Source organism: Diabrotica virgifera, chromosome 9 (genome assembly GCF_917563875.1).
Source record: "Diabrotica virgifera virgifera chromosome 9, PGI_DIABVI_V3a".
Lineage (NCBI taxonomy): Eukaryota > Metazoa > Arthropoda > Insecta > Coleoptera > Chrysomelidae > Diabrotica > Diabrotica virgifera.
In genome coordinates, this window is record NC_065451.1 from 200,557,488 (window position 1) to 200,812,256 (window position 254,769).

General features: G+C 32.6%; 2 protein-coding genes and 1 long non-coding RNA gene across 5 annotated transcripts; all 3 read left to right on the top strand.

The window, feature by feature from the left end:
* Window positions 1-49,114: 49,114 nt before the first annotated feature.
* On the top strand, window positions 49,115-142,844 carry LOC114329278 (uncharacterized). Its single transcript, XM_050660789.1, has 9 exons — window positions 49,115-49,198; window positions 49,736-49,915; window positions 57,249-57,366; window positions 79,623-79,708; window positions 90,756-90,851; window positions 123,004-123,066; window positions 135,719-135,802; window positions 139,303-139,417; window positions 142,555-142,844. The coding sequence occupies exons 1-9, from the start codon at window positions 49,115-49,117 to the stop codon at window positions 142,785-142,787; spliced, it is 1,059 nt and encodes a 352-aa protein (XP_050516746.1). The 3' UTR covers window positions 142,788-142,844.
* Window positions 63,990-64,455, top strand: LOC126892216 (uncharacterized). The gene is made up of 2 exons (XR_007700727.1): window positions 63,990-64,138; window positions 64,204-64,455. It is a non-coding gene; the product is annotated as an uncharacterized LOC126892216 (long non-coding RNA).
* Window positions 142,845-163,322: 20,478 nt separating the features above from the next.
* LOC114329280 (nuclear pore complex protein Nup153) lies at window positions 163,323-225,061 on the top strand. 3 transcript variants are annotated; one of them, XM_028278325.2, is made up of 8 exons: window positions 163,323-163,522; window positions 186,990-187,515; window positions 193,842-194,879; window positions 194,937-195,547; window positions 205,697-206,507; window positions 209,568-210,010; window positions 217,571-217,650; window positions 224,771-225,061. In XM_028278325.2, exons 1-8 carry the CDS (start codon window positions 163,454-163,456, stop codon window positions 224,838-224,840), a joined length of 3,648 nt encoding a protein of 1,215 aa, XP_028134126.1. In that variant the 5' UTR covers window positions 163,323-163,453; the 3' UTR covers window positions 224,841-225,061. The 3 variants fall into 3 exon arrangements, with proteins under 3 accessions (XP_028134126.1, XP_028134124.1, XP_028134125.1); XM_028278323.2 differs by having other exon boundaries at window positions 193,842-195,547; XM_028278324.2 differs by having other exon boundaries at window positions 193,842-195,547; window positions 224,774-225,061.
* Window positions 225,062-254,769: the final 29,708 nt, after the last annotated feature.

The window sequence follows — 254,769 nt, forward strand, 5'->3', positions numbered from 1 at the left end:
ACAACGTTTACGACGCAAGCCCACGTCTCCTCTATATTATCGTCAGCAGCGTTGTTTGATCGTACTGTTTCACTGAATCACCTTGTATTTGTGCGTCTAATATTTTATTGTTTAGATATTGCTGCTCTATTGGTGGTTTTTATTGGATGTAAACTTCAGACGTTATAAAACTATCGTTGTATTCTTTGGGGTCTTCCAATACTAATTCCTTTATAAGACATTTGATAGCTCCTAGCTCTTCTATCGATCCATTTTCGTATCCATAGCTTCATTAGTTTTGAAACTAAGTTATCTTTCTCAAAATGCAGCCGAGTTACAAGTGAAAAGTCACCTAAATGCCGTAATTTTGCAATTATTGGATCAAGGTTTGCCAAACAATATTTTGTAGGTATTCTTTAAAGGACAAACAAACTGAATTTTGTAAAAATGATTTATATTTGTTTGTTTACGTATTATGATCATTTATACAATTAAATTTTTTATAAAAAAATCCCGTTACTTTCGACGCAAATGCAACGTTAAAATTCTAATTCAGCGGCTAAAAATACATGAGAATACACTCTGAAATATAGACGTAAATATGAATAGACGGAGCATCGGGTTGAGCGAAGTGACCACACCATAATTTTTTTCTAATGGGTGCTGCTTCACTTTTACACATAGTAAAGCTGTGACAGTATCATTGAAGACTTCCTCCCTTAACGTGCCTGTATCCCCACTTATTTTCTAGGTACAATGTGCTAAAAAGTGATAGTACCAATCACGGTCGGTATGCTCAGTCTATTCATATTTACGTCTATGCTCTGAAACTATGTGGATTTTGATCAGCCGAAAAACAGCTGTGACTCCCAAACTATTCACCCATATTCTTCTTCTTCTTTCTTCTTGTATGTAGGCTTTAGTGACTGTTTCTTCTTCAATATTAGCCTCCTAAATTGTTTAAATTATCGCACCATTTTTTCTTGGTCTGCCAATACTTCTCTGTCCATTTGGTGACTTATCTCGTGCTATTCGTACTATCCTATCCTCCGACATTCTACTAATGTGTTCGTTCCACTCCTGTTTCCGTTTTGTCATCCATTAATGTCTTCTACACTGCATGATCTTCTTATGTTTTCGCTTCTCTCCCTATCCAACAGACTTTTCCCTGATATTTGTCCAAGTATTTTCATCTCTGTTGTTTCTAGTAGTTCTCTCGTTTTAGATGTGTCAGGTCTTGTCTCCGCCGTGTATGTCAATATAGGTCTAACTGCTGCTTTATAGATTCTTGCTTTTGTGTCTTGTCTTAGGTGTTTTTTCTTCCAGATTGTGTCATTAAGAGATCCCGCCGCTTTACTTGCTTTTAAGCTTTGTTGTCGTACTTCCTCTTCAACATCTCCGTAACTGGTTATATCTATTCCCAGATATCTAAACCTTGCTTCCTGCTTTATTTTTTCCCATCAATTTCGATTTTATATCGTAGTGGGTATTTAGATGTTGTCATACATTTGGTTTTTTCTGCTGATATTATCATATTGTATTTCTTGGCTGTTGTATTGAAGATGTGTGTTAATCTTTGGAGATCGTCTTCTGTCTCGTCGATTAATGCGGCGTCGTCTGCGTAACATAATATTTGGATTTCTTTGTTCCCCATTCTCTAACTATGACCTTTACGTACTGCTTCTATTATTTCGTCCATTATTATATTAAAGAGCAGTGGGCTTAACCAGTCACCTTATCTGACTCCGTTTTATACTGGTATAAACTGTGTTAGTTTTCCATTTATTTTGCCTGTATTCGATTGTGGACTTATGTTCTGTGCTACGTTATTTGCAAACCGTTCTTTATAGTTATTGCTCCTCCCGTTATTATTCATCTTAGTATTTTCTACTTTAAGCTTTTATAATTGGCTAATTTTATTACCAAATATTTACCTTTCGCTACCTAGTTTAACGTTTCAATGTAATAATAAAGGTGCACGATACAACGTCGTGGATGGATGAGGTTATTGTTTTTTTAATCTCACACGATGCAAGGGAAGCTTGATTTAATTATCAGCAAAGTTAAATAAAGCTGCCACCTGTAATTTTTGCTCATGAAACTCAACTGGAGAGTCTACAAAATTAATTTAAAATCAATTTGCATTAAGGCAACGAACAAATTATAAGGGAGAACCGTATACCTGTAGTTGGGGAGGCGACGTTGCTCGTTTATAAATGATTTGATTTGAGTGTGACCGTGTGTGATTCAAATGATAGGAACCGAGTGATACCAATATCCGAGAGGGGAGATAATTCTCAAATAAACCCACGATATTTGATAATAATTATTGCTAGTTGAACTGTTCGTATCTTCCATTTCGAATCTCACAAGGTCCTTCAGATGATTGGTAAACCATGTAATGCGTATGAATCTGATGATTATGTACCTACTTTAGAGATGAACTACAACGTTAAAGAGGTTTTATTGTTTCATATCGTCAATGGGCCCCGAAACGTGAAAAAACCGCGGAGTGCTACCATTTAAAGGAGTGCGTTTTTGAAAAAGGGTCCATCTTAAGTTTCTTATTTGGAACTTTAATTCTATGTATGCACTTTTACGCGCCCGTAATAATTATTGTAGTATGCTTTCCATCAAGCGCTCTGTAGCAAAGAGGAAGGTACCACTAATTCCGAAATCATTTCTAGAGTTGTCCCCATTACAATGACGTAAGTTGGTCTTCTTCTTCTTTTGCCCCTTAATTCGTCCAATTTTGAATATAGGTTTCCCCCAGTTTCCTCCATTCGCTTCTGATTTGTGCTTTTTGTTTCCAGTGTGTTCCTCCTATATTTCTAATGTCATCTCCCCATCTTAACTGGGATCGTACTCTTGCTCTTTTTCCTGTCCATGGTCTCCATTGTTGTATCGTGGTATTCCACCTATTGTCCGTTTATCTGGCGTTATGACCTGCGAAACTCCATTTTAGCTTGGCTATATGTTGTCCCTACGCAACTAATTGTCAGTGATGAACCAATAACAAAAGTTAATCATTTTAAATACCTAGGATGTTGGATAAACGAGACACTAAATCCAGATGAAGAAATTAAAACTCGTATAGAAATTGCAAGAGGAGTATTTATGAAACTTAGATCTATTCTGAGCAGCTCTCAGCTGAACTTACAACTAAGAATCAAGTTCCTAAAATGTTATGTGTATCCTTTATTACTATATGGATGTGAAACCTGGATCATGAAGGTTAACAAGATGAACAAATTACAAGCCTTTGAGTGTGGTTGTATCGTAGAATGCTCAGAATATCTTGGGTTCAACGCATTTCAAACAGAGAAGTCTTAAACAGAGTAGGTCAAGGCGAAGGTGATTTAACCAAGATGACAAAAAAGAGAAAACTTGAATATCTGGGGCATATAATGAGAGGTAGCAGATACAGGATGCTGCACTTAATACTCAATGGAAAGATCGACGGAAAAAGCGGAATTGGTCGGAAGAAATATTCATGGCTCCGAAAGCTTCGTCAATGGACTGGCTTATCAGCAGATCAATTGTTACATGCCGCACAAGATCGAGAGCGATATCGGCAAATTGTTATGGAAGCTACCCACTCCTAAAAATTTGGGCACGGTATTTAAAGAAGAAGAAGATATGTTGTCCTGCGTCTTTGACTTTTGTTTTATTTTTTATCCAGTTGTTTTGCTTTTTGTCTTTTAATTTTACTAACATTGCTCTCTCATGGCTCTTTGTATCTTTATTATGTTATATCCATGTTTGCTTTGGTCAAGGTCCATGTTTGGCATGCGTATGTGAGAATTGGCGGTATGCACTGGTCAAATACTCTTGTTTTTAAGTATTGTTGTATTTGAATTAGTTATAAGCAACCTACCTTGCTCATTTAGGTACGAAACCTATCTGTGCCTCTACACTTTGAGGCCACTAGATGGCGCCTGGTATTTATTAGAAAATACCTACGACGTCAAACAAGCAGGAAATAATCGCAACTTTCTACTTTTTAAAAAGTATGAAAATAATATGTAAAATAATATACGGGGAAGAAACATTCTCACCCTCGTCTATGCTGCCATCTTGAGAACGTTTTCGCCGTTTACGGCTCATCAGTCAAGCTTACAGAACAGACGAAGACGTAGTATATTCCTTCCGTATATTATTATTTCCTGCTTGTTTGACGTCGTAGGTATTTTCTAATAAATACCAGGCGCCATCTAGTGACCTCAAAGTAGAGGCACAGATATCTTTCGTACCTAAACGAGCAAGGAAGGTTGCTTCTAACTAATTCAGATTGCGCTAGTCCCATAAGGACTGCATGGCTGTCTTGCGGCCTCGGGTATACGGAAGGAATATTCTACGTCTTCTTCTGTTCTGTAAGCTTGACTGATGAGCCGTAAACGGCGAAAACGTTCTCAAGATGGCAGCATAGACGAGGGTGAGAATGTTTCTTTCCCGTATATTATTTTACATATTGTTGTATTTTTTTATTCTTTGAGTACTTGGTGCCTGTAATAAAATAATCATTTTATTTTCATGAAAATACAAAATCTCAATCTAGAAATTTCAAGTCAATATAACGTAAATTTAGCATATAAGATACTGCAAATATTTCTTTTAGGACAAAGTCTCATCAAAAGAGATCCTAAGGGCTTGTTCATATAAGAGCGGTTTGCCAACGTCGACGGCGTGATTTACCAGTTTAAACGCTGGTAAACTAGCGGTTGCATATACAGGGTGAGTCACCACTAACGCGACGGAAGATTACAGCGAAATGGTAAAAGATTTGAAAAAAATTTTAATTAGTGGTTTGTAAGTTGATAAAATCTACATTTTAAAATTATTTTGAAATATACAGGGTGTCCCAATAAATGGCGGCGTATCAAAGTTTTATTTTTTTAATGGAACACCCTATATTTTATTGCATTTTTAATTGTCCGTAAAACATAAGGTATAGTTTCATAACGCTTCCCTATACCTATGTACAGAGTGTTCTGAGTTATGGTGATTTTTCTTAAAATGTAAAGTTTTAAAAGAAGGCTTATTCTCAAGTTATTTAGGAAATTATAAAAAAAATACTTTTACATCTAAATATTTGGATATTGGTTGAATGTACTTCATGATTAATTGTTACACATGTATTTGCAGGGTGTTCAAAATTTACAGTTTTATTATTGGATTATTCAATGTGTCATATGATTCTTATTTTAAATGGAACACCATGTATATTAATAAATAATTATACTAAACGAATCTACCTCTTCCGAATGGTATATGGATGTCCTATACCTAGGAGTCATAGTTTTTGCGTAATTTACAATTATTAAAATTCTTAATCTGTAAATCGATTTTAAAACAAAAGATGTAGTTAATTAATGGCATTGTATGACATTGTCATTTTATGACAGTACGGTCTGGTAATTATTTTATAATTAATGTATTCCATGATTGATTATTACACATTTATTTAAAGGGTGCTCAAAATTTAGAGTTTCATTATTGGATTATTTGATGTGTCATATGATGCTTATTTTAAATAAAACACCATGTATGTTAATAAATTATTAGACTAAACACAGGTTCGTGTTTCGAATGGTATAGGGATGTTCCATAACTAGGAGTCATAGTTTTTGCGTAATTTACAAATTTTCGTAAACGGTAAATTGATTTTAAAAGTAATATTTTTCTATTCTCATACTATAATATATCAATTATGATGTCACTGCCTGTATCATAATGAACTTCATTATGATACAGATTTTAATTAAGATACAGATTTTTAACCAATAGAATCGCGATATGGCATAAAGGTGATACACGCGCAATGACCAATGGCGAGTCAAATACATACGCTTTGACAGTTCTCAATATGTAAACAAACTGTCAAACTGACAAACTACTTAATTTGTTTGAGATACAAAATTAATAAATTTGAATATATTTGTTGTGAATGATCATAGAAAAAATAGTGTATACAACTTGCATTTAATTATCATTATGAAGCTCGTACTTTATACGAAACTCGTCGCATACGGCTCGTTTCGTAACCTTCATACTCGCTTCATAATGACCATCATTAAATGCTTGTTGCATAATACACTATTATGCACTCTCGATTTTTAAACTGTACGGAATAAATGTTTGTTTACTGTATCATAATGAAATGAAAATTATGTCTATTTTCTAGACCAATATTATGAAAAGTAGGTAGATTGGTCTGTATATAATACATTTAAAAAAATCAGGATCTGCTCCAAAGTCTAAAGTCCATAAACGGTAAGTTAAATATTTATCATAATCCTGTTCGGTCTAATATTGGTGTAGTTGAGTTTTATACGGATAATAGTGGTTTCTCTTAAGTATTCTAACAGTCGTTTGACTGATTTACCCGAAATTTTTTCTTTACTAGTATTTTTGTTTTCCGTAAAAGAAAGCAGGACATAAAGTTCCTTGACGTGATCACAAATAACTGGTTTATTTTTATTTAACTTTCCGAAATTTCTCAAAAACGTCCTTTTTTGGGTGTGTTCTATCAGGATACCTACTTTTGAGCGTAAACTTTGGAAAGTAAGGTACAATTTTGCAAACACTCCCCAATGCAAAGTACCATGTCTACTCTTTCGTAGATAACGTGGTTATTCATTTTTAAGAGCAATTAAGTTTGAATATCATACATGGATGTTTATATTTTTGATAATTACCAGACCGTACTGTCATAAAATGACGATGTCATACAATGAGATACATCTTTTGTTTTAAAATCGATTTACAGATTAAGAATTTAAATAATTGTAAATTACGCAAAAACTATGACACCTAGGTATAGCACATCCATATACCATTCGCAAGAGGTAAATTCGTTTAGTATATTTGTTTATTAATATACATGGTGTTCTATTTAAAGTAAGCATCATATGACACATTGAATACTCCAATAATGAAACTGTAAATTTTGAACACCCTGTAGACAAATGTGTAATAATTAATCATGGCATACATTCAACCAATATCCAACTATTTAGATGTAAAAGTAATGATTTTATAATTTCGTAAATAACTTGAGAATAAGCCTTCTTTTAAAACTTTACATTTTAAGAAAAGTCAACATAACTCAGAACACTCTGTACATAGGTATAGGAAAGTCTTATAAAACTATACCTTATTTTTTGCGGACAATTAAAAATTCAATAAAATACAGGGTGTTCCATCAGAAAAAATATAACTTTGATACGCCGCCATTTATTGGGACACCCTGTATATTTAAAAATAGTTTTAAAATGTAGCTTTTATCAACTTACAAACTATTCAATTTAAATTTTTTTCAAATCTGTTACCATTTCGCTGTAATCTTCCGTCGCGTTAGTGGTGACTCACCCTGTATATGTACGATGTTGAGCGGTTGCATTTGTTTCTATGTTAACTTAAACCGCGGCGGTTGGGTTTTTCAGGTAAACCGCGACGTCAACGTTGGCAAACCGCCCTTATATGTACGAGGCCTAATACGTAAAGCTTTATGGTCAAAAAAAATTCATTTTTTATCAAATATTTGCTCCCTTTATTATACTTTTGAATTATGTACTTCTAATGATAATAATATTATGTTGTTTTTATCCGAAGATTTTTATTTTTCATCCGGAATAATGACCTCATTTGTGTATCGAAAAATCAGCATTCTTTGTTGTTTCTGTGTTCGTTTAAAATGAGAGTTGTTTGCTAAATATTATTTTTGGATGTTAGAATGATAATCTATTTTTGATAAAATTGTCTTGTTTATTTACAAAAATATTGTAAGGATTGAAATGAGTATTGATTTAGAATTCAAATATCAAAGTATATTTTTTTTAATTAGACTGATTTGGGAAAGCTAGATAATGGGACTGAAAGTTAATATTAATAAATGTACGTACAGTAAAACCTCGATATAACAGACTAATTGGGGAGATGGGATGTCCGTTAAAGCCGAAAGTCCGTAATATAAAAATGAGTTTAAAATCAATCACTTTTTTTTGTAAATATGTACTATGTACTCTATTTAGATACAGTGTATAAATATGTAAGATAATAAAGGAATCAAGTTTTGTTTGCTACTTTTTTATTTTTCTACTTCATATAAAAACTTTCTGTAATATATTCCTTTGGTTGTCAAAATTATTCACTAATCCATGGGTTAAATAAGCGTATTTTTTGGCAAAAACATACAATAATTAAAGTTGCCATCTTCTGAATGTGGAATATTTTCAGCGGGATAAGCAGGAGAATTGTCTAAAATCAATAAACATTTTTCACCTCTTTCGGCGGTATTTCCAGAACTTTCTCTTGAAATTTTCTCATTGCAGGTATACATTCTTTAAAGAAACAATTTTTGAAAATATCTGTGGTGAACCATGCCTTATTAGAGTTATAATATGAAACGGGCAGATGATGCATTATATCTTTGACAACTCTAGGATTACGAGATTTGCCAAATTATAGCAGTCAATCCATGCAATCCATCGGCGTTAGAATAAAGCAGTGCCGAGAGCCTGTATTTTTTCTGATTTTTTCTTCCAGAATTCGACTTTTCACACATTTATTTGCATTCAATTTTGTTTACATCTGATCGGATTTTTTGTCCGTTATATCCGAAGTCCGTTAAATAGAGGTCCGTTCTATCGAGGTTTTACTGTACATGGAAATCTCGATAGATCAGGACGGATCTGTTTTGAAGTGGATGTGAGAGGTGGCATTCGGATTTTTGCAGATAAAGTTAGGTGACACCTTCAGTAATAATAATTGACTTATGCTCCTTCTAAAAATATGCCCGGAACATTAATAAAAAAATTAAAATAATTAAAAATTTCGAAAAACATCGATTTTTTCTACTTTCATTGCTTCTAACTTTAAAATGATTAATTTTGGAACAAAGTCGTAGAAAAATAAAATAAAGATTATTAAATTTTGTATGATATTCGACTGGATTAAAATGTCTTAAATTATTACCCTTTCTGCAAAATAGCAATAAATACAAAATGAGGGGGCAAAAAACCCTGTTTTTATTCAATGTTTTTCAACCACTTTGGTTGCATTTAGAGCCTTCGTAATTCGTTTAGAAAATTATTACAATATACTTAAACCATCAACCAAATTTCATTAAAATCGACCTAATAGATTTTGCATAATCATTTGGCAATCTAAATTTTTTTTAAAAAGTTAAAAATTTTTAAAAGGTTTCTGAACAAAAAGTAGACTATTTAGAAGTTTGCTAATTTTTTTACGTATAAAGAGGCGCACTGCCCATCTAATACACTTTACAGAACTAAAATCTGATTATTAAAGCGGCCTCAGCACTGTTTTAAAGTTATAAACAATTTTTTGGCTTATAAACAAATACAGTGAGGACGTTTGAGTTGGAATAAATTCATTTTCTCGAGAATGAGCAACTCTGGGAATCAATCCCGAAACAGGTCGATGTTTATTTTTAAATTATAATTTTTTGGCATAAATATCAAACTAGTGACGTCATCCATCTGGGTGTGATGACGTAATCGATGATTTTTTTAAATGAGGATAGGGGTCGTCACTAATATAAACATTAACATAATTATTTATACAATGTGCCCAAAAATTTTTTTTTGAATTAAATTAATTAAGACAAAAGAAGAATGTATATAATTTATTTAATTCGAAATACATTTTACTGTTGTCCTAAACCAGGAAAAAATGTTTATTTGAAAAATAGCTACTGTTTTTCCCTTAAATTCAATATTAAAGTTACCGCCCAACAGCCTCTTAGCAGTTTGAACATTTAATTTAAGAAAAAGCAATGTTCATTTTTCAAATTAACATTTTTTTCTGTTTTCTGACTGCAATAAAATGTATTTTGCATTAAATAAATTACCTTCATTTTTCTTTTTGTCTCAATTAATTTAATTAAAAAAATTTTTTGGGCACCCTATATAAATAATTATGTTAATGTTTATATAAGTGAACACATTTGAATAGCCTTTCAAATGAACTATCAAACGGCCCCTATTCTCATTTAAAAAAATTATCGATTACGTCATCACGCCCAGATGAATGACGTTGCTAGTATAATATATATACTAAAAAATTATAATTTAAAAACAAAAATCGACCTGTTTTGGGATTTATCTCCAGAGACGCCCATTCTCGAGAAAATGAATTTAATCCAAAAACTTCCTCACTGTATTTGTTTATATGCCAAAAAATTGTTTATAACTTTAAAACAGTGCTGAGGCCGCTTCAATAATCCGATTTTAATTCTTTAAAGTGTGTTAGATAGGTAGAGCCCCTCTTTATATGTAAAAAAATAGCAAACTTCTGAATGGTATTCTTTTTGTTCAGAAAATTTTAAAAAAATTTGAACGTTTTTAAAAAACTTTAGATTGCAAAACTATTATGCAAAATCTATTAGGTAGATTTTAATGAAATTTGGTGAACGGTTTAAGTATGTTTAAGAATTTTCTAAGCGAATTATGAAGGCTCTAAGTGCAACCAAAGTGGTTGAAAAACATTGAATAAAAACAGGCTTATTTTGCCCCCTTATTTTGTATTTATTGCTTGTTTGCAGAATGGTTAATAACCTAAGACATTTTTAACCAGTCGTATATCATGCAAAATTTAATTATCTTTATTTTATCTCCCTACGACTTTGTTCCAAAATTAATCGTTTTAAAGTTATAAGCAAAGAAAATAGAAAAAAATCGATGTTTTTCGAAATTTTTAAATATTTTAATTTTTTTATTAATGTTCCGGGCATATTTGAGAAGGAGCATAAGTCGATTATTATTAATGAAGTTGTCACCTAACTTTATCTTCAAAAACCCGAATGCCACCTCTTACATCCAAAGATAGAGGTTTTTTCACAGATCCGCCCTGGTCTACGAGCAAAAAAGAAATAAACACCAGGGGCTCCTTTAAATTAGATGTGGAGGATAGATCAGTTGTAGAATTCGAGAAGAGGGAGAATGGGGAAGACTGAACAATGTAAATAGAAGTGTGCCAATTGTATGCTAACCCTCCAATCCTCTTCTTTATGTGCCGTCTTCTACCGAAGGTTGGCGACCATCAAACGATAGGTTTCTCTGTTTTGTGCCGCATGTATTATGTTCGCAGCTTCTGGTATTTGAAACCATTCTCTCAAGTTTCTCAGCCAGGATTTCTTCTTTCTGCCCAAACCTCTTCTACCTTCAATCTTGCCTTCCACGATAAGCTGTAGCAGACTGTACTTATCATTACGGAACACATGGCCCAGGTATGACGCTTTGAACCCTCCAATAACAACAGTAATGAAATAGGTTAACTAGAATGGCTCGCTCATAAGGTAATAGACAAGTCAAGAATATTATTTGGAGAGTACCTTAGGCCAAAAAAGACAGGAAGACCAAGAAAGAAATAGAAGATGTAGTGATAGAAGATGTCAGAGAGATGGAAATCAGTGAATGGAAGCTGACAGCTAAGAACAGAAAACTATGGAAATTATTTATCTAGCATTGGGCCTAAAAGGCCTCTTAACGCTATACAGGGTGCGCCAAACCTCTGGTTTTCTTTGATTACGGCTAAACTATGGGATATACAAAAAAATGTTTTTAACAAAACTAAGGTATATCAAAACCATCTATAATTTAAAAATTATTTTCGATTATATATGATGAGTCAGAACGACGGTATGAACCAAAGCTCTATTTTTTTAAATGGAACACCCTATATATTATATCATTTTTGAATATCGTTTTTAAAAACGTGAAAAATTGGTATAAGGTCTTATAGGCCTAAAATTAATAATTTTCGAAATATTTACATTTTTATTGAGAAAAATGGTAATATTTATAGGGCTGTGGATTATGTTTCTAAGGTAATAAAAATTTAAGTGGTAGGTCAAAGATTTTATAGTATAGTGTCGTTTTTAAATAATTTAATATCTTTTACTTATAGCCATAAAATATACAGTGTGATCACTATTTGCAAAATCAAAATTTTCTCATTTTTTTTTTAAATGGAACACCTTGTATATTAGTATTGCATTTTGTAGTAAATATTACAACCTTTCTTTTGGTACAAGGTTGTATGTACATATCATGTTGGGTTTTGTAAATATTTAAAAAAGAACTGTAGATTTTACGTTTCGCGGATATTTTATCATCCTAATCTTGGTGCTACCTCGGGCCTCGACCTTCTCAAGCTTTCTACGCCATTCTGTTCTGTCCCTTGCTTGCATTTTCCAGTTGCCGACTCCGATCTTCTCGGCATCCTGTGTTACCCCGTCCATCGGATATTTTATATCCGCCATAATTTTAGTTAAATTTTTTTGCAAAAAAAATTATAATCTGATTTTAGAAACATACACTAAAATATCAAAGATGAAAATAAAACGTAATTAAGGATTAAAATAAAACGTATGCAAGTGCAACTTAATTGTATTTAATAACTTTAAAATTATGTTACAAACAATTTTTTACCATGCTAATAAATAATTAATATGGATAAATTAATTAATAAATTAACCAACCAATTTCAAAATCTACCCTAACAATTTTTCTACCCTAGTAACTTTAGTGTACCCAATTTTGTTAGTTAAATTGTATTGAGTTACCTACCTGTTAAATTTACCTACATCTTGAGAACGTATAAAGTATGCTTTGAAACAAATGAACGTTATAGAAGTATATTATGAAGTAAATAGTATCTATGTAGTCGTGTCATAAAAGCTGCTAATAATTTCTAATGGTTTCGCCCAAAACAAATGTCATATCCACCAATTGTTCGGATGAAAAATTAAAATTTATAATAGAAAAAATTGTTAGAAAAATTTCAACTACAAAAGTATTACCAGCTTTTGTGACACCAGTTAATGCTATTTATATTAATAAACAATTTGGCTAATACATTTAACATTCATTTGTTTCAGAGCATACTTTATACGCTGTACTTAAACTGCCGTCAAACGGTCTTGCACTATAATGCCGTTAACAGCTATGACGTCATTCGTATGATGCGTTTGACTTCGGCTGTCGTTCGCTTTCACGTAATGTTTTAAGAGAAATTCGTAATTCTAAACAAATCAGAGATATTACAATTTTTGCAGATGGTGATTACATCATTACCAGTAGTCAGGGTTCCACAAATACTTCTGTTTCTTCGTACAACTGTATAATCTATGATTCAATGATTTTGCCTTGCAAGCATATTTTTGCATTGAGACGGCATTTACAATTAGAGCTTTTTGATAAAATGATCGTAAATCATAGATGCACAATGGACTATTATAAAAATAACCAACGAACATTAACGTCTTTGATTGAAGAAAACGAATCGACAGAATATGAGTTACCAAGTAGATCTAATGATAATAATATGTCTATATCATTGACCACACAAGGGTATCGACCACGAAGTTCTTATGCAAAAAAATGTCTTTTGTTATGGAAATATGAACTAGCAGATTTAGTTGCACAACGTACGGGCATGTTATATGACCAAAGGTTAAATCTATTAAAAAATCTCAAAAACACTGTGGGCCAGTGATACTGCTGTTCTACGTACACCTATAGATGTTACAGACTAAAATGACACGCAAGTTATTATTGACAGTAATGATGAAGTTGTATTTGAAAATGACACGCAAGTTATTATTGAAAGTAATGATGAAGTTGTATTTGAAAGTGAAAATAAGCTGTGTGGTGAGGTGGTTCGTCAAGAGATAAGAGAGTAGATAACGTGGAGGTTAATATACAAGAGTCAAGTCCAGAAAATGAACTTCCTATTACTCACCAAACTCTTCAAGTGAACGATGTTGCTTTGTCGACAATTAAAATACTAGTGGCAGTAAAGAAACGAGGACGCCCAAAAGGACAAGGCCTGACAGCAATAGAGGACTACCAAAGAAAAAGAAAAGGAACCCCAAAACATTTCCAAATAAATCCAGGGTTCCGTTCCAAAGAAAGGATTAAATTTCTATAATTAATTTTTTTTCTAAGTTTAAAACAGGTTTTACAATAAATAAAGACTAATGACTAATTATTTAACTATGTATTGTTATGATCTGCTTTCTATTACTTTTATATTAATTAGTATTTATTTAATTAATTATTGAATTGACGCAAACCATATAAAAAATTTAAGAAGAAATCTCAGGGTGCCTTTTTGTCATAAAAAATTAACTAAATTATCTTAGGTTATACTTATCCTTTCTCGTGGCTCCAGTATCTCTTAGTTGATCCTTATCGGGATAAAATAGGAAAAGAAAATAAATAGAAAAATCATAAATAAGCACATACAAATACCTTTATTATCAAAAGCAATGCTCTGAAAATCTATCAATTAAATCCTGTGGGCATAATTGTCCAAATGAAACTTTTACCATATAATTAATCTAATTCAAACAAATATTTATCGCTTTGTTCCTGATATCATTAATAAAATAAGCTAAACAAACAAATTTATGTATTTGCAAAACTACTTATACTTCCTATTAAATTTTTGAAATATTGGAATCTTAATTCATTTGCTTTTACGCAAAATTTTTAACTTCTGATTATAAAGAACATCTATCACATAAGTTATTGACTGACCTTTGTGATTCACACACAATGATATCTCTTCTTGACCCAAACAGCTCTTCCTTGTTGATTATGTTAGGCTACCAATCGAAGCGCTCTCCGTTCTCAGCATCAATCCAGCAGAATACCAGCAACTATTTCTCCAAAACACAAGCCAGGCCTCTTTTGACCAGTACTCGTTCAATAAACTCCAAAATTTTCTCCTCTCTTTCTCTCAATAATAATCTCCGGAGACCCAAGTATCATTTTTACTTGGTGTCACAAATAATTTTAATAACTATAGTTCTTCTAACTTACTCTCTTGGACTTTACAGAATCAAAGAGGTATTTCTTCTCGATTTGATTTGTCTCTCGTTCCACCTTTCAGCTACTCTCCACTATCAAACAACCACTAGTACTTGCTTCTGAACTATCCGCGAAAACTTTCGACTGCCCTTCTCAGATTGCGGCCACACAATCCTCTTTCTTTTCCAAACTGTCTCAACATTCAATCCTCTCTTTCCCCATTCCAAATTACCAAGCCAATCAGAAACATTTCTCTTTCCACATTCCTCTTTCTCAATCGAAAAACCCAGGCATTCTTTCAAACAATACTTCTACTCATCCTAATTACTTTCCGGAAATTATACAAATATTCTTGTGCTTAAAAAACAGACTTAAAATTCCAAGTCTCTTTACCTTTATTTTCCTAAAAGCTAATAATTACAGCTACCTGTGGACTTTACCTTTCCCGTAAGAAACAATCTTTTTAAATTATAATCCGAGATAAATTGTATTTTCACTTCACTTTATTTACAAATGTCTTTAAGTCTTCAGGGAAAAACTCATTAAGGATAAACCCACTGCGTAAAAGCTACCTTCTACTAAATAGTTACAACTCAATATACAGGGTGTATCAAATTCATGTGCCCGCGTTATAATTAAAAAATTAAAAATTTTACTCTATCTTTAATTGATAAAGTGATACATAATAGTATTTATCATTACCCATAATTAAAATACGGTTTAATACTTCACTTTGTTTTCTTTTTCGTTTATAATAAAATATTCTAATTAATAAATTCTTTATCTTTTTTTTATTTGATTTGATGGCTTTGGTAAAGACCAATTAGCCAGACAATTTTTACATCTAAGTATAATATTACATATTTATCTAGAATAGGTATATGATACAAGTATAAAACAGTTACATATATTTAACTAACCTAATAAAAATATATTACAACTAGATATGCACACACATACGTATACATATATAAACACATACATACATACACATATATAAACACACATACATATTTTTCTAATTAAAAAAATCATCCTTCTTCACGATTATATTTATAAATTATATTAATATATTATAGAAATTGATACTAAGTTGGCCAGCCTCCAAGCGAAGGGCAGCCGAAGAAAATGCCGTCAAACGCATCATAAGAATGACGTCATAGCTGATAACGGCATTATAGTGCACGACCGTTTAACGGCAGTTTAAGTACAGCGTACTTTATAATTATGTTCTCAAGATGTAAGTAAATTTAAAAGCTAAATTAAAAGTTTAACTGATCTTACTCGTAAATACAATATAACTAACAATTAATTTGGTACAGGAAAGTTGCTGTGGTAGAAAAATTACTAGGGTAGATATCAAATTTGGTTGTTTATTTAATTTAGTAACTAATTTATGTATTCATTAGTATGGTAAAATATTTTTTGTAAAATAATTTTATTAAATTCAATTGAATTGTACTAGTATACGATTTATTTTAATCTTGAATTACGTTTTTATTTTCATATTTGATATTGTGATGTATGTTTCTAAAACCTGATTATAATTTTTTTTTGCAAAAAATTTTTTTTAATAAAAAATCCGCAAAAACGTAAATTCTATAGTTTTTTTTTAAATATCTACAAAACAAAACATGCTAGGTACATACAACCTTATACCAAAAGAAACGCTGTAATATTTACTACAAAAGGCAATACTAATATACAGGGTTAAAAATTTACCATTTAACCAATACCCAATAACTAAAGACTGGATTATATGCAAAATGCATATGCATATATATGCTGCATATTTCTCATGTTTTTCATAAATGCATATGCCTTGCATATTTGGAGATTTAAGAGCATATAAATGCATATTTTGATGGGAATTTACTCTACCCCATTTAAAAATAAGGTATATATTAGTAACATCAACATCCATTAAAATAAAATGTGAAAGTAAATATTTTGCTGTTAAGCTCCTTTGTTGTTGTACCCATAAACATAATGGGCGTTATTTATAGCTGCAGGTATCATTATCCGGATATTTAAGATTTATAGACTTCTCAGAATTTACAAATTACCTAAGTAAATACCGATTATATTTTGAATAACATTACAAATATTACCTGTACTTTCTGCTGGTGTCGGCCAACTATGAATTATTCTGGGAAAACCAACCAAAACGAAATTTTAAGGCAGCGTTGCCAATTTAGCTTATTTTATGCTAGATTTGGCATATTTTTGTGTTGTTTAGCTTATTTATTTCTTGTTTAGCATATAGCATATTTTCTAGCATATTAAATAATATAAAAATTATTTAGTAAAAATCGAAAATCTTCTAATTCAGAACAAATTTTTATGTTGGCCTTACAATTACTAAAACAACTTAGGAACTCTCTCACAGGAACTTGAAACTGATATCAGTGAGTCAAATCTGATTCCTAACAAAAAATGTTTAACCATTCACACATACACACCTACATCAGCAAATCCCTTCGCCTTCAATAATGTTTATATTAGTACTTATGTCTGTGGACCATGAGATTACTATTAACTACAGGATCATGTTTCAGCATTTTTTAAAACAAATAATTTATCTGTACTGGGTTATGCTTGCTATAGGGATTTTTTATTAGTTGATAATGGAATACCTACTGTTGAACTGATCATTCCATCATTCTTGTGAGGTTTGGCAAATACTATATTGGTCGAGTTGGCAACACTGTTTTAAGGGTAGGATAGATTATTTTATTTTATGAATGGTTAGTCTTAAATCAATCGCCGATTATTCAACTTTTGTGATTGCAAGTTATTGACTATACTGTGTAAAAAAATCATTTTATTATTATTGTGAAAATGCCTAAAGTAGCAAGGGAAAAATCAAGTCTTCTCAGAAGTTGGATTGGAAGTAACAATCATCTAAAAGTTATCGACAGTGAAAGTATGTTTTGCACCATTTGTGATAAAAAGGTAAGTTCTCCACTTCAATAGATTTTTAAACTTATCAAACTTCTTTGCACATCTATGTGTCTGTCTATTCTAAAATGACAAACCGTCCCATTTCTTCAAAAACTGTTTTTTAAAGTTCGCAACGGTTTGGCTTATACAGAGCGAGGTGTTGAGAGTGGCCCACCCTGTATACTACGGTACACTGACTGTACTTTATTGTTTGACGATTTCAATTTCACTTTGAGAAATAAAAAAAAATTGGGGGAGGTTTAAAAAGTTTGATCATTTTAATGTAGGTATCTATTTACGAAAACATCTAAAACATCATTATCATTATATTCCAGATTCCATGTCAAAAGAAATTCCAAGTAGTTCAACACATAAAAACTTCACTTCACCAAACTAAGCTATCAAAAAATGATAATAAACCTCGCCAGCAGATTCTACAGAACAGTTTGCAGATTCAGAATACGTCAGTTGGGCAAGAAACCTTTGCAAAGGATTTATGCCATTTTTTTTTGAACTGCAATATCCCTCTGCACAAGTTAGAACATAAATCGTGTCAAAACTTTTTAAAAACTTATTGCAAGATTAAAGATAAACCAGCTCAAATACCAAGTTCTTCAACTCTTCGGAAAAAATATGTCAGTGCATGTTACAAAGATGTGATGACGAGTATTAAAAATCAGTTAAAAGCCGATTATCTTTGGATTTCCGTCGACGAAACAACGGATACAAAGGGTCGACAAATTGCGAATCTAATTGTTGGAGTTCTTAACGACTCTGGCGATTTTAAAAACTCATACTTAATTAGTGTAAAATGTTTGGAAAAAACAAACTATGCTACAATAGCTAGATTTGTTAACGAATCCCTAACAAATTTTTTTTACCTGATCAAGTACCATTTGAAAAAATATTATTAATGCTTAGTGATGCCGCCTCATATATGATGAAAGCTGCATCCAATCTTAAAATCTTTTTCCCTAATTTAATTCACTGTACATGTTTGGCGCACGGCCTAAACAGAGTTGCAGAGAAAGTTAGAATTGAATTTCCCAATGTAAACACCTTAATAAATAATGTAAAAAAAGTATTTCTGAAAGCACCACTACGTGTACAAGTATATAGGGAGATGCTTCCCGATATTCCTTTACCACCAGAACCAGTATTAACCAGATGGGGAACTTGGCTTAAAAGTGCTATATTTTTATCTGAACACTACGACGACATCAAAAGCGTTATTTCAAGTTTTGATCCGACTTGTACCGCTATTGATAACTGTCAAAATATTTTTAAAGAAAAGTCTATTAAAAATCAATTGTTGTATATAAAATCGAATTTCGATATCATTGAAAGTTCAATTACAAAATTAGAGGCTCAAAATTTATGTCTTCACAATAGTATGTCTATTGTTGATTCGGTTAAACAGAAAATAACAAATCTGAATGGGGAAATTGGAGTAAAAATTAAAGATAAACTTGATGACGTTTTAAACAAAAATGAGGGTTTCACTTTATTGCGTTCAATAAATAATATAATCAATTTTGGAAACTTCGATGAAAATATTAATATGGATCCGTCTCTAATAGCAAAGTTTAAATATGCCCCAATTACATCTTGTGACGTTGAGAGATCTTTTTCTGCCTATAAACAAATATTAACAGATAGAAGACATAATATTAGTTTAGAAAATATGAATCAATATATGATTATTTATTGTAACAATAAAAATATGTAAATTTGTTTTATTGTACTCTTTTTATAATATTAGTTTAGAAAATATGAATCAATATTGTAACAATAAAAATATGTACATTTATTTTATTGTACTCTTATTTATCTTGTGGTCAAAATAAAATATTTTGCCGTTTTATTTGTCACAAAACCTGAAGTTAAAAAAATATATTAAGAAATAATAATACAATTTGGTTTAAATTCAAACCTATTTATTTATTTTTATTATTTTTTATTTATTTATGTATTTAACGTAAACCATAAAATTATTCATATAAAAATAAGTGCATATATAAATGCATATTTGCATGTTAATTGTGCATATTCAGCTTGTTTTAAAATGCATATTGCATGCATATTTTAGACATTTTTTAGTGCATATTTTCCAGTCTCTACCAATAACCAATAACCAACGTTACCAATAAACCATTTAAAAAAAATTAAAAAATTTTGTATTTGCAAATAGTGATCACACTGTATATTTTATGGCTATATGTCAAATATATTAATTTATTTAAAAATAACAGTATACTAAAAAACTTTGAGATGTCATTTAAATTTTTATTACCTTGAAAGCCTAATTCACAGCCCTTTAATATTACCATTTTTCTCAATAAAAGTGTAAATATTTCGAAAATTGTTAACTTTAGGCCTATAATACCTTATATAAATTCTTAATATTTTAAAACATATATTCAAAAATGATTTAATATATATGGTGTTCCATTTAAAAAAAAAACTTTGGTTCGTACCGTCGTTCTGACTCACCCTGTATAATCTAGAATAATTTTAAATTATAGATGGCTTCGATATACATTAATTTTGGTAAAAACATTTTTCTGTATATCCCATAATTTAGCCGTAATCGAAGAAAAGCAGAGGTTTGTCGCACCCTGTATATACATAGTAATATTGATTTAATTTTTTAGAAATGTTCATTAGCAAAATAACTGTTTTTTACTTTGTAATGTTTTAAAAACTGTCAGGATAACGGTAAATAATATTTGTGTCAGTAATAATTTTGCTATTTTGGTTCAGAAAAGCATAAAAATGCAATTGAAAAATGTCCGGGAACAATTTTGAAGTGTGTCATTAAGCCATCGCGTCAAATTTGAGTATCAGAGTATACGAATTATTTTTTTATCATGCCTGTCGGTCTCGCTGATGAACGTGTCGTCTCATTTTTCTTTGGTTTGAATAATTGAAAATATTGATCATGTCCGGTTACAATGAATATTTTACACTATAAAGCTTTTAAAATACGCAGCCAACAGTTTCAATTATATCACAAAAACAATGGAAATCTAAAAAAAACAGTTATTTTTAAAATAATTTAAGTAAATTTAAATAATCTGCTAGCTCTATGAATTTCATTTTTTTACTCATATCCAGGCGCATATGCGGATCCGATCTCCTTATAGCTAAAATAAAGGTTAAACTAAAAGCTCCCAACAAACGAAGAGTGAGAAAGAGGATAGAACTATGAAAGAAGGACGACCTTCTCCAGAAAGTAAATAAAATAATGCCCTCTATTCGTAACGGAACATCACAAAAAATATGGCAGACTGTTAAACATTATGTAACAACACCAATTGATCGCCAAAAGATAAATAATCCTGTGAAACGGAAACACTGGATAACAGATGAAACCTTTAAAATCATTAAGAACAGAAGAAATATTTGTCAAACTGGTGTGCATAGTGAAAGGGAAAAGCTAGTTTAAGAAACCTCAATAAAGAAATAAAACGAAGATGCAAAGTCAACAAAAAACAGTACTATCAGAGTAGAGAGACATGATCAGAATAATCAGCCGAGAGATCTATTTTGCATAATACGCTACTTAACAAGAGACTTAAAAGCCAGAACTTGTGCCATTAAAGACAACACTGGAACTCTCAGAACAAACATAGAAGATATAGCAGAGACATGGAAATCGTATTGCATGGACCTATATAAAGATAATTAACGCCAATAACCAAATCCCTGATGAGGTGGAAGAAGAACCTAATATACTTGAAAATGAAGTAAGACTGGCTATTAGTAAACTCAAATACAATAAAGCACTAGGTTCAAATATGATACCAGCAGAAATGCTCAAAGCCACAGAAGAAACCGGCGTAAAATTACTTCATCTACTCTGTAACCAAATATGGCATTCTAAACAATGGCCTGAAAACTGGACAAAATCTACAATAACTGCAATGCATAAAAAAGGCAGCTTCCATAAATGCGACAATTATCTTATATCACATTTCAGCAAAATAATGCTACATATTTATAATCAATGAGTGACTAAAACATTCCTTCAAAGAGAAATTCCACAAGAGCAAACTGGATTTACCAAAGGTAGAGGTACTCGAGAACACCTGTTGAATATAAGACACATAATCAAAAAATTTATGGAATTCAATAGTCCACTGTTGTATGTAGGTATATGTATATATGCTTCATAGATTATCGTAAAGCGTTCGACAGGATCAAGTGGAGAAACTTATCGCAAATACTAAAAGAAGTAGGCGTACCACAACACCTTATTTCGCTTATAACTGAACTATACGAGCACAGACTGGATCATTTAAAGTGCTTGACGCACTTTCAAACGAACTTCATCTAGAACGGGGTGTCAGACAAGGATGTATACTATCTCCACAATTATTAAATATATGTGGGGATCATATTCTGAGTCAAGCAGAGCTGACTGATCTTATACGACTGGTAGAAAACGAAAGTCAAATATTTAGATCTACTTATCAAATGCCTTCAACTCCAAGTGTATCTGTAAGGGTCTCCATAAGTAATATGGAGTTTTTTCTGTGAAATGTGTCCATTGTATATTGACAATTTGACCCCTTTAAGGTTGACACCTCACACCTCAGTGGATACAGGAAGTAGCAAAAAGGGATGAAAGGGAAAATTTAGTGCAGTCATTAAAGGTTTTTAACTCCTATTTTGTTAAACCTCCATCGATTTGCATGAAAATTGGTGATTAGTTAGAGCATACCTCAATAAATAAAACTGATTTGTTGCCAACTTGCACTTTTACCCTGGTGGTGAATACCACCCCTTCCCGCGGGTGAAAATAATTTTATTAAAAATAACCCCAAAAATCGATAGAGGGGCAAATTTTAAGTAAAATTTGTTATACCATGTTATTAAAATAAATTAATACTTTTTGAGTTATTAAAGATCAAAAATTTGTCTATTTAAGAGTATATGCGTGTAGCTACGGATGATAAAAAGAACATATTCATTAATTGTATATTAGTAAAATATTATTTTTATATTATTTCGATATTTAATTGAATTTTTTGTATCAATATAAACTGAATATGTCCAGAAACTGGGAGTGTCCAATAATGGGTATGTTCTTTTTATCATCCGTAACTTCACGCATGTGCTCTTAAACAGACAAATTTTTAATCTTTAATAACTCAAAAAGTATTGAAGCTCTAACTAGTCACCAATTTTTATGCAAATCGATGGAGGTTTAACCAAATAGAAGGTGAAAACCTTTAAAGACTACACTAACTTTCCCCTTTCATCCCTTATTGCTACTTCCTGTATCCACTGAGGTGTCAGCCTGAAAGGGGTCATAATTATCAATATACAGTAGACACATTTCACATGCCAAACTCTATATTACTTATGACGATGATTTTACGGCTCTAGCTCTTAGACTACGACTACACGTAGATATTAATGCCCCTGTATAATTCGGCATAAACTACAATCCTGGAGAATATCATTGCCTACATTTTTTCTAAATAACTTTTTGTGATATCCTGAACCATGTGTTGCACAAAAACGCTTAGCTTATATGTGATACAAAAGTTACTCCCGAGCTAAATATAATCCATAGACATCAAATTTTAACAATATGTTTACTTATTAGAATCAATACCACTCCTCCCACTAACCTGAAATGATAAGACAAGATGGAGGTGTTGGAACATCACTTTAAAATCATCATTTTCAGGGGTAGACTTTCGTAACAACTTCAACAAACAAAATTAACAAATCGATTAGAAAATAGATCGATTACCGCGCACTTCAGTCAAATAATTATAAACCTGATTTTCCCGCGACCTATAAGAAAACCCATTAATATTTTAAATTAAAACTTCGTATATAGGTAGGGAGGCGAATTAGTATTTCAGTGATTAAAAACGATGAAAAAGCACGTAGCTCCTTTTTAGATATTAAAAAAAAAGAATATTTTGCTTCTTCTTCTTCCTTTTTGTATGTAGGCTTTAAAGCCTGTTTTTTCTTCAATATTAGCCTCCTAAATTGTTTAAGTTATCGCACCATCTTTTTCTTGGTCTGCCAATAAATCTTCGTCCATTTGGTGACTTATCTCGTACTATTCGTACTATCCTATCCTCTGCCATTCTACTAATGTGTTCGTTCCACTCCTGTTTCCGTTTCGTCGCCCATCCATTTATGTCTTCTACATTGCATGATCTTCTTATGTTTTCACTTCTCTCCCTATCCAACAGACTTTTCCCTGATATTCGTTGGAGTATTTTCATCTCTGTTGTTTCTAGTAGTCGTCTCGTTTTAGATGTGTCAGGTATTGTCTCCCCCGTGTATGTCAATATAGGTCTAATTGCTGCTTTATAGATTCTTGCTTTTGTGTCTTGTGTTAGGTGTTTGTTCTTCCAGATTGTGTCATTAAGAGATCCCGCCGCTTTACTTGCTTTTAAGCTTTGTTGTCGTACTTCCTCTTCAACATCTGCGTAACTGGTTATATCTATTCCCAGATATCTAAACCTTGCTTCCTTCTTTATTATTTTCCCATCAATTTCGATTTTACATCGTAGTGGGTATTTAGATGTTGTCATACATTTGGTTTTTTCTGCTGATATTATCATATTGTATTTCTTGGCTGTTGTATTGAAGATGTGTGTTAATCTTTGGAGATCGTCTTCTGTCTCGGCGATTAATGCGGCGTCGTCTGCATAACATAATATTTGGATTTCTTTGTTCCCCATTCTGTGACCATAACCTTTATGTACTGCTTCTATTATTTCGTCCGTTATTATATTAAAGATCAGTGGGCTTATTGAATCACCTTGTCTGACTCTGCTTTGTACTGGTATAAACTGCGTTAGTTTTCCATTTATCTTTGCCTGTATTCGATTATGAAAGTAGATGTTTTCGATGGTTTGTATAATATTGATTGGTATGTTACTTCTATATAGTAATTATGGGGCGTCTTCGACTTGGATGCGATCGAAAGCCTTTGTCAGGTCTATAAAACATATATATGCTGGTTTATTGTACTCAATGGCCTTTTCTGTGATTTGTCTCAAATACGGCGTCTACGCAGGATCTTCCGGATCTGAATCCTTGTTGTTCATCTGATAAAGTTGTTAGTTTATTGATTTTGTTGGTAGGACTTTTGTGGTTAGCTTAAATGCGGTGTTCAGTAGATTTATACCTCTATAATTGTTGGGGTCTTCTTTGTCTCCTTTCTTAAACATTGGTATCATTATGCTGTTTCTCCATGCGTCTGGCATCTTGCAGTACAATATTATTTTTTGTATGTTTTGTCATTTCTAGGGTTATACTTTCTCCTCCGTATTTTAGAAGCTCGTGGGTTATTCCGTCTGGTCTTGGCGACTTTCTTTCTATTTTTAAGTGAATTTATGGCTATATCTTCTTTCTGAAAACTGTTTTCTATTTCGTGTCTTAATTCAGGTAGGTTATTGTTTTGATTATTATTTTCCTTTTCTTTAAACAGTTCCGCCAAGTATCTTTCCCATTCGTTTGCTGGTATGCTATTGTATTCCTTCAATTCTGCCATTTCTTTTCGTTGGTTTCTTATGAATCTCCATATTTTTTTGTGTTCCGTAGAAGTCGCTTTCCATCCTTTTTGTAAACTGTTCCCAGTGTTCATTTTTTGTTCTTCTTACCAATTGCTTTGTTTAATTTCGTATTCTTCTATAGGTGCCTCGGGATTCTGGAGTTTTTGATGTTTTATACTTCATGTATGCCTCTCGCTTCTCTTTACATTTCTCTTTTATTTCTTTTCTGAACCATGGTGTATTGTTGTTGTTACTTTTGTTCAGTATGACTTCTATAGCTTCTGTTGTTGCCTCTTCAAGATTCATCCGTGAGTATCTTAATGAGGTCGGGATTCACGTTTTACCATGGCCGGCACGCAGTCGCGATCTTAACCCAATTGAACACAATTGGAACAACGTCAAAAACGGGTAAGAGCAAGAATACCAGCACCTACATACTTCAAAGAGATCAAGATGGATGCGGTACAGGATTGACACAATATCCCCCAATCGGATATCCAGGATAACATGAATGGATTGCCTAATCGGCTTCAAGAAAATCTCAAGGCCAGAGGCGGCAGCATCCAATATTAATACTCATATATTTTTTAATTAGATTATGATTTTCAAAATTAGTATAGACCAGGGCGGATCTGTGAAAAAACCTCTATCTTTGGATGTAAGAGGTGGCATTTGGATTTTTGCTGATAAAGTTGGGTTTGGGTGACAACTTCAATAATTATAATTGACTTATGATCCTTGTCAAATATGCCCGGAACATTAATAAAAAAATTAAAATATTTAAAAATTTCGAAAAACATTAATTTTTTTCTACTTTCTTTGCTAATAACTTTAAAACGATTCATAAAATACAGAAAGACAGAAATAAAATAAAGATAATTAAATTTTGTATAATACACCACTGGTTAAAAATGTCATAAATTATTACCCTTTCTGCAAAATAGCAATAAATACAAAATAAGGGGGCAAAACAAGCCTGCTTTTATTCAATATTTTTCAACCAGTATGGTTGCACTTAGAACCTTCATAATTCGCTTAGAGAATGCTTATAACATACTTAAACCTTCCACCAAATTTCAATAACATCGACCCAAGAGATTTTGCATAATAAATTTTCAATCTATTTTATTTTAGTTCAAATTTTTTAAAAAGCTTCTGAACAAAAAGTAGACCATTTAGAAGTTTGCTAATTTTTTTACATATAAACAGGCGCTCTACCCATCTAATAAACTTTAGAGAATTAAAATCGGATGATTTAAGCAGCCTCAGCAATGTTTTAAAATTACAAACAATTTTTTGGCTTATAAACAAATAGAATATCTCCGTTACCATTATATTAACCTTTAACTACACGCGCTGGCGTATTTTGTACGCCAGATTTAAGAATTCTACTGAAAATATATTTAAAAATTTAATTTTTGCCCTTGTTTATCTCTCTAACCTATCACTGGAATGTGCTTTACAATTTGGTTTTAGTTTCGTTATAATCGGCGTTCTAGGAAGATCGTAATTTACAGTTTATTATTTGTTGTTTCCGGTGGTGGACAATATACGCCACGATTATATTAATATAAGTCGTAATATAAGTACATAATTCAATTGTTTTTTAGTCATTATGGCACAAAATATATTTTTCTTTATAAACAATACTTTTTCTCCAGTAAAAAATCACATTTCAAAAAAAATTTTATTATTAATTTTATTTATCATGGAATCCAGTTATTCCATGATTCCAGTTATAAATACCAATTGGCTTACTGAGAAGGAACTTCAAGTATTCACTGATGCCAAATAAGGTTTATAACAAACAACTAAGTGTATTTTTTCAAAAAAAAACAGATCCGCTGTTTTTAAGTGTATTTTCTTGTGGCGTATAAAGTACGCCACGCGTGTAGTTATGTGATAACTTGATGCGCGGGTAGTTAAAGGTTAAATTAAATTCACACAACGAAACTAGAAAATACTCGGTACGACGCTTATTTTAAAAGTAAAAAAGTTGAATTGTGAGGACTAGTTCCTGAGATACAGCCGGTTAAAATAAGCGTCGTACCGAGTATTTTCTATCTTCAACTATTTTTAATTGAAGGTGTTTCATTGCCACCGACTTTAAGGAAAAGTCCTGAAACAGGTCGATTTTTAATTTTAAATTATGATTTTTGAGACATATAGCGTACTAGTGACGTCATCCATTTGGGCGTGATGACATGATCCATCATTTTTTTAAATGAAAATAGGGGTCGTGTGATAGTTACTTGGAAGGTTATTCAATTCTCTATTCAGCAATATAAACATAATTCCCATGGAGATGCGAAAACTGACTTACCAATGTGCCGTGAAACTCAGTGCTAAGCAACTTCCTTCTTCTTGGTTCCAAATTATACAGTTGGTCCAGATTGGGTCCAAAATGTTATGCATTGAAATCTTCATTTATATTTAATAACATCGGAAGCCACGTTATTAAGTCGCGCAACATCTTTCAACAGGACCAACATTGATATTTTCTTCGAACTATATGAAAAAATTCGAATTTTCGTACTGTTACAATCTGCCTCAATATTTACAACTAGCCCCAAGCGCAGGGTAAGTTGTAACATTGCACTTTTTTGGTAAAATGCTAGTTAATTAATAAATACCTGTTTTTTAGCGATTTTTAATAAAGAGATAAACTAGCGTTTAGTGTTTAATTAGTTGTAACTGGCAATTGGGAAAATCGCTCTCAAGATACATTTGATTTTATGAAAATTGTTGAACTAGCCCCCTGCTTCCCTACTGTTTATTTTGCCACATACCGTATTTAAAAGAAAATGGTATATTTTTAAATTCTAGCTTATTGTCAAATACGTTTGATTTGAATTTAGACTGATACATCACCTTCGTAATTAATTAACTCTTGTTACATACAAAGATTAATGATTCAATCTGAAACATCTCATTATGCCACTGTTATTGTCTCCGTTATCTAATCAATATCTCCACTTGACCTACTAGATAATCAACTTGCTTATCTTACTGATTTGATGACATTGTGCATTGGAACGTGAGAGGAATTTATGGAATCGTGATTATTCATATTCGGAATCCGTCCATATTGGGTTTTTGCTATTGCCAAAGGGCTGGCTCTCTATTTAAAGCAATTCATAAATATATTAACCATTGATGGATAAATAATATACACTGACGGTTAAAATAATGTGCATCATGAAATGTTTCATAACGCTATATTGGCATAGGTTTTATATTTATTGGAAACCGATTTGCTTTTTTTGTAAAAAGTATTTGCTTTGTTTATATGCATATTTTTCAAACTCAAAATGTTGTTGGTGAAATAAAAATTCAGGATTTATGGTTTTTTTTCCTGAAAGCCGTCTGTTGTGAACCGGTTGTACTGCAGCCAAGTGGGATATTTTACATCTTCCATTCCTTTATGAAACCCATTCCAGAATTCTGGAATCCTGTACCAGCTTATAGAGGTCTAATGGGTGGGTACCATATATATTTGGAGTGACTTCGATGTATCCGAAAAGTGTTTATCGCTTTCGATCCAATGCCTCGCAGTCATGCAAGATATGGTTGACTGTTTCAGATTCTCTGTTACAGAGTCTGCAGCTCAAGTCTCCATGAAACATCCCCACTATATGTAGGTGACCCTTATCTGACGCATGCCCAGTGAGGAAACCTGTTATGACTCTGAGCTGATTCCTGCTTGTTTTCAGCAGTAATTCAGCCCTACTAGCACATGTCCGTCCGATAAAATTCTTGCCATATGTTTGACCGTTTATATCTCCCCAGTGTGAGTTGTGTTGGTTTCGGATCCAGGCTTTTTTTCGTTCGCGGACGGTGCTTTTTGGCACTCCCACAGCCGGCTCTGGACCCAGGTATTTTGTAGCTGATGCTCTCCTGGCAAGCGCATCAGCTCTTTCGTTGCCGTATATGCCCGATGACCTGGAAACCATATCACTATAACACTGTTATGTTGCTCCAGTCTGTCAAGTTCTTTTCGACATTCCCACACTAGCCTAGAGTTCATCTTAGGGCTTATAAGGGCGCCAATCGCTGCATGACTATATGTGCATATGTTAACTAGTGATGAGCAAGACTGGTCTTGGTCTTGCGATCTTGGTCTTGGTCTTACAGCAAGACCAAGACCAAGACCGCCTTTTGGTTGCAAGACCAAGACCAAGCTTGCAAGAACAAGACCAAGACCAAGACCGAACCTTGCAAGAACACGCAAGACCAAGACCAACCTGCAAGACTCTTGCACTTTTTTAAGAAAAATTGGTTTTTATTATTTAACTTTATTTTTTTAGTTCAATAATATATCTGTGCTCTGTGCGTAAAGAGAGTTAAGTCCTAAAACACTGTTTTGAGATAAACGCGTTTAAAGTTTGCAATCATCTGTTCGAGTTATACTTTTGGAGTTTTTACAATAACCTATCCCTAAAAAGTTTTCTAAATAATTTTGATCAATTTAATAGTTATTTCTCTCAATAGAATAGTCAATAAATAATATAAATAAACCATATAGGTATTATAAAAAAAAATAATAAACTTTTTCTTACATGGACTTAACACAATTTGCACAAATACCATGAACTTAACACGCTTAACGCAAAACACAAACTATTACGAAAAGCATAAAAAATAATATTTATTTAATAATAATAATGGGATTCTTAAGACCAAAGTAAGAGGTTTTAATAAAAATAGAAAAATACAAAAACGCAAGATAAAAACTTCTGTTTATTCATCATTAACCAAGTAAGTAATAATACGTAAGTAAAATAATACCAAAAATAAAGAAAAACTAATATAAAGGAAAACAAAATATTTTTTTTATTATTTAGTATTTACATTTTTTCTCTTCTTCCTGCCAGTTTGCTTCGTTGGTTTATTTTCTTGGGAAACTGTCATTTTTTTCGTGGGTTTCACATTTACCTTCTTTTTTTTGTCAACTGGTTGTACTATCTCTTCATTTTCTTCATCAGGAATGTCATCAGGGTAGGTATCCTCTGCTTCATTTGAGGTAATTAAGTCTTTACAGAATTGGTGATATACTGGTGAAATGTATGGAAGCAGGTCGAGGAGGTCATTTTTGTTCTTCTTAGGTATAGGATTTTTTCCTGGGTAACTAGGGTCCATTTTGCTAATGTTTTCTTTGCCTCTTCTTTTGAAACTAATGCATTGAAATGGTTGATTACGGTCTAAGGAATTCTTATAGTAAATTATTCCAGGCTCGTTTTTGACAAACTTCAGCCACTGTACATCTCTCCAGCTAAAATTGTTTCCAACAACATCATCTTTTCCCTGCTGAAGGTCGGTTTTTAGCAGCTTAGCAAAGTCAAAGAAGCTATCTTGATTCATCTCCTTCACTACGAAAGGACGTTTCTTACCAGTACTTTGTATAAGTTGGGCCCAATCATGAGGATGGTGAATGTTTCCATCAAAAGCTGTTTTATTTTTTTCAATAAGGGCGTGGGATGTATCACACTCCATGTGCGTGTGACCAGGCACTAAAAATTTATGATTAATCTCTTCAAAATTAGAAGAATTTACAGGGCTACCATACACATAGCAGCTACATGCGTATTCTTATTTTGACCACCAGTAGAGTACATGGTTTGAGTACATGGTTTGAGTACATGGTCAAACTTTTCACAACGGGCTTTAAAGCTTCAGAAATAAATTTGTATACGCATGAGCCAACTTCATTTGCACCTCTGCCAGCTATACCTTCATGCCAAAGGTAGCAGTAAGTTGTGCCATCACTGCAGTCGTAGACTGTTAGATTGAAAGTCTAAAGTTGGCGTTTATAGAAGGCTACATAACTATGGACGAGTGGAGTGGGAAGGCATTGCTGCATGTCAAATGTCACAGTTTTGGTTGAATTGTCAACTTTTGTTAGAGTATTTGAGAGAAATATATGAAGATGCATGCAGTAGAATTATGGCTGGATGGATGAAGTGGAAGAAAGCAAGTGGTGTGTTGTGTGACAGAAAATTCCAAAGAAGCTGAGGGGAAAATTCTATAAAACAGTCATAAGACCGGCTGTGATGTAGGTACAGAATTGAATGTTGGCACTGAAAAAGAAAAAGTAACAACAAACTCATGTGGCGGAAATGAGAAATCTTAGATGGATGAGAGGTGTGACAAAAAAGGACAAAATTAGAAATGAGTATATTAGGGGAAGTCTAGGTGTGGCACCAATTGATGCCAAAATGAAAGAGCATAGTTTAAGATGGTTTGGTCATGTTCAATGTCGAGAGGTTAATCACCCAATACAAAGAATAGCTGAAGTGCAGATTCTTGGGATTCTTGGAAGGAGTAGGAGAGGAAGACCAAAGAAGACTTGGGGGGGGGGGAGACGATAAGGCAGGACATGTTGGTAAAGGGTATTAACATTGATATGACCCAAGATAGAATTGTGTGGAGAAATGCAATTAGGAAAGCCCACCCTGCATAGGGATAAGGAAAAGAGAATGATTATAAATAACTATATTAACTATAGCTCACTACAGTATGTTAGTGTTAAGAAAAACAACCGTATTATGAACGATCTATCAAAAAAATAACAAAGGGAGCTTTATATTTCTTTGTCTAAAAGTGAAACGGCTCATTCTTACCATCGAAAGTATGTAATACATGTTTTTGCAATTAAAAGTTTAATAGATCATTGGTAGCATGGCCCAAAATCTACAGCACTATTAAAAATCTAAATAAAACTTACCAATGCTTAGACTTTCTTCAGACTCAAGTTCGGCGTTTTTTAACATGTCCAATATGCGTTGTGCTCTGGATGACATGGTTAAACTTTTAACTAAATTCCTTGAAATAACCAACAAATAATCACAGAAGGTTAAACTTTTAACTAAATTCCTTCAACTAGACCAACAAAATAATCACAGAAGAAAACTCCAACTAAAATCTTAAAATCGTTATGTTGTTCATTAAAGTACAAGCTCGTTTGAAAGGACCTAATCAATATGCCACTGATTAGTAAAATAGCCAAATCAGCTTTAACGACGCACAGCGTACAAAGAGTCAACGCAATAACTTATTAGTGTACAGGTACAGTATGTTAAGTCTCAAAACTGTGGGACTTAACACACTGTGTCTTCCTATTTCTTCAATAATGTTTAGTGTAAAGTGTGATATGTCCAAGTTCAGGACTTAACACGCATTACACAGTTAGTATTGACTGTTTTTCATTTGTGTAAAATGCATATCTCAGTTTAGGAATGGAATTGGACTTTACAAATTATACACCATGTAGATATCAAATTCTAACATACAGATAGTGCATTACGTCATTTCAACCATTTTTGGACTTAACTCACTCTACGCACAGAGCACAGATATACTGACATTGTTAGAAACCTTAAACAATATCGAATTTTTAAAATACATAATATTTTGGTTATATTTTTAAGTCGTTTTGATTAAGTCAAACGGTTTGCATTTTCTCAACTTTCAAAGTGTCCAGAAGGCAAGTTTTCAAACGGCGACAGTTCAAGGACAATTGAAATTACTTGTAAGACAAAAAAATGTAATTATAGATAGGGTAATCCATTTAAAAAAAATGCAATTAAAAACGGTTTTTATGTACCAGTAGTTTTCGCTTTTTTGTCTAATAAAAATACTGACACTTATTTCAATTCTTTTCGCATAATCGAGAAAAAATGTAGGTCGTTAAATTTAAAATGAATACAAAAAATATCATAATAGATTTTGAAAAGGGATGATTCACAATGCTGTGAAAGCATTGTGGCCTGAATAAAAAATAACTGGTTGTCGATTGTAATGTGTCAAGCTTGGTATCGCAAAATCCAAAGCGTAGTTTCAGTTTCTGAATATAATGACAAAAATTCCGATACTGGGAAATTTTTAAAATTATTTTTTGGATTAATTTTTTACAATCAACGAAAGTTGGAAGTTGAATTATTTGTGAAAATCCCGGATGACAAACGTGTAAAGAATTTTACTGATTTCATAGTTGAAAATTATTTGGAAGAATCTAGGTTTTCCCCAGAAAGGGCCAGTAGTACAAATAGTATGTGCCGCACTTGAAATGCATGCGCATCATTTGTGTGTTTTAAATTCTAGTTTTTACTACCCACGTCCGAATATTTTCAACTTTTTAAATGTCATAATGTATTCAATCCAAAAATATGTGAAAATAAAAAGTGCGAATAACTGGTGTTACGAGAGCAATGCAGTATAAATAAAATTAAAGAACTGCAAGATAACAAATTACAAAATTAAGCGTTTATAACTCGCCATTAGTTATTATGTTATAGTATTAGGTCTATAAATAGGTATGGTAAATATGTACGTATTTACTAAAAATTATGTTTTAGTTAGTTTATAAAAAAAGTTAATTATATTAAATAATGATTAAATAGAGTAAAAATATTTGATTTTTGTGATCTTAAAAAAAATTTAATTTATGTTCTTAAATTTGACCCTCGTAGGATAAATACTACAGTGTTCGAGTGAAAGGAGCAGATCATTATCTGTTAACAACTATAAACCGTTTATCCCTTTTCGTAAAATCCGTGAATTGAAGGTCCCCGACCATTTGTGGCACCTTTAAGAAGCTCTTTTTATTTAACATTTTATTAAAATACAGGGGCAATAAACAATAATCCAGACTCAAGACGTGGTCTGAAGTCAGGCGGCAGGTATCGACAGCATGCAAAACACAACGTGACACAACCGAAGCCCGGCAATTGCAACAAGGGTTGTAAATGTAGGTTTTTCCTACTGATAAACATTACCATTATAAAAATATACTCTAATCTCTTTATATAGAGAGAAATAATTAGGTCATTAGGTGAATGTATAATGTTAAAATTGGTATCCGTTTGAAACTACATTCTACATTTTGTTAAAATTTTAAAGCAAAAAATATAGTTTCATTCTTCACATCTTTATTTATTTCAATGTACATTTTATTCGAAATTGTTTGGTTCAAATTATTACTACCAAAAAAGCAAGACCAGCAAGACTCTTGCAGCAAGACCAAGACCAAAAACAAGACCGGCTAGTGCAAGACCAAGACCAAGACCAAGACTGCCTTTTAGCTGCAAGAGCAAGACCAAGCTTGCAAGAACAAGACCAAGACCAAGACTAGACTGGTCTTGGTCTTGTTCTTGTTTTGCTTATCACTAATGTTAACCCTCTGCAGTTTGAAGGCCCTCAAGTTGTTTTCTCTTGCACACTGCAAGATTGCAAAAATCTCTGCCTGAAATACGGAAGTATATTCTCCCAGTGGAATAGAAATGTTAAAATGTTCACCACTACAGAATATTCCTGCGCCCGAAGCTTCTGCAGTTTTAGACCCGTCCATATACCAGGTGTAACCCTGCAGTTTGGGTCGAGAGTTTCCTCTGTCCCATTATGATTCCTTTCGTGGGCAAATGTCCACTTGAAAAGGTACTACAGGCTTGTATCTGGATGTCATATGGTCAGAAATCATCATTAGTTTCATTTATTATTCTACCATATTCTGATTTAACTGGTACCTTGTTCAGGTTTTTCCGAAGTCTATAATGGCCATTCTCGCATCACCTCTTATTATTCTATGTTAAGAGGGAGATCCAGTAGTGCCTCCATAGCTACCGTAGGTGCACCCCTCATCATACTGCCCATCTAAGGAAAAGTGCAGTAAGTAACAATAATAGGATTTTGAGAAAACTCCACTTGTAGTTTAGAATGATGCTGTAACTTTGAATATGATGATATTTCAGTTGTTAACTGTAAACTCTTTCAGTGCATGTATGTTCAACACGAACAAAATTTTTTATTTTATAATTCTAATTTTTAATGCAAAAAAACTTGAAAATATAAAATGATGCCGTGCATACGGTTCTCTTCCTTAGTAATGTGAATGGTCATAAGTACCGTATGTACCTACTGCTTTACATTGTTAATGGGTTATTAAAAGAATACTGCATTTGTATAGTTAATTTTTAATCTATTAACTTTAAAAAAGTAGCCTTATAACTGTTGGAAATAGTTTAAAACTACCTATTTCATTAGCTGTAAAGTCACCACGAGTTTATGATAGAGGTAGAATAAAAATTTGTAAAGGCACCATTTTTTGTTTTGGGAAGAACAGCTTTCTAACTACAGAACAACTTTTTCAACATCTATGTGTTGTTTTAAAAACATGTATGTATAACATTGCCTTCTTTATTGCGGCCTGAAATTTTTTCATTTCACAACATGGAGTAAACTTTTACTTTACTTTTTCTCCCTACAACCGCAAAGGTTTCATGATAGGGTGCTAAACGCTTTACGCTACATAATACTTTTTTGAACATGTCCACTCTTGGCAACATGATAATCTTCTGCATGTCACTGGAAAAACAGATTACGTTATCTGGTCTTTCCTATTCAGACAAGCTCTTACATGCGTGTCGAGCTTCTATAAATAATTCGTTACGAAGTTTCCGTAGTATGAGCAAACTCATGTGCTACAAACATAACTTGACAATTTACAGTGAACATAAATATCAATGCAGTATGTACATCAGCTGTTTAAACAACCACTAAAAAAAACAGCAGTAAGTCCAGTGTACTAAGCATGAATGCAGTATGTGCAAAGGAGTTACTGCATTCTTGGTTAGTATATTATACTTACGGAAGTCTTGCTTACTATTTTGATACTTTTGATGCACTTATTGCAAAAAATTATTTCATATCTCATTCACTGTTGGAGATACGCCAATTTTGAGTAATCCATTGAATTCTGCATGGTTGAAAATGTAGGAAACCATACATAACTTAATATTCAATATTTTTGAACTTACGGCACTTTTCCTTAGCTGGGCAGCATAGCCCTCGTGATCCCGAGACAAGCAAGTATTTTCACTAGAAAGTTTCATAGAACGTTCCTTTTCTGTCCTTTTCCGAGACGAATGAAAACGGAATGTGATTGCAAGGAATCCTTTTTGTTTTCTATATTCGTCGTCTGCGGTCTTATAAATTGTTAAAGTCGCAGATTAAGGATGTACCAGAATGAACTTTCAACATAAAAAGTCTCAGATTTAAATTACTATTTACCATTTTAATGATGGATTCTGCATCTGAGACTCTTCAATTTGTATTTTCACTTTGTTTAATTTGATTATGGCAGTTTTTTGCTGCACATTTTGCCGCCATACCACAGTAGCATATGTAATTGTTGGTTTTACCACCATGCTATAAAGCAAATGTACCATTTCTGGTCTCAAACTCCACATTTTTCCATGAGTACATCTGGCGACCCTTAACGTAGTTACCGCTCTCTTCGTTATTCGTTCTGTCTGCTGATTCCAAGTAAGTCTTGAGTCTAATATTACCTTGAGATACTTTACTTCACTCACCAGATTTAAATGTGTACCATTTAGACTTTTAGAGGACTCAATTCCTCTAATTGATTTGATGACATTGTGCATTGGAACGGAATAGACATTTATGGAATCGTGATTATTCATATTCGGAATCTGTCCATATTGAGGTTTTCTGGTTGCCAAAGGGCTGGCTTTCTATTTAAACCAGTTCATAAATGTTAACTATTCACGATGAAATAATCTACACTGACGGATAGAAGAATATGCATCCTGAAATGTTTCATAACAGTATATCGGCATAGGTTTTTCATTAATCGGAAAATGATTTGCTTTTCCTTGTAAAAATATTTTCTTTGTTTAAAGCATATTTTATGTGTATAAACATTTTCAATTTCTTTGCGACACGAAAATGCAGCAGCTGCATAATACTCTGGTTAAATCGGTGAGTGCAGGAAGAGTCTATACCGGCTCCGGAGGTTTTTTCCTCCTCATCAGTAGTCCCATATCTTCTTTTCTCCGATTTCCCCAGGTATCACACTTTGGGCCTTTCCGAATTGTAAAGAACGAAATGTCACGGAGGAACTAGGGCCATCTACCGAAAAACAAAGTAAGTTATCAATCGAAGTAGCACAGAAAACGACAATAAATATCGTTCCCATACCACCAGATTGACAACAGGTGGAATACTTTCTTTGGTTACAACCTCCCGAGATTTTCAAAAATTGTAAATCATACAGGATGCCGAAGAATTTAAGATGAAATAATTTTAAATAATTCACAACCCATCTGCTCAGCGTGGTAAAAGTTCCAACCAGAAACATTCCTTAGTACTCAACAAAAGAGTAAATTAATTAAAATGTTCTGAAGCTATTTCCTTGTGGCATTTTTATGATTAACTATTTAGAAACCCGATTTGGGCTTCGAAACGTTAATAAAATTATTTTTTCAATTTAATTGTGGCTTATTTTCCATCTAAATAGTTAATCATGAATTAAAATGTATAAACATTTTTAATTTCTTTGCAACACGAAAATGCAGCAGCTGCATAATACTTTGGTTAAATCGGAGAGTGCAGGAAGAGTCTATACCGGTTTCGGAGGTTTTTCCTCTTCATCAGTAAGAATTAAGTTTCTAAAATGTTATGTGAATCCTGGATGATGAAAGTTAATATGAATAAACAAATTAGAAGCCTTCGAGATATTGTGTTATCGTTAAAATTCATTATCATATCTCAGAATTTAGTGCCCAGAATTATGGTATTTTGCTATATACTATAAAAAAAATATGTAATTAACAATTTACTTCTTTTAAAATGAAATTAAACAAAATTCAAGGAACCCCAATGACAAAATATACTTCGGATTTACTTGATATATTTTATTATCAAATAATGTCATAAGTTTCTTAGTAAACCTATCCTATTCACACAACCCCTTGTCTTTCATTACTCATCGTCCTAAACAAATCTTGTTTTTCCAGCAGGATGCACAATTCCTCGTTTCTTGTTTTCAACGCCATGGTGTCTTTTACCAATTTAACACTGTCACATCACATAGTTCCACTCTCTTCTCCTCTACGCGAATACTCCAATTTTATTTGAATACATAAAAGATTCTGAAATTTATATTACGTTCGCAGCCTTGTGTCGTATCACCGTCTACCAATATATAAATTTTATTGAATAAAATAACTAAAACGCAGACACCGGATTTACAAGGATGATGATAAATCTTTCAAAAATTAATAAAAAAAGTTTTCAATTTTATCAAAAAAACTATGTACAGGGATATTTACTATATTTTGACCCCCTATAAACTGCTTTATTTACAGAATTAGAAAAAAATGTAAAATACAAAAGTTATTCGATTTTTAAATCAGGATTTTTTGACATATATAACGAGCGATCCACAATTATTGGGATCAAAGCTAGCCGTGCAAAAAATTACGTATGTCTTGTTTTAATCTGAATTTATATCATTGGTTTATCAATTAATTTTGATTAACATTATAAAACATAAAAAATCAGTCAAAGCCTAACACAGAACTTTAATCAGAAATAAAACGAATTAACAAAATTATAAGTAACAATAATAAATAAAATCAAACAAACTACATAACCTAACTTTTCTTGTTTACTTGACGTACACTGCAAAGTTGACGTAAACTGGAAAGTATATCTGAATTAAGAATAGACATGCACTGTATAGCTATCTCTGTCGTTCAAAGCCACCTATAGTGACAATAATTTTGGATCACACGTTATTATACTAGTGACGTGATCCATCTGGGAGTGATGACGTAATCGACTATTTTTTAAATAATAATAGGCGTCGTGTGCTAGCTCATTTGAAGGATTATTGAATTCTCTATTTAGTAATATAAACATTAAGATAATTATTTATACAGGGTGTCCAAAATTTTTTTTTTTTTTTAATAAATTAATTGACACAAAAAGAAGAATGTATGTAATTTATTTAATTAAAAATTTCTTCTACTGCTGTTAGGAAACAAAAATAAAAGTTTATTGCACAAATAAGCATTGCTTTTTGCTTAAATTCAATGTTTAAACTGCCAAGAAAGAGGCAAATGGGTGGCAGCTTAAACATTGAATTTAAGTGAAAAGTAATGTTTATTTGTTCAATAAACATTTATTTCTGTTTTCTAACAGCAGTAGAAGATATTTTGAACTAAATAAATTACATAAATTCTTCTTTTTTTGTCAATTAATAAAATTCAAAAAAATTTTTGGACGCCCTGTATAAATAATTATCTTAATGTTTATATTACTGAATAGAGAATTCAATAACCTTTCAAATGCGCTAGTAAACGACCCCTATTCTCATTAAAAAAATAGTCGATTACGTCATCACGCCCAGATGGATGACGTCACTAGTACGATATATATCTCAAACAATCATAATTTAAAAATCGAATAACTTTTGTATTTTACTTTTTTTTCTAATTCTGTAAATAAAGCATTTTACAGGGGGCCAAAATATAGTGAATAACCCTGTACCTATCTGATTTTTTTCGACGTTAAATTAAATTAGTTATAATAGTCCAGTCAATAACCATTTCCTTTCATAATGCCCCGAGCTTACACCGATTGGCACCAAAATTTGGCTAGAGGTTCTACTTATTCTCAATTTCAAAGTTAACTCTACTTTTACTCTGGTGGAGGATGACTCTTCTTAAAAACGTCAACCCTATAGCCTGTATAGCCTATATAGTTTCTTAGTAAACCTATCCTATTCACACAACCCCTTGTCTTTCATTACTCATCGTTCTAAACAAATCTTGTTTTTCCAGCAGGATGCACAATTCCTCGTTTCTTGTTTTCAACGCCATGGTGTCTTTTACCAATTTAACACTGTCACATCACATAGTTCCACTCTCTTCTCCTCTACGCGAATACTCCAATTTTATTTGAATACATAAAAGATTCTGAAATTTATATTACATTCGCAGCCGTATGTCTATCAATATATAAATTTTATTGAATAAGTAAAATGCAGACACCGGATTTATATAAGGATGATGAAAAATCTTTCAAAAAGTACTAAAAAAGTATTCAATTTTATCAAAAAAAACTGTGTATAGTTCGTCTGCTATAACTTTTCCCATGCGTCACGATTCATTTTCAAACAAATTAAGTCAAAACATAAAGTGAAACGTACGCCGATGTGTGTAGTATATAGTATACAGAATACAAAATGTATATATACGTCGACGTTCGTTTATCTTTATGTTTTGACTTAATTTGTTTGAAAATGAATCGTGACGCATGGGAAAAGTTATAGCGGACGAACTATACCTACCTATCTGATTTCGACGATAGATTAAATTAGTTACAACAGTCCAGTCAATAACCTTTTCTCTCATAATGTCCTGAGCCTGCGCCGATGGGGACCAAAATTTGGCACCAAAATTTGTTTCTACTTATTCTCAATTTCAAAGTTGACACTACTTTTACTCTAGACTATAGGATGACTCTTCTTAAAAACGTCATCCCTATAGCATGTATAGCCTATAGCCTCTTTTATCTGATCCGCAACCAAAAGTCAAAACAGGTATATAGAGATAAACAGGGTCATATATCATCATCGTTGTTCAGAGTTCTTTTTGTCTTTGCTATATTTTTCTATATTTTCTGGGGTTGTCCATTTCACAGATGTTTTTGAAGTTATACTTCTTTACGATCGATAGTGAAATTTTATAATGCCGGGCGCATGCGCACAGAGACAGTATGTGTTTCGTTGCTAATCTTTCAAGATGTGTATGTATCAGCGCTGTCAGCGTAAATAAGTCATATTATATCATATAAAAGGATATATTAGTGTTCTAGAGCCGAAAAATCATCGTCATAAGTAATATGGAATTTTTTGGTGTGAAATGTGTCCATTGTATATTGACAATTATGACCCCTTTCAGGCTGACACCCCAGTGGATACAGGAAGTAGCAATAAGGGATGAAAGGGGAAAATGCGTCATTAAAGGTTTTCACCTCCTATTTTGTTAAACCTCCATCGATTTTCTTGAAAATTGGTGACTAGTTAGAGCATACCTCAAGAAATAAAACTGATTTGGTGCCAACTTGCACTTTTACCCTGGTGGTTAATATCACCCCTTCTCACGGGTGAAAACAATTTTAATAAAAATAATTCTTCAAATCGATAGAGACACAAATTTTAGATCGGTTTAGTCGGTGATATTTCCAATATACTCTCTTACCTGCTTTAATTATTTCGTTTATCTCTATAGGTACTCCTTCCGTTTTTGCCGTCCACCATCACCCCCAGGTATTTGAAGCAATCTACTCTCTGGAATGTATTTTGACCTATCTATATTTCTGTTATTCTGTTTACATTGTCTTTTGTGCTAATAAGGTATTTTGTTTTATTCTGATTGATTATTAATCCTCTCGTCTTTGATTCTCTTACCAGGGTTAAAAGTGCCTCTTCTAGTATTTTTTTTATTTCGTGCTACCAGTCCCCGGTCATCTGCATATCCTATGATATGTGTTGAGATTTGAATAATTATCTTTTTTAGCCCTGTCCCTAATTTTTAGCCCTGTACCCTGTGTCCTTCTAGAGCGATATTAAATAGTGCCGTTGACAGACTGTCTCCTTGTCTTACCCCAAGTTCTACTTTGATGTCGTTTGTATCTCCCTCATTTGTTTTAAGTTTTGCTGTTGAGTCTTTCATTGTCATTCTAGTTAGTCTTGTTAATTTTGTCGGTATCTCCATTTTTTTTCATTTCCTTTAATAATTGTTTTCTGTATATGCTGTCGAAGGCCTGTTGGAAGTCGATGAATAGTATGTGTAATTCTATGTCATGTTCATAGCTTTTTTCAATTGTTTGTGTTAGTACGTGTATTGCATCTATTGTTGATCTTCCTTTTCTAAAGCCCTATTGGTATGGTCCTATAATTTTTTTGTGTACTGATTTAGTCGGTTTCTTATAATTGTGGTCAATATCTTATACGTTGTATTTAGTAGCATAATTTATCTGTAGTTGCAGCACTTAGTGGTTAATAAAATTACAGCTCTTTAAATATCAATATTTCTTTCTCTATTAGTTCTACATTTTTCTTAGATGACTAATAAAACCATAACCTATTATCTTATCTTATGTCTCTTATACATAATTTAGTAAAATTTCGAACATCTTAAAAACGATCATATAAACTGAACACCATAATGGAATCATTAATTATTTCGCCTCTTTCCATTCCACGAAACTTAAAAGGACGATATCCTATTCAGCACAGGATAATCCCATAATTTAGGGTCCTTCTTAATGATTACTTAATACCGCCGTTTTCGCAAAAACCTCCCTCGGCTATAATCCTGTTTTACTCCAGTATTTTTTATAAATAGTGACACCGTTTTTATTAGTATTGGTAATAAATTCTTAATTCAAGCCTAAAAGTAATTACATTAAGCTTATAATAATCCTATTAAATTTATAAATTATATTTTACTATACAGGGTAGCGAGAAAGTATGGAAACACGGTAATTTCTCGGAAACCGCTGGAATGGTTTTATAGATTTAAGAGTTTTCTAATACGGCCGATAATTTAGTGGTAATTACATTGTTGTCAAATCTTCCGTTTTTCTGAAAATCTAATAAACTTTCTTATTTCAAACAGAACACTCTGTATATTTTTTGCATTTTAAAGTCCTTAATAAATACTGAGTATTTTTCATGTTATATTCTCTATACCTAAACGCCATAACTTCGGAGTTATTGCTACATTTATTTAAAAAAAAATTGTTAAACAAATTATAAAAATCAAATCGGCCCGGATAGTCATTATTTTAGATTCCTTGGATCATTGGGAACAAAAAAGATCTTCTGTAATTTTTCGTTAAAGCTAATCGTTTCTGAGTTATAAACAATTTAATACTTAAAACAATCGAAAAATGACGATTTTCAAAATTCAAAAATACACATAAAAAATAATTTTTTAAATTAGGAAGTACCTAAATTCAAGCTCAAACCTTCTTCAGCTACTTATAAGGATTTTTGACACGTTTTATTCTAAAACATTGTTTTTTTAATTGTTAATGAAGCGCATATGAGAGGTCGGGTGACCTCTGCCCAATTTAGTTGTTGCAGCATTAACAACTAAAAAAAAAGTGTCTTAAAATGAAATAACGCCAAATTACTTAACGGTAGCTGATAATATAAGGTTTGAGCTTGAATGTAGACACTTCGTAGTTTCAAAAATACTATTTTTTACTTATGTTTTTGAACCTAGAAAATCGTCATTTTCGATTTTTTTCAGTTTTAAATTGTTTATAACTCGGAAACGATTAACTTTAGACAAAAATTACAAAATACTTTTTTTGTTTTTAATGATTCAAGGAACCTAAAATAATGTCTATCTGGGCCGAAAAAATTGATTTTTATAATTTGTTCAAATTTTTTTAATAAATGTAGCAATAACTCCAAAATTATGGCATTTAGGTATAGGGAATATAACATGAAAAATAATCAGTATTTTTTAAGGATTTCAAAACGCAAAAATATACAGGGTGTTCTATTTAAAATAATAAAGTTCATTAGATTTCCAAAAAAATGGAAGATTTGACAACAATGTAATTACCACTATAATATCGATCGCATTACAAAACCCTTACCCACCAAAATCTATAAAAATCGTTTCAGCGGTTTCCGATAAATTAGCGTGTTTCCATACTTTCTCGCTACCCTGTATATATAGATTATAAAGAAAAGGAAGAATAGCCAAAAATTATAACAATTGGTTATTGGAACATTGTTTACCACAAACAAAAATGGAAAAGTTAAAAGTCATTTTCTTAAGAATTCGGGATTTTGTGTGATTTTTAAGGTCTAATAGATGATTGGTTGAAAAAAAGAGGGTGGAAGGATAATTTTGATTTTAATGCAGATTTGGAACAGGAAAAGGTGGTTATCTGTTGCTGATCTTTGAAAGAACATTCCATCCAGATAAAACAAGTTGTTTGTTTTAATTCTATTGAAATTCGTTTAAGTAGGAATTTTATTTAATAATTTTCAAAATCATAATAAATGGCGCTCAACGTGGGGCGTAGGGCATATATTACATTGTTCGTATATTGGGGCGGGGGATTTGAACTGCAAATAAAAGCTTACTAGAAGCTATTGGACGATGTTGGAATCAACCTATTACTCCGACAATACATTTTCACCCTAAAAATCTTTCATCCTTTCACCCTTTCCCCTAAAAAACAACATCTTTTGCACTCCAAACGTAGAGAAAAAACATTAAAATGAAAGTAGGCGATTGCATTTCTTTTCAGTTCGAGCTCCATCACTGTTTTACAAGTGCTTCGATGTATTCACTTTTCGCCAGAAACACTTGACGTTATCATGAAAATTCTGATATTTGAGGCTGCTGCTCAGAACATTTGAATAGAAGTGCAAGCGATCAATCTCTTAAGGTTTTTAAACCAAGACATTTTTCTCCTTCTTATTCGTCAAGCCAGCGTTTACGTCAAATTTGCTTTGTATTCAGTGATTCAGAGCAAATTCTTCGCTTGCTTCTAGAGATTTACCTAGTAATCTCTATAGGTTGTCAATATAATATTCTGCAATGGATAATCGGATATTACAAATGGGATGACCGTTGATCTTTGGTTCCGGCTGTTTTATTGTCAAGGACTTTTTTAATTACTTCTTTCGACTAAACAATGAACAAGGTTGGAGGCAAGACTTAGCCCTCTAGAATGCTCCTCTTTTAATCTTTATTTTATCTGATACAGAACTATTTATTCGCACCGTAGTTTCCTTTCCATAGTATAGAGTGTTTATTATTCGGAGATGACTCTTGTATCACTGTTTTCTATTTTTAAGTAATTGCATCAATGGCTTATGTTGTACTGTATCCTTATATACACTTAACTAATAAGGACTAACGTCATTCAATACTACTTAACGAAATTTCAACGGTAGTGTATTGCACAGTAATCAATTTGATTGCAAACTGATAGGTCCGACAAGGACAGCCAAGTTGCTTTGAAAATGCCCATCACGTGGTCTCGTTTAAGGTTAATTAACCCCCTTAGCCCTCCCTCGAAACCGTCGATGTCCCTGGAGCGCAATTAGGATCTACGTCGGTTTACATCTTCGCACTGTTTACCAAGCAGCGAAGACACGACCGTCTTCCCAGCAGGCCACTAACAAAGTGAGTTTTGGTTGTCGGAACGGTAAAAAAAAATGTTTTTCGAGTATGAGCTGCCGTGTGGGTGTACAAGTACCCAAGTATATTTGTAATTTCAACTAAAGACACTTGTTACACTATTGTCTTTTGTTCACTACAATGTATTAACAAATAGTCCACTATTCGACAATTATTTAATTTAAAAGGCGAGATATTGATTAATTGTTTATAATTTGGATGACTCATAACAAATGATATTTAATAAGGCCAATGACTAAAAACACCGCAAACTTACATTATTATGCTTCCAATTGGATTTCTTCTTTTTTTTTTCAACAAAATATATTGATTTTTAACCGTCACTTTTTTATTTTTTATTTTAGAAAGTTCGTTAAAAAAGAATTTTGTAGGTTTTTACAAGATCTATAAGGCTATTAAGATTAAATCCCTTTAAAATTCTCAGTCACAAAAAGAGGTGGCATTGAAAGTGTTGGTGAAGGTGGATTTTGCATAATATTACAAGTTTTAATTGTCAATACCTCACTCAATTTTTGCCGTAAAATTTTTTTTTAAAAATCAAGTTCTTGGGAATTAGATGAGCTACAATTTCATATTGAAATATTTTTTTGTATCTCTGATGCTAATCTTTCTATTCTGAAGAAAAAGCATTTTTTACCAAACTACAAAAATTCGTAATTCGCTTTTAACTCCATTTTTTTTAAACTAATCAATCTAAGCCGATCAAACTTCTAGAACCTATTAACAATACATAAATCAAGAAAACCTGATCAGGTCAATGACAAATTTTAATTAGGGTGGTGATTAGGGGGTTGTTTATCACTTTTTTGCTGAAAAAAATAAGGAATGCCATTATTTTCATTAATGTTGTTCTGAAGCTATTTCCTTGTGGCATTTTTTATAATCAACTATTTTTAATAGGAATAAGCCACAATTTAGTAAGTCAATAACATATCGAGTTTGTACAAATTTTATATTTTAGTATTATGTACTTATTGTATATCTATGTATTATTAATATTATTTAAAATTTATACATATTAAAGTCAGAATTTGGTATTAGTTTTTTTAAAGTAAATTAAATGTAAGACCAAATACTTACGATGTCGGGATAGTATCACGAGGTTTTTTCCTGGTTTTCCCTCGTGATTTACTATGGAATCTCTAACGCAAGAATTTTGCTGTCATCGTTGCATTTGGTTGTCTTTTTAAAGGCAGATCACCTGCTATGATTTTTTGTGATGAATATTCTTGAGTTGGGATTGATTTCAAGTAATCGAATGAACTATCTTTTATTAAAGTCGTCCCAGGAACGCAACTCATAAATATTGGCGATATCATTTTAAAGTCTTCTACTTTAAAATGTATAATATACGTCTGAATTGCCAATATAAATGAGTGAGATTAAATAAATTATTAGAAGAATTTTTTTTTACTTAGCAACGACGTTTTTGTTTATTTTAGTAGTTTTTTGTATTTTGACAACGAAACCCGATTTGGGCTTCGAAACGTTAATAAAATCATTTTTTTGGTAAAATTGTGGCTTATTCCCATTAAAAATAAAGATGCATATTTTTAAATACTTTAAATTAGTTTCAACAAGTTATTCTCGAAAAATGCATAGTTTTCGCGTCCTTTGATTTTGAAACTATAATATTTAGCATTTGACGAAGAAGAGCCAATATATAATAAAGTATAGCTCGATTACTATTGGTCTTAAAGAAAATAAAGAAAAACTGTTTTGTTTACATTTTCAAGAGGTACATTTTTGTTACATAAAGTTGTTTTGATAAAACGAAAACTTTTTGAGTTATTAGCAGAAAACTGATAAAAAACATTGATTTTTTCGATATAAAATTAACACTTTCGATAGCGAATAAATCGAAAACTATTAATTTTATAAAAAAAATGTAACGAACGTTTTTTGCTTATAATGAATGTTTTTACCAACTTTTGCGGTCAAAATATAATAAAAATTTCCACCCCCGAGATGGGGTGGCAACCACCCCCATGGTAAAAGCGCCTTTTGGCATGATATAGATTTTGATCCTTGGACTATCCACTACTTATTCTCAAATTTTCAAGCAAATCGATCCATTCTGTAAAAATTGCGAGGTTTTCTCCTATTTTAAGCTTCATTACTTGGACTAATCATCATATACACTTAACTAATAAGGACTTACGTCATCCGATATTGCTTAACGGCAGTCTAATGCACAGTAATCAAGTTTATTGCAAACCAATAGGTCCGACGAGGACAGCCAAGTCGCTTTGAAAAGGCCCAGTATGTGGTCTCGTTTAGGGTCAATTAACCCCTTCAGCCCTCTCTCGAAACCGTCGATGTCCCAGGAGCTCAATTAGGATCTACATCTGTTTACATCTCCGTACTAACGAATTCATTGGTGGAAGGTGGGACGGCGTTCTGCTTGTTAGCAGACCGACGCCAATTTCTATTATTAGTTGTATTCTTGTAGTTTGGATGGAATCATGGTGATCATATACGCTCCGTGGATCCTGATTGGTTTAATAGGGAAACTCCGTAATGTGCAGGGAATTAATTGGTGTAAAAATTATTGTTTCACAACGAGTTAAGGTAACGAACTGTAAGTTCCACTACAAAATAATTCACTACATTGTAAAGAATATAAACTGCTCGTCAAAAGTTAAAGATACATATTGTTATTATCCAAATGAAACTTTTGCTATCGAGAAAATTTGGTTATTTTCATAAATGGAAGTCATTCCCATTAAATCCTTTTTTAATCCGCAAAAAATATGAGTATATTTTTATCACAATAATTTAGAAGGTACGAATTTATTACCATGTTTTCAGTCTGTCTCTGAACTGTACAAAATTCTAAACAATCCTTAATATTTCGAAGTTTTTTAATGTAGAGTTATGGAAAGAAGGAAGAAGGAAGTTAATTGTTGCAGAGGCAAATATGGCTCTTGGTATGATCCATGCTGGGGCTAGGTATGTGGATGTAGGTGAAAGTTTTAGTGTAGCGGAAAGAGAAGTTTCTCTGTTAGTCAATCGTTTCAACGAAAGGGAAATGTTGCGGAAAGGCTCAAAACTGGAAGGCCGAGAGTTACTGTGCCCGCCCAGGACCATTACATTGCTCTAATAGCTCAACGAACGCTAATTGATATCTGTAGAATCCGGAATAGGAGGTTTTTAATGCGACGACAACTGCTATTTCCATAGCAACTCTACGGCGCAAGGCTCTCTGAGGTAAATTTATGATCAATGCGTCTTTTAAGAAAAGTTCCATCACTCACCACAGGACACAGACGTCAAAGACTAGCTTGGGCTCTGGAACATCAAAATTGGCAGGAAGAATGTAAATATGTACTCTTTACCGACGAGTCTCGCAATGGAAGGTATTTTGATGGCCGTAGCTTATGTGTTTGGACTAATCCGTTAGTGCCGAATAATCATCGACCTGCCCAGGAAATTCGTCCATTTCGAGGAGGCACTGTTACAATGTGGGGTAGAATTTCTTTTATGGACGAAAACCTATAAGTTTTGAGCAGGAATATGACCAGTGTGATGTATAGCGATAAAGTCTTCAACAATATTATTTCACATTTTCACGCTGCTATTAGTAAAGACTTCCTTTTTCTTTATGATAATGCGACTCCGCACCGGTTGTAGGAATATTATAGTTGTAGTTAATATATATTTAGATTTATAGTAGGTATGTACTTAGGTTAGTTAATTTATTGATTGTCAGTATTATTAAATAAAATATATTTAACGAACATATCATGGCGCAATTCTAAAACCTACAAAATAGAAGATGCCAAAAAGAAAGACCAAAACCAGTATTCCTTTTAATGAAGAAAAGAGTTCGAATGATCTGATTACAAATCTCGAACATTCTGTAAGTTCCACACAAGATAGCATCAAATATTTGCAAGATATGATGCAAGTACTGCTGTCAAAAACTACAGTTATCTCGACTGTTAACCCCGCAGCAACATTTTATAATAGCAGAAGAGGCTGAGAGTTAAAAAACGTTGACTAACGGTATAAACTACAACTTACATTTATCAAATGCCGTGTCTGGATCTGAAAAATTGGTAGAAAGCTTGACTTACTTACAGTTCAAGGACTGGAGACGAAAATTTGAGAACTATATATCCTTTCAAAACGTAGAAGACGCTCCCAATAAAAAATTATTAGCTCTTCTCGAATCATATTTTAATCAAAATATATCAGATATGATCCGATAAGTAATAAAATTTGATAAAGAAAGTGGCTCAAATTACATAAATCTACTAAATAAATTGGAAGAATATTTTAAAAAGAAGGAAAATGGTCGCTTGAGACGAAGTCACTTGATGAACAGAAAACACAAGCAAGAAGAATCTTTTTTCCTCTTTTTATAGAGAAAAAGTCAAATTGTTCCAATTTACAGATCCATGCTCATTGTTACGATCAGTTTCTAGCCGATCATGTCATAAAGTCACTTTTTGATGCTAACATAGGAAAAAAATGCAGAACTCTCCCAGATTCAGCAAAGATTGAAGACATTATCAAATTATGCGAAGCTGAGGAAGCAGCCTTAACTGAAGAAAATATATGCAACCAAAGCATTGTAAAAATCAAAAATTAATCAGCCTAGTAGCAATTTAAATAAAAAGAAATGCTTAAAGTTCGGTTTTTCAAGGCACAATAATTACAAGTGTCCGGCTAACAATGCAGCTTTTGAAAAATGTATCAGAAAGGGGCATTATACAAAATGCTGTTTATCTGAAGCTCGAGAAAATCAAGATAAATCAAGGTCTCCTGATCTCAACTGCATTGAACATGCTTGGCATCAACTCCAGAGAGTATTCGATCCTCACGAGCCACGCCCTGAAACTCTTCAGCTATTAATAAACCTATTACCACAACTGTGGATGCAAATTAGGCAAGATGTGCTTAATAATTTATTGGAAAGTATGCCAATACGTTGTCAAGCAGTTATTGAGGCTCGAGGAGGACACACGTTGGTATATTTTTGATTGTAAAGCATTTTCGGATGGTATCCTTAAGTTTTGACCAGCAGTTTATTTATTGGTATGAACCGTTTGCTCTTCCATATATTAATTTTAAAACTAAGGATTCAGGCTTTTTACGGTAAAAAACCAAAATTATAATTAACTAGTTTTGATGGGAAATAAGCCACAATTTTACTAAAGAAATGATTTTATTAACGTTTCGATTTAAAATGATTTTTATTAAAGTCGTCTCAGGAACGCAACTCATAAATATTGGCAGTATCATTTTAAAGTCTTCTACTTTAAAATGTATAATATATGTCTGAATTGTCAATATAATTGAGTCAAATTAAATAAATTATTAGAAGAATTTTTTACTAAGCAACATTTTTGTTTAATTCATTAATATTTTTTGTATTTTGACAACGGCATCCGATTTGGACGTCGAAACGTTAATAAAATAATTTTTTTAGTAAAATAAACTGTGGCTTATTTCCCATCAAAACAAGTTAATTACAAAAGTGCCACAAGAAAATAGCTTCAGAACAAAATTATAATGGTAATAATAATTAAAAAGCAACTTAAACTCTACGTTCAGGCTACTAAGAATCACCTTTTATAATATCCCTTAATCTCCAACGGCCAACGGGAGTATACTCTTAGGGAAATTGCTTCTTCCTTCAGAGGTTCAAAATGAATCCATTTACATAAAAAATATTCTGTATGACCAACGCCAGTTCCTATTACATATTAGTTGTATTCTTGTTGTTTGGATGGAATCATGGTTATCATATACGCTCCGTGGATCCTGATAGGTTTAACAGGGAGACGCCGTAATGCACAGGGAATTAATTGGTGTAAAAATTATTGTTTCACAACGAGTTAAGGTAACGAACTGTAAGTTCCACTACAAAATAATTCACTACATTGTAAAGAATGTAAACTGCTCGTCAAAAGTTAAAGATATTGTTATTATTCAAATGAAACTTTTGCTGTCTGGCCCAATAAATGACCGTTTTGGAGTGTAATTTCCAGGGGCAACTCCGAATTGCATGAAAATTTCTATTTAGGTTCTACTTACCCTCCACTTCAAAGTTGAATTTGTGCCGTTTGTTGCTTTTACTTGGGGGGTGACATTTACCCCTTCTCGGGGGGGTGAAAAACGCGTGTTTAAAATAAGGCCGGAAATGGATAAATTGACTTATTTTAAGCACCTTTTGTTCTATAAAGTTTTTTACGTAAGTCAATACTTTTCGAGTTATTCGCGATTTAAAATGTTGATTTATCGACAAAAAAACTACGTTTTCAGACCGTTTTCCCAAATAACTCAAAAAGTAAATATTTTATCGAAAAAAATATTTTTAGCAAAAGTGTAGCCTATAAAAAAACGAAAAAAACGGTGTACCAGTAAAGTCTACATATTGAGTAGAAACAAAGTTGTAGTTCATGAAAAATACGTTCTTATTCGTCTAATTCCAAATTGAATAATTCAACGCGAATTCACCAAAGAAAAAAGAGTTTTTCGAAAAAACCTTATTAACATTTTTAAAGTATCGAAAAAAGCTGATTATTTGTTTTTTACAAAAGTTTACAGCATCAAAAATAAACGAGTTACACTGAAAAAAAAGTGGGCCCCTTTTTTTGGTAAAAAAAATCGTGAAAACCTTCCTCTATTTAGCACCCTAAATGAAATTAATCGTTTGGCTTTGCCATCTATTTTAACTGTATGTGTATTATTTATATGATCTGTAAGTTTGATTGGTTTGAAGTGCTTATTTTTAAAAACATTTGGTGTTATAGTAAAAAAAATTTTCTAAAAATTTTTGAAAAATTTAATTTTTTCAAAATAACTTAAAAAGTATTAGTGATAAGAAAAATCTTAAAGAGTAAAAAAATGTAGGTTTTGCTATTATAAATATGCTGGTTTCTTTTTGTTTCTCCGTAAGACAAAAATTAGTTAAGATATGGCTGTTCAAAATTTGCATACACTCGTGATTAGTGACCCATTCAAGCTTTCTCAATTATAACCCTTTCAAAAATAAACACTTTAAACCGGTGAGACTGACAGATCATATAAAAAATAGATAGGTAAGTAAATTGTTTGTAAAGCGGCAGCGATTAATTTTATTTGGGGAGTTAAACATGGAGAGATTTTCATTGGTTTTTACAAAAAAAAAAAGAGGGCCAACTTTATTTTGAGCGTAACTCGCTTATTTTTAATGCTAAAACTTTTGTTAACAATTAAAACAAAGCTTTTTATAAACACTTTAAAAAAGTTTAAATGGGTTTTTCCCGAAAAATGCTTAATTTTTCGGTGATTTCACCTTGAAATATTCGATTTGGAATTAGACGAATAAATGTATTTTTCATGAGCTAGATGCCAGAGAAACTGATACGATTAGTTAAAATGACGCTAACCAATATAGTCAACAAAGTCATGATCGAAGGTAGTTTTTCAAATCAGTTTAACGTCAATAGAGGATTAAAACAACGACATCCCCTGTCAACAGACTTATTCAACCTAGTACTGGAAAAGATTTAGAGGAGCCAATATCCAGACAACCGGTACGATTCTCAACAAAAGACAACAATCCATAGGTTTTGCAGATGACTTGGTGTTTCTGACACGTTCAAGAATAGAACTTCGAAAAACGTTTAAACAATTTGAAGAAGCTAGAAAATATGGCCTTACTGTAAACCAAGAAAAAATCAAGTATATGGAAATGAGAGGGGAAAATGCAGAAGAAAATAAATGGACCACTCTAACGACGAATGACGAAGAGTATAAATTTGAGAAGGTAACTGAATTTGAGTACCTTGGAGTAACCGTTACAAATAGAGGAGACGAAGAGAGAGAAATTAATAAACGGTTATTGAAAGCTAGCAAAGCAGTAGAATCATTAAACGCACTGTTGAAGGCCAAAAACGTGTCCAGGGCAGTCAAGATTCGAACTTACGAGATAATAGTGAGACCAACGGTGACGTATGCATGTGAAACTTTGATCATGACTCAGAAACAAGAAAAAAACTAGAGATTTGGGAGAGGAAAATCTTGAGAAAAGTTTTTGGTTGTATCAAGGAAGCTAACGGGGAATGGCGCAGAAGAACAAACCAGGAGCTAATGCAGATATATAAGAGACCCAAAATAACACAGAAAATCAGGTCGTAGAGAGTTAGATGGTTGGTACATGTTTCACGAATATTACAAGAAAGAAATGTCCTAAGAGTTTTATTAGCAGGAGAACAAGGGAAGAAAAGAAGAGGGAGACCACGAAGGAAGTGGTTGGATGCCGTCCGGACCGACATAGAAGAAATGGGTACCAGAGACTGGAGAGAACAAGTGAAGGACCGGAAAAAGTGGAAGAATTTAGTCAAGACTATCGAAGCCAAGGGTCTCTAAGGCCTGTAGCGCTCTTATAGATATATTGTTATTGCTCTACTTTTTCTATTTATTTAGATTAATTAGCAAATTCTTAATTTAATTGATTATCCAATTATTTTATTTATTGCCTATATAAAACACAACTAAATTACAATTAAATTTTCCAATCAATTTTACTCTCAGGGCTAATTTAGTATTTGATACAATACCTGTGATCTGTGGCTTCTAGTATTTCTAGTTGCTTACTTCTTTCAGGGTAGAAACAGGGAAATCGAAAACACTCAAAATCATATAAATGTAATCTATTATTTTTATCAATTAAGCCGTGTACATATGATTAAAAAAATACTAAAATTTAACTTTGTTGGAACAATCTCTAACTTAATAAATTTAAACTCTAACTCTGATATCTCCTTGTTTTGACAAAAATATTTATTTAATTAATTTCTTATTTACTCATACTAAATTGAATGAATTTTACTTTTCTTCTTTTGAATTGATTTCTCAAATTTGAAATGACTAACTGCGTTAAAAAAATTGTTCAGTAAACAAATAAACAAATATGGTTTTGATATAAATAAATTTTCTCCATTCAGACAAATGATTTGACTAACCTTTTATTCTTCACTCCCTCGTTTTCTGGATTGCGCCGTCCTTGATTCTCTTAACACGTACTCTCTGGTTGTTGCGAAAAAGTCACTCTCGTCAAAACTGCTTCCAAGAAAAACACACAGGACTTGCTCGAATATCTTGTGCACAAACGGATAATAATCAGCTACTCGACAAAACAAAGGAATCTCCCTCGGACCAGGAAAATTAACTCTTCAACCGGTCGACGATTTGGTTTCAACTTGATTCTGCTCGCAAGGGCCGATCACACCACTCTACACTCATTATACATTTTTAAAACTCGACTGCCTTCTTCAGATGTCAATTATACAGTGTCTTTATTTTTCTCTCAAATCCATACTCTCACATTCATTATCCCTTCTCCTGATATTTTCCATCCAATAAACAACAACTTCTCTCAAACCATTTATTTCTTAAGAAACCAAATATCCTTCCATATAACTTTCCCAATATGTCAAATTTCAAAGAATATCATTACTACTTTCTACTTTTACAACTAAAAACGAATACAGTTTGTTTACCACATTAAAATACCTTCCCGGAAGGATCTTAAAAACGTTATTGTCCCGTGCATTTCGTCGAATCACTTATTAGTCGTTTCACTTTTTCCCGAAACACTTGCTTAATAGCAAAATTAAATTCTAAACAATTTTGATGATGAAAATACAGAGTGATGAAAAACTATCATTTCATGGTCGTTGATATAAATTTAATTTTTTCTGAATTTCTTTACAAAAAAACAATTCTACAACAATATATAACAAATTAAGTTAACGAAGTATCAGTTCCACTACAAAATAATTCACTAAATTGTAAAAAATATATTTAATTTTTAAAACTATAAGTCAGTACCTTTTTCCGTTGCGTCCTTTTACCCACCTCAGGATGATGTTATTATCATCCGAAGCTTGAGCCATGGGTACTCTTTTGGTTATACCTTATTCACACTTGTCCTACATACTACATATTTGTAAGAACATTTCCTATCAGTCATCATTTGTACCGGGTGTCCCAATAAGAATGGCTCTCGGCCATATCTCAGGAACCGTTTATAGTAGAGCTTTGAAATAAAAAAATTTATAACAAAAGTTGCCTCAGGAAAAGCCTGGAAATTATTTTCATAATTGTGGGTCCACCGCTAGAGGGCGTAATTGAATATCAAAAATAAAAAAATCTAAATTTTACAAAATTTTCCTAATGAAGGGGCACTGGAAATCCGATTATTGTATTCCTCATCAAATTCTGCGCATATTTGATTTAACAAGTTTAACTCTACCTTTGCAAATAAGAGGTGGGGGTGAGTGGGAACCTTGTTATGAAAAAATTGCTGTAAGTCCGGTTCTTCTAAATCAAATTTTAAAAACTGGGTCTTGTTGAAGACAGATCTTTTTCTTCAATGTAAACGTGATAATTTTGAACCATCCTACTAAGTAATAAACCAGCTGGGAGGCGTTATTTAATTTTTTTCAGAAATCTAGTTTTCTTTGGAAAATATTAAATACAAGTATGCATTTTTAATTATACTTTATAAAATTAGATTAAATTAGCAATAGAATAGCGAAAACCGCATGTCGATACCTTTTTTCTGAAGATATCTCAAGATGTCTCGAGAAACGTGTAAATTTTATACATAACTGTTACTATCACCGGTAAACTAAGTTAATGAAAAGTAGTGCGCTGTGGAAAAAAACAAAATAACATTTTCCAGATGTCAACGTATAAAAATATAATTAATTAAAACAAGAATATAAAGAGAAACAATACTATTAAAATTAAATATAACACAGAACAAAAAGAACTACTTAGTGACGACCTAAATATTCAAATTGTTGCCCATCATACACTATTCTAGAATACATTATCCAGAGAATACTAAACGCCATTCAAAGCATATCGAGAGCAGAAATTGAGACTGCTGTTCAATCTACTCTTGAAAGAGTAAATGTTTGCAACGAAAATGATGGGCAAAAATTTGAACGTTTATGTCATCACTAAATAGTTGTTTTTATTTCTTTGTAATAGGGCTTTTCAACGCTTCTCATTTGTTTCGAGCCTCTGTCATATGCCGTATAATCCGTGTATAATATTAATATACGAGATATGAACGAGGCTCGAAACAAATGAGAAGCGTTGAAAAGACCTAATATACGTTAACAGCTGGAAAATGTTTCTTTGTTGTTTCCATAGCACACTACTTTTAATGAATTATTTCGTTTACCGGTGACAGTAACAGTAATGTTTTTAAATTTACACGTTTTGTAAGATATCTCGAGATAGAAAAAAGGTATTAACATGTGGTTTTCGCTATTCTGTTGCTAATTTTGTCTAATTTTGTAATATGGTATTAAAAATGCATCTTTGTATTTAATATTTTCCAAGGAACACTAGATTTCTGAAAAAAATTAAGTAACGCCTTCTAGCTGGCATATTACTCAGTAAGTTGGTTAGAAATCATAACTTTTACATTAACGAAAAAGATCTGTCTTCAACAAGACCAAGTTTGCAAAATTTGATTAAGCAGAACCGGACTCACAGCCAGTTTCTCACAACAAGGTTCCCACTCACCCCCACCTCTTATTTCCAAAGGTAGACCTAAACTTATCAAATCAAATATGCGTAGAATTTTATGAATAATACGACGATCGGATTTCCAGTGCCCCTTCATTAGGAAAATTTTGTAAAATTTAGATTTTTTAATTTTTTATAGTCAATTACGCCCTCTAGCGGTGGTCCCACAATTATGAAAATAATTTCCAGGCTTTTCCTGAGGCAACTTTTGTTATAAAAATTTTTATTTCAAAGCTCTACTATAAACGGTTCCTGAGATAGGGCCGAGAGCCATTCTTATTGGGACACCCGGTACGTAGTTAAATTTAGTATCTCTAACGCTTTGTTACTTTTACAACTGAGTTGAAACTTTTGTTTTTCTTTTGCAGTTCTACTACACGATGATAGCAGCTCATACATCATTTATGCTTCACGAGGAACTCAAATATTTTCAAAACCGTACATCACCAGAAGTTTCATTTATAGACCACGACACCACATCGGAAAGTAAGTACTATATTTTTATATAATAAATAACAAGAATAAAAAACCGCTAAACGCCGTAAAAATGAGTGGCGCGTACAATATTCCAGCTACAAAAGATCTGATATAAATATTACGTGGCGCGAAAATGTATTTTCATTTTGATGCAAAACAAAATTCTAGTTTTATTTTAAAATATTTTTTCACAATATTTACTCAATTTGAAGTAAAACGCACCACAAAAGAGTAACTTTGATACAGTTTGAATTTTAAAACTCTTTTGTGGCGCGTTTTCTTCAAATTTAGCAAATATTATGGAAAAATCTTTTAAAATAAACTAGAATTTTGTTTTGCATCAAAATGAAAATACATTTTCGCGCCACGTAATATTCATATCAGATCTTTTGTAGCTGGAATATTGTATGCGCCACTCGTTTTTACGGCGTTTAGCGGTTTTTTATTCTTGTATCATGAGTTTTTCAAACTTATTTATAAATTAAATGTATGAAGTTGAATGCAATGTTTCTCGATTACACGTTAAGCTTTATAAATGGTCGCCTTTATCGCATTATCTCCTAAATGATCTAGTGTCCATCGAGTGTACACTAGATTTTTTTATATTTAAAATAGATTGAAAAAAAAAAGAATGTGTGTGTACTTTGTACGCACGTAAGAAGATATTCTTCTATTATATAATAGGTAATTTAAACGAAGTAAATATACTTAAAAGGTTATTTGTACTTATTTTATTTAAAAATCAAACTAACTTTCTTATCTACCACTTTCAAAAAAGAAGAATATCTTCAAAAATTATATAATAATATGCTTACAATCATAAAATCTATAAAGAAAATAAAAAAATAATAACTTGCTTGGGGCTTGAACCCACTTCACGTCTACCGCGCCGTACGAAAGTTGACGCCATTTCAAACTGCACCAAATTCTCGTATACGTCATGTGGGAATATACACAAACTAAACGTTTACACCATAAATTTATATTAATTTAATAAAATTATTAGTTTGATTTTTGTCGAAATAAAACACAACCAAAGATAGAGTAAGAAAACGATATATGAGATGAAGATTTGTAGAAAGTTTGTTCGTAATCAGACTATGTAAATTAAAGCATTGCCTACTAATAGGTAACTACATTATTTTGTTTACATTTTCCAAATAGATAGGTATTGAAACTATTAGGTATTTCCAACTGAAACATTTAGAATTACGTACCTGCGGCTTTTCAAAACTATTTAAAAAGTCACTATAATTATAAATTTGATTTTATTTCTGTCCACACATCAATAAAAACTAATATTATACAATATTTTTGTTTACCGATAACCTCCATATTGAACAATTATTGACAGATCATTTCAAAATTTCAACACCCAATCAGAGCCCGTATAACAACTAATACCATACTGTCGGTGTGCGCATGCGCGCGGATCAATCAAATTTTACCTTCAATCGATTCGCCGCTAAAGAAGAATATCTTCAAAAAATATTGGGATGGTCGGTAAAAAATGATCTCGGATTGCCCGTTGTCAGATCAAATTTAGCGTCGTAGATAGATAGATAGATTTATTTAACTACTTTACAAAAAAAATTGTTTGTAGCAAGTCAAAATTACAAAGTCAAAATAAGGAATATAAAAATTACAAGGTATATAAAATCACAAGGAATATAAAACAAAAATATAAAACACAACTTATAAATATGTATCACAAACAAGAATATAGATTAACAAAAAATATTTTGTGTCACGGTAAGCATTTCAGTAGATGTTCTGCAATGAGTCATATATTCTTCCGAGCAATAAAAGCAATGTTTCAACAGATACCTTTTTATTACTTTTTTGAAACTGTTACAGCTTAGCTGTTTAATATCTTTTGGTAAAATATTGTAGTAGTTATAATTAAGACAATTTTTATCTGAAAGACGCAATCTAGAGCGATTTGTTCGTAAATAGTGAGAGTATCGCGTATTGTGAACGTGAACATCAGACTGCTTTGTTAAATGGGACCTTTTTCTGTGAATTTCAGTCAGAACTTGATATATCAACAGAGTAGGTAGCGGCATAATTTTTAATTTGATGAAGAGAGGTCGGCAATGTTCCAGATAACTAACCCCTGCTAAAATCCGGATAGCTTTCTTTTGCATCCTGAAAATTTGAAGAGCATTTGTTGAATTGCCCCATAAGATTAATCCATAGCTTAGGTGTGAGTGAAATAAAGAAAAATATGTCACCTTCAATGTCTCAAAGTTGACAACCCTTGCTAGTTGACGAATAAGAAACAATGAACTAGACAGCTTCGCCTTTACTTGTGAAATATGAGCCGACCAGTTCAATCGATTGTCTATGGTTATTCCTAATAGTTTAGCAGTGTCTTTGTCATCTGGATCGCCATGTAAACCACTTGCAGATATAATCAAGTCCTGCGTTTTTTCAGTATTGAGTTTTAGTTTGTTCGCAGCAAACCATGTGCTAGATTTATCAGCGACTTCCTCGTAAGCCATTTTTAAATCCTCATTTTTATTACCTGATATTATGTATGTCGTATCATCCGCAAATTGTACTGATTTGTACGGAGATATGAAATGAGGCAAATCGTTGACATATATAATGAATAAAAGAGGTCCCAAGACCGAACCTTGTGGGACTCCATGTTTTACGGGTCGAAAATCGGAGAGATAACCTTTAGACACTACAGCCTGGTGTCTACCACATAGGTACGAAGAGATAAGCTTAAGAGGGATACCTCTGATTCCATAATAGTTTAATTTGTGGAGCAAAATGTCATGTGAAACGCAGTCAAAAGCCTTCGACAAATCGCAGAGAGAAATTGCTATGCGATTGCCACGTTCAAGCCCCTCAATCACCTCGCTCACAATATTATATACCGCGTTTGTAGTAGAACGAGCACTTCTGAATCCATATTGCGAGTTGCTAAAATAACTTTTAGACTCAAAATAAGAATATAATTGTTGTTTGATCACCTTTTCAATCACTTTCCCGAATGTAGAAACAATGCTTATGGGTCTGTAATTGTCAGCTTTCGAGGAATCACCTTTTTTATAGATAGGTAGCACCTTTGAGTACTTTAGTGCTTCTGGAAATACTCCAGTTGATAAAATTAAGTTAATAAGATGAGTGAAAGGTGTTAAAACTATTTGGTAAGTTTCTTTTAAAATTTTGCTATTAATTTCGTGAACGTCCTTACAATTGGAATTATTAAGAGATTTAATTATTTGAGAGATCTCATCTTCCACAACGGGTCGGAAACAAAAGGACTTACTCGGGGAAGGATAGTTTCTGTAACTGAAGAGGATATCGTTATTAATAGTGGGAAGGGATGTAATTATATTCTCTGCGATTGTAATAAAAAATTGATTTATTTCGTCTGGAGATAGATCTGGTTGTACCGAACTGGATCTTGTATTGCCTCTTTCGAAGTTTAATATTTTCCAGCAGTCTCTAGGTTTATTATTGGAGTTAGTAATAAAACCAGAGTAAGCCGACTTTTTAGCATTTTGTAACTGCCGATTATATTCATATTTTTGTTGTTTATATAGTTTGAAAATATCGGGATCCTTAGTGACATCTGCAATGTGTTTAATGAGAGAAAGATTAGATCTGTAAGACCTTAATTCGTCATTAAACCATTGCACGGGTGTTATTTTAGCAGTTTGTCGTACTTTTTTTAATGGAAAAAACTTTAATATTAAGTTGTTATAAGTTTCAGTTAAAAAGAACATCAAGACATCGGGATCGTTATTGGTGTCATAGAAAAAGTCCATCTTTGTACTAGCTAGTGCATATTTAAGCTTCTGCAAACCAGAAGAAGTAATAGACCGTTGAAGTGATTGATTAGTGTCAACAACTTTAAGATCAGAATCAATAGATATAAATTGTGCTCGATGGTCAGAGAAACAAGGTTCAAATACGCCCACCCTGTAGATATTTTCAGAAAAGTTAGTCATAATGTTATCGATGCAACTACTGGATTGAGATGTGATTCTAGTATAATCGTTTATCGTTATTTCTAGACCAAAAGACATTAACAGATTTTGAATATCATAATAAGAGTCAGATTTAATTTTAAAATTTATATTAAAATCCCCAAGTATAATCAGTTTGTCTGCTTTGTTAAGTAAGAATGCTATAACATTCTCAAAATTCACCAAGAACAAGTCACAGTCACCATTACCTGATCTGTATACAGTTAAAACATTGGTTCTCATTGAAGGTATATAAATTGCACAAAACTCTGAAGTTTGCTCTACGTTATATTCATTTAGATTAAGAGAAGAATACATAAGATTTTCTTTTACATAAATTGCAACGCCACCTTGCTTCTTTTCAACCCTACAGAAAAAGTTAGCTAGTGAAAAGCCGGAGATGTTAATTAATTTTAGATTTTCTTCAGTTTGCCAGTGCTCTGAAAAACATATGACGTCATAGAACTTTTTATCCGCAAGAAAAGCATTGATCATATCGACTTTATTTGATATACACTGTAAATTGACATGAAACATGCTTACCGTGCCTTGTTGAATTAGGTTATTTTGAAAATTTGATGGAGGGTTAACGGTCGTTTCTTCATCCTTCATTTTATTTGAGTATGTGTTGGACGCTTCATAAAAAACCTGCTTACATAAGAGCCTACGGGCCATAGTTTTGGGGAGAGATTAAATGTCCAGCAAACGACGGCACTGTTGCCAGATTTACCTTTTTCCTTTTAGCGGGAATTTTAAAATTAGTCTAATGCCACTTTGATTTTAAAAGAGAGTTCTGTATTCTTAAATTTTAATATAACCTTACTTTTACAAGTAATTAGGATTATTTTATTTACATGTAAATATTGAAACAAGTATTGTACTGTGTCATAATTTAAAACTCATATTGCAGTGTTTTGAAAAAAAAAAATGAAGCTCAAAAGAAATATACTCATACAGTACAAATTATTTTTTAATGGGAATGGAAATTTACATTTCAAAGGTGAAAATGTGTTGGGATAGTATAGATGGACACTTTTTTATTTTAGTATTAAGTGGTTACATAATTATTCAGAATATTAATAAAATTACTAGTAATTTGAATTAGTTTTAATATGTATTATAATAGTATTAATTCTCATCATGTATCTGGCTAAATAGCTAAGCGCTAAAGCCGCAAAATAAAAAAAATTGAAAAAAACATTCTTAGTGGCCTAGCACCTTTACTTTGCCTGGGGGCGAGGCGAGTTAATCAATTCTATTTTCTTATTGCAGTCATTTTGTGACGGCTTAAGAAGTTACATAAATGATGTCTTTAGGCTGTGAAATTTTAACCGTAGAAAGACATCTTTATGACTTGTATTTACATGATATAGGGCTTTTCACTCAGTCATTTGTTTCGAGCTTCTGTCATGTGTTGTCTAATATTAATATATCTATGTCATATGTTATTGATATTGCCAATGATACAAACCAAAGACGTATGATGTAGATATATTAATATTATGTGACACTTGACTGAAGCTCGAAACAAATGACAATCGATGAAAAGCCCTATTCAATAGGGCATTTCATTCAGTCATTTGTTTCGAGCTCCTGTCATGTGTCACATAATATTAATATATCTATGTCGTACGTTATTGGTATATACCAATGATACAAACCAAAGACGTATGACGTAGATACATTAATATTATGTGACTCATGACAGAAGCTCGAAACAAATGACAATCGATGAAAAGCCCTATTGGCGTCTGCATATCAGGATCCGGTAATACTATATTATTTATCTATGATCAGGATATTGCTAGGTGTACACAAGTAAACAACACTTTTTTGATTAAAAGGTTTATTTCATTAAATCAAAACTTACATGGATACAATTTAAATAAGATATTTTTTCTATTGAAGGCAATATAATATAAGATATATTTTTTGGTATAACTCTCCTACATTAACAAGCTTTACCACATTCAGTGGCCATGACGTATGGGTAGCATCACGAAGGTTTTACGGAAGGTACTGATGACACATAAGTTATGTGAGTAGTACTGTGTAACTAAATAAATGATTTAAGTATGTGGTACCAGCCAAGTGGAGCTTGTTCGAGATGGGCACCAAACATGTTAATCTGGTCATGCACAGAGACTTATACTATAATATGTTATATCTCATATTGCTCACTATTGTAATGAGTGAGCCTGCATACACGAACTATAATATATTATTATGGTTCTGTGTATGCAGGCTCACTCATTACTACTGTAGTGAACAATATGAGATGTAATATTATGAGATATACCTATTATATATTATGGTATAGCTCTCCATGAGTGCCAAGTTTTAAACTTAACTGATAACAACTAATGGATACCCTTTTATCCAAAATTTTATGAAAATTTTGAATGGTCATATTGGTATTAATTCCACAACCCCTTCCTATAACAATAGGCCCATTGTTGGATGTTATTGCAGTAGTTCTATGGGAAATACTTACTAAAATTGTATGTATCTGCATCACTTAGAAGTCTACCCAAAAAGCTATTAATACTCTCTAAACCATCATTAATACATCTTGTATACATAATAGGATTTTTTTCAGAATCAGATATTTTATTAAGATTTACTTACCATGCCCTATTTATGTGCCAGGCACTTAACAGTCTATTAGGAGCAATACCCATTACATTTGACGAGGCATTGTAAAAGGTGTCGCTTATGCCTGATATGAAAACATTTGACTATACATATAATACCAACACAGACATGTATTTAAAAAAAATGGTAAATTAAAGTAGGTATCTTTTCTTACATATAATACCACCACAGACATGTATTTAAAAAAATTGGTAAATTAAAGTAGGTATCTTTTCTATTTGAAAATAAGAAAGCAGTACAAAATCCATTCCCAAATTCATCTCTTACTAATACTGTCATAAGTTCAAAGTCATAGGAATTGAGCCCATGAGTTCCATCGATTGCGATAAAGGATTTACCAAACTTTTGGCACAGTATTAAGGAACATAAGACAAAAATCATAAATGTTAAATTCATAATGAATATCCATTAGTATGCCCTGTTGTTTGTAAAATAATATTGGACATGAGTCTGTAAGCATTCAACCCAAAAATAAACACTGGTTGCATCATCATTGTACATATACCCATCTTTCAAATCAATGCCATAAGAGAGTTTAATGTTTGTGATATCTTTTCTTGTAAGTAAATCAATTCTTTTTAATTCGCCTCCTATGCTATTATGCTATCCTGTACAGTCTGAAGTTTACTAAAAAAGTAAAATATAGGTATAGGATAATCAAACACACTAGTTTGAAATTGTAAACTCTAGTAAATATTCATGAGTAATATTTAAAAAGTGGTTTAGTGGTAACATTCTTGTTATGCAAATATTTTACTTACATTTTTGAAGAAAGTCTCAAAATAAACTTTGAAGAGATATTTATCTGATTTTGGTATTTATGTAAGTGCTCTATATCATCCTCATGCCCATAAAATAGTTTCAATATTTTTAGATACTATTATTCGACTAGTACACCAAATAAACATTTTGCAGGATCCGTGGGATTTTAAAGCTCTTTCTCTATCTTGTTTTGTAAAATAATTTTTTTAAGATCACATACATATACATTTATAATAGGATGTTTCATGTTCTTGTACTCTTGTTTCTCTTCCTGTGCCATCCATACAGTGCAAATCTAAAAAAACAACATAACAGGTGATTACATGGGCAGTTATACTACTTACAGCTTACTTTGTATCTAATCTATTATCTAGTATTACTCTATTAGTATCTACCTACATAAAACTTTTGAAATCTAAATTTTGGATATCAACATCAACCTTAATACTTAATAAATAATAATGTGGAAGTTACAGGTACCTACCTAAAAGTTTTTGAATTGCAATTTTATCAACTGGAAAAGACTGCAACATAATGAGTTTGAAATTATGACACAGCCACAATATTTATTGTTTCAATTTACATGTAAATAAAATAATAATAATAATCCTAATCACTTGTAAAAGTAAGGTTAAGATTTTTGACTTAAGAAAACAGAACTGTCAAATTTAAAACCAAACTCTTATAAAATTTTAAAATTCCCGCTAAAAGGAATCTGGCAACATTGCCGTCGTTTGCTGGACATTTAATCTCTCCCATAGTTTTGGGTCCATCGCTAAACCAAAATGTTGTTCAAAAATTGAGACTTTAAAGGATGAATATATGTTGGGATGCTTAGCCGTTAAGGACGTACATATCACTTCTGGAAAGTGTTTTTCTAACATCTTCTTAAGATTATCTGCCGTTGTATGCTGGTTTACCCTAGTAACATGAAGATGACTAAATTTTGGGACACCACTGATTTCAGAGTTTTCATTATTGCCAATAACAATAGGTCCATTCCTTCTTTTATACCTAACAGTTTTCCATTCTTGCCCATTATTATTTGGAACTGGAACCGAATTTTTACTCTCAGTATTTATCAAATTCTCATCGTTTGTTAAATTAATGATATCTGAACATTTTGCCTCCATTTGTATTCTTAAAATATCAGCTGATAATTGTTTATTATTTTCGATTAAGGAAACAACTTGTTTATTTTTATTGGTACTATTTTTAAATAGAGTTTTTGTTGGGGAACTCCTTTCTTTATCAACAACTAGACTTTCATTTACAGCAACATTTTTTGCGGGTGTAGTGTTTTCGTTTTTTGGATATATTTTACTGCTAGACTGTTTCGGTCGTTCAAAATTTTGGTTTTTGTTTGAATGGTTGATTGAATTCGTATTTTGTTTTGTAGATGGCGACTGATCAGCTATTTGCATATATTTAAATAAATCTAGTTGTTCCTTCAATAAATTTATCGTAATTTGTTGATTTGATATTATTGTTTCATTCTGATTAATAATTTTCTTTAAGTACCTTATTTCAGTTTGTCTCGGATCCTCATCGTCAGCCTCACTATCCAAGGTTTTGTTTGGTGGATCACTTAACCTCACACTCTCCTCACAGCATATAACTGTCTCATCATCGATATATTTGATCGATTTTAGTTGCTTCAGGCAGCCACTATGGGATAACGTTCCACAATTCGCACATAATAGACCACTTTGTGCAACTTTATAACACTTTTTACAACACTTAACTTCCGAGTCGTAAACACGACCGTTCTTCTGAGGCGCCATGTTTCTTTTTTAAAACCACTACAACTACAACTACATAAACCATTTCGGGAATAATCTTTAATTGGATTATACTTTTTTAGTTTAATAACTTCTAAACGGCTTAACCGATTTTGATCACTAAACATGAGTATTAAACATATTGACAGATAGTATCTGATACATCTAAGGTCAAGTATGATTGATAACTGAAGCTATTACAGGAATTATTCAGCTTGAAAAACCGTTTTTCCCCCAGGAAATAGATTTGATCATACTTATGAAACCTATGACTTAAAAATTCGAATGTTCAAGGATATGAGGTATACACCGTTAGATTCGTCTAGAGTCCTTCTACAAACGCTTAGTTATTGGCGCAATTCGTAGGTTGAAATTTTGAGTAATAATTGTCGAAAAACCAAAATTATCAAAGTCTAGTTTTTCAGTTTTTCGGCTATACTGAGCCGTGTGTATGTATGATCCTGATAGCTTGGACACCATTTGAAAACTTAACTCAACACTATTGATTTGGTGTATTTACGGTTTTCCTGTCTCTTCTTTAACCGAAGATATATAGCCCCAAACATTAGCCGATTTATACCTACTAAGTCCTATAGCTGGCTTATGGGTGGTCAAAAGTCACAAACTACACCGTAGTGGAGTCACTGAAGGTGGATATGAGCTATTACCTCCGATTTCGTTGAACCTCCATCGATTTTCATGAAAATTGGTGAGTAGTTAGAGAATACCTCAAGGAACAAAGGTGACATGATGCCAACTTGCGCTTTTATCCTGGGGGTGGATGCCACCCCTTCTCGAGGGTGAAAATGATTTTTATTAAAATAATACCATAAATCGATAGAGGGACAAATTCTAAGCAAAATTTGTTATATAAAGTTATTAAAATAAATCAAAACTTATTGAGTTATTAAACATCAAAGATTTTAATTTTTCGTGAGAAAAATCCATGTTTTTAACCGATTTGTCATAAATAACTCAAAAACTATAAGTTTTTAGAAAAAAGTTATATTTACCAAAATTGAAGCTAATTAAAAATTAAATAAACGAGTTACTAAAAAACAATTTAGTTTTAATTTAAAGTGAGTTATAGGTAATTGAATGTATATTTTTTTCGGCGAATCCCCAAATCCAAATATTCAATCTGAAATAACGGGAAAATTATGCATTTTATAACATAAAGTATTAAACATTTGTCAAAGTACTTAAAAATATCTATCAAATGAGTTCCCGAACAAGTTGATAGCGTTAAAATTTTATGCACCAAAAGTTTTTCAAAATTTATCTTTTAAAAGTTTTTCCAAAAAATGGTGTTGTTTTTTTTTAATACCTCCGTCAGTTTTTACGATATCAGGTTCGCCTAAAAACCATTTGAAAGCTAATTTCAAGGGATAATAAAAAAAGTCAAATATATCCTTTTAACCCTCTTACTTTTTTAAAAATAAAAGGTTAAATAGTCCCGATTACAAGGTTGTCGCAGCAATATTTAAGATTTAAACGTTTCTATCTCGGTTATTTTTTACCCTAAGGAAATAGTAAAAACGGTAGAGTATTTGGTACAGAGAAACCAAAATTTGGTTAAATATCATTTTTTACGTATATTTAGTATTTTTGGAGTTATTATCAAGAGAAAATGAAAATTACAATAATTTTAAAAATTCTGATTTTCTTAAATTATATCTTTTTTTCAAAAATATGCATTCGAAACCGGTCAAAATTATTGAAATCATTAGTTATGCTAATATAAAGAAATTTTACTAAGGATTACTATAAATTTTAATTTTTGTGGAAATGGCGTATGTTTTATTTTTCACTTTTTCCTAAAAAATTCGAAAGGGCTCTCTTATTTTCATCATAACTTGCTTAATTTTGATGCTATTAACTTCTCCTGGAGCTCATTTGATAGGTATTCCAAAGTACTTTGATAAGTGTATTACACGTACATTTTATAAAATGGATCGTTTTCCCGTTATCTAAGCTTGCATACTTAGATTTGACTACTCGTCTAAAAAAATATACATTCAATTACCCCTAACTCACTTTCAATTAACATTAGTTTAGTATTTTAAGCTAGGTGTTTATTTCGTTTTTCATTAGCTTCAATTTTGGTAATTAGAACTTTTTTGTAAAAACTTACAGTTTTTGAGTTATTTATGAAAAATCGGTTAAAAACATGGATTTTTCTCACGGCAAAAAATTTTTTTGATGTTTAATAACTCAAAAAGTTTTTATTTATTTTAAAAGTTTATATAACAAATTTTGCTTAGAATTTGACCCTCTATAGATTTATGATATTATTTTTAATAATATAATTTTTACCCCCGAGAAGGGGTGGAATCGACCCCCAGGATAAAAGCGCAAGTTTACGTTATGTCACCTTTGTTCCTTGAGGTATTATCTAACTACTTACCAATTTTCATGAAAATCAATGGAGGTTCTACGAAATCGGAGGCGAAAACCTTCAGTGACTGCACTACCGGTTCTGAATCGGGCCTGACCCCGTCTTCATACACAGAAAAAAATTCAGATTGGTTTAACTTTTCTATACACATACATATTATGTACATGCATACATGCATATTCACAAACATTTTCCTCTTTTTAAATAAAAATTGAGTCATAGTTCTGAGCTCGGTAACTTTTCAATTCAGATTTAGAACTTCTACAAATAGTATGCTGTTTATTCTACATTCTACTATCGCACCTCCGCTCATATAGTGTCACAACTCAAAAAAAATAAAAACGGTTTTATTGCACCAACAGTTTAATAAAACTACAAAATCGTATCTCAAAAAGTATTACGTTTATAGCTCACGTATTTGTTGTTACATAACACTAGTGTCATTATTAGCCAAAATCAACGGTGCACCGAACATAAACAGTGTCACATATCGACTTGTGCAAGGCATTTGTCCATCTAAGATGTGTATAAAGCGTCGTTTGTCGAGTTAAGGCAGTATATGTGATTACATTATTCAAAACAATATGCGTATGTGCTCAAGAAAAGTGACACATTTATCAGTTATTTATCTTTCTTTTTGCAGTATTTTTTTTAATGCTCTTACTCGTATTTAAAGTTACATCGTTAAAAATTATAAGCCTGCTAACTAGACAATAATAACGATATTATATTCTGTACTGCAAGAGCCACTTTTCATAAATAATATTCCGTAAATTTTTCGGTATATTATCTGTATAGTGTCACAACTCAAAAAAAAATTTAAATAGTTTTAGCAGAATTAATACACCATGTTGTAGAGCTTTAAAAACCTTTGTAACGGACTAAAATAGTTATTATACTAATTTTAATAGTTTTTGAATTAAGAGGAACGGAGCAAAATGCAAAATTTTGACGCATGTCAAAATTTTCAATGTGTTTTAAATGTATTCATTTTTTTTCGAATCCTGAGAAAACTAATAAATATTTTTGAAAAATTTAAACGCAGAATGAACGATTACATTATTACCGAGGCCGAAAGTCCCTGAAAACTTCTATAATATTTATTTTATAGATTTATATTTAATAGTTACAGGGGTGAAAATAAAAGAGAAAATTTAGTGTAATTTTTAACTGCAAATATTTCTTTAAAAGAAACTTTTTATTTATTCTAAGGGACTTTCGGCCCTCAGTAATAAAGTAATCTTTCATTCTGCGTTTAAATTTTTCAAAAATACTTATTATTTTTCGCACGATTCGAAAAAAATGAGTGCATTTAGAACACATTGAAAATTTTGACATGTGTCAAAATTTTGCATTTTGCTCAGTTTCCCTTAAACCCGGAAATTTTTATCTTTTTTCGGATTTTACTATCATCAGTCATTTAACAAATTTCTGCCACATTTCCCTTTGACCAGTAATTTCTACCATGGACTCCTTAGGGCTCTGTCCCACATAACAATTTCATGTTCTTAGTATATTCATAGAACATACTTTTCAAAAAAAGTATATGCTGAGAATATGCGTAATTACCATTGGGAATGTGCAGAGCAGATGCTGAGTATATACTACATTACAGTACTTAGACGTTCTATGTATATACTTAGAATGTACTACCGCACTTCTTTTCAGTATATACCAAGAATATCCGTTTTAGAACATTCTAAGGAGGTGCTGTAAACCTTCTATTTATATACTTAGAATGTACTACGGCACATCTTTTTAGTATATAGGAAGAATGTACTTTTTAGTATATGGGAAGAATATTCCAAGGAAGTGCTATATATTGCTCAGAAGTATGTTTTCAGCATCACCGAATCTCCATCCTAGGTTCTACTTTCTACTAAATTTACATATTACATATGGGAATGCAGTTTGTACATTCTACAATATTACTTAAAAAGTAAATATGAAATATATAAATTTTAGTTAGTTATATAAATATTATATAGGTAAGTAGGTATATATATATTTAGTTTATTTGCATATAAAAATAAAAATGCTGAATATATAAATACCTATAATACCCAAATATATATTATGTAAAATATGTATGTAAATAACTAAAATTTATATTTTGTTTATATGTACCTATATACATACTTACTATTTAAGTAATATTGAAGTACCAAAATGAATTTTTTATTTGTAAGTTGACCGCAAACAAAATAAAAAGGTTAATTATGCATGTTCCTATTCCTTGTAGAAATACTCGGTCTTCCTCATAACACAGCACAGACCAAAATACACATCCCACAGTCCCGAGTCCCGCATAGACAGTGATAGTGACTGTAGATACAAATGCAAATGCCAAATGCCTAACTGTTTTTCATATTTTGTATTTTGCCTTTGTTCCCAACCCCTTACCCCTTATGCAGGTATGCAGCGGTCGTTTCCTCATTGTTTGTGGGTTTTGGCTCAGCTTTGTCAATTCCATGTAAAAATAAAATTCTAAGAATACTCATGATAAACTTATTAAATCAAAATAGTAAATGCATTTCAATGATGAAAGCGAAACGAGAATTTCTCCTTTTTCGTTAATACAATTAATTTTTAAACATTTTTACCATACAATTAAAAACAATTTTAAATAATGAATTCGGTAGTTCAATAGTACTGCCTACATAAATTTTTAAATTTTATTAATTATTCATAACGAAGTTTATAATCTATAGGCTAACATTATTCTTCTTCTCCATACACATATTCCTTTTAAGATATTTTAAAAGTACTTATAAGTATGTGTCAAGTATATACTTTCATGGAATATTCGATAAAGGTATATTCTAAGAATAAACTTTTTTGAATATTCCGAGATACTACTTACACGAATGTACTCAGTATATTCGGTACGAGAATATTCCTTAAAGTATATGCAAAGAATATGAAATTTAGAATGTTTTTTATGGTACATGCTACGCTTGTACTACGCATATACTAAAAAGAATATACTCCGACGAATGTTGGTAGTATATGCTTTGAACATGATGCGAACATCATTGTTATGTGGGTATAGTTATTCTCTAGTCACTCTATGTGTCCCTATTTGACGTATGCAACCTTTAGCTAAAAATCTGGTACAAATTCATATCTCGTGGGTATACTGCAAAAACTGACCAAGTCAATTTTTATCGATTTTTAGTTTATGTGACCAAGTCACTCGAAAGAAGTAACCGAATACCTGAAAAAATGCCCAAGGCAAAATTATAAGGTTTGATCCCGCAACACACATTACATACAAATGTCTATGTCTGGGTATGCATATCAATACACTGGAAGAAATGAACATGTTGACTTGGTCACTTTTGCATGAAATATGATTGATATTTATTCATGTCAACATTGAACTGCGAGAATTGGATATTATGACTTGGTCACTTTTTGATATTTTAGTTTTACGTATACTTTGTATGTTTATTTGTTGAACGATCACGTGTTGGAAAAATAGATATTAAGTTTATCTTTCATTTTATCGTAAAAAACAGCAATTTAAATATTGTGCAGTATTATTTTTTTGAATCTGAGCATTCTTACATGGAAGTAGATTACATGCACAGTGCCATAAAAATGCTAAATATAATGTTCCAGTACCTACTATGCATGATTGGTTACACAATTTTAGACTGGCCGAAACAAAAAAAGTGATTCATATAATGTACAGGAATTAAGGTATAATGATTTTCTTGATATATGTAAATAGCCTAGCTGCTAATATTCTTAAAAATAGAACCATTGACGAAAACTGAACTCGTGTTAATTGGTTAAAAATTAAATGTATGTGATATGAAGCAGATAAACCGCAATATATATTATTTAAGTACAACTATAGTGATCCAGAGTTTCTTATATTCAATGTAGTTGGACGTACTAAACGAATTATAAATCCTATAAAAGATTCAACTACTATTATACTCCAAAGAAATTCCTATTTCTAAATTTAAAAAGCAGAATCTTCTAAAATTGTGTAAGACAGGAACAACCCCCTTTGAATTCCATCCTTGGGTACCAGTCAATACCATCAGAGAGTGGAAATATGTTGCTCCAGAGCCATCAGTATTGTCCGATTCGGATTCAGATTAGTTCAACTTCTCCTATTCGGATTCAGTTTAATTCTAGTAGAGAAACTTTTACATTTTTGTTATTATTTTCCAATTTAAAAAATAAAGTAAATGTTTTTATTTGAAACTTCAGCCTTACACTGCAAATAAATAAAATTAGAAATATTTTCTTTGCGTTTTATTATTGATAAATAACCATCTTTTTGTGACCATGATTTAAATTTGAGCAAATTTCTGCATCAAAAAGTGACCAAGTCAATTTTTTTTCGAAAAATAAAAAGGTTATTGCGATTTTTAGAGCTATTTAGAATCACTAACTTCAACCATTTCATTTAATACCTGGAAAGAAAAAATACATATCCTTTTAAAATAATTTAAAAAAAACTCATAAAAAATTACAGAATATTCAACATCGATTATCTCGAAACCATGATATTTGACTTGGTCAGTGTTTGTACAATTTTCGCGTAAGTTAAAACCGGGGAAAATCACATCTCTCCGTTGCGTTTGTAATTTGACTGAAATTCGAACGCCACGTATAATCTAAAAATCTAAAGTGTACATAATGTAAATTCTATCAAGGATTAGAGGATATAACCCGTTTCATGTTATCGGAAAAGGCTTATACCTACCAACTCCAATTTTAACAGGTAAATTAAATAACATGTTTCGCGCGGTACGCTATTAGTATTACGCGCGCTTCACGAATACTGATGTAAGTTAAACAATGGATTCGGTAGATTTTTTGTAAATATTGTTACAAAAATCAAATTATCCTAATCTAACGAGAAAATGAAAAAAATAATGCGAAAATAAAATTTGGATACCATAGATTATTTTTGTCTGTCCGTTCTCCCGTCTGTCTAGGATTAAGGTCGTAGCACACATCCGTGACGTGACCGTGACGGGACAGTGCGGTATCAGTGCTTCGCCGGACCGTGATTTCGACTGTTTCACTTTGTGTTCACACGGCACAGTACCGTGACGTGAAGGTTACCAGAGTAGCAGTACTTTTCGACTGCGAACTGTAGACGATTGCTATGATCTTAGATGATGAAGAACAATATGAAAAGGAAACAGACACAACAAATAAACGCATGTATGTCCATCAAGCTTGGAAGAAGAGAGCAACGAATGAGAAATGCTTTACTCTATATAAAGAGTTGATGGACGGTAGAAACAAGTATTTGGATATTTCAGAATGTCTCAAAATTTGTTCATGTTTTTGCTAAGTAAAGTATATCTAACTAAAAATACCATAATAAAAAAACAGTTATATTTTCCTATATTGACCACCATATACAAATTTTCAGCTTTTATTAATTTGTTTCATCATAAAGAAAAACGTAACAAAATGATATTACGACTTTGTCACGAATGACTTATCCATCCTCAGCTAATACCTTAAGAAATGGAGACTACAGCCAAGTACTACAAAAACTGAAGTATCAGCTTTTCATCTAAACAACAAGTTGGCAAACAGAGAATTGCGAGTGTATTTTAATAACAAGCTGTTAAAACACAATAAATACCCGAAATACCTTGGGGTTACTCTAGACAGAACGCTCACATTCAGAGAACACCTGACGAAAACAGCAGCAAAATTGAAAACACGCAACAATATAATACAGAAACTCTGCGGCACTACATGGGGGTCCACAGCATCAACATTAAGATCCTCTGCTCTTGGCCTGATATATCCGGTGGCAGAATACTGTGCTCCAGTGTGGCTAAATAGCAGGCATACCCACCTGGTCGACACCCAACTAAACCGTACTATGCGTATGATAACAGGCACAATTAAGCCCACCCCTACAATGTGGCTACCTACCCTTAGTAATATAGCACCACCCAACCTACGCCGCGAACATACATTGGTTAAAGAATATAACAAAATAATGGACAGTCGCCAGCTTCTAGTCCACACCGACATCCCCGATATTCTTGGAAACCGTCTCCGATCCAGGTTACCCCCTCTACAATCTGCTCAAGCGCTGCAGCAATCCAACTTTGACTTAAATACCCGATGGAGAGAAGATTGGGAAAGTAGGACAGATCCGCATTACCATAGTCTACCGGACATCATAGGGAAACCTGGCGAATTTGAACGTCCCCGTAAGATTTGGGCAGCCCTTAATTGAATTCGAACAAACTGTGGAAGATGCGCCGACTCCCTCCACAGATGGGGTAAACTCCCCTCGCCTTCTTGTGACTGCGGCGCTGCAAGACAGACGATCAGTCACATTGTTCAGGACTGCCCACGCAGAGCATACACAGGCGACCCTATAGACTTTGTAATGGCAACCGAAGGGTCAATCGAATATATAAAAAAATTTGACATCTGTTTGTGATGCATTGTATAATGCATAAATCTAAATATATTCTGTGATATACTTAAGCCATACGCTAAATAAATAAATACGACTTTGTCCTGCTTTTAGTCCAGGGTAATAAGGTTTTTTCCATGACACTTGAACAGCCAGGGTACTGAAGCGTCTTTTCGACACGTAATACCTATAAGAGCCAATTGTAACTATTTCCTGCGTAGGATCTGGCGGCCATTTTTATTTATATACAATTAATTGTCAAAAAATGGCATTTTTCACTTTTTTTAAATAAATGGAAAACAGAGAAACTTATGGTTTTTTTAGTACAAATATATTCGAAATTATGGAAAAAGCTTTAAAATGACGTATTACAAAGTTCGATATACTCATTTATTGTTAACATAATTGTGAAAAAAGGTCGGAATTGCAAAAAAAGAATGTGTGTATACTTTGTACGCACGTAAGAAGTTATACTTCTATTATATATTATGTGATTTTAACGAAATTGATATAATGTACTTTAAACAGTTTATTTATATTTTATTTAAATATTAAACTAATTTTAATACTTACTACCTTCCAAAAATTTTTATTAAGACAATACCAAAAATTTAAAAAAATAAAAGAATAAAACGCACACAAACACATTGAAAAATACCACAAAGAAAAAATGATTTCTGAACGATAATAATTGTTGGCAAAAATTTTAAATGCGCGTTTTCTGAAAAAAAAAATTATATAATAAATATACTTACAATCGCGAACTTCCCCAAATTCGCGAACCCGCGAATTTGGGGACGTTTTGATTCGTAATCGAAGCCTAGACTCACTCTTCCAATTACTCATTATTTTTCATGCGGAAAAATAGGTCAACTGAACGTTTTACTGTTTGACAGTAAATATAACAAAACAGTAAGAAAACAATATATTAGATGAAGATTGGTAGAACTTTTGTTGGTAATCGAATTAAGCATGTAAATCAAAGAATTACATACCTACTAGATAAATAAATCTACGCCAAAAAATCATAATTTAAAAATAAAAATCGGACCTAATTTCGGATTTCTCTCTAAAATCCCCATTCTTGAGAAAATAAATTTATTCCATCCTAATCCAAATGTATTATTACAATATGATTATAATAAAAACTACTTACCAAATTAGAATGAGTCCTTGTCCAAAATAGTCCAAAAGTCCAAAAATATATATGAAAACTATTTAAAAATTCCAAAACGCAACAACCATAAATAATCAAATCACAGCTTTGCCACAGCGGACATATTGAATAATTTTTGACATGTCATTTGAACATCCAATCATAACAAAGTTATAATGCGCATGCACCGGGATCGTAGGTTTTAACATATAAAAATTCACCCGCATATCGAGCGTAAAGAAGTATAACTTCAAAAAATTATTTTCGCAATAACTGTTGTAAAAACTAATGTACAGCTTTGAAATGTTTGCCAAATAAGGGTTCTTTGGTGCTTAATATGTGATAAAAATTTCAAAGCGATTCATTCAATTGTTTAAATTTTATTCAAATTGTTTATCCCAGAGAGCATTTTTTTTGCAATAACATAAGTCAGAAGAAAATGACGTTAAAACCATTCCACAGGTGTCAAATAAAAGAGCATGAGTTATGTTTTCAACCTGGTTTAAAAAAAGTAAATAAAAAATGCATTTATTAGTAATAAATAATTATGCAAAAGTATCGTAAATCTTTCCTTATAAACTTTTTGTTATACAGAGTGTCCCAAAAGTAGTGGAACGGTCGAATATTTCGCGAACTAAACATCGGATCAAAAAACTGAAAAATATGTGTTCAATCATTTTCAAAAATCTATCCAATGACATTAAACACCAACCCCCACTACACCCCCTGGAGGTGGGGTGGGGGGTAACTTTAAAATCTTAAATGGAAACCCCTAGTTTTTCTTGCAGATTGGGATTCGTTACGTAAAAGTAAGCAACTTTTATTCAAGACATTTTTTCAAACTGTGGATAGATGGCGCTATAATTGGGAAAAACGATTTATCCTGATACCATAGGTAAATTATAGAAACGGTCTAATATCTCGAGAAATACACTTCCAAATGAGAAACTAAAAAAGAGGTTTTTAATATTTTTTGAAAATCTATCGATAAACACCAAACATGACCCTCCAACCCACCCACTGGAGGTGGGGTGGGGGGTAACTTTAAAATCTTAAATAGCAACCCCCACTTTTTACTACAGATTCGGATTTGTCATGAAAACTTAAGCAACATTTATTCGAAACATTTTTTAGAATTGTTGATAGATGGAGCTTTAATTGGAAAAATACGATTTATTAGCGCCATCTATCAGCAATTTTAAAAAATGTTTCAAATAAATGTTGCTTAATTTTTCATGACGAAATCGAATCTGCAATAAAAAGTAGGGGTTGCTATTTAAGATTTTAAATTTACCCCCACCCCACCTCCAGGGGGTGGGTTGGAGGGTCATGTTGGCGTTTATCGATAGGTTTTCGAAAAATATTAAAAATCTCTTTTTTAGTTTCTCATTTGGGAGTGTATTTCTCGAGATATTAGACAGTTTCTATAATTTACCTATGGTATCAGGATAAATCGTTTTTTCCAATTATAGCGCCATCTATCCACAGTTCGAAAAAATTTCTTGAATAAAAGTTACTTACTTTTACGTAACGAATGCAAATCTGCAAGAAAAACTAGGGGTTTCCATTTGAGATTTTAAAGTTACCCCCCACCCCACCTCCAGGGGGTGTAGTGGCGATTGGTGTTTGGTGTCATTGGATAGATTTTTGAAAATGATTGAACACGTATTTTTCAGTTTTTCGATCCGATGTTTAGTTCGCGAAATATTCGACCGTTCCACTACTTTTGGGACACCCTATATAAGAAATTATACATATTTATTACAATTTTTTATCAATTATGATATAGATAACATTACTTGATAGTTGTGCACTTAAAACAGAGTAAAAAGGTTAATTTTTTTGGAAAAAGTTATTCAAAAAGTTTATAAAGAAAAATTTACGATACTTTTGCTTAATTATTTATTACTAATAAATGCAGTTTTTATTCACTTTTTTAAACCATGTTGAAAATGTAGCTCATGCTCTTTCATTTGACACCTGTGGAATGGTTCTAAGGTCATATTTTTCTGACTTATGTTATTGAAAAAAAATGCTCTCTGGGATAAACAATTCGAATAAAATTTAAGCAATTGAATGAATCACTTTGAAATGTTACCACATATTAAGAAAAAATCCTCATTTGACAAAAATTTCAAATCTGTACACTGATTTTTACAACAGTTATTGAGTAAATATTTTTTTTACAATTCCGACTTTTTTCGCAATGATATTAACAATAATTAGGTATATAAAACTTTGTAATACGTCATTTTAAAGCTTTTTCCATAATCTCGAAGATATTTGTACTAAAAAAATCATAAGTTTCACTGTTTTCCGTTGATTTGAAAAAAAAAAGGGAAAACTGACATTTTTTTGGCAGTTAATTGTTTATAAATAAAAATTGCCGCCAGATCCTACGCAGGAAATAGTTATAATTTGTTCCTATAGGTATTACCTGTCTAAAAATGCTTCAGTATCCTGGCTGCTGAAGTGTCACGAACAGGGTATATTTTTGTCTTATTTCATAACAAACTCCAAAGACTGCAAAAAACACTTTTTACCGGCTTACTTCAACTAGATCTCAAAAATAATAACTTGATTACTTCGTAGTTCGTATTACTTTACTGACTGCTATCACCCAACAATATTACTGCCTAAGATAAAATTTATCTCCAAAAAAGGTCTTCTGCGGACGGCCAAAATCAAAATTCGACCTGATTCTCAAGAGATTTCTGGCAGGGGAATCTACTAAATGCTTACACGAATTTTGAATCCTCTTAGATTCCGATACAAACAAATGATTGAATTATATTTATTATAATCGAAGAAACACTGAAGTTTTTTCTCTGAAATTATTTGAAAGTTTATAAGTTTGAATATATGAATTTAAGATGCAGTATCAAACATTAGAAACATTAAACAGGATTGCATAAAAGTTACTGTTTTCTGAATTAAATGGAATTTTAAAAAAATAAAAGTTTTTTGTGACGTTACAGTTGCATAAATCATAATATTTTAAAGTTGTAAAAGCAACTACTTCTTTTTGAATAATTACTTTAAGACCACCCTGTATAGAAATAAATCTTATAAATACATGTTCTTAAAAACTCTTATTTTGTTACAGCATCTATGGCATTTACCGTCATTCTTCTCGTCCTGTCTTCCGTTGGAATATTTACCACAACTCTTCTTCTCTACGGACTTTATAGAGTAAGTTTTAGTATTAATAATAAAATATCTAATGTAGTTAACGTGGGACGAAATGGGCTAAAGGATAATCTTTTAGAGCTTTGACTATAACCGTTAAATTTGCATTAAGTTAAATAGGTTCTTATGATTTTAATGATTATGGGAGAAGTCATTTTGATATTGGAGAACATAATCGATATACACAGGGCGCGTCTAAAGTGAGCCTCTATCATTTAATTCTTGAACCAAAATAGTATGTGTGTGTACTTTGTACGCACGTAAGAAGTTTTACTTCTATTATATGATTTACATGTAAGCAAGAATCATTCCATCCATACCCAATACTCCCACAAGGATACAGGGACTACCACACGAAAGCCTACCCGATCAATGCAGGTCAGCGTGAGGCGCTCTATTCCCTCTATCTCTAGTGACTTATCATCGATCAGTATTGCTGGATTGGGCCTCGAGGGCCAGTTCACTGACTCGGCGCTCGAGGATGTGGGCCTCTCTTGCCCGCCTTTTGGGTTTTGTTGGTATTTTTGGGGCTTGTGTGTTTTGTTAGTGTTTTGTTCATTTTTTTAGTGACCGAAGCCGTTTTTGTAGATTTTTTTCTGAAACATATAAAATCAACATTAGTAAATACACTGCTATGCTTAAGGTGAGAGCGTTGTCTACCTCGATACATCTATTCTTCAGTATGGATATTTCAAATTTAATGCTTGTAATGTTGCCGCATTTACCGTTTTTCTGATATCATTAGTCACTTTTGTTTTACAACACCCTGTATATTGTACCTTTATTGAAATTTCCACTTCAATGCCAGTCCAACCATAATAATATACAATACTTTTCATTTTATGTAGTCAAGAACATCTTAAAAATATAAAACAAAAAAAAAAGTAGAAACGCCTAATCGGCTCAATATTTTTTTGTTCAGATTTTATGCAACTAAATTTGAACATATAATTAAAAGTTCACTACATTGCTAAATGAATTTTTCTAATTAATCATGTTTTCAAAATATCCTCTTTGTTAATTTGACTGTATTCTAAACCACGGCAGAATGCGGCTATAATATTTTTTCATTTTTTTCAACAAATTAATATGGATTCATCGATAATTGTCCGCCTTAGCTTTGCAGTACTGATGTTGAAAAAGTAACTATGCGTTACAAAGTACTTGTTACTTACGAATACCGAAAGTAACGATTACTATACAGATAGGCAAATCGTTACTTTGATTACTTTGATTACTTTGATTACTCTGATTACTTCGTTACTTCGTACTAATCGTATCAGAGCGACTAACGACTATTTTATCTACAACCAGTACACTTGATTACTTTCTATAAAAATATACCTATCGTATCCCAGCGAGTAACTGACGGAACCGGTATTTTACGAGTATTATCGAATATCGTTATCGTTATGAAGCGTTTTAAGGGTGTGACGGAATACCTACACAAAATACCTACCTACTGAGAAACACGATTATCGATATGATTACCGGTACTCAAATACAAAAGTAACAAAAGTATTCCAACAAAAAGTACTCAGAAAAAATCAAAGTAACGAATACTGTAAATAATTACTTTATACAAAAGTAACGATTTATCCCTTAAACAGATCGGTGAAGGTCGTTGTTTTATCAGAATACCTATATAAAATGCCTACCTACTGAGAAATATGATTCTCGATATGAATACCACTACTCAAATACAAAAGTAACAAAAGTAATCATAGTAATCAAAGTAACGAATACTGTAAATAATTACTTTATACAAAAGTAACGATTTATCCCTTAAATAGATCGGTGAAGGGCGTTGTTACATCGGAATACCTATACAAAATACCTACCTACTGAGAAATACGATTCTCGATATGAATACCGGTACTCAAATACAAAAGTAACAAAAATAATCATAGTAATCAAAGTAACGAATACCGTAAATGATTACTTTATACAATAGTAACGATTTATCCCTTAAACAGATCGGTGAAGGTCGTTGTTATATCGGAATACCTATACAAATTACCTCCTCCTCCTCTATATGTTCTCCTTCGTAAGGATGTAGTGGCGTCATGTAAGCCGTTTGACTATTTTTGTCCAGTTCTCTCTCTCCTGTGCGTGTTGTTTTGCTTCGGAGAATGAGTAACCGGTCATGTCCTTTATTTGGTCCGACCATCGTAATGGAGATCTTCCTCTGGATCTTCTGCCCTGTACGTTGCCTTCAACTATCATTCGTTCCATGCCTTCTCTTCTTCTAGTTATATGTCCAAAATATCTCAGTATATTTTGGTTGATAGTTGTGCTGAGTCTAGTTTTTATGTTAAGTTCGGCTAATATTGAATTATTTGTGCGATGTGCGGTCCATGGTATGCGCAACGTTCTCCGGTAGACCCACATTTCAAATGCCATTATACGTTTTGAATCTGCTGTTTTGATGGTCCAAGTCTCTGAAGCGTAGATGGCGATAGGAAATATTGACGCTCGGACAAGGCGTAATTTTGTGTTTTTTGTAATGTCAGTATTCTTCCATATTTTTGTGAGTTTGGCTGTTGCCGATCTGGCCATTATCTACCATAGGACAAAATACCTACCTACTGAGAAATATGATTCTCGATATGATTACCGGTACCCAAATACAAAAGTAACAAAAGTAATCATAGTAATCAAAGTAACGAATATTGTAAATGATTACTTTATACAAAAGTAACGATTTGTAACGAATACTCGAAAGTAACTATAATCAACATCAGTACTTTGCAGCATTTGCTGGTTTCATTTTATAAATTATACTTTTTAAATATCCCTAATTATATCTTTAGGATTCAAATCCGGTAAACGAGGAGGCCATTCAATACTACCTAATCTACCAATCGATCGTTCGAGAAATGTCCGATCTAAAGAACGCCAAAATGAGATGGAAGTTACTGAAATTCTATTTCATTGAAATGAGCTCCAATCTCTTTTTCAGGGCAGGAAAAATTTCACGTACTCACAGAACTCACTAATCTGGTCTAAAACTATCTCTAAACAGAAAACTTTATAGCTATATAGCAGTATTTTTAGAAGCATACTTTAAGAATGGGAAACCTGGCTACTAAGAGAACTAAAAACTAAGAGAACGGAACAAAAACTCCTTGTACTGGAAATGAACGGTAACAACTAAAAGCATAAGACAAATCATGAACAGACAACAGAACAACCACCATCATAGAATAAATACAGCAAAAATGGCTTATTTGGTACGGACCTATAAAAAAAATAACGGACCATCGTCTTTCGAAATTAATATTTAATTGGCAACTAAAGGAGCTTAAAAAACAACTATACAGGGTGTCCAGAAACTCTACTGACAAACGAAAACAGGAGATTCCTCAGATAATTTTAAGACAATATAATCCAATTCATCTAGTCAGAAAATGCTTCTTAAAGGAGCTAGATCTATTTGAAGATGGCGTCTGGTAATTAGTTTTTCTTAAATATCTCCAGAACGCTTCCATTTAGAAAAACGAAAATTAGTACAGATATTTATCTCCCAGAGATAAATCAATTCCATCCATTGCAAATTTCTAATAGGTACCGGTCATAGGCGTCCGTTTTGGGTAGGGTAACAGCGGTGCCGCCCAAAATCCCGACAGCCAAAATCCCGACAGCCAAAATCCCGACGGCCAAAACACCGACACGCCAGAATCCCGACAAGCCAGAATCCCGACAGGCCAAAATCCCGACATGCAACAATCCTCGCATAAGTAAAAATTCCGACTGTTGTTTAATACTTTTAATACAAAATACTTTTGTTTAGTAACAAAAAATAAAAAACAGATGAAATACAAGAAATAAATGTAATTATATGTTAAAAAGAAACTTATCAAACCTGTCGGGATTCTGGCCTGTCGGGATTTTGACCTGTCGGGATTTTGGCCTGTCGGGACTCTGGCGTGTCGGTGTTTTGGCCGTCGGGATTGTGGCTGTCGGGATTTTGGGGTAGACCCGGGTAACAGTTATATTATTGTCGCATAACTTTTTTGTTCTTAATTTTAATTAATTTTTAAGCATTTTTGAGTCTGGATTATTAAAATGTAAGATGTTATAGTACTAAAAGGTATTCTTACTTTAAGTTGATAGGATACACCGTTTTCTAGAAAAATCAATTTGAACATTTTTCGTTTTTGAATGTTAAAAAAGAATTTCAAAAAAAAAATTATTTAGAAAAACGAAAACTGGTACGTTTATTTATATTCCAAAGATGAATCGATTTCATTAATTTCTAATTTCTAGTACCGGTCATAGGCGTCAATTTTGGGTAGGTCAACGGTTATTTTATCGCATAACCTTTTTTGTCTTTAATTTTTAAGAATTTTTTACACTAGATTATTAAATTATGAGGCATTCTAGTACTAAAAGTTACTCTTGCTTTAAGTTGGTAAATACACCGTTTTTTTTGAAATTTTTTTCAATTTTTGTCATATTCAGGAAACGAAAAATTTTCAAATCGATTTTTCTAGAAAACGGTGTGTCCTACCGACTTAAAGCAAGAGTACCTTTTAGTACTAGAATACCTCACAATTTAATAATCCAGTATGAAAAATGCTTAAAAGTTAAAGACAAAAAAGTTATGCGATAAAATAACCTTTGCCCCACCCGAAACGGACGCCTATGACTGGTACTAGAAATTCACAATGAATCGATTTATCTCTGGAAGATAAATATGTATACCAATTTTCGTTTTTCTAACTAGAAGCGTTATGGAGGTTTTTAAGAAAAACTAATTACAAGACGCCATCTTCAAAGAGCTCTAGCTCCCTTAGGAAGCATTTTCGGACTAGGTGAATTTGGTTAAATTATCTTAAAATTATCTGAGAAATCTCCTGCCTTCGTTTGTCGGTGGAGTTTCTGGACACCCTGTATATGCGTTGGAAAAAAATATCATTCTGTAAAAGGTCTCTTATAAAAACTTCAACTAGAGCACATACAAGGAAGCAAACATCGGCCTTTTCTCACCAAATGTACATCGAATTGTATAAACGACTCGACTTTAGATTAAATCCTTCAAAGTTCAAATATTTGGTCACGTAAGGCAATGCTGAAACTGCTTAATATCGGCGAAGGGTTGTACGAATATGCTTCGAATACTGAATTAGACAACTATGCAATAAGAATATAATGCTTTATCGTTCAGTGGAGTAAAAGTGAAAAATCCAGTCAACGTAGATTTCTAACATAAATTAATTTAATAAAAATAAAAATAGACCGTTTCGTTTTGATTCAATGCGAGTCTCTTACCATCCTCTAACACGTGTTTCTAGGTTTACCCGTTATTAAACAGGCTTTGTAAGAAAACTGAACTGAATCAAAACGAAAAAAAAAATAAAAAATACAGGATCTTTTGTAAAAGGTATATTTAAAAGATATTGTATATATTGTCGGTCTTGACGGTCCAGTTAGCTGGGGCTCAGTCGATCGACAAGTTTAGTGGATTTGCGATTTGCGGTCGCTGGTTCGAGCCTCAGCTAGGTCATGAAATTTATAAAAGGCCAACGCCGTAGTATAAAACTCAACAGAGTCTACGGCTTGGTCTGGATAAACTGGCGTCGGATCGGCCTATGGAGGAGCGGTACGGCAAGGGATAAGGGCTTGCGGCTTGGTGATACTCCTCCATAGATCCCTACCGAAGGGCGTTGACGCCTAAGAACGGTGTATACATACATACATATTTAAAAGACCCTAATAAGGGGTACATCACAAAACAAAACGTTTTCGGATTAACAAGTAATCCATCATCAGTGTTAAGCCCTAAAATGATAAGTATAACCTAATTAATAAGAGACAATGTTGTAAAAGTTTACTAAGGTTAAGAATTGACTGAGGTCATACTTACAATAACATGCATGCGTCAGCCACCAAAAAATTATGGGTAAAAACCCTTTAAAAGGTATAAGATCTTATATTATACTACATATTATGTTTAAAATAGTTGGATGTTGCAAATATTCCTGGATATTACCCAGGGCAACACAGGACTCTAACCCACGTGGATGTGATATGAGAGGAATGAACCTCACATATTGAAAATTGAGTGTCAACTGAACTGAAAGGTGAAGGAACTTCAGAAGTATGACAGAGACAGATTGTCAATAGGACGTTATGAACTGTTTTGTTACTTCAGCCAATGAATTTAAAATTTATGTTGATGTTAAAAATAAAACATTATTAAATATCCATATATTGTTGTTACAATTAATCGAACTTAAATGTAGAAAATTGTAAAGTATGTAATGATTAAATATATGAACATGACAATTGATAAATAGGTACTAGGAGTTATGCAGTCAGCAATACATTAGAATGAAGATTTTTAAATAAACTTAGAATTATTGAAAAGGCCTTTTAGGTATTCACGTCTAGGATATCAGAATTTGTTTAATGTGTACCGGGTGTCCCAATAAGAATGGCTCCCGGCCATATTTCAAGAACCGTTTATAGTAGAGCTTTGAAATAAAAAATTTTATAACAAAAGTTTCCTCAGGAAAAGCCTGGAAATTATTTTTATAATTGTGGGTTCACCGCTAGAGGCCGTAATTGAATATCAAAAATTTAAAAATCTAAATTTTACAAATTTTTTCTAATGAAGGGGCACTGTAAATCCGGTTATTGTAATCTTCATAAAATTCTGCGCATATTTGATTTAACAAGTTTAACTCTACTTTTGCAAATAAGAGGTGGGGTGAGTGGGAACCTTGTTATGAAAAAATGGCTGTAAGTCCGGTTCTGCTAAATCAAATTTTGAAAACTGGGTCTTCCTGAAGACAGATCTTTTTCTTCAATGTAAGCGTGATAATTTTGAACCATCCTAATAAGTAATAAGCCAGCTGGGAGGCGTTATTTAATTTTTTTCAGAAATCTAGTTTTCTTTGGAAAATATTAAATACAAGTATGCATTTTTAATCATACTTTATAAAATTAGATTAAATTAGCAATAGAATAGCGAAAACCGCATGTCGATACCTTTTTTATATCTCAAGATATCTCGAGAAACGTGTAAATTTTATACATAACTGTTACTATCACCGGTAAACTAAGTTAATGAAAAGTAGTGTGCTGTGGAAAAAAACAAAAAAATATTTTCCAGATATCAACGTATAAAAATATAATTAATTAAAACAACAATATAAAGAGAAACAATACTATTAAAATTAAATATAACAAAGAACAAAAAGAACTACTTAGTGACGACCTAAATATTCAAATTGTTGCCCATCATACACTACTCTAGAATACATTAAAGAATTCTAGAAGACATTCAAAGCATATCGAGAGCAGAAATTGAGACTGCTGTTCAATCTACTCTTGAAAGAGTAAATGTTTGCAACGAAAATGATGGCCAAAAATTTGAACATTTATGTCATCACTAAATAGTTGTTTTTATTTCTTTGTAATAGGGCTTTTCAACGCTTCTCATTTGTTTCGAGCCTCTGTCATATGCCGTATAATCCGTGTATAATATTAATATACGAGATATGAACGAGGCTCCAAACAAATGAGAAGCGTTGAAAAGACCTAATATACGTTGACAGCTAGAAAATGTTTCTTTGTTGTTTCCATAGCACACTACTTTTCCTAAACTTCGTTTACCGGTGACAGTAATAGTTATGTTTTTAAATTTACACGTTTTGTAAGATATCTCGAGATAGAAAAAAAGGTATTAACATGCGGTTTTCGCTATTCTGTTGCTAATTTTGTCTAATTTTGTAATATGGTATTAAAAATGCATGTTTGTATTTATTATTTTCCAAAGAAAACTAGATTTCTGAAAAAAATTAAATAGCGCCTTCTAGCTGGCATATTACTCAGTAAGTTGGTTCGAAAGCATAACTTTTACATTTACGAAAAAGATCTGTCTTCAACAAAACCAAATTTGAAAAATTTGATTAAGCAGAACCGGACTTACAGCCAGTTTTTCATAACAAGGTTCCCACTCACCCCCACCTCTTGTTTCCAAAGGTAGACCTAAACTTGTGAAATCAAATATGCGTAGAATTTTATGAAGAATACGAAGATCGGATTTCCAATGCCCCTTCATTAAGAAAATTTTGTAAAATTTAGATTTTTTAATTTTTGATATTCAATTACGCCCTCTAGCGGTAGTCCCACAATTATGAAAATAATTTCCAGGCTTTTCCTGAGGCAACTTTTGTTAAAAAATTTTTTATTTCAAAGCTCTACTATAAACGGTTTCTGAGATATGGCCGAGAGCCTTTCTTATTGGGACACCCGTACATAAATGTTCTATTAAAAAGTTATTAATTAATGTGTGAGTAATTTGATGACTGATAATTTGATCTAATTTGTTGAGTAGATGACATAACAAAATTAAGTGATGATATATTTCGTTTGACTGAAGAAATTTGTTGTTATGTGCGAATGAGAAAGAGACTAAAAATCAATTTATGAGACTGAAAATCCAAGAGACTCAACCCCAAACCGCCCGAAAATGAATGAATGAATAAGGAAATGAGTGGAGGTTTAGGATGGTATGATGTGTGGATAAACAACAATACAACGGATAATGTAGAGAGGGGCGTAACAGAGGCCCCCGCAGGGGCCCCATCTTGTCGTCTGATATTATGTAAAAATCTGTTATAGGTATATGATTTTACTTTGTGGGTTTAAATTTAAAAACGTAAATTTCTAAATAGGCATATTCGGCAAGTGAATCATCTCATATCTAAAAAAATATTTTCCGGTCTCACTAACTTTTATGGGTGGCGACAATAAACTATAATGCTTTGTACGTGACTATTCAAAGATTTGAGAATTGCAATTTGCCTAATTTTAGAACAATACGTTTTAGTATTTCGATACGATTATCCAGAGGCGTAACAGAGGCGCCTTGCAGGATGAAGCTTACGGGGGGCCCCAATATGTCAAGTGCCCCATCTTGTTGTCTAATATATGTAAAAATGTGTTGTTATATTATTTGCATACATACATTTTTTTAAGAAGTGCAGTATTGAAAATGAAGTTGTCCATCCGAATTAATAAAATTGTAGATATATTCTCTGATAGTAGATAGTGCACGAAGAAAGTTGTTCATCTCATAGAATAATACTTATGTAACCATTTAGTATTCTTTGTTCTATTTTATTCTATACCAATAAAGATGAAAAATGTAAGTCGTCATAAACAATGCATGATTACACCAATGCTCAGTAAATGAGAGTTTTGGAGTGAAATTATCAGCGTCGCGACGGACGTATTTGCTTGACAATTTGGATTTAGGTTCTAGTTACACTCCACTTCAAAGTTGGATTTATGCCGTTGGTTGCTTTTACTTCGGGGGTGACACCCCTCCTTGGGGTGAAAAACATACGTTTAAAATAATCCCGGAAATGTATAAATTGACTAATTATAAGCAACTTTTGTTCTATAGAGTTTCTTTTTCTATGTTAATACTTTTCAAGTCATTTGCGAGTAAAGATGTTTATTTTTCGACAAAAAAAAACAATGTTTTCAGACGGGTTTTTCGTAAATAACTCAAAAAAAAAGTATTTATCGAATTAAATATTAGATATCGAAGAAATATTTGTAGCAAAAATGTAGCTTATAAGATATAAAAAATGGTGTACTTATTCATGAAGTCTATCGACACAATAAAAGCACAGTTGAAACTCATGAAAAATTATTCTTATTCGTCCAATTCCAAATCGAATATTTCAACCTGAATTAAAACTTTTTTTAAATGTTTCAAAAAAGCTTTATTTTTATTTTTTTATAAGTTTCTAGCATCAAAACTATACGAATTACGCTCAAAATAAAGTTGGCCCCTTTTTGTTAAAAAAAAATCGTCAAAATCTGCCCCTATTTCGCACCCCAAATAAAATTTATTATAACGCTTTACCATTTACTTTAAATATTTATTGTTTATATGATCTGTAAGTTTGACTGGTTCGAAGTTCTTATTTTTGAAAAAAATTTGATTTCATAGTAAAAACAGTTTTTTTATTTTGGAAAATGCCTTTTTTTCGAAATAACTTAAAAAGTATTAGTGATACGAAAAATCTCAAAGAGTAAAGAAATGTAGGTCATGCTTTTATAAATATTTTGGATTTTTTTTGTTTTTCTGTAACAAAAATTGGTTAAGATATCGCTGTTTAAAATTTGCATATACTCGTGATTAGTGACTCGTTCAAGCCCTTTAACTAGAACCCTTTTAAAAATAAGCACTTTGAACCGGTGAAACTTACAGGTCATATAAAAAAATTAGGTAATTTTTAAGGCGATAATGATTAGTTTCATTTGGGGTGCTAAATAGGGGGAGATTTTCACAAATTTTTTTACCAAAAAATGGGATTAACTGTATTTTTAGCGTAACTGGCTTAGTTTTGATGCTAGAAACTTTTGTAAAAAATAAAGCTTATTTTAAACACTTCTAAAAAAGTTCTGAGTTTCCCTGAAAAGTATTTCATTTTTTGGTTATTTCACGTTGAAATATTCGATTTGGTATTTGGCGAATAAGAAAAACTTTTCAAGAGCTACAACTTTTCTTTTACTGAGTCGATAGACTTCATTTTTGTTAACAATATTCTTTTCGATCGAATACTTACTCTTTGAACTATTTGCGAAACATCGACTAAAAACGTGGTTTCTTTGTTGAACAATAAACATTTTTACTCATAAATAACTCGAAAAGTCTTGAGTTGACCACTTCGGTGGTGACACTGAAAATTACACGGTATCGTCATATTTTACGTTGATTTACTGGTCTGTAACACATAATTATAGGTATTTGTTACACATGTCGCATTTAGTAATTTTTTAAAGGGGGCCCCATTTCCAATTCTACGGGAGGGCCCCGACGGAGTTTGTTACGCCACTGAATGTAGAAGTATGTCTAAAGTACTGTAGAAAGGAAATGATAAGAGTGTGGAATGATGAAATGTGAATAAAATGTATTGAGAGTATGAGGTAGAATGTTGCTTATGGAAAGTTGATTATCATTTATTTATTTATTTTAGGTTTTGTTTGATTTATTAATTAATAAAATATTCTCTTTTTTTAGGATTCCAAATATATGCTTATTCCGTGGATATGTAACATCGTCGTATTTATCGCAGCGGATTTCACTTATGTCATATACAGTCTTATAGTCCATGCGGTAAGTCTGAAATTTTATGTTTTTGTCAAATAGAATAATTAGACCGAAATAAACAACGAAGAGACTTTGAGATTGTTGACTAAATATAACTACAAATAAAGCTACACAGTTTCCCATATAAACCCATTAAAATAATACCTATTACCCCAGGCCATCTGTGAAAAAATCATTAATTTCACCTCAACATCGCTTTCAAACTCTTTGTTTGTTACCTGTTATGTCCACGATATTTTCAAAAAACCTTACATTTCAATGCAAGAATTGGCGAAGGAAAATGCTACCCTTATGTAGGACCATATGGGCTTGGCGAACGAAACGACAGAGGGGATCGCCTAATAGAATTTTGCCAGGAGCATAATGCTATAGCCGCAAATACATTCTTTAAATTACCTAAGCGACGCCTGTATACATGGAAATCGCCAGCTGACAAAGACAACAAAATCGTCAGAAATCAAATTGACTACATCCTAATAAAGCACAGATATCGAAACTCAATTCAGGCAGTAAAGGCATATCCAGGAGCAGACGTATCTTCTGATCATATTCTTCTTATTGCTAGGTTTCAACTTCAACTAAAAAAGACGCAAAAAAGCCGCAACAACAATAAACTTAACATACAGAAACTAAAGTCAGAAGAAACAAAAGAAAATCTGAAACACGGAATCAACACAAATCTAGACAGAAACCCAGGAAATAATTGCAACGTAGAACAGCAGTGGCAATTCTTCAAAACATCTATATTAGAGCCAAGTAAGAAAGTACTTACAACAACCAAATGTAAGAAAGAAAAATGGATGACGCAGGAAATGCTCGAGTTGATGAATGAAAGAAGAAAAACAAAACCATCAATAAGACCCGCTATAAACATCTTCAAAACCAAATAAGAAGAAAAATTAGGGAGGCTAAAAAACCTACTTCTCTGACAAAATGTAAAAAAATAGAAGAACTGCAAAACAGATATGACAACTTCAACCTACATAAAAAGTCAAAGAATTAGCAGGAATAGGAAATAGAAGAACCTTACGTATATTGCTCGACAAAAACGGAAATATTATAATGGAGACAGAACGAACACTACGACGATGGAAAAAGTACATCGAGGAACTATTTATTTCATGACCAGAGAGAAGCTAGTATATCCGTAGATATCCAAACCCGAGATGTCGGCCCAGAGATAACCAAATCAGAGGTTAGTCAGGCAATAGACTCTATAAAAACCAATAAATCTGCTGGTCCAGATGAATTACCTAGTGAGCTGATAAAGTTGGTCAACGAGAAAAACCTGGACATAATAGTAGAACTGTTCAACGCTATCTATACTACGGGAATCATCCCTAGAGAAATGTTGACATCAGCATTTGTGTGTTTGCCAAAGAAACTGAATGCCAAAGAATGCAGTGACTACCGAACCATAAGCTTAATGTCACATACCTTAAAAATTCTGCTGAAAATTATCCACGCCAGAATACACTCTAAACTGGAGCTGGATATTAGTGACACTCAATATGGGTTTCGCAATGGTATGGGTACCAGACCTCCTTCAACCTACTGACACAGAGATGTTTGGATGTTAACAGTCCTCTTTAAGTCTGTTTTATAGACTACAATAAAGCGTTTGATAAAGTAAAACATGATCGACTCATGGAAATTCTGAAAACTAAAAACTAGATTAAAGAGATTTAAGGCTAATAACACACCTCTATTACAATCAGCGAGCAATAGTAAGATTTGAAAAAGAAACATCCGAAGAAATGGAAATAAAGAGAGGAGTCCGGCAAGGCTGCATACTATCACCTCTATTATTTAACGCTTATTCTGAAGAGGTAATGCGAGAAACTCTGAAAGATGAAACAGTCGGCATATGAGTAAATGGAGTCTTAGTTAACAACATCCGATATGCAGATGATACAGTAATAATAGCCGATAGTTTACCAACACCTGCAAAGACTCATGAGTAAAATAATCTTGATAGTAGAGGGCCAGCAGGTCGAAAGAGTAAAAAAGTACACTTACCTAGGATCACTTATAACAGAAAATAATGACTACACTGCAGAAATAAAAGTCAGAATCGAAAAAGCACGTTTTAATTTTATGAAAATGAAAAAGGTCCTATGTAGCAAAGATTTAACATTAGCTCTTAAAGTACGCCTAACAATTGTTACGTATACAATTTACTATACTATGGAGTGGAATCATGGACGTTAAATGTAGAGACAATGAAACAACTTAACGCCTTTGAAATGTGGACCTATAGAAGAATTATGAGGGCTTCCTGGGTAGATAGAGTTACGAACAACGAAGTACTGAGAAGAATAGGTAAAGAGAAGGAAGTTGAACTTACAATTAAAGAAATAAAACTACAGTATCTCGGACATGTGATGCGAGGCGAGAAGTATGGCATCCTGAGACTTATAATGCAAGGAAAGATAGATGGCAGAAGAAGCATCGAAAGAAGACGAATTTCATGGCTGAAGAACCTGAGAGAATGGTTTGGATGAAGCTCAAAACAACTATTTAGAGCTACTGCCTCAAAAATTAAAATAGCTATGATGATTGCCAACCTCCGTAGCGGAGGTGGCACCTGAAGAAGAAGAAGATCCCTTATATATCGTTTAGAACCTAAACCTGTGTAAAATTTTTTCAGCTGTCTTTTTTCTTTACTGGTCTATAGGCTATCAATTTGCATTACAAAAAAAATACAAAACAATAAGCATTCAATTCGTTCATTTGTCTTTGCAGGAATATTTACAGTGCGGTAATTGTTATCCAAAAATGTTTAGTTGTATTTTTGCTTTTATTCATTTTACACATTATTCAAAAAGAGCTTTTGAAATTTACATATTTAAATTGTTTGTACTGTTGTATTCACAAAAGACATTGTTGTTTTTAAATTTACGTGCAATCGAAAACAAATTCTTTGATCACTGTAAAAACAGTTTTTCCGATAATGAACGAGTTTCGTGACCTGAAATAAATGAAATTGTAAATAAAATACAAATAAAAGGCATAACTAGTTTCTAATGGCAACAGATTCGCTCCTAAAAAATAAACAAGAAAGCGGAAACGAAGCAAAAAAGACAACATAAGCGACGAGAATTCAGTGAACTTGAACATTTCCGATTGAGCAGTCTGTACATTATTTCGCATTATGTCGATAAGAAATGGCTGGAGATAAAGACTTAATTTTTTAGTAGAAATAACCATGAAATACAATCTTTTTCACAGTGGGTGTAAGAAAAATTGTTATACAGATACCCTAGTCTAACTGTTAGTCCAAGTAATGAAGCTTAAAATAGGACAAAACCTCGCAATTTTTACAGAATGGATCGATTTGCCTGATTATTTCATTCATAGAAGATTCTGACCAATAGAAAGCTACAGAAATCTGAATTAAATCGATAATTTTTGATAATCTCCCGTCGTTAAGTATATTACGTCAGATGCCCTTCGTTGCTACGAAAAAATACATTCAGTGACATTAATGACAATTAATGTTTTAAAAATTATAAAAGTGATGACTTTCAATCGTCAAATATTTATAAAAACTGTGTGTTTAATGGTACTTACATAAATAAATTACAATAAAATTTTGGTTTTGAACAGTTTTATTCATGAAATAATCGCAACAAATTGCACTCGACCTCTGAAATTAATATAGAATTTCAGAGCTCTTGTGCAATTACTACTGAAAATTTGAGAATAAGTAGTGAATAGTCCAAGGATCAAAATCTATATGAGGCTGAAGGCGTTTTTAGCATGGGGATCGTTGCCACCCCATCTCTGAGGTGGGAATGTTTTATTTTATTTTACTGCTTCTTCTTCTTCTCTACGTGCCATCTCCGCGACGAAGGTTGGCAATCATCATTGCTATTCTCACTTTTGACACTACAGCCCGAAAGATTTCAGTTGAGCTGCATCCAAACCATTCTCTGAGATTCCTCAGCCAGGAGATTTTTCTCCTACCTATGCTGCGTCTTCCTTGAATCTTTCCCTGCATAATTAATTTTAGGAGTTCATATCTGTCACCACGTGTTATGTGACCCAAGTATTGAAGTTTTCTTATTTTGATGGAATCCAGTATCTCCCTGCTGTTCTGTATTCTCCTTAGTACTTCCTCATTGGCTATCCTGTCTGTCCAAGAGATTCTCAGCATTCTTCGATATGTCCACATCGCAAATGCTTCCAATCTACTGAGGCATTGTTTATTGAGACCACACCATACAAAAGAACAGAAGAGTCATTTTTACTGCAAAAGTTGGTAAAAACATTCATTCTAAGCAAAAAGCGTTCTATACATTTTCTTGATAAAATTAATATTTTTCGATTTATTCGCTATCGAAAGTGTTAGTTTTATATCGAAAAAATCAATGTTTTTGATTAGTTTTCTGCTAATAACGCAAAAAGTTTTCGTTTTATCAAAACAACTTTGCTAAACAAAATTTCCCTTTTGAAAAAAAAACTAAACCCTTTTTTTTGTTTTTTTTAAGACTAATAGTAATCGAGCTATACTTTATTATATGTTAGCTCTTCTTCGTCAAATGCTAAATATTGTAGTTTCAAAGGCAAAAGACGGGAAAACTATGCATTTTTCGAGGATAACTTGTTCAAACTAGTTTAAAGGCGATGAAAAGCAGAAACATTGGTCAGCCGATGGTGGTAGCCCCGAATCGAATTTTACCTAAAGCTGTCTTTTCTTATGTAATTTTAACCATTTTTGAGTACTAAGTGTTGTAATGTTAAGGTGACATCTGGCAACAGTGTCTATAACCGGTTGTCAGCGGTCACGGGGCATGGCATCGCCCTTGGACGGGAGGGGGTTCGATGTTCGATGTGGAACAACAACAATGTTTATAACCTTGCTTATTCAATAAAGTTCTTTATTAACAATCTGGTAATCACTAATTACTACCTCAGTCCTGGACATGAAGGATGGGTTTCTTCAAGTAGTGTTAGATGAAGATAGCAGTAAAATGTGTTGCTTTAGTATTTTAATATTTTTGGGGACATAAATGGGATTGAAATTTATTTTGATGACCTAATAATTGCAGCAAATAGTATACAGGAACATGATATAATTTTTAAAAATGTCATTGATAGAGCTAAAAAGCATAATGTTAAATTTAATAAAAATAAATTGCAATACAGGGTAAACCAAGTAAAATTTTTAGGAGTCATAATTTCTGAATTTGGGATTAAATGTGATCCTGATCATGTAGAAAGTATATTAAAATTAGAAACACCCAAAAATTTAAAAACTTTGCAATCTTTTCTGGGAATGTGCAATTATTTAAGCAAATTCATACCACATTTTACTGAAAGTACAGCTCCTCTTCGAGATCTTATTAAAAAAGAAAATATGTGGAATTGGGGTAACAAGCAAGACAAAGCTTTTCTAGAATTAAAAAATAAATTAAGTAAAGCGCCTACTTTAAAAATATTTAACAAGGACCAGCCCATAATTTTACAAACGGACAGTTCTAAAGAAGGGGTGGGTGCTTGCCTCTTACAAGAGGGGCAACCAGTATCTTTTTATTCTAAAAGTCTTACAGATGCTCAGGTAAGATGGGCTCCTATTGAAAAGGAGTTGTATGCAGTTTGTTCTGGTGTTGAAAAATACCATCAATTCATTTATGGTTATAAAGTAACTATACAAACTGATCACAAGCCCCTAATTTCGATTGCAAAAAAGGACATAAATAAGGTAAGTTCTAGGTTGCAAAGAATGCTATTAAAATTATTAAAATATGACTTGACTTTTGAATATGTTCCGGGGCCAAAAATGTTTATGGCAGATTTTCTCTCAAGAAATTTTTTAAAAAACACAGCTTGTGAAGATAAAACCTTGTTAGAAGTAGTCCACTGTATGAGTGTTGACTCACACATTAGTGATAATCGCTTAGCTCAAATAAAGTTAGAAACAGCCAAGGACAAAAATCTTAAAACATTTCTAGACTGGTACAGTGTTGGTTTTCCTAAAAATAATACAAATAGAGTCATGAACTTAAAAACCTATATAAACTAAGAGATAACATTACGGTCCAACATGGTATTCTATATTTAGGTTTAAAAGTAATAGTCCCAAAAAGCTTAAGAAGGGAAATGCTAGACATCATACACACTGGCCATTATGGCATTAACAAATCTAAAAATAGAGCACGATATGTACTATATTGGCCGGGCATGAGTAATGATATTGTTAAGGTGGTACAAAGTTGTTCCATTTGTGAAAAATTTAACATATCAAATTCAAAGGAACCTTTAATACCCCATCAAGTCCCAGACCTGCCCTTCAATAAAGTAGGGGTTGATTTATTTCAATTTGGCAATAAAGACTATTTAGTCCTAGTAGATTATTATAGCAGATGGCTAGAAATAAAGGAATTGCGAAACAAAACTTCAGAAAGTGTAATTAGTGTTTTAAAAGAAATTTTTTCACTGTTCGGAATACCATCTGTTATGATATCTGACAATATGCCATTTAGTAGTTATAGGCTTAAGGTATTTGCTAAGGAGTGGGGGATAAATATAATAACATCAAGTCCAATGTATCCTAAATCCAATGGGTTAGCGGAAAAAGGAGTGGGTATAGCCAAGAGACTGATGAAGAAATGTGCTGAAAATAATGAAGATGTAAACTTGGCTTTACTCGCTTATCGTAACACACCTATCACGGGTATGAATTATTCACCTTCCCAAATGCTAATGTCACGTGTGTTGCGCGATAAATTACCATGTAACACAAAGCTTCTAAAGCCTAAACTTTGTACAAATGTCAGTAAGCAAATACTAGCGTCTAAAGCTAATTCTAAACTAAGTTATGATCAGACTGCAATTTCTAGAAAAAAATTTGAAACAGGCAACAATGTCTTAGTTCAAGACGGTAGATCTAAGTTATGGTCGCCTGCCAAAATTGTTCAACCTTGTCAGGTTCCTAGGTCTTATGTAATACAAAAGTCTGATGGTCGGTTTTTGAGAAGAAACACTTTTCAGTTAAGAAAATCGCACAATGATGTTGTAGTTAATCCTAAGTGTGATGTTCCTCTTTTAGAAGGTATACCCAGGCCAAGTTTGCCTGTTAGTAACATTCACAATAATATTGCTAAGACAGTTCAACCTAGCAATAATGAAACAGGATCTCCTCCTACAAATAAGTTTGGACGAACTATTAGAAAACCTGCCTATCTGAAGGACTATTGCACTTAAATTAAGTATTATATTTTTAGTTTTATATGTTTCTATATTTTTGGAAAAAGGGAGATGTTGTAATGCTAAGATGACATCTGGCAACAGTGTCTATGGATGGTTGTCAGCGGTCACGGGGCATGGCATCGCCCTTGGACGGGAGGGGGGTTCGATGTTCGATGTGGAACAACAACAATGTTTATAACCTTGCTTATTCAATAAAGTTCTTTATTAACAATCTGGTAATCACTAATTACTACACTAAGGATGCAGAATTCTGTTGGAAATTTACCTAGATAAGCGGGCAGGTGATGGATGTATATTATAGATTCTTCCATGTCCGCTATTTATCGGCCTCTGTCTTTATAAATTTGTAAAGACCTCAGGCAACAGATATTTACCAAGGATTCTGCACTATAACTTCTAGTGACAGGAATATAAGAACAGAGACCACAACACAAGCAACAAAAGCGGCAAGAGTAAGTGGTTGCCTCCGAGAAACCATATGGAGAAACAAATATCTGAGCACGGAAAGCAAAATAAAAGTATACAAGACAACAGTTAGACCTATCCTAACATATGCAGCGGAGACAAGGACCGATACAAGAAAGACGAAACAACAAATCAACAAATCGAAATGAAAGTATTAAGATCAATAGCGGGCATATCATTAAGAGACAGACAAAGCAACAGAAGTATACGAGAACGATGCAAAATTCAAAATATTAACAGGTGGATAAAAACAAGAAAGAAAAACTGGAACGAACATATAAACCGAATGGAACCAGATAGACTAGCGAACATCTGTAAAAACAACAAGCCATATAGCAGAAGACCCGTTGGAAGGCCGCTGAAAAGGTGGAAAGACAATGTACAGTCAACAACAACTGAAACAGAATAAGAGGCAGACAAACAGGAGTAATCCTAGTCGCGCGAAGAAGAAGAAGAAGACTTCTAGAGAATTTTCTCTGTTTCAACTTAATAACTATTATAATCCCATTTTATATCCGTTGCATAAAATTATTTTTGTACTTTAATAATAGATAATACTTTAATACGTTTATTACAACAAAGTACTAATAAAAAGATTTTCAAATAATAATAATATCCGCCTCCAAACTCTCATACCGTATACTGCTTTCTCTAAGAGTTTTATCTTGTTAATAGCGCACATTGCCTGGAATTTTGTGGTTGCCGCTCAAACTATTAAAGCGCTTTTAGCGGTAAATTTAAGAAAGCACAATGCAAACGACATTACTGGTACTAAAAAGTTACAACGAAAAAGGCTTTTTCTAGAGTTTAATGTGTTCTAATGGTATTTTACTTGGTATCTGTTTGTGCATCTCGACAAGAAGCATCATTTAGTCCCTCGTTCTGCATTTACAAATATTATCCAAGAATAATCTACTTTTTCATTAGTCATTCTTAAATTGAGCAAAGATTTGCCAATGATTTAGTGTGCATTAATTTAATACATTAAATTTATTTAATTTAAAAGACCAAACGTGATTTTTTTGCCCCCGCTGAAGTCGAAGGTCACTAAAAATATACGAGTGTCATTCTTAAAAAAAGTTCCCTATGCCGCTTGAAAAGAGTGCGATATGCAACAATCTGGCAACATTGCCTTACATATCACCTTCCCTTTCTCTCATCCCATAATTTCGCTTCGCTCCATTGCTCAGTGTTAGCCTAGTAGCCTTCGAAGATGGAGGTCACGCTCGCTGTTACTTCCAATGTGAAATTCATGCTGTGATAGTATTTTTAAATGCAAAATGGATTTCACCTATTGGCATTCATCGTCAGTTAATATTCGCAAATGGTGTAGAGAATTCAGTGAAGGTCGAACGGAAATTCACGATGAAAATCGGACTAGAAGACATTTTATATGGAAAACTGTGCATATCTAAGCAAATCAAATAAAATAACAATAAGAGAATCTAAATATGTTTTACCGACCGTATGTTGCACATTACTTCCCAAACCAGGTTATCTTGCGCTAACAAATCCCAACTAAATTTACCCATTGTTCACTTCTTGAAAAATTGAATTTATTTTACGTGAATGTGTTACTTTAAAAAAAGTTACTGCTTTCTGAATTATATGGAATAAGAAAAAAATTGAAAGTTTTTGGGATCGATACACAGCCTCCTTCGTGATTTAAACTTGGTGTGAACCACAACTTGAAATCGGAATAGGAACTATGCAAGAAAATTGAAACGATGCAAACAAAGAAAAAGACTAATTCGTTGCAGTCCTATAACACAAATCTAAACTGGCTATTTGACATAAACAGTCGACACCAGCTACGGTTCGTTGGCTAATAAGACCAATACACTTGACCGGGTAATCCCCTACATAACGCATTTTAAATAAATTGACCTAATTGACTCAATTTAAGACCGATTCCTAAACACACCGGTTTTGTTATTATTATTGGTTGAGGAAATCAATCTAAACGTTTAGAAGCTGGTGTTTATTTATTATTTTAGTTCTTTTAGTGCTTTTAGCGGTAAATGTAAGCAAGCACAATGCAAACGACATTACTGGTACTAAAAAGTTACAACGAAAAAGGCTTTTTCTAGAGTTTAATGTGTTCTAATGGTATTTCACTTGGTATCTGTTTGTGCATCTCGACAAGAAGCATCATTTAGTCCCTCGTTCTGCATTTACAAATATTATCCAAGAATAATCTACTTTTTCATTAGTCATTCTTAAATTGAGCAAAGATTTGCCAATGATTTAGTGTGCATTAATTTAATACATTAAATTTATTTAATTTAAAAGACCGAACGTGATTTTTTTGCCCCCGCTGAAGTCGAAGGTCACTAAAAATATACGAGTGTCATTCTTAAAAAAAGTTCCCTATGCCGCTTGAAAAGAGTGCGATATGCAACAATCTGGCAACATTGCCTTACATATCAACTCCCCCTTTCTCTCATCCCATAATTTCGCTTCGCTCCATTGCTCAGTGTTAGCCTAGTAGCCTTCGAAGATGGAGGTCACGCTCGCTGTTACTTCCAATGTGAAATTCATGCTGTGATAGTATTTTTAAATGCAAAATGGATTTCACCTATTGGCATTCATCGTCAGTTAATATTCGCAAATGGTGTAGAGAATTCAGTAAAGGTCGAACGGAAATTCACGATGAAAATCGGACTAGAAGACATTTTATATGGAAAACTGTGCATATCTAAGCAAATCAAATAAAATAACAATAAGAGAATCTAAATCTGTTTTACCGACCGTATGTTGCACATTACGTCCCAAACCAGGTTATCTTGCGCTAACAAATCCCAACTAAATTTACTTCTTGAAAAATTGAATTTATTTTACGTGAATGTGTTACTTTAAAAAAAGTTGCTGCTTTCTGAATTATATGGAATAAGAAAAAAATTGAAAGTTTTTGGGATCGATACACAGCCTCCTTCGTGATTTAAACTTGGTGTGAACCACAACTTGAAATCGGAATAGGAACTATGCAAGAAAATTGAAACGATGCAAACAAAGAAAAAGACTAATTCGTTGCAGTCCTATAACACAAATCTAAACTGGCTATTTGACTTAAACAGTCGACACCAGCTACGGTTCGTTGGCTAATAAGACCAATACACTTGACCGGGTAATCCCCTACATAACGCATTTTAAATAAATTAACCTAATTGACTCAATTTAAGAGCGATTCTTAAACACACCGGTTTTGTTATTATTATTGGTTAAGGAAATCAATCTAAACGTTTAGAAGCTGGTGTTTATTTATTATTTTAGTTAGAGTGCTTTTAGCGGTACATTTAAGCAAGCACGATGCAAACGACATTACTGGTACTAAAAAGTTACAACGCAAAAGACTTTTTCTAGAGTTTAATGTGTTCTAATGGTATTTCACTTGGTATCTGTTTGTGCATCTCGACAAGAAGCACCATTTAGTCCCTCATTCTGCATTTACAAATATTATCCAAGGATAATCCACTTTTTCATTAGATTCATTCTTAAATTGAGCAAAGATTTGCCAATGATTTAGTGTGCATTAATTTAATATATTAAATTTCTAGAAAACGACCGAACGTGATTTTTTCTCACGCTGAAGTCAAAGATTACTAAAAATATACGAGTGGCATTCTTATAAAAAGGTTCCCTATGCCGCTTGGAAAGAGTGCGATATGCTGGGAGAAATCTGTCCACATTGCATTACATACCAACTCCCCCTTTTTCTCATCCCATAATTTCGCCTCGCTCCATTGCTCAGTGTCGGCCTAGTAGCCTTCGAAGATGGAAGTCACGGTCGCTGTAATCGCCAATGTCATTCGTAAAAAAGGTATAGTCTGGGGCAGATTATTCGAGAAGAGGCCTTATGATTCTATATACATATTAATTATATAGGTATGTAAAGTCCACAAATAGTGTACTACTTTTTTTATAAACAAAATGGCATCCCCAAATCGTGTTTTTTTCAATTATTGCTCTATAATTCCAAATATTTTAACTTTACACCAAAAACACCCAAACAAAAATTCACCATAATTAAATTCTGCATAGAGACATGTTTTTCCCGATTTGCTTATACCAAAATTTTCCTCCGAAAATGCGAGTTTTTCAATAAAATCTTTAATTTTCAACTAAAATTTTTGGTAAGTAATTATTTATCAATAGTTAAATAACTTAGTAACATAAAAGCCCTTTTGGTGTGGATTATATTTCCAGAAGCCAATGGAAATTTAATCAACAGTTTTGCAACAATTAAATTGTTAATTAACAACTTACGATCGCTGTAATAACCATAATAATTACGGTACATAAGAATAACTATAATTTTTGTATAAAAAGGCATTATTTCTATCTAATGTACTTTACAGAATTGAAATTGGACTATTTAATTTTTTGGCTTATAAACAAATAGAATGTCTCGGTAACTATTAAATTAGATTAAATTATGAAAACGGTATTGAAAAGAACACGGCAGGGTGCTTCTTTTAAAAGAAAAACGTTAAATTGCGATGAGTGGTCCCTGAGATACAACTGGTCAAAGTTGGCCGGTATGTATGGTGAAGAGATAAACAATAGGATGGTAATTTTTGAACCGTTACCTTTCTATTTCGGTCCTCTTTCTGCTCACAAATTTTCATATCTTTAAAAGACTCATAACATATATTATAATAATAAAAACTATCGATATTACGAGTGAAAAATGACAAAAATGCCAAAATTCCAATCAAAAATTCGGCTGGAGAAAATGGAATCTCAAAGTTCAAAATCGGTATACGTTAAAAAAATGCGTTTTCTCGGCTTCCCATGGAGCAATTTTCTTCTTTTTTTTTTTGTTCCCAAGTAACTCGAGTAGAGCCATCTAACTAACGCATTATTAAATGTCTAAGTTGTTTTTGTTTTGTTATAATAAATTAATGTACATATTTATAAGAAAATAAAACTACACATTTTTTCCAGTCGTAGACTTTTTTAGGTAAACTTCACACGTGTACCTTTTAACGTTTAAAATATGAATATTCTCATTTGAAAGCTGTATAAGTGTTTAAACAATCTTTGTTTAAACAAATTATAAAAAATTATAATAAATAAATAAATTTATTATAACAAAACAAAAGCAACTTTGGCATTTAATAATGAGTTAGTTAGGTGACTCTACTCGAGTTACTTGGGAACAAAAAAAAATGAAGAAAATTGCTCCATAGGAAGCTGAGAAAACGCATTTTTTTATTGTATACCGATTTTGAACTTAGAGATTCCATTTTCTCCAACCTGATTTTTTAATTTAATTTAATTTAATTTAATAGTTGCCGAGATATTCTATTTATTTATAAGTCAAAAAATTGTTTATAATTTTAAAATATTCCTGAGATTTTTATATAAAAATCATAGCTATTCTTATGTATCATAATTATAATGGTTATTATAGCGACCGTAAATTTTTAATTAACAATTTAATTGTTGCTAAACTGTTCATTCAATTTCCATTTGCTTCTTCAAATATAATCTATACCAAAATGGCTTTTATGTTACCAGATTATTATTCATAAATAATTGCTTACCAAGAATTATAGTTAAAAATTAATGATTTTGTTGGAAAAAACTCACATTTTCCGAGAAAAATTTTCGTCTAATTAAATCGGAAAAACATGTCTCTATGCAGAATTTACTTACGGGTAATTGTTATTTGGGTGTTTTTGGTGTAAAGTTAAAATCTTTTTTTGGAGTTATAGAGCAATAATTGAAAAAAAAAAACGAGTTGGGGGGTACCATTTTCTTTATAAAAAAGTAGCACACTGATAAATCGTAAGATTCGATTTCAGCAATAAAATTGCTGGTAAATAACTTTTACTTATATTTTGCTAATTAGCCCAGAGTAGTATCCTATGCCTCAAATTTCTAGATCTCCACTGGTAGCTGTAGATAACTGGAGAAAAGTGTGTGAACATGTTGGTTAAAAATAAGTACTTGGAAAATAAATGTCAAATGTAGTTACTGAAGAGGTAAGGGTTGATTTAAAGAATTCCAGTGACGACGACAGTGGATCTGATTATGAAAGTGAATAACATAATATAACATTATGATATAATGTACTCAAACATATTTCGTTTATCTACTATTCATTTATTAGTATTTGAAACCAGTGATACTTCGGGCAAAAAGTACGCAGAACAGTAGGACTAGAAAAATTAATCGTTGAGGGGAAAATCAATGGCAAACTATCTAGCAGCCCAAGATAAGAAGGATGGAAATATACGATCCGAGCGAATGAGACATGAATTCTTTCAAAAGTCAACAGGCAAAAGAAAAAAAGTACATTCCAATGGTGGCGCATGTAATCATATGGATCCTTTCTCACTAGAGGGTGGTTGGAAAGTTCGGTGAAGTCGCCGTGTTTATGCTGTCCCTCGCTTACAAAAACAGACGGCAGCCGTGCCGTCTTTACGCACCCAGTAGCATAGGAGACTTAATGCATCCTTTCATATGATACTGTCGTTCAGTCGCACGAAGGTAGTTTCTTTGGTTGTTTGGTACATTATTTTCATTTACACTTTGTGGCTGTTTAAAGTAGGTGCATATATTTTATATTATGATGTCTCACATTGATAGTGAAATATTAATAACATTAATTGAAGCGAGACCTGTTCATTGGGACAAAACAATAGAAATATAATATACAGATAGAAACTTGACGAGAAATGCTTGGAATGGTGTATGCCCACTTAACAGTGCATGAATTAATTTGAATTAATTAATTTGACGAATTAAGTGATAAAGAAAAAACCGTTTCCTCTTATTTCTCTTTCTTCGACGATAAAGTAAACACAACGCTATAATTTGATTTCGCTCCATATAAAATATACCTTTTATTCTACGAAATTATATTTAGTTTTATAGGGTAAACAACTCGGTGAAAACTGGAGTAGGGCTACGGCACGTCTTGTGTGAAATTATCTAAAAACAACATTTAAAACGAGGGGAACAACTTTTAAAAACGAGTGGATCACAGAGAGTTTTTTAAATTCTGTACATGAAAAACATATTATATTGTAATTTTGTTCTGAATCTGTTTCTTTGTGGCATTTTTGTAATAAACTATTCTAAATGGGAAATAAGCCACAATTTAACTAAAGAAAAATAATTTTATTAACGTTTCGACGCCCAAATCGGATGTCGAAACGTTAATAAAATAATTTTTTTAGTTAAATTGTGGCTTATTTCTCATTTATAATAGTTTATTACATAGATTGTATGAGCTAATTAGATGAGCTAATCCAAGATCCCACAAATAACTTAGTAGAACAACGATTATAAAAACAAATTAAGACTTTTAATTAAAAACATAAGAAATAATAACTGACAAAATAGAAATTGCAATTGAATTAAATACGCATTACAGTACATTAGGACAAAAGTATGGACAAAAAATAGTCATTTGTAATGATACATCGTAATGATACATATTCGACATCGTAGTACCTACCTCAGCCACAAAGTGTAAATAAAAATAATATACCAAACAGCACAGCAAAATATCTTCGTGCGACTCAATTCTTATTGTGTGAAAAGGACAAGTGCGACAAAACTACGGCACGAGAAATCCCTCGCACGTTCAAAATTCTTATAATGGGGTGTATTCTGTAACACTTCCGTTAAATTTGAGAGGCCTCTAAAATTTTAGCGCCCGCTAAAAATATTTTGGTATTCTGTAAATCATACATCCGTTAAAATCATAACCTAAACCGTTAAAACTCCCTCTAAATAAAAATATTTTAGAGGATGTTTTATTCTTGTATTATACTGGAGATAAATATTTAAAAATGGCAAATGGCTTTTTATAATGTATTTGGTGAAGAAGTACTTAATAAATAATAATGAAAGGTAAGTCTCATTTTACTTTACAATCGACACACTACGTTCATTGCACACTACACCTATAAGTAACAAAATTCATATGTTTGTTTCTTTTTGTAGAGCTGATTTCAGATTACAACAAAAACAAAAAGTAATTGACCTGAAAGTAACTACAATTACCATTTCAAAGGAAGTAGGTACCTACCTAGAAATGTAATTGAAAAAGTGTTGGAAGTGAAAGATGTTTGTCAAAGCAATTAAATCCTATTAATGCAGGTAAAATTATTTAAAGTTATTGTGGAACATTACAAAACGTACCAAATGTTTATAAAGGTGAAGTTTCAGAAGGTTTATAACCAGATGCAGATTAATAAGATGACCTTAATGTTATTGAAAATAGACCATTTGACCAAAATGTCGAAGGGGAGAAGAAATAAGATATGGTATTTTTCAGCAATATTTTAATGTATAACTTTATAAATAAAAATGTTTAATTGGAATATATGAGTTTTACTAAAAAATAATTAAATACAATAAATATTATTTTCAAGGAAACTGTCAATTTCTTCTTCTTCTTGAAGTTTTTGGCCTCTGGCAGTCAGTTTTCGGTCAATTTCTAGGTTAAAAGTAGTTCAAAAACGATCACCGTGCGACGTTGCCGTATTTGTTACAAAACCTTTTAGAGATTCCTCTAAAAAATATATTATTTTAGCGGTCCTCTATATTACAGAATGTCATTCTAACCTAAAAGTTTTAGAGAACCGTTAAGAGTTAAATTTTAGAGGCCTCTTAAATTTAACGGAAATGTTACAGAATACACCCCAATGCGAAACAGCAGTAACTGTTAATACAAAACAAAACGTTTTTTCTCAAAATATCTGTCACGTCTGTTTCCGTCGTTGTTAAAAACAGCGGTTTGTCAGCGAAGCACATTCGGCTTTTTTTCAATTTTAAATATTTTTTCGGTTGGCCGCACATTTACGTTATTTTGTTATCAAAACCACCAGAGCCTGCTCTTCGGTTGAAATCCGCAAATAAAACTAATTTTCCTTTAAAAGTATCCCTTTATTGCCCATTAACGGAACGAATCATATTTCTGCTCTTCCATAAAAACCCCGAACCTAATGAATCCTAAAAAAGCAAGTAGAATTAATCATCTCTGAACAAACAATAAAACAACTTCTAGTTTAAAAAGGTGTACCTGGTTAAAGATGGGACTTACTGTTCTAAATAACTGTTTATTTCGATAGCCTGCTATTTTCTTGGTAGCTTCTCCTACGGAAAAATCAATTTGTTCACAGGTTTGCTCTGTTGCACCGAATGAAAAAGAGCACATAAACAACGAAAATGACTAAAAGCGGCCCAGGCCGAAGTAGAGCTGCCCTAAATAAAGTTATTATTGCCAATATGATCGCCAACGTTCGATAATCGGACAGATAAAGTAAAAGAAGAAATTGTGGAAGTTCTTAAAAAACGGAAAGCATCTCTCTTGAACATAAACTTACATGCATAGAAATCGGCCCACTTAAAAATTTGGTCATTTTTGATGTCTCATATTTTCTAAACCTGTTGACCGATTTAAGTGATTGTGAACATTTTATAGCTTAATTCTTTGACAATACCACAGTAATAATATTGTTGTTAAACAGGCAAATTTTCATTGTATACCGGGTGTACCAATCAAACTGTGTTTTTTTTTCTCAAACTTCGCATCACCCTGTGGAATATTCTAGTATTTATAAAATACTGAAATTAAAATCCAACTATAGCCTCGGGTTTTCTTAACATTCTATTTTTTGATTCATTCGTTTATGTTGGATAATAAAAAAGTTAGGTACTTTAACAACTAGACATGTTCTTCATCAATACACGGTGTTTCTAAAAAATAGGATGTGTGTGTACTTTGTACGCACGGAAGAAGTTATACTTCTATTATATATGATTTGAACGAAGTAAAATACTTTAAATAGATTATTTTTAGTTTATTTAAATATTAAACTAATTATAATACTTACCACTTTCCAAAAATTAAAAAAAAATTCGATCCGTAGTCGAATGCTCTACCAATACACTACAACGGTATTGTTTTTACGGTTTCTCGGACATTATGACAATTCACGGTAACAAATAGACGAAGTAAAGTATAAAATAAAAATGTATACCGTTTTTATTCAGTTGCAATGCGAAGGTAAAACAATCTTACTTTTCAATTAGAATACGGAGTGCAGTCCAGTCCCTTGAATCGCGATTTTCGGCTTTTATTGGAGCCTTCATCGGAAGGAACGTAGGCACTGTTCTCCATATTTTAACTGATTCGTATCGAGAGGTTTTCCCACCCATTGCAACTGAAGTGATGATAGTAGGTGGCTAGCGCCATCTGGCATTGAAAGACGAAGTAGTTTTCAATCCTAATAGTAAATTATTAATATTGAAAATATCAAAAATATTACTAAAAGATTTTTAAATTGAAAACTTATTGGTACACTTTCAATTTAAAAATATTTTTGATATTTTCAATATTAATAATTTACTATTAGGATTGAAAACTACTTCGTCTTTCAATGCCAGATGGCGCTAGCCACCTACTATCATCACTTCAGTTGCAATGGGTGGGAAAACCTCTCGATACGAATCAGTTAAAATATGGAGAACAGTGCCTACGTTCCTTCCGATGAAGGCTCCAATAAGAGCCGAAAATCGCAATTCAAGGGACTGGACTGCACTCCGTATTCTAATTGAAAAGTAAGATTGTTTTGCCTTCGCATTGCAACTGAATAAAAATGGTATACATTTTTATTTTATAGTCGTATTACTCCGTAGAGTAACTAGGTGCATTTTTCCATTGGAACTTTACCAGCTGCAGACGGGGGATGTGAATTGCATAGTGTAGAATTCCTTCCCTCTCGTCTTCACTGCAGCATCCATTTGACTTGCAAATTGTAGAAGTCTTGGAGGTGTCACCAGGAAAGTGTACCAATAAGTTTTCAATTTAAAAATCTTTTAGTAATATTTTTGATATTTTCAATATTAATAATTTACTATTAGGATTGAAAACTACTTCGCCTAAAGTATAAAATATAAAAATGTTTTAATAATACGTATTATCTTACTCCCGAAGAAGACAAATCCAAACACATAAGAATAATTATAATAAATATATTTAATAAACACACTAAAAGGTATATTCTTTCCACACTTTTGGACTGATACATACATAACTTACAAGATTTAGCAACGAAGTCCATACTGTCTGTGTGCGCATGCGCGCAGAATAATATAAATTCACTCCCAATCGCGCCTAAAGAAGTATAACTTCAAAAAATGCGACAAACTTTAAGGGGTAATTCTGTATGAAAAAATAATGACAGTTAGCTTTATAAACGTATATCCGCAAATGCTTCGTTTCTGAGATACGGGATGTTGAACTTTTTTCTTACAAACTGACGATCCATTTAGTGCTTTAAAACCAGTTAAGATATTCAAATGAAATTTGGTAAGTTTTAAGAGGTATTGCGGATTTTTTGACATAAAATTAAGAATTTAACATTCACCATTGGCGTACATACGGGTAATATGATCGGTCATATTACCCGTATGCGCGCCAATGGTGAATATTAAATTCTTGATTTTATGTCAAGAAATCCGCAATAACTATCTCTTAAAACCTACCAAATTTCATTTCCATATCTTAATTCAGGGACCCCGCTACCATATGTGCAAAGTGTGCAATGCACACGGGCGCCACCCTTTAAGGATTGAAATTGAAAAAAAAAATTTCAGAAAAACAAAAATTAATTTTAAAACAAAAGTTGAGGAATTAAATAGGATTAGATATAAATACACACGAAACATATTTAAATTAAGTGACAGCGATCTTTTAAAACGTTGTTTTGTTCTTGAAGAACGACTGACATATTATCAGGATAAATAATAACGATATAAACTCCAATGATTTTTTAATGAAATTAAAGCGTTAAAGTTATTTTCGTTACCTGATGATACTGACCCCTGAAGTATTTTATAATATACAGGGTGTAACAAAAATACAGGTCATAAATTTAATCACATATTCAGGGACCAAAAATAATTCGATTGAACCTAACTTACCTTAGTACAAATGTGCACATAAAAAAAGTTACAGCCCTTTTAAGTTACAAAATGAAAATCGATTTTTTTGAATGTATCGAAAACTGTTGTAGATTTTTTATTTAAAATGGACATGTGCCATTCTTATAGCAGTATCATCTTAAGAAAAAATTATAGTGAAATTTGGACACCCCATAAAAATTTTATGGGGGTTTTGTTCCTTTAAACCCCCCCAAACTTTTGTGTACGTTCCAATTAAATTATTATTGTAGTACCATTAGAAAAACACAATGTTTTTAAAAGTTTTTTGCCTCTTAATACTTTTTCGAAAAGTCAGTTTTTATCGAAATATTTCGAATATTTGTCAAATCCACCACATATTTGTATATGGTTAAGTACGATTATGGAGACTTGGTAATAATATGAACATTTATTTATGATTTACATTTTTAGGGATATTTTGAACCATATTACAAAAGAAGTCACATCTCGATAAAAGGTGCCTTTTGGAAAAAATACAAGGAGGCAAAAAAGTTTTAAAAACACTGTGTTTAACTAATGGTACCGCAGTAATATTTTAATTGGAACGTACACAAATATTTGGGGGGTTTAAAAGAACAAAACCCCCATAAAATTTTTATGTAAACATACTGAAAAATAAGCCTCAACTCGATAAAAACTTCCTTATCGAAAAAATACTAAGAGGCAAAAAAGTTTTAATAATATTGAATTTAACTAATGGTACCACAATAATAATTTAATTAAGACGTACACAAAAGTTTGGGGGGGTTTAAGGGAACAAAATCCCCATAAAATATTTATGGGGTGCACAAATTTCACTATAATTTTTCTTTAAGATGTTCCTGCCATAAGAATGCCACTTGTCCATTTTCAATAAAAAATCTCCAATAGTTTTCGATATATTCGAAAAAATCGATTTTCATTTTGTAACTTCAAGGGACTGTAACTTTTTTTATGTGCATATTTGTACTAAGGTAAGTTATGTTCATTCGAACTATTTTTGGTCCCAGAATATGTGATTTAATTTATGACCTGTATTTTTGTTACACCCTGTATATTTGAAGACAATTTAGTCTACACCCTTTCAACGTAAGCATTTCACAATTTTACTAAGAATTCTTTTGACATTGCCTGTATCTGTAGGTTTTGGCGAGCGATCTTTTTCAAAGTGAAAAATCATTAAAAATCATTTAAGGACAATGCTTCAAGAAATATTTCCTGGACTAGCAATATTAGCAATTGAACAAGAAAGTTTGGATTATATAGATTTTTAGCGATGTAATTAATGAACTTGCAACAGCAAGGTCTCGGATAATATTGCTACTACAATAGTAGCGATTTTTTAAATCTTTCTATTGTACCTATATTCCAGTAAATGAACGTGAAAAACGGAGATACCGCGTAATTTTCAGGTTCACCACCTAATTGCATGAAAATTTGGATTTAGGTTCTACTTACCCTTCACTTAAAAGTTGCACTTGTGCCGTTGGTTGCTTTTGCTTGGGGGTGAAAGTTACCCCTTCTAGGGGGTGAAAAAATATAGGTTTAAAATAAGTCCGGAAATGAATAAACTGACTAATTCTAAGGAACCTTTGGTCTATAGAGTGTATCTAAATCAATACTTTTCGAGTTATTTGCGAGTGAAAATGTTTATTTTTCAACAAAAACCAGGTTTTTAGGCGGTTTTTCGCAAACAACTCAAAAACAAAGTATTTTATCGAAAAAAATATTGTTGCTTACAAAAATCAAAAATGCAGGTAGCTTATAAACAAAAAACAAAAAGAATGGTGTACTCATAAAGTCTATGGACCTAGAAAAAGCAAAATTCGAGCTCATGAAAAATGCGGTCTTCTTCGTCAAATTCCAAATTGAATATTTCAACGTAAAATAACCAACAAATGAAGCACTTTTCGAGGAAAACCTATTATGACTTTTAGAGTTCGGTTTCTTTTTGCTTTATTTCAACCTACCTACCTACCTTCAAAAAATAAATGAACATGAATCAAAATGCCTTAAGGGGCGCCAAAATCCCTTTTTGCACACATGCACCAGTAGCCATTGCGGGGGCTCTGTCTCAATTGGTTTTAAAGCAATAAATTAATCGTCAGTTTGTAAAAAAAAATTCAACATCCCGTATCTCGGAAACGAAACATTTGCGGACAAACGTCTATCAAGCCAACTGTCATTATTTTTTCATGCAGAATTACCCCTTAAAGTTTGTCGCATTTATTTAGAAACAACGTGTATTGATGAAGAACATGTCTGGTTGTTAAAGTACCTAACTTTTTTATTATCCAACATAAACGAATGTATCAAAAAACAAAATGTTAAGAAAACATGAGGCTATAGTTGGATTTTAATTTCAGTATTTTATATATGCTAGAATATTCCACAGGGTGTGATGAACTTTGAGAAAAAAACACAGTTTGATTGGTACACCCGGTATACAATGAAAATTTACCTGTTTAGCAATAATATTATTACAGTGGTATTGTTAAAGAATCAGGCAATAACATGTTCAAGAAATCTCTTAAATCGGCCAACAGGTTTAGGAAATACGAGTCATCAAAAATTACCAAATTTTTAAGTGGGCCGATTTCTATGCACGTAAGTTTATGTATTAGACCAGGGAATTTAGCACTAAAAACACCCGAATAAATAAATTTTTAAATACAGCACCTAGAGACTTGCAGTTTTGTGTATTATGTTCAGGATGACGTCAGGAAAAAAGTCTACTATTCAAAAATGGGTGGAAATGCATATTTGCACTGTAAAGTGCATAAAATGCATCCAAAATTGCATAAATATAAAAATAAAGTCAAAATCAGTAAAGGAACAAAATTTATTATTTGGGGGATTTTTGGGTCACTGAATACGATTACGCCATCAGAACTGATCCCGAATCACCTGGTGCCCAAGGTCGCGGCATCTTCTGGAGTTTCGGTGGTTTTCGTCATTAAATCGATGCAAACGGATTACTCGCGGGTTTTAGTGGTCGCTAGATACGAATAAAATATCAGACTTGACCTCCGGAGTACCTGGTGCCCAGCGTCGCTACTAAGGCACGTCATCTTCTGGAGTTTCCAGGGATTTCGGCACTAAATTGATGTATCTGGACTACTCGGGGGGTTTTTGAGGTGGTTAAATACGAAGATGACATCAGGACACACCTTAGGAGCACCTGGTGCCCAGGCCACTGTAAGGGACGTCATCTTCTGGAGTTTCGAGGGCTTTCGGTATCTAATTGATACAATTGGACTACTGATGGGTTTCTAAAGTCGCTAAATACGAATATGCCATCAACACCGACTCCGTGTGCACTTGGAGCCCAAGCACACTGCAAGGGGCTTCCTCTTCTGGAGTTTGAGATATTTCGGCATTAAATTGATAAAAATGGATTACTCGAGGGATTTTGAGTCGGTAAACATGAGTATGCCATCAGAACAGACCTCTCGATTACCTGGTGCCCAGGATCACTACAAAGGACGTCATCTTCTGGAGTTTCGAGGATTTTTGGTATTAAATTAATGCAAACGGATTACTTACGTATTTTTGGAGTTGATACACACGATTATGAAATCATTATTGAACTCCGGAATATCTGGTGACCAGGATCGCAACTAAGGCACGTCATCTTCTGGAGTTTCGAGGGTTTTCGGCATAAAATGAATGCAAATGGATTACTCGAGGGTTTTCAGGTCGTTAAACACGTATATGCCACTAAAACAGACCCACGGGGCACCTGGTGCCTAGGGTCACTGCAAGGGACGTCATCTTCTGGAGTTTCGAGAAATTTCGGCATTAAATTGATGCAAATGGATTACTGAGGGGTTCTTAAGGTCGCTAAATACGAATCTGCCATCAGAACCAAATCCCGGAGTACCTGGTGCCCAAGGTTATTGCTAGGGGCGTCATCTTCTGAAGCTTCGAGAGACTTCGGTACTAAATTGATGCAAACGGATTACTCATAGGTTTTTATGGTTAATGAACGCGAATACGCCAATTTAATGCAAAAATTCCTTAAAACTTCAGAAGATGACGTCCTTTGTAGTGACCTTGGGCACTAGGTGCACTGGAAGTCGCTTGTGATGGCATATTCGTGTTTAGCGTCCTCATAACTCTCCAGTAATCCATTTGCATCAACTAAATGCCGAAAACCCTCGAAACCTCAGAAGATGACGTGCCCTAGTATCGACCCTGGGCCCCAGGTACTCCGGAGTTCAGTTTTGATATCATATTCGTGTTTACCGACTCCAAAAAACCCGTGAGTAATCCGTTTACATCAATTTAATGCCGTAAACACTCGAAACTCCAGAAAATTACGTGCCTTAGTAGCAATCCTGGGCACCAGGTACTCCGGAATGAATTTAATTCTGTTGGTATATTCGTGTTTAGCGACCCCAGAAACCCGTAAGTAATTCATTTTCATCAATTTAATACCGAAAGCACTCGAAACTCCAGAAGATGTCGTCCCTTGCATTGACGTTGGGCACGAGGTGATCCAGAGGTTTGTTTGCATCGATTTAATGCCAAGAATCATCGAACTCCAGAAGATGACGTCTCTTGCGCTGATCTTGGGCACCAGATAATCCGGGGGTCAGTTCGGATGGCGTAATCGTATTCAGTGACCCCAAAAACCCCCCAAATAATAAATTTTGTTCCTTAGTATACTGATTTTGACTTTATTTTTATACCTATAAAATTTTGGATGCATTTTATGCACTTTACAGTGCATAAAATGCATAATTATGCATTTCCACCCATTTTTGAATAGTAGACTTTTTTCCTGACGTCATCCTAAACATAATGCAAAAAACTGCAAGTCTCTAGGTGCTGTATTTAAAAATTTATTTATTTTGTGCTAAATGCCCTCGTCTATGTATTAAGACACGAGAGATATCACGAGATTCAACTAATAATGGCATGTGTGCGTAACGTCCATGAATAGATCTCCAAACCATGCTAACCGAACTAGCAAATGAATCCGAACAAATAGGTCTAAAAATGAATTTTACTAAAACAAAAGCAATGACAAACACACAAGATCATAGAAACGTAATGCTAAACGAAACTATAATAGAAGCGGTTAATGATTATTTACATTTGGGACCGATAATAATAAAAAATAAGCAAAACCAAACAGCGGAGGTAAAAAGAAGGGTCACATTAGCCTGGTCAGGATTTGGTAAAATAAAATTGGCCTTAAAGAATAAAAAAATACAACAAAACTTAAGAATAAGAGTGTTTGATCAGTGCATACACTGACAAAAAGTAAAACAATTGGGTAAGAAATAAAGCTAAAGACGCAGGACAACATATAGCCAAGCTAAAATGGAGCTTTTCAGGTCATAACTCCAGACAAACGGACAATAAGTGGAATACCACGATACAACAATGGAGATCATGGACAGGAAAGAGAACAAGAGGACGACCCCAGATGAGATTGGGAGATGACATAAGAAAGATGCGAGGAACACACTGGAAACAGAAAGCACTAAACAGAAGCAAATGGAGGAAACTATGGGAAACCTATTGTTACATAATTTTTATGGGGAAAATTTAGAAAATTAATTTATGCCAAAGACCACGAGATCATAGATTTTCATCGCCCTGTATATGGCCAAAAAAATTGTAAATAGTATTAGTTAGTCATAAGCAGTGTTTCGTTGAAAGTGAAAATCGTTCAGTATTAATGTTTCTATGAACGGACTTATACAATAGGGAACTTGCACTAAAAATTATTTTTGCATAAAATTGTTAATTTATGTTTTAAAATGTTATATTCAAAATATTACGTCTTAACAATGAATAGTGTACGTACAACATCTAATCAAAGTTCCGCGCCTAAAATTTCCGTTTTAAACAACTTCAAAAGCGAGACCTGTGGTCTGACGTCACAGGCCACTCATATCGTTTGTCCGTTCGGGGTGGGCCATTGCATTTAATGCAGTTTGCCCATAGATAAATAATATAGTTGAAATATCTTGTTTTACTCTGTGGCAAAATTGATTTTTTCTGTGACAGGCAAAATATTAACATTTTATCTCTGTTGACATGTATCAAAAAGTTCTTTTTTATGAAATTACTTTGTTCGTTTCTTGTGTTGAAGAACAAAGAAGAAACAAGTAACTTAAAAATAAACAAAACTTTTAGTAATAAAAGTAAGAGTAACTAAAAAGTATTGGTGCTACTATAGTATGCGGTCTACAGTCGGGTTTCTACTATAACTTGCGGTCTACCGACGGATGCGGTGTAAGTATGTATAAGCTGAGATGATAAAGATATTAACCTGTAAAATTACAATAATGATTCTTCTTATTTATGCGTATTATTAACTTTGTAAAGAAGGATTTTGTTGCTGCTAATCACCATAATCTTTTCTCAGAAGGCTTTGAACACAATAATGAAAGGCTCCAGTAGGTACTAATAAACATTACAATAAAATATAATCTTTATTATAATGCAAATTACACCGTAATCTTTTCCAGGATATACGAAATCCTTCGACTAGAGGTAGGTAGATCAAACCCACGGGGTAAACCGTATAAGTACTATAATATAATGGTACCAAACTATTGTTATAAACGGTTTAAACATGCTTATTAATAACTCTTACTTATTTGCCTTGACACCTCGCATTTCTCCAATAGAATAGCTTTTACTACTTTTTATAAAAGTTGCCACGATGAAGACATCAACGGTAGGTAAGTTAGTCAGATTGACCTTTTGAAAAACCCTCGTCCGTCATATTATGCGTTTTAAACTCTTTACAAGGTAGCACTCAACTTTATCAATTTCAGTTTAAAACTAAGCTGATTGGGGAACTACTTATTACAATATATAAGATGAACATAAATAATAGCTAGGAATTTTTCATTAAAGACGATTAAAATGTAATATACCCGTGATACCTACCTTAATCGCGTTGTTTCCGCCGGTTCGCCGTGGCCGGTGACGTCGAACTAATAGAAGGACGTTCAAGAGCCTCCTAAGATATTTGAATTTTATAGCATTTTCAAAACGTCGTAATTAGCGTACGGGTTAAAAATATTTGCTTTTTTCGCATGCAAGCGTTTTAAGATCATGTTACCTTATGTTTTTTAATATCATTTTAATATTTAAAAATTTTTGCAAGTTCCCTATTTATACGGTCGGATTGGAAAGTACATGTATTCGCTTTGAAATGAATAATAGAACATTTATAAATGCTTCTTGGAAGGACAGACGGTAAGCACCATTATTGTTGAGTTTTAGAATATATCGGGTTCTTATAGCATGTAGAAACACAAAAGTAATTTTGGTGTCTCCTGGAATTTGACAAAATGGAAAAGTTGTATACAAAATTAATTTGATCTTAAAAAATGAAAGGCGCGATGTAATGTGTAGAGCGGATGTTTTGTGATTATCGAGAGAGACGAATGGAAGGAGAATAGAGTGTTTGAGTCTGACTTGGGGGAGAAAAAAGTTTCACTGTAGAATGAACATCTGGAGAAAGCAGTCAAGTTTTTGAAAAGTAAGAAGTCGGTGTAAAGTGGTGAAGTTGGCGGCCGTGTAAGCAGAATCGTGTTAAAACGAAATCGCTGAGAAGTTAAATCTCCTTGTGTCCGAAGAGATTCCTGTTTCTGTCTGGAACGAGTAGCCAGTTGGTATCAATTTGCACAAGATATCGAGCAGAGAGAACACTGAGGAGAGATTTCGAGCGAGTGTTGTTTGTGAAGCAGTTTGGACGAGAAGGATCCTAGGAGCGCGTGTGAGAGAATCAAGGACTACACAATCCATGAGAAGAAGTAAAGAAGAGAAAAAAAGGTTAGTCAGATTATTTGTGAAACGGAGAGAGTTGTTTTATATCACATACCATACTTGTTTATTTTTTATTGAACAGTTCTACATACCTCATCATTTATAGCCAGGGAGATAGTGTCAAATTTGACCGGAGCATTTTAGCATGGCTGTTTTCTTTTTATTTAGGTAGGTGTTCCAAAGCTTATTAACAAATGATGTGTCAGCTGGCCCAAAACCGGGGATTTTAGACAAGAAAAGGTAAAATATGAAAGTTGATGGACAAACGCTACAACTTAAATATCAAATATTTATATACGTTACTAAGAACATTTGATAGACTTGCTTACTTGGTTCCTACCTTTCACTCAGGAGATCCGGGTTCAAATCCTGTCGCGCAAAATTCTTTTTGGCCAGCTAACATTTTTTGCAACGTACATGATGCAGCTGACGCTTTTTTATTACAATCTAAAATTCATAAATTATTGATTTATACTTTTTAATCTTTGCCACACTACTCCAAGAATATTTTTTTATTATTAACTAGCTGACCCGGCAAACTTCGTACCGCCTTAAAACTAAATAATGTTTGAAAGTTTAATACCTAAAAATTACCAGAAAGCCAAAAAATACTAAAAAAGATTGCGTACCTATACTTTTTTCTACCAAATGCATAGTTTACGATTCTATAAGGGACATAGGTACAGACAAACATTCAGTTTTATGTATTATAGAGAATGGGGAAATATTTAGATTGCTATTAAAAGATGGGGGTTGGTGAGAGAAAAGTGAAAATTTAGGATTGTATCTTTCGGTTCTACATATAGAATTAAGAAAAAACAGTTTTTCCAAAAAAATAACAAATAATGTCTCCCTTTCCACTTAGATTGTTGGTCTTACCAACTCAGGAACCTTCAGAGGTTCATGTACAACAAATTAGCTTATTAAAATCAATCATAATATTATGATGACCAAGAATGAATAGTTTGCGATTCTATAAAAGACAAACAGATTTTTTTATATTGTCTCGTATAAATAATAAAAACGTGGTATTATAAAAATAATTATTTTTCAAAATAAAATGTCAATTTAAAAAACAAAAAGAATTTTCCGCGCCAGGATTTGAACCTGGATCTACTGAGTGAAAGGTAGGAACCAAGTAAGCGAGGCTATCAAATGTTCTGAATAACGTGTATACATATTTGACATTTAAGTTGTAGAGTTTGTCCATCAACTTTCATATTTTACCTTTTCTTGTCTAAAATCCCCGGTTTTGGGCCAGCTGACACATCATTTGTTAATAAGCTTTGGAACACCTACCTAAATAAAAAGAAACCAGCCATGCTAAAATGCTCCGGTCAAATTTGACACTACCTCCCGGGCTATTAGTCACTCATAAATTCAAAGAAGAAATAAGTAATCAATTCTAAAGGTGAATAAATTTTTTGTTATATAATATTAAGCACAGTCTAACAAATTATTTAAATGAAAATTTTATTAAAAAAAGGAGATATCAGAATTAAAGGATAAATTTATTAGATAAGAAACAGTTGCAACAAAATTTGATTTTTAGCATACATTTAAATCTTATATTTATGGTATATTGGATAAATAAATAATATTTATAGAATTTTTATGACATTGAGTATATTTATTTTCCCTGTTTTGTCCTGGATGAAGTAAGCAACTAGAGATACTAGAAGCCACAAACCAAAGTAATACATTTAAATAAATTAGCCCTGAGAATAAATTTTGTTAGAAAGTTTTATTTAATTTTAATTTTGTTTTCTATAAGTAGTAATTACAATAATTAATTAATTAATCAAAATAAGAATATGCTGATCAATCTCATAACAGAGAGAAAATACAGAGCATAACACTATGTTCAAAATTGGACGAATTAAAGGGCAAAAGAAGATCTTCAAACCGTAACAAGAAAAAGCAAAAATAGAAAAGAATTTGCATAAGACATTATGATATATATTGGAGAGATTTTTTATATATGTCTTATTATTGATACAATTTTGATCTTTTCTTATCTGAATCATCTCCAAGCTTTTGTTGTGACTTATCTCTAATATACATATTTTGTTGTATTCTATCCTTTTTCCAAAATCTGTATATTTTCAGAATCAAAAGAATGGTTATTTTCTGGAGAATGCTTAGCTTACCTCTTCTATATTCTCTTCTAAACTGTATAAAATACAAGACACAAATTCCACATCAAACTATCATGTAGCGTAAATCTCAACCGTAACTCCATTTACCATTCTCAGCAATTATAATTTAGTACAACCAAGTTAAAGATAAATTTCCTGCGATAACTTGTAATAACAAGTAACGATTTCCTGCCACCTCTGTGTCTAAAGTAACACATTCACGTAAAATAAATTCAATTTGCCAGGCAGTGAACAAAGGGTAAATTTTGTTGGGATTTGTTAGCGTGAGATAACCGGGTTTGGAACGTAAAGTGCAACGTACGGTCGGTAAAACAGATTTTAGATTCTCTTATTGTTGTTTTTTATTTGATCTGCTTAGGAATGCACAGTTTTGCATTTAGATAGAATACGGTATCCCATCTTTTTAATATCTTTTAAATGGAGCAAAATTAAAATCAGGTGGAAGATGAAATAGCGCTAGACATAATAAAGTATCTACAAAAACAAGTTAGTAGAAGTTTTTTTTGTACGAATTTCAACTAGACATTGGAAGTTCGACAAATATTTGTTCAAAAATTGAAGAAAAAATCTTCTGTGTAAAAGGTATATTAGTTGGAAAACCCCAATAAAGGGCTACATTAAAATACAGAACGTTTTCGCTCTAAAGAGAGCATCATCAGTGTTCTAAGCCTAAAATAAGTACAACCATAATAATTAGTGAAGACAAGAGTAAACATTTTTTAAAGGATGACCAAGATAAAAAATTAGGTTATACGTACAAGCTCTACATGCTAAGCCACCAAAAATACATGGGTTAAAACCCTTAAAATGCCGACCAAAGGTCTTACATTGTCATATTATTTATTAAACCCTGGCGATGGGTGAAATTTAAAGGGTATACCTCAAGGCACCATATTATGACTAGACCACAAGCATGTGGGTGGTTGAGTTGATTTCTCTGTCTTCACAAAGAGAAAGGTAAAAGCCAACTGATTACAGGTGACAGATGTGAAAGCGTTTCTGACTAATGACAGTAGAGACAGAAAGTGTAACATGAAGTTGTGTGAACTAATATGTAGTTTGGTACACTAGCCAAAAATTTATAAAAGTTTATTTGTAGTAAAATTCAATAATAACAACCAACATCGTGTGCTAGGACTACAAGTATTCCAAATTAAGCTGACAAGAACAATATACAGAGTGAAAATAACGTTATTTAAAAATGAATTGTGAACAGGGTTCAAATGAGTGTATTACTAAAGATAGGCAACCAGCCATACATGCGATGAATTTAAAATATGATTTTGTGTTAATAGTTAAAAAAAATAATTTGCCCATATGCTAAAATGCATTTAGGCAGAGAAAATAAGTAGATTTTTTAAACTATTAAAAATGATGAGGGCAATGTCTAGGTTGAAGTTTTTATTACCTATTATAAGCATGTAGTCACTTGACATCCAGCACAAAGATGATTGATGTACCTGACTTAATGAAATGAAAAGTCGATAAAAGTATTACTACTAGTGGTAGGACTGTGAGGCAAGGGCTCCGTATGTCTGATATTTTAATATTAATATGGAGGATGAATTAATGTAACTGAAATTCGTACTATAATAAAGTATATAAGCTAAAAGCACCCTCTTTTTCGCTTCCAGAAAGTTCGACATTGGTCTGATCCACCATTTTGGGTTGGCTCGACTCATTTTTACAGAAATTTGTTATTGGTAATTGTTATTATGAGCCAACAAACCGTACCTGGTGTCAACTCCTTAAGTCGAATATGTTTAGCTTTAGATTTGTGTTATAAAACTGCAACGAATTAGTCTTCTTCTGTTTTTAATCGTTCAAATGTGGTTTACACCAAGTTCAAATCATGGGGGAGGCTGTGTATCGATCCAAAAAACTTTCAGATTTTTTTTATTTTATCTAATTCACATAGTAGTACCTTTTTTCTAATGTAACACATTCACGTAAAATAAATTCAATTTGCCGGGCAGTGAACAAAGGGTAAATTTTGTTGGGATTAGCTAGCGCAAGATAACCGGGTTTGGAACGTAATGTGCAACGTACGGTCGTACGGTCGGTAAAACAGATTTTAGATTCTTTTATTGTTGTTTTTTATTTGATCTGCTTAGGAATGCAGAGTTTTGCATTTAAATAGAATACTGTATCGTATCTTTTTTAATATCTTTTAAATGAAGGACAATTAAAATCAAATAGAATAATAGAAGGTGAAATAACGGTAGGCATAATAAAGTATCTAGAAAAAAAACAACCAATACCTCTGACTCCGAAGTTAGTAGATATAGTTTCAATCTCCAAAAATTGCATTTAGGACTTACGTTCTCAAACATTGCTTCTTCTCCTTCAAATTCCATCTTCTATCCACAATTGGAAATCATCACGGCTATGCGAACCTTGTTGACTGCCTCCAAACATAAGTACATGTCTTGTACCGTGCTGTTCCCATTCACTTTTTATCCCATCTATGCGTCACTGCCTGCTATATTGAGCTTCAAATTTTTAAAGCGATTAAAATAAATAATATAAATTACAAAAAGGTATTTAACATAGTACTCTTTCTGTTTTAGGTGCAGTGGAATCCTCCTGCGGCAATTATAATAACGATAGATTTCTTTTTAAATTCTTTACATGTAAGTAATTTTTTAATTAATAATAATCCATCTTTATACCGCTAATATAGTTTTAGGAGTTATAGCAGAATAGCTTGCTATTTCTTGAGTATACTAGAAATGTAGCTTAACAAATATTACGCGTCAACTGTCTATTATTATCTTCAGGGCCGATACTAGTAGGTGTGCTGAACGTGCAGCATCTTCTTCTTAAAGTGCCCTCCCCTCAATGGAGGTTGACTACTATAATTCCAAACTCTTCTCTGACTTTAGCTGTTCTTATTAGATGTTCAAAATTTAGCCCTGTCCATTGTCGAACGGTTCTTAGCTACGATAGTCTTTACCTACCTAGTCCTCTCCCTCTTCCACTTTCACTATTAGTTAAGCATATTAGTACTTATTATTTCTCAGTATGATGCTTTTCTAACTTTCACAGTGTTGAAAAGTTCTCCTTCCTTGCCTATTCTATATAGCACTTCTTCGTTTGAGGAATGCGATGTCCATGAACTTTTGAGGATTCTCCGGTAGATCCACATTTCAAATTCCTCCATTGTAATTCAGGTTGATGTTTTAAGGGTCCACGTCTCAACTTCATAAAGAGTCGACCAGAAGTAGTATTTTGATAAATGTACTCAAATTTCGAGGTTTACGCGAGAATAATAAATATAGCAGTCTTATGATTTTTTCAAAAGATTTTTTGGTATAATCCAGGTACTTGAATTTATTGACCTGTTTTAAACCATAAGTCGAATAAATATTCCGAATTTTAAATAGTTACTAAAATTAAAAAATCAAATACTCAAGTTCCATTTTGTCGATAGTTATGACATAACCTCTACTCCTCTACAACAACTTGGCGGTTATACATTTTTTCAACACAATTCCCCTTTTTAATAAACTTTTGAAAACGATTTCCGGAGTGTAAATCGAAACGTAAAATCTTTTCCGGTAAATATGTCAACTTTTACCTGAAATCAAAAGTTGTCATTACAATCAACTGTGACTACTTAATCCCATAGTATCATAATATTTAGACACGCAACAAGAAAACAATTTCAGAACCTTATTGACAAATACCTTATTCCATACTACTGGGGCCAGGGCCAGCATTTTCAAGATAAGTTAATCAATAATATATTTTATTCGTAATTAGATAACATGTTGTGGTTAGGATCCAAGTTGTGATTTTTCTCCTATTACTAAGCAATCTGTTTCCCTGTTGGTAACTTTAACTTTGTTCGTTGTATTACTTTAAAGTGAGAATGACGTAATTTCGAAAACATTTTTCTTTTTTATCTCATTACCTACTGTATCTTATGAGAGTCAGGATGTTAGAGGAAAGTCGCCAATTATGGAATACCATTTTGTTTTGGGGATATAAAATAATACCTTTACAGAAATGAAAACAATTTAATGTTATGACACATTAATCATACATTTTTATGTAGTAATTAAAAGCCTTCTATTAAATATCTTAATTAACAAAAAAAAATCGAACAAAAAAACAAAATCCCAAATGGGTAACCAAATATGGAATAGGTACCCATATATGGAATATAGGCATAAACCAACATATCAATAACAAAAATAGACATTAACATCTGAGATCAAATAAATTTAAATAAGAAAATTGTGAAAAATGAAAGAAGTAGCTTAATTCACTTGTAGACGTCACAGATTCATGTATGAAACTCTGGACCAGCACAATCATAATGAGCCCACTTACACTTAATCCAACTATTCCATAATTAGGCACCAACGACTGTCCATATTTGGATTTGTACATTAGTTCAAACTAGTATCAACATTTTTTTAAGTTGTAATGTTTTAATTACAGAAGGTCATAAAATATCAAAATAAATGTACTATTGATATATGCAATAACATAACAAGTCTGTATTCATGCATAATAACCAATAATACTCATTGAATATATTTACCTTTGAAATTTTCTGCAAGACGATAAAACAAATCGCGCCTGCCAGACACCTATCGTTTGCGCATCTGACACACAGGTGCGAATACGATAATAAAGAGAGCGACTGAAATAGAGGATGGTCTTGTAGTGCGGTTCCAACTTATATTTTCGGAGAAATCAAGGAATTCCATATTAGAGCACTATTCCATATTTGGTTACTTTCCTCTAATTTTTTGCCTAAGAAAATGATCATGTGTGCAGAAACGGAACTTTGTCAGAATGCGCAAAAAGTGGCCCTATCAATGTTTGGTAGGTATAAATGCTTAAGAAATTCGATACGGCCGCTCTGAAGATGAGAGCTTGCCGATATTTTAACATCCCATTACTCATAAAAATTCTGTATGCCGGAGGTAAAGGGCACTATGTTACAAATTTATAATTTTACAGGAGAAGCGTTTTAAGTTTATTTTTGTGTTTCTTTATTCAGAGGATGTATATTAATACACATTATATCACAAGCCCTTGTCTAATTAGACAAGGCGAAAACGGCGGGTTTGTTGGAAAAAATATTCCCATGAAATTTTTTTGCATAATCTCATTTGTAATACACCCCAGAATAAGGTTCAAGAAGTCTCCCACGAGAAAAGTGGTCCAAATTTTTTTTAACAATTTTTTTTAATCAAATTGCAAAAATTATTTTTTTTTGGACGGGACAATTTTTTTTAGTTTTTTTATACCATTCTGGGCAAAAAAGGTGTCTTGTAATTTTTCACTAGAGTTGATGGTTTGCGAGTTATAAGCAATTTAAAATTTGAAAAACGCAAAAATGGCCATTTTTAAGACTTAATAACTCAGTTAAAAATTATTATTGTGAAAGTCAGAAAGTGACTAAATCAAAGTTTAAAGCCCCCCCCCTACGTGATCCTGAAGAAATTTTTGTCATTAATTTATTACTAAGCTGTTATTTTTAATTATTAACAAAAAGCCGTAAGAGCGTATTGACGCGGCTTTAAATGTGATTGCGAGTAAGATGCCCATTGGACTGACGGAATGGCATCTCTCTCGCACTCACCATAGACGGCCGCCTAATACGTGCTGGCGCTCATTATTATTACTTAAAAATAACATCTTAGTAATAAAATTATGACAAAAATTTCTTCAGGATCTTGTAGGGGGGGCTTTAAACTTTGATTTAGTCACTTTCTGACTTTCATAATAATAACTTTTAACCAATTTATTAAGCCTTGAAAATCGCCATTTTTCGTTTTTTTCAATTTTAAATTGTTTATAACTCGAAAGCGATCAACTTTAAAGAAAAGCTACAAGAGACCTTTCTTGTCCAGAATTATCCAAGATAACAAAAATTTGAACCGGCCAAAAATATTGATTTTTGCAATTTGAATAAAAAAAAATTGTTAAAAAAAATTGGCCCACTTTTCACGTGGGCGACTTCTTGAACCTTATTCTGGGATGTCTCACGAATGTGATTATACAAAAAAATCTCATGCGAATATTTTTTCTAACGAACCCGCCATTTTCGTCTTGTCTAAATTTATTCTTTAGATTATTAATTTTCAAAATTTTATTATTTAAAACACATATTTTGATTTATTTAAGATCTTTTGGATCATGGTACTAGATGTTTACTAAAAATGCATTATACAATGTTAAACTTTAATTTGTTTCTCCTTCATGACAACATTACAGGGTAAAGTGTAAAATTTTACCCTGCTTGTTTAATACTGGATTTATTTTGTAACTTCCTTCAACCATGTGGACATGAAACCCTATACCTCTGTGTACATTGCTATGGCAGTAGCAGTAGCACATAATCATTAGTAGTCTACTTGCATATTAGTACAGTTAAAATTATTAGAGGATAAAATATTAAGCATCAGAAATTAAACTTTTTCTACTTTTAAGAACAAAAAAGCAATTTCATTAGCGGAACCGAATTCAAAATTATTCTGCACATCATTTTTGAAACGCTATTTATTTAAAATATCTCATTTTTGTTAATAAAATAATCTATTAATATGTCTGGACTAAATTACGGTTCTATTGATATCAGAGAACTTGGTATTCACACAATGTTGCCAAACTCCAAACTGAATTTTGTTATATTCGGTTTACATTTTCTAACGGATGTCCGAGCCGAATATAATTTAATTTTCTATGTTATGAATTTAACCAATATATTTTACGTATGGTGTACCTATTCCACGAATATACGACTGTTTTGGATTATCGCGACAACGAATATTTTAGTGTGCAACATAAGAAGTACGAAAGTAAATGGCGCTAATAATTATTCCAATAAACAACAATATAATTTGCAATTTACTTTCGTTCTTCATATTTTGCACAGTAAAATATTCGTGTCGCGATCATCCAAGAAGGTCGTATATTCGTGGAATGGGGTATAGTTGCGATATTTGTATTTTAAATCCATCCACAAACAATTTAACAAAATTGAAAAGCCTGCATGCATAAAAAATGTAATAATATACAATACACACGCTGTTAGATTAAATTTCCTTGTTTTCCCCAAGGTGGGAAAATCTTTCCTGAGGGACTACACGATCCACTTTAGTGCCATATACACTTTTATAAATTTAAATTTAACAAAAATATAAAGACATAACCCATTAACGCCCAAATATTTCTCCTTTTTCTTTAAATTTACGCTGTCAAAAAATTTTCGTTAAATTTAAACAAATTTTAAGGGTTGAAAAAAAATTAAACTTTCAGGGTTCTACAAATTGGACGCTTATAAAATTTTAAATCTGAAACTACGTATTTTCAAAGTCGTTTAACTTTAATATTCTGTTACTTTTCTGCTAATAGTATTAGGAACCATTTCTGCATATTTTAGATCAGAGATTCTTAATCTGTGGTAGGTACATGTTCCACTGGTGGTACATATCATTATTTGCGGTGGTACACAAAACACAAAAACACAGCCAAAATCCAGCATATTTGTAGTTAATTAGTATTTCAGTTAGGTGCTACCAAAAATATTTAAAGGAATTTTGTGGTACATGACTCAAAAAGGTTGAGAACCACTGTTCTAGATATCCTAATATTTTTCTACTTAGATTATGTTCTGTTTCTTAAAAGAAATACTTCATTTTATCTTTTTGTAATTTCTTTGTTATTTGTCTCTACACTAAGGGCCACTAACATAACTAAATTTTAAGATTAATGATCAACAATTTTTAAATTTGATTTAGGTGTTTTATGCCTTAATGCTGATATAAGTACAACTTGCTTAAAAAAATTTTCTTTTGTTGTTTCTTTCGACTATTCAGTTGTCTATTCATTTTGTTAAATAGGTATTCAGAATTCTCCACTAACCTCCTTGCAGTATAGACCGGTCTAGTTAGACTCAAAAATAGGAGTGAGGCTACAATAATTACCATCAAGCTGAAAATTGGCAGGATTGTTCAAAATACCATCATAAATGAAATCTAAAAAGTCCTCATAAATCCGACCCCTGCGAAAAATTTTACGCGGGGTCAAAGGTCACCAAATATGGTTTTTAGCGATTTTCAGCGAAACTGTAAGTTTTAACGTAAAATTAGTTCTAACAAAAAATGTAAATTAGATAATTATCTATAAAAAATATATTAATAGTTTTTTTCCCAAGAGCCACTGTTTTTGAGATAAAACGATTCAAAAAGTTGAAAGACTTCTAATCGTCATAATATATGTATTAGTACACCAGGTGTATACATCACTGAAGCTGTAATACAAGTAAACATAATATTCTATCGGTCAACTTAACTTATATTACACATAATAATATAAGATTATAAATGTGATAATGTTTCTACTATACAGCTTGCGGTCTGCCGAGGGATGCAATGAAGAAGCTGTATTATATTACAACAGTGCCAACAAAAAAATCTTTACAAAGTTAACGTAACGCGAAAATAATAAGAATTATTTGAATTTTACGGCTTAATCCCAACAAAAATACTAAATTGTAATATGTACGGCGTCATTTTGGTCCCAGAGTTACTGTCGTATTTGATGGCTATACTGATTTTACGAGAAATATTAAAGCTGCAGAACAACGTCGTAGAACTTCAGCAACATCTTCATCTTCTAATATTTTATTTGATCAATCTCTGACAGTATCTACCACTCAACAGAAATTTCTTGCAAATACTTACAACAAATCTCGATTCATTTCAATGCTGAAAGATAAGTTTATTGCTGAAAATATATGGGAAAAACAAGCTAATAATGATGCTGACGTAATGATAATTGAAACAGCCATAGAGCAATTCAATTTAACAAATACAACTATTGTTGTAGGTGAAGATGTAGACTTGCTACTATTACTCACTGGTAGAACTCCAATCGAAAAAACTATCTTTTTTTTTAAACCTGGAAAAGCTCAACTCCAATCGGAAATATATTCATCGAAAAGTTTATCTACTTTTGCAAAATGTCAAAATCATATACTATTTTTACACGCAATAACTGGCTGTGATACGGCATCTGCATTTTTCAGGAGGAGTAAACAACTGTTTTTAAAATGTTTGAAAAACAAGATTTACTTGAATGTGCTAAAGTTTTTAAAAAAACTAATTCAACTCCACAAGAAGTTATTTCCAACGGAATTAGATTTCTTCTCTCTATGTATGGAGCGCCTAAGAAAACTACGTGCTTAGATAAGTTTCGATATGCATGTTTTTTTAAAAGTACTCGAAACAAAAAACAAGTGCAGTTATCTTGTCTTCCTCCAACCTCAGCGGCTGCTCATCAACATCTTTTTCGGGTATATTACCAAGTTCAAATGTGGCTTGGTTATCAGCTAGATCCAAAAGACTGGGGATGGAAATTAGTCGACAATTCAGTAGAACCAATTCAAACTTTACTCCCCCCTGCGCCGGAAAAACTCCTGAACACAATTTTTTGCAACTGTAAAAAGGAATGTAGCGCTAATTGTGGTTGCAAAAAAGTTGGACTGTTTTGTTCGGTAGCATACACTTATTGTCAAAACCGGTCGTGCTCCAATGGTGAATCACGAACAATTGAGGATTCATTTGATTCTATCGAGGAGCCACGCGATGTGTCATTATTGGGACAATTTACTTGCACCCAGGATGAACAAGAAGAAGAACAAGAAGAAGAAGAACTAGAAGATGAAGAAGAGGAAAAAGAACAATGAGACGAAGAACAAGCAATTATTAAATAGCTTTAAATTAAACAGCATCATAACAGATCCGTGGAATAGGCCTACTGGGGAAACCACTTTAAAAAAACGCGCTAAGTACCTATACTATCTCAAAGGTGGTGTGGAAACGTATGCGCATATTATGACGATTACCACTTTTTGAATCGTTATATCTCAAAAACGGTGGCTCTCAGGGAAAAAAGTAGTAAGACATTTTTTATAGATAATTATCTAATCTACATTTTTTGTTAAAACTAATTTTACGCTAAAACTTACCGTTTCGCTGAAAATCGCTAAAAACCATATTTGGTGACCTTTGACCCCGCGTAAAATTTTTCGCAGGGGTCGGATTTATGAGGACTTTTTAGATTTCATTTATGATGGTATTTTGAACAATCCTGCCAATTTTCAGCTTGATGGTAATTTTTGTAGCCTCGGATGCGTAAGTTGACCGGAGTAGTAATAGAGATTTTGCTCGACTAACATCACCATCTTTTTAATAGAGTAGTTTTTGAGAGTAGAGTGTAGAGTTTTTAGGCCACTCAGTAGTTTCGCTCCTTACAATCAATTCATCACAAAGGGGGAAAACGCATTATCGAAATGTCTTGTTTAAAAATTGTCTCACAGGTACAGCTAAATGCAGAGAAGCCTCACCTTGTTAAAAATTGAGAATTCTTCACGATAACGGTCGTGTTATTTATTTATGGCGATTTTGCGGCATTTTCCAATAACTCCAGATACAGCTCGTCATTCAATGTTCCAGATAAACAGAAAGGTCCAACATGATTCTGGAAACTTCCTGCCTAAATAGATTTTGGGTGTGTACTTCATGAAATATTTCTTGATTTTGGTCCAATCAAGAACGACCATTTAGCAGTGGCGGCTCGTCAGAGGAGGCAAGGGAGGCACAGCCTCCCCATAATTTTTTTACACACTCTACACTGTTTTGTTTATCATGAATCGCGAAAACAACAAGCAGTCTCACTATTATACAACGTGTAAATTTCATATTATCACTAATTATCCAAACGTACGGAGCATTAGCATTAGAACGCATGATCGCGTCTCAGTTTTATTACATATAGACCAGGGCGCATCTGTAAAAATATTAGTACATTTGGACGTTGAGAAGTGACTCAATTTTTTTTGCAGAATTTGCTTGAAAATAAATCAAATAATAATATTTGAGTTATCCTCCCTCACAAAAAGGTCCGGAACATTGTTTAAATAATCAAAATGTCAAAAAATTAAGGAAAAATTCGATTTTTTTCTTGGTTTTTTGATTATAACCATAAAAGTATTCATTTCCGAGAAAAGTTGTACTGACATAAAAGTTGCGTAATTAAATTTACTACAATACAGAATTGGTTAAAAATTTAAAAAATAGTCACCCTTGTTGCAAAATAGCAATAATTGCGAAAAAAAAACATACAAAAACAAGTATTCGCATTTTACGTTTTTCAACCATTTATGCTATACTTTCGACCTTCATATTTAACCCAGAAAAACCTTATGACATAATAAAATAACACTGTAAATTTTATTAAGATCGGTTAAATAGATTTTGCAAAATAAATTTTGCAATCCAGCTTTCGTAAAAAATATTCATTTTTTCAAAATGTTACAGGACTGAAAATAAAGCAGATAGCAATTTGAAAATTTTTTTGCATATAGAAGTGTACTGTGCCTTTCATTCGCAATTTTGCAAAATTAAAATCGATTAACACCACGGCGTCAGGAATTTTTTTAAATAAACATTAGTTATTGGTGCTACGCGCAGGACAGCGGATAGTTTGCTCTGATTGGGCATTCCAATGACCTTTGATAATGATTGATACATTTTAATTTTTATTATATTTCGATATAAATGAATAAATTTGTTTATTGCAGAATAAAAACACATACTCTATCCTTTGAAATAACACTTTTATTAGCAAAAACTTTCTTTGTTCATATATTTTAACTTAAATAATAAAAGTTTATTATTTTTAAACATATGCAATTGTTTAAACAATATTTCACAAACAATAATAAAATTAGTTTGATTTTTGTATAATTAAAATATTAAAATACAACAAAATATAGAGTAAGAAAATAATATATTAGATAAAGATTGGAAGAAATTTTGGTGGAAATCAACTTGTGTGAATCGAACACCGCTGTCGTGCGCGTAGCACCAAAAATTATTGTTTATTTCAAAAATTTTCTGACGCCGTGGTAATTAATCGATTTTAATTTTGAAAATTGCATATGAAAGGTACAGTACACTTCTATAAGCAAAAAAAAATTTAACTTGCTATCTGCTTTATTTTCAGTCCTGTAACATTTTGAAAAAATGATTTTTTTTTGCAAAAGCTGGATTGCAAAATTTATTTTGCAAAATCTATTAAACCGATCTTAAAGAAATTTACAGTATTATTTTACTGTATCATAACGTTTTTCTGGGTGAAATATGAAGGTCCTAAGTGTAGCATAAATGGTTGAAAAACGTAAAATGCGAATACTTGTTTTTGTATGTTTTTTTCGCAATTATTGCTATTTTGCAACTAGGGTGACTATTTTTTAAATTTGTAACCAATTTTATATTGTAGGAAATTTAAATACGCAACTTTTATGTCAGTACAACTTTTCTCGGAAATGAATAGTTTTAAAGTTATAATCAAAAAACGAAGACAAAAATCGAATTTTTCCTTCAATTTCTGACATTTTGATTATTTAAACAATGTTCCGGACCTTTTTGAGAGGGAGGATAACTCAAATATTATTATTTGATTTATTTTCAAGCAATTTCTGCAAAAAAATTTGAGTCACCTCTCAACGTCCATCTCAAAACAGATCCGCCCTGGACTAATATTATTGTAGGCAGGACCCTGGGTTATCCCGAGATTCATGAACGGAGCCGAGAAGCCCAGCAGACTTCGTTGCTAATGCTCTGTGCAGCGCAGCAGGCGTTTAAGGAGACCCGGTCTCCTAACAGTGGCATCTACGGTGCCATCACACGCTGCCCGGAGATATACCAAGGGAGGCAGAGTAGCTTCTCGGCTCCGTTGCGTGGTTGCGTACGTCTCGGGACAACGAATTTTAGGGTCTTGACTAAAAATAAAGAAAACTCTAAAAGTGAGAATTTTGTTATGAAATTTGGTATGTGGGGTTATAATAATATTTGGAACAACTTGCTCAAAAAACTTTTTCCGATATCTCTAACTCAAAGCAAAATATCGGTAATTTATCGTGTTTTTGAATTCGCAGTAGGCTGCGTTTAGAATTAAAAAAATTCAGTTGAGTATCTTAAAAAATTTGAAGCTTCATTATGTATGGACGGCAAAACTTCAAATCTGTATTTGTTTTGATATGCATAGGTATCTATTTACAAATAGATGGAATTGTTAACAAATAAACGACACAAACTTTGGTATTAAACTTTTACAATTAGACTAACTATTTTTAAAATGATATGATATCATGAAAATTATGAATTAGGATGATATTATGAAATGTAAATAAAAAATGGTCAAAAAATGGGGCCTTAAATTACATTTTTTGGCGCAATTTTTTGCTAGTGAACATTTGTCTAGATATTTTACAGTTAGGTATAGCCTCCCCTATTGTAAAAATCACGAGCCGCCACTGAGTTACTAGATACTGTCTCCTGCTATTTAGAAATTCCACCTATTAAGAAGTAATGTTTCAATAACTGTCCATTCAAAATAAAATATCTTGATACACTTTTTTATAACTAGTTTCATTTCTTTTTATTTCATAACTTAATGTGTTTTCCATCTTTTGCGTTATTTTGCCGCTTCCTAGCGCGCTCATCACTGTATAAAATTTTAGAAAATTTCTAATATTAATATATTAATATACACTGTGTCCGTAAAGTATGGAACAAATTCTTTTTTAGCTAAACAGAGCATTTTAAGAAATAATCCTGGAACACGTCGATTTTTGATTTTAATTTACCGTATTTTAAAATAATATTCTAATATACAGGGTGAATTACTTCCGAGTAATGACGTCACCGTCATTTTTTTTAAATGGAACACCCCCATTTTGTCTTAATTTTCGGATTACTCTAGCTGAGCTGATTCCAAAAATGTATCACATGTTGATTCAAATTGGTACAGGGTGGACAAAAATACAATAGTTTTGTGTGTGCTCATATTATTAAATTTTAATTAATTTTTGATATTAAATTAAAATATTAAATTAAACAATATCAAAAATTAATTAAAATCAAAAATTAATTAAAATATCAGAAATACAATAAGTATTTTTGATAATATTGTTAATTTAACTAACGCGTTCCTTTAAGAACACACACAAAGCTATTGTATTTTTGTCCACCCTGTACCAATTTGAATCAACATGTGATACATTTTTGGAATCAGCTCAGCTAGAGTAATCCAAAAATTGAGACAAAATGGGGGTGTTCCATTTAAAAAAAATGACGGTGACGTCATTACTCGAAAGTAATTCACCCTGTATATTAGAATATTATTTTAAAATACGGTAAATTAAAATCAAAAATCGGCGTGTTTCAGGATTATTTCTTAAAATGCTCTGTTTAGCTAAAAAAGAATTTGTTCCATACTTTACGGACACAGTGTATATTATACAGAGTGGGCCAAATAAAAGGAGCCACCCCGATATTTGGCAGTATTTCTTAGATTTTAAGAAAACAAAAAAACAGGTCAATTTTTGATCTAAGGGGGACACATTTTTACGGTACAAACATCTGTCATTTGTCAACTCCCTCCCTTCCACTTCCCCTACCCCTTATTTTTAAATAGGGAATATGGGTCGTGTGCTAGGTCATTTGAAAGGTTATTCAATTCTCTATTCAGTAATATCAACATTGACATAAAAATTTATACAGGGTGTCCAAGAAAAACTATTTTAAATTAAAATAATTGACATAAAAAGAAGAATGTATGTAATTTATTTAACTCAGAATACATTCTACTGCTGATAAAAAAAAACAGAAAAAATGTTTATCTGATAAATAAACACTGTTGCTTAAATTCAATATTCAACCTATCAAGAGGCAGATTGGTGAAAGCTTGAACATTAAAATTAAGCAAAAAGCATTTTTTTCCGTTTTCTGTCAGCAGTAAAATGTGTTCTGAGTTAAATAAATTACATACATCCTTCTTTTTGTGTCAATTAATTCAATTCAAAATAATTTTTCTTGGACACCCTGTATACATTTTTAAGTCGATGTTGATATTACTGAATAGATAATTGAATAACCTTTCAAATGAGCTAGCACACGACCCCTATTCCCTATTTAAAAATAAGGGGCGGGGGAAGTGTAAGGGAGGGAGTTGACAAATGACAGATGTTTGTATCATAAAAATGTGTCCCTCTTAGATCAAAAATTGACCTGTTTTTTTATTTTCTTAAAATCTAATAAATACTGCCAAATATCGGGGTGGCTCCTTTTATTTGGCCCACTCTGTATATTAATATATTTAATAAAGGCCACCCAGTACACCAATACCAAATTGATTGCAACTCTGAAAACCTTATCATTACTTTTTCTTATCCTATTTTTTATTTTCTTACAGATTTATAGTCTTCTCTGTGTGATATCTCAGTACCAAGAACTTAAAGCCGGTAGGGGTAGAGCCTTAGACGACCAGATATACAGGGTAAGTATTGCGTTGTTTTAAAAAATCTGCGTAAAGAAGCATAATTTTTGGCCACTGAGTTGGATAGCACTTTTTTGCTGCACCTTTGATCACATACTTGTGGTCTATAATATTTTTCCTTTATAATATCTGGACCTATTTCTTCTGAAGTAAGTTTCTATGTGTACTAGGTCCCCTTTTTCATCATTGAACGATGCATTCTGCCCAGCGTTGTACTTTTTCATCCGCCTGTGTTATAGTAATCCCGTTTCTATTCAGAATTGCGCCAGTGACATTTTGTTTTCTTCTTCTTCTTCTTCTGGTTCCTATTCGTTTCGGATCTTGGTAATCGTATTGGCAATAATATTGTTTTCTTAGTCCTGACATTTCTTTAACTCTCTTGTGTAGATTAAGTAAATCGGATCTTTTTTGAAGGTCCTCAATCTCATTTCATTTGTCTTCCTGATCTCTTGGTTAATGCCCATGTATTTATTTTTATCTTTGTTCTTACATTATCTCCGTTGTTCCTTTATATTGATCATCTTGTCATTTATCCATTCCTTTTTTCTACTTGCGGAAGTCTTTAGTATTTATTTTTCTTTACACGGTTCTAGAACTAGAACTAGGTTCAACTAGAACTTCCTGAAAAAAGATTCACAAAAAATGAGGTAAAAAATATTATACAACACAACATCGATCCAAAAAAGGCTCCAGGATACGACCTGATTACAGGAAAAACTCTTCAGCAACTCCCAGAGAAAGGCTTCCAATTTCTGACACAGTTATTTAACTCTATAATGAGACTAGGTCATTTCCCATCACAGTGGAAACTAGCACAAATAACAATGATACCAAAGCCAGGAAAAGAACCAGAAAATGTACAGTCCTACCGTCCTATTAGTCTTCTTCCCGTGGTATCCAAAGTTTTTGAAAAGCTGACACTTACTAAGCTAATGCCTATACTAGAAAACAAAAAACTAATACCACCACACCAATTTGGGTTTATAAAACAACATTCAACAATACAACAGGTACATAGAATTGTAGAGAGAATCAACGAGGACTTTGAAAATAATAGGTACTGCTCGGCGGTATTTCTGGACGTAAGTCAGGCATTTGATAAAGTCTGGCATAAAGGCCTATTATGTAAACTAAAACAGAATTTACCTACAAATTACTATATACTCTTAAAGTCATATATCACCAACAGAAACTTCCAGGTAAAGTATGAGAATGAATACACAAACATACAACAAATTCTCGCTGGGGTGCCCCAAGGAAGTGTACTAGGACCTATATTATACCTTATATTCACTGCTGACTTACCGACAGATACACATATCACTACAGCCACATTTGCGGATGATACGGCAATAGTATCATCGAACAAAAATCCCAAAATAGCCTCAGAAATCTTACAAAATAATCTAAATAAAATTCAACAATGGATGACAAAATGGAGAGTCAAAATTATTGAAAACAAATCGCTACACCTAACATTTACCACGCGTAGGGAAACATGTCCGGCTGTATACTTAAACGATAAAGGAATCCCACAAGGGGATGAAGTCAAATATCTAGGTATGTACTTGGACAGAAGATTAAACTGGAGGAAGCATATATTTACTAAGCGAAAACAACTGGGTCATAAGTTAAGAACCATATATTGGCTGTTGGGCAAAAAATCAAAACTATCAACTGAAAATAAAATATTAATCTACAAATCCATCCTAAAACCAGTGTGGACTTATGGGATAGAATTATGGGGAACCGCCGCACATTCCAACATTGAAATCATACAAAGATTTCAGTCCAAAATATTGAGATCAATACTAGGAGTTCCATGGTTCATAACCAATGAAGCCATCCATCGGGACGCCGGACTACCATACGTCAAAGATGACATCAAAAAGTGCGCGAAAAAACATACAGAAAAACTTAAAGTGCATCCAAACGTGTTAGCAAAAAATTTAGTGAATAGACCGCGTACTGTTCGTAGGTTAAAACGAAAAGTTCCGTTAGAGTTAAGTGAACAATAGGTACTAAATTAATGTGTATAAGTTTATGTCAGAAATAGTCAGTGTTGTAGGCTAAGTTTTAAAAAAGGGGTGCATCACTGGATGCCTCCCTACATGTCATTCCTAATTATTGTCAGTCCTATTACTTATTGTCTGTTATCTACCTAAACATTTAGGTTTAGATTGTATAGATAGATTGTAATAAATGTGGGGTTAAAATAAAAAAAAAATAATAATAATATTTTTCCTTTGTAATATCTGGACCTATTTCTTCTGAAGTAAGTTTCTATGTGTACTAGGTCCCCTTTTTCATCATTGAACGATGCATTCATCTATGCATTCTGCCCAGCGTTGTACTTTTTCATCCGCCTGTGTTACAGTAATCCCGTTTCTATTCAGAATTGCGCCAGTGACATTTTGTTTTCTTCTTCTTCTTCTTCTGGTTCCTATTCGTTTCGGATCTTGGTAATCGTATTGGCAATAATATTGTTTTCTTAGTCCTGACATTTCTTTAACTCTCTTGTGTAGATTAAGTAAATCGGATCTTTTTTGAAGGTCCTCAATCTCATTTCATTTGTCTTCCTGATCTCTTGGTTAATGTCCATGTATTTATTTTTATCTTTGTTCTTACATTATCTCCGTTGTTCCTTTATATTGATCATCTCTTCATTTATCCATTCCTCTTTTCTACTTGCGGAAGTCTTTAGTATTTATTTTTCTTTACACGGTTCTAGTACATCATCATTCTCTCTTTGCCTTATCCCTATGCGGGGTCGGCTACCCTAATTGCATTTCTCCACACAATTCTATCTTGGGTCATATCAATGTTAATCCCCTTTACCAACATGTCCTGTTTTATCGTCTCCCCCAGGTCTTCTTTGGTCTTCCTCTCCTACCCCTTCCAGGAATCTGCACTTCAGCTATTCTTCGTATTGGGTGATTAACGTCTCGACGTTGAACACGGTTCTAGTACAACACGTTACACGGTTCTAGTACAAAATGTTTTAATTGATCCCAGTGCTCGTGCATCGTCCATATCATTGGTTATGTTCAGTTTTCTACAGTATATATGCAGTTCGAATTGTTGGTCTTTTAAAAAGGCAGTCTTTTACGTTGGGCTCTTTAAGCTTACTTGTGTGTATTGTAGGAATTCGTTGATGTGTTTTATGTCTGGTTGCACCAACAGATCTTAAGCTCAGCTTACGAAATATACGCGTTACACTATGAAGTCCTAGATAAATTTTCAACTTGTCACAATGGATTGCCACGTGAATTGGATCGACAGGAATCGAAAATTATGATGCAAAGTAAGTGAGACTTAAAGCGGCCCTATCCATAAGCTGAGCTGAACTAGGCTGGAGCTTCAGATTTGTTGGTGCAACCAGGCATTAATGTTTTTAAGTGTTAGTGTCATTCTTAGTACCTATAGTTATCGGTAACGTCCGGGAGACCAGACAAGGCACTTGAAAATACGTATTGACTTAAATGGTTATGTTTTTTTAGGTACCAAATGTGCATTATAGTTCGCAACCGACTGCAACGAGCTACTTGAGTTCAAGGAAGCAAGTGACGTATTACGAAACAAAACCAACTCCTACGCAAAGTCCAACAGGAGCAGGTATGTTAACGGGATATTATATTTTTAAATAAATGTTCTAGGTTCACAAACTATTTAGACTTTTTTCTGCTAACCTATATATTTGCAAACTCAAATACATAGAAGCTCATAAACGCTCAATACGAGGAGCCCAAGTAGTCTGGGCAGATTATCGGACAACAAGCCATTTTTGGGAAAAGTTATTTACGAGCAATTTTATTGCTGGAATCGAATCTTATAATTGTATATATTAATAATATAGGTATGCAAAGTCCGCATATAGTGTGCTACTTTTTTATAAACAAAATGGCGCCCAAAAATCGTGTTTTTTTCAATTTTTGTTCTATAACTCCAAAAATTTTAACTTTACACCAAAAACACCCAAATAAAAAATCACAGTAATTAAATTCTGCATAGAGATGTGTTTTCCCGATTTACTTCGACGCAAATTTTCCCCGAAAAATGTCGGTTTTTCCAACAAAATCTTTAATTTTCAACTAAAATTTTAGATAAGTAATTGTTTATCAATAATTAAGTAGCTTGATAGCATAAAAGCTCTTTTTGTATAGATTATAATTCCACAAGCCGATAGAAATTGAATAAACAGTTTAGCAACAATTGAATTGTTAATTAAAAATTTACGGTCGTTATAATAACCACAATAATTATGATACATAAGAATAACTATGATTTTTGTATAAAAAGACACTGTACCTATCTAATGTACATACTTTACAGAATTGAAATTGGACTATTTAAGCGGCCTCAGGAATATTTATAAATATAAAATAATAATAAAATAAATATAATATAAAATAAAAATATAAACAAATAGAATATCTCGGGAAATATTAAATTAAATTAAATCACGAAAATGGTATTGGAAAAAAGCGGCAGGACACTTCTTTTAAAAGAAAAAACGTTTAATTGCGATAAGTGGTTCCTAAGATACAACCGGTCAAAGTTGACCGGCATTTACGGCAAAGATATACGCAATAGGATCGTAATTTTTGAACCATCACCTTTTTATTTTTATCCTCTTTCTTCACACCAATTTTGATACCTTTAAAATAATAATAACATATATTATTATAATAAAAACTCTCGATATTGCGAGTGAAAATTGCCAAAAATAGCAAAATTTCAATCAAAATTAGGTTGGAGAAAATATAATCTCAAAGTTCAAAATCGGTATACGTTAAAAATAGTTATTTATGAAACAGTTCGTGAAGTGTGCTTTTTGCGAACGCACGCGATATTTAGAGCACGAGCGACAGCGGAGCGAGTGCTATACATCGCGTAAGTTCGCAAAAAGTACTTCACGCACAGTTTCATACAGTATTTTATCTACTCTATCATAAACAAATAAAAAAACATGGATCATTGCATAAAAGACAATAAACATTATCAATACTTTTGAAAGAAAGATATTGAGAAGGATATTGGGACCCATCTGCGACAGTGATATGTAGAGAATAAAGTTCAACCACGAGTCTTATCAATATTACAAGGAAGCCTCTATAGTAAATTATGTAAAAATACAAAGATTGCCCTGGGCAGATCCCCTTATAAACAAGCTACAAGCTATGTGAAAGTCAAATTTCGCCCAACCAGTTCGGGTTCACAAATGCTGTTGGTACGAGAGAGGCTTTGTTTTCAATACAAGTCTTATTCCAGAGATGCAAAGATGTCAATTGCGGCGTATACGCATATCTGGTTGATTACGAGAAGGCGTTTGATCGAGTACAACACGCCAAGATGATGCAAATACTAAAAGAAGCAGGAAATAACAACCAAGATCTGAAAATAATTAGAAACCTTTACTGGAATCTGGAATCAGATTGCAAACCTCAGAGTTGACGGTGAGCACACCAAATATGTGAAAATCATGCGTGGAGTGAGGCAGGGCTGCATTGTGTCCCCCTTAATTTTCAATCTTTACTCTGAAAGAACATTTATCGAAGCTTTGCACGAAACTGAAAAAGGTATTCTACTAAACGGGTACCGGCTAAATAACATCAGGTATGCAGATAACACCATAGTATTTGTCCTCATCAACAAAATCACGTATTATAGTCAACAATATGGACTCAATATAAACCTAAAGAGAACAAAGCTTATGATCGTCAGCAAGAAAAAGATAACAGAAGGTCAACTCTATATCAACCAAACCCCTGCAGAAAGAGTGAGGCACTAAAACTACCTCGGCACCATAATAAATGAAGAATGGACCAACAACCAAGAGATAAGAGCGCGCATCGGAAAAGCTAGATCAATCTTCAACCTTATGGGCGCATTTTTCAAGAGCCACAACCTTTCTCTTGGTATAAAAGTAAGAATGTTGAGATGTTACGTCTTCTCTGTCCTTTTTAATGGTGTTGAATCATGGACCTTGAACGAGGATATGTGCCGAAAATTGGAAGCATTTGAGATGTGGCTATATCGGAGAATTCTTAAAATCCCATGGACTGATCGGGTCACAAATGAGGAGGTTCTTAGAAGAATGGGGAAGAACCGAGAGGTACTGACCACCATCAAATCTCGAAAGTTGGAATACTTTGGACAGATTATGCGAAATGAATCCAGACATGCCCTCCTACAAGACATCCTGCAAGGAAAAATATTTGGAAAGCGAGGTCCAGGAAGAAGAACATCCTGGTTAAAGAACCTCAGAACCTGCTTCAACACAATATATGTGCAGCTTTTCCGCGTTGCTGCAGATAAGGTGAAGATTGCCATGATGATCGCCAACATTCGTCACAGATAGGCATATCAAGAAGAAGAAAATCCCCTTATTGGGATGAATAATAGCAGAACACCTAGTAAAACGCTTAGTGGAACTATGATGGGACGTGGGCCAGAGAAAGATGTAGATAGAAGAAGTAAAAACCGATATACTAACGATATATTGAGAATGAACAACTGGAGGAGATCAGCTAAGGAAAAAAGGTACTTGGAGGCGGATTCTGGGGAAAACAACGGCCTGACCAGAGAATTAATTTGTTAATCATAATTGCAAGAAAAAAATCATCAAGCTATTTTAGCTGTTGCAATTTTTGGCTTTATTCCTCAGAAAATTTATTTTGCAAAAGCATCACATCTTTATATATCATTTGAATTATAAAAAAAATACTTTAATATTTTTAATTATGTTTTAGTTCCTTCGCCTTCGATAATCCCGGACATCTTGTCGCCAAATATGAGCAGCGCTAGAAGAGGCTCCAGGAAATCGGTCAAATTTCCTGACAGTAATCCTACGCAGCACAACGGATCCCAACTTTTGGACCCGTGGTCGATAGAAGTGCGATCTCCGATGATGGTGCCGCGAGGTATCGATACAGCACCGTTACTAGACTCTGGTGCGACGCCAGTGACACAATCGAGTGTATAGTAGTAGCACAGTCCGTATTTGTTAATATTTTGTTAATAATAAAATTAGAAAACACACTTGAAGTTTTAGTTTATACACTATCCTGGCAGGATCGCCATATCTTTGTACTGGGGGTTGTTACCCCCGATGATAGGGTTGATTTAGTTGAAACACTAATTACCGAAATATATTTATTTATAACGCTATGTACGACAGTAACTAGTTGGTGTCGGGATGGATAATGTCTCTACTCTAACCACGTCGGTTTCTGAATAATGAATAATCTCTTTCTTTACTTTCTACGTATCTATAAATAAATCCCAATTGTTTGTTATGAATTCATACTTGAATGTGACCGTGAATTACTAATAGTACATAATTGCTGACTCCGTTGTTTTCAAAACGATTGATCTACATTGCCGAAGCAATGTCACCCATTTACGTAATGTAAACAGTATATGTAAACAATATTTGTTTGACACTTAAAAATTAAATCGATATGGATTACTCTTATTTTTTGGATGCTAATGTAAATCCTGTACACTTTCATCATCATCAACCCGTACGCGTTCACTGCTGGACATAGGTCTCCCTCAGCTCTTTCTATATGTCTCTGTTTTGTGCGGCTTGCATTCACAGATCACCTACCTTCTCCACCTACCAGAGAGTTAAGTGATTGGCGCTTGCATCCAGTTACCGATATAATTATTATTATTATTATTATTAAAGAAGGAAAAGGAGCCGAGGTCTAGGACCTATATAGCTCCATTTTACTAAAAAGAACTATGCAAAAAGAAACCTAAACTTAAGACTACATACGACTTATAAATTAATTTAATTTAAGAAAAGAAAAATTATTGTTCCCGTGGTACAGAACTAAAAGAGTCATATTTATTTTTGAAGCAATTTACAGATACAGCCCCGACGACGTCGTGTGGAAGTGAGTTCCAGGTATAAAATATTCTATTGGATATAGAGTTCTCACGACATTTACTGTGAAACTGTTGTCTGGCTAATTTGTATGGATGACCCCGCAATCTAAGGTCGTTACTCAAAGGGAAGAGATGTGATAGATCTATCCCAAACCTTCCCTGTAACGCTCTATAAGCAATTATTAAATCCCCACGAAGTCGTCGGTCCATAAATGTAGGATAATTTAAGTAGGTTAACCGTTCTTCGTAGGAAGGACGACGACGGCCATAAGGAATTCTTGTTGCCCATCTTTGCACAGATTCAAGTCGATCAGAATCCCTTTGCCAGTCGACATTCCACACGGGTCCGGCAAACTCTAAAATAGGTCTTACATATACACTAAAGAGAGCAACAAAATTTTTTGGCGATATCTTAGAGAAAGTCTTAGATAATAAGTAAACTGATGTTCTAGCTTTATTGCATACCGACTGGATATGTTCAGACCAAGATAATGTTTCCGTCACAAGTACACCCAAGTCTTTTTGCTGCGAAACAGTTTTTAGAGAAACATTTGAAAGTACATACCGATTCCTTGGATTGTTTTTACCTAAATGTAGAACTGCACACTTGGATGTGTTTAATTGCAAGCACCAATCGTCTACCCACTTAGCAACCTCTTGAAGGTCGGTCTGTAATTGATTGTAACCAGAAAAGGGATTTGCATATAACTTTGTGTCATCAGCGAAAAGCGACATGTTACTTTTAAGGTGAATTGGCAGATCAGCAACGTACACTAGGAACAAAATCGGCCCCAACACTGAACCCTGCGGAACGCCACTGTATACACTAAACATTGAGGAATAACAGTCACCAACGCGTACACAAAATTTACGGTTTATTAAAAATCCTTTAATCCACTCAAGTAAGTTTCCTCTAATACCGTTATGTTCAAGCTTAAATAGTAGTCTCTTATGAGGAACTCGATCAAAAGCCTTAGCAAAGTCTAAATATATAATATCGACAGGTTGATTACTGTCCAAACAAAGAGACCAGTCATTAACACATGTTAACATATTAGTAACAACCGATCTTCCAGGTACAAAACCGTGCTGGGAAATAGGAATTCTATTATTGTTTAAGAGAAAGTTCATAACCGATTCGCGAATAACTGATTCCATCAATTTAGCCGCAATGGATGTTAGACTAATTGGTCTATAATTGTCAGGATCTAACTTGTCACCTTTTTTATAAATTGGAGTAACACTAGAGATTTTCCAGCCATCAGGTAAAGTGTGTGACAAAAATGAGGTTTTCATTATAAAACTTAACGGATGGATAATCGAGTTTGCACACTTCTTAAATAAAATTGCGGCGAAACCGTCTAATCCGGGAGCGGAAAAGGATTTTAAACACAAAATTTTTTGTTTAAGAATCTCTGGATCAAAGTCTATGTCACTAATATCGTAGTTACTTCTTGTGGAAACAACACGTAAAGTATTCGGAAGAGCCTCCTCGATTGTAAACACTTCTTGAAATTTTTTGGCAAAAATAGTAGCAACTTCCATTTTCACTGAGGTTGGTTCGCCTGTTTCGGTTTTTAAAATAGGTAACGAAACTTTAGATAAAATAGAATTTCTGACATATTTATAAAGAGGTTTTTTGTTCTTATTTGAGGACAGTTGGTTTTCAAAATTTTGTTTAGATTTAAAAATAGTTGATGTTAAGTTATTAGAAAAAGTTCGATGATTGAGGTAGTCAGCATTCGTTTTACTTCGTAAATACTTTTTCCATAATGACTTTTTAAATTTTATCATTTCAAATATTTCTGCACTTATCCATGGCTTATTAGGATTACATCTACGTTGCACATAATGAGAGTTCGTGCGCATGGATTCATTCAGAAAATTTTCAAAAATTTCCCACTGTTTGTTAACATCCTTACCATTCAACATATCTGCCCAATCTGCAGTAGATACATCTAAGTTTACATGATGATAGTTTATTCTTTTATATGTCATTAGCATATTATTTTGTAATATTTCCGACTTGAGGATCTGTATGGAAGTTGAAATAACTGCGTGGTCCGACTTTCCAATTGGAGATGTAACCGAAATATTAGTTAAAAGATTAACATCAGAGGTTAAAGTAAGATCTGGCTGAGAAGGTTGTTGATTCAGACGAAAACGAGTCGGTTCATTGATTATTTGTTCTAATCCAGAATTTTCTAAGAAATTAATAAAAAGCTGAGATTGAGTATCATGAGGGTGATTGATCAGCGGCCAAGAAATGTTGCTTAGATTGAAATCACCAAAAACAATTAAGGTTTTATGTTTGGCTATGAGCGTTTCCAATTGACTGTATAATTCTTGATCACTTTGAACTGAACTGTAACCAGGTCTATATATACAAGCTATAGCAAAATTTATTTTTAACTTTTTAGAAGAAAAATTAAGCGTCAACCCTTCATAATGGTGATCAGAGAAGTTTTCACAAACAATGTTAAATTGGCAGAAGTCAGATTCCTTTGCATATATGCAACATCCGCCTCCTATTCTCCCTATGCGGTCTGCTCTAAAAATTTTGTACCCAGGTATATTTACCATAGAGTCCAAAATATTTTTGTGCAACCAAGATTCGGATACTAAGAACAGTGAAGGTTTTTCGCATTGCATAAAAGTAATGGTATCTAAAAATTTCGCTTGCAGAGAACAAAGATTAGTATACATAATACGCCATTGATGAAAGCTCGAACTCAGTTTTTTGGTGAAAGATCAATTATACAGGGAATACCTTTCTGATACTTGATTGTGACGTTTGATAATGCTTCAGATCGTCGGCCCATCTGGTTGGTGGGCGTCCTCTGCTCCGTAGTGCTTCTTCTCGAGGCTTCTACTCGACAATATGTTTTATTCATCGATTGTCTGACAATCTGGCGACATTTCCTGCCCAATTCCACTATAGCGACGTGATTTTTTCGACGGCGTCTGTTGTTTTTGTTCTACGACGTATATCTCCGTTTAGGATTAGGTCTCTCAGGGAGACACCCAACATCTGGCGCTTCATAGCCCTCTGAGTTACGCGAATCTTGTTCACTACCTTTTTTGTGAGTGTTAATGTTTCGGCTAGTGAAGTTGATTATAGTTACGTTTTACTTTCGAGTATTCGTTACAAATCGTTACATGTGTATAAAGTAATCATTTACAGTATTCGTTACTTTGATTACTATGATTACTTTTGTTAATTTTGTATTTGAGTACCGGTAATCATATCGAGATCATATCGTATTTGTCAGTTAGTAGGTAGGTTTTATAGGTAGGTTAATAAGACGATGAAATGAGACCAGCGCGGAAATTAATAAAAAATGTTGGATCGGAAATAATGCCAACAGTAACAATTTCAGAGGTAACTACAGCATTGGGAAACATGAAGAGAAATAAACTGCAGGAGAAGATAGTATTACTACAGATATGATATTAGAAGGAGGTCAGGAACTCATTGCAATTGTAACTAAGCTTATAGACAGTTGTTTACACCAGCGCAAAGTCCCCAAGAGCTGGAACAACTCTAAAGTAATCTTACTACACAAGAAAGGTGATAATCGAAAGTTGGAAAACTACAGGCCCATCAGTCTATTGTCATACCTATTTAAAATACTCACCAAAGTCATAACTACCCGACTAACAAGAAAATTAGATGAATACCAACCATATGAACAGGCAGGTTTTAGAAAAGGCTATTCAACTTCCGATCACCTGTTAACCACAAAAATATTAATAGAAAAATGTAACGAATACAAGGTTCCAGTTTTTATAGCATTTGTAGACTACGAAAAAGCTTTCGACACTATAGAACACACGGCCGTAATAAACGCAATGCAAAATTGTAGAATAGACAGCAGATATATTAACTTAATAAAAGAAACTATGAACCAAGCTACAGCTACATACTACCTAAATGAAAATGAATACACGAACCCTTTACCATTAAACAGGGGAGTCAAACAGGGAGACACTCTATCACCCAAACTGTTCACCTTAGTTTTTGAGGACGTTTTTAAAAATCTAAATTGGAAATATAAGGTAATAAACATCAATGGCCGCTACCTCAGTAATCTACGATTTGCGGATGACATAATCCTGATGGCTACTGACCTACAAGAACTGCAAACCATGCTTTCAGAACCACACACAGAATCTTCTAAAATAGGACTGAAAATGAATTTAAACAAAACAAAAGTCATGCACTCCGAAGAAACGATGACAATAATAAACAACAAAGTTATAGAAAAAGTTGAAGGATATATATACTTAGGACAAAAAATAATACTAAATAGGGAAATTCAAACGGAAGAAATAAAAAGAAGAAGAAAGTTAGCATGGGCAGCATTCGGTAAACTGAACTGTATACTCAGAAATCAGCAAATTCAACTACATCTTAGATCTAAAGTTTTTGATGCATGCATTATTCCGATATTAACATATGGGGCACAAACATGGACAATCACAAAAAAGAATATGAACATACTCAGAGTCACTCAACACGCGATGGAAAGAGCAATGCTTGGCATATCACTTAAGGACAGAAAAACAAACACATGGATAAGACAGAAAACCAAAGTCACCGATATGGTACAAAAATCACTAAAATTGAAATGGGAATACGCTGGACATGTAGCTAGGAGCGATCTTAAAAAATGGCACAGAACAATTCTAACCTGGAGACCATACGAGCACAAAAGACCCAGAGGCAGACCTCCTATAAGATGGACAGATGATCTGAAACGAACTGCTGGGAAAAATTGGCTACAAGTAGCGTACAACAAAAAACAATGGAAAGGAAGACTTGAAGAGTCTTATGTTCAGATGTGGACGTGAATGGCTAGACGAAGAAGAAGAAGAAGAGGTAGGTTTTATTTTTATTTTCATTCTGTGAATTTATGAATTATCTACTATCTAATCTACATCGGCAAATCGCGTAGATCTAGATAAAAATATAGGGTTCTCGCCTTCGATCTTTGTTAATGACATACAATACATATTTTACGTATACCATCATACCACCCTCTGTTTCATCTTCTATCTTCTCCTCACCCTCACACCCTTAAAACGCTTCATAGCGATAACGATATTCGATAACACTCGTAAAATACCGGTCCCGTCCGTTACTCGCTGGGATACGATTGGTAGAAAGTAATCAAGTGTACTGGTTGTAGATACAATAGTCGTTACTCGCTCTGATACGATTGGTACGAAGTAACGGACTAATAAAGTCGCAGGCATAAAAATAAATGGCCTACCCATATGTGAAATTAGATACGCCGATGACACAATACTAATAATAGCAGAAACTATTACAGATCTACAAAGAATTTTAGATAAGATTGTTGCAACGAGTGAAGAATTTGGTCTGTCACTAAACATAAAGTCTGTCCCTAAACATAAACGAAATTCATGGTTATATCAAAGAAAAATATTAGAAACATCAATCTACACGTAAATAATAAGACGATAGAACGAGTCCAGAATTATAATTATTTAGGGACAAACATAAGTGAAACTAACGATTATACCAAAGAAATCCGAATTAGAATAGAAAACCCTAGAAGTGCATTCACGAATATGAAACAAAAATATTATGTAGTAGAGACCTCAGCCTAAATCTTAAAAAGCGAGTACTAAAATATTATGTATTTTCTGTTCTTTTGTATGGTGTGGAGACAAGGACTCTCAATAAACAATGCCTCAATAGATTGGAAGCATTTGAGATGTGGACGTATCGAAGAATGCTGAGAATCTCCTGGACAGACAGAATAACCAATGAGGAAGTACTAAGGAGAATACAGAACAGCAGGGAGGTACTGGATTCCATCAAAATAAGAAAACTTCAATACTTGGGTCATATAACACGTGGTGACAGATATGAACTCCTAAAATTAATTATGCAGGGAACGATTCAAGGAAGGCCCAGCATAGGTAGGAGAAAAATGTCCTGGCTGAGAAATCTCAGAGAATGGTTTGGATGCAGCTCAACCGAACTCTTTAGGGCTGTAGTGTCAAAAGTGAGAATAGCAATGATGGTTGCCAACCTTCGTCGCGGAGATGGCACGTAAAGAAGAAGAACGAAGTAATCACAGTAATCAAAGTAGATACAATAGTCGTTAATCGCTCTGATACGATTGGTACGAAGTATCGAAGTAATCAGAGTAATCAAAGTAACGATTTGCCTCTCTGTATAGTAATAGCTACTTTCGGTATTCGTAAGTAACGAGTACTTTGTAACGAATAGATACTTTTTCAACACCTCTAGTTTCGGCTCCATAAGTGAGTACAGTCAACACACACTGGTCAAAGATTTTCCTTTTGAGGCATATAACCCGGTCTATATAGACATTTCAAATAACAAAAATTTCCGGAGAGCGAAATTTTGGTGGAGAGCTAGGGTATACCATAACAAATAAAGTTTAAAAAGTCCCCATCGATCCCATGTGTGCGTCAAAAGTTATTCGGGGTCAAAGGTCAAAATTTGTGATTTTTTGGATTTTTTTCGAAAACGGTAAGTTTTATCAAAAAAAACCTTAAACAAAAGTTGTAGATCTTAAAATTCTCTACAAAAATTGTCCTTACTATTTTTTTTCTTAAGAGTTGCCATTCCTGAGATATCGCGATTCAAAGAGTCACATTATACATGATATGCACACGTTTCCACACCACCTGTGAGGTAGTGTACTCGGCGAGTTTTTTTTACCGTGGTTTCCCCTGTAGGCCTACTACAGTAACTGTTTTGACAATTTTAGGATAATTTAAGGAAACAATACCGGTCAAGTTCTAGATATTACCTTATTATTGATATTGATTATTGATATTGCTATTGATTATTAGGTTAACTATTGTTTTGATTTCTTTAGATATTTTAATCAGATTTATATTCTTGAAAGTCTACTTCAACAGTCAATCAAGTCTTCTTCGATTTCATCTTCTTCCTCTTCCTCTTGCTGGATGTTCAAAAATTGTTCAAATGTGACTGAGTCATTGGTCTCTTCATTAAAATCACAGGAGTCTTCTTCTGTTGTACTAAACTGGACATTTGAGCAAGACTGACCTTGGCAGTTGGTACACGCTAGAGAACACAGCAACCCGACTTTTTTACATCCACATTTGGCACTACAACCTTTTTTGCAATTGCAAAAAATAGTGTTAAGGAGTTTTTCTGGAGCAGGTGGGAGTAAGGTTTTAATCGGTTCCAGAGTATTATCTATTAATTTCCAACCCCAGTCTTCTGGATTCAGTTCATTGCCTAGCCATGTTTGAACTTGATAATATACTCGATACAAATGTTGAAAAGCAGATGCTGATGTTGGAGGAAGACATGATAGTTGTACTTGTTTCTTGTTTCGCGTATTTTTTACAAAAGTTAAGTATCGGTATTTATCAAGACAAATCATTTTTTTGGAGCTCCATAAACCGCAAGAAGAAAGCTGAAAGAAAGCTGAAATGTTAACTGACAAATTAACAGCTGCGAATATTGAAGTGAAACAAGCTAAAAATGACGCAGATGTCCTTATAATTGAGACAGCAATTGAAAAATTTAAGGCAACAAACACAACAGTTATTGTAGTTGGTGAAAGTGTTGATTTGTTGGTACTGATTACTGCAAGGACTCCAGTAGATAAAGTTATTTATTTTCTGAAACCTGGAAGAGCTCAACAGCGAACAGAGATATATTCTTCGAATAGTTTATTGGCTTATCCCAAATGCCAAAAGTACATTTTATTTTTACATGCAATAAACGGCTGCGACACTACGTCCGCAATGTACAGAAGGGGTAAAACGTCAGTACATAAATTATTCGAAAAAAAAAAAGATTTGACTGACTGCTGTAAAGTTTTTACAGAACTTGATTCTACACCGCAAACAATAATTACGGAAGGAATTCGCTTTCTTCTTGCGGTTTATGGAGCTCCAAAAAAATTATTTGTCTTGATAAATACCGATACTTAACTTTTGTAAAAAATACGAGAAACATGAAACCAGTACAACTATCATGTCTTATGTCTTCCTTCAACAGCAGCATCTGCTTTTCAACATTTGTATCGAGTATATTATCAAGTTCAAACATGGCTAGGCAATGAACTGAATCCAGAAGATTGGGGTTGGAAATTAATAGATAATACTCTGGAACCGATTAAAACCTTACTCCCACCTGCTCCAGAAAAACTCCTTAACACTATTTTTTGCAATTGCAAAAAAGGTTGTAGTGCCAAATGTGGATGTAAAAAAGTCGGGTTGCTGTGTTCTCTAGTGTGTACCAACTGCCAAGGTCAGTCTTGCTCAAATGTCCAGTTTAGTACAACAGAGGAAGACTCCTGTGATTTTAATAAAGAGACCAATGACTCAGTCACATTTGAACAATTTTTCAACATCCAGCAAGAGGAAGAGGAAGAAGATGAAATCGAAGCAGACTTGACTGTTGAAGTAGACTTTCAAGAATATGAATCTGATTAAAATATCTAAAGAAATCAAAACAATAGTTAACCTAATAATCAATAGCAGTATCAATAATCAATATCAATAATAAGGTTATATCTAGAACTTGACCGGTATTGTTTCCTTAAATTATCCTTAAATTGTCAAAACAGTTAGTGGAGTAGGCCTACAGGGGAAACCACGGTAAAAAAACGCGCCGAGTACACTACCTCACAGGTGGTGTGGAAAGGTGTGCATATCATGTATAATGTGACTCTTTGAATCACGATATCTCAGGAATGGCAACTCTTAGGAAAAAAATAGGAAGGACTATTTTTGTAGAGAATTTTAAGATCTACCACTTTTGTTTAAGGTTTTTTTGATAAAACTTACCGTTTTCGAAAAAAATCCAAAAATCACAAATTTTGACCTTTGACCCCGAATAACTTTTGACGCACACATGGGATCGATGGGGACTTTTTAAACTTTACTTGTTATGGTATACCCTAGCTCTCCACCAAAATTTGGCTCTCCGGCAATTTTTGTTATTTGCCAAGCATTTTGATGTCCAAGTTGACCGGATTAATATGGGTAAGTCCGATTTAAATACATAGTTCGGTTTACCAAACTCTTCCCAGGCTAATCCTATGCGACGTGGGAGCTCGCACGTCTGGTTATCTCTTCCCAACCGAATTTCATGTCCCAAGTACTTAAAAGATACAGTCTGCTCAGTATCCATTCCATCAACAACAATATTACGATTTAGCACCAGATTAGTCATTATTTGCGTCTTGTTGACGTTAATCTTTAGTTACGACCTCTAAGGAAGCGTGATATAATTTGTTCAACATTATTATTGCATCATCCATACACAAAGTACGATCTGCGAATCTCAAATGACTGAGCGAATCTTCATTCTTAAAAGTGGGTTCTAAAAGGGCTGTGAATAGCTTTGGTGAGATGGTGTCTCCTTGCCGCACTCCTCGTTGTACAGAGAATTTATTTGTTTGTTGTTCATATGGTCTTATGCTAGCCGTTGCCTTTTGGTATGAGTGGGCCAAATAAAAGGAGCCACCCCGGTATTTGGCAGTATTTATTAGATTTTAAGAAAATAAAAAAACAGGTCAATTTTTGATCTAAGGGGGACACATTTTTACGATACAAACATGTGGCATTTGTCAACTCCCTCCCTTCCACTTCCCCCACCCCTTATTTTTAAATAGGGAATAGGGGTCGTGTGCTAGCTCATTTGAAAGGTTATTCAATTCTCTATGCAGTAATATCAACATCGAGTTAAAAATGTATACAGGGTGTCCAAGAAAAATTATTTTGAATTAAATTAATTGACACAAAAAGAAGAATGTATGTAATTTATTTAACTCAGAACACATTCTACTGCTGACAGAAAGCAGAAAAAAATGTTTTTTGATAAATAGACACTGCTTTTTGCTTAATTTTAATGTTCAAGCTTCCACCCATCTGCCTCTTGGTAGGTTGAATATTGAATTTAAGCAACAAACAGTATTTATTTATCAAATAAACATTGTTTTCTGTTTTTTATCAGCAGTAGAATGTATTCTGAGTTAAATAAATTACATACATTCTTCTTTTTGTGTCAATTAATTTAATTTAAAATAATTTTTGTTGGACACCCTGTATAAATTTTTATGTCAATGTTGATATTACTGAATAGATAATTGAATAACCTTTCAAATGAGCTAGCACACGCTCCCTATTCCCTATTTAAAAATAAGGGGTGGGGTAAGTGGAATGGAGGGAGTTGACAAATGACAGATGTTTGTACCGTAAAAATGTGTCTCCCTTAGATCAAAAATTGACCTGTTTTTTTATTTTCTTAAAATCCAATAAATACTGCCAAATATCGGGGTGGCTCCTTTTATTTGGCCCACTCTGTATATATTTGATCACGTTAGTGTAGCGATGATCTATTCGGCATTCTATCAATGCTTTTAACATGTTCTACTGGCTTTTGGTATCGAATGTTTTCTCGTAGTCAACGAATATCATGTATTGATTTACTGCCTCCAATACCGCCTTGTATTCAGTCTTTCCCCTCGTTGCTACCTGCATTATAATATTTTCACTTATCCTACCTACTTTCCTGTGTAATTCGTTTCTGTTCTCGTCTAACATTCTTCACTCCCTTACCAATTCTTTTCAGGTAGACACTGAAGGAGCCGTGACCTGTTAGAAACTGGGTGAAAAAGTAATGAATGTTTCTGTCTCCGCACTTCATCCATTCTACGATATTTGGCCCCAGAGCGCGCCCTGTGGTACTTCCGCCGTGGTTTTTATAGAGCTATCCCTCGCAATGTTGATGTATATATCTGGGAAGTAGTCGCTGACCAAGTTCAGCAGATATCCCCAAGCCGATAAGTATCATCATCATCAGGGCTTTTCATTTCGGGTGGAATGTTTGCCGCTCTTACTTAGAGCTCTCTGATTCGCTTATTGCGGTAAATCACTCCGCATTCCACTTGTATGTTGTCAAAGTTTGTTGTGTGACTTGGCTTTCGTTACAATTTTCTTCCGCTTATTTCGGTATGTACATAGTTCCCTCCAGTTTCTCACTTCCAGAATTTTGATATCTCTCATGACCTGGTCCTCCCATCTCTCTCTGGGTCTTCCCCTTGGTCTTTCAGTTTCTAGTTTCCATCTGGTGATCTTTTTCCATAATCAGTAGGTCGTTTTTCCTTCTCTCTATGTGTCCCAGCCTCAGCCTCTGTGCTTTAATAGATATAACTATATATTTTCCCTTCATTATGTCTCTTAGTTCATGGTTCATTCTTCTTCTCATTTCTCTATTGTCCATTCTTTCTTATCGAGCCCATAATCCGTCTGAGGATTTTCCTTTCGAATATTCTCAATGTTTCTTCATCTTTTCCGTGAGGCACATTGTCTCAGCTGCGTACGTAACTACTGGTCTGATTGCAACTCTGTGTATTTTTAGTTTTTTATTTCGGGATAATATGTATGTTTTGTTGCCTGCCAGTATTCGTTCCGTTACTTCTTCACTTCTCTTATTTTGGCCATTCACAATTACTCCTAAATATTTAAATTGTTGGACTCTTTCAAAAATGTAGTTTTCTATTTTGATTTCTCTAGTCCTGTTATCTTCTCTTCTAGAGCAGAGTAGATATTTTGTTTTTCCTTCGTTAATTTCTAGATCTCTTTTCCGTGCTTATTTTGTCAGGATTGTTACTGCTTCTTTTAATCCTTCCTTGTTTCTTCCCATAAGAACTAAATCATCTGCATATGCAACTATTTGTGTTGAGAAGTGGGCTATAGTTCCTTTAATTTTGCTGGCCTTGACTGTTCCTTCTACTGCTATGTTGAATAATGTGGTTGACAGGGAGTCGCCTTGTCGCACTCCTGTTTCTATTGCAATTGATTTTGTGCTACCTTCTTCTGTTGTTACTTTGGCTCGAGCTCCATCCATGGTCATTTTTGTCAATCTGATTAATTTTGCTGTTATATCTTGATTTTTCGTTTCAATAAATAATTTATTTCTTCCAATACAGTCAAAGGCTTGTCTGAAGTCTACGAAGAGGATGTAGAGTTCTATGTTCTGTTCGTGGCATTTTTCGATTTTTTGTGTAACTATGTGGATCGCATCTGTAGTGGATCTGCCTTCTCTGAATCCTTGCTGGTAGTCCCCAATTCAATTTTTTTCTCTGTGAATTGACTGAGTTTTTGTTTGATGAACCAACTATACTGACGATAATTTTCCAGCTAGCACCAAAAAGCATTTCTTATATCCAGGGAGAAAACCACTGTTCATCTGCCGTACATATGGATATCACCCTTTTGATCCCGCTTGTGGCATCTACCCCTGATTTTCCTTTCCAGGACCCATACTGGCAGGCAGAAATGCCATCTTTCTTCATTATATCCCTCTAAAACCTAGTCTTTACAAGAACCTCAAAAAGCTTCCCTAAGGTATTTAACAGGCATATAAGTGTATATACACTTTGACAGTACTTTGAAAGTACTTTGACAGCTTATTAAATGAAGAATTTGACAGACAGCCTGTAGAGTCAACGGAGACAGTAGCAGCAATGGTCACCAAAATAACAAACTAGGAAGTGGCTCAAGCGCTTCAAAAATAAAGAAACGATAGAATCAGATGATATTCCTGGGGAAGTATGGAGAGCATTGAGAGAGACAGGAACAAGGTGGCTAGCAGGTCTATTTAATAGAATTATGGAAGTTGGACAAATGCCAGACGAATGGAGAAGCAGTATACTGGTACCTGTTTACAAATACAAGGGAGATATACAACAATGTACAAACTACAGGGCTATAAAACTACTTAGCCACACCATGAAAATATGGGAAAGAGTAATTGATAGACGGATACGTGAAGAGACCGAAATATCCGAGAATCAATTTGGCTTTATGCAGGGCAGATCAACAACAGATGCAATTTTCATTATAAGGCAGTTGATGGAAAAATACAGGAGTAAAGAAACAAACGCTCATATGGTATTCATTGATCTTGAGAAACATATGATAGAGTTTCTCGAGAGATTCTGTGGTGGGCACTCAATAAGAAATGAGTCCCTGATGAATATGTAAAGATTGTGAGGGATATGTATGAGGGAGTAACGACTAGGGTTAGGACAGGTGTGGGAGAGACTGATAAATTTCATGTGAAAGTAGTATTGCACCAAGGCTCTGTGCTTAGTCCATATTTATTCTCATTAGTTTTGGACCAGATAACAGCGAAACTACAGGGTAACATTCCACGGTGCTTAATGTATGCTGATGATGTCGTGTTAGTAGGAAATAGTGAAAGAGACTTAGAACAAAAACTGGAACAGTGGAGGCAAGCTCTGGAGGAAAAAGGTTTAAAACTTAGTAGGACAAAAACAGAGTATTTGGAATGTTCATTTGAAGATGGAGTTACTACAAATAAAATGGTATGGTAACTTTGGATGGTGAACTGATTGTAAAAAGCAATAGTTTTAAGTACCTGGGATCGGTATTACAGAGTAATGGAGAAATAGATAGAGATGCATGCAGTAGAATTAGGGCTGGATGGATGAAGTGGAAAGAAGCGAGTGGTGTGTTGTGTGACAGAAAAATTCCAATGAAGCTGAAGGGAAAATTCTATAAAACAGCCATGAGACCGGCTATGATGTACGGAACTGAATGTTGGGCAGTGAAGAAGAAAGAGGAAAAACGAATGCATGTGGCGGAAATGAGAATGCTTAGATGTATGAGTGGAGTGACAAAGAAGGATAAAATTAACGTTTCGAGGCACAACAAAATGGGTATCGCCAGGTCACGTGATTTTTCTCGAGCAAACTGACTCGCTCCGCTAGAACAGAGGACGCAAACAGCTATCGGTATACGCCCTTTCTCACAGTGCTGCTTACCTATAGCGCTTTTCATTTATATGCACGCGTAATTTGTTTGATGACATGGCAGTTGGAAAATTTCACCAAAAAAACCTGTCTTTTTAGAATATTTATTTTTAATATTAAAAAATACCCTGTCAAAATAACAATTGCACCTCCCTCTCCGGAAGAAATATACATAGCTATGTATGTATAGTTTTATATTTTATACTCGTTCATAGTATGTACAGATTCAGATGAAATCTTCTGAAGTTCAGATGCATCCCCTGAAAATAATCCTGGGACGCCCATGCAAGTATCTTGCAGAGTTAAAATCGCCCTCAAATCGCTTGGCTTGTTTATTGTCTTTATATTTGAATATTTAAATTTAGTTTAAAGTCACGTCACTGATATTTTTTGTAATAACAATTTTTACCCTTTTTTTAACTTTGGGGGGGATTTTTGGGGAAAATAACCGCTACCCTCCAGCCAGACCGGCATTTTTGTATTAGGCTATCATGGAAGAGTCCCCTGAAAAATTTTCAGGTTGCCTAAAATACCTACTCAAAAATGTATCACAGCTCTTGGACCAATAGAGTTACATAAATAATAAAATATGTTGTTTAATAGGGCTTTTCATTCACAGTCATTTGTTTCGAGCTTCTGTCACATGTCGTATAATCCGTGTATATTAATATTATACACAGATTATACAACATGTGACAGAAGCTCGAAACAAATGACAATCGATGAAAAGTCCTATACGCTGTGAGCTCGTACGTAGAGGGGATATTTATAAATTCGTGAGCGCCAGTAGTGACAAGTCTGTAAACGTTTACCGGAAATTTGACATAGATGTCAAAGTGATTAAGTTTAAATTAAAATTAAAAACATTAATTATAAAAAATATTAGTTGATCAAAGCTGTGGTTTATATTTTTACCTTAAATATACTTACATTTTAAATGCTGAATTTGCGTTTTTTAATGTTCTGTAATATGTAATTATAAATTAATCTTGGCGCCATCTACATGATAATTGTGAAAGTATCCGAAGTAAGAAATTAATATTTCATCAATAGAACGTCAAAATGATTAGCAAAATATTAAAAAAATCTATTACAATTTAATTACTTTTTAGCGTTGTAAATATTAAGCGATAACAATTAAATAATAAATTTAAAAATTACCGGTGAAAGTTGAATTAGTAACCGCTAGGAGCGACACCAGCGAAGCTCAGAGCGTATACTATATAATTATTGTTAATTATTGTTTTCATATATTTTTATTTATTTAATTAAAAGCTAGAAATTAAGAGTCTATATTATGATTTTACTTCCTCGGGCAGTTCAATTATTATTTGTTGGGTGAAAGGACATTCTGGAATATTAGGAAATGAAGAAGTCGACAAATTAGCTAAATCTGCAGCTTTAACCAAACAAAACATAAGCAAAATACTGCTACCAGTAACCGATATAGATAATATCAGTAAAAACCATTGCAAACAAAATTGGCAACGTGTATATAACCAAAGTACAACGGGAATAAATTTTAGAAATTGCCAGCCACTAATTCCCAATGAGAGATGGTTTAAACAAGAATCAAATAGGCTATTTATAAAAACAATAAACAGAATGAGGTCAAATCACGCACTAACCCCAGCATACAAACACAGCATAGGTATCAGTGATAACCCATATTGCGCCTGTGGTGGAATGGGAGATCTACAGCACCTCATATTGGAGTGTGGACTGTACAGACAAAATATTAAAGTAATGTATGAAAAGTTAATTGATCTAAATTGTCCTTTACCTGTCAATTTAAACGAAATTCTTTTTCCAAAAAATAAGCAGACGTTACAATGTCTTTACGAATGTGTAACGTCGTGTAAATTTAAATTTTAAATAGGCTTAGATAATAAAATTATAAAATTGTAAAAATATCACACAAAATTGAAAAATGTATCCATTGATATAGTATAACACTCTGTAAATTTAGATAATAAGTAGGATTAGATATTAACTTAAAATTGTTATTGTAATACCATACAAAAAACACAAATAGTCTGGCTAATTGGCTCTGTCAAAGCCATTAATAAAAAAATATATTTCATCAATGGAACGTCAAAATGATTAGCAAAATCTTAAAAAAATCTATTACAATTTAATTACTTTTTAGCGTTGTAAATATTAAGCGATAACAATTAAATAATAAATTTAAAAATTACCGGTGAAAGTTGAATTAGTAACCGCTAGGAGCGACACCAGCGAAGCTCAGAGCGTATACGCTCTGAGCTTCGCTGGTGGCGCTCCTAGCGGATTACTAATTCAACTTTCACTGGTAATTTTTCAATTTATTATTTAATTGTTATCGCTGAATATTTACAACGCAAAAAAGTAATTAAATTGTAATAGATTTTTTTATGATTTTGCTAATCATTTTGACGTTCTATTGATAAAATATGAATTTCTTACTTCGGATACTTTCACAATTATCGTGTAGATGGCGCTAGATTAATTTATAATTACATATTACGTAACATTAAAAAAAGTTAAATTCAGTATTTAAAACGTAAGTATATTTAAGGTAAAAATATATACCACAGCTTTGACCAACTAATATTTTTTATAATTAATGTTTTTAATTTTAATTTTAAATTAATCACTTTGACATTTATGTCAAATTTCCGGTAAACTTTTACAGACTTGCCACTACTGGCGCTCGCGAATTTGTAAATATCCCCTCTACGTACGAGCTCACAGCGTATATAACAATGACTGCGTTCACCAGATGCAAACACATTCACAAATGTTTGCGCTTTGATTCTAAACTTGTTGACAGCGAACTGAACGGATGGTTGTTTAGGTTAAAATTTGACATTTTGCTTGCTTGGTTTGAACGTAACCTAAAATAAATTTTCTCAATAAATACGTTTTTGAATTTATTTTTTTAATTAAAGGAAAAAAGAAAATTTATTTAATAGATAATAACGTAGCAGAATGTCTTCAGTAGCCTTTATTTTATATATAAAACCCTTATCAATATATTTTACAATATATACAATTTAAATTCCCGCCATATTTCAACACGTTTGCAAAGTTCAACTTAAATATGTTATGTTTGCAAAAATGGCGACCGCTTTCCAAACATGTTTGACGTTAGCAAGTCGTTCAGAACCATAAAGCGCAAAACTGATTGCCAACGTTTGCATCTGGTGAACGCGCCTAATGATACAAACCAAAGACGTATGATGTAGATATATTAATATTATGTGGACACGTGACAGAAGCTCGAAACGAATGACAATCGATGAAAAGCCCTATATAGGTTTGTTCCAACACGACGAAAACCGTCATGAAACGATCACGAAACTGCGCGCAGATAGCAAAATAATACGTTCCATGTTCCGTTTTTCGCTGTGTTTGAACAAACCTTATAACAACCAGAAATTTTACTTCAATGCTGATGGTCTACTATTTGAACGTGGGGAGTTTTTGCATACACTTCCAATTTTTCTCCAATGAATTTCAAGGACAGGTAATGGACTGGACTAAAGCATCATCTAGCTTTTTAATGCGCATCAAAATTTGGTGCGTTTTGTTTAAAAATAAAATAAAAAGCAATGACATTAAAACGTAAGTATTTAACATAACTTATCAAATTGGCATTTCCCAGACATTGAAAATAATCATTAAGTTCTCCCTATTTTTATCATTGTGATAAGTAGTTACATAAATATAAATGTAAATAATAAATTAGGGCGCGCAAAAGTGATATTAACAAGGTATGTTATGTTATGTTATTATTTCTATTTTGCAATTTCAGCGTTTTTTCAGTTTAGCATATTCAAAATGTTAGCGCCTTTTTCATTACTCAATATTTTTGATCCTACTTATGTTTGTTAGGTAAGTACGTGTTTAAACAACTTATATTTACTTTTATTAGTATATTTTTAAATAATTATGGATTGACATGACATGATAGGAAAATCATAAAGTTCATATTATTTAAATATCCGCATATTCGAAACTTAGCCATACCCAAAAACCTTTGCCTACTTGCCTCACAGAACATGAAAAAAATATTTTAGTCCATATGGTGAGACCGCTCCCGTCTGGAAAAATTTCTGATTCGGCTTCTTTATGGATTCCTATTTAAAAATGTCCCCTTTAAACAAATCTGAAGGGTGCCGGGCGGAATTTTTGGGCAGAAATTGTTTAAACAATTTTTTTAAACAAATACAAAAGATCACCATTTTTGCTCTGAAATATATATTTTTAGGTTTTTTGGATCATTCTTAATAAGAAAGGTATCTTGTAAATTTTCTCAAAAATTGATAGTTTTCGAGTTATAAGCAATTTAAAATCTGAAAAATGCGAAAATACGCATTTTCGAGGCTTAAAAACTCATATTTAAATTAGTATTTTTGAGGTTGCCATATACTCAAATTGAAGTTTAAATATTCAGCTTCAAGATTCTAAAGAGTGATCGCGTCTAACCTTAATTTAAATCGTTGTTTTTTAATTGTTAAATATGCATGTTCATCCGATTTTTCTGCCGGTGCGGCCGGCGCGCTCTATTCCAAATATCTCCTATTTTTCTCCAAAAAATATTTTTTATATATTCTTTGGGACATTCTAAATAAAAAAAGTTTCTTGACATTTTTCTGAAAAGTTAATAGTTTTAAAGTTATAAACGATTTAAAAACCGAAAATACGTTTTTGTCATTTTTCCGATTTTAAATCGCTTATAACATTAGAACTATTAACTTTTGAGAAAAATGTCAAGAAACTTATTTTATTTAGAATATCCCAAAGAACCTAGAAAAAATATTTTTCGGAGGATAATAGGAGATTTTTGAAATAGAGCGCGCCGTACCGGCAAAAAAATCGGATAAACACGCATATTTAACAATTAAAAAACAACGGTATAATTTAAAGTTAGACGCGATCACTCTTCAGAATCTTGAAGATGAATGTTTAACCTTCAAATTAAGTATCTGGCAACCTCAAAAATGCTAATGTAAATATGAGTTTTTAAGCCTCGAAAATGCGTATTTTCGCATTTTTCAGATTTTAAATCGCTTATAACTCGAAAACTATCAATTTTTGAGAAAAATTACAAGATACCTTTCTTGTTTAGAATGACCCAAAAAACCTAAAAATACATATATCAGAGCAAAAAAACGTGATCTTTTGTATTTGTTTAAAAAAATTGTTTAAACAATTTCTGCCCAAAAATTCCGCCCGGCACCCTTCAGATTTGTTTAAAGGGGACATTTTTGAATAGGAATCCACAAAGAAACCGAATCAGAAATTTTTTTCAGACGGGAGCGGTCTCACCACATGGACTATTTAATTTTTGATTCGCACCTTATATTATAAATTGTAAATTGGTATTTTGTTATTCAAAAAGATTAATTATTATTTTCAGAGTCAAATATTACCTATTAAATAAATATTAATGCCATATACATTTTTTTAAATTATTTTTTATTTAAAAAGTCACAAAGCAAATATGTTTATTTATTATTATACAGTCATAATTAAATCTATGGTGATAAATTTGTTTATATATCAAATTTTCATTCCAAATATTTTATAAATTAATGTTTTTCTCACTTTTAGGCAAATAATAATTTTTAAATCTAATTCTTGTAGCCTTATGAGAACAGAACAGAAAAACGAACGCATTTTTAATTTTAAATGACAATGTCACTTCAAACCAATAAACAAAGATAGAAATATACAATCGTATCCATCCAAAAAAAGAAAGCAATACCGCCTAAAAACGTTCTCGAACTAAATAACGCACTCTAGAAGGGTATTTTGGAACTAAAACAAAATTACGCCATATTTAATCCTCGTGTGGTGAAAGTTGTCAGTAAATTGCAAAAATGTAAAGTGATAAAAATTATCAAGTTTATTTCTAATCATATATTATAGTGCAATTATGGCGAAAGACTACAATAGTAGTGGTGACCAGGGTTCTCCGTATTCAAATCAAGAAGATACTGAACAGGTAATCTCAAAATGCATTTATTGAAGCCAATTCGCGCGTTCTCATCACTATAAATAGGATGCCAAGTTTGTTGTGTCTTTATCCTTAGTTATTTTGCAAGAATACGTTGCTTTGGATAGGTATTTAACACTTACACTACTGGAAAAATGTAAATAGGGGTACAAAGTTTCCCAACCTATTTTTCATTTTCTCTGGGAATGAAAAGAAGTAATGTATTTCTGAGAAATCACATTGTCATTTTTGTAGTTTTTAACGATAAGATCAGTTAATTCATTCATTTGTGTTGCAAGGTTCTAAAAAACGAAAAATGTAGAAAGTGTTTTACTATAACAATAAGGTATGGCTACCAAATATTTCCCAGAAATGTAGGAACTGGGCAGCAGGTATATCTATAGAATGATATAATCAGAAGTCTAATACATAAATCTTATGTATGGAAAATATATAATGCATAATTTCTTCCATAAAATTCAAGGAATTATGGTTAAGATTACATTAATTTGAATATTGGAGTCTACAACACAAAAGGTAACATTGTATCCTTAGAAGAGAGTGGTATGGGTGGCAACAGGTTCAGATGATGAGCATTTTGCTCTGTAGATGTATATGAATCACTCAGACAGTCTACAGACTAATTACAGTACAAAACATTTCAGACTGATATATTGATGATAAGCATATTGACTCATTTACATACCTAGTGACTTAGTCTTCGATAAAATCTCCAATTTGTTAGATTTGATTATTAATTAAGCTTTATTATCAGTATACAGAGGCTTTATATCAAGTATAGGCTTTATTATCAGAAATCAACCGGAAATAATACTAACTATCAAAAGACGAAAACTTTAGTACACTTCGCGTCATATAAAACTGGTACACTTTTTTTTCCCAATGTAAACCTGTGTTCAGACTGACAATTATTGTTCGTGAATCACGTCGTTGTTGCCATCACAGATAACGGAATTGCACTAAATCTAAATACAAAAAAATAACGTTTACAATGTATATTTCGAATTGTAATACATAATATATTTAAATTCCACACTTGTTCACTGTAAAAGTTATTCATCTTGTATTAATTTAAAATTAAATTTTTAATTTTTCCAGTGTGTTTTATTTATTCTACACAACTTAATGCAATTTTGTCCTACAATTTACGAGAAACCAATCACACCTCTCGATTTGAGGTTAAACATAATAATTTAAAGTCATGTCAAGATTTATAGGTCTGGATCCCGCGTATGAAAAAAAAGTTGATTAATAGCAAGCTGAAAATTTGTTAATAGCTTAAGGGTGTCTAGTCGGATAAACTTTGATGTATGGGAACACTGGAACAGGGGCAGTTTTAATTGTGGGACAGGTTAAAAATTTGGAACGGTCACACCACGAAAACGGCACATTTATTTTGTCCGACAGAACAGACTTAAACTCTTCGAACAGAGATTAAACTCTCATGCAAAAATTAGACTGCTATTTATCACCAAACGGGCGTTTTAATGAGTGGAACATGTAGAATATGTCAAATGACAGGAATTATGACAGGTGATAAATAGCAGTCTGATTTTTGCATGAGAGTTTAATCTTTGTTCGGAGAGTTTAAGTCTATTCTGTCGGACAAAATAAATGTGCCGTTTTCGTGGTGTGACCGTTCCAAATTTTTAAGCTGTTCCACAATTAAAACTGCCCCTGCTCCAGTGTTCCCATATATCAAAGTTTATCCCACTAGACACCCTTAAGCTATTAACAAATTTTCAGCTTGGTATTAATCAACTTTTTTTTCATACGCGGGATCCAGACCTATTATTATCTATCAATATTTTTGAATTGAAATATTTTCATAAATTATAATAAAACACGAATCAATGTATGGATACTTAATTGAGATGACAGAAAATTACAATTGTTTTAATTTTTAGTATATTAAAAAATGCGGTCTGTCACACAGCCCCGTTTTTACCTAGTTTGATATAATATTTGCGTTGAACTGGCAACGTTGCCCTAGAAATTAGAGTGACACTTGTGACAAGATCAACTTACACAACTTGAAAAACACGATTTTCGGTTATAAGAGTTGTACCAGTTTTTTTTGACGCGAAGTGTACCTACTTGGGACATGTGATGAGAGGGCAAAAATACTCATTATTACAACTTATTATGCAAGGCAAAATCCGAGGAAAGCGAAATGTGGGAAGACGAAGAACATCCTGGCTTAAGAACTTACGGGAATGGTTCGAATGCAGTAGTGCAGAGCTATTTAGAGCATCAGTCAACATGGTCCGCATTGCCATGATGATTTCCAACCTTCAATAGAAGATGGAACTTAAAGAAGAAGATCAGTATACATTATAAATGAAATATATTATGTAAATTAGATACTAATTGTTTTTCTAAATTCTTTCTGACAAACTTGTTTGGATAATTACCAAAAAGCACAAATAATGTAAACGAAGTTAGGCAATATTTGAAACTGACTATCCCATTTGCATATTTATATCATTACTGTACATATAGCCCAGTAAATGAACAGGAAATTCGGCGATACCGTGTAATTTTCAGGGGCAACTCCGAATTGCATGAAAATGTGGATTTAGGTTCTACTTACCCTCCACTTCAAAGTTGAAATTGTGCCGTTGGTTGCTTTTACTTGGGGGGTGACAGTTACCCCTTCTCGGGGGTGAATAAGCATATGTTCAAGATAAGACCAGAAATGGATAAATTGACTGATTTTAAGCAACTTTTGTTCTATAGAGTTTTTTACGTAAGTCAATACTTTTCGAGTTATTTGCCATTGAAAATGTTGATTTTTTGACAAAAAAACTATGTTTTCAGGCGGTTTTCGCAAATAACTCAAAAAGTAAATATTTTATCAAAAAAAATATTCTTCCCAAAAGTGTAGCTTATAAAAAGCCCAAAAAAATGGTGTATCAGTAAAGTCTATCAATCAAATAAAAACAAAGTTGTAGCTCATGAAAAATACGTTCCTATTCGTCTAATTCCAAATCTAATATATTTCAAGGTGAAATCACCGAAAAATTAAGCACTTTTCGGGAAAACCCCATTTAAACTTTTTTAAAGTATTTATAAAAAGCTTTGTTTTAATTGTTAACAAAAGTTTTACCATTAAAAATAAGCGAGTTACGCTCAAAAGAAAGTTGGCCCTCTTTTTTTTTTGTAAAAAATCATGAAAATCTCGCGGTGCTTAGCTCCCCAAATGAAATTAATATCGCTACCGCTTTACAAGCAATTTACTTACCGGTCTATTTTTTATATGATCTGTCAGTCTCACCGGTTTAAAGTGTTCATTTTTGAAAGGGTTATAATTGATAAAGCTTGAATGGGTCACTAATCACGAGTGTATGCAAATTTGGAACAGCCATATCTTAACCAATTTTTGTCTTACGGAGAAACAAAATGAAACTAGCATATTTATAATAGCAAAACCTACATTTTTTTACTCTTTAAGATTTTTCCTTATCACTAATACTTTTTAAGTTATTTTGAAAAAATGCAATTTTTCAAAAATTTTTAGAAAAATTTTTTTACTATAAAACCAAATGTTTTCAAAAATAAGCACTTCAAACCAATCAAACGTACAGATCATATAAACAATATACATACAGTTAAAATAGATGGTAAAGCCAAATGATTAATTTCATTTAGGGTGCTAAATAGAAGGATGTTTTCACGATTTTTTTTACCAAAAAAGGGGCCAACTTTTTTTTCAGTGTAACTCGTTTATTTTTGATGCTGTAAACTTTTGTAAAAGACAAATAATAAGCTTTTTTTCGATACTTTAATAATGTTAGTAAGGTTTTCCCGAAAAACGCTTCTTTCTTCGGTGATTTCGTGTTGAATTATTCGATTTGGAATTAGACGAATAAGAACATATTTTTCTTGAGCTACAACTTTGCTTCTACTCAATTTGTAGATTTTACTGGTACACCATTTTTTTCGTTTTTTTTTTTTATAGGCTACACTTTTGCTAAAAATATTTTTCTCAATAAAATATTTACTTTTTGAGTTATTTGGGGAAAATGGTCTTAAAACGTAGCTTTTTGTCAAAAAATCAACATTTTAAATAGCGAATAACTCGAAAAGTATTGACTTATGTAAAATACTTTATAGAACAAAAGGTGCTTAAAATAAGTCAATTTATCCATTTCCGGCCTTATTTTAAACACGCGTTTGTCACCCCCGAGAAAGGGTAAATGTCACCTTCCAAGTAAAAGCAACCAACGGCACAAATTCAACTTTGAAATGGAGAGTAAGTAGAACCTAAATCCAAATTTTCATGCAATTCGGAGTTGCCCCTGGAAATTACACTCCAAAACGGTCATTTATTGGGCTAATAGTTCTGTGGCTTGGAATAGAAACTGTAGATGTTAATTTCCGCTATTTTAGTTTAATATCATTTCTGTAGTAAGGGCATGCATGGTTTGATGACGAGTGCAGACAAGCAATCGAGGAAAGAAATGAAGCACACAAAATGTACATAACAAGAAGAACACGGGAAAGACGAACATTATTTGAAGTCGCAAGACGGAAAGCAGACAAGACATGTAGAAATAAAAAGAGAGCCTATGAAAATGGACAAATAGAAAAAATGGAAGAACATTTCAAAAATAACGAAATTAGAGGGGCTTACGAATACCTAAAAAAGATAAAAAGTGGGTATAAACCTCAAACAAGTCTATGTAAAGATGAAAGTGGGCAAATAATCAGTGACCAACAGAAAGTCACAGAAACCTGGAAGCATTATTTTCAGACACTACTTGGAACTCAAGTAGACATGGAAGATGAAATGGGTATGATCTACGTAGAAGAGAATGGAGTAGAAGCTCCAACCATAGAGGAAGTTTTCGAAGCCATTAAGGCCCAGAAAAACAATAAAGCTCCGGGAGTTGATGAAATACCAGCAGAACTATATAAGGTAGGTGGCGACCACCTAGCAAGTCACATCCACGCGCTCATCAGAGACGTATGGCAAGAAGAGAAAATACCCGACGACTGGAAGAAAAGTATAGTATGCCCGATCTATAAAAAAGGAGACAAACTCCAGTGCAAAAACTACCGTGGAATCTCTCTACTATGTACAGCATATAAAGTCCTCACGTATATTATAAACCAGCGGCTCCAACCACTAGCAGAAAATATTATTGGAGAGTATCAGACGGGCTTCCGACGGGGAAGATCGACACTGGATCAAATATTCACAGTAAAACAGATCTTGAGCAAAGCATAGGAACACGATATTGATGTTCACAACGTGTTTGTAGACTTCAAACAGGCATACGACTCAGTCAAAAGGAACAAACTATACTATATATTGGCTGAATTGGCAATACCACACAAGTTAATAAGACTCATTAAAGCCACAATGGATGAAACTCAGGCATGTGTACGAATACAAAACCACCGGACAGACTTTTTTAACATTTCGCAGGGACTAAAACAGGGAGATGGGCTGGCCCCAACATTGTTTAACCTGGCACTCGAGTATGCGGTTAGGCAAATGCAAACTGGACGAGGAAATCTACTGATCAACCGAACGGTTCAACTGGCCGCTTATGCTGATGATATTAATATTATGAGTAGAACATCAACAGGAGCACAGGAAACATATGCAGAGTTAAAAACACAAACAAAAATGCTAGGTCTGGAAATTAACACAGAAAAAACAAAAATAATGACTCAGACGAGAAGAAATATAGTCCCAGAAAACATTATACATGAAGATGACATTGAAACGGTTGAAAAGTTTACATACCTGGGAGTAGAAATATATGCCGACGGATCAGAAGATGGAGAAATAAGGAAGAGAATAACGCAGGCAAACAGAGCTTATTTTGCCCTCTCCCATATATTTCGGTCAAAAAGTGTCCACCGAAATAAAAAGATGAGAATCTATAAAACCTTAATTCGACCAATAACATGCTATGGCAGTGAAGTCTGGGTGCTGAAAGAAACATCCAAAAACAAACTCGACACATTCGAAAGGAAAGTACTTAGGAGAATACTAGGACCTGTGAGGGAAAACGGAATCTTCAGAAGTCGATACAACAACGAGCTTTATCAACTTTATAAGGAAACGCCCCTGTCAGACTTCATTAGATTACAAAGATTGCAATGGGCCGGACATGTGATAAGAATGGGAGAGGATAGGCTACCAAAACGAGCACTGAATGCTAGAATGCAAGGAAAGAGACCGGTTGGGAAGCCACGAAAGCGCTGGGAAGACACAGTAAACAGCGACGCACAAGCCCTTTTAGGAGTCCGTGTATGGAGAAGAGCAGCCACAGACAGGCAAGGGTGGAGGCAAAAAATAAAGGAGGCCAAGGCTCAATTTGGGCTGTAGTGCCGTAGAAGAAGAAGAAGAAGAAGTAAGGGCATGGGATAGTTTCATTTTAAAAAGTCTGAAGTCTATATCTTTTATGATTTTTAGCTTTTGCAAAATAAAAGAAGTACTTTATTTAAGTGAAAAGAACTTATGTGGGACACCTGCCTTTCTTGTACTATAATGGACATAAAGCTTACATGCTTTAGCATGTTCAGTTTGAAAAAGGTTATAGTCCAACTGACATTATTTTTAAAAGTTTAGTATGAAGACTTAAAGGAGAAGAATATGTTGGATGTACAAGTTTTATCAAACGTTTGGAACAAAAACTTGTAGTTAGAAACAAGAAGTCAATTTTTGGCAAAGTGTTTATTGTAGTCCAAAAGGTAGACAAAGATCCAGAAATGGCAATCAGTCAGATAGGAGAAACTTTAATTACTTACCTTATTCTCAATGCAGATTAAATTATGGTGTGAAACAAGGTGACTCTTTTTACCTGACACTGTTTAACCCTTTCTTTCAACGTATCCTCATTTGAGGACAACCTAAAAAAGTTCTAGTATAGACTTTAACTTTATTTTTCTCACTAACTTGCAAATGTCACATAGACCCTTCATGCACTTGTGTCTTCAATTTAACTTAAAAAACTATTGTATTAACGTTTCCACTTCCACATCAGATGTTTACATACAAAAGTAGTTTTTAAGTGTTTCAAAAATGTTGTATTTTGTGTTTGTGTTTTTTTTTGTAAAATTTATAACTAATAAATTATTTTTCTTTATTTATTTGTTACATTTACATACATAAGTATTTTAAGTGTTTCAAAAATGTTGTATGTTGTGGTTGTGTTTTTTTTTATAAAATTTATTACTAATAAATTATTTGTCTTTCTTTATTTGCTACATAGCCCGATCAAAGAACAGTCTGAGGGGATGTAGAATTGTAAACTTTTTCTTATATAATAATAAACAATTTCAACTACCTGTTCCCAAATTTTCATCCTTCCTTTATTTTTTTGGTCAATTGTTCTTTTATCTGGCTATGTAGCAAATAAAGAAAGACAAATAATTTATTAGTAATAAATTTTACAACAAAAAACACAACCACAACATACAACATTTTTGAAACACTTAAAAACTACTTTTGTATGTAAATGTAACAAATAAATAAACAAAAATAATGTATTAGTTATAAATTTTACACAAAAAAAACAAACACAAAATACAACATTTTTGAAACACTTAAAAACTACTTTTGTATGTAAACGTCCGATGTGGAAGAGGAAACTTTAATAAAATAATTTTTTAAGTTAAATTGTGGCTTATTTCCCATTTAGAATAATAAATTACATAAATGCCACAAATAAATAGCTTCAGAACAATATATTAGGTGATAAATGAACCATACCCATAAACTTCTAAAATATAATAATCTATTCTTATATACCTACCACACACGCGTAGAAAGCTATGATCTACAATGGACTTGTGCTTGTAGTCGGTTCAGTTCGGCTATTCCTATTCCCTTCCGCGGAACCTTAAGTGTGACCAAACTGTGCATTTTGAAAATGTAAAAGTAATTTTAACTATTTATAATGGGAAATAAGCCACAATATTATTAAAAATTATTTTTATTAACGTTTTGACGCCCAAATCGGGTGCCGTTGTCAAAATACAAAATACTACTAACATAAATAAAAATGTTGTTGCTTAGTAAAAAAATTCTTCTAATAATTTATTTAATTTGACTCATTTATATCGGCAATTCTGATACATATGATACATTTTAAAGTAGAAGACTTTAAAATGATATTGCCAATATTTATGAGTTGCGTTCCTGGGACGACTTTACTGAAAGATAGTTCATTCGATTACATGAAATCAACCCCAACTCAAGAATATCCGTCACAAAAAAATCATAGCATGTGATCTGTCTTTAAAAAGACAACCACATGCAACGGTGACATTAAAATTCTCGCGTTAGAGATCTCATAGTAAATCACGAGGGAAAACCAGGAGAAACCTCGTGATACTGTCCCGACATCGTAAGTATTTGGTCTTACATTTAATTTACTCTCAAAATTAATACCAAATTCTGACTTTACTATAATTTTGTTTAAATTATAAATAATATCAATAATACATGGATATACAGTGCTAGTCAAAAGTCCGTACCCCCTCGTATCTTTTGCATGGGTATACCTGTAATAGTGAAATTTGGAGGGAGGAAATAAACGGACGTAAGCTTCTTAACTAGTTATGACAGGTGACGTTACAGAGCCACTGTGACTGATAATTTTAAATAGGACCTTATGGCAAGTGATACCTCGTTTGAACGGTATTTAAAATATCTATTCAGTCAAACTATTTTTTTTGGGTTTAAGTCGATTTTGATTTGGGTGAACTCATTAAATAAATATAATATTGTAGTTTCGAATTTAATTAATAAAAATTCAAATGTCCACCTATGGATTTTTTGTCAAAACAGTTGACGTTTTTTAATTCTCTAGTAGTTTTTACGTCAACTTCAACCTGTTTGACAAGTAATCATAGGCGGAATTTTGAATTTTTATTAATTAAATGCGTAACTACAATTTTATATTTATTTCATTTGTACATCAAAATTAGCTTAAACTCAAACAAAATTAGTATGACTGAATAGGTATTTTCAACACCTTTCAAACGAGGTATCACTTGACATAAGGTCCCATTTAAAATTATCGGTCACAGTGGCTCTGTAACGTCATCTGTCACTATTACATCACCTGTCATGACTAGTTAAGAAGCTTACGTCCGTTTATTTCCTCCCTCCAAATTTCACTATTATAGGTATAACCGTTCAAAAGATACGAGGGGGGTACGGACTTTTGACTAGCACTGTATAAGTAATACTAAAATATAAAATATGTACTAACTCTTTTTACTTTTTTTTTTATGTTAGTAGTATTTTGTATTTTGACAACGGCACCCGATTTGGGCATCGAAACGTTAATAAAAATCATTTTTAATAATATTGTGGCTTATTTCCCATTATAAATAGTTAAAATTGTAAAAATGCCACAAGAAAATAGCTTCAGAACAACATGTAAAAGTAATATCAAAAATTCGCAAAAAAATCATTCTTGCTGTTACAAATTTCAGATTTTTGGCTTAAAGAAATTTAATTTGTAAATGAAAGGGTTAACTTGATATTGGAAGCAATAATAAGTAGGACAAACTTTGCAAACAAAAACATTATTACAAATCAACTTTAAGTAATATCATATTCAGACAATCTAGTCATCATAGCGAAGACGAATATGACACTTATAAAAGCAGTTGAAAAAATAGATAAACCAGCACAAAACAAAATACATGATGATAGAGAGGGACGACAGAACAGCTCAGAAATATCTAATAATACAGAACCATAATTTTGAAAATATATCCACCTTTAGCTACTTGAGAGGAACAATAGGGAAAAGAGAGAACATAGGAAAGAATTCGGAAAGGCAAAAAAACATATGGACTGAACAGGAATATGTTGAGAAGCAAGAATCTTAAGTAAGAAAACAAAGATGAACCTATATAAGACCTGTTGTTAAATATGGAATGGAGACAACTAACAATTAACAAGAAAGAAGAAGATAACCTTCTGAAAGTGGCTCGCCTGTAGCCATTTAAAACAATGCTTTGCTGCCTGGTGTCATACACCAGTGTCTTAGTCTGAAAGGTTACTTAAAGGGTCTCTTATTACTTCTATTATGGTATGTTAAACAGTAAATGGTTAAGTTCAATTAGTTACCACTATAAACAGCCCAGATTAACCGATAATAGTATAAAAGGCCCGGTTTCAGGTAAAATTTATTCTGGGCTTTATTATGGGAGTACCGTCTAGTCAGTGTTAATTGCAAAATACCAACTCTGTCTACCTCAGTGGCTTATCGCTCTTGGTGGGTCTTAACAATGGGCCAGGTCAGATAAATTTAATAATATTTACGACCACACTAATTGAATTCAAACCATTTACTGTTGAACAAACCATACCTCCTTTTGGTTGTTGTATTTGTTGTTGTTCTCTTTCTTGTGTTCGCTGTTGTATTTCTGTTTCCGGTTGGCCTTTATCATTTAATAATTCATGTAAATACTCTGCCCATCTGTTTAATTTTTCTATCTTGTCTTCTCGTATCATGCCATCTTCATTTCTGCACAGCATTGTGGTTTTATTTTGTATCACTTGCATCTTTTTTACTCCTTGATAAAAATATCTACTTTCTTTTGGGACATAGTTGTCTTCAATTATTTCTAGTTGCTTTTCCAGTAGCTTTCTCTTCTTTTACTTGCACCTGCATAAATTGTTTCACTTCTCTTCTTTTGGTGTTATAATGCTCTTTATTTTTTTCTGCTTAATGCTTTTAATATTTTCCATTTGGGTATTGTTCCTCGCCATATTACTGACAAAATTATTATTGTTCTGGTGTCATTAATTTCAACTTGTTCTATTGACAAAAATAAAGGTTCTACAATAGTTACATTAGCATCACAACTTTCAACATATTAATCTGATATGGTACCAGTCTCCAAGTCATATGGATGATTCTTAGATTCACTCTCTTCAAATGGTTAGTTGTCACTTGATTTATCCAATAAATGTTCTGCAAGCTATTATATTGTGCATCGATTAACTCCTGTAATACGTGGAAAGATGTTTCTTATCAACCATATACTTATCAGTGTAAGGGAAACATCCACACTGAATGTTCAAATCTAACCACTATCTATAACGAATTTGAGTAAAACCAAACATTGTTGATAACCATACAAAAGAAATGAAGGGTCAGAGGGAAGAACGATGAATGTCATCTAGAAGCATTTTCGGTAAAATGAAAAACAAAGTTACATATTCATCATTTTCTCCCCTTGCATCCAATCTTTTGACATGTTTTTAAGGCAGTTCTCATCGTTATTTCCCCTTGGCTATTTACAGGTTGATAGTACTCTTTCTAAGCTAACAGATGGCGCAAGAATCTTAAAATGACCAAAAATTGACATTCATCCTTTTTCCCTTTGACCCTTCAAATGTACTGCATAAATGTTTTAATGTTCATATTACCTGTTGAATATAAAGTTTTTAGTGAAAGACACATTGATTTCATCGGTTACATAAACATATGTGTTTCTTCCCTTTGATAGTCCTTATACAGTGATTAGTATAATCAGCAAAATAACGTAAAAGACGGAAAACATAACATGTTGTGAAATAAAAACAGATAAAAGTAGTAGAGATGGGTACTTATCAGTAGAAGCCTATAAATTTACATTATATTGATAGTTTCCCACCTTTAGTCTTATTAGAGGAGTTTGGCAACTGTCACTGTAACAGGAGAATTTTATAAAATTCTCCTGTGACAGTTTTAGTTGACATACAACTCTGATACGTCTAAAGATGGGAAACTATCAATATAATGTAAATTTATAGGTTTCTTTTGATAATTTTCCACCTCTACAGTTTTCATTTCTTTTTTTTTCACGTGTTTTCTGATATTTTGCTGGTTATTAGTGCACTCATCACTGTATAATGGCATATAAACCTCTCTACAATTATCTAGTAATCATATGGGTTACTGTATTAAGTTTACTTGTCCCCTAAAAGTATTTATTGTCAACCAAACAAAAAGAATGTTATCAGGTTGTTGACATTTCTATTGCGCAAATTTTGAACATACGTAATATACCAATTATATAAATACAATTCTTTATAATAATTATTACTATTTATATTGGCTAATACAGTAATTAGTTTATCACTAAACAAGTGTATGTTTATAAATATTATTTTAATTAACACTTCAATACGCTTTAACACAAAAAGTCTAATGTCTATTGATGTTTTTCTAATAGATAACACAAAAATGTTATTTTAACAAACATTGGAGTTGACAGTTCAATAATTATATGAACTTTATTTACCTACTACTTATTAAGTTATATCAATGTTATAATAGCCTTAAGGGCGTAGGTGCAAAATTTCATGCCAATATGTTTTAAATGTATTAATTTTTTTCGAATCATGAGGAAACTAATAAGTATTTTTGAAAAATTTAAACGCAGAATGAAAGATCACATTATTACCGAGGGCCGAAAGTTCCTGAAAACTTTATGTTTATTTTAATAAGTTACAGGGGTGAAAAAATGAGAAAATTTAGTGTGATTTTTAATTTCAAATATCTCATCCAAAAGAAACTTTTTGGTTATTCTAAGGGTTTTTCGTCCCTCGGTAATAATTAATCTTTCATTTTGCGTTTAAATTGTTCAACAATACTTACCTATCAGTTTTCTCAGGATTCGAAAAAAATAAATGCATTAACGGCACCCAAAGTCCGAAAATTTTATTTTTTAACTTTTTTGGGTTATTCTATGAAATCTCTTTCCTACGATATAACATTATATATAGACAAGGCGAAAACGGCGGGTTCGTTGGGAAAAATATTCCCATGAGATTTTTTTGCATAATTACATTCGTGAGACATCCCAGAATAAGGTTCAAGAAGTCGCCCACGTGAAAAGTGAGCCAAATTTTTTTTAACAATTTTTTTTAATCAAATTGCAAAAATCAATATTTTTGGCTCGGACAATTTTTTTGTAGGTTTTTTGGACCATTCTGGATAAAAAACAGGTCTCTTATAATTCTAACGTGCTATGTACTAAGAGTATAAGTCATAAAAAGATTTTTCGGGATTCTTCTATATTTTGAATTATATAATTAATAAGGTATTACCAAAGTAGAAAGTAAAATAGTTAATTACTAATTTATTAATCATATTTCGTCACCATTTTCATATTTAGTTGCAATGTCAAGAAAGTGACTAAATCACTTTCAGAAAGTGATTTAGTTCGAAGGTGACTAATCAAAGTTTAATGCCCCCTACAAGATCCTGAAGAAATTTTTGTCATTATTTTATTACTAAGCTGTCATTTTTAAGTAATAATATTGAGCGCCAGTGGCGGCTTTTCTTTATGTGCTGCTGAGCTGCAGAACTACCAAACAACCATAGCAAATCTTAATTATTAAAGAATAATTAATATAGTTTTATTTCAAATCTGCCATATTATCATATTAAACATCAACTGTTAATAATAATTCACCAACAACGATGATTAATATTATTTTTTTTACGTATTTACTCCTCTAGTGAAACCGTATAATTTTTTTACGTATTTGGTGCTCCAGTGAAGCAATCTTTTTACGTATTTGCTGCTCCAGTGAAGCCGCGTCGATAACAACCGAAACACTGGCAGCGGTAAAATGCATTTATTAGGCAAACGGCGATCTTAGCCGATGTGCTTCGGCAATCGGCTGATTAACGGCCTCGGAAATGTGTTTGCGAGCTGCAATTCACGACAGTTATTCGTGACCGTTGCATCTGTGCCGTGTTTAGAAATTCTTAGGTTACAATTTTGTTTAATTTGTTTTGTTCGAGCGTGTTTAAAACAATGGAGTTTCAATTTAAATTAGGTGTAAATAAATTTCAAAAACTTCACTATCAACAACAGTTGATTATAAAAGAACGTGGCCGTCCTATGCCTGATCTTAATATTGAAGTGTCCGGTAAAAGCCGTGGAAAAACATATACGCGTAAATTTAATAAAGACATGTATCTACGAAATCAGTGGATTTGTGGATGTTCCGAAAAAAATGCTTTTTTCTGTTTTCCGTGTGCATTATTCGGCGCAGATAAAGAGGAAAAATTGTGGCGCGAGACAGGAGTGCGGGATCTAGTGCATTTAAGTGAAAAAATAAAGAAGCATGAAAACACGCAAACTCATATGAACAATGAAATGCGATTTGCATTATTTGGGAAACTTAATATACAGGCCCAACTTGACTCTGCTTATTGGATAAATATACAAAAACACAATGAAGAGGTGACGAAAAACAGGTATGTTTTGTCAAAAATAATTGACTGTATAAAATTCTGTGGGGCTTTTGAGCTCGCCTTACGAGGACACGATGAATCTGAAACATCAGATAACCCTGGAATTTTTCGTGGTTTAGTGAATTTTTCTGCTGAACTTGATAAAACACTTAGTGAACACCTTACAAATGCGACAATTTTCAAAGGTACCTCAAAAACAATACAAAATGATATTTTGGATTGCATGCTAGAAGTATACGCTGAGGAGATTTTAAACGAAATCAATGAAGCCCCATTTTTAGCAGTGATAGCTGATGAGACAACGGATGTTTCTATGAAATTTCAAATGGTCATTGTTTTTCGTTATGTAAAAAACGGTGCTCCAGTTGAAAGGTTTTGGACTTTTTTGCTTCCAGAAAAACATGATGCTGAAACCTTAGCTAACACAATTTTGAATGTTTTAGACCCAATATTAAAGAATAACAAAAATAAGCTCATTGCACAAAGTTATGACGGAGCAGCTGTTATGAGTGGGATACATGGCGGAGTGCAAACAATAATTAAGAGAAAATATGAAACTGCTCATTTTGTGCACTGTTACGCCCATCAATTGAATCTAATAATGTCAAGAGCATGTTCTATTAATTCCCAAGTACGCGTATTTTTTGGAGATTTACATGATATACCTGGATTTTTTAGTCATTCACCTCAAAGAATAGCTGTCTTAAATCAAATAGTTGGAAAAAATATTCCTCGTTCAATCCCTACACGCTGGAATTTCAATATTCGTACAGTAAATGTCGTTTACGAATATAGAGACTTTATTATTGAGTGTATGGAGCAACTAGAAGAAGAGTCAAATGCTATTACTTCCAAGGAAGCAAGAGGACTTAGACGTATTCTGGAAGATCAAAATTTTACTTTCTGGCTGACTGTTTTTCATTATATTATGCCACATGTTGACGTTTTGTACAATAATCTTCAAAAAAAGAACATGGACCCAACCGAAGCACAGAAAGCTATACATGTTTTTGAGCAAAGTATTAACAATGTCCGAAATAAAATAGACCCTATCATACATCAAGCTTCAAATTTAAATGCGGCGCCTAGTGTCCAAAAAAGGAAACGCCCAAATAACAGCCAACAGGATCACCGTATTGCCTGTCTAGAAGTTTGTGATGTTATTATAAACAATGCAAAAGAACGGTTTGCATATACAAATCATCTAGTTGCCGCAACACTTTTATCTTCAGAACATTTCGAAAAATATAATAATAAGTTTCCTGAAAATGAATTGGATTTAACTTGTACAGCTTATAACTTCTTTGATAAAAACCGTTTGCGAACAGAACTGTCAGTTTTGTATTCCAATATCGAGTGTAGAACATTAAAAGGTGCAGTGCCTTTACTAAAATTTATAATTTCTAATAATTTAGAGGACACATTAACAGAAACCAAAAAGTTGATACAAATTCTGGTGACTACGCCAATGACCACAGCAGAAGCTGAACGTAGTTTTTCAACTTTAAAACGGATCAAAACATTTTTAAGAAATTCAATGCGCGAAGACAGATTAACAGCCCTTTCCACACTCTCGATAGAAAAAAAGTTCATCGCTTCAATACCGAACTTTAACGATAAAGTAATCGAAAAGTTTGCGACAAAAAAGGACCGGCGTATTAATTTCCAATTTAGAAAAATGCAATAAATGTAAGTTAATCAGATTTTTATAGCATGTCGTTATTAGTTACTATTAATTAGTATTAAAGCTAATTTTATTGTTTTTGTTTTCGTATGTTATTCTATTTCTATTATTTTATATTGGCCGTGGTTCATGCAGCACACCCTATAGCAGATGTCACGAGCCGCCACTGTTGAGCGCCATGCACGTGGTAGCCGGCCGTAAATGTGAATGCAAGTAAGATGCACAATTGGACTGCCGGAGTGGCATCTCTCTCGCACTCAGTATTTACGGCCGGCAACCACGTGCATGGCGCTCAATATTATTATGTACTTAAAAATAACAGCTTAGTAATAAAATAATGACAAAAATTTCTTCAGGATCTTGTAGAGGGGGGGGGGGCATAAAACTTTGATTTAGTCACTTTCTGACTTTCATAATAATAACTTTTAACTGAGTTATTAAGCCTTGAAAATCGCCATTTTTCGTTTTTTTTTTTCAATTTTATTTAGAGAAAAATAAGAAGAGACCTTTTTTATCCAGATTGGGCCAAAAATATTGATTTTTGCAATTTGATTAAAAAAAATTGTTAAAAGAAATTTGGCCCAATTTTCACGTGGGCGACTTCTTGAACCTTATTCTGGGATGCCTCACGAATGTAATTGTGCAAAAAAATCTCATGGGAATATTTTTCCCAACGAACCCGATTGACATGAAATTTGTCATACGCATGGCTTACATGTCAAAGAAAAAAAGTGATATTGTGCCGATGTGTGCTTTTGCCCTGGGGGTGAAAAAAATATAAGTCCAAAATAAGTCCGGAAATGGATGAACTGACTAATTTTAAGTAACTTTTGTTTTATAGAGCTTTTTCGCCAAGTCAACACTTTTCGAGTTATTTGCGAGTGAATATGTTCATTTTTTAACAAAATTCGAACGTTCGAAAAAAACGTTCTTAGCAAAAATATGGCCTGTAAAAAAGTTAAAAAAATGGTGTACACGTTAGGCCTCTGGACCTCGTAAAACCAGAGTTATAGCCAATGAAAAATAGATTCATATTCACCAAATTTCAAATAGAATATGTACTTCGAAGTGAAATATCCAAAAAATTAAGCACTTTTTGGGGAAAATCCATTATAAATTTTTTAAAGTGTTTAAATAGAGCTTTATTTCTGTTTTTTTAAAGCTTTTATCATTAAATTTAAGCAAGTTACGCTCAAAATAAAGTTGGTCCCTTTTGTTTTTGACAAAAAAAAATCGGGAAGACCACCCCCTAATTAGCAACTTAAATGAAATAAATCGTTACTGCTGCACAAATTATGTTAATTATGTTGTGTTTATATGATCTGTAAGTTTCATCGATTCAAAGTGCTTCTTTTTGAAAAAATTTGGTTTTACAGTGAAATTTTTAAAAATTCTAATTTTGAAAAATATGATTTTTTTCAAAATAACTTAAAAATTGTTAGAGATACCAAAAATCTCGAAAAACAAAAAAGTCAGCATTGCTTTTCTGAATAAGTATTTTTTTGTTTTTCTGTTAGACAAAAATTGATTAAGATTTGGTGTTTCTAAATTTGCATACATTCTTGATCAGTGACTCGTTCAACCCCTTTTAACTACAGCCCTTTCAAAAATAAGGACTTTGAACCGATGAAACTTACAGATCATATAAACAATACATACACGAGTCAAGAAACTTGTGAAGTCGTAAAGATTAAGTTCATTTGAGATACTAATTAGGGGGTGATTATCCCGATTTTTTTAATGTTGTTCTGAAGCTATTTTCTTGTGGCATTTTTACAATTTTAACTATTTAGAATGGGAAATAAGCCACAATATTATTAAAAAATGATTTTTATTAACGTTTCGACGCCCAAATCGGGTGCCGTTGTCAAAATACAAAATACTATTAATATAAACAAAAATGTTGTTGCTTAGTAAAAAAATTCTTCTAATAATTTATTTAATTTGACTCATTTATATCGGTAATTCAGATACATATGATACATTTTAAAGTAGAAGACTTTAAAATGATATTGCCAATATTTATGAGTTGCGTTCCTGGGACGACTTTACTGAAAGATAGTTCATTCGATTACATGAAATCAACCCCAACTCAAGAATATCCGTCACAAAAAAATCATAGCATGTGATCTGTCTTTAAAAAGACAACCACATGCAACGGTGACATTAAAATTCTCGCGTTAGAGATTTTTTTACCAAAAAAGGGACTAACTTTATTTTGAGGGTAACTTGTTTACTTTTGATGCTAGAAATTTTTTTATAAAACAAAAATGAAGCTTTTTTTAAACACTTTAAATAAGTTGTAATAAGTTTTCCCCGAAATGTGCTTCCTTTTTGGTTATTTCACGTTAAAGTGTTCCATTTGGAATTTTACGAATATGAACCTATATTCAATTAGCTATAACTCTGCTTCTACTAGGTGTACAGAGGTGATATATACACCATTTTTTAAAAATTTTTACAGGCTATATTTTTGTTAAGAATGTTTTTTCCGTCTAAAAACCGTCTAAAAGCGTGGTTATTTTGTTGAGAAAATGAACATATTTACTGGCAAATAACTCGAAAAATATTGACTTAGTGAAAAAACTCTATAGAACAAAAGTTACTTAGAATTATTTATAGTCAGTTTATCCATTTCTGGACTTACTTTGGACGAATATTTTTTCACCCCCAAGAGGGGGTCAAAACCACCCCTGGGGCAAAAGCACATATCAGCACAATATCACTTTTTTTCTTTGACTTGTTAGCTATGTGTATGCCAAATTTCATGTCAATCGGTTCTTTAAAATTTTACTGTTAAAGAATGGACTAATAGTATAAAATATCCATGGTTACATAAGGGTTGCTATAAGCCACATCTCAAAAGCTTTCAGCTTTCTCATTAAATCAACATTAACAATCCAAGCTTCGGTACTACAGAGAATAGAGTGAATATAACATTTTACCATATGATATTGGATTTGCAGATTGAGTCTTTATATACTCAGAAATTTCCTCATCTACAAAAAGGCTGCTCTTGATTGCTCTTTTCTTGATCGAATTTCTGATTTACAATTTAGGTATTCCTTGATCTAAACTCACTAAATATTCCATTTTGTCCATCTTTGTTATGGCTTTACTCCTTTTACCGACAACCATGGTTTTTTTTGCTTTATGTTTATTGTTGAACCAAACTGTTCTCCAGTATCACAAATTGTGTTTAGTAGCCTCTGTAGGTCCTTCTCACTTTCAGCGATAATAACCGTATCATCTGCATCATTTTTTTTTAATGTTTATTATGCAATCTGTTATAACATATAACAATAGGCACATTTTATCTGGGAAATAATGACATGAAGAGAGATTGTGACCATCGCCACACATCTCTAATCTCTATAGAGATAATATTAAATTACTGTATTACATAAATATATTAACTTTGCTACTGTAACAATATTAATGTCTGTGCGGTAAATCTAATGGTGTCTGTCTCTTTAACCATTTTGTTTCCTGACTGTTGTCTAACAAATTAATTGCAAGCACATTCGCATGGCTTTCAAGACGTACGATGTATTTTGCACTTAACTCCACTATCACTTCACTGACGGTTTTCATTTCCAGATCATTGTAAATATCCCTGTTAGTAACAAACAACGGAGCATCGATTATTGAACATAACACCTTGGACTGGAATCTCTCAATTATGGATACATTCGACTTGGATGCTGTTCCCCAGAGCTGCAGACCATACGCCCAGACTGATTTGAATATTGTGTTGTAGACTAGCAGTTTATTTCTTGTCGTGAGCTTAGACTTACGCCCTAGAAGCCAATAATGCTTACTAAATTTTATGCCCAGTTGTTTCCGTTTGTTCCATATATGGGTTCTCCAGGTTAATCCCCTGTCCAAGTGCATGCCCAGATATTTTACAGAGGTAACTGAGGGAACTACCTTATTATTTATTGTTACTGTAGGTGATTCACTGTGACATTTTGTAAAAACAATATGGTTTGATTTTTATTCATTCAATTTAATTCTCCAATTTTGTGCCCATGTATTTATTTGATTTAGTACGCTCTGGGGTTTTGCAGCAGCTTCGACGGGATTTTTGTGTACTGCTAGGATTGCAGTATCGTCTGCAAAGGTGGTAGTCGTTGTATCACGATTTGTGTAGAGTAGAGTAGAGTAAATTTTTATTTGCATAAATTTTTAACATAATTGAGCAAATAACGTCACATTACTAACAATCACATATTAAAAAATGTTACTAATAATCACATATTAAAAAGATATATTAACAATACACTAAAATATACAAACAATACAAATTACATATATGCTGATCAAGGCTGATAGGCCAGGTACTCCACCACAGTATACGGCTCAATGTTAACCAGGTATTGAAAAACCGTTTTTTTAAAAGCTTTATAGCTTGTTTCCCGTTGAATGTCAGATGGTAGACTATTGTAAAAATTGGGTACTATTGTGGGTAAGTCATCTGTATAAACCAGATACAGTTGTGGTCCCAGAACGCTTCCTTGCGGTACCCCTGATCTGATGGGATATAGTTTTGTATAGGCTGACTCAAACTTCACTCGAAAGTATCTTTCTGATAAATACAACTTAAGGAGTGTATATAGTTCCTCTGGTAAGTTCTTTTTCAGTTTATACAACAGTCCTTGATGTCAAACTTTATCAAAAGCCTGGCTAACATCGAGGAATGCTGCTGAGCAGTAACTTTTTTCTTCAAATGTTTTATTTATAACGTTGACCACTCTGTGAACTTGTTCGACAGTACCATGCTCTTTCCTAAAGCCAAATTGGTGGTCGGATATCATATTTCGGTCTGTTAGTATTTGTAGAAGTCTTTTTTCTATTATTTTTTCCATGATCTTAGACATTACTGGCATTAAACTAATTGGTCGATATGAAGTGGGCTCATTTGGAGGTTTTCCTGATTTTTGTATAAGGATAATTTCCGCAATTTTCCATTGGATTGGGAAGTGTTTTTGCCTTAATTCCGCATTACACAATTGAGTTAGCATTTTAGTTGCTTTGGTAGGTAGATTTTTAATTATCTCACCTGTGATTAAGTCATAGCCAGGTGCTTTCTTTTTGGTTAGATTATTGTTGATTATGTTTTGAACTTCTTTGGGTGATACGTGTAGTGTGTTTTCTCCTGTCGGGGTTTGGTTCTGTAGGAATATGTAGATTTCTTGATCGTTATTTGTTGCAGCAGCTGGTATAGGTTTGAAAACTTCTTCTAGGTATTCGCCGAAAGTTTCTGCCTTTTCATTGTTTGTTCTGGCCCATGTTCCGTTGGATTTCCTAATTGGTGGGATATGACGATGTTGCTGTTTTAAATTTTTTTGTAGCCTTCCATAGCGCATAATCGCTGGCATCTGATGCCGTTAAATTTTCTAGGTATTTTTGAACCCTGTTATTTTTTAGTTATTTTAGTAGTTCCTTCAATTGTCGTGATGCTCTATTGAGCCTTAACTTATCATCTGGATGTCTAGTTTGCTTCCAAGTTCTACTCAGATACCTGTTTTCAATTATTTTTTTCTCTGACATTTATTGGACAGTTAATTTTTTGTTTTGCTTTTGTTGGTGGAGGTGTTGATTTCCATGCAGCTTCTTGAATCGTTGTTGTGTAATTTTGGATTTCTTTTTCTAGTTCTTCTGGTGACTTTGGTGATACATTTCATTCAATATTTGCTTCAACCATTTCTCTGAAAGCTTGCCAGTTGGTTTTGTAATTGTGCAACTTGGGCAGAGGCTCTATTTCCTTAATTCCTGAATGTACAGTTGCTACTACAGGAGTATGATCAGACTCTATATCAAAATTTGATTCGATGCTTAGATATCCCCTTGAGAACCCTTTTGTAACAAAGAAATCTAAACAGTCAGGAACTTTCTGCCGGTCGGAATCTGCATAATGACTGATAGTTATATTTTCATCATTTATGTTGATTCGTTCTGTGGAGTTGTCAAGCGCTTGTGTAAATAACTCTTCAGAGTATATAGTGTATAGTGACAGTGAAAGTACAACAGCCCTGTCTCACTCCTCTACTTGTCTGTTGTGCATCCATGCTATTTCCATCTAATGTTACCATAACCTGTTGGTTCCAGTAGAGATTTCTCACTATGTTAATTCTAGAACCACAAGGTGAAATTAGTGGACGATTTTCACAATGTGGGGGGTCACTGGCGACCCTAAAATTTTTTCAAAATAAACAACATTTCAATATTCAAACTTACTTAACAACAAAATTACTAAATGATTCGATATCTAATCAAAAATTGTATTGTTACATAAAAAAGCAAAACAAATAATATACACAATGAGTCAAAATATAAAAACACTTATATTTGACATAATATACTTTTTAGGGTGGCAAAGATAATTAAAAACCAAGTTATGAGTTAAATAGTTTATTTTTATATTATATCTTTATAAATACTAAACTTATGTTCTGCAAACATATGAAGGGTACAGAGAAGAATGGCCATAGTCCATTTGAATTTTTTTCAAGCCAGCTGAAAGTTAAGATTTGTTAACTTATTATAAAGTCGAATTAAAAAAAAATATTCAGTCAAATTTAAATAATAATAATAATAAAATAATATTTACTTAGACTTTATACCTATTATATTATATTGACTTTATAATAAGGTAATAAATCTTAACTTTCAGCTTGCTTGAAAAAAAATCCAAATGGACTATGGCTGTTATTCCCCTGTACCCTTCATATATTTTGCACATTAAACACAAATATGGCGGCCTTTTTGTATCATCAGGTGGAGTCTAAAATCAGAAATGTACTGCAATATGACTAAATGTGAACTTTCCTAAAAACACACATCACCAGTTATGTCATGTAAAATACTGAAGGTAGATGGGCAGACAACATACAGGTTCATCAGAATCATGCATATGTCAAAAAAATTTGTACTGTGAGGTCACTGGTGACCCCACCTTGTGGTTCTATGATTAATATCATTTTTGTCACGTCATTTTCTATTTAGACATTCCATGAAAATGTTATATTTAATATGACATTCTTTAAAAATGGTAATTTAATTCTACCTTTATAGTTTTTTTTTCTTCTTTTATGGCCTTTAGGAACTGCACCCATTTAGCCAGCAACACTTCTTAAAATCAACGCCTAACCAAACCTATCTTTATAGTTACCTTGTAAAATTGTGAATTTTAGGAAAGAGTGTAGTATTTATTATTGTTAATAGTAATATTTGCTACCTAACGACCTAACCTAACTGAAAATTACAAGATTTGACGAGTTGAACAGTATATAGTCTGCCTTACGAAATGAATTTCCATGGTATTTTGTGTTACAATAATCAATTTAAAATAATGTCATTAAACATGTATTGAATATTTTTTCTTTGAAGAAAATCTTAAAAGCTTCCAAATAAAATTAAATGAAATTCTAGAGTTGTGAAAACTTGTTCTAGTTCTGGTAAAACTAGTGACAACAGCTTTAATTTATTGGAAATATCTAAAACTTGTTAATGAATGTTTTTGTTTCAGTCATTCGTTGGAAAAGTCAAATCAATTATTAGTAATACACCACTGAGAAGGTGGTTCGGAAGACAAGACGATAGTGTTAAGCCAACAATAAGGAGACGTGAAGAAGACGATTCCGAAGACGACACAGAACAGTTTCGACCCCCAGCAAAAAGAGCAAAATTTGTGGTCAGTCGCGAAGACGTCAGTGTTTCACACATAAAATCCAGTGATAGTATCAAAGACAAATTATTGATAAATAGGAATTATAGTTTTCTGGAGCCAGTAGCAGGTCCATCTGGTTTACAAACACGAAATTTACTTAACAATGTTAATTCTTCTATAAATAGTGATATAAATGTACAGTTGTTTAGTAGTGACTTTTTAAATGGACATAAAGACTCTGATAGTGAGGAATCCACAAGTGGTTATTCTTCGGTAGCTAGGATTGGGAGCAAAGAGCATGTTTGTCAAAGCGAAGGAAGCTCAAAGCAGCCTTCCCCTCGGCAAACCACCTCGCCAAATAGGAGATCTCTCTTTGAAACCCCAAGTGAGTTACATTGATGTTATTTGTAATATCTAAAACAAGTTTTGAGAAAATTTTGCTATGGAATATGCAATACTTTAAGATGTCATCCATAGATTCACAAGAGTACCTATAGCTTAGTTTAGCCATTTGTAGAATTGCAAGCAAATTCCTCCTCCTAAGTGCCTTCTCTGTTGAGGTTGGCGATCAATATGGCAAAGAGCCTAGCCAGGTAAAATGATGAAAACTGCCCCCAACTCAATACGAATTCCATATAGGTCACTGTTTAGCATATGTAGTAAAATTCACTTTCTGAAATTTTTAGCCCCCTAGGTGGTCATGTGACTCACCTAGAGCCTAATTAGGGTTTATGTTTTTACTTTTATCTCAGCCGCATCGAGAACTAGCGAAAAACTTTAAATAAAGAAGTTGTATGCTTTAAAAAGTTCTGTCCGAAATTTAATTTTAGAACGATTTTAAAATTTTAAGTATAAAAAAATAACTAAGACTAATAATAATGTTTAACCCTAAATTTTTTCAAATTTTTAAAATTGGTGAAACGCACCTTTAAAAATAAAAAACCGCATTTTTTCGGTTTTTTTTTTCGTTCTTTGATACAATTTTATACATATTTTTCAAAAAAGGTAACACCGTCACTAGAATAGGTAAAAAACGGAAAAGTAATTGTGGTTTGCTTAATAAAATTTTTTTGTAATCTTAAGATACAGGGCGTTGAAGAAAACAAAATTTTACACATTTTTTACGATTTTGCCGAAACTACTGGCAACATTGTAATAAAATTTGGCGAGTTTTAAGAGGTACAGTTGAGTCCGCGAGTCTTTACCCGTGCGTCATCATTTACAGCATACGAAATAAGTCGGAAATCTATTTCACGCAACAACAACTGACAGAAAGTGGCTACTGTTCTGATTACTGGTTTTATTAAAAAATTTGATGTTATCAAATATATAGAATGTCAAATGTATGTTTTGCTTCAAAATTTTTGTGCAGAATTACAGCTACATTTGAAGTAGGTTAATAAATTATTTTATTATTATTGATTAATAAATAAATAACCAATTTATAAAAAAAATCAATAACATATTTTATTTTTGTTATTTTATTCACTTTGATGGAAATCTAAACACAATCATTTCTTTACTGTGTGAATGACGTTAGCTTTGTATGTTTTAAATATTAATTGCCAAAATATAATTCTTTACCTTAAAATTTCAAAGCCCAATATAAAATTAGTTGTGAAAACAACTGTTTGTGTAATATAAAGAAACTTTAAAACGCAAAAATTCGACAAAAACCGCAAAAAATTCAACTGACGGACAGCCACAAAAGTAAACAAAACAGAAACGTCAAACAAATTGTGCTTAAAATATGAAAACATACCGAATCGTTTTTTTTTGTACCTATCTCTTTTCAATGCACTGAGTCTAGATGGTTCATAAAAATAACATGTGTTTTTACTTAATAACAAACGGCAGCTGGTTTGTCATGAGTTTCATGCGTGGAAGAGAATGATGCTAGATAAAAAGTATGTGTTTTATCTCGCCAGGTATTAATGACGCACGGGTAAAGACTCGCGGACTCAACTGTAGTTGTTGTGCATTTTTTGACATACAATTAAGAATTTTATAATTTTCATTGGCGCGCATAGGGGTAATAGTCTGAACTTTTTAAAGAAAAAAGGTAGTACGCCACTGACATATTTCAAATTAACAATCGTTTTTGAATGCCTCGTTCAATTTGTGACAAAAAATCTATCTTCCCATTTTTTTATATAACGCAGCATTTTTATTCAAAAAATAAGACATCTTAACCCTTACAAAGTATTCGAACTTCTAGTAGTTTCTACATCTACATAAACTCGTACATCCATTATAAAAACTAATTCGAATACATTGGAAAGATATTTTATTTTTTGCAGCAAAACGGCGCGTCGTATGAAAATATAAGATAGTTTTTTTATCGCAAATTGAACGAGGAATTCAAAAATGATTGTTAATTTGAAATATGTCAGTGGCATACTATCTTTTTTTCTTTGAAAAGTTCAGACCATTACCCCTATGCACGCCAATGATGAATATCAAATCCCTAATTGTATTTCAAAACATGCACAATAACTACCTCTTAAAACTCGCCAAGTTTTATTACAATGTTGCCAGTAGTTTCGGCAAAATCGTAACAAATGTGTAAAATTTTGTTTTCTTCAACGCCCTGTATCATGAAAATGGATGGCGTTACAAAAAATTTTTATTAAGCAAACCCCAATTATTATTTTTCAGTTTTTTACCTATTCTAGTGACGGTGTTACCTTTTTTGAAAAATAAGTATAAAGTTGGATCAAAAAATGAAAAAAAAACTGAAAAAATGCAGTTTTTTATTTTTAAAGGTGCGTTTCACCAATTTTAAAAATTTTTAAAAATACACGTATATTTTTTTCGTGAAAACGAATGTCTTAGTTATATTTTTATACTTAAAATTTTAAAATCGTTCTAAAATTTAAATTTCCCGCCCAAAATAAAAAAAAAATTCAGACAGAACTTTTTAAAGCTTACAACTTTTTTATTTAAAGTTTTTCGCTAGTTCTCGATGCGGCTGAGATAAAAAATAAAAACATAAAAACCCTAATTAGGCTCTAGGTGGGTCACATGACCACCTAGGGGGCTAATAATTTCAGAAAGTGAGTTTCACTATATATGCTAAACGGTGACCTATATGAAATTCGAATCGAGTTTGGGGCAGTTTTCATCATCTTAACGCTAGGCCCTTTCTCTCTATTCTGGGCTTGATGAATTAAGTCATTTCCTGTTGTGTGTATTCAATACCCCTTTTCTTTCCCATTTTCTTTCTTCCTATACTCATTTTACTTTTGATCTTGCCTTCTAATATTACCTGGAGCTGCTCAAGTTCTCTGTGGTGCATTAAGTATCCTAGATATAACGTCTTTCTAATTTTGGTAGTATTGACCAGATGAGGATGTGTTTTCATTATTTTCTGTACTGCTTCATTCGTAGTTCTGCTGGTTCAGTATATTCTGAACATTCAGCGGTACACCCACGTTTCGAAATGAATTCAATTTGTTGACGTCATCTTAATAGAGACCACACATAACACTGAAGTGTTTAAATTTTATTGTGACTGATAGCTTGGGGTTACAGAGCATTTTATGCATGTTCATGAAACCAGACATTGCTATTTTGATGCATCTAATTTCTTTTGAGTAGTCTAGCTGACTATTTAGCTCTCTGCCCAGGTATATGAAGTTCTGGGAATTCTGGAGGGTGATACCATTTATTTAGTTAATCCAGTTAGGGGCTATCCAGTGTAAACATATGAAATTCATACCCTTTTTTAGCAATTTCTAAAATAAAAGGTACTGTACCAATTATTTTCAAAATTTGCACTAACATTTATTACCCATAGAAAGAAAAACATGTACTATCCGTTGCAAGGTAATTCGGATGGAATTCCCCAGATTAAGAGACTGGGCTGATATCAAGCACAAAATGACTGTACTCCCTGAATGCTGTAACGAATAGTCACCCTTAGACTTTCTTTTCATTAGGTTCAATTTTAAATTCTATCCAAAGTTTAAAGGTACATACTTTACTAAATGATAAATCTGATTAAATCCGAAATATCTTGCAACGAATAGTACAAAAAATTTCATAAAGAAGTATTGAAAATTACACAATTTATGAGCCATCTGCTGGCACCGTGAAAAAACACAGCTCCACTGCTGCAGTGATTGGGACTAACAGAGATCCTGAAACATAAAATTTCAAATTATTGAAATATAAGTTGTTTCCTATACCATCAACTAGGATTTTTTTAAAATATTAAAATTTGGAAAAATGACGAATTGTTAAAAAAAAAAAATTTAAATTAGCTAAAAAATTCTCATGCTAGATTTCACCAATGATACCTAAATATTTAAGAATTACCTAAGTGGGTTTAGATACTTCCTAACTCTAAAACGGATTTCACCATACGATCAGATTTGCCTAAAAGCATTACCTTGTGGTAGGATACGTTTTGCGATCTCCCTAAACTTTTTAGGTATTACTTATTGTTGAAAGTGACGTTTGTCAATAACTTGCTTCTTACCTTAATTTTCTGTTGTTATTCTTTAATACTATATTAGTTGTAATTTTGTATTTTTTAAATTAATAAATTCTGTTTTGGTACTATTCATAATATGGAAGCACTACCTACAATTTATCGAAAATCTGGATCGGTTCGAGCCATCATCTGATTCTGAAGAAGAAACGGAAAGAAGGTCTCGAGTTATCAAGGATCGACCAAATTATTTTAAAACATTGGACGATGTGGATTTTTTTTAAGGTTTTGAATATCCAAACCAACAGTTTTATATGTAATGGAAAAATAGAAAATGATTTTGAATTTACTACAGTCGTATTGACAAAGTATCTAATCTACCTAACAAACTAGTGTTCTGTTTCAAAAACCCATTCATGATATCGCTAAAAGTGTGTTATTAAAAATGAATAATAAAAGAAGCAATTTTTAAATAGGATATTATTTATTTTAAAATTATTTCATTAATGACAATTTAACTAACTTTAATTTTTCGTTATATTGTGAAATTTACAGCTCTTTTCTTTTCCTCCATTTCACTATACATATACAAATAACTTACAAAACTCAACAAACTTAATTCACAAATAACTAACTACTAATAACTGTAACAGTACAAATCTGAATAAAACCAACTTAGCAAACAAACAATAATGACAAATAATAGAAAAAGTAAGGTAATGTCATCTTAATGTTGTTCTGAAGCTATTTTCTTGTGGCATTTTTACAATTTTAACTATTTATAATGGGAAATAAGCCACAATATTATATAAATAGTTAATAATGTCATCTTATTCTTTCTTTTATTTATCAAAAATAGTTCAAATGTACCCCTAGGTAATACCTACTAAAGAATTTCCTAGATAAGCAGTTCCTTTAGTTGTGAAACGCTATTGTTCCTAAGTATGTTCCTTTCGATAAGAATTACTTAGTAAGGCAACTGTTTAGGTATCGTTGGTGAAATCGGGTGTTAGTTTCAAAATTTGAAATTTTCTGTTTCAGGATCTCTATTAGATCCAATCACTGCAGCAGTGGAGCTATGTTTTTTTTCACGGTGCCACCTGGTGGCGCATAAATCGTTTAATTTTCAATATTTTTTTATGAAAACTTTTTACAGGTACCTACTTCTTTTTATAATAAATGTTCATGCAAATTTTCAAAAGAATTGGTATAAGTAGTACTTTTTATTTTAGAATTTCCCAAAAAAGTATATGAATTTCTTACTTTTACACTAGGATAGCCCCTTAATCCACTTATTTTATTAGTTGTATTGTACAAATTGGCTATATACAGTCGAATCCGCTTATTGGAATAGCCTTCGTGCCAATCAAAAGTATTCCTATAACCAGGATATTCTAATAACGGATCATTGGTGGCTAGTGAAAACATTTCGGGACCTCAAATGTCTATTTCTTAAAGTGGGATATTCCTTTAACAGGTATTCTAATAAGCGGGTTTGACTGTATTATCATTAAAATATGGTCACATTGTATTTCAGACAAGAAAGATAAAATTATACCCAATTATATAATATATCAGATTCTTATAACTAAAGGCCGGATTATAAGCATGACAGAAAGGTCAAAATAAGTACTCATATAAGCAAAAAATGTCGCAAAAATAAGCAAAGTTTTTATGAAATAAGCAAGATTCAAGAAAAAAAACCTGTAAGTAAACATGGATATAATAATATAAATATGAATAAAGGACATTAACAATAATATGATTTTCAAAATTTTCTTGTAAAACACTGTTTTCTATACGTAGACACATTATTTATATGTAGAAAAAGTATTTTACAACAATATAATAAATTTGGGCTTTCTGCAGACAAATATTAGTTTATTACATGGACAGGTATAACGATGGGTTTTTCCGTTTATCTTCTAAGCCTAAGGGAGTAAAATTCTTGTGGTTTATTGAAATATTAGGGTTTTATAGCTGTGTATACTTATAGAATTTTGCTTAAGACAGGAAGTAATACATGAAATTTAACTATAGTTTATCATAAGAAGTAAAATAAACAAAAATAAGCAATATATCTTTAAAATAAGCATTTTTACTAAAAATCTTAATAATAAGCAAAAAAAAGCAAAATGCTTATAATCCGGACTTTACTTATAACATTCAAACTGCTCTACTGCACAGTTGCTCGAAATGACATAGTGTATAATTACATTTAATTACAATAATTTTTACAAGACTGCTTATTAATACACGTTTTTTGTTATTTTCAGCTGTAAATATGGCAAACCGTTCCCTGTTTGTGGATAGGACTGCAAGTCCACAGCTCAGCACATCGATGAGCTTAAGAAGACCCCAATTTAACGCATCAACTTTTGGTTCGCCAAACTTTTTCGATCAAACGTTATCCACAGAAAAAGTAATTAGTTCACCATTTTACAGTGGAAGTACAATGTACGGGGGAGCTTCAGCTTATGGGAATAAGTTCGGTAGGAGAGTAAAAGATTTTAGAGCTAATCTGAAGAGATCGGTTCATATCAAACCTATTAAGAAGACTAGTGAGAATGGAAATTTAGTGTTAGGGAAAACTGCAAGGAAAATTTTAGAAACTATAGAACAATATACTACACCTGTTAACGATGCTAAGAAAATACCTGTAGCTTCAAAAAGGGCTAGATTAGATAGTAGCTTGCTTGGGCAGCACATCGGTGCAAAACCATACACTTTAATACCAGAAAATGCCTCAAAAAGAGAATTACAGGTTCCTACAGTATCTGAGTTACTAAAAATGAAGCAAAAGGCAAAGCTTCAAAGTAGTACTGAGGCGGTTAGACAAATTGCCACAACGTCCAAATCAGACCTAAATACAGTGCAACAACCTTCACCAACTAACACCTCTAAAGTAGAAACTCCACCAAAAGTAGTGGATACTCCTAAAACTTTTGCAACAACACTTCAGAAATTTGATTCGTCTAAAAAAATAGAAACTGTTGTTACATCTAAAATTTCTCAAAGCATAGAGGCTCCTAAGCTGACAGAAACTCCTAAAGTAACAAAAGCTGTTTCTAAGCCAGAAACTTCTAAGAAAACTGAAGTGATACCTCAAAAAAACACAAACATTCAAAAAGTAGAAAATACGACAAAAGAAAAGTCGAACATTTTGCCCAGTCTTCCAATAACAACACCTTTAAATAAATCTGATTCGCTTACTTCTTCAGCCATTAAGAAAACAGTTGAAAAAGTGCCAGAAATCTCTGTTACTACTACCCCAATGAAGCCTCAAAATTCGCAGACGTCTTTGGGTATTGGAGGTATCAAAAAAACCAATCAAAAAGAACAGACACTAACCACTCAATTTAAATTTTCAGATCCGTTAGTAGTTGCTGAGAATCTGAACAGCATCATAGCCATAAACAATTTCAAATTTAGCGAACCTTTGACTAATCTAAACAAAACTGAAAAGAGCTCGAAGAGTTTTAAAGAGAAGAACAACGGTCAAAGTAATTCCAAAGATATTTCATCGAATACTTCATTATTAGATAAGTTTAAACCAGCAAGTGGAACTTGGGAATGCAGCACGTGTCTGATTAGGAACAGTCAAGATAAGACGAAATGCATAGCATGCGAAACTCCCAAAGTGAAACCAGCACAGATCGAGAGTACGAAAACTTCGTTTGGGGATAAGTTCAAGATGCCGGAGAATATGTGGGAATGTCCCACCTGTATGATTAGGAACGCAAGTGATTGTGCCAAATGTGTAGCGTGTGAAACACCTAATCCAAAAGCTGGGTCATTGGTTACTTCATCTTCGAATTCCCTAGGAAAGTTCAAGCCTCCGACAAACAGTTGGGAATGTTCGACTTGTCTTGTAAGGAATAAAGCAGAACATGAAAAATGTGTTGCTTGTGAGAATCCAAGGGTAGCAAAAATAGATGTGATGGATTCGTTTAAAAAGAAGGCAGACGAATGGACTTGTGAGGTAATAATAATATGATATTAGGTATAATATATATTGTATAATAATATCGAGGGGATCGAGCGAAAACCTGATAACTAACAAAACCATTGTTTAGAGATAATCGTGATTAAAGATTTTAGGAAGTTTGAAGATTTAAAATCGTCATATAAAGTTTTATCAAATATTTGTTATAGCCAAATGGCAGAGAACTTAATATTTAGTTAGAATAATTTATTTTAAGTTTACTTTATAAAAACGTATTTACAAAAAAAATTAAACGTGATATTTATCGGGTTTTACCTCGTTGAATTAGTATAACTTTTGACGTTATTGGTTTTTATTTTGAACTTTTTTTTAATTATAAAATAAAGGTTAATTGTATATTATTCCAACAAAAATAAATTAATTTGCATTCTTTTTAGAAAATTAAAAGGTAAAATGTGTCTACTTTTGATTCTTCTCACATAATTACGTCTGGAATTCGATCTACGATATAATCACCGGTTTTGAAATTTGTTACCTCTTCTGGAAAATATTTTCTTGGCACATATTTGTCAAATCGATTTCTTTGCTTCACTTATAGACCTGGATCCCGCGTAAGAAAAAAAAGTTGATTAATAGCAAGCTGAAAATTTGTTAATAGCTTAACGGTGTCTAGTCGGACAAACATTGATGCACGGGAACACTGAAACAGGGGAAGTTTTAACGGTGGAGCATGATAAACGTGTCGTCCTGACAAGTTTATGATGGTGAAAAATAGCAAGTTGTTTTTAAATTTATTCAATAGCCGACGTTATATAATATATGAAAAAATGTTTGTCCGACAAAAAGGTTGGGCATTTTAACGAGTCCGACACGTAGAAGATGTCACATCACAGGAACTATGTTGGTGATGAATAGCAGTCTGATTTTTGCATGAGAGTTTAATGAAAGGTTAAAAAAGCAATTGGAAGTTCTGTCGGACAAAATGAATGGGAAATTTTCCTAGTCGGACATTCTAAACATGTAAGATATAGACAAAAATGTTGGTGATAAATAGCAGGCTAATTTTGATTTGTTTATGTACAAATTATATTTTGTAACGCAAAAAGTTATATGTCAGACAAAAAGTTTGGGCAAATCGAAGGAAATAAATAAAAAACATTTTTTCAGAATGACTTAGTCACATATTGATAAAGCTATTTTAGTTGTATATTATTATTTATATTCACATATTTGCATGTGCATATATATACATGCACACTCCAAAAACAGTGAGGTAAGTATCAATGCATGTATATATTGCAAAACAATTATTTTTTTGGGTGGAGTTTGTTCTAGATATTCTCAAAATGACAATAAAAAATGTCAAAGAACATGTGAAAGCAATCTCTTAGGGTTTTCTAATTAGACGCATCAGAAAGTACGGAAAATTTCCTACAAAAAACGTTGTATACATTTTTTTCCATACTCAAATCTTAACCCTGTAAACGACATTGAAAAATGTGAAGAGTCTAAAACTTCGGTGCTTATAAGAATAGACGTAAATATGACACATTATGCTTAGAAGTATGTATTAGAAGGCTGCATTTGTCAGTGTGACACTTTGTGCTATACAAAGTAGTATTTGAAAGTACATGGTCTCTGAGTTTTTGTTTGCCACGTGTGTTGGAAATTAAAATTTATATTAACTATGGAGTGTTTTGTGTCTATTTTTGAGTGTCAACAGTTTAAATTTTAAGTCGCCAAATCAAAAGTGAAACCATTCAACGGAACATTTTTGAGTAATTTTCGAACATTTTACAAAGTTAGTAAAATACTTGGTCATCAATTCAATGAGGTTCAGTTGCCAGATAATTGTGAAAGTTCTATTGAATATCATTCTTCGTGCTATAATGCTTTGCTTGATTGAAAAAGGGTACCTAAATAAATTATTACTAAAATTGTATAACGGTAGTTTTTCTCAACTTTCTACAAATGAAATAATAATGTAATTAATATGTCACATGGCAAGAAATAATTTGCCGCCAAAATAAATCGATTAGTTTAAATTTCTTCTTCTTTTTTGTTTTTGGTTTCGCTGCAAGGCGATTACCAGCACGATTTATTAGCGATCTTGACGTAGTCTGGTTCTAAGCCATACCAAAATCGCTGACTATGTTCTTGTAAGGAAGCTTTTGATGAGGTGTGATGATTATAATTAAATGAGATTAATTGGGTCATGTTAAGTATGATTAAAAATTAAAACATAAATTAAATGACAAATAGCAACATAATATAACACGGATACATATAAACAGTTGAGCCTTGCAATTTGTAAGCTTATTTTGTTAATTGCTAGAAAACGCATTGCAGTTTATAAGCTTATTTGGTTAATTGCAAGAAAACGCATAATTACATTGACTGATTCTTCCGTTAAGGAACTTAGAATATTGTATATAGAGAGCGGTGTTTTGAAGTTCATGGAAATAAATTTTGTGTATATATCAAAATTAGGAATCACATTAATCGGGCATTCAAAAAAGATGTGGTTTAGATCCTCGAGACGACCACATTCACAAAAAGGATTATCTTTTATATTCATTTTATACAGATGTTGTTTTGTTAAACAATGGCCTGTGCGCATTCTAAATTTGAAGTTACGATTGCAATTTATTATGAATTATTGTCAAAAGTGACAGTTTTTCTTAAATGGAAATGTATTCATAGACATAAGGGTAGACAGGGAATACAGTGCAAAAAGTCGATAGGTGGTCTATCTATCTCTTTTAACCAAGCGATCCCGCGCATGTGGCAGACAAAGATAGCTAGACCACTCAATCCATAATATAATTTGCCTGATCTACTATAAATGTATTACAGTGAGGTATCTAAATGATGTTGACATAAATCGAAAGACATCGATTGTAATTGATTGCAGGTACTTTTGACATAGAATAATCACCCCTTATTGAAATTTCAAAAATTATTTTTTTAAATTGTCCGACTACAAAATCTACCCCTTATTTTTTTCCGACAACAGTCATTCTTGGTAAGGAATAATTTACTTAATTAAATTTCGTCTTTGTCGGAAAGCTATTTATCACCAGCATTTTTGTCTATATCTTACCTGTTTAGAATGTCCGACTACGAAAACTTCCCATTAGTTTTGTCGGACAGAACTTCCAATTGCTTTTTTAACCTTTCATTAGACTCTCGTGCAAAAATCAGACTGCTATTCATCACCAACATAATTCCTGTGATGTGACATGTTCTACGTGTCGGACTCGTTAAAATGCCCAACATTTTTGTCGGACAAACATTTTCGCATATATTACATAACGTTGGCTATCGAATAAACTTAAAAACAACTTGCTATTTTTCACAATCATAAACTTGTCAGGACGACACGTTTATCATGCTCCACAGTTAAAACTTCCCCTGTTCCAGTGTTCCCGTGCATCAAAGTTTGTCCGACTAGACACCGTTAAGCTATTAACAAATTTTCAGCTTGCTATTAATCAACTTTTCTTTCTTACGCGGGATCCAGGTCTATTATTGGAAAGGTACTTTTATATAACTTTGGTAAATTGCCCGGAGTTGGTAGTCTATGGTTGCTTTTTGGGATGAAATATGTTTTAGCCTTTTAGGGCGTAGAGTAGGAATTTTTTTTAATGCAAACCAATATCTTCTGATATTTTTATGGGTTACCGTTTTCCGCTATTGTCTTCTTTAGAATATCATCCAGTAGAATCACTGTTAGCTACAGCATTTATTATATCATCTGAGAATATACACAGCGTTTTTTAAAAAACTTTTGACACACTGAAATTTATTCATGGTAAGCTAGTGGAAAGAAACATTTCTTACTAAATGTTCGTCCTTTCTTTGGGAAGTTTTAGGGACAAGTCTAGTCCTAATTAGTTTGACAGTAATATTGTACAAAATAAAAAGTTTTCTAGACTAGACTACTACTATTAGACTCCAGTAATTTCTACAGAATTTCAATAGTCTTCAGACAACTTTTCAGTACACTTAAATTTAAATTTACTACAACTGATTTGCTGTGGTACCTTGGAAGCTCTGTTTGTTTTTCGTTATAAATATGGGCCCCATTCTAACTGCTTTTTTTGTTTTCATAATGTTCAATTGTAAATTTACGCCATCTTTTACTGAGTTTTCGCAGGAAAAAAGTGTGCTGAAATGTAACAAACTATCATAGTCTAAAATTATTTATCGGATTTTCGCATGAATATATTTTGTCAAAATGAACAATTTTGTAATCTTCATCCCGGATAAAATTAATTATCAGTTTTTAACTTAGAAATATTTCTAATAAAATTAGTAACTTTACACAGGAAAAAGAAGATAAATGATTCTACCGGATTCTCATATTATAAATATGTTTACAACAAAGTATTTTTATCAGTAAAGTTATACAGTGATGAGCGTGCTAATAACCGGCAAAATAGCGCAAAAGATGGAAAACATATTAAATTGTGAGATAGAAAGAAATAAAATAAAAGTTAAATTTAGCGTTAGTAACATATAAATTGACATTATATTGATTGTTTCCCACCTTCAGACGTATCAGAGGAGTATGTCAACTGTAACTGTCACTGTGATAGTGGCATTGCTCAAATTCGTCGGATATATCTAAAGGTGGGAAACAATCAATATAATTTCAATCTACAAGTTACTATCGCTAAATTTAACACCTCCACTAAGTTCATCTCTTTTTATCTCACAACTTAATATGTTTTCCATCTTTTGCGTTATTTTACTGGTTATTAGTGCGCTCATCACTGTATACCGGGTTGGTGTTATTTAAAAATATGAGTTAACGTTTTTTACCATGTTTGGTTTTTATTAGTTATTGTGCTTAAACATGTTAATATCAAATAATAACATTTACCAGTGGTAGGAGACGTGTTTTTACTACAGCAGAAATAAAAATACCGGATTTCATAATTTTGGTATTTATCGGGTTTTCGCTCGAACCCCTCGATATATGGTAGTAATAATATGATATTTTAAACACCACAATCATTAGAAAATTTGTTACTTTTTCTCTGTACCGAGTACTTATTAGGAAATGTGTCAAGTTTTTATTATTTTACTTATTTATTCTATTTCTATAGTAATTATTTCCATCATGTGACACTACAGCCCAATTCGCTCCCTGGCATCCCTCAGCAAACCGCTCCATTTGCTACAGTCTGTAGGATTTCTCTTCCATGATCAACTGCTAAGAAGATTTCTTACATACTCATCCACATCACCCTACCATCATTTTGTCTGTCTTTCAATAGGTCTCTTCCTATTGTTCTAAACCTATTGTGGCATCTTATACAATTTACTGTTTATTTTTTTTAATTAGGAACAAGCCACCATTTTAATTTGAAATTAAATACAGTGATGAGCGTGCTAATAACCGGCAAAATAACGCAAAAGATGGAAAACATATTAAGTTGTGAGATAAAAAGAAATGAAACTAGTGGAGGTGGGAGATTTAGCGATAAAAACCTATACACTTGCATTATGTTTATTGTTTCCCACCTTTAGACGTGTCAGAGGAGTATGTCAACTAAAACTGTCACTGTGACAGTGGCACTTGCCAAACTCGTCCGTGTCCGATATATCTAAAGGTGGGAAACAATAAGCAGAATGTAAATGTCTAGGTTTTATCGCTAAATCTCCCACCTCCACTAGTTTCATTTCTTTTTACTTCACAACTTAATGTGTTTTACGTCTTTTGTGTTATTCAGCCGGTCTGGCACACTGTATATATAGGGTGCCCAGAAACTCTCCCGACAAATGAAGACCAGATATTCCTCAGTTAATTTGAAGATAAGTTAACCCAATTCACCTAGTCCGAAAATGCTTTCTAAGGGAGCTAGAGCTCTTTAAAGGTGGCGTTTTGTAAATAGTTTTTTTAAATAGCTCCACAACGCTTCTATTTAGAAAACCGAAAACTCATAAGTCTATTTATCTTCCAAAGATAAATCGATTCCATCAATTGCGAATTTCTAGTACCGGTCATAGGCGTCCGTTTTGGGTAGGACAACGGGTATTTTATTACATAACTTTTTTGTCTTTTACTCTTTCTGGGCATTTCTGACACAGAATTATTAAATTGTGAGGTATTAAAATACTAAAAGGTACTCTTGCTTTAAGTCGGTAGGATGCACAGTTTTCTAGAAAAATCAATTTGAGCATTTTTCGTTTGTTGAATTTAAAAAAAAAATCACAAAAAAAACTATTTAGAAAAACGAAAAATGGTACGTTTATTTATCTTCCAGAGATAAATCCATTTAGTTCCTCAAATGCGAAATTCCATTACCGGTCATATGCGTAGGTTTTTGGTAGGTCAACGATTATTTTGTCTCATAACTTTTTTTATCTTTAATTTTTAAGCATTTTTGACTCTTGGTGATGAACTTATGAGGTGTTCTAGTACTAAAAGTTACTCTTGCTTTAAGTCGGTAAAATATACCGTTTTTATCTGAAATTTTTTTAAAATTGAAAAAACGAAAAATTTTCGAGTTGATTTTTCTAGAAAACGGTGCATCCTACTGACTTAAAGCAAGAGTGCCTTTTGGTACTAGAATACCTCACGATTTAATAATCCAGTGTGAAAAATGCTTGGAATATAAAAAAACAGTTGCGATAAAATATCCGTTTCCCTTTTGTTCTGAAGCTATTTTCTTGTGGCATTTTTACAATTTTAACTATTTATAATGGGAAATAAGCCACAATATTATTAAAAAATGATTTTTATTAACGTTTCGACACCCAAATCGGGTGCCGTTGTCAAAATACAAAATACTACTAACATTAATAAAAATGTTGTTGCTTAGTAAAAAGAATTCTTCTAATAATTTATTTAATGTGACTCATTTATATCGGCAATTCAGATACAAACATTTTAAAGTAGAAGACTTTAAAATGATATTGCCAATATTTATGAGTTGCGTTCCTGGGACGACTTTACTGAAAGATAGTTCATTCGATTACATGAAATCAACCCCAACTCAAGAATATCCGTCACAAAAAAATCATAGCATGTGATCTGTCTTTAAAAAGACAACCACATGCAATGGTGACATTAAAATTCTCGCGTTAGAGATCTCATAGTAAATCACGAAGAAAAACCTCGTGATACTATCCCGACATCGTAAGTATTTGGTCTTACATTTAATTTACTCTCAAAATTAATACCAAATTCTGACTTTACTATAATCTTGTTTAAATTATAAGTAATATCAATAATACATGGATATCTGTATAAGTAATACTAAAATATAAAATATGTACTAACTCGACTATTGATTTACTAATTGTGGTATTTTCTTTCTATTGACTTCCTCTTTCAGTATGGGTATCCACATCCTACTGCATTCCACCGAGGTATTTGCGACACAATTGGTTTCGTTTAGCATAATTAGAGCCGCTTCTTTGATTTTTCTCTTTTTACTATCTGTTTCTTTCAGGACTATACTTGAATCTCTCCACTGAACTCTATGTTCATTATCCCATGCGTGTTGACATATTTGAGATCTATCAAATTCTCTATTTTTAATATAAGATTGATGTTCACTTGTTCTAACGTTTAATGGTCTTGATGTTTCACCTATATAAAACTGTTCGCATTCAAGTATAGATTCAAGTATAGTCCTGAAACAGATAGTAAAAAGAGAAAAATCAAAGAAGCGGCTCTAATTATGCTAAACGAAACCAATTGTGTCGCAAATACCTCGGTGGAATGCAGTAGGATGTGGATACCCATACTGAAAGAGGAAGTCAATAGAAAGAAAATACCACAATTAGTAAGTCAATAGTCGAGTTAGTACATATTTTATATTTTAGTATTACTTATACATATATCCATGTATTATTGATATTACTTATAATTTAAACAAAATTATAGTAAAGTCAGAATTTGGTATTAATTTTGAGAGGAAATTAAATGTAAGACCAAATACTTGCGATGTCGGGATAGTATCACGAGGTTTTTCCTGGTTTTCCCTCGTGATTTACTATGAGATCTCTAACGCGAGAATTTTAATGTCACCGTTGCATGTGGTTGTCTTTTTAAAGACAGATCACATGCTATGATTTTTTTGTGACGGATATTCTTGAGTTGGGGTTGATTTCATGTAATCGAATGAACTATCTTTCAGTAAAGTCGTCCTAGGAACGCAACTCATAAATATTGGCAATATCATTTTAAAGTCTTCTACTTTAAAATGTATCATATGTATCTGAATTGCCGATATAAATGAGTCAAATTAAATAAATTATTAGAAGAATTTTTTTTACTAAGCAACAACATTTTTATTTATGTTAGTAGTATTTTGTATTTTGACAACGGCACCCGATTTGGGCGTCGAAACGTTAATAAAAATCATTTTTTAATAATATTGTGGCTTATTTCCCATTATAAATAGTTAAAATCCGTTGCCCTACCCAAAACGGGCGCCTATGACCGGTACTAGAAATTTGTAATTGATGGAATTGATTTATCTCTAGAAGATAAATAAGCGTACCAGTTTTCGTTGTACTAAATAGAGGCGTTCTGGAGATATTTAAGAAAAGCTAATTCCAAGACGCCATCTTCAAAGAGTTCTAGCTTTCTTAGGAGGCATTTTCAGACTAGGTGAATTGGGTTAAATTGTCTTAAAATTATCAGAGGAATCTCCTGTTTTCGTTTGTCGGTAGAGTTTCTGGACACCCTGTATTTGGAATTTCAATTTTCACTTCCGAATTCGTTACTCAAAATACAAAACATTAATAAATGAAACATATTTTGTTTTTGTTGCTCGGTAAAACCATTCTTCTAATAATATTTAAGATCTCTTCCCATTCATTCAACAATAAAGATTTATTTAGCAGTCGTATAAAAAACACTCACTGGCACAAAATTCCACCACCCAAAATTTTTTATTAAGTTTGACAATCTATAACTTTATTATTTTTGTACTTCGATTTTCAAGATTCTTGCATCAGTTTATAGGTACATGTATTGATGCCATTTTTTATTATTCTGGTAACAAAAAATTATTGCTTAGGTGCCATTATACGGGGGTGAATGGAAGAGTTGTATTTTCTCCTAACTTTAAAAAATTCTGTGGAAAAATTGGAGGCCTGATTTTGTTTCATACTCCTTTTGTATTATCCTGGAGGTATCACTAAGGTTTTGTTTTTTGAATTATTCGAAAATCTCTTTTCTTGTCAAAGAGCTGTCAATAAACACACTGCTTTGAAGATTTATTTAATTAAAAATATCAAACGCACTAAAATTAACAAAACAAAATTAACAACAAAGTAAAACAATTCAATAGCGGGTATGTCCAACCTCTTGCAGCAACGACTGCTCGCAATCTGTTTGGCATCGAATAAAGATGTGCCTGGAGAATAGCCCGATATTCCTCTAACTACTACTACCCTCTACCATAACTGTACCAAATTTTCTGGAGGCCCAGGATGACGGCGAATAGCTTTTTTTACTTCATTTCATAAATTCTAAATAGGATTGAGATCTGGGCTGCATGCTGGCCATTCTAAACTTATCAATCCAACCTCTATTTTACGAGTCAATCAGTGATTTTATTTACAAAAAATGGTACAGCTCTTACAAGAAAAGAGATATTTCGATAATTCAAAAAATCAAAATTTTAGTGGTGCCTCCGGGATAATATGACAGGACTATGAAACAAAATCAGCTCTTCCATTTTTTAAAGTTAGGAGAAGATACAACGCTTCTATTCACCCCTGTATAATGCCATGCCAGCAAAGTTTTTGTGTTACCGGAATAATACCAAACGATATCAATACATGTACCTACAAACTGGTGTAAGAATCTTGAAAATCAGAGCACAAATAATAAAGTTATGAATTGTCAAACTTAATCAAAAATTTTGGGTGGCGGTGAGGGTATTATACACAGGTGAGTCGTCGCATGCCGTGTTGTACACAGACGAGTTTAAGCTCGGGTAGGTACCGTTATAAATACAGCTATAACTTCGTTTCTATTTCGAATTTCTTAATATAATTTTAGGGTAGTATTTCTATCATACAAAGGATTTTTTTTTTCATAAAGAAAATCAAAATTTTTTGAAAACTGAATCGGGGACTTTGAAAAGTTCCCTTAAATAATGATTTTTTTATGTATCCTCTTTACTTAGTTATATTTCTATGTATTCGTTTTAGGTATGTATGGTAAGGAATCAAATGGATCGTAGTAAATGTCAATGCTGTGAAGCTCTGAAACCAGGAGCTCCAAAACCAACTGCTCAAGAAACTGGAAAATTGTCTACAACAAAGTACAACTTTGGTTTGGACAAGACAGCAACTACGCAGTTCAAATTTGGAATTCAGCCGATAGCTACAGGAGAATCTACTTTAACGAAAGTACCCACGCCTGTTGGTACAGAAACTAAACTAAACAGTAGTACAACGCCTACTTTTTCATTTGGTGTTAAACCTAGTACAGAGAAAAAGCCTGAAGTGGAACCTCCACAACCTGGTGGTAGCAAAGCAGTTGCTGTTGTTAGTGGAACTGTTTTACCAGAAAAAACATCAAGTACCATTTCCACCTTTGCTAAGCCGGAAGAGAAAACTGCTCTTCCAACAGTTGCTGCTGCAAAGGAATTAAGTACAGCACCCACTGCTGCTGTAAATGATTTGAATTCGGCGAGTCATAAGCCTGCATTTAGTTTTGCTGCGGATAAATCCAAGCCTATTGCCAAATTTGAATTTTCTAAACCGGCTGTACCTGCGGCAACCAATTCAGTTGAGCCTCCACCAAACAAAGTAATCAAGTCGTCGCTTAATCCAGGATTTTCTTTTGGGAAAGCAGTCAATTCCGCTGGTGCCAGTACTGCACCTGTGTTTGGACAGAATACTCCATCTGCTACTCCCGTGTTTGGTCAAGATACAGCGACATCTCAATCGACATTTGGACAAAACAGTTCAACAGGCATAACACTGTTTGGACAAAATAAGTCATCTAGTAGTACAAGTAAGTATTTTTAGATTCAAATATATGGATATTTTAAGGAAAAAAATCTATGTTGTGCTTGGAGAAGTGTCAACAAAAGTGTTTTAGATAGGCTTGGAAATCACACTCAGGAGTATGGGCTTTTCCCTTAAGGGGTTACATAGGTCTTGCGGGTAAAAAAAGTTACTTTTTAAAAAAATTATTTATTTATTATTTATTTACGGACCGAAGTCCATTAGTACATGATACAATTAAAATGTCACACAAATTAGAAAAATAAGATCTAGTAGGTACAAAATTGGTAAATACATAACAAACAATAATAAAGAATAAAATTACTTGCTCTCATTTAACAATTGAGAGCTAGAACATTTTGAAATTGACAAATACAACTTATCCTAGAACAAAGACAATAACAGTAGTTGACAAATCAGTCTTGAAATTAGAACATTAAGTTAAGTATAAATGTAATTGTGTGGAAAACGCAGTAAAGTCGTTCACAACGAAATCAATTTGCGGAGATAATGTGTTTGCTAATTTAATAGTTAAATAGTTATATCTCGAAAACTAAAAATTATTTTTATTTATTATTGGAACATGTAAAAGTATGGTACTTAAGGTACTCTCAAAAAAAATTTCATCCAAAAATATTCATTTTTGTAGAGTTGACTGCAATTTTTCGACAACAGCTCTTTTTTTTGTGGTGGGCAGCATAACTAAGTTCAGTCTCATCTGAAATCAAAAAATCAAAAAGTTTTTTGTAGTTTATACCTCTGGCTAGTGAATGAACGAAGGAATTAAAAAAAAAATGAAATTTGAAGATTTTATATAAGTTTAAACACATTTTGGACCCCAATTTTTCTTATTTTTTCAAAAATGACCATTTTTAAAGTAGTTTTTTTTATAAAGCAAAAACGACTTCGCCTAATAAAAATTCCTTCGTTCATTCACTAGCCAGAGGTATAAACTACAAGAAACTTTTTGATTTCAGATGAGACTGGGATTAGTTATGCTGCCCACCGCAAAAAAAGGGCTGTTGTCAAAAAATTGCAGTCAACTCTACATATGTAAATGAATATTTGTGGCTGAAATTTTTTTGAGAGTACCTTAAGTAATATACTTTTATATGTTCCAATTATAAATAAAAATAATTTTCAGTTTTTGAGATATAATTTTTTTTAAAAGTTACTTTTTTTTACCCGCAGGACCTATGTAACCCCTTAAGGGATGTAATTCAAATAAACTAATAAACGTCAAAATTCATAGTAAAACCAGTTGGGTGCTGTATTCTTTGGTAAAACTTATTGTGATTTATATAGACAATCGGCTTAATTTTGTGATACTATTTCTTCTTGTGCTACTCCTAAATTATTAAGGCTATCCTGACCTTGTTTACAGCTGGCCTAAAAAGTTCATTAGTGGTGCAGCCAAACCACTCTCAAATTCCGCAACCATGACATTCTTTTACGGCCTGAATTCTGTTTTCTTTTTCCTTGCATTATATTTTGAAAGTTATCTGTATTTATGTCCTCTCATCAGATGACCCAAACATTCGAGTTTTTTTCGTTTTATTAACAAAATTTCTAGGTTTTTTCCTATCCTTCATATTACTTTAAGGTTTGTGACTCTACACTTAAGAGCAAAAAATCGACTCACTCGATAAATTGTACACGTTAGATGACTCGAATTTCCTAAACCTGTTGTCCGATATGAGTGATTTTTTTAGTATGTAAAGGTACGATTCCGCCAAAACTGCAGACGGCAGTTACAGTTGTTACCATGACAGACGTCATTACTTTGCACTATTAATTTGTTTAATTATTAGACTAAGAGCCGCTATAGGTGAATTTTCTTAATAACTTAAATAGTAGAACCTAAAAGAAAAGGTTTCAACACTGTGCCGTCACTTTTCAGTGGCACATGCGTCGACAGTGGCGCATCAAATTTTCCACTTATGGACGGGATACATAAATTAAAAAATACCCTGCCTCACTACCAGAATGAATTTTTTTTTCATTTATTTAAGTTCTATGTGATTAAGACATAAGATTCATGGTAATTTTAACCCACCACCCCCTTCCCCCTGCCCCACCATCAAAAACTTTATTTTTCGATTTAATTTTTTTTGGAGGGATGCAATCAATTTTAAAATTTCAAAAAAAATTCACACGCATAGTTAAGGTTTTTATAAAACACGTCTATTCTTATAGACATGGGGTTGAGTGTACATAACCTAAAAAAATTAAATTTTTTTTTTTTTTTTGCAAAAAAGTTATAACTTTTTTTTGGGGATAACTGCAGATCAATTTTTTTCTTAATCTTGTGTATTTTATCAAACACTATATTTCTAATTTTTTTCAGATTTTTCTGTCACCTTCAAAAAACGCTGGTCACCTTCAAAAATCCAAAACAACTGGTTTTTAAGGGGGTTTTGGGGGGTTTGAACATGTTTCTCCCATTTTTAAATATTCTAAAGCTAAAGGACTCAGTTACTTCAAGTTACATATTATAACCTATAAAATCGAAATTGATTTGATATATATATAGGGAAAATCCCCAAAAAACAGTTTTTCGGATTCTTGAAGGTGGCGAACCTTAAAAATAAGAAATATAGTGTTTGATAAAACACACAAGATTAAGAAAAAATTAGACCTCCAGCTATTCCCCAAAAAAAGTTATACGCTTTTTTGAAAAAACATTTTTTTTCAAATTTTTTGAGGTTATGAACACTCCACCTACGGGTCTATAAAAAATAGACATGTATAAAAGCTATGCGTGTGAATTTTTTTAAATTTTAAAATTGATTGCATCCCAGCAAAAAAAAATAAAAACGAAAAATGAAGTTTTTGATGGTGGGGGAAGGGGGTGGTGCGTTAAAATTACGCTGAATCTTATGTGTTAATCACATAGAACTTAAAAAAATTAAAAAAAATTGAATTCTGTTAGTAAGCGAGGGTAACTTTTAATTTATTTATCCCGTCCATAAGTGGAAAGTTCGGCGCATTCCTCACCACTCACTTTGTATATAAGTATTATATATTTTTTATATGTATGTGAGAATTCATAGATTTTTGTCTTTAGGTGGTAATAATGGTATTGATGCTAAGCCTGCTCCAGCCTTTGGAATTCCTGCTAAACCAGCAGTTGACCTTCCGCCTACCAATACAACAGTCTCGAAATCATTCTCTTTCACCAAACCCAACGTGGAACCGGCGACTAATGCCCCAGTATTCAACTTCGGGCAGTCCGCCAGTCAAGCCGTCAGCGCAGCCACTACCCAATCGTCAGGCTTCAGCTTTGGCCAGGCTGCGAAAGCGCCAGTTTTCAGTTTCACTGGAGCTAAGACAGACAGTGGATCCACTACGAATATGTTTAGTGCAGCTGGCAAAAATGGACCTTTTAATTTTGGTGGTAGTAGCCAGAATGCTGATACCCAGAAGGCGGGATTTAATTTTGGAGCTTCTTCCACGACCCCGACGCCAGCGTTTAATATGACACCAACACAACCAGCAGCACATGCAGCGGTAAGTAGTATTTTTAACCCCTTAAGGCCGGCCGTTGTATGAAAGAGAGGTCCCCTACTTTCGGTGCAACAGAGAGAAAAGATTCTTTCCCGAGAGATGCTGCCTCTATCAGAGAAATAACGCAATAGATATCTAAGTGAGGCAGCATAGCCGGCCGATATATAGTTTAGTTTGGTTCTTAATCAGTACAGAGAGGTATGCAGGTGCGGCCTCGCTAAGACGACTCGAAATCGTTTTATATATCAGGTGCGAACTTTTAGTTTTCTAGGTGGTCTCGCTGAAAATTTTACTCGGATAAATACTGTGCTCGTATCTCGTGGTAAAATCTAAACCAAAAGTATTGGAGAAATCTATTTCGCATATTGGTTCATCATAGTTTGTTACCTACTTCTCATGTCCCAATATTATAAAATTATACCAGGGAAGAACAATTATATCACTCAAATATGTCTAATTGTCTATTTTAGAATGAAAATGTCTATGTATTTTAATGAAAGCTTATAACCAAGGATGGTACTAAAGATGAGAAATTTGACCAAGGCTGTCTGTCCATCTGTCCGCCCAACCGCGAATGTAACTACTCCGTCATTATGCCAGGTAGAATGACAAATGAGGTGTCGAATGAATGGTTATAATCCAACGATGGTACTAAAGATAAGCAATTTGGTCCGTCGGTCTGCCTGACCGCGAATATAACTCCTCCGTCACTGTACCAGGTAGAATGGCAAATAAGGTGTCGAATGCAAGTTTGTAACCGAGGATGGTACTAAAGATGAAAAATTTGACCAAGGCTGTCTGTCCATCTGTCCGCCCGACCGCGAATGTAACTACTCCGTCATTATGCCAGGGAAAATGACAAATGAGGTTTCGAATGAACGATTATAATCCAACGATGGTACTAAAGATCAGCAATTTGGTCCGTCGGTCTGCCTGACCGCGGATATAACTCCTCCGTCACTGTACCAGGTAGAATGACCAATAAGGTGTCGAATGAAAGCTTATAACCAAGGATGGTAGTAAAGATGAGAAATTTGACCAAGGCTGTCTGTCCATCTGTTCGTCCGACCGCGAATGTAACTACTCCGTCATTATGCCAGGTAAAATGACAAATGAGGTGTGGAATGAACGGTTATAATCCAACGATGGTACTAAAGATAAGCAATATTATGTCAAAATAATTTTATTTTATCGAATTATCGCGCTAATGTCATTAAAACATGAGCACAATAAGCTAATTTGAAATAAATTAGTAAATAATATCTAAATATTAGTTTATTGCATGTATTATAATATTTTATAATGCCATATGACAAGGTATTTTACTTTCCCGCACGTCGTGCGTGAAAGTGCAACTTTCGGAAACGAAATGCGTGCGTGAATCTTTAGTACCATCATTGGATTATAACCGTTCACTGTACACTCGTCACCTCATCTGTCATTCTGCCTGGCATAATGACGGAGTAGTTACATTCGCGGTCGGACGGACCGATGGACAGACAGCCTTGGTCTAATTTCTCATCGTTAGTACCATCCTTGGATTATAAGCTTTCACTCGACACTTCATTTGTCATTCTACCTGGTACAGTGACGGAGGAGTTATATTCGCGGTCAGGCAGACCGACGGACCAAATTGCTCATCTTTAGTACCATCGTTGGATTATAACCGTTCATTCGACACCTCATTTGTCATTCTACCTGGCATAATGACGGAGTGGTTACATTCGCGGTCGGACGGACAGATGAACAGACAGCATTGGTCAAATTTCTCATCTTTAGTACCATCCTTGGTTATAAGCTTTCATTCGACACCTTATTGGTCATTCTACCTGGTACAGTGACGGAGGAGTTATATTCGCGGTCAGGCAGACCGACGTACCAAATTGCTTATCTTTAGTACCATCCTTGGATTACAAGCTTTCATTCGACACCTCATTTGTCATTCTATCTGGTACAGTGACGGAGGAGTTATATTCGCGGTCAGGCAGACCGACGGACCAAATTGCTTATCTTTAGTACCATCGTTGGATTATAACCGTTCATTCGACACCTCATTTGTCATTCTACCTGGCATAATGACGAGTAGTTATATGCGCGGTCGGACGTACCGACGGCCAGACAGTATAAATTTCTCATCTTTAGTAGCATTCTTGGATTATAAGCATTCATTTGACAACTTTATTCGGCAAAAATATTTCTTGGGGATTTTTTGTCCGGGATTCTTTGCGGGGATATTTTGCCAAAAAAAATTGTGGGGATTATGTGTCCGGGATTTTTTGTGGGGATTATTTGTCCGGGGATTATTTGTGAGGATTTTTCGTGGGGATTTTTTGTCCGGTATAATTTGTGGGGATTTTTTTGTCCGGGATTATATTTGTCCGGACTCCTAGTAAACTCATATTCGTCAAATACCGAAATTTCCAAAGGAAAGTTTCAAACGGGCCATTACGCTCCTGAATTTTTTAGGTTTTTATAATTTTTTTCGTAGCGCCATCTTATACGTAATGGCTACATTAACATAGCTTAGATTCTTACAGATTCCTATACTCTTTTCGTATTATATGTCCAAGATTTACGTTTCACATGCCAATTTCTATTAATTGAAGAAATTTATTTTAAAAGTACACCACGCAAAAAGTACTTTATTACTTCACATTATTTTAACGTTACTTCCTTCCATTACATATATATTAGTGCTAGACGAAATTTTATCATGAAATTCATTTAAATACTTGAGTAATTTAGATATAAACGCTCTTATATTTATTGAGAAAAAAGCAAAACTTTCACATTTTTTTATAAACAGTACACAGCAGGTAGGATAGCAAAAATATGGCTGTAATTAGCGAGATATATTGTTAGTAGGTTAAGCATTTTTCGGTATACATATATGCTCTAGATTATGAGTGGTGTACTTTATAAAGGTGATGGGATAGCCCATACTTATAACATTACCAATGGCCGGCCTTAACGTGCATACTCGAGTTGACACAAGCACGCTAAACTGTCCAAATGACATTCAAAAATGCACATTTAGATTCGTATGCGAAATGAAATTTTTCATTCGAGTTAACTCATATACGCAGAAATTCGATTGAATTCGAAAATACGACCCCTGTTTTGTGCTATTTGGTACTAGTTTCTCCCCACTTTTGCGAAGACTATTGTGATATCGCCTTGTGAGAACAATAGTGACGAAACTTCAAAATGAACATTTAGAGATAATCGTATTTGAAGTTTTGATGAAACTGCTAAACAGTATAACTGACTTATAGGTAATCATTTTGCAAAATTTTTCTAATAATGTGCTTTCTAGATATGTAAACCAATTATTAGTAGAAGTAATTTTATTTGAAGAAAAGATGGATATTGCATTTATTTTTGATTTTTTTTCTGCGTTACGCCATTATTGCATTATCGAAGGTGTTTAATTTGATGTTTCGCCACTATACTTTAATACTACTATACTACAACAGTTTAGTTTCTGTTTTAAATAATTAAAAAATTTACTTTTAAAAATAAATTAAACGCATCAAATAAAATATTTTATTGTACACACCAGTTATGCGCAAAATGAAACTAAAGTACAATAGAAAAATAACAAAATAAGATCTTAAGTAATAATTATGAAAACGATAAACATGATAAAAGATAAAAAGTAAGCAAAAGAACTATGAATAGTAAAATTAAATTTATCATTTCACTCACGTATGTTTCGTATTTCAAACTACTAAAGAAATGATTGTGGGTAGAAGGGATTGATTTATTTTGTAAGACTTCTTTTTAGAAATGAATATTGGTTCTCGATAGTGTGGAATTAATCAATACTGATCCAAAGTGGATAGACGCTTTCTTGATTTGCTATTTCTAAGTACCTAAGAACGATTGAAACTGAGTTTCTCTGTAAGAAGTTTTTTAAAAAGAACACAAAAGCAAAAACGACCACACAGACAAAAGTGCTCATTCGCCACTATTGCACATTGTACTACTATCTTTAATAAAATACCAAATATTTCAAATACATGTAGGCACGGCGTAATTACAGATTCGCCAGTATTGATAGAAAGTTTGGCGTGCTTTCGTCGTTCATGCATCAAAATATTTGACAAATTCACAATACCATAAAGACTTGTAGGCGCCCTCTAGTAATAAGGAAATTAAATAATTGTTAGCCGATATTGCACATAAAAGAGGGCATATTTAGATGTCGATTGATGGACTTAACTCAAAAACGTTAATTTTCGAGTTTCGCCACTATTGTTCTCACTAGGCGATATTTGGATTTGTCATCACTTCTGTTTTATTTAAATTAATTTTTAACCTTCATCGGACTGGCCGGGGTCCATTTTCACCCTAAATCGCAATTTTTGGCTGTTACTTTATAGATTATAATTTTTAATAGGCACTCTTCCATCTATCTGTAGTTTATATATTTTAAAATCAATGGGAGAATCCCAATAGTTGGCTGTATACCATAGTTTAAAAAACCAATACAGAAGTAAAAACTTCGAGATGTATTCTGGTATAAAATCGTTTATTTAAAACTATAAAATGTCATCGATTGCAGAAAGTTTTCGCTCTAAACAGAACATCTTCAGTGCCTAGAATGAAGTATTTCCACGTTAGTTTAAAGCAAAAGGTTAAAAATGTGACTGTTAAAATGAAAAATGTGGGAATACTTACATCCTGCCGAGTATTTTGAAACTAGCACACTGTAAATAGTGTTAACATCATCATATATGGTTTACATAATATAATATGTTAAAATGTTATGACTACAAGTCGATGTTAATGGATAAAGTGGAACACATGCTAAAAGGGTGCCATGGTTCCCTGCTCGAAGATACTAGGTACTTGCCAATTCAATGGGCACAGACCAACTGAGAAATTATGAAGTGGATATACAATTTGACAAGGGTGACATGACATGACAAGATAAAGCCAATTTTTGGTTAAAGTTTCATTTGATTTTGGATTTTTTAATAAAATGCGAAGGTTTGTCTGCAAAAATAATTTAAATTATTTGAATAATAAAATCTACTGTAAAGTTTAAATTAGCAACTCTCTATTCCAGAATAACTTATAGAATCATTAAATTTAATGCAGATATATTACGTGGTTTAAGTTGTGACGTCATCGGATGTGAAATGACGAGATGAAAGTTGAGTTTTGTTGAAACAAGGAAATACACTACATAATAAAAGATAATTGGACTTGCGTGGAAAAACAAAGCTAAACAAGCCTAGAAAACCAGTATTTAAGAGTATTTTTATGTGATGAAATGTTGGTTGCCTAACAAGGCAAGCAGGCAACAGGTTGAAGGTAAATGGTAGAATATTGCGAGAAAACAGTATATATACAAAAGGTGGCTATTTATTGTGTTAAATTTATTATTATACTATTGTAATGAATAATTATGTCTATTAAAAGTTGGAAAATAGTTGTTAACAAAATTAAATAACTAAAGATTACTGTTAGTGAGGTAGATATATGTGTGAAGGATATGATTGTATATAGTATTGTGAAATGAATGAAAGTATGTAATAATATAATAAAATTAAACTATGTGACATAAAGTCTAATTCATCTTTATGTAGTTTTGAAAGGACTGAATGAATTGGAAGTAATGTATCTTGATAGTCTACCAACGTAGAATAGTGAATAAAATAATTAGAATGAGAGCTACCAATATAAGTCAAATTGTGGGTTGGTGTCAGTATGTAAAGAAGAATCTAAATTGAATGAGTATATGAAATAGAAAAGTATGAGATTGATTTCTATTGGTGATAGTGGAGTGAACAGACTGAACTAAATGAAATATATTTAGGTGCAGAACTTTAGTTTTTTAGTTCTGCACCTAAATATATTTCATTTAGTTCAGTCTGTTCACTCCACTATCACCAATAGAAATCAATCTCATACTTTTCTATTTCATATACTCATTCAATTTAGATTCTTCTTTATATACTGACACCAACCCACAATTTGACCTATATTGGTAGCTCTCATTCTAATTATTTTATTCACTATTCTACGTTGGTAGACTATCAAGATACATTACTTCCAATTCATTCAGTCCTTTCAAAACTACATAAAGATGAATTAGACTTTATGTCACATAGTTTAATTTTATTATATTATTACATACTTTCATTCATTTCACAATACTATATACAATCATATCCTTCACACATATATCTACCTCACTAACAGTAATCTTTAGTTATTTAATTTTGTTAACAACTATTTTCCAACTTTTAATAGACATAATTATTCATTACAATAGTATAATAATAAATTTAACACAATAAATAGCCACCTTTTGTATATATACTGTTTTCTCGCAATATTCTACCGTTTACCTTCAACCTGTTGCCTGCTTGCCTTGTTAGGCAACCAACATTTCATCACATAAAAATACTCTTAAATACTGGTTTTCTAGGCTTGTTTAGCTTTGTTTTTCCACGCAAGTCTAATTATCTTTTATTATGTAGTGTATTTCCTTGTTTCAACAAAACTCAACTTTCATCTCGTCATTTCACATCCGATGACGTCACAACTTAAACCACGTAATATATCTGCATTAAATTTAATGATTCTATAAGTTATTCTGGAATAGAGAGTTGCTAATTTAAACTTTACAGTAGATTTTATTATTCAAATAATTTAAATTATTTTTGCAGACAAACCTTCGCATTTTATTAAAAAATCCAAAATCAAATGAAACTTTAACCAAAAATTGGCTTTATCTTGTCATGTCATGTCACCCTTGTCAAATTGTATATCCACTTCATAATTTCTCAGTTGGTCTGTGCCCATTGAATTGGCAAGTACCTAGTATCTTCGAGCAGGGAACCATGGCACCCTTTTAGCATGTGTTCCACTTTATCCATTAACATCGACTTGTAGTCATAACATTTTAACATATTACATTATGTAAACCATATATGATGATGTTAACACTATTTACAGTGTGCTAGTTTCAAAATACTCGGCAGGATGTAAGTATTCCCACATTTTTCATTTTAACAGTCACATTTTTAACCTTTTGCTTTAAACTAACGTGGAAATACTTCATTCTAGGCACTGAAGATGTTCTGTTTAGAACGAAAACGTTCTGCAATCGATGACATTTTATAGTTTTAAATAAACGATTTTATACCAGAATACATCTCGAAGTTTTTACTTCTGTATTGGTTTTTTATATATTTTATTGATAAAAAAATCATGCATACAAGAACATTTTAAAGGTTAGATTAAAGTTAACATCAGTTTTATAACCTGGGGTCTTCTAATACCCCAGCCAGCTTGTTATTATATCATATAAAATGCATTCTAATAAGGTTGTAATAATTCGGGATTTTTATGGATTAGTACCGACTGTGAGTGTACTATCCTTTTGTAAGGGTTTTACATGTTCTCTTGTCCCTGATGTACTGTCTTATTCTTTTTATTATTACTTTATACCTTTTAATAAAAATGTAGAGTAATAGATGAATAAATGATTTGGTTACATCTACAATTTATTGCATATGTAAACTTATAGTTTGTTTTTCTTTTCAGCCTTCAGGAGGATTCAACTTCTTTGACGCAAATGCTAAACCAACATTTAACTTCAGTGCAGGAACTACACCAGTATTTACGTAAGTTTCAATCACTTATTTTGTATTTGCTGTCTTTTTCTATAAATAACAAACGTTTGTTATAGAAAAAGATAGCAAATACAAAGTAAGTGATAGATGTCATCGGTCATGGCTAATCTTTCATTTTTCTGACTGTAATTTTTGCTGATACACTTCTAATAGAGCGATTTCTCTGTAATTTTCGCATAGTTTTATCACCTTTGTTGTTAATTAAGCAGATGAGTGCTCTGTTCATTGCTCTGGCATTTTTTCGTTTTCCCTATTTTTACAATCAGTCAAGCTATCTTTTGCTGCAGTATATCTCCTACTTTTAATATTTCTGTTGACACACCGCTTTTTCTCGCACTTCTATTATTTTTTTTTAGGGCTCTTATTTTTGAAGTTTCGAATTTCCTAAACCTGTTGTTCGATTTAAGTGATTTTTTTACCACGTTTTAGCCTTATTCATTGACAATATCGCTGTAATAATATTGTTGCTAGACAGTCAAACTGTCATAGTATACCGGGTGTACGAATCAAACTGTGCCTTTTTCTCAAAGTTCGCATCACCTTGTGAACTATTCTAGCACTTATCAAATACTGAAATTAAAACCTAACTATAGCCTCAGGTTTTCTAACATTTTGTCTTTCGATTCATTCGCTTATGTGGGATAATAAAAAAGTTAGGTAGTTTAACAACTAGACGACATGTTCTTCATCAATACAGGGTGTTTCTAAATAAGTGTGACAAACTTTAGGGGGTAATTTTACATGAGAAAATAATGACAGTTTGCTTTATAAATATGTCCGCAAACGCTTCGTTTCCGAGATAAGGGATGTTCAATTTTTTTTACAAACTGACGATTTATTTATTGCTTTAAAACCAGTTGAGATATGCAAATCAAATTTGGTGGGTTTTAAGACGTAGTTATTGCACATTTTTTGACATACAATTAAGAATTTTATATTCACCATTGGCGCGCAAACTGGTATTATGACCGATAATATTACCCGTACGCACGCCAATGGTGAATATAAAATTCTTAATTGTATGTCAAAAAATGTGCAATAACTACATCTTAAAACCCACCAAATTTGATTTGCATATCGATACCTCACTTCAATAGCGTAACAAGTCCAAAATTAGAATATGTGAGAAAACGAAGAAAAAGAAATTTCGTATTTTATATTCTATATATTTTTTTCAATTTTCATTTTTTATGAACGAAAATAAGTAATTTAGTTTTATAGGACTGTAGAACATTTTAGTGCATGAAAATATTTAAATAATATTTGTTTAAACTAACTGAAATTTAAACTTTAGTGGCATTGTTACACTATTGAACTAAACTTTTTTCTTGAATTACAACATAAATTAGCTACTTTTTGTAAATCGAGGTCTGTCTGGTGACTATAGGATTTTAAATAAAATTAACTTGTCAGAAAATTAAACTTTTAATTTGACGCAAAATTAAATAAATACAAATTATTTGGACTCAGGCCTCTCCTCTACTCCATCTTTTTCCAGTAAATTTGGTAAAATGGCCAATAAACCTGTCTAATGGCATTGTCCTTACAAAGATCCAGTAGATCTTTCTTTTTATTTTTATCGACTGAAGAGCTTTTTTTTAAGACTGGTTTTATCTGGATTTTCTTATTTTGTCCTTGATTCCTAAGTTCTTTATTATTTTGTTTGATATCAATAGTCTTGAAAGTATCTTCTGCATAAGAAGTTTTATGAAAAATTATATTCGGGTGCATTTTTTCTATTTTGATAATTTTTAAGTCATTCCAAATAACTTTTTCTTTTTCCGTATTTTTACTGAAATTTTTAGGTACCCATTTCGCCACTTAGTGACTATAAATCATAAATATCTTGAGTGCTTTCATTCACATTGTAGAGAATCCCAGTTTTTTTTGCTGATTTGAGTATACTTGCCCATTGTGCAGGTACCTAAATTGGACAACTTTTAATAACACGCTTTTTCTCTCGTTCTATGGTGGCATGCATGCTATCACCTTCATTTTGTGTGTGACCTTTCACTAAAAATTTGTGGCAATTTGTGGCGATTTTGTCGACATGCATCACACAGAACATGTAGGTACATACAAACCAAAAATTTATTTTTATTTTGCCCGGCGCAGTTATCAGAATAGAAAATGACATGTTCTTTGCATGCTTCACTTTTCAAAAAATTATAGATACCGGTACCAATTTCATTGGCCCCCCTCTTTGCAATTCCTCATTTCAGAAAAAGCAGTATCCAATTTTTGATTTTATGTCAAACACGGTAAAGTTGTAACTAGACAGTCTCCGTTTATAATAGAAACTACTAATTTCACCACAAGAAGTAGGGAGAATGGCTTGAAGATCGAAACATAACACTTGAACATTTTCACCTGATTGCAAATCTTGAATGTTTTCTTGTCGGCTTAAATCTTTCTCACTTAAATACGCTTCATTTGCTTCTCAGTTCATTTTTCTGTTCATCATTTCCATTTGTGTAACTAGTACATAAGTTGCATTGGTCTTTTTTGGGAATGTGAAAAACTTTATGACCGATGCATTTTCGTTGATTTCTTGAACTCTGGTTCTTGCCAAATGTAAGATGAATGCACCACGGTAGTTAAAAAGCTTTTTGTTCATATTAGTTAATTTAAATTCACTCATTTTTAGATAAAAATGTAACAACTAAGAAACCGCGTGTCACATTGAAACAATAATCCTTCTTGTTCAATACTGTAACAAGTCAAATTGTTACACTATTGAACTAAAACATTTATAAATTTGGAGTTGTTACAGTGCGACAAGCGAGTGGTGGCGGCTGACCTTCTCGTATTCTGCATTTGTCGCTGTGTATTTTCGCTCAAGGTCACACGCCAGCACTGGCTTGTCGACTTGTACATAAATTGATTACGCCCTCTACGAACTAAAAGACGAACTTCGACTTATTTCAATATTGAAATTGGTAGAGATATGTATTAAGAATGCCATGATTGCAATAACTAAAATTTGAATTTTTTTGACTTGTTACGCTATTGAACTGAGGTATCGATATCTCAACGGTTTTAAAGCAATAAATAAATCGTCAGTTTGTAAAAAAATATTGAACATCCCGTATCTCGGAAACGAAGCGTTTGCGGACATATGATTATTAAGCAAACTGTCATTATTTTCATGTGTAAAATTACCCCTTAAAGTTTGCCGCACTTATTTCAAAAAAAACCTGTACTGATGACGAACATGGCCAGTTGTTAAAGTATCTAACTTTTTTATTATCCCACATAAGCGAATGAATCGAAAGACAAAATGTTAAAAAACCTGAGGCTATAGTTAGGTTTTAATTTCAGTATTTGATAAGTGCTAGAATAGTCCACAAGGTGATGCGAACTTTGAGAAAAAGACACAGTTTGATTCGTACACTCGGTATACAATGACAGTTTGACTGTCTAGCAACAATATTATTACAGCGATATTGTCAATGAATAAGGCTATACGCTCTGAGCTTCGCTGGTGGCGCTCCTAGCGGATTACTAATTCAACTTTAACCGGTAATTTTTAAATTTATTATTCAATTGTTATCGCTTAACATTTACAACGCAAAAAAGTAATTAAATTGTAATCGATTTTTTTAAGATTTTGCTAATCATTTTGACGTTCTATTGATAAAATATGAATTTCTTACTTCGGATACTTTCACAATTATCGTGTAGATGGCGCTAAGATTTTTAGATTAAATTACAATTACATATTACGGAACATTAAAAAAACTTAAATTCAGTATTTAAAACGTAAGTATATTTAAGGTAAAAATATATACCACAGCTTTGACCAACTAATATTGTTTATAATTAATGTTTTTAATTTTAAATTAATAACTTTGACATTTATGTCAAATTTCCGGTAAACGTTTACAGACTTGCCACTACTGGCGCTCGCGAATTTGTAAATATCCCCTCTACGTACGAGCTCACAGCGTATAACGTGGTAAAAAATCACTTAAATCGAACAGCAGGTTTAGGAATTTCGAAACTTCAAAAATGACCAAATTTTTAGTGGAACAATTTTTTTGCATCGCAGTTTATATTACCCTCTTCTCTGTCGGTTATTGTGTTTGCGCTGTTGTTCTGTTTCTTAAGTTCGTTTTTGTGTTTCTGTTTGTTCTTTCTTCTTCTTTTGGCATCATAACCCTGGATGTGTTTTTGCCTGTCTGACTATGTCCTTCCATTCAGATCTCTCTTGTGCCCTTCTCCTCATGTTCTCTTATGTTCATTGTTTTCAGGTCCTCTTCCACGTCATCCAACCATCTCGTTCTGGGCCTTCCTTTTTTTTTCGCCTTCCATTGTAATATTTTCTGTTGTTTTTGCATCTTCTTGCTTCTGGACATGTTCCAGCCATGACAGTCTTTGACTTTTCACAAATCTTACATATACCCTTCATTCAATTCATTAACCTCGTCGTTTCTCCCGATTGTCCATGTGCCGTCTTCCTGTTGCATCGGGACTATTAGTGTAGGCGCCAAATAGAGGTCACCGTGTCATATTCAATTCTGATGGACAAACTCAACGGTTTCTAATGGATTTTGGGCTGCTGATTACGAATTTCGAGGGGGGATTTCGATCCGAGTGGTCAAAAAATTGTTATAACAATTTAATTGTTTATAAATTGTTTATAAGGCTATGGCTCACAAACTAAAAGAGATAAAAAAATGTTTCAAACAAAATTTGTTCCCTGATAAAAAACGAGGAAAAAACCGTTTACTAAACTTAAATCCGACAATTAGAACTCAAGATATTGTAAAATTAGTGCACAACGCCAATTGCAAAATAAGTGTTTTTCGAAGCTTTACCGATCGTAACTCGGCTTCTACGCATGCAAATGAGTCTTATAAGGTGTCCTTTTAAATCTTAATTAAGAGGCTTCCAAACAAAGTTCGTTAAATTATTTTATCTTTATTTGTTTTAAAGTTATACCCGTTTGAAATTATAATTTTCTTAAAAAAATTGTACATTAATCTGTTTATAAAGGTTTCAAGCAAACTTGAGCTATAAACATTTATACTTTAATTAACAATAATGATAAAACAACTAAAAAGGAACAATTTGAGCTTACGAAAATGTTCTTAAGTTTATTTTTGGCTAAAATGTCGATATTTTAATGGCGCGCTATGAGGCGCAAGATTAGCTCACAGTCAAGTAAGTATGTATTCTCCGACGCTTTATCGATCATAACTCGGCTTCTACGCACGAAAATGAGCCAATATGTGATATCCATATAAAACTGGATCGAGTTCTTTTGCAGCATCATCATTGCATATAAAACGAGCATTTATGATGTGGCGGCATACACACAATTGACGGGCCTTGATGATGCTGCAAAAGAACTAGATCCACTTTATATAGATACCATATAGATAATTAGACTCTGAAGCCTCAAAAAGTTTTAGTTTTACTGCCTACAAGAACAGACTTGTACCACCATGTAACTGTTAAAATTTCGCTAAGAACTTATGCAGATGTAAAAAAGCTGATATTCCCTGTATATCTCTATGCAGATTTGCAGATGCATGAAAAAAAATGTTTGTAAAAATAGTATTAATAAATAATATCAACTTACTATTTAGTTATACTTCTGAAATATTAGTTTTTAATGTTTTTTTCTCATTTAGTGCAAAAAATAGAAGACAATGTAAATAGAATGAAAGGTGATACGAGGTACAGTATGATGATTTAATTATAAGAATTATATGATAAAATTTTATTAGGATCTTCAAAAATGAAAAATGAAGATAACGTATGTATACATAGAAATTATAATTTGCATCGAGAAGTTAGCGCGTGAACCTTTACGCGGTGAGTCGATCTTGCCCCTCATAGCGCGCGCCATTAAAATATCGACATCTTGGCCAAAAATAAACTTATGAACATTTTCGTAACCTCAAATTGTCCCTTTTGAGTTTTTCTATCATTATTGTTCATTAAAGTATAAATGTTTATAGCTCAAATTTGGTTGAAACCCTTGTAAACAAATGAATGTACAATATTTTTAAGAAAATTGTAACTTCAAACGGGTATAACTTTAAAACAAATGAAGATCAAGTAATTTAGCAAACTTTGTTTGGAAGCCTGTTAATTAAGCTTTAAAACAATACCTTCTAAGACTTATTTGCATGCGTAGAAGCTGAGTTACGATCGATAAAGCTTCGAGAAATACGTATTTTGCAATTTGCATTGTGCACTAATTTTACAATATCTTGAGTTCTAATTGTTACATTTAAGTTTAGTAAACGGTTTTTTCTTCGTTTTTTTATTAAGGAACAAATTTTATTTGAAACATTTTTTTTATCTCTTAGTTTATGAGCCAGAGCCTTATAAACAATTTATAAACAATTAAATTGTTTATAACAATTTTTTGACCACTCGGATCGAAATCCCCCCTCGAAATTCGCAATCAGCAGCCAAAAATCCATAAGAAACCGTTGAGTTTGTCCATCAGAATTGAATATGACATGGTGACCCCTCTGGCGCCTAGACTATATATACTTTTCTTAGTATGTAACTTTCTCTCAAATGTCCTGAGTTGGGCTTCATCTTTTATCGTCATTACTCAGGTTTCACAGCCTATGTCGTATGTAACCTAAAAAGCCTATGAGGCTTTTCACCAATAATTTCGATGTCATCAATATTTTATAAGCATAGCATGTACGACTCCCACTGGAAATACGTGCACTAATTTCGCTACTTACGGAATTCTTCTGATTGATTTCTGTGCACAGATATGTGAAGGCATCCACACGTTCAATAGAATAAGTTGTCTATTGCGATATTATTTTCATTGTCATGTTCTTTTGACGGTCATATATACATACTTCGTTTCTGTTTCGATTATTTTAAGCCCTTTATCGTTTAATAATTTTTCAAATAACTTTGTCCACCTGTTTTTTTTTTGTCACCTATTAGAAGATTAAATAATCTACACATTATTATCTCACTTAATTGGTGTCCACTATGTTTTCTTTTTTCTTGGCCGCCCTTTTCCTTAAAAAATAAACTCTTTATTTTATGTGATGATTAATATACCTAAATTTTTTTTGAGATTCATCTATTAGTCTGTAATTATAACAATATCTCTCTTTTTCAGAAGTGCACCAGGTGACGCTGCACCCCCTAGAAAAATAAAGAAGGCAGTGCGCAGAACTACCCAGCGGTAGTCATTTGTTTTGTTACAGTGTAAATAAAAGAATTATGGACGAATCTGATATATAATTTGAACGCTTAAGTTTCGCGGTTGTTTGTTTGTAAGGTAAGGAATGAATGTTAGATTATTACGGAAAGAAACTTGTTGGATCATTGTAACTTCTTATAATCTGTAAATTACTAATTAACACAAGATAATGTAATTAAATAAAATAACAATAAAATTTATCGTTTTTGTTTTCTTTTTATTGCACCATTAAAACTATAATGCAGCATTTGTATGATGACAACGATTATAGAGCAATCATTAGAGTGGCAGAATAACCTATAATATGTGAACTTTATAGATTTCGAGAAAGCGTTTGGTCGTGTAGATCGCAAAGCATTATGGAAACTACTAGAGAAATATGGAATGCTTCTCAAGTATATCAGAATTATAAAACTGTTCTACGAAGGGTACACAGCATGCTTAGTCCACGAAGGGAAGTTATAGGCCAGGAACCGAAGCTTTTCACCTCGCAATTTTTACAGAATAGATCGATTTGCTTGAAAATTTGAGAATAAGTAGTGGATAGTCCAAGGATCAAAATCTATATGATTCTGAAAGGCGCTTTTACCATGGGGGTGGTTGCCACCCCATCCCGGGGGTGGAAATGTTTTATTATATTTTGACCGCAAAAGTTAATAAAAACATTCATTCTAAGCAAAAAATGTTATACATTTTTTTTGATAAAATTAATAGTTTTCGATTTATTCGCTATCGAAAGTGTTAATTTTGTATAGAAAAAAATCAATGTTTTTCGATATACTCATTTACGATTCACTCAATTTTTGCCGTAGAAAAATTTTTTTCAAACCAAGTTCTTGGGAATTAAATAAAAATGCGTTATTCGCTTTTAACTCCAGTTTTTTTTAAAAACTGATCATTCTAAGCCAGTCAAACTTCTAGAATCTATTAATAATACATAAATAAATAAGAATGAATAAGGCCAATCACTAAAAATACTGCTAACTTATATTATTATGCTTCCAATTAGATTTCTCCTTTTTTTTTTCAAAAAAATTTATTGATTTTGTAACCGTCACTTTTTTATTTTTTATCTTAGAAAGTTTGGTAAAAAATAATTTTGTATGTTTTTACACGATCTATAAGCTTATTCATATTAAATCTTTTTAAAATCCTCAATCGCAAAAAGAGGTGACTTTGAAAGGGTTGGTAAAGGTGGTTTTAACATGTTATTACAAGTTTTAATTGTCAATAGCTCACTAAATTTTTGACATAGAAAAAAATTTTATAAACCAGGTTCTTGGGAATTAAATAACCTACAATTTCATATTTAAACATTTTTTCGTATCTCTGATAGACCGGGCAGTATCGTCGCCCCCGCTAGCGAAATTATTCCGATTCGATTTTTTTGCACAAACTTACTCAAAAAGAGCTCCTTATAACATATCCACAGGGTGCCGTGGTCGAAAAATTGTTTAAACAATTTTTTTTAAACAAATTCACGAAAATAATTTTTTAATTTCAAACAATTTTTTTTTAGATAATTTGGGTCATTCTGAGCAAAAAAGGGCTCTTGTCATTTTTCTCTAAAATTGATTGTTGTCGAGTTATATGTAATTAAAAATTTGAAAAATGCGAAAATGGCTATTTTCATGGCTTAATAACTCGATTAAAAATTATTATTATAAAATTCAAAAAGTAACCAAATCAAGTTTCAAACCCCTTCTTTAAGGTCCTGAAGAGATTTTTGTCATTATTTTACAAAGCTGTTATTTTTAATTATTAACAATTAGCGCTATAGTCCAACTGTATCGTAGCCCCCGTTAGCGAAACTATTTCGATTAGATTTTTTTGCACAAACTTACTCAAAAAGAGGTTCTTATCAATATATCCACAGGGTGCCGTGGTCGAAAAATTGTTTAAACAATTTTTTTAAATAAATTCACGAAAATAATTTTTTTACTTCGAACAATTTTTTTTTTTTAATATAATTTGGGACATTCTGAGCAAAAAAGGTCTCTTGTGATTTTTCTCTAAAATTGATTGTTGTCAAGTTATACGCGATTTAAAATTTGAAAAATGCGAAAATGGCCGTATAACTTGACAACAATCAATTTTAGAGAAAAATCACAAGAGACCTTTTTTGCTCAGAATAATCCAAATTATCTAAAAAAAAATCGTTCGCAATGAAACAATAATTTTTGTGAATTTGTTTAAAAAAAATTGTTTAAACAATTTTTTGACCATGACACCGCCCGGCACCCTGTGGATGTGTTATAAGGACCTCTTTTTGAGTAAGTTTGTGCAAGAAAATCTAATCGAAATAGTTTCGCTAAGAGCCGTTTTACATGACCGAGATTTACTTCGAAACTGACGCTGATAACTACCAGGAAAAATTATCTAATAAAAATATTAGATGTAAAACACAAGATTTACTCTGAAATTTACCATGATAATTTCCAATATAAAAATTTAGAACCTGTTCTATATTCTAGATAGTTTTCAGAGTAAACTGCGCGAGTTTCTGCGCAGAACGTTAAATAACGCGATGGTGTTTACGATAACCTTTATAATTACAACGGGCTTATTTGTTTATTCAGTGAAGTACCTTTGTTCAAATTAATTATTGTTGCACAAGAATTTACTTCTCTGTCCAAATATATTACTAAACAAGCTGAAAATGCGAGCATTGTCATAACGAAAACTTTGTATATTTACGTATTTTAATTCATAATATGGAAAATTTCTATTATGAAAAGTAGTTTAGAATTAATAATTATGTTTTAAAAGACTAAGTTTTTCAACCTAATAAAAATATTTGTAAATTAAATATTTTTAAAAGATTTTTAATTGAAAAACTTTATTGGCCCATTTCCTGGTGACAACCTCCAAGGCTTCTACAATATGCAAGCCAAATGGATGCTGCAGTGAAGACTAAAGGGAAGGAATTCTACACTATGCAATTCACAACCCCCGTCTGCAGCGTGGTAAAGTTCCAACGGAAAATGGACCTAGTTACTCTATAGGAGTAATACTAATATAAAAATGTATACCATTTTTATTCATTCAGTAGCGGTGCGAAACCAAAACTGTCTTAATTTTTACTCAGATCAGAGAGTGCAGCCAGCACTCTTATCGACGATTTCACCTCTTGTTAGAGGTTCATCAGAGACTGCATAGGCTGCTTTTCTCTGGCCCAGGTAAAAATTTTTCAGCAGCCTATGCAGTCTCTGATGAACCTCTAACAAGAGGTGAAATCGTCGATAAGAGTGCTGGCTGCACTCTCTGATCTGAGTAAAAATTAAGACAGTTTTGGTTTCGCACCGCAACTGAATGAATAAAAATGGTATACATTTTTATTTTTATATTAGTATTACTCCTATAGAGTAACTAGGTCCATTTTCCGTTGGAACTTTACCACGCTGCAGACGGGGGTTGTGAATTGCATAGTGTAGAATTCCTTGCCTTTAGTCTTCACTGCAGCATCAATTTGGCTTGCATATTGTAGAAGCCTTGGAGGTTGTCACCAGGAAATGGGCCAATAAAGTTTTTCAATTAAAAATCTTTTAAAAATATTTAATTTACAAATATTTTTATTAGGTTGAAAAACTTAGTCTTTTATTTAGCAGATGCCGCTAGGCACCTACTACCATCTCGTCAGTTGCGGTGGGAGATGGATATGTCAAAAATTTTTACCTGGGCCAGAGAAAAGCAGCCTATGCAGTCTCTGATGAACCTCTAACAAGAGGTGAAATCGTCGATAAGAGTGCTGGCTGCACTCTCTGATCTGAGTAAAAATTAAGACAGTTTTGGTTTCGCACCGCAACTGAATGAATAAAAATGGTATACATTTTTATTTTTATAATTATGTTTTAATGTGCAATTATATCATTCTAATTTAAATGTTATGAACTATAAAGGTAGTTTACTCTTGATCGAAATTCATATTTTTTATATATCTCGTATAAAATTAATAAAATTTTATACAAGGTGTCCCAAAAGTAGTGGAACGGTCGAATATTTCGCGAACTGAACATCGGATCGAAAAACTGAAAAATACGTGTTCAATCATTTTCAAAAATCTATCCAACGACACCAACCTCCACTACACCCCCTGGAGGTGGGGTGGGGGTAACTTGAAAATCTCAAATGGAAACCCCTAGATTTTCTTACAGATTTGGATTCGTTACGTAAAAGTAAGCAACTTTTATTCAAGACATTTTTTCGAACTGTGGATAGATGGCGCTATAATTGGGAAAAACGATTTATCCTGATACCATGGGTAAATTATAGAAACGGTCTAATATCTCGAGAAATAACCTTCCAAATGAGAAACCAAACAAATTTTTTTAATACTTTTCGAAAACCTATCGAATAACACTAAACATGACCCTCCAACCCACCCCCCTGGAGGTGGGGTGGGGGGTAACTTTAAAACATTAAATAGCAACCCGCACTTTTTATTACAGATTCGGATTTGTCATGAAAAACTAAGCAACATTTATTCGAAACATTTTTTAGAATTGTTGATAGATGGCGCTTTAATTGGAAAAATACGATTTATTAGCGCCATCTATCAGCATTTTTAAAAAATGTTTCGAATAAATGTTGCCTAATTTTTCATGACTAATTCGAATCTGCAATAAAAAGTGGGGGTTGCTATTTAATATTTTAAAGTTACCCCCACCCCACCTCCAGGGGGTGGGTTGGAGGGTCATGTTTCGTGTTTATCGATAGGTTTTCGAAAAATATTAAAAACCTGTTTTTTGGTTTCTTATTTGGAAGTGTATTTCTCGAGATATTAGACCGTTTCTATAATTTACCTATGGTATCAGGATAAATCGTTTTTCCCAATTATAGCGCCATCTATCCACAGTTCGAAAAAATGTCTTGCATAAAAGTTGCTTACTTTTACGTAACGAATGCAAATCTGCAAGAAAAACTAAGGGTTTCGATTTAAGATTTTAAAGTTACCCCCCACACCACCTCCAGGGGGTGTAGTGGGAGTTGGAGTTTGGTGCATTGGATAGATTTTTAAAAATGATTGAACACGTATTTTTCAGTTTTTCCATCCGATGTTAAGTTCGCGAAATATTCGACCGTTCCCCTACTTTTGGGACACGGTTGCATCATAAATCTTAGAACAAGAAGAGCTTTTTATGAGGAATAACTTTTATTTGTCAAATTAAAAATAAAAGAGTTATACATGAAAATCTTCTTCGTATCCATAATTTGAGAAAAATCTTCAAATATTTTTTTTCATTAGAAGGATGTACACAGACACAATACTGGCTAGCGATTTTAGTCAATAATTTTGCCAATTCGACAAAAAAACAATTTCTAAATAGTTAATAATTATTACTAAATATTTAGTAATTTTGCCAATTTCGGCAAAATTCTCAAAAAACAAAAAAATTACCTTCTACAATCACTAGCCAGTTGTGTCGAGTTTAGGGAACGACGAGGTATACATAATATTTTAATTTTATAGCAAATGGAACAGTCAATTTATCATAAAGGCGAGGCCATATTTATACTGGTATAAACCTTTTTAAAACTGTTAATAAATTATTGCTTTTAAAATATTTATACTCAAATTGTATTTTTGAACATCTTATTTATTTTATATAATAATTAAATTCACTATCAAAAGTCATTGATGTTTTATTAATACTTAATTTAAAATTTAGTTTGACATTCACGAAGTGTCAAACTCAAATGTAAATAACCTATGCTTGGCAAATCGAGATTTAAAAAAAAGTAGCCTACTTCCTAATTAACCATTTGAGCTGACGTTTAGTGCGTCTGTAAGAGATGACCGGATTGTGACGTCACATTTTAGACTTTGAGGTCGATTATCTCGAAGACGGTTAGATATATCGAAATGCCGTTTTCAGATTTGGATTCAGAAGGCAAAACTACATAAGAATCCATCGATATACCTGCTCTAAGTATTGCAGGAGCGGCAACGCAATAACACACAGACTTTTGCAAATTTATAAACGAAAAGTTTTCGTTGAAAATAAACAAATGAAAGTTGTAACTTATAACCTTAAAATGTCATTTCACATTCCTTCTTTTCTTATGTTACTTCTAACTTAGTTTTCTTTTATCAGTGGCCTTTTATTTATAGCAAAATTCTATTTAACGTCAGTCACATTACACACTACGCATGCGTTTCACAACAATTATGTTAAGATTTAACAGTATGTGTAAAACAAGGAACAATGGAAAAATTGTATAATTTTACTACATAAATTTTCATTATTATTCTTGAAATAATTTTCGAAGTAAATCTCGGTCATGTAAAACGGCTCTAACGGGGGCGACGATACAGTTGGACTATATAGCGCTAATTGTTAATAATTAAAAATAGCAGCTTTGTAATAAAATAATGACAAAAATCTCTTCAGGACCTTGAAGGGGTTTGAAACTTAATTTGGTCACTTTTTGAATTTTATAATAATAATTTTTAATCGAGTTATTAAGACATGAAAATGGCTATTTTCGCATTTTTCAAATTTTTAATCGCATATAACTCAACAACAATCAATTTTAGAGAAAAATGACAAGAGACCTTTTTTGCTCAGAATGACCCAAATTATCTGAAAAAATATTGATCGAAATGAAAAAATTATTTTTGTGAATTTGTTTAAAAAAAATTGTTTAAATAATTTTTCGACCACGGAACCGCCCGGCACCCAGTGGATATGTTATAAGGACCTCTTTTTGAGTAAGTTTGTGCAAAAAAAGAATGTGTGTGTACTTTGTACGCACGTAAGAAGTTATACTTCTATTATATGATCTAAACGAAATTAATATACTTTTTATTTATATTTTATTTAAATATTAAACTAATTTATACTTACTACTTCTCAAACATTTTTATTAAAACAGTGCCAAAAATTAAAAGAATAAAACACACACAAACACATTAAAAATGCCACAAATGATTTCTGAACATTAATTGTCGGAAAATTTTTTAACTAAATACGTATTTTCTGAAAATAAAATTATATAATAAATATACTTACAATCATAAAATGTATAAAAAAAAATAAAAGTTTTTATTGGGATTCGAACCAGCTATCAGCACGGTTGGTATATTGGGGTTCATTCGCCTTAAACGCTTCGCCACGGAGGCAATGTGTCATTATGTGCGAAGATCGACTAACTAAACGGATTAAGCTTTTGACATTTTTGAATTAAATTAAATTATTTTGATTTTGAATTGAAATGATTTAGAATTGAAAAAATACAACAAAACATAGAATAAGAAAACAATATGTTAGGCGAACATTGATAGAAATTTTGATGGTAATCAAATTATGTAAATAAAAGTATTACATACTATGTATTTTGGTAGGTTCAAATAGGTAGGTACCTATGATACATTTACAATTATTACGTACCTGTTGCTTTTAAAAACTACTTAAATGTCACTACAATTATAAACTTTTTTGTTTCTGTCCTCACAACAATAAAACTAATATATTATACATTTGTTTACCTTCATATTGAACAATTATTTATTATTGACAGATCATTTCAACACCCAATCAGAGCCCGTATAACGACTAATACCATACTGTCGGTGTGCGCATGCGCGCAGATCAATATAAATTCACCATCAATCTCAATCGCGCCTAAAGAAGTATAACTTCAAAAATCGAATCGGAATAATTTCACTAGCGGGGGCGACGATACTGCCCGGTCTATGATGCTAATCTTGCTATTCTGAAGAAAAGGCCATTCTTTTCCAAACTACAAAAAATCGTTATTCGCTTTTAACTCTATTTTTTAAAAACTAATCATTCTAAGCCGGTCAAACTTCTAGAACCTATTAATAATACATAAATAAAAAAGGCCAAATAAGGTGGTCAATTACTAATTTTAATTAGGGTGGTGATTAGTGGGTTGCCTGCGATCACTTTTTCGCTGAAAAAAATAGGGACTGACATTCTTTTCATTATGTCACTTAATTTTTAAGCTTTAGACTTTTTTCTTATTTCTGGAGATAGATATTTTTAAGTACCTTAAATAGTTTGAACAAGTTGTCCTCGAAAAATGCATAGTTTTCCCGTCTTTTGACTTTGAAACTACAATATTTAGCATTTGACGAAGACGAGCCAACATATATAATAAAGTATAGCTCGATTATTATTGGTCTTTAAAGAAAATAAAAAAAAAAAGTTTTTGTTTATTTTTTCAAAAGGTACATTTTTGCTAAGTAAAGTTGTTTTGATAAAACGAAAACTTTTGGAGTTATTAGCAGAAAACTTATTAAAAACATTGATTTTTTTCGATATAAAACTAACTTTTTCGATAGCGAATAAATCGAAAACTATCAATTTTATCAAAAAAATATATAGAACGTTTTTTGCTTAGAATGAACGTTTTTACCAACTTTTGCGATTAAAATATAATACAAAATTTCCACCCCCGAGATGGGGTGGCTACCACCCCCATGGTAACAGCGCCTTTCGGCATGATATAGATTTTGATCATTGGACTATCCACTACTTATTCTCAAATTTTCAAGCAAATCGATCCATTCTGTAAAAATTGCGAGGTTTTGTTCTATTTTAAGCTTCATTACTTGGACTATTAACAGAACAAATAGATATTTGTACAGGAGTAAGGCAAGGACCTTATTCCTGATAGTAATCGACTGGATCATAAGGCTACTAGTAATAAGACTGGAATCAGATGGAACGTTTTTAAACAAATTGAGGACTTGGAATTTGCAAATGATATGCCTTTTAACAGAAAAAAGACAACACATGCAACGCAAAACTGAAAAAGTAGCAGAGGCAGGGAAGAAGGTCGGACTCAACATAAACGTCAGAAAACCAAAGATAATGAAAATAAATACACCAAGAGAAATGGGAATATGACTGGGAGGTAAGGAATTAGAAATGGTAGAGAAATTTAACTACTTGGTCAGTATTTTCAACAACAAAGGAGGGACGGAGGAGGATGTAAAACAGAGGATAGAAATAGCTCAAAACGCACTCAATATGCTATAGAAAATGTAGTCTTCACGTCAGATGACAAGTAAAACCAAGATACGATTATTCAACAGCAACGTGAAGACTGTGCTACTATACGGAGCAGAAACTTGGAAAGTGTCAAGAAAATGTATCGGACAGATGCAGGTGTTCATAAATAAATGCCAAAGAAGATCCTTAACATTTACTGGCCAAACCAAGAGTTATGGATAAGAACTAACCAGGAACCTATAAGACAATATGCAAAAGGAAATGGAGTGGATGGGGCACACACTGTGACCTGACAGACAATAACGAGGCAAGCTCTAGAATACACACCACATAGAAAGAAAAGACCAGGTAGACCCGTAGAAACATGGAAAAGAAGTGTCAAGAAAGAAATTAATGCTATTGAGAAAACCTGCGCAGAACATAGTTCATAATGCCCAGAGTTTTGGAATGTTGGGAGGGAGGAGTAAACCTAGGTGCTATCAAGATATCTATCTTGCCTTTCGCAGACGACACCACACTTCTAGCCTCTACTCCAGAAGAAATTAGTTCCTTATTAAAGAAACCATAGGTAGAAAGAGCTAAATTTGGACTCTTGGTTAACTAAAGCGATACCAAAATTACGGTTATTGATCGCAAACACACTATCCTGAAACCCGAACTATCGCAGAGTGTGAGATAGTCCCCTGTATAATATATCTTGGTTGGTTCACATGCATGATGGACCAGTAAGGATCTGTTTTTAGGTGGATGTGAGAGGTGGCATTCAGATTTTTGCTAATAAAGTTAGGTGATAACTTCGTTAATAATAATTGATTTATGCTCCTTCTCAAATATGCCCGGAACATTAATAAAAAAAATAAAATATTTAAAAATTTCGTTTTTTTTCTACTTTTTTTGCTTATAACTTAAAAACTATTCATTTTAGAACAAAGTCCTATAGGAATAAAACAAAGATAATTAAATTTTCTATCAGATGCGATTGGTTAAAAATGTCTTAATTTATCACCCTTGCTTCAAAATAGCAATAAATATAAAATAAGGGGGCAAAACAAGCCTGTCCTTATTCAATGATTTTCCATCACTTAGGTTACACTTGGAACCTTCCTAATTCGCTTAGAAAATTTTTGTAATGTGCTAAAACCGTACACCAAATTTCATTAAAATTGACTTACTAGATTTTGCATAATAATTTTGCAATCTAAACTTTTTTTTTAAATTAAAATTTTTTTAAATCTTGCACAACAAAAACTAGAACATACAAAGATTTGTCAATTTTTTTGCATATAAGAAGTACTCCATCTATCTAATGCACTTTACAGAATTGAAATCGGATTATTTAAGCAGCCTCCTGTGGCCAGGAGGGGGTGCTACGGGCTCCTTTATTTAGATGGACTTACCCAAGTTTTTTTTATATATTTTGACCCGTAGAACACAAATTTTTTGGGTAACAGTTGATCCGGATGTTGATAAGATTTTTTATGGGAAATAAGCCACAATTTTACTAAAAAATGAATTTATTAACGTTTCGAAGCCCAAATCAGGTTTCGTTGTCAAAATACAAAATACTATTGTATTTTGTAATAAATTATAAAAAAAAATATAATTAATAATTAATAAGTCAAATTATACCAGTTTTAATTATTTGCATTGCTAAAAATTTATTTTTTTTTATTACATATTAGGTATTATGTTTATAAGCCAAAAAGTTGTTTATAAATTTAAAACATTGCTGGGGCCCCTTAAATAAATCTGATTTTAATTCTGTAAAGTGTATTAGATAGGTAGAGCACCTCTTTATATGTAAAAAAATTAGCCAACTTCTAAATGGTCTACTTTTTTTCAGAAAGATTTTAAAAAATTTGAACTTTTTTAAAAACATTTAGATTGCAAATTTATTAGGTCGATTTTAATGAAATTTGGTACACGATTTAAGTATGTTACAAAGAATTTCCTAAGCGAATTACTAAGGTTCTAAGTGCCACCAAAGTGGTTAAAAAATATTGAATAACAACAGATTTATTTTGCCCCCTTATTTTGTATTTATTGCTATATTGCAGAAAAGGTGATACCTTAAGACATTTTTTACCAGTCGTATATCATACAAAATTCAATTATCTTTATTTTATTTCTCTACGACTTTGTTCCAAAACGAATCGTTTTAAAGTTATAAGCAAAGAAAGCAGAAAAAAATCGATGTTTTTCGAAATTTTTAAATATTTTAAATTTTTTTAATAATGTTCCGGGCATATTTGAGAAGGAGCATAGTCAATTATTATTACTAAAGGTGTCACCTAACTTTATCTGCAAAAATCCGAATGCCACCTCTCACATCCAAAAATAGACGTTTTTTCGCAGATCCTTACTGGTCTATGAGAATAGAATCCCCAGAAAATTGCGAAATGCAAGACAGTAAGGAAAAAGAGATGGGAAGACGAAGTAGATGAGGATGCCAAAAATCTCCTAAGAACGCGTTCATGGAAAAGAACAGTAAATCGAAACGATTGGAGAAGCTTCCTGAAAGAGGCCAAGGCCCGGTTTGGGCTGTAGTGCCATTGGATGGATAGATGATATATCTTGGGAGCTCTATAGTCCGTCCCACCTTGACTTTACTGTATAAGGATAAGGAACATAGGCAATGCAGCTCTTATGAGAGTTTTTAGCGCGGTGATGCTGATTTTATCAAAAAGAATGTGTAATCGAACAGAGAGATTAAATTAAAACTGTTTTAGAAATGCAAGCTACAATTTTAGGATTTATATGCGTTTAAGTTTATTTGATATACATACATACTATAGTTATTACGCATATAAATCCTAAAATTGTAGCTTGCCTTTCTAAAACAGTTTTAATTTAATCTGTCTAATGTTGATTACAAATTCTTTTTGATAAAATCAGCATCACCGCGCTAAAAACTCTAAGGACTGCATTACCCATGTTACCAGAGAACGGCAGTTCTCGCCAGTGGCGCACACCTGCACCCCCTACACGAGACACTATATATATACACGAAATTTTCGATTTTCTAAATCTGACTGAATTGAAAATTGGGCCAACTCCCATCTTAAACTTCAGGAAAAGACTCACCCATTCATACGTCAACCATCCATTTTGGTCCAAGGGTGTGAATTTTACGGCCCTTCCTATTTAGGGTCTGTTTTTCGTTCTCGTCCCCAAATACTTCTAAAATTTAACTCCGACCTTTGCGGCTTCTAATAGAAGCGATCATTACCTTTCTAACGCATGTCTAATTTTGAAAATCGGTTATACCGTTCAAAAGTTACCGAGCGCAGAAATATGCGTCAATTTTTATTTAAAAAAGGGAAAATGTTTGTGGATATGTATGTATGTATGTGTGTGGAAAAGTTAAACCGATCTGAATTTTTTTTTTCTGTGTTTGAAGAGGGGGTGAGGGCCGATTAAGATCAGGTGTAGTTTATGAGAAGAGGGGGTGAGGGCCGATTCAGAACCGGTGTAGTTTGTGAGTTTTGACTACCCATAAGCCAGCTATAGGACTTCGTAGGTACAAAACGGCATATTTTTGGCGGTATATATCTTCGGTTCAAGAACAAACAGGAGAACCGTAAATACACCAAATCAAGAGCGTTGAGTTAAGCTATCAAATGGTGTCTAAGCTGTCAGGATCAGACATACACACGGCTCAGTATAGCCGGAAAACTGAAAAACTAAACTTTGTTAATAAAGGTTTTTCGACAATTACTCAAAATTTCAACCTACGAATTACGCCAATAACTGAGCGTGTGTAGAAGGACTCTAGACGAATCTAACGGTGTATACCTTATATCCGGGAAAATTCAAATTTTTAAGTTATAGGCTTCATAAGTATGAGCAAATCTATTTCTTATGGGAAAACGGTTTTTCAAGCTCAATAATTCCTGTAATAGCTCGAGTTATCATACCTGACCTTACATAGATGCAAAAGATACTACTTAAACTCATGTTTAGTGAACAAAATCGGTTAAGCCGTTTAGATAATCCAATTAACGATTATTCCCTAAATGGTTTATGTAGTTGTAGTGCTTACGACGCTGATTTGATTTGGCAACGGGCAATCCGAGTTCATTTACCGGCCATCCCAATATTTTTTTTTCAGTATTTCGAATAGAAAAAAAATCTAGTGTACATTCGATGGATATTAGATCATTTGGGAGATAATGCGACAAAGGCGACCATTTATAAAGCTTAACGTGTAATCGAGAAACATTGCATTCAACTTTATACATTTAATTTATAAATAACTTTGAAAAACTCCTGATACAAGAATAAAAAACCGCTAAACGCCGTAAAAATGAGTGGCGCATACAATATTCCAGCTACACAAGATCTGATATGAATATTACGTGGAGCGAAAATGTATTTTCATTCTGATGCAAAACAAAATTCTAGTGTTATTTTAAAATATTATTTCATAATATTTGCTAAATTTGAAGTAAACGCGCCACAAGAGTTTCAAAATTCAAACTGTATCAAAGTGACTCTTTTGTGGCGCGTTTTACTTCAAATTGGGCAAATATTATGAAAAAATATTTTAAAATAAAACTAGAATTTTGTTTTGCATCAAAATGAAAATACATTTTCGCGCCACGTAATATTCATATCAGATCTTGTGTAGCTGGAATATTGTATGCACCACTCATTTTTACGGCGTTTAGCGGTTTTTTATTCTTGTTCCTTATACTGTAAAGTCAAGGTAGGATACATAGTACTCTGGGCTAATTAGCAAAATTCATGGAAAAGTTATTTACCAGCAATTTTATTGCTGGAATCGAATTATAAGATCCTATATATTAATAATATAGGTATGCAAAGTCCGCAGATAGTGTGCTACTTTTTTTATAAACAAAATGGCGCCGACAAATCGTATTTTTTTTCAATTATTGCTCTATAACTCCGAAGGTTTTAACTTTACAAGAAAAACACTCAAATAAAAATTCACCGCAATTAAATTCTGCATAGAGATATGTTTTTCACGATTTGCTCCGACGAAAATTTTCCTCGGAAAATGCGGGTTTTCCTAACAAAAACTCTATTTTCAAATAAAGTTTTAGGTAAGTAATTATTAATCAATAATTAAATAACTTAGTGACATCAAAGCTTTCTTGGTATAGATTATAATTGCAGAAGCCGGTGAAAATTAAACGAATATTTTAGCAACAATTCAATTGTTAATTAACAATTTACGATCGCAATAATAACTAAAATAATCATGATACATTGATCAAACTTATAAAGATTATAAAGATGAGATGCTTATTTAATATTTTATCGACAAAATAAAAAATTTTCTTTTTTTTGCATAATCTTTAAATTTTGAAAAAAAAAATAGTTATAATACGCTGGTATAATTAGTAAAGTACAAAGAAAGGTTATTTACCAGCAATTTTATTGCTGGAATCGAATTATAAGATCCTATGTATTCTTAATATAGATATGCAAAGTCCGCAGATAGTGCGCTACTTTTTTTATAAACAAAATGGCGCCGACAAATCGTATTTTTTTCAATTATTGCTCTATAACTCCGAAGATTTTAAATTTACACCAAAAATACTCAAATAGAAATTCACCCCAATTTAATTCTACCTAGACGCATGTTTTTTCCGATTTGCTCCGACAAAAATTTTCCTCGGAAAATGTGGGGTTTCCCAACAAAATCTCGAATTTTAAAATAAATTTTTTGGGCCAGTAATTATTTATTAATAATTATATAGCTTGGTGAAATAAAAGCTTTCTTGGTATATATTATAAATTCAGAAGCCGGTGAAAATGAAACGAATATTTTAGCAACAATTCAATCGTTAATTAACAATTTACAGTCGCAATAACAACCAAAATAATCATGAGACATTGATCAAACTTAGAAAGATTATTAAGGTATGATGCCTATTTAATATTTTGTCGACAAAATATACATTTTTCATTTTTTTGCATAATCTTTAAATGTTTTAAAAAAATTGTTAACATTTCTCAGAAATTGTTTATTATATTTTAATTTTAAAAAATATTTAAAACTCGTATTTCATAGGTCTTGAAAATGAATGCTTTAAAAAAAATTTCCAACCATTTGCAAAAAAGTTATGAAACAGCAAAGTAAATATATGATTTCTTCGTTGTTTATAATTTGTTTTAATTGTTTCAAAGCTTAAAAGTGAGTCTATGGTACAATCTAATTACTTACAAAGAATGTCAAAAATTAGTGCAATGGTTATATTTTAATCAAAGATTAAAAATACGTTTTGTTGTAATTTTTAGCGCAAAAGTAGGCCTGATACAGAGTCGGAGCTAAAATGTTCACTCGAAGCGACTGACACGCAGCATATATTATTTATAAAAGTGTACGTCTCGCGTGGCCGGTCGTCGCTCCGAGTGAAAATTTTAGCTACAGTACTGTATGATCCTACTTTTGTGCGTGTAAATTACAAAAAAATATATTTATAATCTTTAATTAAAATATAACTATTAAACTGATAATCGATATTTTTTTGTAAATAATTAGCTTTTACTTTAAACTCTCTTCTAAGCTTTGAAAGAATTAAAAAAAAATTATAAACACCGTAGCAATCCTATGTTTATTTTGCTGTTTCATAACTTTTTTGCAAATGGTTGCAAAAAAGTTTTAAAGCATTCATTTTCAAGATATTTGAAATGCGCATTTTAGCTATTTTTTAAAATTATAATATAATAAAAACTTTTTGAGAAACGTTAATTTGTTTATAACTATTTTTTTAAACAGTTAAAGATTATGCAAAAAAATAAAAAATTTATATTTTGTCGACAAAATGTTAAATAGGCTTCTCATCTTTATAAGATTTCAAAGTTTGATCAGTATATAATTATTTTGGTTATTATTGCGACCGTAAATTATTAATTAACAATTGAATTGTTGCTAAAATATTCGTTTAGTTTTCACCAGCTTTTGGAACTATAATCTAAACCAAGAAGGCTTTTAAGTCACCAAATTACTTAATTATTGGTAGATAATAACTTATCTAAAACTTTATTTGAAAATTAAAGATTTTGCTGGGAAAATCTGCATTTTCCGACGAAAATTTTCGTCGGAGCAGATCCGGAAAAACACGTCTCTATGCAGAATTTAATCACGGTGAATTTTTATTCAAGTGTTTTTGTTGTAAAGTTAAAATCTTCGGAGTTATAGAGCAATAATTGAAAAAAACACGATTTTCGAGCGCCATTTTGTTTATAAAAAAAGTAGCACACTATCTGCGGACTTTGCATACCTATATTATTAATATATATAATCATAAGCTTCGATTCCAGCAATAAAATTGCTGGTAAATAACTTTTCCCAAAAATGGCCTATTCTCCGATAATCAGCCCAGACTAATAGACAGTTGTGAACCCGAAAGTGGAAGATGCATACAACTGGCAAAAGCACCAATGACTGAGCTAAACGGGGTAAAGCGTGATCATCACATTACTATGACAAACAACGAGAGACGCGTTTCAACTCTGTTCCTTTCCATATTTCCATTCATGCGATATATGGACAGTCAAAGAATCAAATAGACTGTCCATGAGATAATTATTGTCGTTCTGAAGCTATTTCCTTGTGGAATATTTGTAATCAACTATTCTAAATGGGAAATAAGCCACAATTTAACTAAAAAAATTATTTTATTAATGTTTCGACGTCCACATCGGATGTCGTTGTCAAAATACAGGTATTTTGACAACCGTAGTTAAATTGTGGCTTATTCCCATTTAGAATAGCTGAGAAAATTATGGCATAAAATTTTTTGTAGAAAATCTACGTCTTTTGGAGTTTATACAAATCATCAAGGGAAAAGCAATTTTGGGGTGGCTACAGTTCATAAAAAATGTTGAATTAACATTATTTGTATATGTACATGTGTATATAAAAAATAATGAAATTTTTGTAGAAAATCTACGTTTGTTACGAGTTTATACGATTCATCAAGGGAAATGCAATTTCGGGGAGGTTACAATTCATAAAAAATGTCGAATTAACATTTTTTATCGAGAATTTAGAATTTATGTTTTTAAAAATTTACAAAAATACAATAGAAAATCGAAAAGCTACAGTCCATGAAAAAATGTTATAATTTGCTTTTCTCTTTCAGCGTTCCATTTCCATACTTCATTATCCAATCCAATTACACAAATCAAACAGACAAAACATGCTGTTTATCAGAAAACATGAGTTAAGTAAACTTTTTTCGTACAGAATGTTTTTAAGAATTTTTTTGGTTATCTGTTAATTTTTAGTTATTTAACTTTGACACAGTATTTCATTCTACTTGGGGTACGAAGTTCGGTGGGTCAACTAGTAGTAAATAAATACAAATCGGAAGGAAAAATATATTTAACATTAAAAAAGAAACTACACTGACAAAAACATCAAATTATAAAAATAATATTATATTAACAATTATTGTGAATTAAGTTATAAGTTACAAAAATAACAAATGAAAATATACACAATAGAAAACTATGGTCTATTATCAATATTAATTTATCTAATTCTAAAAACGTAAAACCAATATAATACAAATACAAGGTCACGTAAACTTCTATCTAGCGAGATAGTCTTTTATTCATTTAATTAACCCCTGTTCAAAATTAACTACACGTCGACAAAACCTTTCATTACAACTTTTACTCGTAAAACTAGTAGTCCTGTCGCCAGGGGGGGGGTACAACGGCCGCCTTTATTCAGATGGACTTACCCAAGTTTTTTTTATGTATTTTGACCCGTAGAACACGAATTTTTTGGGTAACAGTTGATCCGGATGTCGATCAGATTGTTATAAACAAAGAACTTGAGGAATTATATAACAGCGTTTTTTGCAAAACAAAACATTTTTTTGTATTTTTTGGGTCATTCTAAGCAAAAAATGTTCCTACGAGTTTTTTCGTAGGATGCATAGTTTTCGAAATAAACGCGGTTAAACTTTTAAAAAATCGAAAAATTACAATTTTTGAACCCCAATAACTTTTGATTAAAAAATAAAATAGCAATTCTGCTTGCCGCATTTGAAAGAACTCAAATTATACCGGTTTTAATTATTTGCATTGCTAAAAATTAATTTTTTTATTGTCAAACAAGGCTATAAACAAATAGTGTTAACCGTGCCCAATGCATGCGTTTTAAGCATACTACGTAGAAACGGTCTGTTTGTAGGCGCGCCTACTCTTTTGATTTTAAATGAGAAATGCATTGAAAACATCACTCAAGCACTGTGTTTCTAGCTTTGTTTAACAATAAAAAAAAATTAATTTTTAGCAATGCAAATAATCAAAACCGATAAAATTTGACTTGAACTTTCCAATGCGGTAAGCAGAATTGCTATTTTATTTTTAAATTAAAAGTTATTCGGGTTCAAAAATTGCAATTTTTCGATTTTTTGAAAGTTTAACCGCGTTATCTCGAAAACTATGCATCCTACGAAAAACTTGTAAGAATATTTTTTGCTTAGGATGACCCAAAACATACAAAAAAAAAAATGTTTTGTTTCGCGAAAAATCGCTGTTATGTAATTCCTCAAGTTCTTTGTTTATCTTATCGACATCCGGATCGACTGTTCCACCCAAAAAATTCGTGTTCTACAGGTCAAAATACATAAAACTTGGGAAAGTCCATCTGAATAAAGGAGGTCGTTGTACCCCCTGGCGACAGGACTATAGTAAAGTATAATATAGTAGTACCAAGTATCCAAGACTCATTAATATTCAGTTCAGCAAGGTATCAAGATCTACCTATTTTATTAAATGATCCCTTGTTTATGTAACTTCACACCTCCAACAATAGCACCCTGCTGAGCTGAATATTACAGTCTTAGATACCTGGTACAGGTATACCACGTGTTCCTAGTACATAGGTTGTTTTTATCATGAAACATTTTTAACTGTACTAATATGCACATGTTCAGCCAGTCTATTTTAATAATTCTATTACTATACTGATAAAATTACTAATTTAAAATTATTAATTACATACGCTTACAACTGTACAGAAATATCTGAAACCTCAAAGGTCACTTAGGTAGCAAATCAAGGAGAGTGGACTTCTGTTGAACGTGTTGGTGTAAAGGTAAACATCTATTTAAAACGCATTGTGCAGGAAATCAGTGGTTTTACGACACTGCCAGATACAACCGTCGAATAGTTGTTTATTTAGAATACATTTCGCTCACTGAGTTCTATATAGTGGCACATTTTCAGAAAATGGTGTTTTGTGATAACAACTACTTAAAAATCACGATATTTCACTTTATAATTGAACGAAACCGGCATAAAGGTAGCTTGAATAGAGTCCCCTAGATAGAGTTGTTCCTCCATTTTTCGAGCGGCAGCACTATACCGTCACATATTTAATATGCTGTTGACTTTAGGTGTGTTTGTGTTGCTTCTACGTGGAATATCGGCTTATTTTAATAAAAATAATGTTATGCCACTTTATAATTTTCATAACCCCTTAATAAAAATATCTTATTTTTAGTCTATAACGGCACATTAAAAGTTGTGCCAGTACGGAATGAATTTTTTGCAAAAACATACTATTTGTGTCACCAAAATATAAAGTTGTGTCGGTATAGAATTTACTTTAATTCAAATACTTCACTTTATGCCATGAAAGAACAAAGTTGTCAGTATATTTTTACTTTTTCTTATATTTCACTTAGAATGTAAGAAGAAGAAGAATGTAAGAAGTGGATAAAAAACCGAATTAAACGCCTCCGAAACTCTGGACAATCTTATTAAATGTGCAACAAGATAAACGTTCCAGCCAGATCAGATAAAGATCCGTGTGACATCACAAAATGCAGGCAAACATGTACCGGAAATGCACAGAAGAAGAGAGACGAGCGTTTTTAAGTTATACTGGGATTTGGGAGACATTTCCAAGCAGCTAAACTACATTATAATGGCATTGATGGAATAGCAATAACAATGTTTTTTATTTTGTTAAACAAGGTACAAAAGTAAAGGTGTGCAAGGTTTTTTTCACTTCGACTTTATGTATTACTTTAGGTCTTTAGGGAGAAGCTTTGTTAAGTGATGTTTCAATACTGAAAGTCGAAAAGGATAATCATAGCATTTTCCCGTATAAAACTTCGTTTAACGAATTTTATTTTAAAATGGTCAAGTTATTCAAAGAAATACGAACCATAAATCCTAACAAAATATTCTCTTTTAAAGACATTGAAATTAATAGAGTCTATCGAAATAAAATTCCAATTTCCATATAAAAGTATGAAGATCTAATGGATCTTATAACCTTTGCAATTAATAAAAGTCACAGTGAATTTTACATTAACTTACATTCCACGTTTTTATTCTTGTTTCTATAAACAAGGTTTTTCTGTAACTGATAATCATTTTAAAATTCTTTTTTAGTTACTAGTAAGAAAAATATTGTTGTGTTCATATAGTATATCTTTAGAGCGAATAAAAATATGATTAAAAAAATAAACAATTAAAACGTTTATTTTATGAACTCTTTAGGCCACTACTTACGACTGACCATCTTTGCCAAAACACTATAAAACTTGAATTCAATACTGGCATATTTATATCAAAGTTCTCGAAATTCATACAATGGAAAAAATGTAATATCTAACCATTCATTGACAAGTATTTGGTTTCTTCTGTCGACCTCTTATCCATAAATCGTAATTTTGAATAGTATTTTATGATGTCATGAAACTTCATGTTCAATTATCTCAACTTCATTTTTACGGTTGTGCCACTACAGAACTCAGTGAGCGATTTGATATTTTTTTAATAAACATGAATATTAGAAGTGCCGTGAAAAATAGGACACTAACTGCACAATCCCGTTAAATTATACATAGAAGGAAATTTTACTGTGAAACGGGTAACAAATAAAACTGAAAAACCTTTGAAATTCGATTGACCTGACAACGTCGCATAACCAAAGTTTTCGATTGGCCTGACCTTGGCGGTTTCAGATATTCTGTCAACTTATACTTTTGAGGAGGATAGAGTTTCGACGGGTGATTACAGTAATTTTGGTTGGTATGATTGAAAACTCTTCAGAAATGAAAGTTTTGTCGAAGCGTTAATTTTGTCCAGGAGTGTATTTATCATATAAATTAAAATGCCGACAGGTCCAACTAGTATACAGGGTAGTGAAAATTTCAGTAATTATTTATATAAATAAAGCTATAGATAATGCAGTACACTTGGTAATATTATTGACATCATTAAAATATCTGCAAATATACCAGAGAGGGAAAATATTTTGTTATCATAAGAATGTCTATGTAAATAACAGGGCAATAATATATTGTTACAGCTTTCTTTTTATCATGTTCAATTTACTCTTATGAAACTCATAAAAGCAATGTTACAAAACGTGTACCACATGCATTTTTCTACTACAAATTTGCCAAATTTTTAAAGTAAACCTAAAATCAATATTATTCAAAATTCCTTTTGCAGTAATCCCAAGGTCAGATTTTGAATTTTTTTTTCAGGAGAAAAATATGATGTCCCAACATAAAACCACGATTTTTTCAAGTTTCTACTAGATTTCTAAAAATTTTCAATCCAATATTAAAATCTAGTATCCACTAATTTTGCTAATAAAAATGTTTCTATCAGCGTCCAAAACAAAAAGTTGCTCAATCAAAAGTTGCATCAAAAAAGCGGCTCATCCGAAAAATACTACGTAGATATAAAAATAAATGCTTCACAAATTATTTATATTACATAAAAGAAGAAAAAAATATGAGCCAAAACTGTAACCGATAGATATATGTATCTTGAAAAAGTAAAGTAAAAACTGTCATCATTAAGACAAGACAAATAAAGGTAACTTCAACAAGAAAACTAAAAGAAAATAGATTTTTTAAGAGACAACAAATATTTTAATATAAAAATGACAAAACCATATATAAATCTTCCACAAGAACCTGTATTTAGAATTAAAAAAAAATACAGATAACAATTTAAAACATGAAATGACTAACTGAATATTATTTAATTGAGTTGTTCTGAAGCTATTTCCTTGTGGCATTTTTATAATCAACTGTTTTCAATGGGAAATAAGCTACAATTTTACCAAAAAAATGATTTTATTAAAGTTTCGACGCCCAAGTCGGGTGTCGTTGTCAAAATACAAAACAATACTAAATTAAACAAAAATGTTGTTGTGTAGTAAAAAATTTTTCTAATAATTTATTTAATGACTCATTTATATCGGCAATTCAGTAGAAGACTTTAAATTGATATTGCCAATATAAAAAAAAGACTATGGAGTCTCTTAGCGCGAGTTTTACTGCCACCGTTGCATTTGGTTGTCTTTTTAAAGACAGATCGCATGCTATGATTTTTGTGGCGGATATTCTTGAGTTGGGTTGATTTCATGTAATCAAATGAACTATATTTTAGTAAAGTCGTCCCAGGAACGCAACTCATCAATATTGGCAATATTTTAAAGTTTTCTACTTTAAAATGTATAATACATGTCTGAATTGCCGATATAAATGAGTCAGATTAAATAAATTATTAGAAGAATTTTTTACTAAGCAACAACATTTTTCTTTAATTTAATATTATTTTGTATTTTGACAACGACACCTGACTTGAGCGTTGAAACGATAATAAAATCATTTTTTTCGGAAAATTGTGGCTTATTTCCCATTGAAAATAGTTGATTTAATTGAGTGTCTAAATTTACAAGAAAGTCCTGAACTATTATGTAAGTCTATCCTATTATTAGGTTGTGAGACATGGACATTAAAAACCATGATGCTTAACAAATTAGAAGCATTCGAAGTGTGGTGTTATCAATGGATCCTAAAAATACCGTGGGTTTCCCACACTTCCAATGAAGATGTTCTCCAAATGATGAATTCAGAACGTCTGCTCATAAACATCATAAAGAGGAGAAAAACAGAATACTTCGGCTATACAGGGTGTCCATAAACTCTACCGACAAACGAGGACCGGAGATTCCTCAGATAATTTTAAGACAATTTAACCCAATTCACCTAGTCCGAAAATGCTTCCTAAGGGAGCTAGAGCTCTTTGAAGATGGCGTCATGTAATTAGTTTTTCTTAAATACCTCCAGAACGCTTTTATTTAGAAAAACGAAAATTGGTATACATATTTACTTTGAAGAAATGAATCGATTCCATCTATTGCGAATTTCTAGTACAGGTCATAGGCATCCGCTTTGGGTAGGCCAACGGTTATTTTTTCGCCTAACTTTTTTGTCTTTAATTGTTAAGCATTTTTGACTCTGAATTATTAAATTGAGTTATTCTAGTACTAAAAGGTACTCTTGGTTTAAGTCGATAGGATACACCGTTTTCTAGAAAAATCGATTTGAAAATTTTTCGTTCCTTGAATTAAAAAAAAAGATTAAAAAAAAAACTATTTAGAAAGATGAAAACTGGTACATTTATTTATATTCCAGAGATTAATCGATTTCATTAATGGCGAATTTCTAGTACCGGTCATAGGCGTCCGTTTTGGGTAGGTCAATAGTTATTTTATAGCATAACTTTATTGTCTTTAATTTTTAAGTATTTTTGACACTAGATTATTCAATTATGAGATATTCGAGTACTAAAAGTTACTCTTGCTTTAAGTTGGTAAAATACATCGTTTCTTTTTTAATTTTTTTTAACTTTTTTTTTCAAATTCCCAAAACTAAAAACTTTCAAATCGATTTTTCTAGAAAACGGTGTATCCTACCGACTTAAAGTAAGAGTACCTTTTAGTACTAGAATACCTCACAATTTAATAATCCAGTATAAAAAATGCTTAAAAGTTGAAGACAAAAAAGTTATGCGATAAAATAACTGTTGCCCTACCCAAAACTGACGCCTATGACCGGTACTAGAAATTCGCAATGGATGGAATCGATTCATTTCAGGAAAGTAAATATGTATACAAATTTTAGTTTTTCTAAATAGAAGCATTCTGGAGGTATTTAAGAAAAACTAATTACATGGCGCCATCTTCAAAGAGCTCTAGCTCCCTTAGTAAGCATTTTCGGACTAGGTGAATTGGGTTAAATTGTCTTAAAATTATCTGAGGAATCTCCTGTCTTCGTTTGTCGGTAGAGTTTCTGGACACCCTGTATAATGAGGGGACCTAAATACCATCTGCTTCGCCTTATAATACAAGGAAAGGCTGAGGGAAAAAATGGATTAGTCGAAAGAAACTTTCATGGCTGCGTAATATTAGCCAATGGTGTGGTTGCACAGTAGGAAGAATTATTTCGCGCAGAAACAGATATGAGGTTTCAGGAAATTGTAAACATGATGACAGCCGACGTCTGAATAAAGACACGGTACCTAAAAAAGAAGAAGTTTGCAATCTTGTGACAATCCTGATGCTATTTTATGGTAGCAATATATTACGAATCTTGGGATCGGTACTCACCGGAGGGACCGCAGACGTTCGGAAACAATTAGCGTCTTTTTGTAAAGACAATGACGTCGACTTTGCAAAGTAACAAGACACTTACTCAACACACACACTACACATTACTCCCCTGACTTAGTGATAAGTTATACAATTACGTGGCTAAAGGTTCTAGTTCTAAACCAAAGCCAGAATTAGAGAAAAAAAAATATTACGAATCTGTTTATAAACAATATCAGTAGTAGACGGGTAGTCTGAAGAATCTAGATACATCTCTTTTATCTTAAAAAAACATAGTACGTAAGTAATAAAGAATAAATAGAACACAATGCTCTCCATAGCCGTTTTCTGAAGATTATAAACAATGGAAAATAATTTTTTTACTAAAATTTAAAATATAAAAACAGTTAATTTCTACAGAACCAAAATTTGTAAGAAATGTAAACATATACATAAACTAAAAAGGTTTTATATTAATTACAAATAACTTTCTTTAGCTATATACCAGAACCAACGATCTTAGGGACTTATTTACTCATTTTTTATGAGATAAAGAGGTAAAATAATACCAGCTGTCTAAAAGACTCTTTAATATTCAGCTCTGCGGGGTGAGATTGTTTGAGGTGTTAAATTCTATAAACAAGGGATCTGCATGTTTTATGAAATGATCCCTTGTTTATATAATTTCACACCTCGAACAATAGCACCCCACTGAGCTGAATATTAATGAGTGTCTTAGATAGCTGTTAAGGGTATATCTGAGAATGTATGCGTACACAAATCCTGCTTTTGCTAGGACTTTCCAAATAAATTTCTATCGTATCAGCAACGAACAAAAATCAGTGTACTAGATCGCTGGTTCTAATATATCTAAAAATATTAGAAATATACAAGATGATTCAGTGAAACGGTACGATTTGGCAACGCTGCTGACGATAAAATAGAGGTGCCATGGGCTTGCGACGTAAACGTTGTAAATCTAGAGAGTGAGTTTAGTTATCATGAAAACGTGTTCGGGTGAACAACGCGCATTTGCTGTGAAAACTTATTACAAAAATGGTAAAAGTTTTGTGCGTCTACAACATGCGTTTCGTTTAGACCACCATTTGCCGCACAGCGTTGCAGTTCCGTCTAACATGGCTATTAAGACTTGAGATAGGACAAAGTAGTTGTTCAACCTAACAGAAAAGAGGTGGCAGTGTCAGAACTGCTCGCACACCGCAAAATATTAAAGCGATGCGAAATTCATTACACGCAAGTTGTCGCAGGGATCTTTGAGGACTTGCGTGTAATGAATTTCGCACTGTTACACATTGTTACATTCTATATTAAAGATTATATACTTATATACCTTTTTATTTAGAATGTAACAATAATGTATTTTAGAAGTTTTTATACCTATTGAAGTGGCTAGTTACAATTACTTGTACACTGGACGTAAGTAAACACACTTTCTTAAATTTTTTCAACTGTCAAAATTTCACCCTTTTGCTTTTTAATCTTAGTGGTTCACTTATTTCCAGGTTTACACTGATGATGGTCAGTCTGACCGAAAACGTTTTGTACTTCCACTCCTTCGTGGATACATTTTAAGGATTTTTTAATAAATTCATATGCCTAGATACACTTCATTCCACGTTGGTAAAGAAAGTACTTAACAGAATTAGTAAATAATATAATATCAAGGTTATGTTTAAAAATGGTATGTTAAATCATCGCTCTTACATTTTTTAAACTTTTAATGTGTGGTAAACTGTACCAGCGTGTACTCGGAGCTAGGCAATGCGAACAAAGTCGGCCCGTTCCGCGCCGTAACAAATTTGGCGCTCTAGACCAGTGCCTTGTCGGCCTAGTAGTAAATCCGGCCCTGTCTACTTTCAAAGTTCCTTCTTCTTCACGTGCCATTTCCGCGAGGTTGGCAATCATCATGGTTACTCATCTTAGATGCTGCTGCTCTGAATAGTTCGGTTGATGTGTAGTACCATTCCCTCAAGTTACGCAACCACGAGATTCGTCTCCTACCAATTGTAATTGTAACTAGCCACTTCAATAGGTATAAAAACCTCTAAAATACATTATTGTTACATTCTAAATAAAAATCTATATAAGTATATAATCTTTTTAATATAGAATGTAACAATAATGTATTTTAGAGGTTTTTATACCTATTGAAGTGGCTAGTTACAATTACTTGTACACTGGACGTAAGTAACCACATTTTCTTGAATTTTTTCAACTGTCAAAATTTCACCCTTTTGCTTTTTAATTTTAGTCCTCCCTTATTTCCAGGTTTACACTGATGATGGTCACTCTGACCGAAAACGTTTTGTACTTCCACTCCTTCGTGGATAAATTTTAAGGATTTTTTAATAAATTCATATGCCTACATACAACAGAAGTGTTTACTTCATTCCACGTTGGTAAAGAAAGTACTTAACATAATTAGTAAATAATGTATTATCACGGTTATGTTTAAAATTGGTATGTTAAATCATCGCTCTTACATTTTTTAAACTTTTAATGTGTGGTAAACTGTACCAGCGTGTACTCGGAGCTAGGCAATGCGAACAAAGCGCGCCCTAACAAATTTGGCGCTCTAGGCCAGTGCCTTATCGGCCTAGTGGTAAATCCGGCCCTGACTACTTTCAAAGTTCCTTCTTCTTCTTCAAGTGCCATCTCCGCGACGGAGGTTGGCAATCATCATGGCTATTCTGATCTTAGACGCTGCTGCTCTGAATAGTTCGGTTGATGTGCATCCTTACCATTCCCTCAAGTTACGCAACCACGAGATTCGGCTCCTTCCTACACTTCTCTTGCCCTGGATTTTCCCCTGTATAATCAACTGAAGTATGTTGTATCTCTCATTACGCATAACATGCCCCAGGTACTGCAGCTTTCGTGTTTTGATGGTTTCCAATATTTCCAGTCTTTTGTTGACTCTTCTCATGACTTCGTTGTTTGTTATATGCTCGGTCCATGATATCTTCAGGATTCTTCTATACATCCACAGTTCAAATGCTTCCAACTTTTTAGTAGTCGATGCGTTAAGTGTCCATGCTTCTATCCCGTAGAGCAGAGTCCAGAAAATATAGCACCTTGCCAGCCTAACTCTCAAGTCTAATTTCAGTTCTCTTGCACAAAGCACCTTTCTCATTTTATTGAAGTTTGTTCTTGCTTTCTCTATTCGAACTTTGATTTCTTTGGAATAATCGTTTGTGTGATTAATTATTGTGCCAAGATAGTTGTAGTTTTCTACTTGTTCTAAAGTTTTACCTTTAATTGTCAGGCTTTCATCATTATTTTGGGTTTTTGATATCCTCATAAATTTAGTTTTCTTGATGTTTATTGATAATCCATATTCTTCTCCATACTCAACTATCTTGTTCATTAGCTTTTGGAGGTCTTTAAGGTTGTCTGCTATTATGATAGTATCGTCCGAATATCGAATGTTGTTAATTGGTGTTCCATTTACCTTTATTCCTGCTGTTTCTCCCTTAAGAGCTCTTTTTATAATTTATTCAGAGTATGCATTGAATAGTAGTGGTGATAACACCCTTGTCGCACTCCTCTTTTAATTTCAAACTCTTCTGATGTGTGTTCGTTAATCCGTATGTGTGCCTGCTGTTTATAATATAGATTTGTTATAATTCGAAGGTCATTGTATTGTAATTGTTTTGCTTTGAGGACGTCCATTAGCAGTTTGTGGCGGACTTTACCGAAAGCCTTGTTGTAATCTTTGAAACCGACGTACATATCCTGGTTCACGTCCAAGCATCTCTAGATTAGTACATTGAATGCAAAGAGAGCTTCACGGGTACCTACGCCTCTACGGAATCCAAATTGGTTTTCTTCAATATCCATATCAAGTGTTTGATAAATGCGTTTATGAATGATCTTTAAAAACATTTTAAGTGTGTGAGACATCAGGCTTATGATGCGGTGGTCGGTGCATTCTCTAGCATTTTTCTTTTTTGGGAGACAAATAAAGGTTGAGGTCAACCATTCATTGGGTATATCACCCGACAGATAAATTTGATTAAAGAGCTTTAAGAGGACATCAAAGTTCCTAACCCATGTTAGACAGAAGTGCAGCGCGGGGCGGAAAATAGTAGTCTAAACGAAACGTTTGTTGTAGACGCACAAGACTTTTACCATTTTTGTAATAAGCTTTCACAGTAAATGCGCGTTGTTCACCCGACTACGTTTTCATGACAACTAAACTTCCCACTCTCTAGATTCACAACGTTTACGACGCAAGCCCGTGGCAACTCTATTTTATCGTCAGCAGCGTTGCCAAATCGTACCGTTTCATTGAATCACCTTGTAGAAATAAATACAATTTAATGTGGTTTTTCGATGATATTACTATAAAAATGTTTTCTAAAGTACGCCACATACAACTTTTTAAAGCAAATAAATCAATACACCAAAGTAGCTCATCGAATATACCAGAAAACTAAGAGACTCATTCATATTCAGCTGAGCGGGGTACTATTGTACAAGGCGTGAACATCCATAAACAAGAGATCTACTTGTTTTATGAAACGATCCCCTTGTTTATATAATTTCACAAATCAAACAATATCATTCCGCTGAACTGGCTAGTATTAACGAGTCTCTTAGTTATCATGTTTAGGTATATCTTTATATTTAAATTACTGAAATCAGCAATACTCTGTAAAGAAGGGTAAGTTATTATACATATACATGATCTAACAATATATAATTAATAACTGGATCAGTCTCTCAAGGATTTTTTAATTTGTTGAATTAGCAGTTATAAACTTTTATCACTAAGTGAGATTGCACGGCAATGTTAAACAGAAGATGAGTCATAAAGAACAGTAACTATAAGTTTAAGAGACAATAAGTACTATTTTAACTAACAACAATAAGTCTAGATCACTCGATTCTGAGTTATAGTGTGTTAAGTTTGTAGAACCAAACAATCTTATTTATATGCTTCGCCTGTTTCTTTGTCACTTTGCCCGGGAAAAATCTTGATCAATTTTAAACATACTTCCCGAGTAGCTAGAGATCTGAAATTTTCAATATAGCTCAGAATTCGATGACAATGCAATATTCAACAGCTTTTACATGGATGCATTGAATTTTATTTGGAATTTTAAGCCCTTTTTAAATTTTATGTGGTAAAATTAATTCTCAATAGATGGCGTTACTTTCTATGTCATGTAAATCACTTATTTCTTCTGTTTAATGTGGCGCCAACAACAAGTTAAAATGTAATAGTATATTTTTGTTAGAGCTAAACCATAATTTTCAGGAAAATGTATATAAAATGATGATTTATGAACAAAAATTCATTTTAATATTACAAATTCAATACAGTGTAGCTAAAGAGCGAGCTATCTTAGCCTCATTGTTGTTAGGTAAATATTATTTTTGGTTTCTGTTTTCATTTGGACAATTCTTTATGACTCACCCTGTATGAGGCATTGTTTTACATGAAGCTAACAAAAAAATGAATAAACAAGTTTTGATTTGAACTATTTTTAAATTAGCAAATATAATAT

Bases quoted from the DNA above. Each gene is read 5' to 3' on its own strand.
- LOC114329278 (XM_050660789.1), top strand. From the start codon at position 49,115: ATGCCAAAAAGAAAGACCAAAACCAGTATTCCTTTTAATGAAGAAAAG. The intron at 49,199-49,735 runs GTAAGTTCCACA...TCCAATTTACAG, and splicing joins TTACAAATCTCGAACATTCT to ATCCATGCTCATTGTTACGA. The intron at 49,916-57,248 runs GTAAAAATCAAA...TTTCTTTTGCAG, and splicing joins ATATATGCAACCAAAGCATT to TTCTACTACACGATGATAGC.
- LOC114329280 (XM_028278323.2), top strand. From the start codon at position 163,454: ATGGCGAAAGACTACAATAGTAGTGGTGACCAGGGTTCTCCGTATTCA. The intron at 163,523-186,989 runs GTAATCTCAAAA...TTTTTGTTTCAG, and splicing joins ATCAAGAAGATACTGAACAG to TCATTCGTTGGAAAAGTCAA. The intron at 187,516-193,841 runs GTGAGTTACATT...TGTTATTTTCAG, and splicing joins ATCTCTCTTTGAAACCCCAA to CTGTAAATATGGCAAACCGT.